Source organism: Colias croceus, chromosome 2, assembly GCF_905220415.1.
Source record: "Colias croceus chromosome 2, ilColCroc2.1".
Taxonomy (NCBI): Eukaryota; Metazoa; Arthropoda; class Insecta; order Lepidoptera; family Pieridae; genus Colias; species Colias croceus.
In genome coordinates this window covers 4,008,629-4,269,611 of record NC_059538.1, presented here as the reverse complement: position 1 = coordinate 4,269,611, position 260,983 = coordinate 4,008,629, and the positions used below count along the sequence as shown (strand labels likewise).

At 34.2% G+C, this 260,983-nt stretch overlaps 16 protein-coding genes across 27 annotated transcripts; 5 read left to right on the top strand and 11 right to left on the bottom strand.

Moving 5' to 3' along the window:
• Positions 1 to 10,927: 10,927 nt before the first annotated feature.
• Positions 10,928 to 11,948, bottom strand: LOC123702143 (classical arabinogalactan protein 9-like). The gene has a single exon (XM_045649809.1). The coding sequence runs from the start codon at positions 11,872 to 11,874 to the stop codon at positions 11,191 to 11,193; it is 684 nt and encodes a 227-aa protein (XP_045505765.1). The 5' UTR covers positions 11,875 to 11,948; the 3' UTR covers positions 10,928 to 11,190.
• Positions 11,949 to 38,275: 26,327 nt separating this feature from the next.
• Positions 38,276 to 40,327, bottom strand: LOC123702024 (ribosomal RNA small subunit methyltransferase NEP1). The gene is made up of 4 exons (XM_045649674.1): positions 40,200 to 40,327; positions 39,761 to 39,906; positions 39,139 to 39,382; positions 38,276 to 38,726 (listed from the first exon to the last, which is right to left on the bottom strand). Exons 2-4 carry the CDS (start codon positions 39,902 to 39,904, stop codon positions 38,404 to 38,406), a joined length of 711 nt encoding a protein of 236 aa, XP_045505630.1. The 5' UTR covers positions 39,905 to 39,906; positions 40,200 to 40,327; the 3' UTR covers positions 38,276 to 38,403.
• A 2,651-nt stretch (positions 40,328 to 42,978) lies between these two features.
• Positions 42,979 to 47,043, top strand: LOC123703196 (autophagy protein 5). 2 transcript variants are annotated; one of them, XM_045651123.1, is made up of 5 exons: positions 42,979 to 43,256; positions 43,347 to 43,552; positions 46,258 to 46,382; positions 46,463 to 46,663; positions 46,860 to 47,043. In XM_045651123.1, the coding sequence occupies exons 1-5, from the start codon at positions 43,101 to 43,103 to the stop codon at positions 46,964 to 46,966; spliced, it is 795 nt and encodes a 264-aa protein (XP_045507079.1). In that variant the 5' UTR covers positions 42,979 to 43,100; the 3' UTR covers positions 46,967 to 47,043. The 2 variants fall into 2 exon arrangements, with proteins under 2 accessions (XP_045507079.1, XP_045507088.1); XM_045651132.1 differs by having other exon boundaries at positions 43,116 to 43,256; positions 43,331 to 43,552.
• Positions 47,044 to 47,071: 28 nt separating this feature from the next.
• On the bottom strand, positions 47,072 to 49,751 carry LOC123703187 (torsin-like protein). The gene is made up of 6 exons (XM_045651112.1): positions 49,306 to 49,751; positions 48,947 to 49,221; positions 48,724 to 48,875; positions 48,486 to 48,631; positions 47,948 to 48,095; positions 47,072 to 47,583 (listed from the first exon to the last, which is right to left on the bottom strand). Exons 1-6 carry the CDS (start codon positions 49,505 to 49,507, stop codon positions 47,454 to 47,456), a joined length of 1,053 nt encoding a protein of 350 aa, XP_045507068.1. The 5' UTR covers positions 49,508 to 49,751; the 3' UTR covers positions 47,072 to 47,453.
• A 1,403-nt stretch (positions 49,752 to 51,154) lies between these two features.
• On the bottom strand, positions 51,155 to 53,174 carry LOC123702839 (protein-serine O-palmitoleoyltransferase porcupine). The gene has a single exon (XM_045650659.1). It carries the CDS (start codon positions 52,855 to 52,857, stop codon positions 51,529 to 51,531), a length of 1,329 nt encoding a protein of 442 aa, XP_045506615.1. The 5' UTR covers positions 52,858 to 53,174; the 3' UTR covers positions 51,155 to 51,528.
• Positions 53,175 to 56,496: 3,322 nt separating this feature from the next.
• Positions 56,497 to 78,865, top strand: LOC123700577 (ATP-dependent helicase brm-like). Its single transcript, XM_045647837.1, has 27 exons — positions 56,497 to 57,218; positions 58,020 to 58,525; positions 58,602 to 58,920; positions 59,032 to 59,315; positions 59,481 to 59,619; positions 61,953 to 62,142; positions 62,431 to 62,569; positions 62,841 to 63,015; positions 69,708 to 69,815; positions 70,391 to 70,511; positions 70,788 to 70,926; positions 71,193 to 71,274; positions 71,354 to 71,511; positions 71,920 to 72,097; positions 72,389 to 72,631; positions 72,884 to 73,050; positions 73,437 to 73,625; positions 74,051 to 74,209; positions 74,490 to 74,661; positions 74,893 to 75,002; positions 75,164 to 75,284; positions 75,652 to 75,837; positions 76,194 to 76,390; positions 76,630 to 76,755; positions 76,935 to 77,061; positions 77,395 to 77,575; positions 78,134 to 78,865. The coding sequence occupies exons 1-27, from the start codon at positions 56,751 to 56,753 to the stop codon at positions 78,271 to 78,273; spliced, it is 5,124 nt and encodes a 1,707-aa protein (XP_045503793.1). The 5' UTR covers positions 56,497 to 56,750; the 3' UTR covers positions 78,274 to 78,865.
• LOC123700587 (zinc finger protein 271-like) lies at positions 78,856 to 81,155 on the bottom strand. Its single transcript, XM_045647850.1, has 3 exons — positions 80,674 to 81,155; positions 79,218 to 79,857; positions 78,856 to 79,120 (listed from the first exon to the last, which is right to left on the bottom strand). Exons 1-3 carry the CDS (start codon positions 81,038 to 81,040, stop codon positions 78,877 to 78,879), a joined length of 1,251 nt encoding a protein of 416 aa, XP_045503806.1. The 5' UTR covers positions 81,041 to 81,155; the 3' UTR covers positions 78,856 to 78,876.
• A 2,731-nt stretch (positions 81,156 to 83,886) lies between these two features.
• LOC123703861 (60S ribosomal protein L5) lies at positions 83,887 to 86,432 on the bottom strand. The gene is made up of 7 exons (XM_045652043.1): positions 86,306 to 86,432; positions 85,697 to 85,810; positions 85,458 to 85,607; positions 85,053 to 85,213; positions 84,705 to 84,863; positions 84,348 to 84,465; positions 83,887 to 84,117 (listed from the first exon to the last, which is right to left on the bottom strand). Exons 1-7 carry the CDS (start codon positions 86,306 to 86,308, stop codon positions 83,923 to 83,925), a joined length of 900 nt encoding a protein of 299 aa, XP_045507999.1. The 5' UTR covers positions 86,309 to 86,432; the 3' UTR covers positions 83,887 to 83,922.
• Positions 86,433 to 87,010: 578 nt separating this feature from the next.
• On the top strand, positions 87,011 to 88,863 carry LOC123702922 (1-acyl-sn-glycerol-3-phosphate acyltransferase alpha). Its single transcript, XM_045650775.1, has 5 exons — positions 87,011 to 87,201; positions 87,274 to 87,407; positions 87,481 to 87,662; positions 87,762 to 87,927; positions 88,011 to 88,863. The coding sequence occupies exons 1-5, from the start codon at positions 87,011 to 87,013 to the stop codon at positions 88,163 to 88,165; spliced, it is 828 nt and encodes a 275-aa protein (XP_045506731.1). The 3' UTR covers positions 88,166 to 88,863.
• Positions 88,864 to 89,005: 142 nt separating this feature from the next.
• Positions 89,006 to 91,903, bottom strand: LOC123702915 (protein-associating with the carboxyl-terminal domain of ezrin). The gene is made up of 7 exons (XM_045650764.1): positions 91,566 to 91,903; positions 91,310 to 91,495; positions 91,091 to 91,230; positions 90,768 to 90,877; positions 90,275 to 90,604; positions 89,947 to 90,134; positions 89,006 to 89,845 (listed from the first exon to the last, which is right to left on the bottom strand). The coding sequence occupies exons 1-7, from the start codon at positions 91,773 to 91,775 to the stop codon at positions 89,042 to 89,044; spliced, it is 1,968 nt and encodes a 655-aa protein (XP_045506720.1). The 5' UTR covers positions 91,776 to 91,903; the 3' UTR covers positions 89,006 to 89,041.
• Positions 91,904 to 93,289: 1,386 nt separating this feature from the next.
• Positions 93,290 to 94,304, top strand: LOC123704267 (NADH dehydrogenase [ubiquinone] 1 beta subcomplex subunit 8, mitochondrial). Its single transcript, XM_045652578.1, has 3 exons — positions 93,290 to 93,465; positions 93,543 to 93,760; positions 93,991 to 94,304. Exons 1-3 carry the CDS (start codon positions 93,378 to 93,380, stop codon positions 94,201 to 94,203), a joined length of 519 nt encoding a protein of 172 aa, XP_045508534.1. The 5' UTR covers positions 93,290 to 93,377; the 3' UTR covers positions 94,204 to 94,304.
• A 387-nt stretch (positions 94,305 to 94,691) lies between these two features.
• LOC123704273 (mediator of RNA polymerase II transcription subunit 22) lies at positions 94,692 to 95,849 on the bottom strand. Its single transcript, XM_045652585.1, has 3 exons — positions 95,632 to 95,849; positions 95,404 to 95,505; positions 94,692 to 94,996 (listed from the first exon to the last, which is right to left on the bottom strand). The coding sequence occupies exons 1-3, from the start codon at positions 95,726 to 95,728 to the stop codon at positions 94,779 to 94,781; spliced, it is 417 nt and encodes a 138-aa protein (XP_045508541.1). The 5' UTR covers positions 95,729 to 95,849; the 3' UTR covers positions 94,692 to 94,778.
• Positions 95,850 to 96,211: 362 nt separating this feature from the next.
• On the bottom strand, positions 96,212 to 99,827 carry LOC123702233 (argininosuccinate synthase). Its single transcript, XM_045649930.1, has 10 exons — positions 99,720 to 99,827; positions 99,495 to 99,600; positions 99,215 to 99,375; positions 99,049 to 99,133; positions 98,802 to 98,947; positions 98,185 to 98,306; positions 97,787 to 97,938; positions 97,414 to 97,505; positions 97,168 to 97,316; positions 96,212 to 96,397 (listed from the first exon to the last, which is right to left on the bottom strand). The coding sequence occupies exons 1-10, from the start codon at positions 99,782 to 99,784 to the stop codon at positions 96,234 to 96,236; spliced, it is 1,242 nt and encodes a 413-aa protein (XP_045505886.1). The 5' UTR covers positions 99,785 to 99,827; the 3' UTR covers positions 96,212 to 96,233.
• A 114-nt stretch (positions 99,828 to 99,941) lies between these two features.
• LOC123702222 (protein ROP) lies at positions 99,942 to 108,207 on the bottom strand. 2 transcript variants are annotated; one of them, XM_045649911.1, is made up of 15 exons: positions 108,076 to 108,207; positions 106,893 to 107,039; positions 106,368 to 106,523; positions 106,086 to 106,189; positions 105,447 to 105,595; positions 105,202 to 105,262; positions 104,882 to 105,036; positions 104,399 to 104,550; positions 103,763 to 103,917; positions 103,475 to 103,555; positions 102,920 to 103,087; positions 102,542 to 102,631; positions 102,252 to 102,349; positions 102,059 to 102,141; positions 99,942 to 101,575 (listed from the first exon to the last, which is right to left on the bottom strand). In XM_045649911.1, exons 1-15 carry the CDS (start codon positions 108,101 to 108,103, stop codon positions 101,442 to 101,444), a joined length of 1,761 nt encoding a protein of 586 aa, XP_045505867.1. In that variant the 5' UTR covers positions 108,104 to 108,207; the 3' UTR covers positions 99,942 to 101,441. The 2 variants fall into 2 exon arrangements, with proteins under 2 accessions (XP_045505867.1, XP_045505875.1); XM_045649919.1 differs by lacking the exon at positions 106,086 to 106,189 and adding an exon at positions 105,850 to 105,953.
• Positions 108,208 to 111,467: 3,260 nt separating this feature from the next.
• Positions 111,468 to 225,868, top strand: LOC123705726 (ras GTPase-activating protein raskol). Of its 10 annotated transcripts, XM_045654700.1 has the most exons (20): positions 131,289 to 131,501; positions 133,704 to 134,598; positions 148,928 to 149,049; positions 159,356 to 159,542; positions 212,649 to 212,874; positions 213,646 to 213,715; positions 214,232 to 214,359; positions 214,625 to 214,768; positions 215,053 to 215,198; positions 215,347 to 215,401; positions 215,613 to 215,797; positions 218,343 to 218,542; positions 219,162 to 219,370; positions 219,651 to 219,763; positions 220,062 to 220,228; positions 220,538 to 220,777; positions 221,293 to 221,390; positions 221,606 to 223,601; positions 223,980 to 224,095; positions 224,584 to 225,868. In XM_045654700.1, the coding sequence occupies exons 2-20, from the start codon at positions 133,779 to 133,781 to the stop codon at positions 224,813 to 224,815; spliced, it is 5,454 nt and encodes a 1,817-aa protein (XP_045510656.1). In that variant the 5' UTR covers positions 131,289 to 131,501; positions 133,704 to 133,778; the 3' UTR covers positions 224,816 to 225,868. The 10 variants fall into 10 exon arrangements, with proteins under 10 accessions (XP_045510661.1, XP_045510656.1, XP_045510657.1 ...); XM_045654705.1 differs by lacking the exons at positions 131,289 to 131,501; positions 133,704 to 134,598 and adding an exon at positions 111,468 to 111,623; XM_045654701.1 differs by lacking the exon at positions 131,289 to 131,501 and having other exon boundaries at positions 133,679 to 134,598.
• Positions 225,869 to 226,238: 370 nt separating this feature from the next.
• Positions 226,239 to 228,386, bottom strand: LOC123705725. The gene has a single exon (XM_045654699.1). The coding sequence runs from the start codon at positions 228,283 to 228,285 to the stop codon at positions 226,240 to 226,242; it is 2,046 nt and encodes a 681-aa protein (XP_045510655.1). The 5' UTR covers positions 228,286 to 228,386; the 3' UTR covers position 226,239.
• Between the last annotated feature and the right edge of the window lie 32,597 nt (positions 228,387 to 260,983).

Sequence of the window (260,983 nt, the reverse complement as noted above, 5' to 3'; positions counted from 1 at the left end):
TCTGAGAAGCGATGGCGCGGACGCAGCGGGCGGGAGGTGTGCGGGGCAAGGGGCAAGGGGGCCGATGCCGGCGTCAAGCCCATAATAATCTTGCCTGCAGAGGACGGTGCGCGGGGAGAGAGGTAATCAGGCGACAGGCGCCGTTCGCCCTGCCAGACAACTTGTCGCTGAATTCTACTTCACGGCTTATGTTATGTTAGCGATGCTTTATAATCAATCTGAATCTGATTTTGCTGTATTTAAACAATTTTTATTATAATTTAAACAATTTGTATGAATATTTATTAATTGAATAGAGCTAGGTCAGTAGTTACCTACATAGGAAATCTACTACCTACCTACTACTACTATCAATAGAAATTTTCTGATGTTTCATCGACATTGGCACATCCGTTGATTTAAATTTCAGTAATTGGACCCATGATTAAATTTTAGTAAAAGTTTGGGACATACAATAAAATTAAAATTTAATGCCTAGTAAAATGCTCTACTATTTTTTGATATATGAATGTAAAGATGGTAGAGTCACTGAATAAATTTGATCTATTCGTCCGAAAAAGTTACAAGCTCGGGCATCGGTGGCATATTCAATAGGTGATAAGCATCTTTTAAGTCAATTAATGTATTCGATTCGACAATGTAACATTTTATTTCTACGTTGTTGAGTAATATTTGCGTGCAGCGAGTATGGACATAAACTGGTGCATATTTCTACAATGACAAGTACCACTGACTCATTCTTTGTTCTCAAAGTGGGTCATCTACTTCATGTGGATTTTGCAAGTTTAATTGATAATATTACTAAACCACGAATTGCCTCAATAATTATTACAGTCGCAACTTGCCATCATTTTTTGAAATAATTTTCTAGCTTCGTGAGGGAAAATTTACGGACAGAAAAATAGTTATAAATTGTGATAACTGCATTGTAACAGATTTACGTTTTTTTATAATTAGTGCCAGTATGATTTCCGCCTCTTATCAACGCTGAGCTTCAAGGAGATAAATGAACCTAGTGAAATAGTTAACATTGTGGTGTTAAGCTATCGCTAAGTATCTCGGACTTATCAGGGCTTAGCGTGACACAGTGAGGATGATCCCGATTGCGCCACGGCTATTTACGACATTGATTACACGTCTCTCGGGTGGTCTAAACGCTCGGGTGGCCTTAATCGTGAAAAGTTTATCAACAGGCCAACCGCCAAAACCACAAGGAAATTTGATATACTTAGTTAGCTCAAGATGGAATATTAAGAGAATATTAAAATAAGAGATTACCGCATGTTTCCACGTATGTATGTGTGACTTGGCAAGTATAATTATTAGACAGGTGCCTATTAACAATATCCACTCCTAGAAACTGGTTGAGTGACTTGACTTACCTTGGCAATGGCTTCGTTTGCGTCACATTCGATTGTCAATTGTCATACCTACCTAAAACAAATTATTTTTGATGTCATTGTAATGAAAATGACATTGGACAGTGGAAGTCATATGAGCAGCAGAACTCAGAAGAGATGTATTTTTATTCGTAGGTAATTTAATATTAATTAATGTTAGGTCAAGTTTTGTAATAATTTAATTCTTATAATTAGTGATTGTAGCTAATTAAGATTTATTATGTACCTAATATGTACTTAGTTACTATAACGATTAAGTTTATTATACAAGTCTTATGAACTAAATTAACAATATTAATTTCAACGTTGCGGTCGTGTAAAAAATAGATCAATGGACTATCGGGTTTAGATTTTTACAATATAACTGCAAAATGTAGGTACAAAACCCGTGGTGGTTAGAATTTTTAAATTATTATGAATACATAGTTTGGGGCTTTTGGTAATATATCAGCGACTGTATGTGATATTTTGTTGCTAAGCACGCAAAATCTTGGCACTTTGCTCTGACACCCGTGTGCAACAAAAGGTGACAACAAATTTTTCATCCGAAAATCGTTAATTATGGTCCCACAACGTCATGGTCGGTCGTCGTTCATGAAAAACCTACAAAAATAAATATCTGTAGGTGACTTCTAAGAATCTATTAATGTGTTACTTATTATATCGTTGGACGGAGTACAATACTTTCATAACTCATCTAGAAATTTTATTTTAAACAAAATTGCTATGTATTTAAAGTACCTACTACCTACTACCTACCTAATCAATAAAATTTATGTAAAATTAATATTGATTAAAATGTATCTAGGTACTACTTGAGTAGGTAATAGGTAGGTATACCTATCATATCTACTAATATGGTGTTAGGATGGATGTAATAGGATGTATAATAATTGTCACTCCTCCAAAAAATCTACTTGACGAATAAGAATGAAATGTTATGGCCACTATTTACCTATGGGTAGTGTAAACGGTAGAGTAAACGGTAGAGCAGAGCGGTAGAGTACTAACTATAGTACTTACTGTAGTCTATACAAATGTAGACACCTTTGGTAGAGTAAAGTAATAAAATGATAGAGTACTGAGAACTGGTAGAGTAGTATGCTAGTTCACTCTACCGTTGACTCTACCCGTGTACAGCAGCCATTACAGTAATTTATGCTATACAACAGACTGACACATAAGCTACAGAAATATGTACTTGATTTTGCCGGCAAGTTCGTCCGAAGCACAGTCTAATTTTAGTATATATACCTAATTAATTATAACATAGAACTATATTATACCTACTTATTATCAAAGCTATAAAAAATTACAAATATTTATTATATTTAGCTCGATATCTTCATCCTTTACCTTATCGCATAAATAATATTCCATATTATTATTCTTTAAAATATTATAATTATATGTAGGTATTCAATAAAGAGGAGCGCTGTGCGACCGCGACAGTGCGCTATCGCTCTAGCGTCGGATGATGTCAGAGGGCGTACTGATTATGCTCGCTATACTGTCTTGTTTACAGATACAGAAATTTCAACGACGCCGACATCTCTCTGATCTTACCGAATCGCTCAGCCAGTATCAATTAAAAGAAATAAGGTGATGTTTATTTATGATAATAACACGATTTATTTTCGAGCTGAGCGAGATATTCTCATTTCTAGGAAAGGCGAGTACTTAAAACTTATTTTTCTGTGGCAGCTTGAGATGTGCGAGCGGTCAGTGACGTGGGCGATGCGGGCTCGCAGCATATTATAATTAGTCGAAGCCAGTGTGAGTAATGCTGTCGGAAATAACACGCAAACGCTGTGTTGGCGCCAAGCGAGCGGCCATCGGGCAACGCATCACGCCATCGTGCAATAGCCCGGTGAGCTGAAGTATGCGCTATCGAGGCGCGCCGCTGCGTCTGTCTTGTGACTTGAGCTATTTATGACCGCGTTGCCGAATGACTTCGAGCTGATTTATTTAGCTCGCCTTCTCATAGTATTAAAGGTTGCCGTTTATTTCTGGGTAAAGATATTGGACCATGGTATAGATAATAAATAATTATGCCTATTCTTTTGTTTGAATAACTGCTAATAATATTTAATAGGTAGTGTACATCTTCTTCACATTAGATTATTAGGTTTAATTTTCATCCATCTTTGTACTACAAAAAGGGGTCAGTCACGCAGAATATGCAAAAAATTGTGTCTTGGGTTTACAGACTACCTACGTATGTAGGTACCTATATATGGCTTCGTCGTGGGAGAAAGCCTCTTTATTGATATTTTATAATTTAATTTAGTACTTAGTTGCAGCACTTCACGATTCCACGTCTGCACTCACCACTCACAATCACAAACATAATATTATAGACTACCTACCTATAGATATTGAGGGAGGTATTAGGTACCTAGTTATAGAATAAAGATAGGTATGCAGTTTCAAATTAGTTATTATCCAAAGTAAGATTATTGATCATTTAGTGCAAATTGAGTAAATAACTAGATACCTATGTTTTTTGCGCGGCCGCGGCCGCGGCGTCGTCGTGCCTCGTGGTCGTAATGACATTTCGCGGCAGGTGATGAAACTTGGATATTTAAAAAAAAAAACAATCCTCCTATTTTTTCAAATATCGGTTAATGATAATTGAAAAAATCGCATCATTTGTAATAATATGATAAACACGGATTTATTTTTAAAGGTACCGAACGTTATTAAAAAAATGACAAAGATCCTTACTACCATTATAACAATACATGAAATTAAACCATTATTATATTCGGATACTCCCAAAAACATAGGCATCAATGAAAGTTCACGTCGGCTTAAAACAAAAGATCCTAGACCTAAAGGAATTTTGGAGGACACAAACAAAAGCACCGCAGTTAATTATTTTCTGTTTGCGTCGAGGAAACAATTTATTAGGGTTGTAACGGAGGCCTTCTTAGCGGAGGCGGAGGCGGATGCGGAGGTGAAGAGGTTCGCCTCCGCGGATGCGGAGGTTAACGGAGACGGAGGCGGAGGTGAAATTTGTTGGGAAAATATAAATAAATTTATGATTAATAGAGTCAGCAACATTTATTTATATCCATACTTACTAATATTATAAACGCGAAAGTAACTCTGTCTGTCTGTCTGTTACTCAATCACGCCTATACTACTGAGTACTGAACCAATTTGCATGGAATTTGGTATGGAGATATTTTGATACCCGAGAAAGGACATAGGCCACCTTTTATTGTGAAATATGTACCACGGGCGAAGCCGGGGCGGACCACTAGTTATATAATAATGTGTACAATTGTACATACATGTTCATGATTCATCTTAGTAATCAAAATTGACAAGAGGCAAATTATATTTTACGAACAAAAGCTTTGCGGCTTTTTCACCTTCTAAGCGGTTTCACAAGGGTTCGTAAATTAAACCAGCAGCACTAAATAACTGTTTGCTTGGCACTGAACTTGGTGGTGCCGATAAGTAAATGCGAACTATGGGAGCAAAAACTTTATATTTAATGTTATATCTCCACAACATTATGGGATCTTCCTTGACGAACGAACGCTTTGACAAGTTGATTTCTGTTATTCATTCACTCACACTCCCACCACCCACTTGGCCGTGTTCCCGCGGCTTAACCCATTTACCACCGAGCGGCCCAATGAGACCGAGACACAATAGATTTAATATTGTGTCTGTGACTCTGGGGGCTGGTGGGCAAACTCTCGACCATTTCACTTGAAAACACGCAGCCGAGCGGCCGCGTCGCCTAGCGTCGCTCCTTGCGCGTTGTTTGTGATCGTAAATGAACTTCCGATATGACTCCGCATAAATTTTGCGGAAGCGGATGCGGAGGCGGAGGTTAAATTCTTTGCGGAAGTTCCGCAGTAACAGAGGCGGAGGCGGAGTTCCGTTACAACCCTACAATTTATTTGAAGGACTAACTTAATACCTTTTGTCTCTTCGTGTCGGTCTCAGGTAACACCGTACGATGTTTGCTCATCTCTGAAGGAGTTATTTTCCTTAAGGGCTATTGTTTCCGGCTGAATGAAGCATAATTTATAAAATAACTATAAGTAAACGGATAACGGTATATCGCTTTCCTTCCTTAAATTGAAGGTGTGATATAGGTAATCTTATAATAGCGTTACCGAAGAATCAAAAATATTAATTAGTAGGTATATCCAACATTCAACAACATTCATTTATGACAAAAGTTCCTGATGATAATAGTATGAATGTACTACCTACTAAACTAAATTTAAATGCATCTACATAAAATATATATATATTATCATTATGAAGTACCTACCTACTACCTGTACTGAACGCTCTACATCGCATAAAATATAAGTATGTACAATGTACATACTTATGGAATTATTTTAGGTGGAAGAGATTCAATATCATATCACCCTGACATTTCCATATGCCTTCACTTCAGAACCTAGATTTTTCGATGTGAAACATCCTAAAATACACGCCCCATTTTATTATTTTACAATCCTAGCGCTTAAGTTCAAAATTAATGGACTGAAACAAAAATTGTCGTCTGTGTTTGTGCCAGAAATACATCTGACATCAGTGTTGTGCTCAAAATTGTAGCTTTATGAGCCATCTCGCTCGTCCGGCAGAAGCTCGTAAATATTGAAAACCATCTGCAAATGCAATGAGTGTGCAATATCCAACATGTGCCATTCCCTCGACAATATACATATAATAATACTAGCGGTCCGCCCCGGCTTCGCCCGTGGTACATATTAACGTTTTCTCTACATAAGAACCATCCTCGTACTTCAAGGAATATAATAAAAAAAGAATTATCGAAATCGGTTCAGCCGTTCTCGAGTTATGGAATTACAACGAAAAGTGGCATTGATTTTTATATATTAGATAAAATACGTACTATTATGTATAACTGTTGTACATTTTTTTTTTGTAAGGTGTTTCTCAATGTTAGCCAGAAGGGCTTCTACATTTTAACGCGGACGCGGGGGTGAACTGAAGGTTCACCCTGGTAGCGACATGCACAAGGGCGTCCCCCCTTGACGGGGATCTCGAACCTCGGCTTGGGCTGTCGCTTGAGTGGAGGAGGCCAGAAGGGCCCTAATCGGACGGGACTGCAGTTGTACATATCAATGAACCAGTGTATGTGAAGCAAAATGATCATCATCATCATTATACATATACAGGCATAATAATTTTTTATTCAAATATTTTAAGTAAATCTTCTTGACCGTTTATCTACACTAATATTATAATATTAGTGTAGATAAACAAACAAAGTTTTCCTCTTTATAAACAAACAAAGTTTTCCTCTTTATAAAGAGGAAAACTTTGTTTGTTTGTTTGGTTGATTGTAATGAATAGGCTCATAAACTACTAGACTGCTTTTGATAAAATTTGGCACAGACAATCTTTAGACCCTGAGATAGAACATAGGCTACCTTTTATTGCGAAATATGTACCTACCACGGGCGAAGCCGGGGCGGACCGCTAGTAAAATATAATAATTATGTAATCACAACTTTGTAACAAAATAGATAACTATTGGTATTGATGTTGGTGCAGAAGAGAAAGTTCGTAGGCTGGGCAGTAGGCTGGTTTTCGTATTACCGATTTATGAAATGAGAATCTATACTCGGCGCTTAGCATCTTAATTACCTAGGTAATAACTCTTTTTTTGTTTAAACTTTGAACGATATAAGTATTTCATATATTGAGAGAAGAACTTTTTAAGTTCTTAAACTTACAAAATAATAGGTATTTATGGCGCATCTCAATCACCTAAAAAAACCAGACAAAATTAAACGGAGTTACATGGAACCTTGGAACATAATATCTTGTATATCTACACTAATATTATAAAGAGGAAAACTTTGTTTGTTTGATTGATTGTAATGAATAGGCTCATAAACTACTGGACCGATTTTAAAAATTCTTTCATCATTCGAAAGCTTTATTATCCACGAGTAATATAGGCTAGGTTTTATCCAGGAAATCCCACGGGAACGGGAACTATGCCGGTTTTTCTTTGAAAACGCGGGCGAACCCGCAGGTGGAAAGCTAGTAAGATATATAAATATAGATTTTAGTGACACAAAAGAATACAGATAATACAAACACCAAATACCTAGTTACACTATGTGAGCAGTGAGACTTGAAGGCGCGTCCACGCCACGCCAGACTGCGCGTCGCCGCTCGACGCTCGACGTACATATAAGCGAGCATAACCATCAGTTATTGCCTTTATCATTTGCCTGCAGCATACTCTGCCACATGACTCTTCTTTCTTGGAAATATTATGCGTTGCCAGTTGTTCTTATTAATTTACAAAGAAGTGATAAATTGCCCTGCGGGATCGACGATTAATTATACTTTTATTTTGTTTTGAACATTTACATACCATCAAGCATACCATAAAGGAACCATTGATAAAAAATATACCTATTTTAATTTTTGATTTATTAAAAATACCACAGTTAAATACTTTACAAGTTTACAGCTGATATGAATTGTAAACACGTGTATAACATATTACAAAAACACTTTAATCTCAAAGAGCAAAATATTTTAACAACTAGAATCTTTGTATAACAGTAATTAAGGCGCAATAACATTGGACCAGCCTCTACAATTGTTTTGAATACAAAACATTATCAATCATAAATTATTGTTATCTATTGCAAATATGTATGAAATAATATTATAGCAAGCGCAACAACGCCATATGCAAACGTATTAGGTCAAATCTATATAGATAAATGATAATAGCGCATAATTTATATATGTTTTTCTTGTCTGCATTTATGAAGACATAAAGCATAAAGTAAGTTGCTTGATTAATCTAATTTTCAAGTTTGTTTACTATCCGGCTTCCTGAAGTGCGTCATGTTAATTTTTATGAATATTAACTGATTTTAGTAATGATCAACGGGCAACCTGTCATTACATTATGTGGGGTATTACCAAAACAACACATTAAATTCAAATTAAATGGTCACGTAGCACACTAGTTATATTATCTGGCTAACAGTAAACACTGGATAACAAAAAGCTAGCCGCCCGTCCTCAGCCACAGGTGCAAAGTAGTGGGAAGCATTCTGAATGTAAAATATTATCTGCTTTGTGTATAGGTATTAGAAACATTTGATAACAACAACACAATTTCACAGTACAAGAATATCGTAGTATATACATATTTACCGAGGCATTGAATTAAAAAACCTACATTTCAAAATAATAACGTAATGCGTAGACGTTATTATTTTGAAATGTAGGTGCCTTAAAATTGGTACCTAACCTAAATTGATATCCATATTGAGAGAGTTGCAAAATGAGGAAGTTATTCCTCACATCAACTAGAAAAGAGATGAATACCTAAGTATATTTAAATGGCTCATCCCAGTCATCCTATTTTGATCAAACATGTCTAAGCATGCATTCAAATGCTTTTTTCTATTCTTTATAAATAAGAATTAGTTATATTTATTTAAAAAGACTAAACTGAAATCGCTTCATCCGTTCTGTAGGTCAGATGCTTAGTAAGATGCCATAGGGCATAGACAGACCGTGAGACTCACGCATGGACACTGGACAGATACCTACGTCAAACTTATACTCGTACGTTACGATGTTAGTAGAAAAAGCACAAACTCCATGCTGCTTGTTGCTGTACTTTTAATTTTTAATATTTAATTCTCAAACTTCTAAGAAACATTGAGTATCTATATGCACATCCTTTTGCCTCATTTCCAACATGCTCACCATAATGATGTCGTCCATTTGTACCACCTAACCTTACCAAACTACCTACCATAAATTTTCATAATATAATAAATACTACCTACATACCTATAACACTTGTTTCTGGTGTGTCACACTACTCGACTCGTAGCAGGCGCAACTTGAGAGTCAGTTCTTATCTCGAATGACGTAAACGCTTCTGATAGTCATGTGCAGGGCTCGGAAACCGGTTTAAATTCTTAACCGGTTTCGGTCATTGACCCCAAACCGAAATTGATTTAGGTTAAAGGTTGCACTTTACCGGTTTTTACCGGTTTATGCAAAATACCGGTTTTTCATTAATATTGGTTTTGGTGGTGAAAATTAACCGGTTAAAACCAAGTTCCACAAGGATCCTCGGCCCCCGCTACCCTCGCTCGACGGGCCTGGACGTTGCGAAGTCATTTAGTTACAAAATTCTTAATCGCACTCAAGTTCGCAATTTTAGTTTATATGATAACTAGATTTCCGCCCGCGGCTTCGCCCGCGTTTGCAAAGGAAAACCCGCATAGTTCCTGTTCCCGTGGGATTTCCGGGATAAAAACTATCCTATGTGTTAATCCAAGTTACCCTCTATATGTGTGCTAAATTGCATTGTAATCGGTTCAGTAGTTTTTACGTAAAAGAGTAACAAACATCCATACATCCATACTTACAAACTATATTTTAGAATAGAATATATTAGATATATTAGATACTAGCTTCCGCCCGCGACTCCGTCCGCGCGGAAAAATTAAGATTTATTTTTTCTACGTATTTTTCCGGGATAAAAAGTATCCTATTTTATGCCCAGGATAATAAGGTATAATTATACCGAGTTTCATCGAAATCGAACCGTTAGTTTTCACGTGATGCCTGAACATACAGACAGACAGACAAAAATTTTTTTAATCACATATTTGGGTTTGGTATCGATCCAGTAACACCCCCTGGTATTTATTTTTTCAATATTTTCAATGTACAGAATTGACCCTTCTACAGATTTATTATATATGTATAGATATTAGATTCACTATATCTTGTGGCAAGCGTTAAAAAATGAGGCAAAAATAATAAAGGAATTAACCGGTTAATTTGGGTGTCAAAACCGTTTGTGCAGAAGTAACCGGTAACCTTAATCATTTGGGTTACATATAAACAGTTCACTTGTTTAACCGGTAAATGAAGGAACGATATATTTACCGGTATATAATCTAAATTAACCGCTCTTTTCAAACCGGTTCCGAGCCCTGGTCATGTGGATTGTGTAGTCGTAGAGGTGACTCTAGTCGCCAACCAGTAAGAATAGATCATATCGCTTATAAAAATTCGTATTGTTATGCAAAGATGAAATGTTCCAACTTTTCAGATTATAATTTGTTTATTTATAAACTACATTAATTATTTTATAAGCTAGATTATTATTATTTAATAAATAAGATTTCGAAGTAATAACAGTATATGTAACTGTTTACTGACAGTTAAAGTATGGAATAACGGTTACAATGATTTAATAATACAGAATGATGAAATTAAATCAGTTATATTTTACTTTCGAACTACCTATCTAGGGTTGCATTGAAAAAAAAAATGATGAATGAATATTGTATACGGTATTGTTCAGATACTTTGTGTAAGCGATGGGATAATATCAGGTAGGTAAGGTGGATGGCGCCGGCGCTACCTGCCTCCCACATAATAAGGTAAGCGAAAATAAAATATATTTTAGTAAACAACATTTTATTATATAATAATAATATTTAAAGAATCATAATCAATCTTCAATAATGTAGGTATACTTTATAAATCCCACATATAAAAATACATTTTTATCTTAAATCTAACCTAAATCTAGAATAATTTTATACACAAAAATAAGCAGTCGTCTCGAGACGACGGCGTAAAGCACTATGGCGACATTTTATATTAATATTAATTAAGGCACGGTGATGGAGGGCTACGCCCCGGGCGGCGCCAGTAGGGCGTCTTCGGCGACTAGATCACAGATGAATTGGGGTAGAACCCCGGCAGAATGGTCTCATCTCAGAGGAGTTTGGTAAGCGGGACCGGGCGCGCACCAATGCGGCGCTGAGCACGCGGCGAGCGCGCATCCAGCCGCACTTTGTACGGGCACAAACGCCGACACGTGAACGCCATTCGTCACTGGCAGGGATGCAATAGCTGGTCTTTTCTCTTCATCGTCTTCTAATAGATACGGTCTAAACAACTTGAATGGCTTTCGCGTGGGTTCCTGTACGAATGGTGCACGCGGAGCGTAGGACGGAATCGGTGCAGGAGGCGGTGAAAGCCGTTTCACGGATAGATCAATGGGCTCCGCCGTGAACGTAATTGGAACAGGAGCTGCAATTGGCGTAGGCACTTGCACAGATGTAGGTAGAACTGCTGGTGGTGGAGAAGGCAATCGGGCGCTCTCTGGTGATCCGACAGAGTATGGCGGTGGCGAAGGCGCAGGTTGTGGGGCTCTTCTCAAAAGAGCTGCTCGTAGAGCCGGTTCAGCTTGTAGCCATTTTTGGATTTGCCGGCGGTGAATACCAAATTTTCTCGCTGTGGCACGTTGGTTTCCTCGACATTGGGCGTCTCGTCTATACGCATCGAGAACTTGTAGCTTGAATTGTGGTGGGAATATACGGCGGGAACCAGCGCGGCCCTCAGGGCGACGTTCGGAGGGTGCGGGGGCCGAGTGCGTGTGGGCAGCGGCCATTTTACTAGATAAACGTGTACGCGTGATGGCTGTCGGCGCCGAACTGACTGTCGCTCGCTCAACGCAGCGCGGATGTTGGCGGCGCGCTTGGTGCCCGCGGCGCGTACAGGCCTCGAGCCGACAGCGCTCGACTGAGCCGCGTATATCCATTAGGCTTTGTACACAATGACTCAATCTATTATTATCATTTTTATTCGTGTTCATATACGAAATGTGAAAATTTAAATTGTATTTTCCCTTAATTAACCTACCATAACAAAAACGAATAACGTAATAAGTATATATTAAAGAAGTACCTTACTAAGGAGATGTTTCATAAAAAAAAATTGGCCAAGCGGAGGCAGAAGAATGTTTAACCCTAGATTACTACCCTTCGTCGATTCGACGACGCGTCACCAAAAAAATCGCTGTAACTTTTACGCGCGCGACCATATGATTTTCTGACTTCAGCTAATCTCAACCAACCCGTTGCGCTTGCGATGGACGGTAGTGCTTTGTGCGTGGAAGGTCCACACGCGCTGTTCCAGCAACCATGGCTCGTCACATCGACGAAGGTTAGTATTAACGTAACTTTTCGTACTATTTAGTTAAGTTAAAATTACGTTATTTTATCTTTTATAATGGTGCCTATTATTTTATTTTTTAGATACGATTCATATTATGTTAGTTTTAGAAGTTGAAAGCGATAAGGAAGATTCATCTGCGAGAGAGCCTGAAGACCACATTGAGGCTGAAGAAGCATGAAACGGAGGGTGATGATGAAGTTTCTACTGTAAATAAAGAGCAATTTCCAGATCAAAATGTTTTTCAGGTATAATTATTGGTGACATTACTGATACTCTGTGGGACTCAATTACATAAATTTTAAACATGCCAGGAAGAAATAATGTGAAAGTTATAAATGAGACTGAGCAAAGTAATGCTGCTGATGTGCCTCCATAGCAAACTAAAATAAACATATATGCTATATGTCCCTCCGTAAAACAAAGGTAGACCTAAAAATAGGTGCACAAAGTGCATAAATCGTTGTGTGGGGACCACAAACTTGATGTGTGTCACAAATGTTTTAGATCCTAAGCTATTATCAAAATTATATTTTTAATTAATTTTCCAGATATTATTTTTGTAATTAATAGTTTATTTCGAGCAATTTAGAGGTATATATTATATGTACGGAATTTTTCAAAAAATTTAAGAATGTTCATAAATCGTGTAAACTGTGATCTCATTTTGATGACTGTTTGAATTAAAACTATGTTAAAATAAATATTTTAATATTTTTATATGTAGATTAATATCTTGTCCTTAAAATAAAAACATAACTACAAATATATTTTTTTAATTAAACCCCTAAATCCCCTCCAATAAACAGCGTAGACGAAACGACGAAGGTTAGTATTAAACGTCGAAAAATAAGGTTAGTGTTCTAGGGTTAATGTTATAAATTATTATTATTTTTTGTGCCTGTTAATAAATTCAGTATAAATATTTAAAGATTGATCTGTGAGACTTGGTGATGCGTACATTTTATAATTTACTCGAAATAATATGATCAAGTATGTGAACACAACTTTATATATTAATCTCGCCTCGTTCTCGGCGTGAAAAAATGCCGCAAGTGGGAGCCGATAGCACGTAGCGCCACCATTGCTATCCTTTTCTTTCAAGCACAACTATATGCGAGTAAAAGAAATAGATAGCATACCGAGCCCTGCCTCGGTCGCTGCCACATCCGTTTACGAAACAAGTTTGCATGCGATGTTGCCAAATGGTCACAGCGCGCGGGCGTTCATGAGCCAGTAGAACGAGAGGTGGGGGGGGCGCGGGCGGACAAGAATGTGCACGGTGCGACAACGTCGCCGTCCGTGGCAGACAGGGTGTCGCCGGCTCGCCGCCCGTAGACAGGCCGTCGCTCAGCGGCGCTTACCCCCTTGCACCCGCGCACACCCGCTTTGCCGCAACTCACATCAACAAGTTATTTCAGCTCGACTCGTCCGTATAGAAAAAGGCGTATGTACAGTGCTAGTTTGGGGATAATAATACCTTTCAATATGCATTGGCAACTTAGCGCCATCGTCGTTTCGAGGAAAGTCAGTTTTATTTTTTGTGGATATATGCACGATAAGACCGCTCACTGTGCCTACCTCGAGTCCGGTGACCGTGAAAACAGCGTCCCTTTGCTCGCAAATAAAGATTTAATTCTTCTTGATCTATAAATATGATAATAATTTAATACTTAAAATGTACCTATTTGTAATATTTTTATTATAATTAATAATAATAATTATTATGGTGTTTACTGTTTTGATTACTTCGAGTTCGAATACCTAATTTAAATTTTAAAAAACTTATTAAATAGGTAAGTATACATATTATATATATTATATACGTATAATTATTAAGTAAACTAGGTAGTAGTTAAATGAGAACAAACTACCCCAAACATTAGGTAGGAGTTTTGACTTCTGGTTTTGGCATTATAAAAATGTAGGTAGGTAGATAGAGGTACTGTAGTAGATAGTACCTAGTAGTTTAGGTAGGTTCAGTATATTCCATAAGTATCTTCCGAGATTTGATCAGATTATCATATATTATGTAAGTATAGGTATTGATTAATTAAAAATTATATTATAATGCTGCCTTAACTTATCTAGGTATATTAATATTATTATATGTAAGTAGGTAGTTAGGTATATGTATTATTTATTTACTCAAGAGTTTAGTATATATAGAGTTTAGTAATATTACGGGCGGTTACATGCGCATGGACGACATTGTATAAGTCTAGTAGTACTTAGTTGCCTGTAAAACGATTTTTATTATTGTTAACTAGTTTTCCATCTGCGGCTACGCTCAGGTGGACTATATGTATTCTGAACCTCATGAATTTTCGAAGAAACGGGTATATGGACGGTATACTTACTTTTTCCCGACTTTAAAGTTCAGAAGTGTTTACCTCGTCAACTGTTTATTTTAGCAAAAGGTCTAATTAGAAACCTTTATCTCATTTTCAATTGACTTCAAAAAAGGAAGGGGTTCTCAATTCGACTGTCCATTTTTTGGGTTTGTTACCTCAGAACTTACAACTGGATGGACCAATTTTGATGATAATATTATTAAGTATTTGAAAGCTGGTGCTTTCGCTTAAAGCAGGCATATATTCAGACAAACAAATTGTATTTTTATTGACAATTCAATTAAACAAAACATTCATTTTTATTCAATACATATTATTTAATGTACAGAAATGGTCTAGTTTTTTTTATAATACTCATAGTTACCTAGATAACATGTGACAACTTAAAATTCTCTTCCTTTTGTTTTAGATTTTTACGATCTCTTCTTCTTCTATCTTCTTTGTCGTGTCTCTCTTGAGTCTTGAGTCTTGACAGAATAATCCATGGTCATCATCTGGTAGCAGGGGTAGATAGATGTAACTCTAACTATACTTAATATAAAATGATTATTTACACAGGTAGCAGATAGCAGTGTGGAAAGTGAAAATTAATAAGAGCATAATTAAAGTTCTGATCATTCTACGATATCAGAAATAGAGATAATCCCTGATTCTGTAAATCCTTTGCACGGAGATTTTGATAATTAGATTTCTACAATTTAAATGAAATCCAGTGTTTGAAAATCATTTTTTTAATATAAAATTGTCTTATCCTTCCATACATCCATCATTAAATAACTTTTCATCGATAATTAACTAGATAATCATTTTTAAAACTTGGTTCGAGCAAAATTTTTGGCGGGCGCCATTTTGCTTAATTTGACATAGACTCAAAATTTAAGAAATGGCATATTGGTATTAAAGATGTTTAGATATTAATATTACATGACGTAAATTTTTATTGTGGAAAATAATAATTTTACACATTTAGAACATATTGTACAGTAGTCCAAAATTAATAATGCGCATGCAGATCTTCGCTAATTATCGTATTTCCAGAAACACCCGAATCACCCCGAATCTTTGAATCGTAAGTGCCCTAAACAATGCACTTGCATCTTGCACCTTGTTCGAAAGAAATAAGAGTCAATTCAGAGTCATACACAATCGAAAACAATTCGGACGATAGGTGATGGTAGCCTGTCAGTCAAAAAATTCAAAAATCCTTCAGTCGTCTTTATACCTATATTGGTGGAGACCGCACGTATTACCTCTGTATAGAATTATATAGAGCTGCTGTTACATACCCTTCTTAGTTTTGTTTCAAAGTTGAATTTTCCGATAAAATGATTATTTACACAGGTAGCAGATAGCAGGGGAAAAGTGAAAGTTTATAAGAGCATAATGAAAGTTCTGATCAGTCTACGATATCAGAAATAGATATAATCCCTAATTCTGTAAATCCTTGTAAACCAGTGTTTGAAAATATTTTTTTTTAAATATAAACATTGTCTTAGGTATTTAAACCTTCCATACATCCATCACTACCTACGCCAGCTTCAGTAAAACACTTTAATAGTTTTAAGTATAGAATTTTCAGAGTAAATAAATACAACAAGTATATATTTGCAATCGTGTGGCTTATCCTCGCTATTAACTTACATTGAATTGATGATGATGTGATGAAGAAAATACATTTAACCACTCTATATACATATCGTCTTCGGAAGCTCGGGGAATATGACAGTTGCCGAACAGTCACGAATTTTTCCATGCGCATTATTATAGTCCTTTCCACATAAGATGATTTCTGTGACACATTGATTTTTGACACGTGTAGAGATGTCTTTACTGAAATCATATCAATTTTTTCCGATAATCGATAATATTTTATATGGAAATGAAACCGATTTGAATAAAGTACCAAAATTAGTTTTTTCGGCATTTCGCCAACAATTTACTAAGAAAACTTAGCAAACAAGAGCAACAAAAAGTCAACAATAACAATTAGTAACAATAACAGAATACCACGTAAAGTATCAATATAAAAATGCAACTTGTAGGTATACAAGGCTGACCTAAAGGCTGACACACTCGTACAGACGATTGACTCGATTGACAAACGATCACAAGATGGGCGCCGATTATAATATGATTTTCCAACTCTATGATTTTTCAACGATCCATTTCATGTACACGAATTGCGTAGGTATTATATTTTCGTGTTATTTTATTTTATTTTTCATTATATTAAACTAAACAATACTGTGTTTGATTTATAAGCTTAAGATGTTTCATTTTTATATTTTTGGTAATAATGCCGCCGTAAAATAAAAATATTATGCACTAAAGTTATTTTGGCGTTTTAAACATAAAATACGTAAGTCGGAATACGATGAAGTGTCACAGGAATCATCATAGCTGAAAAGGACAGAACTGTACTGTGGATATTATTTGAAAAAAGGTTAAAACATGAAAATATGAAAATAAATTACCTACGTAGAATTTTTTTTTTTTTGTTACATTGATTGGTTTATTGAAAAGTTTTTAATTGATAAGTTTAGACTCACAAGCCGCACCGCGCCGCGCGCCGCGCTTGGCGCACAGATTTTGTTCGTGGTGTCTCCTCTATACGTAGTAATATTAGCTCAATGGTTAGGTTAGACTTTAATAAACAACCCAAAAGGGAATCGCTTTTTAAAAAGGAAACAATTATAATACTTATTATAGTAGGATCTAGTAGGACATATAAATATAGTTTTGTATTATAGGATTTTAGACGCATTTTTTCTTCAATATAAGTTGTATACGTAGTATATTATTATTAGTCTGTGATATAAGATATCCGCATTTTCCACAGTAGTGGAACCTCTTCGTCGTAAATTCTTTGCTATGACCTTCTTCATATTTACGAATTATGAAGTTTTTAACTGCGAATAAACTTAAATTTTCGCCAGCGGCCGCCATCTTATCACATAAATACACCTACCTAGCGCCTCTACCAATAATTAATGTAACTATTTTACGATATGATCAAATAATTTTAATCATTTTATGAATAAACCGCACGTTTAGTTAGCCATATCGAGAAACGATTTCATATCATTTATCTGCTCATTGATGTGGCCAATAGACATTCAACCATTTCATGAAATGCGACCATTTCACGAAATGATCGATCATTTCATGAAATGAGCAAATCTACGATATGGCCACGACATATACCTACATAATATTTATTAATTAAAGTTACTCGATGTTTTAGCATAAGTATTAATATTATAGTTTAAATATAACAATAATTATTGTTAAAACTTTTCACATGACAATTAGAAACAAGGTCATAGTACTCAGTAATTTAATCCACCATGACATCATAGTGTTTGTAATATTCCACGACAAGACTAGTTTTTGCAGTCAATCATAAATGAGAATTAATTACACATACACTTACGTATGGTTTTTCTTTTATTTTTTGTCTTCGATTAAAATTTGAAATACTTTTCAATATTTGTAAAGAAATAGTTAACAGAATAATGCAATAAATATGGTTGTATTATATAGGTATAATAATATATATAATAATATAGGTATAATAATAGACTGCATATATACATCAGTATAATATTAGATTTGTGAGGTAGGTATGTTCGCTGTATAACGCTTATTCTCATATATTCTAGGAGGTAGCAACGTTGACAAGTGAGCATTTTAGTATAGTTGGTTCTTTGATATGCTGTTCCTCTTGCTATTTCGGTTACAGTCCGGGCTGTCTGGCTGGCCGCAGTGGTTGCGTTTATTAGTGCGCATCTTATCTGCACAGGAAAATATCCTTAATTTAAAGTCATTTTTTAACGCGTAATTTTTAATCTTTTGCCTTTAGATAGATCCATTAGACATACATTTTTTATTGCAAGACGTTTTTTTCGTTGTTAAATAGGTGCCAGACGCAATTTTTATTTCAAAATAATTAAAATATCATCGAAATAAGTGAAATTCCATCAACATGAGTCCCAGTGAAGGATAAGTAATCACTGTGTTACTTATACTATATATAATATTCATTTTACTATTTATAGTTTTTTGCAACAATCTACCATATCGCCTCCTTTTTCCCAACGAACCTCAAATAGGACGTTAATGTAAACTTGATAAAAACCAAATATCATCAAGAAATTAAAGACTTTTTAACGGATTTTAAACGCGATTTATTCATTGTATTATTTTCCCAAGTCTTTAATTTCAAAATGTATAATACTCGCGTAAAATAAAACACTAGAAAATACAAATATCATCAAATTCATATTTATACCCAAAAGTGTAATAAATATGAAACCATCTATTAAAAATATTAGTTTACTAATTATTCAATATAAGTATTAAAAAAGGATAATATAATATAAATAATAAAGTTATTACTTACCTTTTAAGCGGACTCATGTTGATGTAATTTCACTTATTTCGATGACATTTTAGTTATTTTGAAATAAAAATTGCGTATGGCACCTATTTTACAACGAAAAAAACGTCTTGCAATAAAAAAATTATGTCTGATGGATCTATCTAAAGGCAAAAGATTAAAAATTACGCGTTAAAAAATGACTTTAAATTAAGGATATTTTCCTGTGCAGATAAGATGCGCACTAATAAACGCAACCACTGCGGCCAGCCAGACAGACAGCCCGGACTCTAACCGAAATAGCAAGAGAAACAGTATATCAAAAACCCAACTATACTAAAATGACTTTTTTTTAAACGTTGCTAGCTCCCGTACTAATACTTATAGTCTTGTTACGTGTAATAAACTGCATTACAAAGTGATATTACAATTTACAATTTACAATAATTACACCTAGGTTGCACGAGGTTACAGATAATATAGCACTACAGGTAGGTACTTTAGGTAGATATAGGATTATAGAATGTAGATTAATTTAATTAATGTACCTAAGTACCTAGAATTTTTAATATCTACTTATGTAACTATTCTAATCGTGTACTGTATACAGGACATCATTAAAATATTATTATAACATACCTATTATTATTTCAAGTCAATTATTACCTATTTATCAACTACTTAGGTACTGCGTTGTTCAATAAAGAGCTCTTATGAGTCATAAGTCATAACTCGTAGTCATACTGAATTACTGAGTGTGAACTTATAAGGGAGTTTTGTATGTGTGGGTTTACCGTTTAGGTACAGAAAACAAATAGTTTCCTTTATAAGTGCGAGTACTTATAAATATTTGTAACATTAACATGATGCGTTCCTAACTAGTTGACTCAGAAGAATTGCAGGCATACATTTGATTGCATAACAAATATTTTTAAATAACATTAATTGCAACAAGTAGTTAATCCATAATCCATCAAAATTAAAATCTATTTTATATTACATATGACAAAATAATAACATGAAATGTAAAATACATGATAAAGAAATTACATGTTAAAAAATACGTAACTAGTTAGGTCTAAATAACTAGGTAGGTACCTACCAGCCTACGTAAGAAGAATTAAGGCAATTAACTGACAAGTTGGTATTCTGTCTCGATGTCTTTCATTTTTTTTATGCGAAGTGTTATTTTTACAGTTGGTAAAAACTAAAAATAGACTTCGTTCACATTTCCGTCTCCTACAAAACCTACGTATGAACCTACCTACCTATCTTATCTACCATGAGTAAAGTAGGTACCTACACAATATGTTTGCTATCATTCGTGAATAAGCTTAGCTAATGTGTTTATAATGTATTTGTTCATTTCGTATAACAGACAAACGGCCGCCAATCATAAAATGAACTAATAAGTCCCACAGACACATCGACGCCGTTGCCTGATCGCCCGCGCCATACCGATGACTTCCACAGCACACAGCGGCATCATACCTACAATGTTAAGATACAGTAACCATTATTTCGAACCCATACGGTATATATTGCAATGAATGAAAGTAATCTATAAAACACTTCAGTGGAAACCATAATCTTGTATCAATAATGACGTGGGCGATCACGCTTAGGAGATTTCAATCGTCGCGCATTAGAATAAAGTACAGAATTGTCTGCATTATAAAGTATCAGAGCCGTATGAAGGCTAGTGTGAACTGTGAAGCACACGTGCGTTACGAACGCCACCCAAATGGGGACCAGTTTGAGCTCAATAGTATATCTCCCGAGATCGTAACGTTGATATGGGTCCTTGGCTCTCCTAATGAACATTAGATGCCTTCGCATTCCGATTGTTTAAGGGTCACATTTTACCTGGATGAACACTTCCAACGAACAATATAATATTAACTTATTCATTTATATTTGATATTATGTACCTAGTTCAACGGAACTTACCTATACAAATTTTCACTCAGATGAGATGTTATTTTTAAACACCAATTAACTACCTACTTTATTTGAATATTGATTAACTTAACAACTTGCCCTTTAAAACAAATATTTTTATTATTCCAAACGACTGGAAATTTCAAATTAATTCAAATTATTTATTTCTTCCTTTTACAATAGGTCAAATTACAATAGGTCCTTACAATTTTAAACTCAAACAAACTCAAACATTTATTTATTCAATTAGACTTCTTCGAGAAGCACTTTTGAAACGTCAATAGGTACCTACATATTTTTAACATTTACCACCGATTCGGAAAGCAGTATCTATTTACTTTCTTTTAAATTATTTCAGTATTACAATTTAATTTTACAAAATATGTAACTGTATATTATCATAATATGCCAAAAAACTGTCCTGTGTTTTCAACGCGACAACCCTCCATGGGTTTTTAATTTTTATCTTCCATATAATATCTCTCTGAACTAATACGTTTTATACATAATTTTTAAATTTAGCACTACTAAACTCTTGAATACTATGAGGAATTATGTTGTAAAAAGTATACCTTGGCCCATAAATGAATTTTTAACTTTAGCTAACCGGTAAAGTGGCATTTTAATTTTATTTCTGTTCCTTGTGCCATAACAGTGTCTATCTCCTACTCTTGTGTGTAAGTCTGCGTTTTTGTGTACATTAAAAATATTATAAAATATAGAGAAAATTTTGATCACATACTTTAATTTTTAATATTATAGTACTAGGTAAGTAGGTAATACTATAGTTTTATAGGTACTATCTACCTACATAATATTTTATAACTGCGTAAAAGCGGCGCTAAATAAAAGGAAAAGATACGTCGGACCACTAGAAACCGGTTCTTTGGTCATCTCATATCACCTGGTTTTACCACTCATCCAAAGTGACCTCTTACAGCTCTCCTCATTAATTATTCAAAAGAAATACGGTAACATTCTCAAATTTAGATACTTTCCTTCTATTTATCCACAATTTAATACTGACATCTCGATGTCAGTATTAAATTAGGTCTCGACTTTACGAAGGTTAATTAATTGCTGTGAAAGTATTTTATTGTGCATGTTTAACATGATGTGGTGCTCTTGCTTTTTTAAATAATTCGCAATATAGCATATAAAAGAGTGACTCACAAAGTCACAAGAAAATATTCGATTGAAAGATCATCTGTCTCACATAACAACATTCGGTTAGCAAGTGGCCACCGAAGGCGTCGCAACACCGGCACCGTTACTCGAACAAGATAGGAATCGGATTCACACAACTAATTATTATTAAAGCAGTTTCTAACCTGATATTCTTGCTGATGGTACCTACCACAGTATGATACCTTGTTCAATCGTAACCTAACGCTAGCCGTTAGCGTGACTCAAGTGGATTCCACCTACTCTCAAAATATATCGAAAGAGCGACGGTTGTAGAGCTATTTATTTGTATAAAAATTGCTTTAGATTAAAGCAGTTTTATTAATCTATTTAATTAAATGTGTTTATTACTCGGTTCTTAGGATTCTTACACATTTGAAATATATTTATTACACGCACCAATCCGTTTGATTCAGAAACAAGAAACACGAAACCTAAAACCACTCATAAATATTATAATACCATGTGTAAGACATATTGAACAACTGTTTAATATCATACGCAGTTCGTTGCTCGCACGCACTTCATATACATAACATGAATAAATAATAATAATAATAATATGTAGATATGCAGTAATAATATGCAGAAAACAATAAGCGCATATTATGTGCAAATAATGCAATATCAGGAGCACGGCTCGATATCTCGACAAGTAAAGGACACAGGCAGGCGCCTACGTGCGGCAACGCGCGTTGTCTACAGTGCAGTACTTTGCACGGTTTTATCTAACACTATTTTCAATATTATTATATTGATATCACAATGGTTTTATATAAACTTTACTTATGCTTATACTCTTATACTACTTATACTCTAACGCGAATCCAAGAGGAATAAAATGCTCAATGCAACTAGTACCTATTAGACATGCACTTTGTGTTCTGTTAGTTATTTATGAAGCCATCTTTCACCTGCACATGCTCTTGCGTGGACAGAATAATGAAAAACACGTAGGTAGGTGGGCACAACATCCGTAATAAATAGCTGTATAAAAATACACAGATATTATATTATTATATACGTATATATAGGTATAGGTACCTACTTATGATTTGTTCATTCATATTGATCCCCTAATTCACACCTCAATGAAACTCCGAACCCACCATTGTGAATACCTAAACCATACTAATATTATAAATGCGAAAGTAACTCTGTCTGTCTGTCTGTCTGTTACTCAATCACGCCTAAACTACTGAACCAATTTGCATGTAATTTGGTATGGAGATATTTTGACACCCGAGAAAGGACATAGGCTACCTTTTATTGCGAAATATGTACCACGGGCGAAGCCGGGGCGGACCTCTAGTAATTAATATACTAATAATATACTTACATAAGTTTTAAATATTTAATATACATTAATAACGTAAATATGCAGTTATATGGAGAAACTAATTAAAATGTTATCATGAGTGTTCTCATTTCTCGATAAACAGTTGGTAGGTACCTAATACCTATGTACCTACCTATAGCGAGATAATATCTCGCTATAGGTAGGTACATAGGAGATATTGCCTGGTCATGCCTATATTTATCTCTCATAATATCACTGCATTCAGTTTGAATTAAATTATAAACTGGTTGTTAAGCAACTCGTTAGATTCTTAGACGTCTAAGCTGTATAAATAATCATATATTTAGAGAGTTGCAATGCTATTTGCAAGTTGTGCAATGAGTGCGAGCGAGCGGTGGCGCCAAGCCAGGGCACGCTAGCCATGGTCGTTTATTTGCGATTCTATATACATATATTCGTTACAACATACAGTTACATATATTATGTTCTATACAGATATCGTTTACCCGTTTAAGTAAACAACAAGGTATGGTATTATTGTGGTACCTACCTAATATGAATCGATAGTTATCAGTTTAGTAATAGAAATTAATAATTAGGTATTTATTATGCGATTACTCACACGGAATGGGTGACCTTGAACAAATTGTAAAAGAATCATAAACTGCCTAACTAAATACATAATATAATTAACCATAAACTATAAGTTAATCTATCTATCTACTTTAGAATCCTTCAATGAATATTGACAACAACTTTATCAAATTTAAAATTTATTCAATGGCACGTACCTCTTATATACTAAAGCTACATACATCTCTATATTTTAAGAAGAAAAGATTAAGGATTACTTATGTATATTAATTGCTGCAACGACGAAGAGCTTGCTCTATATTGCTCTATATAGAGCAGGCTAGAGTCTATATAAAACGAATAAGTTACATATTATTTACTATTACGTACGATACGAATGATGACAACTTACGATAAATATGCACTTAAAAACATCCTAGTATTAATCTTATCAAGCGTTTATTGCGATGTAGATATATACACAAAATTATAGCAAATTCCTAATCAATCACAATGATAACATGGTATCGGACTGTGTCATACAACAAGACCCCACGGTGGAACGACTCAGGCAGTCAGCGTGGCACTTGGCAGGCGGATGTAGATAACATTACGCTAGCTTGACATCATTCAAACATGTACATTGTACACATTGCAGTCGAAATGTTCACGCTCTTTTTGATAACGTGGGAAAATTCCTCAAAACTGAATCTTACTGTATAAAATCTACTGATTAGTTAATCTATATGTCGATAAATTCTATGTTTTTTTATTACTTATTAATTATTATTATTCAATACTTAGAAAATTCCTTTTAGTCATAATTTGGTCACAGCAATCGAAATCGAGTGTTGATTACTATTTACTACAGTACGATTCAAAAACTACCTAATTAATTAGCAATGGAATTTCCCCAAGATGCCCGTTATTCAGAAAATGGAAAGCCACATTGTAAAAGTGGATATATAGTGTCTCGATCGAAGTCGGTTTTCACGCACACAGGTCAAACAGAGGCGCAGAGGCGATGGTGAGAGGGAACCAGTTTCGTGGCTAACCGGCCGTGGGCGTCTGCCGCACCTAACGCACAACTTTAAGCTGAAATTTGATACTTAACAATGTTATGTCGAAATGATACTGGATAATAAACAGTATAACCTGGGAAGAGGAGACGAAACTGAAAAGCGACACAAAATCAAAAGGCCCAATTTTTATAATGTGACAAGATAGGTTGATGAAATAAGTAATTACTCACCTACTTATACAAAATAAAAAAATGAGAAAATTGGTACTTGAAATTAAGTGAACACCACACCACATCTTTAAATAATTCATCGAGAAAAATACCTAGAATAATATGTAACTACTTAGTAAACTATTCCTACCTACTAGGTATATACTTAATTAGTACCTATTCGTAAAGCTACTTATATAATTAGTTGAAATAAATGTTTTATTTCTAGTCTTATTCTATTCCATTATGTTTTAGCGAAAAGAGGACAGGTTGTTCTTTCATTTTAAAACTTAGGTAGGTACCTACGTCTATTTAAGTGCCCACAAAAAATTAGGTGCCAATAAAAGGACGGAAACTCATTGTTTGATGTCATTCTGGCATCGAGAATTCTATAAAAAAAGATTAGGGTCCGTTCAAAGAATTGGACGGCGAGGAACACAATGAGCCCTTTGTGCGCTCAGGCGCCGAACGGTCTGGTGGAGCGTCGCGGGCGCACGAGGCCGCCGCCGCCGAGTCTAGCGCGTAGTCGGCGAGTCTCACTCGATTACCACTAAAGTGAAAATCGTCGGCGTTCCTTGTCGTTTCTTTTACTTCATGCTTGTTTATAAAGCAGGCCCTATTTCGTCTCTGCCATGAACCATCTTTTATAGTACACTATACAATATAGAGTTCTTTTTATCAAGCACCTCCATTCCCCGATTTCAATATGGCGGATAATGTGTGGCGTGCGTAATGTACCTACGCCAGTTATACATCCTTCCTCTATGACCTACGCACACATAATATCAGGCAACAGCATAATATTATAGCACACAATGGACGGACGCACGGACGCGTGTACCGGTGAACCCCGCACAGGCGGCGCCCGTTGCCTGCTACTGAGCATAAACGATTACAAAATTAATCCATTTAACAATGACGTCGAGGCCTTCCGTATACTTATCCTTTATGCAGTTTGTGTAGATATACGTTCCTAAATCCTGATAGGTAGGTAATATGAAAATTAATCTTATATATAAAAATGAATCGCAAAATGTGTTGGTAAGCGCATAACTCGAGAACGGCTGAACCGATTTCGATAATTCTTTTTTTATTATATTTCTTGAAGTACGAGGATGGATCTTATGTAGAGAAAACGTAAACATGTACCACGGGCGAAGCCGGGGCGGACCGCTAGTACTCACATAATATTTATAAACTGTAACGTTCGTTCGTATCGTATAGGTCTACCAGAATCTGATGGCATATTAATTATATTTAAGAAATAAAAGATTTTCATGTGGCAACTTATTTGACAACTATCAAATTGGTTGTCAAATTATTTGTCTTTTTTGCAGTTGATAAATAATTTTTAGGATTTTGTCTAAAAAATCTTCGAAAATGTCGAAAAAGCCGCTGTGATCACAAGCAAGAGGTGTTGTTTATAATGTGTATAGAAAAATATTTGATGAAGAAGGGTCAAACACATCACAATTTTCAATTTAGAAGATTTTATTGGTAAATTGGACTTACCCGCTTTGATACTTTTAATTAAAAAATATTATATTTAGGTAACTATAATATTGTTTGTTGATTGGAATATAATTTTATGAAAACTTATTACAGGAGTTTCCAATACGGCTATTCGTCAAGTCCAAGCTGTCCAAGTCAATTTTATAATGTGTGTATCTGTTAATACTTACGAAAATAAACATAGTTTTATTTTACTTTTATTTTATTTTATAAAAAATTATAAGCAGTCTAGTTTTCTATCGATATAACATCGATATTTTCAACTGGCATAATGATAATGAACATACAAATATAGATAAAAGTAATATGTATATTATACATGTAAGTAGTACCTACAAAATATTAAGTGGATATCTCATTATTTGGTACAATATTGTTCACTTATGTAATGTGACTAATGATGTTGAGGACAAAATAAAAAATAAGCAGTATCAAGATCGGTCAGTCCATTTTCCCTAGGGTTGCACACTCAAAATTTTGATTTCCCCAATTGCCATCAGATTCTGGTTTACCTATACTTAAGTTCCGAGTACTTAAATAGTTTTATATTATGTACTACCTACTCAATAATTATTATAATAATTATTAGATAATAGATATAGCTAGAAATGTATACAAATTTTAATTCTTAACTAGCTTCCGCCCGCGACTCCGTCCGCGCGGAAAAATTAAGATTTATTTTTTTCTACGTATTTTTCCGGGATAAAAAGTACCCTATTTTATGCCCAGGACAATAAGATATAATCACGTATAATTATACCAAGTTTCATCGAAATCAAACCGTTAGTTTTCACGTGATGCCTGAACATACAGACAGACAGACAGACAAAAATTTATTTATTCACATATTTGGGTTTGGTATCGATCCAGTAACACCCCCTGGTATTTATTTTTTTTGCACGCCTCATATGCGAAGCGTTGAGGTGGGTACTACTGTCACTTCGCGCAAAACATCTGATTTTTCAAACTTAAAATGTCTTTATGTAAGTATCATACATTGCACTTGTAAGATAATACATACACACACATATTAAGAAAAAACACTATTTTTAACATTCATGATATTTTTGATGTCATTTTTGTTATTTAAACTAGTTAAAAAACAGTTTAAAAAAGTTCTGTCTTGGACGTCCGTGTGTCTGTATGTGCGGAGGATTTTCTTGTTAACACGATAGCGACCGAAATACTTTACTCATCGATAATTTTTTGACGTGACAACGTCTTAAATTAGGTTGCGGCTGGGAGTCACTTATGAAAAAGTGTAACGCTCGGTAACGTTACGATGAGTCACCGAAAGAGGCACGCGGGCATGGTTAGCCCGCCTAAGAGCGAGAGAGACAGACATAAAAAGTCGTTGTCACGTAAAACTTTCGCTCGTATACCGACTTTACAGGCAACCAATTTTTTTTAAACTGTAGTATCCTATCTACTTCTGAGATAACTATATGTGATCATATTTTTTTTATAGTCTGTGCCCGTCCGCTTTTTACATGAAAAAAAGGCAAGATCTAAAAATCGGGGGTACTAGTTTGAGCTAATAAATAATATTAATTAAAAATAGAGTTTATTATAAAAATATTATAAAAATTGGTCAGTAACGATGGATATACTTTATTTAAGTGTACCTATATTTTGACATGAATTGATATTTGAGTGATAAAAAATTTTTGGGAAAAAAATAAATTTTACAACCTCAAAATACCGTTCTGATTACGGTATAGAGACTCGAAGAGCTGGCGCACACGTGCTACGCACGTATATTGTGTTGAACGGTACTTGGCGCCAGGCTCTATCGAGCCTGTTAATTTTCAATTTAAATTTCCATCTAATTTAACAGTAGTGACACCTTGAAAGATCTTGAGACAGTACAAGAGCATTGGCACATGAGAACAAGTGTATCTACATATTTATATTATATTATATACACCTTTATAAATAATCAATTTTATTGTAAAGGATGAGATTATGAGGCGTGCACTTTTGGATTTTCCAAACTTTTTTTCAATATTTTCAATGTACAGAATTGACACTTCTACAGATTTATTATATGTATAGAAGACTTCAATTTTATTTTAAAGTGAAACTTTTATTATATCGCTCGTCTCAAACTTTTTGGTCTGTGTAGAGCATGTCGCGTGACGCACGATACGTACGATAATTATCGTACAAATACGATAATTTTTAGTTAAATGTCTATAGTGTGAAAAAAAGTTTCACTTTTACCGTGGTTTCATAAAACCACACAACATTTTTTCTTACAACTATAATAATTATTATCGTATTACCCATGAATTCAAATAGGAATTTCAAAAGTGGTTTAACTGGATGATGATTAATAAACTTGGGACAAAGTGTTGCGTTAAATAAAATGTAAACCGTCCACTCAATAAATCAAAATGCCAAAACAACTTAGGTGAATATTTACAATGAAACTTACACTTACTCACAACTGTATCACGCCACCTGTTAAACGTGTCATGCAAATATAGGTAGTTAGGTAATAAAAGTTATACACACACCTTCAGGAGGTATTATAGTTATACTGGTAAGTTCGTACGTATTTACCTACTTCATACTTGTAGGTATACGTGGTATGTATATTATTATTAGTCTGTGCTTGTAGGTAGTAAGAGGAAGGTTGATTGCAATGACAAAGCGTTTGTTGCATTCCACGTGGTTTACGACATAAAATGTAGGTAGGTACATTGCAAATGTTCTTCAAAAAATTAAATGATTTTCAAAAATACATACTTACAGTAAAGATTTTTTGTTTTTATCAGAAAATATTAAGATGTTAAAATATTCCTATACCTACTTAAAAATGAAGAATTCATTTATGCTACAATTGACAACATTTCATTTTTTATAAGGCCATGAAAGAAAAAAAAACGGTTCTTTATTTTGCTCTTGCGATTACAGAAAAAAAATTATTTCATTTTTAATCGCATATTTTAAGAGGATAAATGTGATGATGACGTCATACATACGGAGGTCGGAGGAATAAAAATGCGTTAGCCTAATTTAAAAAAAGTTAAAAAAAAAACTATCACTGACATTTACAGGGTATGGCATGTGTCAAATTTCATATTTATTGTCATTTTTGTGAAATAATCATGTAAACAAACTTTTAAATCGTGTTATTGTGTTTTGGTATTATAATTTAATCTCATTAGCGTGATGTTTGTTTGATTGGAGTTGGAACAAATAGTGCCTATAGTGTTCATAATTTTCTTGAAATAAAAGACTTTGTTTACTTACTAAAAGTTGTATTTATTTAACACTTTCCAACGTTTTTGAGATAGTATATTTGTTTTCCTAGAAATTTTCAGCACCCCTTAACAAATCCTGCATAAAGTCATCATCATCAGTACTTGTGAATAAGTTTCTTTTGTTTAAAATTTGGATCAGCATATAACAAACAACAATATTTACAAAGCTTGACGAATCAAACTGACAAATGTGCCAAAATGTCAACTGTCAAGATTTTTTTTTTAATTTAGGCATGTGGCAAAGGAAAAAATGTATTCCTCCGTATGTATGACGTCATTTGGCGCTTACGACATTTTAGAATGAGATGATTTTAAAACTCAAAAAGATGAATGAAAACTTCCATATTTAGAAAAAGCAAAAAATTCGTGTATCATAATTTTTGATCTAGTTTTCATTAAAATAAAAAAAATAAGTAGCTTAAAATTTTGAAATGTTGTCAATTATTGATATCCATTATCCATCATTCCATACTTAGAAAATAAATAAGTATAGGTACCTACTTTGAGAAATTATTTATGTGCAGTTTGATTGATCTTTACAAAAATCGACGCGAAAGAGAACAAATACCAGACTTGCATTCACTAGGTAGGTACCTACGCTAATGTTTTGTGTTCATAGCCCATTCATTGTCTTTGCTTTGTGTAACAAAATCATTCAAAGCTTCTTGTACTCTATAGTAAAGTATTTTATTATTATGAGTGGCTTTAGCTTAGCAAGATCTTAATCTCATTCATACTACCTACCTATCAATTTAACGTGAACTATAATAAGTACTTCTTTTCAACTTCAAGAAAAAAAAAAACCGGCCAAGTTCGAGTCGGACTTGCGCACCGAGGGTTCCGTAAAATTTAAGGTTTTCGGAATTTTTCCTTTATGTGTGCTATAAAACGTTGCTTCATGCCAAATTTCAAGATTCTAGGTCGACTGGAAGTACCCTTTAGGTTTTGATTCCCTTGCGAGTACTTGCGAGTTTCAAAATATGCAGCTTAAATTGCTGTTTCTTTTGATTGCCTTGACATAGAAGTTTGATTTTGTTACAGCTTAAAGGTATTATAGACCTGAGTATTTGGTATGAATTACAATTATTATAATGTTTCTCATTTCCATAATACTCGGGTACCACCAGAAGGACGGTACCCGGATCTTTGGAAGGCTTACGTGGGGACACGGATCCAACACGCAGAGGCCCTTTGAGACTTTTAATGTGTTGTGGGACACCAGCCGCAGCCTGCCCATGATTGCACTATAGAGATACAGCCCTAGGCAGTCCGCGGCCGATGTAGGACTATTGCAGGGTATGGAAATTTAATAATTGGGCTATGGATTGGGATGCTAAATGGACTGGTACTGGGGACTATGGGAAACTATGGCACCTGCCTTTCTACTAAAAGAAAGTAAAAATATGTTGGCAGGTGGTGACTCGCCCTCTCACTGTATGGGCCCCCGAAATAAGTCGCTGCAATAGTGCGACAAGGGGGCAACATATTGTGATATTTTTACGTGATCAGTGTATGCAGGACTACAAGTTCCTTCTCGCTTAGTAGGTATAACAAAAGTGGGACATCCTGTATACCACAAAAAAATCACATATTTATATGCTGACTAACATTGTGACACTTCACTTCGTTAGTCAGCTTAGCCTATGGACTCAGTTTCACACAAATTTTTCACCAACAACTAAAACCAAACTTCGAAAAAGGTCTAAGAAAAAGGTTGACCGACTATTAGATATTAGATATTATTTTTACTACATTTTCCGTAGATTCCGTAGACTTTCTTCTGTTCTTCATGTAAAAAGATTAAATCGTAATCTTTAAGTTACATGAAGAACAGAAGAAAGTACATATACTTACATAGTTATTTTTACAAACGCGTCACATTTTTCGAGAGGCCATACAAATGATACCTACACTATAATATACCTACGTAATGCGATCGACAGTCAAATTAAAATGAAGTCGGTTAATGAAGATACATTTCCTTATTTTACTCTCGGTGTTCGGTATGTCCTTTTTTTGTGTCGGCGCCACTCAAAGCTTTTACTAATTGAACATTTGTAGATATTTCTACGTGTATCTTTCAGTCTGTTGCTAATTGTGCGGATGTCGTCGTTTCCGTTGCCAAATGTCAACGGAGGGATACACTCTTTGCGTCCCGCGTATTACGTATGCTGCATGAAATGCTTATTTAATTAAGGTTAATTAGCTATATGTACATGATAGCTGTACCTAATATCAATATTGTCTGAATATATAATTATACAGTATAAATATATATATGGTTTAAAAAAGTCAATTCCGTAGGATAATAATATAAAAAATATTTGAAAAAAAAATAGTCACTCGCCACTTGGCTAGGGGGGCAGGAAAGCTTATTGTTTTTTGAGATTTTTTGTTATTACTTTGTTAAGTACCTATGTGAATATGATGTATACAGGGTGTCCCAAAAAGTAGTGATGAACAGAAGCTGGGAGGTAGAGGACCTAGAGGGCTATCCGAATCACCCCCATGTATGTTATGCGATTTTTCGTATTTTCTGAGTTATGACGTTTTTTTCAAATTTTCCACCTATCGCCGAGTACGATGATATTTTCACTCATGGTGACGTCAATTATTGCGCTAGATGCTTAATTTTTTTTGTGTGCTAAGCTGAAAGATAAGCCAATTCAGTATGGTAACATTTTCTATCGTTAGATGAATGAATGAATGAATGAAAAATTCTTTATTGCACACAAAAATACAAGATAACAAAAAAGAATGATACAAGTTATAATATGTATAGAGGGCGGTCTTATCACTGTAAGCGATTTCTGCCAGACAACCCGAAAAACTAAAAGGATTACATATTTTGTGGTGGTGGTGCAGTACATTTTGGATACATAGTATGCTTTAAAATTGAATAAAATTAATAATAAATAAATATGTCATAAAATAATACATATATATAAATAAATAGATACATATTAAGTAATAACTAATAACAAATATTCACATATAAATACGTAAATAAATATGTACATACATTCATAAATATTACACAAATACACATACGAACTTAAAGAGGAACATCAACATACATGTGGAACTACATAAATTATAGGCAAGGAATAAATTCAAATAAATAAAGTAGATATATTATAATATTATGTTATGAAGCTGGTTGCGATAAATATTGCTTTAATGCATTCTTGAATACATTTATTGACTGAGCACGTCTTATCGATTCTGGAATAGAGTTCCAGAGGTTGATTGCAGACACAGTGAAGGAAGAATGGAAGAAATTGGATCTATGGGAAGGGATGCTTAAGGTGAGTAGATTAGAGGAACGGAGAGTAAGGCTATTTTCACCCAGGAATTTGAAATTTTGTTTAAGGTAAAAAGGGGTTTTGGGATCAAATAGAATTTTGTACAATAAATGCAGAATATGAGCATTCCGGCGGACGCGGATGGGAGGCCACTTGAGCTTGGCTCGGAATTCGGACACATGGTCATATTTGCGCAGTCCAAATACGTAGCGTATACATACGTTTTGGAGTCGCTCAAGGGAGTCAAGTTGTTGTTCGGAGAGGTCAGGGTAGGAAATGTCAGCATAATCCAGGATAGGAAGGAGTAAAGTCTCAGCAAGCGTTACTCTTGTAGGAATGGGCAGAAAATTACGGATTCGACGAATGGAACCTACAGCGCCATACATTTTTTTCCGTAATGTCTCTATTTGCACATTCCAAGACAAGTTCTTATCAAGATGGAGCCCGAGATTTTTGACAGACTCGCTGAATGAAATGTGCGATCCACCAAGAATAAGCTTTGGTAAGCTGCTCCAGTCTAGCTTGGCAGTCATTTTACGGCTACCAATAATGATAGCTTGAGTCTTAGACGGGTTAACAGTGAGACCGAAATTGTGGGACCAGGTAGAGATAGTGTCTAAATCAGCATTTGTTTGTTGTATAGCTTCTGAAATTCCCGAGATGGCTGTATGTGAGTAAATTTGCAAATCATCTGCATACATATGGTAGGGAGAAGTTAAATTTGAGGAAATTGAGTCAATAAATATTGAGAAAAGGATTGGTGACAACACGCTACCTTGAGGGACACCGACCCTTAAGTCACACCACGACGACAGAACGTCATCAACTTTAATACGTTGCCGGCGTCCCTGAAAAAGGCTACGGAACCATTCAATAGCTGCTGATGAAATGTTAAGAGAAGCAAGCAAACCTAGCATAATATCATGATCGACCGAGTTGAAAGCAGTTAGATCTTCGAATGGAATAAAAAAAAAGAATTAAATGCCAAGAAAGATAAAATTACCCAGTATGTTCACAACTTCAAGGGCCCATAAAAAAATAAAATCACATAAAAAAAGTTTTCCATTTGGCTTTTAAAAACTTGCTCTGTCTATCAGGTTCAGGTAGCTACCCTAAAAATTTCATTTTATTATTCAAACGGCTTCCATCGAAAAATTGAAATCTAAATGTGGTAAGTGAAAAAATTTTATCAACATGATGATCATTATAACCAAATTAAAACCAATAAATAGGTGTTTAATTAGCAGAAATTTTTAAAATGACCCCGCTGTTGCTCAATGTAAGTGCGACATCACCGTAAAAAGTTGTCTTTTAAATGTCTGAATGCCCTTTTATCATTTTTAATGGTTTCTTCTGCTACTATGAATTTCCGGGTTATTTCGTCCAAATTGTGGCATTCTCTCAAGTAGCCGAGGTCTTTTTAGTATCCCCATTGAAATAAATCAATGGGATTTAGGTCGAGGGACCGTGGAGGCCAGGCTTTTAGGTAGGCGTCACCGGCGCATGCGCAGGCTGCAACGACCAATCCATCATTCAGGGTATCTTTGCCCCTTAGCCTGGCCTCCACGGTTCCCGGACATAAACCTCATTTTTTTTTTTCGCGGGGATACTGCAAAGACGAGAGACTGCCACAATTTGGACGAAATAACCCGAAAATTCATAGTAGCAAAAGAAACTATTAAAAATGATAAAAGGGCATTCAGACATTTAAAAGACAACTTTTTACGGTGATGTCGGACTTACATTAAGCAACAGCGGGGTCAATTTAAAAAATTCTGGTAATTAAACACCTTGTTATTGGTTTTAATTTGTTTTTATTAATCATCATGTTAATTCAATTTTTGCACTTACCACATTTAGATTTCAATTTTTCGATTGAAGCCTCCTGAATATTAAATTGAAATTTTCAGGGTAGTTACCTGATAGATAAAGCAAGTTTTTAAAAGCAAAACTGAAAACTTTTTTTTATGTGATTTTATTTTTTTACGGGCCCTTGAAGTGGTGAACATACTGGGTAATTTTATCTTTCTTGGCATTTAATTATTTTTTTTTATTCCATTCAAAGGTCTGACGATAGTAAATGTTATCATACTGAATTGGCCTATCTATCAGCTTAGCACATAAAAAAATCAAGCATCTAGCGCAATAATTGACGTCACCATGAGTGAAAATATCATCGTACTCGGCGATAGGTGAAAAATTGAAAAAACGTCATAACTCCGAAAATACGAAAAATCGCATAACATACATGGGGGTGATTCGGATAGCCCTTTAGGTCCTCTACCTCCCAGCTTCCGTTCATCACTACTTTTTGGGACACCCTGTATATGAGTTATGAGGATTCGCACGTCCCTAACACTGAGTGCTGACATATTTGGACATTAGCTGATACATCGATATAATATAAAAGGCGTAGATGCGTTACCTAGTGCACACTAAAAGTTTTGCGTTTCTAGCCACCCATAAATGTTTGAATTTTGAATGTTATATTTTTTTAACCTATGAAGTCTCATAAGTTGAGGAAAAAAAAATTTGGCTGGAAGCTCGTGTCAATTTTTTTTTATCTCAAGTTGAAGTTCGTTGTCCGTAGCAAAAACGGAACTAACACGAAACAATTTTAGGGCGATGATTTTTGATGATTTTAAAAGTTCGCTTTCTCCGAAAGCTTGCACTGCTCGCCTTCAAAATACTTTTGGGAGGGAAGCACCTTATTTGAGCACTGTAAGGCATTGATATGCTGAATTTCATCGCGGCCGTGTTTCTCTTCATGATGAAATTCGTGAAGGTCGACCCTCAACTGCGATCACGGAGGAAAATATGGCTACCATCATACGACTAATTTAAGAAAATTGCCATATCACTTATTAGGAGATTCGAGGACATTTGGGGATTGGTATGAGACAAATTCAGAAAATTTTACATGAACATTTCAAAGTTAGGAAGCTTGGTTGCCTGTGAATTGCTCCTAAACTCACTCCAGAACAAAAACGACATCGAGTAGATTGGTGTTAAGAAATGCTATTAAAGTACAATTACGGACATTCTAACGCCGTGTATAATATCGTGACAGGATATGAAATATGTGTATATGGTTATATTCCAGAAATAAAACACCAATATTCTTTGTGGGTGTTTAGAAGTGACAGCAAACCAACCAAATTGAGGCAGGCGAGAAGGGTTGGCAAACAAATGATTGCATTATTTTTCTCTAAGACAAATCCTGTCTGCACTATCCCACTTGAGTAACAAAAGACTGTTAATGCCGAGTGGTACACCACTATTTTTTGCCCAATTTCTTAGAAAAAATAAGAGAAAAGCGACCTAGAAGTCGCATCTTGTTGCACCATGACAGTGCTTCGGCGCACACCGCGAACAAAACAAAGTCATTTTTGGCTACTGAAAACATAGAGCACGTGACTCATGCCGCACGCAGTCTTAACCTAGAACCTTGCGATTTCTTTCTTTTCCCAAAAATCTATGAATCAATGAGTGGTTCGACATTTACGAGACCAGAAGAGGCCGTGGTTGCTTTCAAACAGCACGCAGAAAACATACCCTCGGACCAATGGTCCTCATGTTTCCAGAAATGGTTTGAACGGATGAAAAAGTGTTTTAAATGTAACGGAGAATACTTTAAAAAGTAGTAAATATAATATTGGACGAATAAATTGTTTTGTTTATTAGTTACGCAAAACTTTCAGTGTGGCCCACGTACATGCATAATATGTTACATCATACATGTAAGTAGTTAATAGTTAGCAAAATCAAGGCACCGGTTACGCATACATAAAAAAAATGTGTGCGTGTACTAGTACACACGTAAGAAGTGAAACTTCTTTATAACCTTATTTTTCAAAAAATAATTTACTTTATGCAATTTTATGATGGCGCGTTACGAAAAATGTTACACTAAATTTTTTTCCAACCTCGATAAAGAAGTTTCACTTCAAAACAGTATAATAATGTCAACCGTTCTCGTGCAACTTCGTGAGTGCGTAAGGCCCCGTTTCCACCTGCAAGTAAACTTCTGCAAGTAAACTTCTGAAAGACAGACTGTCGGACACTTCTCGCGGAAGTTTTCTTGCAGGTGGAAACGCGGCCTAAAAGGCCGGCCGCACATGGTCAGAATTTTTCTGTCAGAAAATTTCTGATGCCCGCCGGACCCACTCTTTTCATACATTTTGTTAGGGACCCCGCATAGTGCATACTATCAGAATTCTGACGTTTCTGATGGGTGCCGGATGCAAACGATCGCGATCGGACGTCAGAATTTTTCTGATCAGAAATTCGGAAGGTAGCGGCGTCGCGTCGGTGTGGTATCGGCGGAGAAAAATTCTGACGATGTGCGGCCGGCCTAACGCATCTACGAGCCTATATTATATCCACATCGTTGAGCTGATATTACAAATATTGTTTTCAATTCGAAACAGTTTATTCAAATTAACTCTTGAGCTAATAATATGCATTATTACATATACATATATAATCTATAGACAGGCAGAGAACAAAGTGATCCTTTTTGTGTTCCGTTTTCTTTTTTTGAGATTCGGAGCTCTTAAATTTATGCATGAGGTTCAAAGAAAACATGAATATACTAATGTATACAGTGTATACATATTTAAAGATTATTTACTAAAAGTATAAATGAGGTCATACAAATAAAATCTTCAATAGAAACACGGAAAGAATAAATAAAATTGAGTATTTAAGTGTTCATTATGCATATGTAGATTAGATGCTTAAAAATTTAAAATATTAGGATTTAAATACAGCATAAATAAAATAAAGCATTATTATTATAATACATATACTTTATTCAAGTCTCCTGCTATTGAATACTGTACTGTATAAGTACTTTCTTGGTTTTGTGAAGATGTTCACCTCAGAAATACAATCATTCCATATAATCAAAATATTCTTATGCAACTCCCCACACTTCTTCAAAGGCTGAACAAAGTTTAGCACATGTCAATGCAGCTGACAGAGGATAGTTGCTGATGGATATTGTATCTTCTGAATAATCTACTTCAATTTTACCATGTGCCATGGCTCCAATGATTAACACAATAGGTTCATCTTTAGGTACTAATTCTCGGCAATTCTGAACAACTTTGGAACTGAAAGACATGGTGATTTTCTTCACACCCACAGGCAAATGGGATGTGACTGGGTTTTTAATTACTTTCAGAAGTTTCATTGGTCCGTCAGATGCTCTGATGGCAAATTTATGTAGGAGTTGTACTGAAATAATAAAAAAAATGTAATTTAGAATGGTCTAAAATATCAATGAATGATAGCAACTAGTAAAATAAATAAAGTAAGAAATAAAAAACATTTGCCAAAGGGGTTTGGGTATAGTTGGCATCACGATGAACATTTGCGGCCAGTGTTATTATGGACATTAATCTCCAAACGTATTAGGAAGAGAGATATTTGGTTTTGTATTATTAATTTACCTAGAATCTAGATGATTTATTATAAGATTTTTCTGAGTTTTCATCACAAAACGCTGCAAAAGCCCGAAGCCACTAGCCCATACAAAGTACCCAAACACCTTTCTTGCAACCGTTAAGATTAAAATAAAAATAAAAAAAACAATTTATATTACAGAAGTAAGCAAATAATCACAAATACTAAAAATTGTTTTTCTCACCCATTAGTCCTGCAAATCTTTTAAATGTTCTAGGTATTCTTGTTTGTGGGTTTATTTCTATGAGAACATTTTGTTCCGTGTGAATGTACACTTGTAAAAGTCCAGCACGATTTAATGGTGAATCCATTAACATAAGCAGTGATTGATGAGTGATATCCGGTCGACATGAGCCAGGATCACGGTCATTTTTCCTTAAAATATTGGCATGATCATCACAATTCAACAATTCGAAGCTGTTTCCATTCTGAAATTACACCAATTATATCATTAAACAATTTATAACTGACACAATAAACCATAATGATACTACAAATACTTATTCTGTTTAAACAAAATGAATGTAAATTTTTAAAGTAGTTACAACTTTTTATATTATATAGGAGCTTAAGGTTTTAAAACTTTTAAATATGTCTTAACATATTTTCAAATTTGTGGAAGGGGTGTACAGTGTACTATCCATAGTTTATATGAAGAAAGGAAATGTGTACCTATAAAGTCTCTAAAATAACAAAACTGAATTTTAAAATCCATCTATACCAAGGCACATTCTTCCTTATGGATACAGGGATATGGTTAGAAACATTTTGTTAAATGTTTATTTATTAATTATTCTTATTCTTACTTTAACTGTTTCCAATTGAGCCTTTTCAAGAATGACTATAAGTCGTTTTTCCTGTTTTTTTATATGAGACGTTACTAAATGTTTAGGTATGGGATCAAATTCAAAGTCATCCTTTGCTTCTCCGTGTTTTCTTTTTTTCCCCATAGCTGAAAAAAATAAATATATTCTATAACCTCACCTATATTACTTGCTCTGTGTAATCTCACTATATTAAAACAGTTATTGAATGACTATGTAACATTCATAACGTACGAAATTCGGTAATAAATTAAACAATAATTGTTTAAAAACATAATAATTACGACGATACAATAAATTATAATATCCGGAACATTTATTGTTATTAATAATTTAATCTATTGACATGAAGATATAACATCATTTCCTCAGCTGTATAATAAATAAGTTAAAAAAGAGTGAAATAAATATATATAAATACCGTTTAAATATCAACACACCAACTATTAATAAAATTAAAAATACAAATTATTAACACGTGGGTTCGACATTGCACAGGTACATTGTAAACATGGTAAACACAATTGGTTCTGACATTGACACTTGACAGATGAAAATTCTTCTTCTTCTTCTTCTTCTTCTTTTTTGTTTATGGCCTTCCCGATCCCATTAAGGACGGATCAGATGAAAATTAATTGGTGCCTAAGAGCAATAAACCTATAGAGTTCTTATATTGAGACAGAACAAAATACATATTTTCTAATCTACTTACTCTTAGTCAATAACAGCATAAACCAGATTGAGATAGCGATAGAGTATCTGCACTGTCTTCAAACGTAGCGCGCCGGTAGTCAGTTTGTTTTCCAACCAGCTGGTGGGCTCAGTGCGTCAAGTGTTTTTAACGAAATATTTAGAAAATATAAAGTGTACAGTGTTTCTTTTTATTTGTCAGTGTGCTACAATAACTATTGTATGTTTATCAACCGGCTATCACTAGTCGAATGGGAGTTTTGGATAAAAACAATGTGCAAATATCTTTCCATCGGTAAGCGATTTTCAGCAAATTGATAAATATTTATGTTTTAAACCTATTTGAAGGTTTTATCAAGCGCTTTTTTGTAATTTTATGTTGTAACTGTAACATTTACCCACTTTATGGGGTTGTGGAATATAGAATAATGAAATAATTTTAAAAAAATGTCACAATAATATCACGTTTGGCATTTTGTTTACCACCGTAGTGTTGTAACACATCTAGCGTATATTATCGATTTATGACAAAAAATCTATTTCATATTAACGTTGATTTATTTATTTTGTTTCTTATATCAGATTTATATTATGTAGTTGTTGTTGCAAATAATAGATGTAAATTTTTTACCGCAGGAAAATAAAACGGCCACGTGGTTGTTTTATTTGCCTTATGTGTTTTAGTTTTCGTTTGTTGTTTATTAATTTCTCTTTCAGATTATTAATAAATTCATTTTGTTTTAGATTTCCAGAGCTAAATAAAAAATGGGTATAAAACATGAGACATGAGTTGATTGGACGCCGCCACAATTTGCTATATTGTGTTCACTGCATTTCGAGCCTGCGTGTTATCAAGATGGATACTCTAGAAGAATTGTGCAATCTTATGCCTCCTCCACACTACTCGCGAAGTTCCTCGGCGAAGTACTCGGCCGAAGTTGACTGAAGTCCGCGGTGCTACACTACACACTCGTTCAACTTCGCGAGGAGCGCATACGTTCATATTCAGAACGAACTTCAGGTAACTTCGTGCCCTTTGACTCGGGCGCAAAAACCGACAACAAACGGAAGTCGGCCGAGGCGAGGTAAAGTTGGACGAAGTAAGCCGAAGTGACTCTCTACATTATTCTATTCGTCTAACCTCGTTCAACTTCGCGAGTAGTGTGGAGGAGGCATAACGCTTACGTTTTTTTTGTTCCTGTAGTTAGATAATAAATACATTTGATTAAAGAGAGTGAATTTTTATTTTGAAATTTTTTACACATAAGTTACTTTAAATGTGTAACTATGTGAAAATTAAACGGTTGATTAAATGACAGTTCTCTTAGATGAGAAACTACTATTGAAATACATACTTAATATACATGCGTTTTCAAAGAAAAACCCGCATAGTTCCCATTCCTGTTGGATTTACGGGATCAAAAGTAATTTTTCCAAATTTCATTGTAATCGGTTTAGTAGTATTCGCGTGAAAGAGTAACAAACATTCATCCTCACAAACTTTCGCTTTATTAGTAGGATGTTAGGAAAATGTTTTCATTAAGACTGTCCTTTTATTAACTTGTTAAAATGCTGCATGATTCCTTCATGCTGACTGTGCCTTTCTCCTCACTCCTTTAACTTTATCATCATTTCCTTCTTTATTTTAAATTACATTTCAAGTTTTAAAATTTATTTTATAATATACTAGCTTTCCGCCCGCATTTTTAAAGAAAATCCTGCACAGTTCCCGTTCACGTGGGATTTCCGGGATAAAACCTAACCTATGTGTGTATGTACAAAATTTCATTGTAATCGGTTCCGCAGTGAAAGAATAACATCCATTCTCGCATAATTTCGCATTTATTATATACAAATAATGTATTCAACTGAAATTAATTATAAGTTTTGTTTTTTTTATTTATTATTTCATGAATCCGTAAATGCAAAATACATTCACGATTTTATCGATTGAAGCACATCCCATCACTATCACCTTCTATCTATCTAAATACGTACCTATAGTAAAAATGGTGCCATGACTATGTTGAAACGTAGCTTGTTGTCTATAGCTGTCTCATTCTTTCATACGACGTTTTCTTTAGATAGAGAGAAACAAATATATGTAAATTGTATACGCTCGACACAAGTACTCTATAGGTTTATTGCTCTTAGATTGGTGCAGTCATGGTGGTGCAGTCAAAAAACATGGCGCAGTTTGGCTTAAAGGTCTCGTAGCCAGGCCATTAAATATTTAAAAAAAAAAAAAAAAAAACTAGGCGCCATTAGCTACCTACTTACCTACTAATTTTTTTATGGATTTTGTCAAATACGATCAAGAGTTGAAATGTATCCAGTATCCGAGCCAGTATCAGTCAGAAGAAAATCATCCGAGAGTCACACTTATTTCAACGATTTTTGAACACCCATCACCCATGTCTTTGAATTGCTTTGAACTTGCCATTTCTTGCTTTGAACACAGACATGTCGTCTACTGTCGCGAGTCGTCATATATTGTCATATTATGTCAAAGTCAATCTCATTGTTATTGATTATTTAGATAGAATGATTTCATAGGAATAAATTATAATATATTTCCGTATTATTCAGTATCGAATTGTTCGATGCAGTAATCTGAGAAGTGTGATAAAGTATGGCAAATGACAGAGAAGTTTTACGTGAAATCTGGGACGGAAAACTGCCAGTATGCTTTCAGCTCGACCAAGAGGAGATAATGGGAATTCAGCAACCAGACCCGTTTTATGTGATGGTTCCTCGACTTAGTTACTTCCCACTTGTTACTGATAAGGTAATAATCAAGCAAATTTCATGTTTTCGAAAATTTACATCAAATAATCACATTCGATATTTATTTAGTAAAAGTTCATTCATATTTCAGATGAAAAGGCATTTTCTACGCTACATATCTCAAGAAAACGCAGATAATGAAATGTGGCTGGATTATAATGGGCAGCCTTTAAAATGGCATTATCCAATTGGTTTTCTATATGATCTCTTTTGTGGAAATGATCCACAAATGCCTTGGAATTTAACAGTACATTTTAGCAAATTTCCTGAAAACGTTTTACTTCACTGTCCTAATAAGTAAGTGGCATATTAATTTTTATTTAAAACTACAATATAATATGTTTACTATACATGTATATTTAAAAAAACAGCAATTTGGAGCATACTCTGAGGAAATTGTTGTATAGGTATTGAAAATAATACATATATATTATAAAGGCGAAAGTTTGTAAGTATGGATGTATGAATGTTTGTTACTCTTTCACATAAAAACTACTGAACCGATTATAATGAAATTTAGCACACATATAGAGGGTAACTTGGATTAACACATAGGATAGTTCTGTGCCTCCAGTGAATAAGGGAGTAAGACGAGTTATTCCCTTTGGTTTTTATTGCACCATTGGATTCAGCTCGTTAAAATACACAACATATCAAAAGGTCATATCTCTAGCTGCATCCTAACCCAGTTTTTCGAATGACCCAAACGGTATAAGTAGGGTGTGATAAACGGTATAAGTTACCTTATCCATCATTTTAGGCAATCGCAAAGGAACTATTCGTCTCGAGTCAAAATAACCCACGAACACAAAGACATATGTGTAGTTATACTTTTTGAATAAAGACTTAATTCATTTTGTTCCATCCGTGCTAACACTATTTTAGTATAAACGCAGATGTGTCATTTTTCTAACATGAGCATAAAGGAACAACTCTTAGTGTCATTGGTTCAAGTGACGACATGAGACAGTTTCGCATTAAGGCCGTGTTGCTATTGGTCTATTTGAATACTGCACGGAAACAACGGACACTATTCCTTTTTGCTTAATAATATTTTTCAATCTTTTTTTATTTATCAGTTAACTTGGGATACTAATAATATTTCTATGGAAATTAACTATTTTTTGCAATAGATATTAAAAATACAGTTTTAATTAACACATTAAGTGCTAATATTATACTCTTTGTTTATATAAATACAGAACGATAATTGAATCATCTAAAAAAAGCCAACAAAAATGTTAAACTTACATTTTCTTCTTATATTTGGGTAAGTTTTATAAAATATAACTAGTCTTTAATCTTTTTTTTTAATTTAATCTAACTACAATAATAATATAATTATAGTCGTATAGAAAAAAAATTTATAACCGGTCTTGACAATTATTATGAATATTGCGTTTTAGCCATTGTAATTTGGTGATTTGCCTTTTTTATAGGAAAAAAAATCCGCAATATCGATACTTTTTTGGCCCTGCATTATCGTTAACATAATATGGATACTCTGGTACCACATATTTTGAAAAAATTGGGATATTGTCAAAATTCTAGTCTTGTATTTGTCAAGATACTTCAAAGTGCGTGCCACTTGCACTCGTATTGATCCAAGGCACCTTCAAATCTGTGCTTAATTTTTTCATAAAATCTTTGCGGCTCATTGTATTTTCTTTATTTATCTATATTATTTTGATATTATATGATATAGAAATTGTTGAAATTCCATAATATCATGCCGTAAAATATCGCCACTGACCACCTATAACTTTCCCTGTAAGGTAACTGAACATACAGGAATATATGGTTTTCGAGCTTCTCTTATCTCTTTATAGTGCTTGTATCCTCAATGTATAACCACCATGACATACATATTCGGTTTTTCTCCGGACAACATCTTCAGCCACCCAATTCTCTTGCTTGGAGTCCAAATATCCAGCGGAGGACAATAATCGTCATTTACTAAAATTGAATGTTTTACGTCCTAGTATTAAAGTTTTCTGGATCCTATTTTATACTCAATATATAGTATATAATACTATATCATGTAAAACGTGACTTGGAATAAAAATATTCAAATAAATCACAAAATAAAAAATTTGAAACAATCGTAAAAAATACGAAAAGCCCAATTATACGTCAAAATGACGTACAACATCCTCTTTACTACAAAATAGGGGAATTTACCGGGATGAGCCAACTATGTACTGCTAGGTCTCGACGGCTAATGAGTTGGTTCTGGATTTCGAAGCGATTCGATGGTAAATATAGAAAAGACAAAGATATTTCGCCGCGGTGTACGTCAAATTTACGTAGATTGGACTTCTAGGGTTAAATGCATATAAACACCTAAATGTTATTTTGTTTTTATTATATCTAATAACGATAAAAAATCCGTTGATTTTATTCGTTTTTCAAGCTATGTGCATGGTTGTTCCACTAAAAGGCCTCAATTGAGTCATAAAGTACACAAATTTCAAGCATAATAAGTCGCATCATTTCTATAAAACCAAAGCTGGCAATAATATAAGTCGTGTTATGTGATTATGAACATAGTGCATTAGGGCATAAGTCGTTATATTGCAAAGAGCAAAAAAAAAATTATGTGAATACATTGAGTTATTCCATGAAGTACTCGTTCATAAGGCCACAACTACAAAAAAACACGAAAAAAGTATATTTATGGGGTTGTTACAATATCTGTTTATATGTAAAACTAAAGTCTAACATCATATCTTACCCATACAAGCTTAAAAATTTGAAGTTATAAAGATTTAGTGTTGATATATAGTTTTTTGTCTCTCCTGAAAAGTGCTGTTTTTGAGTTATTCCCTTATTCACTGGAGGCACAGAGTTTTCCCATGGGAATGGGAACTATACGGGTTTTCCTTTGCAAACGCGGGCGAAGCCACGGGTGGAAATCTAGCAATACATTTTGTTTTTGTGGATAGTTGAAACTATTCATTTCATTTTTGTATTTGTCATAAAATTAATGAAATTTCCTTTAGGGACATAGTTGAAGCTCACTATATGTCAACCGTAAAAGAAGCAGATGTTCTAAAACACCGGGGACAAGTTATGTCTGCTATGCAGAAAAAAGACCACAACCAATTATGGTTGGGATTACAAAATGGTATTTATTTATATTAGTATCCAAATAAACATAGTAAAATAGTGAATTTATTTAAATAAACCTAATTCTTATTTAAACAGATAAATTTGATCAATTTTGGGCGATTAATAGAAGGCTTATGGAATCTCATGGTGACAATGAAGGCTTTAAACATATACCAATAAGGATTTACTCAGAAGACGGAACATGCAATCAACGTCTAATCAGTCCAAAGAATATTGATGGAAGCAGGAAGATAGTACAACAACTTATTTCTGAATTGTACCCTGATAAACCTGATGGTAATCATAATTTATTATCTTTTACATTAAATGAGAATAGAGTGAAGTCATATCCTACTGGTTTTGTTAGTTTTTCTGATCTATTATTTTTAAGTCTGTCTGTGATTTATTATTATTCATAATTCATAAAGGAAAAAAAATATTTTTAGTAACCATATATTTATTAGACATTAATTACTTTTTTTTCACATTTCAGTAAAATTAAGAACACATGGTATAAACATTCCAATTGACACACCACTCCAATGGTTGTCTGAACATATGAGCTACCCTGACAACTTTCTCCATGTGTGTCTATGTTAATAACATTAAAATGACTGTGATTATTTAAAAAGTAAATTATATGTTTAAAATCATGAGCTATAAAATGTTTTCTTGTATGTGCATTTTTCATTTATTCCAAAACTGTTGCAATATGTTACAACAAAAAATTAAAAACAACAATACTGATACATTGATCTCAGCAGAAACATAACAAAACAATATAATGTGATAAGATGTAGGTACATATATTTCATACAAAATAATATTTTCAATGAGATTTTGATGAATATATACATTATGAGGGTTAACTTCATTACCACATAATTATAGACATGCTTTGCATTGCACTAAATAAATAATGCATAGAGAGAAAATTGTGAGTTATAAAAATTCGTAAAAAAATCATTAAACTAAAAATCAACAGGTACATGACAGTTGGAATAATGGCATGACTAAATTATAAGCTTTTGAAGCTTAATTTTTTTCTTATTAGATCACATTTGTCATATTCTAAAACGCCTTATAATTATAATTCACTCTTAGCTTTATTTTTTTGTATGATATATGGTATTTGTTTTGTAAATCTCTTGCACCCATTATTTGCAAATATAGGCTGATCTTCTGTAGGGCCGTATGTGATGACTGATAGAGCATCACTGCAAAAAAAAAAAACTTAGATTAAATTCTTATAATTATTTTTAAAAGAAATGATGATGCTAAATTTGTTTTTATTAAAAAATTGAACAGAAAAGTTTTTAGACATAATTTCAGTCACAACATTACATAAAAATATAACAGAAAATTCAGCATTTACATCTTTTACATTTTTAATGTCCCAAATATTTTATGAACAGTTAAAAAATCCTTATTCACTTTATCATAATGTTAGAAGTAACCTTCATAAACTGAGTTAATGTATTATTTTATCAAATGCTATTTATTGCTATTTAATTGCCATTGTTAAGATGTGCTATTTCTTTAAAAGGTAAGTCATATTGATTGTCAACTAAAAGTACTTACGCCATCATCTCCTCAGTTGGATGGTAAATGCCATGAGCTTGAAACTCAGCTAAAGCACATTTTTCAACATGATTTTGTTCCAAAGGCAGAAACGGAATATAATGATCAATCAAATGCTGGGCAATTGTAGCAGACTTTTCGAAACCCCCTGAAATGTTTTAAGATTACAATATAATGAAATTAGCTATTATAAATCATTTCAAAATAAATAACATAAATAGTATGAGTAGATGGAAATTCTTGGCATTTGCGGTTTATAAATACGCAATAGCTAAATTTGTGTTTTGTTTTGAGAAACACAAACAGCTGCAGAATCCATTTTAGTGCTTTAAAAATATAAAAAAATTATTGAGATTTATAAAAAGATAAATTAGGTAATAGAAATATATTTTATCACTCTTTGATCAATTTAAAATAGATACATAACTACATAAGCATATGAAAATTATACTCACATCTGAAACAATATGAATGTAAATTGTGCAATGCAATAATCATGAATCATGATATTATAAATAACAATAGCAGTTTCAAATACCTGTACTGTAAGCTGTTCTCCTTATAATTGGTTCAAAATGATGGAAATCAACTTCATTTCTATTGACACCTTGACTGTATAATTCTAATAAATTGCTTGCTATTTCTTTTCCACCAATGTTGGAAATAAAAATAAACACACTATCCCTGTGAAAAAATAATGTCTTCTTGTTATTTTATTTTTGTGGTCCAGGTTTTGTTTTTTTATTGAATGGAACATATAAATTAATGTACAATACCTAAAATCAATACCATCAACTGTTTGGTGATGGTCTAACATAGGCTTTATTGCATCCAATACTGATGGACACATTTCATGTATTTCATCAAAAACAATGAGGGAAGTCGGACAATTCCTCACAATATCTTTTACTTCTTGTATTAGTTTCATCTGTAATAAAATGGTGAATTAAGCAAGTTAACAATTTTTAACATGAATTAATTTTATATTAACATTCCTACCTGAGTATTTTGTATGTCAGTACAATCAAAATCTTTTTTACCCATAAAAACCTTCACAAATTTGCTATGTATTCCTTTCTTGTAGAGAGATTCGGCTATCATGCTTGTAGCATAGTTTTTACCGACGCCAGACCAACCATGTAAACTTATGACCAAAGCTTTTTTATTTCTGTTGCCTTCATTTGATAAACCTTCTTTATGGGCACTTAGGATACTAATTAATTCATTGACTAGGGGTTGACCAAACATTTTTTGTGAAAACAACTGTTTTAACTCTAAAATAAAAAGAGTTGTTTGTTAAAGATGTAATACAAAAATAAATTTCATAGTATTTTTATGTGTAACAAAACAACACTCACTGTTTAAATCATATGTTACATATTGATCATTACAACACTCTGTGTAACGACAGATAGTATTTGTTTTTATAATATCCCAACCCAACCAGCTGCCCATAAGAACTGAACCCCCTAACATCAAAGATAAAGGTTCAGTAGATATATAATTGACATTGTTAAAGATAAACAATAACAGAAGAATATGATACAACTTAAACAACATAATAAAATTTATAACTAGTAAAGAATTGAGAAATATAACCACTGTTTTTTTATGGATTTTATACTTAATTTTGTATTACGGATTTGAGCAAATTTTACATTTAAAAATGACCATAAATAATAAAATTTAATTTGGGTATGTACACTTATTCAGAAAAAAACTCCGGAGTCTCATGAGTTTCAAACATAGTTTCAAATTTAAACTTTATCTGGGAATACGGAGTTTCAACAAGTTGACAATTATTTGACATGTAGATTTGACTTTGACCACAGATTACAAGAACACTAGACTATACTCTCTACCGAGATTATGAAACTGTCATGGCCTAGTCATGGCGGCTGTACACATGGGGCCAAGGCGTTGGGGTGGTGTTGGGCCAACGTGTAGAGAGCTACCTGGCGGTATGTTGGCTTTATTGGCCTAGTTGGCGCTAATATTGGCAGGCCATCCGAATGTTGTCGGTTTTTTGTTTTATGCACACATCAAAATATAACGTCATCTTTGGTTTAAGCGCCTTATTCACGGTCCATCCCCGCTGTACGTCCCACCAAGGTCATACACGATGCACGACGCAAAACGACAGTGAATAGTATTGACGTACGTCAATATTAAACGTCAATACTATTCACTGTTGTTTTCCGTCGTGCATCGTGTATGAGTTTTGCGGGACGTACAGCCAAATGGACCGTGAATAAGGCGATTTATAGACAGAAAATCAAAGAGTACAGAACAGGAACAGGAAGTCATCAAGAACAGGAAGTTGAAAAGTTGTTGTGTGGTTGTTGTAACTGTAAGCTGTTAAACTGAAAATGTGTGAATTTTCAGATTCAGAATTATGGCATTGAAATTTAAACTAGAGACTGGAGTTCAATTATTATCAAGATTAACGAAAAAGGCCAGCTTTGAAAACTTTTATACATCTTTGTTCAAATGTGGATTAAAACATGGAGAGGTTGTTGAAATATTTAGTAATAGTAATCCTAACTTCTTATTATATGAATTAATTAGTGAAATATTATTACCACAAGAAATTGGCGGTATAGAATCGGGTGTGATCATATTTATTACAGATGGAAATTTTAATAACGCTACCTTCATCAAAATACTAAAAGATAAGATATTGAAACATTTAGTCAATCGGAAAGAAAACCAAAGCCTTAATGAAATCGATTATCTACTTGAATTAACACTGAAAAATGTGCAATTCATTTATTTATATGATGCTACTCAATTTTATATTACAGTGTTCAATCTGGGTACAATTCTTGTAAAACATCCAAATACATCATTAATTGTTTTTAACACCCTCCCAGCATTCTACTGGTCTGAGCAAGAATTCAAAGTTACCAAAATGGATATTTATATAAAAAATTTAATCAAAACAATTCAAAAAGCCTGTAGAGATTTCAAAACTGTTGTTTTTTATACAAGACCAGATTACTTTAGCAGCACTAAAGATACCATTGATAAACTTGAACCTTGTTGCTCAAACCCTACTGATGAAAGAATAAATTACCGCATCCAAGTATCTACTAGCAATGAAAAGCGTAACTTTATAATTGTCCAATCATATGACAACTTGGTTACAAAAGAGTTTCAGCTCACTGATGGAAAAATTATTTGGGAATCATAAAAAAAACAACTTCATTTAATGAACTGGAAGTTTTATTAGTACTTAAATACATTAAGTATATGAATAATACAACAAATGATTATCAGATTGTACGTCAATAAATTCAGCACAATTTATAAGAATGCAAAGACATTTCAAGAGAAAATTGTATTGTCTAAGAATTTTCAGAAGTTGATACTGTGGCTGAATACTGATTGTGATTCTATATGGTGAAATATTAATTATTGCTTAAGTATATATTTTTATTAACATAAATTACCACTACATTTTGTGCAAATATTAAATACTAATAGAAATATAAAATAATACATTTTACTATCACAAATACAATTAATCACAATTTTAACAACCCCAATCGAGATTCTTACAAAATACAAGTTTAATACAGCTACATCATTAAATAAATAACATACATACTAGCAGCAACACCATGATTAAAGAAGTCGAGATTTTCCCATTTACTAATTGTATGTGAAAAAGAGTAACCAGTCTCCTGCACTGAGAATGATGCTTCAAACATAACTCCTAAGTAAGCAAGATGCATTATTGTTATGAGAGAAAATAAAAAGTTTATAAACATTGCCATAAAACTGTTTTTCTTATATTTATGATCACATTGTTTAACACATGGATTAGCCAAACAACAAACTTCTAAAGCAGATGCGACCTTATATCTAAAATTATATTCTACATAAGAAAATGTTCCAATGCTCAAAAGAACTGCTGATAGTTGAAAATTACAACCATGAAGCAGAGAAGATATTGCATATGTTGTAAAGATTGCAAAAAATTGTCCATATGGTTGACAAGTTTTGAACACATAATTTTTTAACCACTGGTGCATTGGTATATTCCAAAAAATAACCACTTGCACCAATGATCTTGGCAGTTCAATAAAATAAGGTTTAGTTATATCTATTTCCGAGTGGCAATCATTTGTCAAGCCAAAGCCAGCACTTACCATTGACACCACAGACATACTTGATACAAAATAATGAGACATTCTGAAGGCTTGGGCATCTCTATATGCAATTAACCATTTCATACTGTTGTCTTCAATAAACCAAGGGACAATACAATTAGACAAAATTAAAAATATCATTGCCAAAAATAGATTATATAGAATTATCTTTATCCATCTTCGAGATAAAAATTTAACACATAAATCTTTCTCATAAGATTTATATGAAATCCAAGGCCCCAACATACAATTTGCAGGACAGAGAATATAGCCAGCAAATTCAAATGGATTAACCATTTTCTTAAACAAACTTCGATCTAGTTCTATTGCTATTGAAATAATTTTCATAGATGCAATCATTTGTATCCCTCTTATTTGTTGCCATATTTTTGGATTTATTAAGTATAATTCACATAATAATAAAAAAGATATGACACTTACACAGGTAATAGCACCTCCTATTTTTTTCTTTGTTACATTTGTTAACATTAAGATTAATAAATAGGCACCTGCAGTCAGTCCATAAACCCACGAAATTGCTGATCCAATATTATAATACAGTAACAGACTTCCTATTACTAAACTTATGCTATGTCGAACATTTTGTGGTACGGATATAAACTGAATGGAAAACCGTAAACAAAGATTTGCAAGAAGCAGATCTTTCGCAAATCTTAATCCTTCATAAAGTGTAGGTTCAATGCAAAAGGTTAAGTAACTCCAGGAATTCTCTATATATTCTTCTTCTTCTTCCATTGTTTTACTTTTTTAACTCAATTATTTTATTATAGGTAGGTAGGTACTGTTTTAGTGGTCTGAGTTATATTCCTGTTTCTTCATTTTGTATTGTACTTTATTGCCTGAGAATCTGAGTAACAATAATAATTATTGTTCATATATGGTTTTTATAACTTCGACTATCGTTTGTTGAAACTTTACATCTTTTAAAAATCGTTCTTTGATATAATTTCCTGATCAAATATTTAACCGCTTACCGCCTCATCAATTAATGTTTTTGTGAAAATTTTGACATTAAATAATAATTGTCTTTTCGATACCTGTCAAAACTCAGAGCAATACCTTGAATAAACCAGAGAATAAACCTAGGTTTATTGTCAAAATGTAAAGCCACAGAGCAAGTACCTATGCCGGCTCTAGCCGGTTTTAAATTTCGAAATTTATAAAAAAAAAATCAAATTTTGAATTCGAAACTATTCCGCAAATATAAAGTAGCCTACTCACGATTCAATTTCAGTAACAATCTGTTGACACAATCTGCAGTGAGCTGACAGATTGTGTCGTGAATAGTATAGTTGAGGGCACGTTGGGGGCGTAACCCAACATGTTGTGTATTGGATCGGCGCGGAAGCAACCCGACAAATTGTCTCAGCAGATTGTGTGCGTGTTGAAACGTGAGTATTGTGATTGCTCCAATCTCGGCTCAATCGCGCTGCGCAGTAATCGCAAAATGGCGGTTTTGAGATAAACGCGGGAAAGACATTTTTACATATTTGAGGAAGATGTTTATATTTTATAGCCGTTTATACTTTATAGCCCTTGAAATCTATCAATAAAATTGGAAAAAATACAAGCTTTACAAAGATAATTATCTTATATTTCATAAATTAGTATATCCATTAATAATGCGTATTATTACGTTGAGGTTTAGCATCAGGCCAGGCATCAACGTGACGTGCACACGTTGTGGCAAGCAATCGCGGAATGAAATTGTATCAGCAGATTGAGGGTTGGATGAATCGTGAGTAGAGAACGCTCAATCGCGACTTCAACAAATTGTGTCAGCAGATTGTGGGTTGTGTTGAACCGTGAGTAGGGCCTTTAAGCGTTTAGCTACTATTATGTATTCTGTGACATAAGCTTGCCACCTCAGAGCAATAAACCTATAGAGTACTTGTATCGAGCGTATACAATTTACTTAATATATTTGTTTCTCTCTATCTAAAGAAAACGTCCTATGAAAGAATGAGACAGCTATAGACAACAAGCTACGTTTCAACATAGTCATGGCACCATTTTTACTATAGGTACGTATTTAGATAGATAGAAGGTGATAGTGATGGGATGTGCTTCAATCGATAAAATCGTGAATGTATTTTGCATTTACGGTTTCGTGAAATAATAAAAAAAAAAAAAACAAAACTAATAATTAATTTCAGTTGAATACATTCTTTGTTTAATCCTACGTATATAATAAATGCGAAATTATGTGAGAATGGATGTTACTCTTTCACTGCCGAACCGATTACAATGAAATTTTGTACATACACACATAGGATAGGTTTTATCCCGGAAATCCCACGTGAACGGGAACTGTGCAGGATTTTCTTTAAAAACGTGGGTGGAAAGCTAGTATATTATAAAAGAAATTTTAAAACTTGAAATGTAACTAATTTAAAATAAAGATGGAAATGATGATAAAGTTAAAGGAGTGAGGAGAAAGGCACAGTCAGCATGAAGGAATCATGCAGAATTTTAATTTTAACAAGTTAATAAAAGGACAGTCTTAATGAAAACATTTTCCTAACATCCTACTAATAAAGCGAAAGTTTGTGAGGATGGATGTTTGTTACTCTTTCACGCGAATACTACTAAACCGATTACAATGAAATTTGGAAAAATTACTTTTGATCCCGTAAATCCAACAGGAATGGGAACTATGTATGTATATGTATTTCAATAGTAGTTTCCACAGATAGTTTCTCATCTATTAGAACTGTCATCTAATCAACCGTTTAATTTTCACATAGTTACACATTTAAAGTAACTTAGGTGTAAAAAATTTCAAAATAAAAATTCACTTTCTTTAATCAAATGTATTTATTATCTACAGGAACAAAAAAAAACGTAAGCGTAAGATTGCACAATTCTTCTAGACTCTAGAGTATCCATCTTGATAACACGCAGGCTCGAAATGCAGTGAACACAATATTATAGCAAATTGTGGCAGCGTCCAATCTACTCATGTCTCATGTTTTATACCCATTTTTTATTTAGCTCTGGAAATCTAAAACAAAATGAATTTATTAATAATCTAAAAGAGAAATTAATAAACAACAAACTAAAACTAAAACACATAAGTCAAATAAAACAATCACGTGGTATTTTTTATTTTCCTGCGGTAAAAAATTTACATCTATTATTTGCAACAACAACTACATATAAATCTGATAAAGAAACAAAATAAATAAATCAACGTTAATATGAAATAGATTTTTTGTCATAAATCGCTAATATACGCTAGATGTGTTACAACACTACGGTGGTAAACAAAATGCCAAACGTGATATTATTGTGACATTTTTTAAAAATTATTTCATTATTTTGTATTCCACAACCCCATAAAGTGGGTAAATGTTACAGTTACAACATAAAATTACAAAAAAGTGCTTGATAAAACCTTCAAATAGGTTTAAAACATAAATATTTATCAATTTGCTGAAAATCACTTACCGATGGAAAGATATTTTTACATTGTTTTTATCCAAAACTCCCATTCGACTAGTGATAGCCGGTATCTAAACATACTATAGTTATTTTAGCACACTGACAAATAAAAAGATACACTGTACACTTTATATTTTCTAAATATTTCGTTAAAAACACTTGACGCACTGAGCCCACCAGCTGGTTGGCAAACAAACTGACTGCCGGCGCGCTACGTTTGAAGACAGTGCAGATACTCTATCGCTATCTCAATCTGGCTTATGCTGTTATTGAATAAGAGTAAGTAGATTAGAAAATATGTATTTTGTTCTGTCTCAATATAAGAACTCTATAGGTTTATTGCTCTGAGCTTGCCACAAATAAATGTTGAAATGTAGTAGAATTGGAGGCGCTAGTCATGGTCATATCCGAGGAGCATATACGTATTAATGGGTGGACAATAAAGTTTGCCCTTGGTTAGGTACCTAGTCTGAGTTATTGAAATGAGTTATGTGAAATTATTGTTAACAAGGAGTAATCAAATGACGCCCTAATTTTTCGCCTAAATTTTGATTTTTCTACATTCAAATTCAAATTCGTTTATTCAATCAAACTTAAATACATTAGGTGTTGTACATTTGTATAATGATAGGTACCTATATATCAATCAACGGTTCGAGACAGGCATCTTTGCTAGGTTACCGAGAAGGTAACCTTTATTAAAGATAACAGTTCCTTCCCCATATAATTTATATAATAATATAAAACAACATCTCAAGGTGGTCATCACAACAGATATAAGCTTCTTGATCTAGACGCTTGCTCAGGGCCCCGGGGCCCAGGGGCTGTGTGCCTAGGGGTCTACAACTCTACAATCTATGCCGATATATTATAATCAAAGATTATAATACTCTCAAAATTATATTACTCTATGAATCTATGGCTGTGGTCTATGGCAAATGCGGTTCTTGGAGTGACACTCGGCTTATTATTATTTTAAAAAACAAATTATTTTTATTAAATCCATTTTATTGTATGGACTTCTGAATTCAATTTTAAAAACTTGTATCAATCAATCATTTCAAAAAGAATGCTTATAAAAACGGATGAAAATTTTTGAAAGCACCTAATTAGTGACAAGTTCGCGTTCGTTTTGTTCGGTGACTTTGAGATTGTGATGTGCTTGATTAAATAACGTGTAAAAGATGGCTAGCCCGTCTCCTCAAAGCAGTCCAATGCCACCGCCTCAAGCTCCGAGTCCCATGGGGCCACCTACTCAAAGCCCAGCACCTCCACAATCACCGCACAGTCAATTCAATCAGCAACATGTAAATGGACCGCCGCCGTCTCATTCAGCTGGATCTGGACAAGCTCCAATGCCGAATCATATGCAGTCGCCGGGCCCACCACATACAATCGCTTCGAATGTGAATGGTCCGCCAGGAGTGTCTCAACATCCTAATATGCCGCCGGGTAGCCATCAGATACCTTCACATATGGTGGGAGCACATATGTCGGGCCCTCCAGGTCATCCTATTGGAGCTGGTGGAACACATCCTGGCCCTAATGGACATTCAAATATGCCTGGGCCACCACAACATCCAAATATGCCTGGTCAAGGACCACCTCATGGATATGTTCCTCATCAACTAAGTCACATGCCACCCAACCAAGTGAGTTACTAGTTTAAGAAATAAAAATAGTAATACCTAGTATTTTTTGTAATTTATATAGAATTAAAGAGTCTAGCCATTTTAGTGTTAGGAAACTGCAGTCTACACTACATAAAATACTGCTAATATTAATATTTAATATTTATACATATTAAACCTTGACCTGATAAGTGTTACATTTAAAATTGTACTAAAATATTTTATTCTGGCTTTATTTATGCTAACATATTTATAAACAAAGTAAAAACTATTGGTATTTCTTAATTATATATAATTTTACCCAATCACCCATGTTATGATAACTTAGTAGGAATTAACTTATCTGAAAAATATTTGTTTCATGTGCCATAATAAATTAGATTCCATTAAAATATATAATATGTTATCTATTTGTGTATTCATAGTTGTGGAAGCAGAAGACAATATCTTTTTAAACCATTGAGCCCCGAGCGGCCCGATTGGACCACGACACAATAGATTTTCTATTGTGTCTGTGATTCCGGGGGCTGAGTTATTAAAATACATTTATTTTTTAAATAATCTATCTATCAATAGTGGTGTTCTTAATAGAAGTTTTATTGTGTGCAATATGGAATACTTAATATATTCAAAAGGCTTTGAAATTGAAGAAAGTAATCATATATTTAATGGCATATAGAGGTATTTTTTATACTTTCAACAAAAATTGTATCAAAGATTGTAAAATCTTTTAACCAAGACATTTCATATAACTTATAAATAATATATTGTATGCTATAATTGAATATTTCAGTATTGTGAAAGATTACTTAAATTTTTCAGGCTCCTATGGGCATGGGAGGTGGACCCCCGCCACAAGGAAGTGGACCACAGGGACCTCCAGGACCAGCTGGAATGCCTTTGCAACTTGGGGGTCCTCCATCTCATGGTGCGCATCCACAAGGCATCCCACCAATGCCTGCTCATCATAATATGATACCAGGTGGTTATGGGCACGCAGCTGCATCTCCCGGAGGGTCCTCTACACCACCGAGTGGCGCCTCTAGCGGTGCACCACCATCTGTGACTCCGCAACAACCACCGACCGCGCAAACACCGCCCCATTGTTCTGCTCCACCACCAACTTCTTCGACAAATGGGGCTCCATCATCGTCTCCTATGCAAGGCTCATTACCAGCGTCGGGTCCAGATAACCTGAATGCTTTACAACGTGCAATTGATTCAATGGAAGAGAAAGGAATGCAAGAAGATCCTCGATATTCTCAATTGTTAGCTATACGGGCAAGAAACAACCCTAATTTTTCGAACGCTCAATTGAATCAATTGAAGTAAGTTGAAAAAAAATATTTTTAAGATAATAATAATAAAAAAATGATTTATTTTATCCGTAAATCTTGTTTATAGGGCTCAGATCGCTGCGTACCGTAACTTAGCACGCAATCAACCTATAACGCAGCAGATGGCTATGATGGCATCCGGCAAGCGCACAGGCGATTCTCCCCCGGAATGCCCAACACCTCCGGCGCAACCTCCGTCACCCTACGGAGGAAATGCGGGAGGTTCACAGAGCTCCGGGCCCGGGCAAGGAGCAGGCGCGGGGCCGGGAGGCAAGGCTGCCGCAGGCGAGCCTTCACGAGGTGGGGGCGGAGCACCCCCCACCCCGCTTCCGATGACTGGTCAAATGGCACCGCCGACGCAACCCACGCCACCGCTTGTTAATCCAGTAATCTTAATTAAAAATTAATTTTTAATAATCTTACCAATTTTTATTTTTTTTCGACTATAATACAAAACTGCTATACGTAACTTTTAACGTAACAAAATATCTTCCCAGCCGGTAGTGGGTGGGCCGCCACCAGTGCGCGGCGCGGCGCCGGTCCGGCCGGGCCCGCCGGGTGCACCGGTAGCCCCGGGAGCGCTGCTAGCTCCGGGAGCGCCAGGAGTTCCGGGAGTGCCAGGAACTCCGGGAGCGCCGACAGTGCCAGGAGCTCCGGCAGCGTCGGTCGCCCCGGGTGCTCCAGGAGCGCCCGCGCCCGGCGGCAAGCAGAATCGCGTCACCAGCATACCAAAGCCGGTGGGGATAGACCCGCTGCAAGTGCTTAATGAACGAGAGAATAGGTATGCGCTATTAGATCATCTGTGGTCCCAATATACTTATTTGTACTGTTGTACAGCATCAACTAGAAGACTGAATAACGATGGTGCCTGTTTTCGAATTAATCATTTTTTTATTTTATTTCATAACATCTATGTAAATTTTAATATAAAAACTTTTTGTACTAGAATCGCAGCACGCATTGCTCATCGCATAGAAGTGCTATCAAACTTGCCGGCGAATATTCCGGACGATCTACGTCTCCAAGCTCAAATTGAACTGAGAGCTCTTCGTGTACTTAATTTCCAAAAACAATTACGCGCTGAGGTATGTTTTCATAAGATTTTAACTAACGTCGAAAAAAATGCTTATTATTTATGGAGAAAAATTTTCGTATTTTTTTCATAGTCTGTTGAATTTCGATAAGTATTCTATGTTCTATTATTATAATAAATATATAGTTGTGGTCATATAATTAAGAACGATTTGAAGTACTAGAAATTTTTATTTAAATAATGTCATACACAGAGATGTGCACCTTCTGAGAAGCAACTAGTTATGTCATAAAATAGCCACATTAATAGAGCAACTAAGTTTAAGAATAAATAATAAAATCGCCAACAATTTTTTTCAAAAATAATTTATTTTACCAAAGCAACACATTCAAATAATAGTGAAGCTGGACAAATAATTAAGAACGATTAATTTATCTGCTCGGGCACAGAATACATAATAGTAGCTAAACGCTACAGAACGGACACTCTCCGCCTCCCGCCAAAATTAAACACTTACCTCACCCCGCACGATCAGACATGTTATGGTACCCATTTCCCCGCAAGGACGATACCAACGACGTCTTTAGACGAAACGCAACGAAGATTGACAACATTAATCAAATTGACTTAAAGCAATTTTATTATTTTGGATTTGTGATTATCGTTTTTCGTAGAAAATGGTTAGATATTGTGCTGTTTACGGATGTATTTCATCAGAAAAACGCGAATTTTTTTTTACGCTAGTCACAAATGTGCCAACCATAAAGAGTTTACACACACATTTGCAGTCTCTACAGTGTGACTGTCAAAACTATAATTTTGTATGGAGTGTCCGGGGTGTGGCTCGGGAATTATTTTGTATGACACTTTCATTTAAAAAATTACAATAATACGTTGCGCGAAAAACTTATAAAGCAAGTTTATACATTTTAAACTAAAATTAATTTTTAATAGCATGTCCACGGCTTTTAATTACTGCTTCACACCGGCGAGGCATTGACTCTATTCATTTTTGACATATTGATAGAGTTTGAGTTCCATTCTTGTAAGAAAACGTCGTACAGCTCACTTAAATTTCGACACTGTGTATTTGAAACCTTTTTCTTTACTTCGAACCACAGATTCTCTATTGGGTTTAGGTCAGGGCTGTTAGCTGGCCAGTCCAAAACAGAAAATGACGGCGCTGTTAGAATTTCCTTTACAGTGTGTGCAGTGTGCTTTGGATCATTGTCATGCTGGAATGTCTAAATAACCGGTAGAACTTCTTCAGCATAAGATAACATTGTTTCTTCCAGTATAATTTTGTATTAGAATTGATCCATGTTACCTTCTATCAACTTTACAGGTCCAACACCATGTCCAGAAAAGCACCCCCAAATTTTCACATTTCCACCACCTTGCTTTAATGTAACTTTCGTGTACTTAGTGTCGAATTCTGTATTCGGAGGACGTCGAACATAACGTTTTCCATCGGAACATACTCTGTTTATTTTCGTTTCGTCAGATAAAAGTACATTTTTCCAGTGTCGCACAGTCCAGTTTTCATATTTTCTTGCAAATCTAAGCCGGGCTTGCCTGTGACAAAGTTTCAACATTCTTGCTATCCGACCATGCAATTTTTCTTCTACCAAACTTTTCTTGCTATCCGACCATGCAATTTTTCTTCTACCAAACGTCTTCGAATAGTGCGTGCTGAGATTGCTGAAGGGTTATTTTCCCCGAAATATTCTTTTCTCAGCTCATTGGACCCTTTAAAAGGATTTGTTTCGCCATACGGGCGATGTTTCGGTCATCTCGAGGAGCTGTTTTTCTCTGTCTTGGTATACGTGGGACATCCGAAGTTGTTTTATACGTATCAAAATGCCTTATGGCGTGGAAAACCATAGTTTTTGAACATTGCAGATGGTCAGCTATCTTTTTATAAGACCAATTTTTCCCACGAAGTTTTATTTTAACTTCCCTAGTAGATTTATCACAACTTTTATTTTTTAATAAGAAGTAATTACTTTTAATCTTTTGCAACACATAATGGCGCCAAAATTATACAAACAGTAACCTACAACCACAAATCGAGTAGAGTTTTCTCTATTCCAATTTGAATAGAAGTATAAACTATTTAGCGTTCTTAATTACGTGACCAGCCAGTAAATAGGAATACAATGTTTAGAAGTAGTGTAAAAAGTTTTTCTATTAATTTTTAGGCTAATCACGTGTATTAATAAATACAGTGATTTGTTGCAAAAGTATTTCGATATCGAGAAAAATAAAAATAATTACATGAAATTAGTTATGCATCTTAGTCTGAAAAAATCTTCCCTTTGTATCAGCGTTCTTAATTATATGACCACCACTGTATATACCTGAATTAATATTGATTATTTCAAGATTTTGGGCCAAGTACGTCGCGACACTACGTTAGAGACGGCTGTCAACATAAAAGCGTACAAACGCACGAAACGCCAGGGCTTACGTGAAGCTCGAGCTACGGAGAAATTAGAGAAACAACAGAAACTGGAAGCCGAGAGAAAACGTCGCCAGAAACACCAGGAATTCTTGCAAACTGTACTACAACATGGTTAGTCTGAATTGAGGATACGACTGAGTTTTAGCTAACATTTTTCTTAATTTTAAACAGCGGCATATTTTTTTATCCGTCTTAAATTTTAAAAATTTTTTTTAATTCAATGTCATTTATTAAAAATGTTGCTGGAAGAACAATTTCTTTTATAAATATTATTGTTTGCGAAATTATCGATTGTGACACGCAACACAATCGATGCAAGAGGCAACTTTTACATATTGAAAAGCACTAAACAGATTCACAGATTACGTTTATAATTTTTTTATTTCTTTGTAACTTTAGCGAAAGACTTCAAGGAGTACCATCGCAACAACGTGGCGAAGTTGTCGCGCATCAACAAGGGCATCATGAACTACCACGCGAACGCAGAGCGCGAACAGAAGAAGGAGCAAGAGCGTATTGAGAAGGAGCGTATGCGACGGTATGCGTTTTATTTACATTTATATTAATAGAATTCGTACGTTTATATGTTATTAAAATAATATAATATTATACATTTAAGTTGCGCTGGCATGGTGAAAGACGCGGTTTCAAATCCCGCCCCCGAGTTCGAATTTAGAAGAAATATTCTTTAAAAACTTCTCATTCAACTTTACTTCTTTTAGAAGTTCCAATAAATAATAATAATTATTTGTATTAAAGATCATATACATAGTTTTCCCAATATACTCATATCTTTGTTCTCTACCCAGTCTCATGGCAGAAGACGAAGAGGGCTACAGGAAGCTCATCGATCAGAAGAAGGACAAGCGCTTGGCGTTCCTGCTATCACAGACCGACGAGTACATCGCCAGTCTCACGGAGATGGTCAAGATGCACAAGCAGGAACAGAGGAAGAAGCAGCAAGAGGAAGAGCGTAGGAAACGGGTGGGTGTTTTTACGTAAATAGCTTTCTTTTAGCTCACATCTTCTTAACTGCTCTTTAGCCAGCGGATCCGCTACATTTTGCAACTTATCTTAGCTAAATTTCATGCACATCCAATCAAGTGAAAGCACCTAAGTTACAAAAATTCCGTGAATTAATACCATATAGTAACAAATTATCGTCGTCCCACTAATATTTAATACATATTGTGAATGCCAATCTATATTGCGAAATTGTAATGGTTTTTCAAACTAAGTGCTGATTTACACAGGGTCAGTAACTGACTACAAATTCGAGGCAAATCAGTGCTGACCCGAAAAAAACCTTGTGTAAACAGATTTGAAGTCAGTACAGAGGCTTGAAGTCTATGTAAACAGTTAAAGTCAGTCGCGGCGCCTGTGTAAATGTGTCTACTGACCCTTTTTTTTTTTTTTTTTTTTTTTTTTTTTTTTTTTTATAGTGGGGAAATCTTCCAAAGATACCCACGGCCCCCGGGGAAGGAGCCGTGGGTTATGTCGGATTCTTACCGACTAAAACCCCACTGTGTTCCGTCGAGCCGCTTTAATGAGGGGGCCGCGGGTATTTGTTAGAATTCTTCCGCAACCCCCTCGGCGGCAGCCCATCTCCAGGCCAGGCGCAAGCCAAGAACAGGAAAGGTGATTTGCCTGCTCTTCCCTCCCGTTGGCGGCATGAGCGGGACACGTCTCAAGTCGCCTCACCGCACCGGACGATGGATTACATTCCCCGTTCCACCGCCCGGCGCCCTTCGTCAAGGAGGCACGTTGCGACCGTGTAAAGCGGCCGCAACACGGCGACGACGCCCAATAAGACGTCTGCGCCGGATCGGGTCCGCGTGAGGATCCCTCTCGCGCACCCGCTCTGCCTCCTCTTTCTGCGAGATCACACTCTCCGAGAATGCGATCACCGCACGCCAGGATCTGTCGCCATCCACCATTGCGCGAACAACGGAGGGTAGAGAGAGATCCGGCCCGATTATCGCGACTAAGCGAGCACGGGGCTCGGCCCACGCGGGGCACACGGCAAGGGTGTGATCAGCCGTGTCCTCCGGGCAGGCACACCAGTGGCAGACCATGCTGGGTTCCCTCCTCGCGACTTTACACAGGTACCGCCCGAAGCAGCCGTGCCCGGACAGTATCTGCGCAAGGCGGAAGGTTATGGCCCCGTGCCGCCTGTCGCACCACTCTTGGAGGACTGGACGTATGGCCGCAACCGTCCTCTCACCCGCGCTGGGCTCCTCGAGCCGGCGTTCCCACTCCCGGAACCGCCGCTCGACAGCCTCGGCCCTCCACTCCTCTACTTCCTCGTAGGAAGGATTCACCCCATGTGACCTAGACGCCGAGACGCGGCGATACACGTCCGCTAGCATCTCGGCGTCCAGATCCCATGGCGGCGTTCCGGCCATTACGCAGGCAGCCTCGAAAGACACCGTGCGGTATGCCCTAACTACCCTGAGCGCCATGACCCGCTGCGGCCTCCGCAAGAGGGGTCTGGTACGGGCGCTCAGGGTGTCTGCCCAGATGGGGGCCCCGTAGAGGGCCATGGAGCGGATTACGCCAGTGTATAGCCGGCGACACCCACCCCCAGCACCTCTAAGGTTTGGCAGCAAACTTCCCAGTGCTCCGGCCGCCCCTACAAGACGGGGGGCGAGGCGACGGAAGTGCTCCGTAAACCTCCATCGGCTATCCAACACGATGCCTAGGTATCTCATGGTGGTGGTGACCCTGATCGCTACCCCATCCACCCGGATCTCTGAGCCTGCGCTATGCAGCCTCCGGCGACCGGGAAAGAAGATGGCTTCGGATTTCTCCAGCGCCACCCGTAGTCCCAACCGCCGGATGCGGCACACCACCTGCTCAACTCCCGTGGTAGCTAATAAAGCTGCCTCCTCATATGTAGCCCCACGCGCAGTCACCAGAGTATCGTCGGCGTAACAAGTTACGCCAACACCTGGGAGGTTAGTGGCGCGCAGGACCCAGTCGTACCCGATGTTCCACAGAAGAGGCCCGAGGACCGACCCCTGTGGGACACCGCACGACATTTCCCTCTCACTCCATCCATCGCGGGTTGGATAGGCAACAGTCCTATCTGATAGGTATGACCGCAGCAGTCGCACCATGTAGCCCGGCACGCGATGATAGTGGAGAGCTTGCAGGATACTGCCCCACGGTAGGGTATTAAACGCGTTGGCGATGTCCAAAGACACCGCCAGGAGGACTTCTCCACTAGCGGCCGCATCTTCTGCGGTGGCTCTCACGCGAGATATCGCGTCGAGTGTTGACCGACCACGGCGAAAGCCGAACTGGTTCCCGCTGAGGTCTGGTCCCACTCCCTCCAAATGGTTGACGAGGCGAGCTGCGAAAACGCGCTCAAAAAGCTTGCTCACCTCGTCAAGCAATACAATAGGCCTGTACGCTGAGGGCGAATCGCGCGGGCGCCCCTCCTTTCTTAACAGGACCAAATTCCCTGTCTTCCACCTACGGGGAAATTGGCCCCGCTCAAGGCAAGCCGAAAACAACCGCTCCACACGGGGCCCGAGGGCTTCCAACGCTAGCACCCACGCTCGACCAGGTACCCCGTCAGGTCCAGGAGCAGTGTTTTTCCCTTTAAGCCGCGTAACTGCCGCCTCCAACTCCTCATGGGTAACGGCAGGGATTTCTTCTGCAAGCTCCTCCTGTGACGCAGGTGTCGCCGCCATCGGCGGAGGAGAGTATCTTCCTCGGTCCGGGAACAGAGACACCACAACCTGTTCTAGCAGACGGGGCTCGAGAGACTGAGACAGGGGCGGAGCCCACGGGCGGAGCTTCTGCCTCACCCGTTTATACGGCCGACCCCACGGCACCCGGTTCAGACCCTCGAGCATCTCTTCCCATGCTCTATCCTTGGCGCTGCTGATTGCCTCTTGCAGAGAGGTAACGCACTCCCTGTAGGAGGCATACAGTTGCGCTTCCTCCACTTCATCCCGTCCACTCCGGCGCCGGTGCCTGGTGTACGCCCGCCTCGCAGCCACGCAGGATGCGCGCAGCTGGGCAATTTCGGCGGACCACCAATACATCGGTCTTCTGCGCGGATTCGAGCGAACTCTACTCATGGCCGCATCACACACCTGCGCCATGGCATCAGCCATCCACGCTGCATCGTCCTCTACTGTTGTTGCGATCCGCGGTGCAGGGATCCATGCCTGAACTATGGCAGCCTCAATTAGGAGTTCCTTATCGAGACTACGAATCGACCAACGCGGACGTCCACCATTTAGGGAAGGCTCACCGCGAAACGCGGATGGCGCAGAGACGCTGAAGCGGATGTATCTGTGGTCCGACAGCGTTTCCACATCAGTAACAACCCTCCAGTCAGTAATTCGCCTTGCAAGGGGGGGGCTAGCGAAGGTGATGTCGACGATGGAGCCCCCTCTTTGCCGCACGCAGGTAAGCTCACTCCCGCGATTTACGACCGAGAGATCAGCCGCGACCGCCCACTCCTGCAGCACCGCACCCCGCGCATTTCTCACCGATGATCCCCATGCCATTGATTTGGCATTGAAATCTCCGGCCAGAAGCACGGGCTGCGAAGGAGCTAGGTCAATCAGTTCCCCCAGATCTGCCAAGAACCGCTCGAATTCATCCAGGCCACGGTTGGGAGAGAAGTAGACCCCGATCACTGTGTTACCCTTGATCGAGGCCGAGACACAACCCCGCCGCCGGACTACCCTTTCCATTACTGTGCCGCCCTGCGTTACGAGCGTCACCAGTCCATCCAAGTCAGCCGCCCAGTTGTCCCGGGACGGTACGAAATAGGGCTCAGCCACCACCGCCACATCTATCTGCCACTCCGCCAGACTCTGGAGCAAAAGATCCTGGGCTCCGGCGCAGTGGTTGATATTGCCTTGGAGGAAATGGAGTAGAGCCATTACTGCGTTTCCATTTCGCTAACCATCACATTCGCCTCGACGGGCGCGGGACAAGGACACGGCGCGGTACCTGGACCATCGCGTCCCCGATTTCCTCTTTTCCGCTTGGGAGCCTTGCAAGCTGTGCCCCCGAGCCGATGGCCTGCCGGTAGCTTGGCCTCGGAGCATAGAACGCAGCGAGCGGCGGAGGCAGAACATTCCCCGGCCTTGTGGCCTGTTTCTCCACATCGGAAACAGACGTTGCTCCTATCTACGAGCGAATTGCACTCGGCTCTTACGTGCCCCACCTCTAGGCAGCGGAAGCAACGCTGTGGCTTCACCTTGCCAAGCGTGACACTTGCAGAGATCCACCCTACTTGGATACGGCCTACCTGTGCCACCTTCTTTGCCGCGGCTATCGGGCAGCTCACCCAGGCTGAAGTCGAGCCGCGAGAGCCCACGCGCAGTCCACTACACTTAACGTGTTCTGTAGGGCATTCTCCTGCCCGAGAAATCGCAGCCACGACATCTTCAACAGCCGCCGAGTCGTCCAAGCCGATGATGTGCACTTCAGCGCATTTCACCGGCCTGGAAACCTTGACGGTGCCTTCGTCCCAAATCTCCCGCAGCTTTGCAGCGAGAGCATCTGCCTCCTTCGAGCTTGCGGCACCAGGGACTTCTAAGATCCTTGCCCCAGTCGCGGCACGCTTGAACCGCAGCGCACCTACACCGATTTCCGCCAAATCAATCTTTTGGCGTGATCCAGCCATTATAGAGGCATAGTGACGCCTTGCTCCACTGCGCCTGGCTGCAGAGCAATAACGACAGCCGAGGACGAAGGATTGCGCAACCTCTGCGCCCTCGAGCGCACTCGCGCCGGCCCCTTTTTCTTTTTCGCCTTGCCCTTCTTTCCGACGACCGTCCATTCCTGCTCCAGCCGTGGCTGGAACTGGGGAGCAGAAGAAGTGGTGGGCACAGCCTTGTCAGCTGGCTTGGTCTTTTCCGGCTGCCGTGCAGCCTTCCCCTTGCCCTTCCCCTTGGCTTTTGCAGCTGGACCCGGTTTTGCAGGCTGCGCAGCAGGCTGTTCCGGTTTTCTCGCCTTTGCTGGAGCAGCACCTTTCGCTGGTGCCCCATTAGGGGGCTTTGGCGGCGGAAGAGGAGGAAAGTCCTCGGTTGGGGCTTGCCCAACCGCCATTCCCTCAACCCTGCCATCCCCCGCCAATGGGGGCCTTACACACCTTTTTGGAGGCAACTCCAACGCTTCTAACCGGGCGTCCACCATTCCCCCGACCTGCCGCAAAATCTCCGCGGTCAGATCAGAGTCCACTCGCGTTTGCATGGGCTGTGCGGTGCCTATGATAGCCCTAAGCTCTCCCATCTCTTTTCGGAGGCCCGCGATTTCCGCCTGTAACTGGGTGTTCGCAGCTTGCAGCTGCCGCGTCTCCTCTGATGCAGTACGCTGTGCAAGAAGCACCGCCGCTTCTTGAATGGTGTCCGAGGCTTCCTTGAGGGAACGTTTGAATGCCACCCTTAGGTTTGTCGATTTTGCACGCACCTGCTCGATGGCATCCAGGCTCTCCTCTATACGGCGTTGGAGGGCCGCGGCAGAATCGTCGGCAAGACGTCCGTCCCCAGTTTCTCCAGCGCGGGAGGTACCGGCTCGAGAGGCTCGGGTGACCTGCGTTTCCTCGCTAGCCTCGAGCTCCGATTCCCTCCGTACGCGCGACAAGGCCTTCCTAGCGGCTGTCATGTCCGCTAAGGTCTTTCTTGCAGAGGCTGTACCTGCACAGAACCCCGCTGCTGCAGCCCCTCGCCCTTTGCCCCTTTTCGAGGCTTTCTTGGCCTGCCGCGTTCGGCCTTCTTCCGTGGAGGAGCCTGAGCAGCTCGCTCCAGAGGACCGCTTTCGCTTGGCCCACAGTCTATCCTCCTCATATGACTGGACCGTCATGAGACTATCTACGGACGTTGCCGTGGACAACCCACTGGGTCCAGTCTTCCTCCTTCTGGTTTCAACACGCCCCGTTTGGGTGCGCGCCTCCACCCCACGTTCCGTTTCGCTAAGCTTATCGGTCTCCGTTAGTCGTTTGCCAGTGGTCAGTTTCTCAGTAGCATTAGGGCCTGATGCATCACCCATATGGCGGCCAGTGCCCCCTCCAGAATACGATGGGGCTGACGGTACTGTCCCGTCGGGACAGTCCCGTGAGGGATTCTCCACACTCGAAGCGAGGTGGTACCCTCCTGGAGTAGTTTTAGTTTTATTGACCTCCATTTTTTTTTTTGCTTTTTTTTTGTTAACCAGGGGGCGCTCCCCTGAGACATCTCTATCTGCCGGATTCCCACCGACCATTCATCCTCTCGCCGAGTGTCACTGACTTAGGATTGGGGTAATTTTTATAGGGGTTGTCTTCCCCGCAGTCCCGAAGAACTCCCGGCCCTGTCTGCCATCCTGCGAGCAAAAGCTCCGCTGGCCCCTTTGAGCCACAGACACGCGCCAAAGCGCCATGCATCTCCTATTTACTCTTCTAATAAGAGAGGTACAGAGAGCAACCAGCTCGGTCCATATTCGCTTCACTCAAGGTGCTGGCTTGCACCCCAAGCTACTGAGCCCCTCCGCCGCGACAAGGCTTGGACCACGGGGGGGTGTCTACTGACCCTGTGTAAATCAGCACTAATACTTATTTATCATAAATATTGCTTATATAGTTATATCCTTAATTAATATAAACGAGAAAAAAAAAAAAAAAAAAAAAAAAAAAAAAAAAAATGATTTTATTTATTCGTTTTTAACAGAAATCAAGAAAAAAGAAGGTACTGGAGGGCGGTGAAATCGACGCAATGGACGATAGTTCACAAACGTCCGACTCGCGAGTCAGCGTCATGGATCCCAAGACTGGCGAGGTTTGTGAATTTCTCTTAACTGACAAGCAAATTTTATATATAAATCTATTAAACTCAATCTAAAAGTAAAATATAAATAAAAGTAAATGTTAACTGAAGTACACACGTATTTTAAATTCGATTGAGTTTTTTTTTAATCTGTTAGAATGTACTCCCTAGTGGGAATAACAATGATACATCATAAAATACTACATAATAAATAACTGCTCATAAACAGATATCATTAAAACATTCATTCAAATTAACACCTTATTTCGTGGTAGTAATGTTCAAAGTCTATTGCATACCCTCATTAAAAGGTACTGCGTCACATGTTAGAAAAGGCCTAAAAACGGCAGCGGAGTCAGTTAAAAAAAACAATTAGTAATCAATTAAAAATGATAATATCTTTATTTCATAATATTCTAAATACAACAAAAAATAAAGAATATTAAATAAAATCTATCTATCTATCAGTAGGCAGATTCCAAACAATCGTCTTTTCTTTTCAAAATTTTATAAATTGCATTTAAAGGTATGAAATAAAAATAATCAACTATTCTTCTTCAATATTACATTGAATCGTATTGTTTTAGGTTTTAAAAGGAGAAGAAGCGCCATTGCTGTCGCAGCTGAAGGACTGGATGGAGTCGCACCCCGGCTGGGAGGTGCTCTCTGACTCGGACGACTCGGGCGACGACAGCCAGGACGACGGTGGTAAATATATGGATTTTATATAAAAATTGTTTCTTTTTATTTATAAAATGTTTGGTAAAATCTTAATTTTCTTATGAAATGTTGGGACTTTTTGTGCAAATAAGTAATGGCTCCAACACAGTAGGATCAACAATTTTATGGCGATTTTCTTTGAGATAGTGTTGAGTAGATAGAAAAAAAAATATTTTTAAAGCAATATACACAAGGAATAAAATATAAATTACAAACACATCAAATTATAATCTAATATTATACATATTTATTATTTTCGTTCAGAACATAGAAGAAGGCGAGACAAGCACAAAGACGAAAGGAGCGACAAAGAGAAGAGCGAGGAGGAGAAAGCGCGGGAAATGATCAAGAAGGCCAAAGTCGAAGATGACGAGTACAAGACGGAAGAACAGACGTACTATAGGTAATATTAGGCTCAAAGTAAAATTTTTTATTTTAAGGTTGCCTTTGATATGTTATAATCAATGTCTAGTTGTCTCCGTTTTACGTATTCGTCCGGCTCAAAGAGTCGCTGTTTTTAGGCGTAATTCGATACATTTTTTACGAGCATAAGGTTCTTTATGTAGCTTTTCCCGATAATTGTTCTACTTATGGTTGCAAACTATTATAATTTACCGTTTTCATAAACAGTGAACACTCAATTTATTCCCTTCCCTTTTTTTCTTTCAGCATTGCTCACACAGTTCATGAATCAGTTACAGAGCAAGCAAGCATCTTGGTGAATGGAAAACTAAAAGAGTATCAAATTAAGGTTTGTTACATTTTATTATTTAAAAGAAAGTGGTTATAAGTTCATTATTTTTATTTAACTTATAATTATATTGTTGTAGGGTTTGGAATGGTTGGTGTCTTTGTTCAATAATAACTTGAATGGCATTCTGGCTGACGAGATGGGTCTCGGGAAAACAATCCAAACAATTGCTTTGGTCACTTATCTCATGGAGAAGAAGAAAGTCAATGGACCTTTCCTTATAATCGTACCTTTAAGGTAAGCAGATTTATTTCATAAAAAAAATATAAAATTTTATTTATAAAACATACACTAGGTACATTGAATAAAACAAAATAGCTATTCACTGTCTGTGAATCTGTATCTTTTAAACTACGCAACAGATTTTGATTTTGGATTTTTTTTAAAAGACAGAGTGATTGAAGAGGAAGGATTATATAATTTTATTAGTTCAAACAGAAGGCGAGCGAAGCTACGGCCAGAAAGCTATTCAATCAATAAAAATGAATGTTGTGTTAAATTATTTTTGCATAGTTTTTCCATGTTTATAAAAAGTTAATCTTCTAATGCATAAGATTTTATGAGAATTAAATTTGAATGAAATTATTATGTAATTTTTACTCGATCTTACAACAAACGCTGAACTCAATATTATTTTATTTTTAGTACACTATCAAACTGGGTGTTAGAGTTCGAGAAATGGGCGCCGACTGTACAAGTGGTGTCGTACAAGGGCTCGCCGCAGTCCCGCCGGCTCGTGCAGACGCAGATGCGCTCCACTAAGTTCAACGTGCTGCTCACTACCTACGAATACGTTATCAAGGATAAGGGCGTCCTTGCTAAGGTATAATTATTTATTAATATATATTTGTTTAGGTGTTAATAGATAGTACTTTGTGATATCATGCTTTGCATAAAGATCTTATTATACAATAAATAAATAAATTTTATTTTTTATAAAAGTGAAGAGCATCGCGGTCCCGCCGCTTATACTTTTTACGACATTTTGTCCCCATTAAAAGTCAAATGTTTTTTCAAAATTCGTATACCTATTGTGGCAAAGTGTATTTGTTTTTTTATGAAACTGAATTGTATTAAAAAAAACTAAACCTAAACTTCCACCGCTCACCTGCAGCTACAATGGAAGTACATGATAATCGACGAGGGCCACCGAATGAAGAACCACCACTGCAAGCTGACTCAAGTGCTGAACACGCACTATGTAGCCCCACACCGTTTGTTGCTCACGGGCACACCGCTACAGAACAAGTTGCCTGAACTGTGGGCGCTGCTCAACTTCCTGCTGCCTTCGATATTCAAGAGCTGTTCGACTTTTGAGCAGTGGTTCAACGCGCCATTTGCTACTACCGGAGAGAAGGTTGGTTGTGATAGTAGTAGATAAAATGTTATGTGTAAAAAAAATACACAGAAAAAATTTCAGAACATCATTTCGGATTTTTATAGTTGGTACGTAAACTCCAGATATTTTTATTGATATTTTGTTGCTGATTGCGTATCTAGTTGTTATATAGGAATGTTTGAAGACATTATCACTATATTTATATTAGTGTAATAATCAAAAGTTATTGAAAAGTGCGAATGCAAAAGCTATATAAACAACATCCACCAGGTGGAGCTGAACGAAGAAGAAACAATCCTTATCATCCGTCGTTTGCACAAAGTCCTGCGACCTTTCTTGTTGAGACGATTGAAGAAAGAGGTGGAGAGCCAGCTGCCTGATAAAGTGGAGTACATCATCAAGTGCGATATGAGCGGCCTGCAACGCGTGCTTTATAAGTGAGTTTCTTACATAATTACATTTTTTGTGTAGATTATCTTGACTTTGACCTGTGATCCTACATTATTATATTTTTTGTCCGCTTTCCTTTAGATTCTTTTTCTGCATAACATTTTTGGAAAAATAGCAATAAAAAAAAACGACGTGTGGCACTCGGGGACTGCCGCGGTAAAGCTATTGCATGCCATGCCTTCAAGCCACACCGACCGTCGGAGTGGAGAGCGTGAGGTTTTTTCGTTACGGAATTTCTCGATTCGGTCCCCGCGCTCAAGGCCCGCGATAGAAGCTATGCAATAGCTTAATAATGTTTTATTATGTTTAGAACAAAATTTTTTACCATTCCTATCAACTTAAAACAAAACCTAATCTTTCTTCCTACTTCTAGACACATGCAGTCCAAGGGCGTTTTACTTACTGATGGATCAGAAAAGGGTAACAAAGGCAAGGGCGGGGCCAAGGCACTTATGAATACCATTGTGCAACTGCGCAAACTGTGCAACCACCCGTTCATGTTCCCGCACATTGAGGAGAAGTTCTGTGACCACAAGGGCACCGGTGGAGGGGTTGTGTCTGGGTAAGTGTATACTGCATAGTGTACAATATTTGATAAATGTGTTATTTACTTCAAAGATTAGTTAGAAGTTTATTTATTGTATTAACTTTTTTATAAAGGACTAGCTGCTCCGCGCGGTTTCACCCCCGTGGCTCCACTCCTGTTGCCCGTAGCGTGATGAAATATAGCCTATAACCTTCCTCAATAAATGGGCTATCTAACACCGAAAGAATTTTTCAAATCGGACCAGTAGTTCCCGAGATTAGTGCGTTCAAACAAACAAACTCTTCAGCTTTATAATATTAGTATAGATTTATATTGTATTTAGTGCTCATAAACTATAAGAATCTTTTCGATCTTAAATAGTCTCATTTTTTAGTATTTGGTACGTAATTTCTGGTGTTATTCCGATATTATTTACCAATTTCGTTTTTTTACTTCATTAGGCCGGATCTATACCGAGTGTCTGGCAAGTTCGAGCTCTTGGACCGCATTTTACCAAAACTGAAGCAAACGGGGCACAGGGTGCTCGTGTTCTGTCAGATGACGCAGTGCATGACCATCATAGAGGACTACCTGTCGTGGAGGGCGTTCCAGTATTTGAGGTAATACATACCCACAATATTATTCATTCCGACTAATCGATAACTGAATGGAATAGTATAAGGTTCCCCAACATCTAAATTTATTGCAATTACAATATAATGTTATGGCAGATTTGCTACTTGAATTAAAATAATGCAGACTATTGTATTCTTGTATTGTTTCTGGAAATATGCTTTCTAAATATTCTAGTTCTACTAATAAGGCTTAAGACCGAATAAAAATGCATAGGGAAATTGAATAAGTTAAAGAGACTTCTGTTAAAATATTTTTTTATTATAGATTGGACGGTATGACAAAAGCGGAGGACCGTGGTGAGCTGCTGAAGAAATTCAACGACGCTAATTCAGAATATTTCATCTTCTTGCTGTCAACGCGAGCGGGAGGTCTCGGTCTCAATTTGCAGAGCGCGGACACTGTTATTATATTCGACTCTGATTGGAATCCACATCAGGTAGGCAATTTAATAATTATTTGTTTCGCTAAAACTCTTACTGACTCCTTAACATATCTTTCTGGATAAAATTTAACTGAACTGTGTTTCATCTTTTCATTTGCATTGTTATCTGCTTCTATTATTATACGTAATTAGTTTACTTTAACCAAGCAAATGCTACTATACCCGACAAGCAGATTAATTTTACCTTTATTTCATTAACTGAATGCATTTCAATTCTTATTTTAGGATCTGCAAGCCCAAGATCGTGCTCATCGTATCGGTCAACGTAACGAAGTGAGAGTATTGCGTTTGATGACGGTTAACTCTGTGGAAGAAAGAATCTTAGCAGCAGCTAGGTAAAGAATTGTATCAACTTTATTTTTAAAAAGTTTTTATTCGCCATCTCTAATTTATTCAATACCGAGTTATTAATTTACGTTAAAATTTTAAACTCGTTACCTTCTATAAAATGTACGAAATACAACAATTATTGATAATTAATTATTTTGATTTCCAGATACAAGTTAAACATGGACGAGAAAGTTATCCAAGCTGGTATGTTCGACCAGAAGTCCACTGGCTCTGAGCGACAACAATTCTTGCAAAGTATTCTACATCAAGATGGCGATGATGAAGAGGTTTGTTGCATTGAAAATTATAGCGAGACTATACTCGTATCATTGAATGTTTTATAAAGTAAATAATGATATTTATTCCTGCTTGCTTCCTTTAAATATCTTAACTTTCAAAATGAACAATCATTTCATATAATAAGAATATACTTTACAATACAATAAGATTTATTTAAAACCCAAAAAAAATACAGATAACAAAAATAACCTTGATTATATAATTACGAAATAACTAGCATGTTAAATCCAAATAATTGTTCCTGACGAGTGAAAAACAAATGTTCCATATCCCATATCCAGACATCACATACACACATACATCACATCTTCAATAAACACTTTACCAATTACAATATTCTACTCTTTTATAAAGGAAGAGAACGAAGTACCTGACGACGATCTCATCAACGAGATGATAGCTCGTTCTGAAGAAGAGCTAGAGATCTTCAAGCAAATAGACCTCGAGCGCAAGAAGACGGAGACGCAGTCACGGCTCATTGAGGAGTCCGAACTGCCTGATTGGCTGGTCAAGGTGGACGATGAAGTTGTGAGCAATAAGGTGTGTATAGAATATAGATGCAGATTGTCTATATGAAGTAAACATATATTATTATGGATACAATTTTTTTTTAATTAGAACTAGCTGTTCACGAGATTAGCGCGTACAATTAAACTTAAATTTTATAATTCTTCTTTATTTATTAATCATTTAATAAACAAGTAAGAATTGCAATCACGCAACCGAGCATTTATTCTTTGTATCTGTTGATCTTGAATTTTTACCATCATGAAACATTTTAGTCCTACGGAAATTTTCTTTGACGACGCAGACAAAGCCCCCGCCGCTTATATTAACAGTCAGTTGATATAAGAAATACAATAGACTATTTTTTATGAACACATTAATTCCAACAGGGGCAAGGCTGGAACTACCAGGACGAGGACGAGATGCTCGGCCGTGGCACTAGACAACGCAAAGAAGTGGACTACACAGACTCGCTCACAGAGAAGGAGTGGCTCAAGGCGATTGATGATGAATTTGACGATGAGGAAGATGACGATGACGACGATGAAGTGCTGGATAAGAAGCGAAAGAAGGGACGTAAGAGACGGTACGTGCGTTTTTTCTATACTACTCTACTTTGGCTGTAGGGGGGACTCGCTCACATAGAGGGAGTGGCTCGAGGTGGCCATGTTAGAGTGTTAGAAGATAAGCACATAGCAGATAGATACAGGCTGAGATTGTAGGCACAGATGGTAGACTAAAGAAATTATACCAAGTGTTCTGTCACAATTATAACGTTTTTTCTGTGTAATATTTTAAACATTTATGCAATTAAATTTTTTACAGACGCCAAGAGGATTCGGATGAAGAAGAGGTACCAAGCTCGTCCAAGAAAAAGAGTAAAACGGAAATTAATCAGCTAAAGAAGCGCTTGAAAAACTTAATGAAGAAAGTTATTGATCATACTGATGAGTAAGTTGAAAAATTATTATTTGTGTGAATAGTAATGAAACTTTAAGGGTACATGTTTAAGAACCTAGGATTTTTTTCTAAAGCAATTAATGTCAAATAACATATACTTGTTACGTACTTTTTATACTGTATATTAAAAACACGTTTCAAATGTGATAAATATTTATTTGTATTCACAGTAACGGTCGGGTGCTATCAGAGCCGTTCATGAAGCTCCCATCGCGCAGAGAACTGCCAGATTACTATGAGGTCATCAAGAAACCACTCGACATCAAGAAGATTATGAATAGGATAGAGGATGGCAAGGTAATTTACTAAAATATTAATTATAATCCGACTCGAAGGACCAATTTTAAGAAATAGTAAATAAACAAAATAAAGGTCGGTAAGTACAGAAATAATTTATCGCATGGTGTCCTGCACAATTAATTTTACTGAATAATTGTAAACACATTAAATTATTGTAGCCGTATTGATGCCCAATCAGTTTCCATCAGAATGCTCAATTGTTTAAAGTCGACAGCATCTCATTTGTAGGACGTGCACTGCTGGACATATTCAAAAAGTCTTAATTTGCGATAAAAGAAACGTAACTACAATATTCCATTCAATACCCTTTATTACATTATTTTATTTCAGTACAACGATATAACCGACTTAGAACGCGATTTCTTCACGCTATGCGGGAACGCTCAAACTTACAACGAGGAGGCGTCGCTGATATACGAGGACTCGGTGCGTTTGCGCAACGTGTTCATTGAGTTACGGCGACGGTACGATAGCGGACACAATTCAGATGACTCGGATGATAATGATAAAGGTAGGATTTTTTTTTCTTAAACCCGTACCGGTAGTCTGTACAAATTAGTCGGTAATTACCGACAGCTAATTTATAGACCCGTCTTCAGCAATGAAAATGATGTCGCTTAATACCTCTCCCCAATTTGATGGAAGCATACAATGGATACATATTTGTTTATAATTTTTATTCTTCACAAAACTTTCCGTTATGTGTCAAAATATTTATATAATAATAGCCTTGTAGTAATGCATTTTTATCTAAATTAATAATATCATTATTTCAATTCCGTAGATATATGAACAATAAATAAAATATAGATTTCATGGATTTGGAAAATCATTTCTTTGTGCTGCGGCGGAACGATATTTGGCCGCCGTATTTGGGATTAATTAAATAGCATTTTATGTTATTATTTATTTTCAAATTATCACCAGTCACGCGCGAACAAACTATAAAATATAAATCAAACAAATAATAAGAATATCATAAAATTCGAAAACAATTCCATTATTTTTCTTTAATATGTGTGTTATTTAATCGTACATAATATAATAAGAGGTTTCTTTTTTCATGTAGATGAAGATGACTCAGACGGCGAATCAAACCGCTCCGTGAAGATGAAAATCAAACTGGGGAAGGGAAAAAGCAAAGCGACGCCCAGAAAACGCAAACCGCGTAAATACATCTCTGATGATGAGGATTATGAAGAAGATTAAAATCTCGTATACATTGGTTACTTATGTGTTTAGAATAGCTGCTTAGTAGCTCTTTCATGGACTATACCTAGATTTTAAGAATTAACCCAATGTTTTATATTATCTCGATATTCTTGAATTTCCATATAAGGATAATTTTAATATAAATGACTGTCTCATGTGACAATATTTTTGTTTTGATTATTGAATTGGAATTAATCTGGTCCACTCTGATTAGTAACCAACTGTACATTATTCATTTTGTAATCATTCATTCATATTATTGATCATACTTTTATTTATTCGCTTTATATCATTTTACCTGCCACCATTTTATAATAAGACTTTGTAGACTTAGTAGTTAATGTGAAACATTTTAATGAAATGGTATCAAATAGAATGATTTGTTTGACTACATAATATCTACCCTATATGTTTGCTTCATCCCATAAATAAATGGATGAATAGTAGATTTTCTAGGATATAGAAGACTTATAATACTTTGAGTATTTCTGCATAAGACATTATGAATTTAATTTACTTATTTAAATGATTAATTAATCCATAATGATGTGAAATGTATTAATAAAATGAAACGCATTATCATACAAAATGTTGTTTTATTTACACAGAAGTTTTCAAAGACATCCTTGACTCTTTCCACTTGAAATCTGCCCATTTGTACTTAATATTATGAACTGTGAGCATATGTTTATTGAGGCTGGGACTGTAAGTGAACCTTTGGACACATATGGGGCAAGTGAAGGGCTTTTCTCTTGTGTGTACGCGTTGGTGTCGCTGAACATCACCACTTGAAAAAAATGTGACATGGCACTGATCACATTTGTAAGACTTGTCACCGGCATGCCTAGGAGAAATAATAAATTAATTACTATGAAATCATTAACATATAATAATATTTAAATATTGGTTTGAAATAAAAATCATCAAAATCGAACATTTACCTTTTTAAATGTACAATTAAATTTTTCTTTGTATGTGTCTTATAGCCACAAAGATGACATTCAACTTTCTTGACCGAGTTATGTTTCTTTCTATGATTAAGCAGCTCTGATGAAGTTACAAATGTATCACCACAATCCTCACAATTGAAGTTTCTTATATTATAATGTCTGTGCATATGGCTCTGTAAGCTTTCATGTGATTTAAGTTTCTTTTTGCATATGCTACAAGTAAACTGTGCATTTTCATGCACACGGGAATGCTTTTTCAAAGTGAAAGCGTGTTTGAATTGTTTTCCACATACAGTGCAAGTATAGTATGTAGTATTGTCATGTGTTTTTCGATGTGCAGAGAGGCTTGAGGATTGTGTGAATGTTTTCCCACACTCACAATGATAAGGCCTATCTCCATTATGTCTACGCACATGATTTACCAAGGTTTGACTGTGAGGCGTGCTATAGGAACATCTTGTACAGTGGTACCTCCTATCTGTGCCAAACCCTGTAACTTTGCCTGGATGTTTTCGCTTCTTATGCATTTGTTCATGGTGTTTTAATAATGAACTTTCAGTTTTAAGCACCTTGTTACATATTGTGCATTGGTATTTATTATTCTTATTTGTAACATCCACATCTTTAGTGTCTGAAATGAAAAAAATCAAACATTTTTATATCTGTAATGTTGGTTACTTGAAAACATTTGTAACCTGCCGATTCTCAGCTATATTCATAGTTAGTTGAGATCAATCAAAAGATGCACCAGCACACACATGTCTAGCACACAGGCTATTTTTGCAAAAACAAATTATTTATTTTATATTCTACTAGCGGTCCGCCCCAGCTTCGCCCGTGGTACATGTTTACGTTTTCTCTACATAAGAACCATCCTCGTACTTCAAGGAATATAATAAAAAAAGAATTATCGAAATCGGTTCAGCCATTCTCGAGTTATGCGCTTACCAACACATTTTGCGATTCATTTTTATATATAAGATACTAGCTTACCGCCCGCGGCTTCGCCCGCTTTGTCTAAAACCTAATAAATTATATACTAAAACCTTCCTCTTGAATCACTCTATCTATTAAAAAAAACCGCATCAAAATCCGTTGTGTAGTTTTAAGATTTAAGCGTACAAAGGGACAGAGAAAGTGACTTTGTTTTTTTTGTATGTAGTGATAACACATTTAACAATACTGTGTTCTTAATTCTTATTGGCAGTAAGTAGCAGTGTCATATTCTTAGTAAGACATCCATAGAATGTAAAATATTCAAACTATGTACATTTTTGACTTTTGAAAATAATGTCTTTACATGAAAAAATATGAAATTAATAAAACTGTATGAATTAGAAATGACCATCTCACATGCATGAATAAAACAATTATCTTATTATCTATTATTTCATCATCATCTATTGATTTTGAGATTTAGTTAAAGATCTAAGAAAGGAATAAATACCATGATCGACTTGGTTAGAATCTATGAACAACGTATCGTTTTGTGAATCATCTTCTCTAATTTCTTGACTCTCACACTTGGGAGTAATTGCCTCAAATTGTTTAGACAACACGGCAAATCTCTCCTCGAATGTAATACATTTTTGACGAAAACTGTAAGCCGCGTTTAACTCTTTTATGCAATCAAAACATATTATTGATGGTAAATACTTGTCTTCAGTTAAAATCATTTGAAAACAAATGTATATTGTGTTAAGTATTTCTTTAGATTCTTTCGTATCAACAAATAAATTGATAACTGGTTCTTTTTCTTCAACCAACTTCAAGCAAATTCGACACAGACTTTGTGACACTGTATTGATATTCATTATTGTTCTTTACATAGAATCAAGTTAATAAAAAATACTTTTCTAAGAGATTTGTTGAAACCAAAAACATAAATAAACAAATAGGTACATATTTATTTACAGACAATATCATCAAAAGTCAAAATATGCCAAAGCTGTTGACAAATGACGTAAAGAGTAAAGTATAGACACTATAGAGCAAGTAATATAGACACTAGACAGCTCGACACGCCTCGAGGTTGAGGGTTTACGCCTAAGGCCGCGTATCCACCTGCAAAAAAACTTCCGCGAGAAATGTCCGACAGTCTGTCTAACAGCAACTTGCAAATCTAATTCCGCCTTTCCATCTGCAAGTAGACCTGCAAGTTGCTGTCGGACAGACTGTCTGACTGTTTTCTTGCAGGTGGATAGGCGGCCTTAGTTTACGCCCTCGTGTTTAATATATCCTGAAGTATTTTTATGTCTTACAGAATCATTTTGCAATCGGCAAAAAATTTTTCGGCACCATCTTCAGTGCTTAACTTCTTTACCATTACGTAGTAATTTATAGTAATTACAACATCTATAAATGACCATATCTACCATATTTTACAAACCTTTCGCCGGCGTTTTAAAAGGAAAATATATTACTAGCTCTGTGAGGAAAACTAGCAAAAGTTGCAAACTAGACCTTTGGGATTTCCATGATTAACTCTCTTCTTGTGGGGATATTGTCTTCACAATATCCCCACAAGAAGATTGCACTAGAAGAGTGCCCCGTGGTTTTACCCGCTTTGCTACGGTCCTATTGGTCTTACCGTGATGATATTCTATAGCAAGTCTATAGCCTATATTAAGTTGACCCGACCAATTAGTAATGCAGTAGCAGCAGTACTTTTTGATTTTAGCCCGGACATACATACAGAAAAAAATCCCTAAAACTATAGGTATTTTTGGCTTCGATTCAATTGTAGATTACCTACGCCCAAAGTATTCTTTTTTATAAGAATACTAGGTTTCCACCCACGCTTTCAAAGAAAAACTTGCACTACCGTTCCCGTGGGATTTCTGGAATAAAACCTATCCTATGTGTAAATCCAAGTTACCCTCTATATGTGTGCAAATTTCATTGAAATCGGTTCATTAGTATTTGCTTGAAAGAGTAACAAACATACACATCCTCACAAACTTTCGCATTTATAGGTAAACCAGAATCTGATGGCAATTAGGGAAATCAAAATTTGGAGTGTGCAACCCTAGGGAAAATGGACTGAACGATCTTGATACTGCTTATTTTTTATTTTCTCCTCAATATCATTAGTCACATTACATAAGTGGACAATACTGTACTTAATAATGAGATATCCACTTAATATTATGTAGGTACATACTTACATGTATATTATAGGTACAATTATACATATTACTTTTATACAGGTAATACATATTACTATATTTGTATATTCATTACTAGTATGCCATGTGAAAATATCGATATAATGATAATGTAGATCAAAACTGCTTATAATTTTTTATAAAATAAAATAAAAATAAAATAAAACTATGTTTATTTTCGTAAGTATTAACAGATACACACATTATAAAATTGACTTGGACAGCTTGGACTTGAAGAATAGCCGTATTGGAAACTCCTGTAATAAGTTTTCATAAAATTACATTCTAATCAACAAACAATATTATAGTTACCTACATATAATATTTTTTAATTTTAAGTATCAAAACGGGTAAGTCCAATTTACCAATAAAATCTTCAAAATTGAAAATTGTGATGTGTTTGACCCTTCTTCATCGAATGTTTTTCTATACACATTATAAACAACACATCTTGCTTGTGATCGCAGCGGCTTTTTCGACATTTTCGAAGATTTTTTAGACAAAATCCTAAAAATTATTCATCAACTGCAAAAAAAGACAAATAATTTGACAACCAATTTGATAGTTGTCAAATAAGTTGCCACATGAAAATCTTTTATTTCTTAAATATAAATATGCCATCAGATTCTGGTAGACCTATATAATATTAGTAGGATTCAATCACAGGATTCAATGTTCAATTTTGACCAAAGAGTATGTTTTGACTTGACTTTCCTACGTATTTATTATAAGTATAGATAAAAAATATACATTCTATCCTTGTTCAAATCATCCTGTGACAGCAGTCCGACATACAGTCCGTCTGACAGCAACTTGCAAGTCTACTTGCAGGTGGAAACGCGGAATTAGACTTGCAAGTTGCTGTCGGACATTACTCGCGGAAGTTTTCTTGCAGGTGGACAGGCGGCCTAAGAACTTAAGAACCTAATTTCAGCGAAATGCATCAATGCATTATGGTTAAATGTGGGGAGACAGGTGGAGACAGATACTGTGCATAGATACGTAGAAGACGCGTGTAAGAAATGAGGGCATATTATAAAAAGATATGTTCAATTAAAGTAAACTTAAAATTGAAGCCTGCCTGAATACAGGTGTAGGCACAGGGTATAGGTATAAAAAAATGGTATATCCATACTAATATTATAAATGCGAAAGTAACTCTGTTACTCAATCACGCCTAAACTACTGAACCAAATTTGGTATGGAGATATTTTGATACCCGAGTAAGGACATAGGCTACTTTTTATCCCGGGAAAATAACGCAATCCCGGAAATCCCACGGGAACTATGCGGGTTTTTCTTTGACTGCGCGGGCGAAGCCTCAGCCGGAAACCTAGTTTTTATAACTCAAAAATTGAAAATTGAAGAAATATTTTCATATACCTATGCCAAGGTACTAGATCAGTTTTGTATAATGATAGGACATCTAAATAAGGCATAATATGTTAATTACAAGTCATATGAGTTAGAGGAAATCAAATGAAACTCAAAAGTCGAATAAATGGCTATATTTTGATAAAATAAACCATTTAAGCTTCTGCCTGAGCCTGGAGTTTCTTGACGTAAGACTCCTTCTTTTGCTTGATTCTGTTCTTTCTTTCGGCCAAGGTCAGCTTGCGTTTGTTCCAGCGTTTCTTCTTGGCTGGGTCCTTCTTGCTTTCCTTCTTCTTGTATGATGGATCGGCACGGATTGCTTCATGGGCCTTTTTGTATAATGTTTCAACCTATTTAAACAAACAAAATTAATAATTATCAAATTTCAATGAGAATTTACAGTTTAAAGGAATTTATAAATTCATATGTATTTGTTGCAAAATAAAATATTTTTCCTGAAATAATTTCAAGACATAAATATAATTTTAAAATGCAATGATTTTGTCCAACATCGACACTGCTCTAATAAAAATTATGCAGTAATTTGACTGGACGTAGCTTATACATTTGTATGACTTACCGCATCAGCAGCAACACCAAGTTTGATGTACTTGCTAAACTGTCTCTTGAATGAGTCTTCATCTTCCTGTTCTAAATTACGCATATATTCAGCAACATGGAGACCGAAAATATGTGACCTAGGAAGAAGAAAGGGTTACAAATTTAATTTATTATCAGCATCAACAATTTGATAGTTAGTAATTATATGGGTATGATTGTTATTAAAACCGGTTCAAAAAATTAATAATAATCCTTTTGACAACCAAAAGTTTTAATTATGCTCTTGCTCCAAAATGCTGTTTGAAAAGAAGATATACCTTTTTTTCAAAGGATGAATGGAGCATAATTTAATTTGTAAAATAAACAAAAGAAGTACCTATGAACTTCAGCGTTAAATTTCTTCGCTTCAGCATCATAGCCAGGGAACCTCTTAAGAGAGTGGGGAACATTAAGGCCACCATCAACGGCACCCTTCATGGCTCCGAACACTCTGGCACCAGTGGTGGTTCTGGCTAGACCAACATCCAGATAACACCTAGAAAAAACGAAAAAAAAAAAAAATTTATATAGTACAATGTTAATCTAAGATAGTAAATCATTAAAAAAATCAGCAAATTACGATGCACCATAAACACATACTCCCTGATTGTATGCTGTCTGTCCGCCCGTAATATATCATCATAATAAAACTATAAACAGCTATCAAAATATTACAATTTCTAACCTGAAAGCACCTGGTCCATTGTCGACTGGCTCAACATTGTATTCATCACCAGTGACTTCTGTCGCGCCAGTGTAAAGAGTGTCTAATCCTAGCCTTTGCAGCAGGCGCCTGGCCAGCAAGAGACCTGTGCAGTATGCAGCAGCATAGTTGGTCAAACCCACCTATGGTAAACAATTGTGAATTGATTAAAATCTGTGTAATAAATATATGTTTATTAAAAAAATGTTTTAAATTATCAGTATTGAACATATATCAACAGGGTGTTTTGCATTTGTACATTGCTTCAGACCGCCCGTTCAAAATCATCATTTGATATTTTCAAAAGTAGAAGTACAACTAACTGGCTTCAAGTGCCCAACTTTCTATTGGTAATCTCCCTTTGATAAAATATTTAAATTTAATTACCTTGATACCATAACGTGGTAATTCATGGGAGTAGGCAGCACAAACAATGTGGTCTCCTTCAATACGGGAGTATGCAACCTGGCAGGTGACATCCTTGTTTGATAGACGCACAATCAAACGGTATTTGGGAGTGTTATACTTGTTCTTGTCCTAAAATAATAAATATATCTGCAAGTCAGTTATGCCATATACATAAATTCAAAGAAAATTCATTGTATATCGGTTGCAGTTTATTTTACCTGAATGATAAGACGTTTGCGGGCATAGTAATCAGTTTTACCTTCACGGCGCCTCTTGAACTTAACTTGGTACCTTTTAAAGTATTGCTTATTCTTAACAACTTTCACGAAACCCTGTAACAATCATATTTTATTACAGCAAATGAGATACAAATTAACTAATAGATTATATCTTATGGCTTTATCAGAGACACTTTATAATCACGATTGTCGCTTCCGAACATAAACTATTGTATCATACACATAAAACATGGCATGAAACAAATAAATTTATGTCGTCCACGACATCAGATGACGCGCATGTGTCGATTTTTCATCATAATATAGGTTAATTAAAAAAAAATATGTATACAATTTTGTATTACTTTCACGCATTTTGTGAATGTTATTCATACAGTTCTGAAAGATAAATTTAATAATTGAATTAAGAGCAAATCAACAATATTATTCAGACACCGGGCATTGCAATATCACTAGACGATACATACGGCAACAATAATCACTGTTTATTTATGGCATCTTGAGTTAAAATTTAGAAATACTTTACAAATAAGATTTAAACTGTATACTAGGTATCACTCACTATAATATTTATCAAGAAAGTCTCACCATTTTAATTAAATCTACGTAATCCGCGCACTCCGGTTACTCGCGCGGAGGCGTAACCTGAAAAAGAAATTTTGTTTGACAATGACAAATTACGAATACGAGCAGCAATCAAAGTCATAGTCCATAGACCATCATACACCACAGATTAAGTAATATCCTTGAAATTTTTTTATTGCCAATAATTATTTAACCCTATTATTAATTTTTTATCAATCTGTTTGACTAATTAATCTAACAAACGAAACAAACACAAGACGAAATATATAATAAGATTTATCCTAACTTTGAAACTGTATCTTCATTAATTAAAAACAACTAAAAAATCACATAAAAAATGTACACAGTAACTAAACCAATAAAATGTTCCTTAATCTTAGATCGTTAAGTAACTTAAATGATCTAAGACGTTAATAATGCACACAAACAAACATAATAATAAACATATAACATAATATACTGATCACATAATAAAAAAATCATGAGTAAATTTGGTGGAGCATGGAATAACTTTTTGCACCTTAGCCATTAAGATACAATTTCATGTTCATTATATTTTACTAAATTACTTCAAGATACGTGTGAGCTGATACGTAAATTATTATTAAATAATAGATATTTTTATAGTAAATTATTAGAAATAGTAACATTGCGGTTAAATATATTTTCATTTGGTACTTTTTTATTTCCTCTTGTCTATGGTTCGTTATGGCTTCCTTCTATTCATATCCTGAATTATTTTTGGCGGGTTTTATATTTACCTTGCCCTTTTTATACGAAAAAAGCAATGTTTTTCGATATTACTTAAAGTTTTTTCTATATTACACTTATGTTTTAATAACATGTACCGTTTTATTACCAGTTGTGCTTCTTTACCCACGCGATGTGACGAATCTTGTGTAAGTTATTGATTATTTTTTAATTATATTTTCCTGACCTTTAAGCAATAAAATAATTTATTTCTGTTGCAGAGTTGCTTCTAGATTTTGTCGTTATGCTTCGCATATCGTCGGAATAGAATGGGAACTACGAGGACTAGAGAATTGGGATAATGAAGAGTGCTACATCGTTATATCAAATCATCAAAGCTCATTAGATATACTAGGTAAGATCATGTAATTTATTTAACTGACTTCCACCTAACTACAGTTTATTTATAAACCATTGTCACTTTGAAGGTATGTTCGAAATGTGGCCCCGCATGAAGCGGTGCACTGTTGTCGCCAAACGACCATTAATGTTCGCTGGTGCATTCGGTTTTGGAGCTTGGCTGTCTGGTTTAGTTTTCATAGACCGCTTAAAAACAGATAAAGCTCGACTACTTATGAAGCAAGCAACGGAAAGAGTTATAGCAGAAAAGGTAAAAAAAAAAAATATTTTATTTATATTAGTCCCTATAGTCATATAAAGTGGGTTCCTATATTTAAAACTAACTTAAAACAATTTTTTTATATTTCAGACCAAATTGTGGATTTTTCCTGAAGGAGCAAGATATAACAAAGGTTGCATTCAGCCTTTTAAAAAAGGTGCTTTTTATTTGGCCATTGATTCCCAAATACCAATCATGCCTGTTGTATTCAGTCAGTATTATTTTCTTGATAATGAAACAAAAACTTTTGAGCCAGGTAAGATACAAAGCTTTTCAAAAAAAAAAATGTCGTAAGAAATATTTGTAAGTACCTACTTAGTTATTTGAATTTTATTTTAGGGAAAGTTGTCATTACCACTTTACCACCAATTCCTACCAAAGGCATGACACGCGATGATTTGGAAACTCTGTCAGATATGGTACGACAACAAATGATAGAAGTTTTCAATGAGAGCTCTAAGGATCTAGTCAGGCAGAAGAAGATTGCTGTTTAAGTTTGATAAGTTTCTGTGCCATATGTGTCTTTTTTTTTTTTTTTTTTTGTAAGGTGTTTCTCAATGTTAGCCAGAAGGGCTTCTACATTTTAACGCGGAGTGTTTTAGTGGAGGAGGCCAGAAGGGCCCTAATCGGACGGGATCGCCATATGTGTCGTTATCTTGAGCCTTTTATTTATAGTCTCCATGTTATTTATTTGAAAGACTAGTTAAGTTTTTCCATTGATGCCATTTTCTAGTCATGTAGAGTTAGTTATTCAGAATGTATTCAGTCAAAGTATTATTTATTATATAATTAATCATAATCTCATTTATTTACCATGTAAATGAAACAATTTTTTAAAGATATTAAATATATTTGGCAAAGCCACTTATGTATTGCATTTTGGCTGTGTAACAAAAATAATTGTGTCTTAATTGAGCGGTTGTGAGACTGAGTGCTTGTTACTTCAATAATTCCAATATAATAAAATACAATCAGGAGTATGTATGAAGGCTAATTTTCTGTAACTACTGATATAGCTAATTATATTATGTATTTAATGTTTCAAAATACATAAGGATACATAAGTAAACCATTTAAATGTGTATATTGTTTATATATTATAATCATGAAGCTTTCTAAAAGTGATACATTTACAAGTGTTATGTATGTGTTGTATTTGTTTTAATTATTACTAAATATTTTAAACAAACATGCACTTATTATAATATATTAGAATCTCACATCTATGTCACTAACTTTCAAGTTTTTTTGATCTCATTATATACATTATTACCTCATTTAGAGGTTGAAATAATTTGTCCTATTATATCCCTGTTATTTTAATGCAATAAATATACAATGATAAGTATAAACTATATTTTTTCTTACAATCAATCATTCCATGTGTCCCCCCAACCCTCATTTTCATCCAGCTCATTATTAGGTACAAAATTTAATTTACTGCTGTAATCACCCACTTCACTTTCATCCCTTACTGGGGCTACTTTTTGCTTTTCTATGACTGGTGTCATATCAGCAAAGAAGTCAAATTCATCTGAGCCTTTCTTACTCTGATCAATCTTATTTTTTATATCTAACTCTGATATATCAATGATATTCTTTTTTGCTTCTAATGCTGCTTTTTGTAACAAAATGGAATGTTCTTTAGAACCTTCAGTATGTTGAAATTCTGTTTCTGTAAATTCTTGTGGCAAAGTTTTAGGTTCAAATAATGTTTCATCTATATGAGAACTTCCAGAATCTTCAATTCTTAATTTGTGATTGCTGTTATCCCAGTCATCCCAATCATCTTCAGATTCAACTGCTACTTGGTATGATGGTTTCACCGGAATTATTTCTATGTCCATTGATTCACTTCCAACGGGTGAAGGCCTTTCATTCAATGACAATGCTTGCTCAAATACAGATGTAGCAATATCTTGAGGATAAATACTTTCCGAACATGGATAATCTTGCAAAGTTTTTGCTTGAACATGGGTCTCAATTAAACTTGATTTTCCATTTTTGACTATAGATAATGTATTTGCGTTTGAATTTGGTCTGCCATCAGTAAAAAGTTTTGAGCGTTTTCCACCTACAACTGTATCAGCTCCCAATATTGGAACGAGTTCACTTAAACAAACAAGGGTAGCAGAAACCAAGGCATCATCTGTATCTTTTATTCCAAGTAAGAGCTGGAAAGAATAAAAAAATTAGAATTTCTCTGAAAATTAAATTCATACATTAATGAGCCATTCAACATTCTATAAATTAGTCTTAATTAACATGAAAGTACCTCTGGTAGGATATGTTGTGATAGCTCTTCATGAGAAAATACATGAACATATTTGGAAAAATGTGCTAATAGTAACATCCTAATTTGTCCATCCCTCACTGAAAATAATTGTATTATTCTTGGTTTTAAATGCTCTTTAAAGACACTTAAGCTGAAAAATCCACTATGTTCACCATTTTGAGTTCTATCTGTAATAAAACATATAAATAATTATTGCTCTATTCTCTTAATTCTTTAATATTTCATAAGCTAACATTACTGTTTAACATGTTGTTATATAGAACAATATATAGATAATATACATTATAATAGTTAATAGTTTTCTTACCGTTTCTAGGCTTAAGTATATATGGAATAACATCTTTTCTGGCAGTTTGATCTAAGAGGGTTAGCCTAGATAACAGTAAACCACCAAATTGCTTTGCAACGGTTTCCTCATCGTAACATTTTAGACATTGTAAAATGTTTGAAAAAAAATCCATCTTTTCTTCATTAGATTTAAGTGGTAAATAGTTCAAAAATTTATAAACAGAAATGAATTCATGATTAAAAAACTCATGTTGCATCACTTCTGAAAGGCTAGGTCTTTGTTTGCAGTCTGGGTTTTGAAGCCTTTCTCTACAAAATTTCTTGAATTCTTTCAAGTATGGCACCTCATCTGAAATAAATATACAAATAATATATTGCATCCTGTTCCCAAGTAGCTATCTAAAAAAATGACTTGATTTAATTTTTCCACACACTTTTTATCTTTATATGATCATAAAGATAGCAAACTACCATTAAATATTCTATATTTATCAGAAAGAATTAAATCATACCATCCTTGCAACCTTTGAAAATATCTTCCACAAGCACTGCAAATGCATACTGATCCACTTTTGTTGTTGGCTCATTTGTGTCCTCATTAGGGTCCACTGCTTTATCATATCTAGAAAATGTAAATTAATATAGCAACCTATTCTCAGACTTATCTAATAAAAAAATAAATATATATATAGTTAAGAAAGATTGGCATTCTGTTTCAGATAAGTTTATTTACAAACACTGTCAAATGAATTTAATAATATATCAGCTCATTTTGCTATAAACTTTTGAAAGAGTAAAGGTTTTAACTATCAATATTTCTATGCTAATTATTTACCTATGTATTCTAGATTGCTTTAAATAAGCTAAGGTCTGTTCAGAGAAATTACATAAATACTGCAACCCTCCTAGCTTCCACTGTCCATCTCCTGATACATATATTGCAGATGTACTTATGTTGTTGTGCGATACTTTACCCTGTAATATGTATTAAATCTGATTAATTACAAAAAAGATTTAGTAACAAGAAAATTGTATTAGATATTTAACAACTTACTTGTTCATGTAGAAATACTAATGCCTGTAAAATATTGTTAAGTCCTATACATTTTTGCAATGGTGTCTGCAAAGATATTACATGTCCCAAAGGTTGTATGTATTCAGTAGCCAAATGAAATGTAGACCTCTGCTGCCATGCTGATATATATCTCACTATGAACGGATGTCGATATTTTAAGATATTCTGGAAGATATGCAATTGTTTATTTTTATGTTGAGCAAATATCAAAGTACATTGTTGATAAAATTCTTACATTACAAAATTTCTCTAATGGCGTGGAGACGGTCCATAGTGGGCCTAAAATAGATTCTCCTTTGAATACAGACACTGATCCATCACTTTTTAACCCAAAGTATCTACAGCTATCTCGGATATTTGCCTGATAATGAGACCAAAAGTCCGTACATTCAGTTGGCTTTTCATTAATTTCAAGCCCTTTCAACTGTGAGGCGTCGTTACCCATATCTTATGATAATGATTAAAGTTTTTTAAAGTTAGTAGTTAACCACTCCGAGAAGAACATTATTTTCAATCTTTAAATTATCAAATTCTGTGTACAAAAATTTACGTCGTGCGTCGATAGTACACAGAAAATAATGACGTCAAAATTGACAACTGAGAATGTCAATTGTCAAATTACCAACACAGATATGATATCACAATCTGGTTATCTTGATTCTTACTTTCGCGTACAAATAACCGATGAAGAGGTAAGTGAAGAGGCAATTTTATGTATTATACAATGCAGTAGTTGGCACGAAAAAAAGCCTACAGCGGAGTTAGGACTTTAGAAATCCCTTCCTACAAATGTGGCTAGAACTCCTTACAAAAATATATAGGTATGTCTGTGGCTCTGTAAAGCTGCGTACAGACCGGCCAAACGAACGCCAACGAACGGGTTTCGTTAACCTTCGTTGTTGCAATCTGGACGGCTTAGCAAATGCCAACGATGGCTCGTTGGCGTGTGCCGGCGATCCGAAGCGTGGCGGTAACATCAAAGAAATCGAGCTATTTGATCGAACTCTGTTTGGACAGTCGCCGAAGGCCAACGAACGAACGCTCAGTTGAAGCAAGAGAGCGTAGCGTGTAGACGTCCAATTTGATTTCCCACCATTTAGATCATGGAGAAAAACAAAGAATGGAGTAACGACGATATGTTTTTATTAATAGATTTGTATAAAGAGAAGCCGTGTCTTTGGGATCCAACAAATCCTCGGGCCTGAGGGGGCCTCGCAAATATTTTTATTATTTAAAATTTAGTTCATTTTTATTTATTTTCATTATCAAACACTTGCGCGATTTAAATGAGTGAGTTTCTCGAAAACTAGAAGGCCGATTGGGATGATTCTTTTTTTGTTCGTTTATGTAACGATGAACTTAGGGAAGAGTGGAAGTTTGATCAAAATCGGTTCAGCAGTTTTTTGCGATGAGCACTTTACGAGTAGAATTTAATTATATATATTATATAAAGAACCGGAATCAAGTGCCAACGAACGTTCGTTCAAGCACTAAATGTATTTGGATGTATTAACGAGCGTGCGGAAGCCAACGCTAGCGAACGATAAATATCCATCGTTGGGCGTTCGTTGGGTTGGTCTGTACCCACCATAATACGAAGATGCGAAGGATTTCAAATCGAACCCATGATACTAGATTTTGCCCACGTACTAATCCGCATAATTTTCGTTCCTGTTTTTGTCCCATCTCTGTACCAAATTTCATCTTGAAAGATAGATAGACAGACGGGCAGACAGAGTATTTTAGCATTTTTAATATTGGATAGAATTTTAAATGTTTTCGGTTACCGGCCGCGGCAGCCTGAGCGGTAATTACCTAGCAAATAGAGTGTGAGTGGTAATTGGCACTGTGAGTGGTGACATCACGGTGACATGAGTGAGTGGTGACAAAAAAAAAACTAATGCAATCTGCGTAATTATACACACTCTGTGCAAATGTGGTGCGAGGATTCTTGGGAGCATTCGAATTTCAACAGCTGAGTTTTGACAGTTTTCGTGAGTTCTGTCATCCGAACCCGGAACCACAACCTCCGAAAAAATAAAGCTCAATGGCTTCTTTATTTAAAAAAGCATTATTGCTGAAACCAAATGTAGTTCGTAAATCAGTAGGGATACTCTGCAATGCTACTCGAAACCGTAAGAATTCTCTGACATTACATTTTTCTTTTAGATTTTGTATTTGTTATTTTACTGTTATGACGTAACAATTTTAGATTGGAATTATCAATACAAGCCTGGTCCATTTCCCAAGTCTCAGGCAGAAAGAGACGCAGCCGCAAAGAAGTATGGATTGTTACCTGAAGAATACCAACCTTATCCGGAAGAAATGGGTTATGGAGACTATCCTAAACTTCCCGACATCGGTACCGATTCGAAAGATCCCCATTACCCGTATGATTTGCCAGATTTGAAGAGGAACTTTAATGAGCCCGTATGTATTTTATTCTATTATCTTTAGGCAGTGTTCATAATTAGAATATAATATTCATCAACTTATTCCTAATATTTATATGGATTGTCGCATAATAAGTAGTAATATAACCAAACACATTATTTGTATTGTATTAATTCTTTTGCAAATGAATTACTTTTATAGCAGCTTTATAGGTAAAAAAACGAAAGTCATTTTACCTATTTTAATGTTAAGTATAATTTTTTCAGTTCCATGCTACAGCAGAATTATTTGGTGAAGATCGCTATGACCCTAGTATGAAGCCAAGGATCCCTGTGTGGGAGCAGTGGTGTTGGTTCTTGGGTTGCATGACCGGTTTCTTTGCCCTCTTCTTCTACTTGGAAGACTATAAATTTGGTAGACCAGTCACTGAGAAGCAGTATCCCAAGGATGGACCTCATTACATGTTCAGTACAAACTAAACTGCACATGGTTTAATTAATTATTGTTATTAGTCAAAGAAAATTTGTTGAAATAAACGGTTCCATTTTTAGTGACCCTGAATAAACGAAATACAATATAATTTTGTATCTTTTTCATGAAGAAACATGTGATTTGCATCAATACCACAAATTATTAAAAATTAAAAAAAAAATATTCTATATGTGGTATGAAACTATAAAAAAGAATCACAAAAATTAAAAGGTCAATTGTTTTATTACTGAAAATAATTAGCTTTATTTTCATCGAGAAGTTATCATTAGAATCCTACATTACCCCTAATGAACATAGGGTATATTAATACAAGATGAAATAAGGATCCACATTAAAATTTTTACAATGTAATAGGTTTGTCTGCGGGTAAACCGCATAGAACAGCTGGTATCCTATCCTACTATGTACTCATATTATAAATGCGACGGAAACTATGCGGGGTTTTTCTTTGAAAATGCAGGAGGAAAGATTATAATAAAGATAGATGAAAACTTTTACTTTCCTAAAAATAACTTAATTAATTTATTCTAATAAATACAAAATACTTCAATTATACTATCATTCACTTGTATATACTGGTAAAGTATTCATCTTCTAAGTCATACAAGTCTGCAGCGATGTCATCTCTTAGTGACATGAGTTTCTGATCACATTCTTGTTGTTTTGTTCTAAACAGTTTTGAATTTTGGGTTATTGCTTCATTCACAGATGGAAAATCATTTAATATTAGATATTGTTTGATATCTGACACAAGTTTCATTAGTGACTCTCCTGCACGCACTGAAATATAATATAATACCCAATTAATTTATACTATCTAATATTATAAAGCTGAAAAAATTTTTTGGTTGTTTGGTGAACTGGCTAATGTTAGGTAGTCTTATTTATCGAGAAAGGTGTAACCTTATCATCACACTAAGAGCATATGCAGACTGCAGAGCAATGTGAGTAAAACCATGGGCCACAGGTAACTACCTAGAAGGTTTATTTTTAAAATGTATATTTAACTAAATATACATTTTACAAAATAAACCTTTTTGTTCGCATTACTTCAGATGCAACTTATAAGAAAAGCCTTAGATATGGATTTTGGTCTACCAAAATTCATTCATTCAACTTATGATGAGTACAGATAATGAAATGATGGGCCACCAAATGATTTACATTTTAAATAATAAATACTATACCAATATTCGCAGCTCTCACTTGCATTTCAAATGTGTCTTGTTCAATTTGTGTCATTCTATTTAATTGAGATTCATTGTCACCTTTTGCAAGTTTAATTATTTCTGTAACATAAAATTAGATTTGTAAATTATTAAACTATTGACACTACACATTCAATTGAATTAAACAACTTTACAATAACAAACTGTAAAATTGTACAAAAAACTACTAATACTAATATGTATTACCTTCGAAATTTTCAAGCATACTTTTAACATCTTCTTTCAACCGAGTTGTGTATGATTTAAGTAAAGCTTCCTTGTTCTGGGGTAAATTACGATGCATTTTTATATTCAATGGTTGTATAAATTTGATAAATGAATGTACTACTTGGGACTTTTACTTATTTTTTTTTTTATTTAAACACGGTAAAACCATACAACAACAAACAAAATTTCTAATACCTATCCCAACCTATCCTATAGGTAACTATAACCTACCTAATGCCTACCTACTACTCCTAGTACCTACTTGCTGTGTTTGTGACTTTGACAATTGACATGTACTTCAGACATCTCAATTCTCATCTGACTTTGACACTTGGAATACAGGCGATCAAGAGGCAATTCAAGAGGCGATGTAAAATTTAACCACAGATAAGTTTTTTAATAAAGTTATGTCGCGGTTGTGGTCGCGGACTTGGTCGCTGTGGTCGCGAAATTCGTGTTGTCAAGATCTTTATCAATTTCATTACTTCTTAATATCTATGTTTTAAGTCTTTTTTATGTGAAAATCACAGTGGAAATGAAGGAAGAAAAATAAATAATGTATGTAAATACATAAGATTTATTTAATTTTTAGTATTATTTACAAATCGTGCGTACTCCTTTAAACGTATCGCATTAATATTGATAAATCCAGTGCTATCTTCAGGCGAGAATCCTCCAGCAATATCCATGGATACAAGATCCTTGTTGTATAAGCTTGTAGGACTTTTTCTTGCTAAAATTGTTACTGAAATATAAAAAAAAAAGATAAATAAAAAAACATCGAACTCCCATATAGTAGTTACCTACATAAGTCTTTAAAGGAGACCGTTCCTTTTCCTTTTTATAGGCTTCGAAACGTTTCCATGTTTTTAAAGGTATAGAAACGTTCACGCTCAAGGATGGCAATACGAAAGTTAGGTGATTGCCCGTCTGAGTCAACTCACACCAAAAGAGCGTCGAAGCGCAGCGAAGCGGAGCGCAGTTTCAGTGCCATATGAATTTTAACCTTATTTTCATTACTATAATACTTATTATCGCATGAGAAACTCGAACGAGTCGCGCGGATGCCCGCGGCGCCACTGGAATTCCGCGGAATTCCAGCGGCGCCGCGGGCTTGAGTTTCTCAGGCGATAATAAGTTTTATAGTAATGACAATAAAGTTAAAATTCATATGACACGGAAACTGCGCTCCGCTTCGATGCTCTTTTGGTGTGAGTTGACCCTTATACATTTGAGCGATCAAGTCTGATATAAATTGTCGTTTTAAAATACAATATTGATTGTATAATATAATCTGGCCTATCGTTTTGATTCATGAATCATGATTGCTTTTACCCATATATACCAGACGAATAAACCGTCCCCCTTTAATTCGAATCTCATACATCATAGCCGGCGCGTAAAGAAGAATTTTTCGACTCTACATTATGATACTCATCTCACTTTTAATAATCTTGAAAAGAACTTAAAAAAATATAGTTATGATATGAAATTTATACTATAAATGATGCTTACAATTTCCTTTATAAATTTGTATTGTGACTGTTCCATTCACTGATTCCTGAGACATCTCTAAGCACTTTTTGGTATAAGTGGCCTCTGGAGAAAACCAAAAGCCATTGTAAACAAAATCAGCCATTTTATCTTGAAGGTATTTCTTAAGTCTGCAATGTAAATATAATGTTACTTATATAAATGGTTTAGATTTTAGATAGGTGAAAAAATTTAATTCATACATGATACAAATGTATTGAATGTAACCTTAGAACTTCCTTATCCAAAGCAAAAGCTTCTAAATCTAGGTGCGCCGCATGCAAAATTGTTCCAGCTGGAGTTTCATATAGGCCTCTAGACTGTAAGAAGGAAATATCATGTGAACATTTTAACACTTATCCACTTTTTTATTTATATAAAATCGATAGATGTAGATAAAAGGGGAATATTTCCATTGAAACTGGTTGTTCTTGTGAATATAATGTTTAAAAGATATAAGATCGCTGCAATTAAATTATGCATATCTCAGGGAATATCCATTTTTATAAATATGTTACTTATTTCTTGAATTTATCAAATATTAGTAGTACATAGAAAAATCCTATATATATATATACAATTTCAAAACCGATTTGATTACCTTAAGTCCAAGAAATCTGTTTTCTACAATGTCTATACGACCTACACCATGCTGTCCTCCCAATTTATTCAAAGTTTCAACAATTTTAAGGGGATCATTAATGAATAAAGCCTTCTGTTGTCCGCTTGGAATGTTGATAGATACAGGCAATCCTACAAAATAAGCCATAAATAATTTCATATTGATTACTCTAAATGATTGTAGCTTGAAGAAATACTCGTATGTATATTGCAATAAATTTCTAGCGTGAATTTAAATTTTCTAAATCCACTCGGCAGTACTAGAGATTACTTCCTACAAACAAACTTACAAATTGTTCAAACTTTACCATAAAATGTTTTAAAAACGACAGAGGTTTTCAAGTAACTACTTTTTTTAATTATTAATATCGATATAACCTTTATCAAAAGTGATATCAATGACGCTGGGGTAATCTTCAGCTTGTTGAAGATCTCGAGTCATCTTATAAATCCCCTTTGGAGGTATTGCGGCTGGATCTTCCAGGACTCCCGATTCATAGCTAAAAAAGTAAATAAAATAAAAATTACTATTCACTCGAAACAGATTTCGCAATAAGACGAAGAAAATGTGTGGAATGTATTAATTTCATTTTTGGCTTTAATGCTTATATATTTGAAAAATATAAGGAATACAAAAGAAGATCGATCTGCGAATCAGAAATGATCACAATGAGACAGCATTCGAACTGATTTCGACTGTGATTTCGACCGCGGGCTCGGTGGCGCCCCACGCCCGCGCCGTTTTGCAACGAACGTTTAAATTTTTAAAATATCATACATTTTTTTAATAGAAAGTATTTGATTTATTTGATTTGTGGGGCTTGGCTTGCTATAATAATCTAATACGTAGATAAGTACGCCTATATTATGCAAAAGTAAATGAATTTTAATTTGCACTTACACATTTTTTATGATATTATTTGAATGCGATTTTATTCAAATAATTTTTATAATTTACTGAATAATAATAATGGATAAAATAACATAATTATAACCTGATATGCATGATATTCTCGTCTGTGGACCATGGTTCTTTGGGCGTTGCAGAAACAGGAATATTCTCTTGTTTGGCGAATTCAAGCAAATCTTTACGTCCTTGGAATCTATTGAAGAATTCAGGAAGGCGCCATGGAGCAATTACCTAATAAATAATAACATAAAAATTGCCCGTGAAACTTGTGTATCTTTGCAAAGTATTCATAATCTATTTAAAATTATTTAAGAATTGCGATCCCGACTTACTTTTCCCTCAGGCCAGAGAGAATAAACACTCAACTCGAATCTGACTTGGTCGTTCCCCTTTCCAGTCGCACCATGGGAAATATACCTGTAAATAATCGTAAACATGTTCATGTTTGCTTCAACAAAATTTTAAGGCAATTTTAAGTTATTGTAAGTAAAAACTTACTTAGCTCCTAATCTCTTTGCAGTGTTTACAATGCCGACTGAGATGCAGGGACGGGCTAGAGACGTTCCCAAGTAGTAACGACTTTCATAAACTAATCCCATTTGAATTGCTGGTAGCATGTAATCGCTGACAAATTGTTTGCGTAAATCTTCTACAATCACCTTATAAAAGACAAGAAAAAATAAAATAATTATTAAATTATGTACTTTTAAATGTTTTTTATTCATATTTATTGCTTAAATAGAAAGAATTAAAAAAAAATAAAAAAAAAACATCTTACGTCTTTCGCACCAATTAACATAGCTTTCTTTTTAGCTTGAGCGAAGTCTTCATCTTGGCCAATGTCTGCCATATAACAAACGACGTCGTAGTTTTTCTGAATTAACCTGTGTAATTTTTCATAAAATTATTAAACTATACGTATAGATACTTAAAGAAAATTATTTTAAAGTAAATACTTTTCATAGCCTTTTTTTTAACCGAACCAAAATTAATTTAAATTTACCATTTTAAAATGCAGCTGGTGTCTAATCCACCAGAATATGCCAAAATAATAAGTTCTTTAGCCATGACGCGTTCTCTCTCTGAAGCCCAACTAACTAATGTGTACTATTAACACTATTATTAAACAAAATGATAACCCTTACCCCTAGGTCGCCAACATCTTCACTGAAGTCATTTGATCAAATTGAAGCCTTATCAATGGTACATAAATAAAACGATGATAATGGTTAAGAATAATTTAATAAAACTGTTAACAGATGAATACTGACAATACAATTAATATGCATATTTCTACATAATTGCACAAATCTTTAATAACTAAAACGAAGCTAAGAACCATGGGTCAAGTGGAGTTCACATGATAAATTTGTATTGACCGAATTATAGAGAAATTTGTAATCTGACCCATCGCTTTTCCCCTCGCATATACCGATTGTAGCTATTATCTATAATATAGCTGTTTATCACTATGTGTGTATATCTTTTATATATCTAGTATAGTCGTAAATATGTGAAAATCAGAAAAGGTCGACAATGATCTGTCCAGGTTTTAAAAATACCGTAGCATCAATATATGCCAAAAAGCCAAGTGTTTTATGACTTCGTTGTAGTAAAACCGACTACACTAAATACATAACTACATAAGTATATAGATAAAACCATAAAACACATTCTATGTGCTAAATATAGGTCAAAGGTTTATTACTATTTGTTAATATTAAATAATTTAACACTACCGAGAGAAACTGACTTATTTATATAAGAGATATAACGTTGATTAAAGTCATGTGATTAATTTATTATAATGATATATTCTACTGCGGAATGTAAACAATTGATGTAGATTAGCTCAAATTCATAATAAATAATAAAATATATAGGTAGTTGAACATGTTGTTATTATAAATATGTTTACTTGATTAAATTCATAATAATATCTTGAAAGATAGCAATAATATGACTCAATGAGAAAAATTTCAACATAATTTCCTTTAAATTAATCAAACAATATTTTTTTTAACATCCCATACAGCTAAAACGGTAATTTATTTATCTTAAACATCAAAGCGAGTTCTGATACGAATTATAACAATAAGTACTAGTACATACATTCATTTGTTCTAGACGCTATCTGAATTATTCTAATAACGACATATGCTACTTTAAGGAAGAAAAGTTTATAATTTTGGGACATTTTAGTTCAAATAAATGCATTGGTTATTTGATATATAACTGAAACAAACGTGAATAAAAAAAAATGTTACAAAAATAATTGCAATATGGGTAACCTGATTTTTCATTTAAATTTAATTTTATATAGCAATACTTAAATGATTTTAACTAGAGTAAGGTAGGTACTAAATATGAATACTATAAAGTACACACTGACCAATGCTTTAATCAAATTTAAATTTATACATTTAACAGCAACACTTTTAAAACTTATAACATGTAACATAAATTATAGTATTAATAAAATAAACATTTTATACATTGTCTTTTAATATAATCTATATAATAATAAGGAAAAGTTAGATGTCACACCCCATCTCGATATAATTATAATACTTAATTTCGTGTGAATAAAATCACAAATCATAGGCAATTAAGACACGATTGTACTTTTCAAAGTACCCTCAAAACGCGTTAAACGAAACCCAATCTAACGGTGAATAAATCGGGAGGTTTGAAGGAAAAACCAAAGATATATAGAGGTCAATGTTTAAGCCGTGAGAGAGCTGAGGTCCGAGAGGAAGTTGTCCGGGGTGAGAATGTGGGAGGAGCCGATGATCACCTCCCAGTTCTTGAGTGCCGCCGTGACTTCGTACGCGCAACGTACCTCCGAGAAACACACACCTGGAAGTATCATATATAGGTATATATAAGGTTATCAATTCGGCCGGTATGGTTTTTTTATGTATGTACACCGATTACTCCGAGGTTTCTGAAGCGATTTACGTGATTCTTTTTTTGTTCGATGCGGGATGGTGTCGAATTGGTCCCATAAAATTCTTATTCGGATAGGCTCAGTAGTTTTTATTTTATGAGCATTTTTTCTGTATTTGTAAATGTTGTAAGTGCAAGTTTGAAGTCGGTAGTTTTTAACGCAGTTATCACTTGTTTATCTATAAAGAGATCGTGATGAAAACGACATATCCAAGAACTAAATGTAGGAAACATGTCAAGTCACCTCACGTCAACAAACGGATTTTGATGATTTTTTTTATAAAAAAAATTTATATTTCTCGATAAACAGCATTTTATTTAACGAGTTTGAATAATACAATACATGGAGTGTAATAGAATAAACCCTTATTACTGCTTTGTTAAGTGACTTACCTCCAACCACAAATACGATCAATCGAGGTACATTCTTGATGGTCTGTTGAGCTTTATCCTTGTGCCAGTGGCCGTAACGGACGCTAAAGAGCAAAAAGAACATACAATTCATACGTAAAATATTTATACTTAAATAAATACACACTAAAATACGTTTTTTTAATGCAATATCAGATTTCATAATATTATTTACCTCGTTGGAGCTTGGTAGCCGGAAGTTTGAGCGCGACCGGCCAGGAATGGGAAGTGACGTTGATCCAGCTTATCATCAATAGCGTCCTCCATTATGTCCTATAAAAATATCGCAAAAAAGTTATGTTAAAGTGAAGTGCAAGCCTCTATAGATCTTTGATTGAAATTACTACATAATGTATAACAACAAACTAACAACTGTTGTGGCAATTATTAAAATATGATAACTGTTTCAAAAAAAAATATATATATATATACATGCTACATATTTTTGGCAAAAAAAATTCTTACTTTAATAACAGGTGTCCATCGGGACATCTGATAAGTTTGTTCGGTGATCCTCTCCTTCCGTGGCACTTGATATTGCTTTTTCCTGTTGCCCTAAAAAAAAATAACAAAATATGTTATGGTGTTTTATCAATTAAGCATTTATAAGGTTATTGTCACAATTTTTATTTGACATAACTGTAAGTTTTTTTTTTAACATCTACTACAAATTCCCATATGAAAAATCACATTCGAAAATATAATCATTATTTTCGTATGAAACATGAAAAATGATTTAAACTTTACGACCCACTATAATATCATTAAAAAAAAATAACTAAAATAAATGCCTAGGTAACCATCCCAAATGAAAAATGTAATAAAAATATGGTATATACTAACATCTACAACAACATTCAAGCCGAGGTTGGCCAGATTCAGCAGGGCTTGCTTATCAGATGGTTCTAGCTGCGCGTGCGTAACCAGCTTGTTGAGATTCTCCTCCGAGATGCCATTCTTCGACATTATGTACAGCGCTATTATACGCATCTTGTCGTAGTTCTTGACGGACTGTGAAATTATTATTATTTATTATTATTAAAAATGGTGAACAAAATATGCTGAACATATTATGAATGGACAACTTCCACCGATTTTTTTTTTCAATTAAAAAGGTGATCACTAAATAAGCATGTAGCAGAAAGTTTAGAGCTATGAGAAATTAATACCGTAACTACAACTAGTCACAATCGCATATTAAAAGGTGGCCTAAAATGTCTGAGCAGCTTTATATAAAATACTTATTTAAATTAACACCTTATTTCGTGACACACACCATACACCTTATGTTTAAAACTATTGTGTGTGTATACGCTCATATAAGAAAAACTATATGACAAAAGTATGTAAGTTTGGTAACTATGAAGTGTTAATAAATATGATATATTTTAACTGTACCTGATCCAAAAGAACTGGAACAATGCTCCTCATGTGGTCTTTAATTTTCTCTCCCTCGGCATCAGTACCCATTGCAAGATCCTTAACATAGATTTTGTATTAATAAACTAAGAAATTATTAATTAAGTTTGAAATTATTAGTATTAATAAACTAACTATTCCAATACAAAATAAGATATTATAGAATTTTTGATATAACATTTCTAAAATCTATCTACTAACGTACTAACAACAAATACTTTATTAATTGTATTTTTGCAACTTCACTTGTATTTAAATAATTTTTACCTGTTCAACTTTGCAGAGTTTGTCGACATATCCCTGGTATGCCTTCATGCAATCTTCAGCAAGGCGCAGATGAGTAGCGTACTTCGATAGCTCCTTCTGGTACTGGGGCATCTTCTTGATCATGAGTGATAGATCTCGCATAGATTGTTTGTCACCTGAATGGGATAATTTTTTATACAGAAATTGTAGTGATAATAAATTTAATTATGTATGGATAGTTTATATTGTAGCCTTTTGTTTACGTAGTTCGCACGTAATGCGCACAATTTCGTCAATTTACGTTTGCAAGGAATTTGAGCATAAACAATCAAAACTCGACGCACGACAAAAGCAGCGAGCGTATTACGTGAAAAATAGGCCTTAGTATAATATAATGTGCTTTCAAAACACTGTTAATTAAATAAAATGTTTGAGAGATGGAGGAAAAGATTAACATATTCCTCCAATATAATAAGTAATAACTATTACATCTTTTAAACATTTTGCGTGAGGAAATTGCAAAAAGTTGCAATTTAAATGATGAACTTTTAACAAGAAATATATGAGCACACATTGCTATCACATACCAACTATAAGCTCAATGCTATCTATTTCTAATCTTTAATGTTAAATATCAAGAATAAATTAAAAACATACCTCCTCCCATGCGCTTGGACTCAGTGAATTTCTTCAAATTCTTGGTGACTGACGTGGACACAACAGCAATGTGCTGATGGCGCAGCTCCACCCAGAGCTCGTCGTTTTCATCCAACAACACTTCCTTCATGCTCCCGGCTGATGCTTCATATCTTTAAATAACATTATATATCAGTTAATAATAATTAATTTTTAAATTTAGACTTTATTTATTTTGTATGTATAATCAATTCAGAAATTATGAGATTGTTTACGAATTTTGTGGTATATTATAATAATTTTTAGAATCTTGGATATTAGTGAATTTGAGACTTTCATATTAACGATTTATTGAAAATGTCCCATTAACATTGTATGAATAAATTGACTTTATTAAATTAAATAATGTGAATTGTTATGTAGATTTGGAAATGTTCAACAAATGTTTATCCCCAATCCCCATGCCATAGAATGTCAAAGCTAGTAAAAAGCAAGTCAACAAACCTGTAGACATCATTCTCAATGGGCAGCAGATCATAGGCCATGGCCTGCAGGGTGAGCTCATGCAAGAGTGGGGACACGCAATCGAACCCGCGATCCAAAACCAACAGCTGAGACCGTGCTTTCTCCGGACCTTCACCCATGGTTGGCTCGTCAGCCTGATAAATATATATAAATGGAAGTTATAACATAATATTTTATAGGAAATTGTAATACTTTATTAAATATGGTATCGGAAATGATAAAATGTTACGGATTATGATATCATTCGCACTTTAAGCATGCATTTCATAGATTTATTTGAATACAAAAAAATGGCATACCTTGTAAGCATCAAGCTTTTGTTGAATAAGCTGTGCTAATTCCACATTTCGCTCCCAGTCGCTGAAAAAGATATTATGGCATCAACTAAAATCATATCAAACATAAAAATAAATAGTATAAGTAACAAAATGTATTAAAATTTTTTAAAGTTACTGCATTGAAGTTGTGAAGTGAAACTTATTAATTTAATATTTAAGACAAATTAATTATCAGTTTGAACAATATCAGAAAGTTGGTGAATTACCTGCGATATCGCACCGACGGATATTCCCCAAGCGTTGCGCAAAGCGTAGCGATTTGTTCTGCAATACGCTCCATGTTGGCATTGCGAGTTTGGGTGAGCGCTGGGTTGTACATGCATTGGAAGGTTTCCGGAGAGTCCAGCGAGAACACCTATAATTGAAACAACATGTAAAGAAGGATATCTTGAAATTTTTTAATAAAGTGTACTTAATAGAAATCATCATATTATTTGGATTAGCTTAATTTTTTTTTAGATAATTAAATACATAATTTTTCTACTTAAAAGACCTTTAATATTGAGGCTTATAGACAGAGAACCAAACAGGAAATAAATCGTCTGTTAAATATTTAATAATACATTGGCCTGAAATAAAATGAACCATCTATTTTCACAAACATATCACCTGGCTCTCATAAGGTAAAAAGGCGATGTTGATTTCCTTCAATGTTTTAATTTTTCTTGCAGCAGAAGACTTGCATAGTTCGTTGAACAATTCCTCAGGACACACTAGTTTAGAGCAGCGTGTAAAGTAATAATGGAATCTCAAAATAGTTTTATGGTATACATAGTAATTCGTAATAACATATAAATTCTACTCGGTGAAATACTGAGAGGGCAAGCAAAACTGAAAGAACAAACCTGTTGTTCATACGGTATGTAAGCTATGTTGATTTCCTTTAATGTTTTGATATATTTAGCTACACGACTACGGGATAATTCATCAAATAGTACATCAGGACAAGCTGTAAGTAAAAGTAAAATAAAATTGAAAATGCAACTAAATATCAAGCTAATAAATGTAAATAAATAATAAATAACTATGAATTATGATATGTGAATAAATGGATAATGTGTGTATCACTGTAATGTGTATGTACTATAGCAATTTTTTTGTTATGGATAATAACTTTAAAATATTACCTTCAGTGAAAAACACATGTGCAGCCTTGTACATAATACGATTGCCTATCGAGAAGTCATTGATAAGAGCATGTACTGACTTTTCAGATGGAGTGATTAAATAAATTCCATCCATTGTGTAGAGTGGTTCTCTCTTCTTATGAATATCTTCCACCACTGAAACATACAAGGTTCAGTACCATAGATATATTTAATAATATATTTTTAATTAAACATCATTTTGATACTTTGTTACAAAATACTATGCCAACATTTTGTTTTCATAGATTGGTATACATATTCTACACTATAGCTAAACAAAATTTCAGAACAATACTAAAAATCTCTGCCTTGACAAACACTGCTAGCACTGACCTAGTAACTTATTTTTACCTAAAGAATCTATTGTTTGCTTTTTTCACTAACCAATTTTGATATTTATCAGCCAATAAGGTTTCTCTATTAAAAGCAAATATGCTGAGTCAATTGCTATTTAAAAGACATCTATAATGAAATTGTGACAATAATAAAAAGAAAACAACATACATGTAATCCCCTCGGCGGAAATGTCATGCATTTTGCAGCAAGCAGACACCATCCTCATAGACAGCTGATCCACAATAAGGATCCTCCATTCCACTTTCTGATTTTCTTTACCTTTGGGCCGGTACCGAATGACTTCATTCATAATCTCTGTAAAATTGATTGTTTTTATTAGCTCTACAATAAAACCAGGGTTATTAAATGCATTAGACCTATTGTATATTGTAGATTACTAGTGAGTAGTGACCTGCTCCGGCTTTATCTAATATAATAATGCATCACAGTCAAATTTAGATTAATTCCATAGGTTTAAAGATCTAGCATACATAATTAGTTAATTACATAGATTTACATAGACTTATATTTTTTTTTACATAATTATCAAGATAAAACCTTTCATAAAGTCTTCTATACTATCTACATACGTCTTATATCTATGACAAGCATCTTAAAATAACTTTTAAAATCTTCTAATATTTCTTTCTTAACTAGAAAATTCTGTTTCATCAAAATCCTACAGTGATCATTTATTTTTCTGGTTTTAATAATACTGCGCAGTTTATAGCCAATTATGTATCCAAGTTTGCAAATAAAACAAAAAAAAAATATTTAAACCTAGTTATAGTTACTTTTATTACGAAAATAAGCTAAAGCTTAAAATTATTGAGTAAACATGATGGCATTTTGCATTTAAGTTATAAAAATAGTTATAAAGTGGGCAGTAAGTAGTATGACCGCAATGTATGACGTTTTCTCACCCCGTTCCCACCCCACTGTGAAGTGACAAGAAAATCAATAACAGACACCTAGGTCAACTTTAGCGACGTTTTATTTTTTTATTTCACTATTTATTTACAGATTTAGTTTATAATAATTATTATGGAATGATGAATGTATCTGTTAATATTACTCGTTAATGATGATAAAACTACGAAAAGTTAATCATTTTGGAATGTGATTTCTGATTGTCATATTCTACTATAGGGAAACAGGAATTTATTTTTCTCACCCGTTAACCATTAGTTGATTTTACAATTATTCCATATACACTATTATTTATTATTGACTAAAAATATTAGTCATCGATAAAAGATAGGTGGGCTAGAGTTACGGTTTCGTAAAGATCAGTCATAAACCTAAGCTTCTTGGTCATATTAAAATATATCATAATACTTATAGTACTTACTTTGTCCAACTAGAGCTTTTAGAGCCATCTTGAACTGTAAAATTTGTTTCAATAACAGCGATTAACGAGCACAAAACTTAAGAATTTTCATTCAACAAAGATTTTCTCTATTTGACATTTGACAATGCACTGAAGTGTGAACGATCAACGATTACCCTGAACCCGTCTGAAGTTAGATAAATGTTGCTATAATAATAAATTTCGAAGTTCAATGTTGTACTATTATGGGTACCATTCACAGGCGCACCCATCCGCTGGATTTGTAGCTGGCGACAAGTCCGCGGACAAATCTGCGTGTGTATGTGTAGTTGTGCGCGGCTCGCGGCTCGGCGCGGCGCTCGCCGTCTGGAGACGGAGAGTGATAGAAGGTGATAGACGTGTAGTGTGTGGGCGATGACGGATTTGTCCACGGATTGGTACGGCTCGGGGCTCGGCTCGCGGTGCGTGTAGTGAATGCCGGGCTTAACAATATCTTTGTGTGCTACGCAAGAAGCGTAGATCTAATACACTGGAGATTTCGGTATGAACATTGACGTGTAACAAGAAAATCTAATTTAGCATCATTTTAGTAAGCAGTCATGGTAAATTTGTTATTTCCCCAATACTTTATCATTTTTCAACAAGTTTTCAATAAACAAATTTAACAAGTAAGGTAACCATGATGACGAGTTTTTATGGATAGCGAGGAGAATATATTGTTATAACAATATTATGATGAAAATTTAGAACACCATTTTAAAGATTGTTACTAGTAATGAAACAACACACGACATCGGTATTGCACTCACATGCAGTTATAAGATTGTTCGTTTTTACATTGAAATTTATACTTTTTTAACTTACCTTATATTTTTTTGTTTTACGTATTTCAGCTTTCCAAAAAGTAAAATCAAGGTTACTGAGGATTACGACCCAGAAAAAAATACCTTTTGAAAAATAAACTTTGTAAAGTTAGCTGAAATTTGTGCAAGGCCGCTAAACAGTTTTTCTTTGATGATTTTGGCTGGAAATTGACCAGTGGAAGCAACGCGTTTCAAAAGAAGATCTGAGTAGCTTACAATTTGGTAAACAGCATCTGATGGAAATCACAACTTTCCTCTATTTACAAAGGATGTTAATGCTATATATCGGTTCATATCCAAGCTTTGTAGCCAAAAGTTGTTTAAAACTATCATTCTATACCAATTAAAATTTTATGTACCTATAAAGTATGACCATAATATTATAATATAAATACTGTTAAAAATATACCTTTGTCGTTATTATTTATAGACCATGATTTTTAGTTTTTTCTATTTTGAAAAATCCTGAATTTACAAACCAGCGTGGTCACTCAACAGAAAGAGACAAAAAACATGACTGACGTCATTCTAGATCATATTTTCTTGTTACAAGTTATTGGTCATAGTGCAATCTCCAGTGTATTAGATATAAGCTTCTTGGTGCTACGCAAGAAGCTTAAATATATAGTACACTGGAGATTGCACTATGAACGTTGACAAGTCACGGGAAGGTATGACCTTGAATGACGCCTGGTTGTTCCTTCATCCCTTTCACATCAACTTGCCAAGTTAGGTGTGAAAGTAGATATAAGCTTCTTGGTGCTACGTTTAATATATCTATGCACGAAAAAAATAATATACTGTTATTATCACAGTTATTATTCACATGGTATGTGTATTTAACTAAGATTTAACTTTAACAAAAACAAATAAATGTAATCTCTTTGAACATTAGATGGCGCGTAACGGAAAAATTTCACGCGTAACGAAAAAATGTTACACTAATTTTTTTCCAATCCCGAGTAGTTTCACTTCAATAACGTAAAATTCTTAAAAAAGACTATCATTTTTTGTTTTTGTAACGATAAATATTTTAAAATAATATTTACTGTATTATTTCAAAATTGTATGATGCCATTCATTGAAATAAGACACACCTAAATGTTAACTAAATAGGTACATGAACAATACACACGTTCTAATCTTACACAGATAATCTTAGATCCGAAATGGTAATTCAAATTTCATATTTTTACCAATTTCCTTTTCCTCAAATTTCCTTATTAATTAGCCTTGTAATTAGCCGATGTTTTTTAGTAATAATTTAAATAAGACCAAGTTCTGTATTTGGTTATTAGGTTTTTTATATGCCTGGTACTCAATCACTACGTAGTAAAACAATGTCCCTATGTCCATTTGTATGCTTAAATCTTTAAAACTACGCAACGGATTTAGATGTGTTTTTTTTAATAGATAGAGTGATTCAAGAGGAAGGTTTTAGTATAATTTTTTAGGTTTTAGACAAAGCGGGCGAAGTCGCGGGCGGTAAGCTAGTATTTAATAAAATATTGTTTAAATACATGAAACTAAAAGTAGGTTTTCTTATTATAGGTACTTTAAGAAAACAGTCTACCTTCATGACCTATTATTTTAATAATGGATTTTACTCTAGTCTAGAGTCTAGAGTCTAGACCATGTCCGTGTCCTAATTCCTACAGCAATCGCAAAGAAAAATAATATTTTCTATGAAGATGGAAAGTTTTATTATAGCATTTCACTAATGTTTTGTTTTCCACATACTATATTTAAATAATTTCAGATAATTTTGTATGAAATTTCAAATGTGCGCGCGCATGTAGTGATAACTCTGCCAGTAATAAAAGGGAGGGTCAATACGGGATGATAGAGACGTTGCATAGAGCTATTTCTCTCAGACATTGTTGAGTTAAAATCGTGAATAGATCCGATGCTCGGCAATTCTCGCTACGCGCGGATACATTCCGACATTCGTGATTTGTTCTTCGCAGTGTGTCGTTCAGCGTCAATTGACGAATCACAATTCAGTTTTTTGTCAGTTGTTTACGTGGTGACTGTGTATAATGTTGGAAAAGTGTATCAATCACGTGTGCGTTTATAAACAAAAATAAAAATAATTGTATTGTATTGTTTTAAGAGTTTCTTACTGCAAATAGTTAATAAACTATTAAAATTTATTTTTTAATCATTGGGGGTAGAATATATTGTAGGTAACTAAGTAATTATATTTACAAATGCGTTAGGCCTGTCATAACTTATTTAAAAAATTTATAAGGATAAAATATTATTACAATAAATTAAATAATAATGTTATTTGTTAATCACTCAAACGAAAGTAATTAAACTATGTACAACGAGTAAAAGTGAAACTTAATTGAATATACTAATACGTCATAATCTCAACGCTCGGTTCTTTTTATCAGTTTCTTTAGTTTTTTTGTTTATAATAATAATTTTGTGAAAGTTTGTAGTGTTATTAGGAGTTGAGGGTTTGTTTATGTTCAACAGATTTAAGTGCATTGGGTAGATGCTAGATATTATTCAGCACTAAAGGAAATTGCAGTGTACCTATGCGAACTTTATAACGGCGATGCATGATTTGCTATTGATGGTGTCTTTTTTGGTACTGTTAATATTTATATAGTGACTGTGAATGTGAAAAGATGAGCGAAAAAACAAATTTGGTGATCCAATACCCATGCCGTGTAGAAGGTTGGGTGGATAGATGTGGTAAGTTTATTTTTACGAATGTTTGCGAATAAAACAAATATTTTTAAGTACCTATATATTCAAACAAATGATTGTTTGAATATAAACAAATGCATTATGCAAGTGTTTATTATTGTAAAGTTATTCAAGGCGATCTACGTTAAAGCAGTTTTGGCGGTGGTTTTGGTAGGTAGCTAGGTATGACACCAACGAAGGTAGAGATGAGTAATAAAGGTCAACAATCAAGTGATGTCGAATATTTGGTAACAAAGCTTTTACACTTGTGTATAAAATATTGATCATAAATTGTATAACATTTTTGACTTAACTTATACTTACAGAGTTAAGCTTTTATTAGGTTCAAAATCCAAAATCTTGCCTTTGGCAGGTAGGTAGGTAGGTAGCTGCCTAGAGTGGTAAAGCTCTCTCCTTCATCATATCAATGTTTATAAACAAATAAAATATTTGTGTAGCATTATTTTTTTATGAATGGGTAGCCGGTAGTTAGATACCTAGGTAACATTAAACAATAAATTATCATGCTAGGTACTTAGCTAATGCACACTTAACTAATGGATAAGATTGATAGGTACACTAACTACCTACCTATTTGCACATTTTTAATATAGAGATGATGCAGTGATTTAAAAATGATAGAGTTACCAATGTACACTACGAATTAGGTACTTAAAGTTATACCTAGGTACTTTCAAAAACTCGTACGCTGTTTAACTTGAATGAACAATGATTCATCTCATATATTCGCTATACGCAATACGATAAACTAGTAGGTAGGTAACTAGGTACATAGGTAGATACAATGATTCGATTGTATGTTCGTGAATCGTGGCGCGTGCAATCACAATTATTATTATTAAACTAGCGGTCCGCCCCGGCTTCGCCCGTGGTACATATTAACGTTTTCTCTACATAAGAACCATCCTCGTACTTCAAGGAATATAATAAAAAAAGAATTATCGAAATCGGTTCAGCCGTTCTCGAGTTATGCGCTTACCAACACATTTTGCGATTCATTTTTAGGGTTCCGTAGCCAAAATGGCAAAAACGGAACCCTTATAGTTTCGTCATGTCCGTCTGTCCGTCTGTCCGTCTGTCCGTCTGTCACAGCCGATTTACTCGGAAACTATAAGTACTACAGTGATGAAATTTGATGGGAATATGTGTTGTATGAACCGCTACAAAAATATGACACTAAATAGTAAAAAAAAGAATTGGGGGTGGGGCCCCCCATACATGTAACTGAGGGATGAAATTTTTTTTTTCGATGTACATACCCGTGTGGGGTATCAATGGAAAGGTCTTTTAAAATGATATAAAGTTTTCTAAAAAACATTTTTCTTAAAGTGAACGGTTTTTGAGATATCAGCTCTCAAAGTCGTAAAAAGTATGTCCCCCCCCCTCTATTTTTATAACTACGGGGTATAAAATTCTAAAAAAAATAGAGGTGATGCATGCTAATTAACTCTTTCAACGATTTTTGGTTTGATCAAAGTATCTCTTATAGTTTTTGAGATAGGTTGATTTAACTGTAATTTATTATATTTGCTGCTACGGAACCCTTTGTGCGCGAGCCCGACTCGCACTTGGCCGGTTTTTTTATATATAAGACTAGCTTTCCGCCCGCGGCTTCGCCCGCGTTTTCAAAGAAAAACCCGCATAGTTCCCGTTCCCGTGGGATTTCAGGGATAAAACCTAGCCTATGTTACTCGTGGATAATGTAGCTTTCGAATGGTGAAAGAATTTTTCAAATCTGCCAAGTAGTTTCGGAGCCTATTCAATTCATACAAACAAACAAACAAAAAATCAAACCTTTCCTCTTTATAATATTTGTATAGACTAGCGGTCTGCCCCGGCTTCGCCCGTGGTACTTGTTTACGTTTTCTATACATAAGAACCATCCTCGTACTTCAAGGAATATAATAAAAAAAGAATTATCGAAATCGGTTCAGCCGTTCTCGAGTTATGCGCTTACCAACGCATTTTGCGATTCATTTTTATTAAGATTGTGTGATTGGTCAACTTGTCTTCATCTTATAAATTATGATAAGTACAGAAATAAGCTGTTATTATGCATTGAGTTAATACCTATGTAATGTTATAATGTGTGGGAATGCCGTTATTAATATAATTATAAAGAAATTTAATAATATATAATATATGTAACATCTTAGTGTAACATATGTATAGTATAGACTGTATAGTAAGGTATATAAGTAGTAGGTACGCACCTAACTCATATCGCTTTTTTATTTTTACTTTTTTAGTTTCTATTGCGTACATAGAAAGTCAAATTACGTAATTCATTCGTTCACAAAAATGCACTTCTTCCAACGACGTTACTTTATCCGATCTTATAAAATATTATGTTTATGCGACGACGACGATTAAATAGAAGATAACTACCTACTTAAATATAAATTAATCTCTTTAATTGTATGAAAGCTACAAAAGCAACAAATGGACAAAATAAGATAGTGTGGGAGCTATAGTTAACAACTATTATAGCTATAGTTAACAACTATAATCAATAATACCAACCTACCTACAATAATTTATCTTTGATAGTTACCTATCCCATAGGAGATATTATAAGCTAGGTAATAAGCTCTCGTTCAGAATGTTGTTTTATTCATATCTATAATCATACAATCATCTTTTTTAGTATTTTTTCCTATGAAATCTTATTGGAAATACTTATACCTACCTAGAGGCTAGAACACAAACATTTTTTTTTCATAAATTTTCAATTATTGATGTTTAGTACTTACATTACGTTACTGAATAATAAAGTAGTAGGTATACAATATTACGTTACTGAATGATTTCCAAAGGAATAATAGATGAATGATCAACTTTTTAATCATCAATTTCCATCTATCATCTTCAATATAGAGGGATAAGCTTAACATTTTTTTTTATTTCGTAAAGGCGTAGAATCTTTGGATGTAGTGAAAATTATACCAGGCTGTCTGTGGTTTTCTACCGAGTTACGATTCACCAGGCACGGCTTGATCGATTCGCTTTCTAGTTTAGGGTCCCGAGAGAAATGGTGACACGTGACAGTGACACCTTAGTGGGAAATATTAAATAATTACCGATTTTTATAGTCCACTTGGTTAATTATAACAAATACATTGTTCCTTATCTTATTTAAAACTAGGTAGGATTTTCAACAGCGATTAAGTTAAATTATTATGTAGCTATGTAGGTGGGTAGTTGTAAAGTGAACAATATACATTTTTATATTTATTATTTATAAAACTAATCATTTGTTTAAATTTACTCAAAATTACACAGCAAACTTCCTTCTAAAATAAAAAAAGACATTACAAGTAGCTTTTGATGGCACTACAAAATAAAAGTTTTTAATACATGTCTTATTTTGCAATCAGGTTTGTATTTTGTAATAGGTACGTACAGTAAAGCCTGGATTTGAATAGCTACAGAAAAGTGAAACGTATCTGTAAAGAATGCGTGAATATAAATGACAAAACATAAATGCAATACGAAGAATTGAATTAACATAGCAATTATAAAGTCGAACAAGTGGGTAAATTATTACGGGCCAATAGGTATTTAGTGATAGTATGTCCAATGAAGCCGATCATTAGTGCGTGGTTGTAGTCACTTTGTAGTTTATAGTAGGTTCAATATTTATTTTAGCATTAAATAGCACGCGTCAATAGGATTAACTACCTAGTTTATTGAGCTATTTAAATTATTATTTTTGCATATGCTAACAATGTGTATAGCTATGGTCGCTATGGATTGAAGAAATCCTGAGAAAAGTATATTCATTGTACGTGTCAATGACATCGTGGCGGAGGTGAACTGTAAAATATAATTTGGGCTTGAATAATGATTTTTATTGTTCCAGAATCTTGATACACACATTGTCTTAAGATTTTCGTAAGTATTTATTGTTGTGATTAATTAACTAATCCACATAAAAAAAAAAAATAACAACTAAGACACGCCTTAGATACCTACGTCAAATCTGGTTTACATCCTGCATTGTTAAAGTGTAGAGCCTGATTTAAATTTTTCGCTATTTGTAAAACGCGGTAGCCTTGATGCGAGTGTCGTCTTGTTTCCTTTAAAATGCTTTAAAACAAGAAGAAATCGTTGAAAGCCTATAAACATGTAAGACACGTTTGCAATACATTGTGTGTACGCGCATTACAACTTATAGACAAGCTTGGGATATTTGGATGAGTAATCTAAGTATATCTACTTTCATTCCAAGCGAAATATTCTAAAAACAGTGGTTCTTAATTGCATTACCTATAGCTACAATAACTAGATAGCCTAGATTGGCTTATCGTGTTGGATTAAGCGATGTTGTAATGTATGTCGTATTAAATCGCACTGTAACTTGTGGACATGCGATACTATTGTAGAACAGTTATTATGAGAGTAATAGAAAAATTTACATATTATTACCTGTATGTTCCGTGGAAGCATGAGAGCAGTTTAAAATGAGTAGTGTAGTAAGTTCTTTAAATGATGACATACCTACATATCTAATTGTATGTTATTTAATTACATGTAGATATTATTTAAGATTTATGTCAATAATCGTAATAGAAGATTGCCTATCACGTGTTGGGTTGGTGTGAAAAAGCCGTTAGATTCGTCATGAACACGTGCCACGCCTGTAAATGACTTTCGGATAGAAAGTATACTATTGACTTATTTAGTACTTTAACGTTGTGGTCATTGTTTCTTGTGTCAACACACGAAATCCAAATTTAAAAGGATTTTACCTAAATTGAAGACAACTATTTAAATACCTACATAAACTGTTAATTTTAGATATTAATTTTAATTATCAATATGTCCAAAAACGTAGAGATAATTGAGCTGCGCAATAAAATCACCTATAGTTATAGCATAATATTCTTCCGCCTATTCCTTTACCGAACCTCCATTGCATGACCTAGAAACTGTTGAAATCTATGAAATCTTAATTTCTGAAATCTGAAATCAATAAGCAAAAGGTCAGGTTTTATGACAGATGGGCTAAATTCGGCTACTTGATTGCTTCTCTTAAAATTGTTAAAGTGAAATAATTTGTTATTTCACTTTAACTTTATTATTTTTCGTGGTAGTTACCTAGTTTTTAAATGAAATTATTACTCTAATATAGTACCTATTTAATAATTAATTTAATTTTTATAATTAAAATATTATATTTTTATAATTAAATTTTATAATTATAATTAAATTAATTTAATTTAATTTCTTGCAATATTTTTAATTAAATTATATGGTTGGATGATTGATAAATTTAGCTAAATGTGAACTGAAAGGATAAATATTATAATTTATAATAATATGTACTGTATTACTAACAGACTAACAGTAGGGTAAAATATGTTTATGGAGCCACGGTCCGACATGATATTATACGCGTTCATGCGTAATCCAAAATCTCTGAACCGTTGCGTGCTATCGTCTGATCGGCTTATCCCAATAAATTAACCATTAATTAAGTTTAAATCGGCTGCTGCAGGGGCGGCACATAGTATTCTGGAGTTAAGCGACACTTAGTCCGAGGGTGAGTGGTAATATAACAGAGTAGAGGGGTACTCGTGAAGAGATAATTATTTGCCTCCGGGGAAAGATTGGACCGTCGCGTCAGGTCATTTGGCTCATTCGGCAAGGGAGATTCGATGCTAATAAATCAGGATAATGGCTTACGCGTTCGATCTCGTCACCCGGATTTCCATTAGTAAATTAATTGCTGTTGAGTCAACTAATTGAGATTTTCATGGCTTTCAAAATAGATCGCGTTTGGCATTAAATACCATTTTGACTTAATTGGGCACAGAACGTCAGTGTTGTGGAAAGGTCAGCTAAGAATTTTTGAATTAAAATTGCAACGGAAAATGTATATAAATGCTTATTTATTTAAAATATAAAACTGTTAGATGTTTATAATAATAATATAAAAATCCGTGCTTTCCAACAGTTAAATTGCTACGTAAATGTCAAATGGGCAGTCAGTAGAAGTTGGTACTTAGTTATAATTCTTTAGGACTGTGGAAAAGTTTAAGAGGTTAATTGCCAAAGCTCGAATCTGAATAGATGATGGGTGGATTTTTATACGGCTTAATAAAAAATTTAGTCAGTTACTGAGATGAATATTTTTAATTTTTCTATAACAGATAAGATGGAGAGTCAATCTCCTCTTTATTTCTTAATTCAATTTGCCTGAATTGGAATGTAGAAATTATTGTGGAAAAAAATGGAATGCGGGTCTACTAATTCGGTTGTGTTACCTTTATTATGTTTTATGTACACACCTGTGCTTGCTTGTTGCATCATACAAAGTCCATTATTGTGCAATAATAATCAGTAAAGGGAAACCAACCTGTGTCAATATTAGATATCGACTTTCTAATTCTTTTTACCGATCTGTTCAAGACAATTTTATTTTTTACGCATTGACAGCAATGTTCTGGTTGATTTTAGACTAACGGTACCTACTTCCACTACGGCATTTTGTATAAAGTTCTAGGTAGCGTATGTAATATTTTTAGCAAGTAGCCACATAGGTTTCTTATTTTATTATTAGTAACAACACATGTCTTGAAAATTAAATTAAATGTATAAGTAAAGTGTATCAGTCAGGAAATAACAACATTTCAAGATTATATAATGTTACGTCGTTGAGAGTATAAAGTTGGAAATCCTTCATAATGCTATGAATGCACTTACATGTATGCTCAATAGAAAAGCGCAACTAATGTGTAACAATTTGTTTGGCACGGTTCTTTATCAGCAGTGCAGGAAAACTTGTGCAATTCATAATAATATTATGTAGATACATCCAATTATAGTTACCTAATTCTGCACATTTGCATAGTGCATAATATCTACAAGTTTAAAAAAATTGTAACATATCAAGCTATTAAATAAATGCATATTAATCATTTACGAATATTCATTCATTGAAAAATATTTTTCGCAATTATTAAATCGATGAGAATTACGTAGGTACCTATGCGATCTTAATCGAATTGCATAGCAAATTAACCTTCGTTAGATTTTGGTTTTAGGTGATTGGTGATGGTTTGATTTCTTATTTGATGTTCATTGAAGGTTTTTTATTTAAAAAATTCTCGCATATTCAAGATACTTAAGATTATTTTAATAATAGATAAGATATTAATTACGATTATGAACACAATTGCGTATTAAAGTTTTGTGCAGTGTTATTGATATGCAATTGTTTTGATAATATAGTTCGTAATAATCCTTATCAAACCACTACCTCCGGTTCTGCTACTATGATCTGATCAAAACAATAAAATGTCCTCTTGCGCCGAAATAGATTGTATGAAATAATCAGCTTCCACGTTGCGACCTGGGCATAATGTAATCATTATGCCCAGGTCACAACTCACAACGTTATGTATACGTTAGTACGTATGAGATATAAATTAAATACATTAAATTTAACGCGTGGTAGCGACAATGGAACTCCGTTTCATCGCGTTTGATTGTAGATATTGTTTCATTGATACGAACGCACTGCTCGAACCAGTTCATCGACCACTGATTTAGACATTCGGTACAGGCAACAGAGTAACGCCACAGGTAACGCTATCCATATTTAGTGGTCTATCATTCAATTAGATGTTTAGAGAGGTCATGGAGGCATTCCTCCCACGGTCAGCTGTTTATCAGTTAAACTGGAACGGCCCCTGATCTGCCGCATTGCGTACGCTCATTGTTCTGAATCTGAACACTGCGTAACACAACTGGGAATTGTAAAATGTAGATAGGTAGAAGGTACTTCGTTTTTTAGTGCTATTGGTAAAAGGCTGAATGTAGATTAGGTCGATGCAACTGTGTATAGATAATGCAAATCGAATAGAAGTGATCTACTTTACGAAATTTTTGACGAAATGCAAAGGAATGTGTTTTTATTGCGGCAATGAAGTCAGCGACGAAAGGTAAAACTTGGAGTAGTTGTTGGAATATGATAAACTTATTGAGAAATTAAATAAAGCAGGCACCATAAATTTAAATCCCAAAATATATAAAAGCTAAAAAAGAGCTGCAGGATTATAAAATTATGCATTCAAATACTCATAATGACCAATATACCGGCAATATACTGGCACAAATATTTTCGTGTTTTATTAGTGACTCGAAGTGCATTCAGAAAAAGAAATGTTGCTCGTGACGAAAAATGCGAATGACGAGTGAACGATTGCGGGTATCTACCGCTGCAATCTAAAAATAAGTTTTTGTGTGACTATTCAGTGAGAAGCTGTTTTGTTTTTATTTCCGCTGGGCTATCTCGCTTCTGTCGCCAAGACAACGAAATAGCAATCATGAATGTTTTTCATACAAACGGTGAATTCGATTCAGAAAACCTTCAGAAAACATAGAGCAGTTGAAATAAATGGCTTTAAAAAATTCGCTTAAAATTGTTATTAAATTATTGATCGTGTAAGGTTTTGCGTAAGGGGAAAAAGAAGCTGACTTCGCCCAGATAAATAATAATTATTATTCTATGCCATTTCTCGACCCTCAAAGTGTTAGCGTCCATTCCATACAATACTCATATTCGAGGACCTACCTTATAATAACAGCATAACATATTAAATACATATATGCAAACGGTTATTTTTGAATTTCGAAATAAAGTCACTACCTTACTCACTACATACTCATTTTCTGAAATACCAGGAATAAAGATAGATAGAGCAAGCAGAAAGGCGTTGGATCCTTTGACCTTTCCTAACATATAATTTTGTAATGAATAAAATATAGTACGTAATGATATTCACAAAGAGAGTTGATTCGGGGTAAATTGCATTAGTTCATGTTGGAAGAGATCTGTAATCAAGATCATTTAAAGCCAGAGCTCATTTGAAGGTTAGATAATATAATTGGAATGATTCTAACGTACTCAGCTTGGTAAATTTGTATTTTTCTGTATAAAATATAATTTGTAAGAATATATTTTTGGCGTATTAATATATTTTTAAATGTTTAATTATTTTTAAATAGATTTGTATGCTATTGTTTTTAAAGGTAGTAAATTGTAAGCTAACAAACCTCAAATTTTAAAATCTATTCAATCAAGGTATTTTAATATCAGTAATAGTTAATCAAGTTCATCTTATATTATATTTATAATATATTTTATTTAGATGAGCTTGTTCAATGAAGCACGTCCATAAGACTCTGGGTTGCGGAACATCTCATGTTACTCTGGGAAAAACTTATTTCTTGACATGGGAAATTGGTAATATACTTTGAAAGAGCTCGTTATGACAATAACAATGATTAATTAATTTTAATAGTTGGACGATAACACGCGAACTTTTGCTTTGTTTTTGATAGATTTATTGCATAGATTTCAGATACTTGGTAATCACGTGGAATAAATCAAAAAATGTGCGGCGTAACACATGATTCAAAAATGAAATGGCTAATTACGTCCGTTGTATTTTATCTAAATGTAAATCAAACGACATGCATAGAATTTCCCGCTTAAATATGAACGTCTCGGTCTCGAAGGTCTACCGTTCCCACGTGCCACGTCATCGGTAATCGTGACAAAGGTCATAATTTTGTTGATGTCTCTTGTAAGCTTTATAAATATGTACTATATTTATAAAGCTTACAAGAGAATGATTGAATGAAATCTTATCATCTAAGATCTTATCATCATTCAATTTTGATAAATTAATTTGTTTATTTGCTTCTTGTCCATTGACTTCTGTTTTATGTCACGACTTCCACCGTTACTTATTGTTCTCAGTAATGTAAAGCTTCATGAGAACTATAATTTAAAGCGGTTCTTTGTTATAAAATAAATTGCCGTGCGATTTTTCGTCAATGATCCTGGTGCAGAAAAAATATCTCATTAAGTAAATTATAAGTAAGTAGATTTTAAGTCAAAAGAAATTGATGTATTTTTTTAGGTCATTAATATATCGTAATACTCGCAATGTAGGCACGTTATTTAAAGCCTCCCTTGTGTTGAGCCCTAGACAACGGATACCTTTTTACTTCTCACCCTTCGTCCCTCCGTTGCATTGTGCATGGCTGGAGGGCACCGACCGGCATGGGAGGCGAACCCTCGTTGTCATGACAACGCCTATTTCTGCGAAATATTGACAGACGCCGGTCCAGACGGGGATCTAACCCCTGCACCCTGTTGATACGCAGCGCGCGTGTCACGATATATTTTTACTATTAATTCGCCACAATAACTATGTCCACATTACAACTGATAATAAACCACTGCTGTTTAAAAGCCGTTAGGGGGAAATTTTGCCACTCAATAAAAGAATGAATGAAAGGCGAACTTTTGTAAATGGATTCGTTGATTGAACTGATCATGGTATATTAACAGCTATTTGAATAATGGTATCAATGTCAAAGAAGAAAATTGCATTCTTAATTCAATTAGCAATCGAGGCCACCTAGTTGCTCAATGTCTACATAGGTAGTCATTTATAGGTGACTCAAACGATAATCTTGCATTTTATATAAGTTGCCATATTATGCTACTTTAAAATCAATATAGGTAGGTATATATAGAAATAAACCTATATAACAATGAAATTACATTCTTATTGTGTTTCAAAGAGGTCTATTTGTTCCTTGTGTTTGTATACGTGGCGTCTTTCGCTTCACCATAGCAACCCCAACCAACTAGGCTCCTCGATAATCTCTTAATCGAATTCCCGCCTTAGGATTATTTTTCTACGCATTTAATTTGTATTAGGTACCTAAAAGAATTGACTTCATTTCTATTAAATTTTATATCTGCAGAAAAAAGCCTAGTTTCTGTTTTTTCATGTATAGTTAATCATTCGATGTAGATATAATTCTGAAAGCTTTGTTTGAATCGATCATTCTGTTTTAGAGATTAGCTGGAACAGACAGAGATAAGTATACCTACTATATTAAGTTAGTATTTATTAAAATATAATACATATTTAATTATATTTACAATGTAAAGTAAACATAAAACTTTTCATTATACAATATATTTTTTTCGGCAAAATGTTTTAACCTTAGTTTTAACGATGTTTTGTTGTGTGTGTGTAAATAGGCCTATGTTCCTATTCTTATATTTTGAGTTTATCTTTATATTTGTGTGTTTGTGCACGAGATGATGTGTAGATAGATTGTTATTTCTGGGTTACTGTGCAAATTCTTCTAGTGTATCATTCATCATGATACATACAGTGGAACATAGTGAAAGTCGTTCAAGTGAGACAGCCGAATTTTGACCGCCGGAGGGTCCCTATTTGTGTTCATATTATTTTGAAGTTGTAACTATGACAACGTAAAAAGGCACCACGAGTGAATTCGTCAATACAAGAAATACATTTTATGCTAATAATAATGTTTTAAACTAAAATATATGTACAAAAAGTATGTCCGGTAAATAAATTAATCGCCTTGTTACTCTTATTTTTGTGCTAGCTTAACAACATTATCGGTGTGTAAGCAAAATTAGGTCTTTAAAATTGAAAATAATTACCTTAATTTCGTGGAATAAATTAGACACTTAGTGATGTAACACTTGCATAAATAATTACAATTTGATCGTGTAGTCAAACGTTTACGGCGCCAATCTTGTTTTAATTTGGTAACTTTATATTGAAGATTGTTAAAGCGTCGCCTCAGCTATTCGAGTAATTAAGGTCAACGATATATACGGAACTACAAGGCGATGCTTTTGTATCGTGGCTTACTTGAATTAATCTGAATAAATGCTGTTTACATTCGTCCCATTTACATGTATTGATTGCAGATGGATTAGTGTTTACTCGGTCACAGCTATGTTTACATTGCGATATCTATATGTCCATTTATACAAGTTAACAACAGAACATGATTTCGCCTTTCACGTATGGAAAAAAATATACATATATATATATATAAGTAAATTAATTTTTTAAAGACAGAACTTGTTGAATAGGAATGATACATGATATAAAAAACCTGATTTCAAAAAGTCCTACATAATCAGAGAAATTGATTGCGTATTTATATTAGGTATATAATTTCTTGTTGTTTGCGGAAAAAAATAAAAACATGTAAGTAATGATAAAAAACCGGTCATATCTCTTGAATGAACTAGATTTTGCTCTCTTTCTGAAAGTTTCTTAGCGAAACAGACGAAATCTTTAGTTGCAAAATACGTTGATTAAAATCTCACGAAAGCTCTACTTAAGCTTGGAGCTTTCTGAGTCATAAATATTAACATATTATAGCATTCACAAAGTTCAATTATTTATTTAATATTCAATAGTAATATATTGTTATTTACTTTATGTAGGCGTGTAATTATTATATTATCTCTTTGAAGTTGAAATTCCTTCACATTGCTTTCCTGTTTTGAATATTTTTTGTATTTTTAGTTAGTTTCGCCTTTTGATTAGACCAATTGAAGAGAAGCTGTCGGAAAGACGTCTCCAATGGTATGGCCACGTGATGAGAAGACCTGAAGAGCACATGACCAAGCGAGTCTTGGCCATAAATTCTGGACCGAAAAAGCGAGGTAGACCTCTACAAACTTGGATGTCTGTTATCAACAAAGACCTGAAGAAAGCTCAAGTAAATGATTCGACGACCCGGAATCGATGTCTCTGGCGAAGAATGACGAGGAGAGCCGACCCCAAGTGAACTGGGATAAGGCTAGGCACAGTAGTAGTAGTTAGTTTCGCCTTTAATTAAACTTTATGTATAGATATATAATTCTCTTGGTGTTCTTCATGTTTTATTCTATAAATACAGAAGTGTCTAAGTATCTAAGACGTTAGGTACAGTTAAAAAAAAATCGATAACTAGCGCTGTGTAGCGTGTAGCTAGATGTAGAAAGGGTTTTGCCATGAAAATATACATCTAACGTATATGTACATACAGGTACACATTCCCAACAGGGAAAATGTGCCGCCCCAGTCATTTTCAACTCGGGAGATACGAACGTCCATATAGATAGCTATTGAGATGTGTTGGTAGCAGGCGTGTTCACGAATCGAGGTTAAAATATTTGAGAATAGTAACATGGGTACAGTAAAAGATTATTTTTTAATTTGCTTAAATTATTTTTTTAAGGGTTTGAAGAATTCTCAAACCATAATTTATAAGATTTGGACAATATAGAATTGTAAAAATAAAATAAACACAGCTTGTTTTCTTGAAATTATTGAATGTTTCACAATTTGGGGAAATACTGGTCTTATATTATGTAATTATAACAAAAAATGAAAAAAAAATATACTGCCTTGTAAAGAATCAAATTTATTATGAATAGATTTGCATCTTAATGTTGAAAGGTTGGTACTGCGGCTTACGCCAGTGTTAAATTTATACAGTAAGAACGTATTTTTTATTCCCAAACTAGGTAGTAATATGTTGCATAATTTCTTTAACCAATACGACATGTCATCACGTGGGTGTACATAGCACATAAATACGAATAATTAATCATTTAAATTTCAACGAAATGTACACGACAGCTACCTATTTCCTGATGTTATACATTAAAAAAAATGCGATATAAACTTGTTCAGAGAAAAAGTGATTAATATTTAATCAATGGGGAGCAATATAAATCTCATTAATCAATTAATTTTATAGTATCTATATTTGCTACTAACTCTTTTCAAAATCGTACACACCTATACAAATAGAATAATACATATACCGTAATAAACAACGCTATCGGATTAGTAATGTGCGAAATAAATAAAGTTGTCTGTCCTGATTCACGAGGAAGTTTATCGTACGATTTTAAGATTGGATGAATAATCAGTTAAATAAACACGTTTTCTAATTGTGGTATCTTACTCATAGAAATCAATTGTTGGACAAGGTCGAGTGGATTTTCTCACGGCTTCAAATTAGGTGATGATTTCGGTTCAATGGGCAAGTGTTTAAAAGTGGAAAGCTTCGCCCAAACGAGCGCAGTCACGATGTGCAAATACGATAACGGGACAGCTGAGGCCGACTGAAGTTCACCGGATGGGTGAGGAAGGACGCTCCGTGTCCTGCCACTCCGCCGGACAAGCCTTACCAAAACAGTGATCTCATCACCATAACTGTTCGATGAATATTTGACTTTGAATTATAAGCATGCATGTCCTTAGTGAGGACTGCAAATTATGGACATCAAACCCGGCGGGCGTGCTTGTTGCTAATGCTAATGAGAGAAGGATGAATGTGGAATCCATCTGCTTAAGCTGAATAAAATTGTATAACTATATGTATGAATTATTGTTTCATGTAATCTAATTTTAATAACTCCACTTGTTTTAACATTACATAGCTAACTGTCATTGTTTTGAATACAACATTGATTTGTTAATAATCATTTGTAATTTAATTATAATTTAAGAAAACCTAATTTCAGAATGGAACATTGAATATTTGTATATTGAAGTGCATATAATTTAATGTAAAATTATTTTATAGTTTTTTCTGTCTGTTCTAGAGTGAATTATAACATAAATTACTCAAGTATACTGTCTATGCTGCCATCTAGTGTTGAATAGTGCAATCAATGTACACACTGGATAGAGCGCCATCTATGATTCAGAGGCTGGAACAATATTGAATTGGTTTCACTTTAGTGTAAGCTGTATACATAGATGTCGCTAGCATAAGAAATAAGTTAACAGTTTGATAGAGCAACGCACTGTGTTGATAAAAGCTTACATAGCGTTGATACGTAGAGGGTATTACTTGTATACGTAGTATATTATTATTAGTCTGTGGTATTACGGAAGTTATTTAAAAAATGCGATGTGTATTATAGCTTACGTGTTATGTACTAGTATTATGTTTAATTTTTATTATTTTAAAGGGCTTTCTAATAAATATTATTTATTCTTACAATCATGATAAAATTTAATTTTATTGAAATACATAATTAAACTAGACTCAGACTTAGATTACAAAATAAAGTACAGATGGAGCATGACAACCGCCCGTCGCCCTTGTCAAAGAAAATACGAAATCAAAAACAAATACGTCGCTGCACCAGTGCTATAGCGCATAAAGTGTCATGCAATACGTCAAAAAGGGTTTGCAATTTTAGTAAAAAAATGCCGTCTTGTGATAATAAAACGCTGTAAAATTTGTTCCCGAAAACAAAAAAAAAGATAAAACATCGTTTCACAGGTTTTCTGTAGATTATTTGGCTGATTTATTTCTTTAATACGAATAATAATTTTACAGATATGAAGGAATACAAAACTTCAACGTATGTTGCCAGTATTTTGAAAATGAATTTGCCATTTTTATTGGTAAAACGGTAAAATGGTTAAAAGATCTTCAGGGTAATGCTGTTGGATTTTTCGATCGTGAATGTGATTATTTGTACAGTGCACTAAAGGTTCATGATTATTATTAGATTATTTTAATAAGCATAATATATTATTTTGTTACTTTTATAAAGCTTAAAAACGTCATAGTCGTTTTCGCTAGCGATTTAATTTATGTGAACTCCATGATGGATATGATGAAAATAAAATGTCCTGTATTCTCGACTAAAAACTACCGCTATTCGTATTCATATATTATGAAAAATAAAAAATAATATAATTATTATAGTTAATATTGAAACTTTTTTATGTAATTTATTTAATAAAAAATTGAATACAATTATTTTGTCCATATATAACTTTAGTAGGCAGGTACTTTATGTAATAAAAGAATTTAAATAAAAATTAAAACTTGACTTCTCATTTATGTATATAGCCTACGTCACTACCGCCACTAACATAATAATTCAGATCATTGCAATGAAACCTCACAACTCAAAATCGGTCCAACGGTTTATACTGCAGGGCGTGTCAAAGAAATATTATACATACATCCATGAACTCGAAAAACATAACCCTCTTTTTTCCGTAGTCGGGGAAAAATTTGGGAAATTTTCAATATCTGGCAACATTACACGCACACAGAAGCACCGTGTACGTACAGTGCAGCGGCGAAATGACAGCACACATAGCTTTATTGAAAATGACGATAAATTATTCGGTTTAGTTCGGCAACGCTCCATCTGTCTTTTATTTTGTAATCTAAGGACTCAGATATGAAAGGCTTCAAACAACAACCTTTTTACAAGGTCCGGGTTTAGGATACAATTCGTTAGATCACACTTTGGTGTGGCTTCTATTATAATATTTTTTTTATTTGTGTCGTACCAACTCATTATTTATTTTACCCTCAGTAGCTTGGAGTAATGAAAAATTGTTCTATATTTTATTTGGCAAAGAGTAAAAGACGTATCTGTGTCTAAAATGGTGCTCTAGTTTTGCTGTCATAATTTAATATAATATCTATAGAAAGACTTTCGTATTTGCAATATATACCTAGTGTGGATTTTATTTATATTGATAAATTCAGAAGTGCGAACGTTTTCACATTTGAATTATTGAATAAATTTGGTTAAAATATTTTTGAAAATTACATACATATTATAAAAATGTTAGTAGATAAGTAAATACAAAGTATGCAAGCAAAGACACTGGTGGGAAGCTATTTTCAAATAATATGTACTGTGTAAATAATAATTTAAACTTCATAAAGAATAAAACAATATGATATCTTATAATTATAATTTTTGCAACAATATAATAAGTAGTTGCTGATGATGACGGATGTTGGTGTCAGCGTGGGCGTTATTGTTCGTTAATTGCTATAGAGTTGAAGAACCTATATTTTGCAAAGTGAAACGTTACATTTTATTTTGTAAGCCTAGCGTTATTTATTTACTGATAATTTGACTTGTTTCAACATATTAACGTTAATTGTAAGTTATTGAAAGTTAAATGTATTAACTGAGGTAATTAACGGCCGATATTTTTATTAAATTACAGTAAAAGGCATATCAACGCTATTTCTATTACTACTTTGAATCCTATAGTGTTTGATATTTAAGAAGTATCAAGTTTCCTACAAATGCACGTATTTTATAAAAAAAAAAATGAATTGAACGCACACTTATTTAGGTACTTATAAGTTGTACTGTTCAGAAATTCACTAAATTGGATTCGAAGTTTTACACGAACGATTAAAAACATTATTTAGGTATAATACATCAAATAAACTTTCGGTTTTTGTAATTTAAGCAGGATTAAGGAGAGTTAAGTTGCAGATAAAGATAATAATGCTAAAAAAAATTAACTGCGTTAAAAACAACCGACTTCAAAAACGGAAAAGTAAAAAATAAAAAAGATTTGATATTATAAATTACTACATATTATTTAGATGTGCTATTTATTAAATAGGTTTGATGTCGGTGCACGGGCTTAATACTAAGTGCTTAGTGTTTGGCACCGACTTCAAACCTATTTAATAAATAGCACATCTAAATAATATGTAGTAATTAATAATATCAAATCTTTTTTATTTTTTACTTTTCCGTTTTTGAAGTCGGTTGTTTTTAACGCAGTTAATTTTATTTAATACTTTTTAGTGTAATTTTCAACACGAATCAAACGAGCCCAAACTCGATAAAGTTGAGTCAATATATTACTGAGTTCCTATGGCCACCTTCCGATTCCATCATCAAATCAGCTCTATGTCATGATAATGTTTCATCGCTATCCAATTTACATACGTATACAAAATTTCAGCTCAATCGGTTACCGGGAAGTGAATCAAAGTTACTTGCTACATTCCAATTAAGTCATCGAGTACAGACAAAAATGCTCATAAAATAAAAACTACTGGGCCTAGCCGAATAAAATTTTTATGGGACCAATTCGACACCATCCCGCATCGAACAAAAAAAGAATCACGTAAATCGGTTCAGAAACCTCGGAGTAATCGGTGTACATACATAAAAAAAAAAAAAAATATATATATACCGGCCGAATTGATAACCTCCTCCTTTTTTTTGAAGTCGGTTAAATACGATAAGAAAATAAATAAAATTTTTAAAAAAATTTAAATTATTTTTATTAGACCTAATAATATTCACACCTATTAATCTGGTTTCAAAATAATATGTACCCCTTACGGTGTAAAGTAAGAATTTTATCTATAATCAAGTTCGTTTTGGGCGTGCTAAATTTTATCACGAATCCTATGAAATTCACATTGATTTACTCACTCATAAATTACAAATGCAAAATTAAAGTGTTTAAATCAATGGTATTTGGTATTTGCGACGGAGAAACGGCGTACCTATATTTCAGTCATATCAATATATTTGTATAGGTATAAACCGGGGTTAACATAATATATTTACTTGCCCAAATCTAATATTGACTAAGAACCCAGCTAACCGTACTCTGTAGAGACACAGCTTATTACGTAGTGTCAACAAATAGTAGCTTCCCGTGTGAAGATTTTATGCTCAAGATAAACAATATTATGCAGCATCAATAAAGTAAGAAGGTAACTATTAACCCAATGCGAATTTGAGTCGACATTAAAAAATGCATAAGGCGGATTTACAGTTTACGCTCTGTAAATCGAGTTAATAAAAAAAAGATAAAACATGACTCAAGTTATTATTGTTATAAATGTTGACTTGGATATAAATTCACGGTCTAATCGTTAACCATTATTGAATTAACGAATTGGAAATGTTGCGATATAGGTATCTCAGTAGTGAACTCTACTATAAACAAAAAATAAATAAATTACATTATAATTTATAACTGTGCAATATTTGCGGCGATGCAGATGGTGTTAAAATTTTAAAAGTAATAGTCAAATAGTAATCTTAGTTCGCCTTGTTGAATTCAAACAAGGTCTGCGAAATGCAAATACGACTGATCTGAACCGGTCTCTGTTAAAGACGATAAGGTAATGCGCGCTCGCATGGCTCATAGACTCATAGCTGATAACGCTGCAATCTCTACGAGGGGTTCGTTTTATTGAATCGACTCCCTTTCTAACTAGCATCACAAAAAACCGATGTCCCCTAGACTAGAGATACTACAGTAGTTTTTGGACGCAACTGCTTTTGAATTAAAGTTAACAATGAGAAATAATTTTATAAAAGGGTGTTGACATCGATGCGTTATGGGACATCTGGATATTGTAATAACTCTTGGGTGTGCATTATTCAAACCCATGTTTTTATGGAATTGGTAACTATTAAAACGTTATATTGAGCATATGTTTAGGTTTTTAGTTTTGAATCGTACGTGTGGTCAAGCATCAGAATAGGAATGTTAGGCTGCTCTACTTCAATATTGTTTCAGTTATTTAATACATAGTTACCAGGCTCTGTGATAAGAATATTTTTGTTAGTTGTTTTGAGTATAGTAATGGATGGTTCATCATTGTTCAAAAGATACATAAAGCTTCCCAACAGTTTTACGGAGGACTTAAGATTGATGTGTACGAACTGTATTTACGATACTTCAGTTCAATCCTTACATTACTAGAGGCTAATATTTCGTACTAAGTACCCATTATGTGTCCTTAAATAGTGTTGTTGGCATTTTAAGTTGTACATCAGGGTAGTATATAAAAGTTTTCATGAATATGGACAAGGATCAGCTTGATATGGTAGCGTAAGTTGGTACGAGCAAGTTGGAAGTGCGACCAGATGAGCGCCTCGTGCTCATAATGTTTGTATGGAACGAGTCGCCCTCCGCGCGGTGGGCCGGCGGCTCCGAGTCCCAACTTCCAGTCTGGCCGGGCGCGACCAGCAACGCGCACTGCTATTTTGCGCGCACGCAGCCGGTATACGTTCGGTAATCGAATGACATCCGATCACCTGAAGATTTTTTGTGACAGATAGTGTTGTGCTCGTATTTATCCAAGTTTTTGATAAGGTTTTTACTACGATCGGCATCCGGCTATCTAATCAACTTATAACGAACGATATAAATTATTGATTGCTTTTGTAGTGGAAGGGTTTGTGCTAATTTACGCTTGAATATTTACATATTACATACCGATTTATATGAAGAGTTCAAAAGTGGAAAAAATAAAAATATATAATTTAACAATGATAGGTATTATATGTGTTAAAAAGTGTTTTGTACATACAACCAGAAGTCACTATTAATATTATTATTCATGAAGTTTTTATTCAGCTCAGCCTAGCAAAGCTTTAAGGTATTAAGTAGAAATAAATTTGGATGGCAACAAACCTGGTTTATAATCCTCAATAATGCAATGCGGCTCTCACCGGTACTTATATTATTACCATTCTTACTTACTAGGTGGTCATTCCGTCTGAAGAGATTCCAATATTTATCTTCAAGATAGTTAACATATTTATAAGTTTAACTATTTCCAAAACAATTCCAATTTTAAATCATATTTTGTGAGAGTTTTATTCGGTTTTAACTATGATAGTGGAATTCTTTCACTATACATACTAGCTAAGTGGAAATTTTTACTTAGATATCTTTTATTATTTATGTTTATATGATTAAGAGATACGCCATCGCACAATGTAGATTTATAGTAGTAGCAGTAGTTCATATCCCATGAAATATTGTCTATGAAAATTAGGGCGGTGTTTATGAAGATTATAGGGAACTAACAAAGAGCACGTGTAAAAATAGATATTGGTGAATGACCCTTTTGGGCATCATGCACCTCTGCTTTAATCGCAACCATACTTAAATATTAATTCATAATAATTTTGATAACGTTTGAAGAGATTTTATTATAGTAACCAGGATCAGTTTATGAAATCAATGTTTCGCCTGTAATATTTGCCATCCTTGTTGTTAAATTTACAAAAAAGCCTCTAGGATAAAAGAATGTAGATAATGTGACTAAAAAATTTCAGGTAACAATGCATTTAGGTAAATTCTAAGTAGAGATAAACTTTTAGTTCTAAATAAAGTACACAATTGTTACGAATTTGCTCTATATAATTAAATGGTTATAATAATAGAACATTATCAAACAATAACAAATACATATTGTTTCGTATTATGTAGCTTTTACTTAACATAATATTATATATTTTATTAATAATATAATAATAAATTATTTATTACAGTAGGTAAAATGATAAAATTGCTTTCAGTGTAAATTATTTTATTTAGAATATAAATAAACAAATGGATGAATTGGAAAATATTTATGACACACAAACATAAACGCGCGCATACACACACACACACACTCACAACACACACACACATACACACACACAACACTCACACAACACATATGTAGGTATATTATTTTAATTTTTTTTTGTTTTTAAATTTTAAATAACAATAAACTTATGTCGTTCTCACTACCTAAGCACAAACTCTTGAATTATGTATGTGAAACTTATTTTTGTAAGTGTTTTTTGGTTCCGAGGGCGGGGACCTGGTGATCTGTGATACCGGTTAAAACCCATTTCAGACACCAGCTCCTCCAACTCCAGCTTATTGTTTATAATTTTTTGTATGCATGTAGATTAATTTTGTGACTGGGAATTGTGAGGAGAAATAAATAAAATATTTAATTTAATTTAATTTTAATTTAATATAATATAATCTACGTTGTAAACAATGATATTTTCTAAGGATCTGCTGCGAAGTCACGAACTTATCAATTCGTAGTTTTACAAAGCTTAAGCTGTGATAGAGTACGATTAAAAACTCTTCCCAATGGACGTTAGTACCGTCACGAGCCCGCATCTGTTATTATCAAGCCGCTATAACAATTTCAGAGTACTTACAAAATAATTGCGTTTTCTAAGCACGACTCTCAGGCATTGACCTTTTGTTCACTTACACAATTCCAATACCTTAACGGACAAATTATTAACAGCTTATCCACGGGTTTTTTAAATACTGCCTAAATTATTGTTGCACCAAGTGGTCTAACCATTCAGTGGTCAGCGTGCTATGTTTAATAGTGAATTCACTCAAACGTTAGTCATGTACATGTCTTTGCTAGAGTACATTTGATAACAATTAAATAAATTCAACTATTGACCCATTGGGCTAATAATTTTATTTACACTTACAACATGCAAAGGCAATCATGCGTTCAATGATGTCATTCTAAGTGCATAACTGGTTTTCGTTCAATATTTGCACAGTTGTGGATGCCAACCGTAGTGAAATTCATTTTACTCAGTTTCGTTAATGAAAGTAGGTCATATTCTTCAGTGAAATATGAGGACATGAGATGAGTATTAGTGATTTCGTAAAGTGATGGTGTTTGTAAGCGATGCCAGACTGGCGATACAACGTGCTGTCGACGAGCGAGGCGTTTATAGATGCCGAGGGGGCTCCACCTCGCGACCCCTTCGCCGCCAGCTATCCTCGTCGTGCAGACCGCTCTCGACCTCCGCATACCTGTCCGTATACAACTATCTTCCACGGAGCCCGCTCTCATGTTCCGTATCGCCTGCCGCCTTTACATAGCGATCCCGGAGATCCCTACGCAGATGTATATTCCGTAGACCGATCTTCCAATTTGACGGACACCTCGAGTTTTGCTCGCTATGAAGACTGTCGCTCTCCCGTAGAAAGCATCCAATCGCACACAAAAGAGCGTAACCACCCCAGTGAAAGATTGGATAGCAGTGTTGGAGTTCAAATACAAAAAGTGCCATATGCTTCCAATGTATTTTTCATATCTACGCAAACAGAAGCAGTACAGCGAGATGTTAACGGTGCCAACCTATTTGTTGTCGAGGGGTCGGAATCAGATGCATTGTCGTCGTGTACTTGTGACAGTTTTGAGCGATGCGAATTTGATTGTAGGGATTTTGAACCTTTCTCTGACACCTGTTGCTGTGATCCTCTCAGTGATGGGGTGTGTAGTCGCAGTCCGAAAGAAGTCGAATCGCCAGAGAATTTTTGTGATACAATAGTTGAAGAAGATCGTGTATCAGTACGGAGTGATATGGATGGCTTGGATTTGGCATTATTTGAGCCAGCGCAATCTGATCCTGTGGGATGTGAAGGCAATTCAGCAGATCAAAATACGACCTCTGTTTCTGCAGCTTTATGCGGAATTTTGTACGCGCTTCCTGATAGTAGTGGTAAGTTGATATATTTTTCATAGATGGCATCACTACGTGTTTGCAGATGTCTCAGTCATTAGTTTCGCGGTGTACTGTGAGGCGATTTCATTGCGCTAAGCTACCATGTGGTCTGCGTCCGAGGTACTCGTATCGGATACGAACAACGGTGTGTAGGAAATTACTATCACATCAATCACTCAAAGTCATTGTCATAGTCGCAATATGAGCAAGTGTATTGTGAAAATCACGGACTAACTATAACTAGAGAGGAATGTCGTAAGCATCGCATGGTAATAGGATGACGGTCATGATCCGCAATACATAAGGGCTTGACATTTCTATTTATTTTATGTTCATGTTCAACAGCTATTCACCGTTATATTTGATAAAGATAGACGTCTGCCACTTTAACTGTTCATGTTTTTGTATACATAATTATTATGGATCAAAATAAAACATAATAATATGATGTAGACTTTAAGGTTATTAGATTGTGATTTGGTATGTCATCATTATGAGACGTAACCGTATTTCTAATATGAAACTGTTCATCACGGAAGTCTAAGAGCTTTTATGGGAGTCGTAGTGCAACAAACTGCGTACCGTTACCGACTCAGAAGTTTCTAATAATTACCGGTGGATATAGAGGACGATTGTTAACTTACATGCAAATTCGATAGATCTCGTACAAAATAAAGCAGATACAATACGTGTATTCATTAGTGGTGTCCTACTTAGAGTTTTATACGAACTGCTTTTTACATGATCTGATTTATTAAACGAATGACGATCAAATGAATACCGTGTGAAAATTAATATTTAAAAGTAACGGTTATGATGTGATATAACCTATTATTAAATATGTATGTAGAATTAAAATTCCTTGATGCTTGATAAATTTGGTATGTCTGACGAGATATTTTGTTAACAGGTTCTTGAGATCTGGTTTGCTGGCAAATATTATTACATTTAAAAGTAAATCAGGGACGTGTTGAGTGAAATGATTGAAGATTTCTGATTGATATTGAACTGTATTTATTTTCTTATTTTGGGGTAGACTCGCAGCGAGATTATGTTTAAATGGTAATTTGTAAATCATCACTTTTAACTAGCTAAAACACAATTATGCTCTTAAATGATCGAATCATTATATTTGATGATAATTTCGGTTTTTAATGTGTTGCATTGCATTACAAGATTATTTTTTTACAATTTCAATAAATCAAATACATACCTCTTCATTATCTACATATTACAAAGATATCAATGTTTATGGTCATATTAAGCTGTGTCGCTATTGAAATGGTCGAGAAACAGGCAATAAAGCCGGCGTAAAATTGCCGCATGTATAATTTGAATCACATTATTCGTGGTAAAGTTATACAGAATATTGGCAATGTGTTTGTACTGCTATTGTTAACAGCAGAGGCCATGGCCGAGACGTGGCGGACCGTATAAACATCAGCTCGCTCGATGAGAAACCGCAGGGTCAATGTAGTGTGCTTTATGGTGTTTGGTTTCGTTTAACGTAGGTGACAAGTGTATTTTATTTTTATCTAATGCTAAGCTTGTGACTTGTGAGTGTGTTTGAGAAATTGATATTGATCTAAATGGTTTATATGAGCTTAGGTAAATTGCGTACATAATAAGGAAAGCAAAAATATTTTTTTTCGTTATAAGTAGATACATATGTACAAATGAACATATATCTTAAGAAATAACCATGGTCAAATTATAAAAAAAGTAAAGTAGTATAGGCTGTTATACATTTTATTATAGTCCATAAAATAATTTATTAGTTTATTTTGAAACGATTCATTCATGTGTGGCTAATTGTAAATTCGGACCACGTTATATACCTACGTGTATTAAGCACTGGCATACATTTTAAACTTGAATTTTTTATCATGTGGTCTTCCATCCTCAAATTCCACCGATTTATATGCTTATTACGAAGCTTAAAAGAATAAATCAAGATACCATTAAGATCGAAGCAAATGAACAGTTAAACGACAATTAAGGCATGACAACTATTTTCCACTAAGGAACAAGACATTTCACTGTGAACATTATAATAAATAATACTTTTCCAACTTCTTGGTTTTATACACTAACGACTAGTTTGTTAGTTAGGTTCCAACCGGTAACGTGGAAGTTCAGCTATTAGCGGCGTTCATTAGGAAGCTTTCTTGTTTTCATTTAATTAACTTCTGTGGCGGTGCAACACTCCGAGATGTGAAGATTTCAATGCTATTGTAGACCGTTCTATATACAAAATAACGAGTTTAGTATTTTCGGATTGTGCTTTATATAGAATTTTCATGCGATAAATAGATAAATTACCGACCACATAGAAGTTCAATATATAGTCTGTCTTATTTACCAATTTGTGTTGTTCGTTGGTAACTGCTACATATAATAGCTACTGCAGTTTCGCTGACTCAGGGACTCATTAAAGATTTTGGGTCTCGCTAGAGACTAGGCCACTTTTTTCTATTGTTACTTTTTTACATCACAAATTTCAATTTGACTGAAACGGTATAGCAATAAACAAAGATTCAATAAAAGTAGTCATATTACGTCTCATAGTGAGACAGTTATTGCGGTGTTTGCTATTTCGCGTAATGGTGAGCAATTTGTGCGAAACAATACAGATGTGAAATTGAGCTTACGGTATCTAATTATGGTCGCTTTGATGTGGTTTAAATTTCGATTATAACGTGCCTTAAACATTATCTCATTCGTATTTTGTATTGTTTCATATTTCAAATATAATAAACGAAAGACAAACCAGAGAGTCTAATTGATGAAATTTGTTATAATATTGTTACTTAAGTATTAATCACGGATGTATACAATTAATAAGAAAACACCCAAAATGGTATTAACTATTAAGTACCTAACACCTGATCGATTCACGTATCATGCATATTTATGATTCCAACCACGCGAATTTTGGACATGTTGATCACAGAAATAAATTGATGTTTACTTTTTGCCACTTGACTCACTTATTGCTCATCAATGTTTACAATTTAAGAGTAAATACAAAATATATACTTATTGTAATCGATTTTTCAACTATGTTCTAGGATTTATTTTAGAATCGTCGTGCACTGCAACTAATCTAAATCGTCACGCAATGTAATAGTAAATTGCGTTTTAATTCCGTTATAAAGTATTTGTTTCAATATCGATCGGCTTTTGCGAAATTTAGTACGCGATAGTTTCATCTACTGATGGATCTTTACGATGTTAGATGTAGGTGAGCATCGATTATATCGATTTTTTTTTAATTCTATGGGTAGTTAGTTAATGTTACAAACACAGAAGATATAGTTACAAATGTATTCCTATCAAATAAACTGATTTATCATCATATAAAATAATATATATTATCATCTTTGTTTGAGTAAATCTAGACTCTTATCTATGGTATAATGTGTACTTAAATGTATAAATAAATTGAAGTGAAAGAGAAGCTACGACAAAGCTCGATTACATAGTCAATTCTTCTTATCTTATGGCCGACGGAACACATCGATTAAATAGGAAATAACATAAGCACTAGCGAACCTATTAAAACGGCTTAAGATAAGATAGAGCCTGAGATAAGTCCTTGATAAGCTCGACGTAACGTTTATTTAGAAATAATTGCTCACATGGATTTGTTTACTTATTTTTAAAGTAAATAATATTAACATAATGTATAATGGACAGTATGCTTGGTTTATATTTATAAAAGTTTGGTTCATATTTTTTTAATATGAATTATCTCATAAATTATATTTTCGTGAGTAAGGAAATTTCCGTAAATTCTTCCCTGATAATAAAAAATCTTATTTTTTATTATCAGGGATTTTTTTAAATCAAATAACAATTGATTTAATCAAATCATGAAATCAATAACCATTGCGCTACAATATAGAGCAGTGACCAAAAGCTCTCTTAAATTTGTGATTTGAGAAAGACAGCCGTACTTAATAAAAATAACCAAATAGTTCGATGGAATAGTCTTGGTACATTACACTATTCTTATAAGGTAGAAGTAGAGCTGGAATTCAATTTGATTGCATAAGTATTCCTTACCAACACTCTCAGTAGTGGCGGTCATTGGCTCGCTTTGAATGGAAAGACGTGATCTGTGTCGTTGAAATTAAAACTCGGTAGCGGTTCCAGCGATTCGTAGTAAATGATTTAATATATACTATTTAATAGATATTATTTAACGACTATGTATCACTTTCGGTGCATAAATTGCGCGTTTGTGTTCCCAACAATGCGTGTTGTAATTCAAAGATAACATATGATTTAACGTCTATGCCTATAGAAATGATTGTAGGTTTAAATGATTGCATCTACTCGCTAACTTGCACTAAGTATATGTTTGTAGACCTAGATAAATCAATGAATTCTGTTTCGAGCGTTTCGTAATTATTTCGAGTTTACCACATATCTACTTATGTCAAGGCTAAGTAATATGAGATTCCGTGTTTTTCATTAAATACGAGTAGCGGCTGTGGGAATTGTAGATACCTTTTTAGAATTCGGTTCGAGTTTCTGTTTTGTTTGTGTATGTATCAGATGTAGGCATATCAATTTACAGTTCATATAAAACTTGATGTAGCCTGGAGAAGGGTTTATTAAAAATGTGATTACCGTAATTGGCGAGAGGGAAAATGACTAATTTATTTTATTTTGACTAATTTCTTAAAAAAAAAACAAATTGTTGTGGCACACTATACTATCTTTGTCTTTCCTTTACCTATTATATCAAGATAACAAATTAATTCTATTTAATTATTCTGAAGTTTTTAAGATTTTTTTTTTCATAAAAGCAGTGGTTGTATATGTTGTGTTGCTAAAAATAATAAGCAATATACATAATACACATTTGTATGCATAACGCAAAAGCTTTTTAATTTGTTTGTCATTTGTAAAGGTCAAATATGTATTTAAATAGCTTGTTCTTTTTATATTTATAATGCACATGTTTTATTGTGAGTGTCATTTTGCAGAGTTCAACCTTTCTATATAACATTTTGCACAATTAAATAAGTTATGAAATTACAATAATTTGAGTAAAATTGAGTTCACAAAGTACTTAACTATATGGTATACTGCATATAATAACAAATAATTAATATAAGAGACGCTTTTGTGCAAGAAAATAGGCTTTATCGTCTTAATCAAACAAGTGATCTTAATCTATTTGTGTAACTGAAAAAAAATTATGAATAACAGGAATTTAATTCTTAAGCATTTGAAAAATGGGCATGTGTTCTCAAACAATTGGAACACCATGTGCGCTGATAAGAATGTGTACAATAAAATGGTATGGGCACAAGGCAGCTTGCAGCTTGCGCACGCGCTTGCCCAGCACCTGTACTTGCGGTCACTCGCCCAACTGGTTCATTTTCATACTCACTCTTGGCCACAGTGACGTCAGACATAACATTTAGAAAAAAAATCGTGATGACCACTTTCGGCTTTTGTTATATTAATTATTCAAACCATTTCATACTTCATGATTTCATCACAACTTGTGATTTAATATCGTTTGCGTTAATTAACGTAACATTATCTAGAGCAGCCATGCATGAAAGGATATTGGTTAATTGATCATTCCACAGGTAGTAGGTACATTTATAATACTATGAACAGTCGACTAGAATTAACAAGGCGTTGCATTCACTATATATTTACTACATTTTGAGATAGTGGTTCGCAAATATGAAATACGTTGACACGAGAAACTCAACTACCAAGATAGTATACGATTAAAAGGTATTTAAAGTTACGTTTGACATTTAAATTGTATGTACCTGCAAGTTATTATAATAAGGCTGTATTTTTAGCAAACAAAAACACCAATTCATGGAACATTTCTTGATTATTGCTATTTCAAAGTGGTTATAATAATTACATGCCAAATGTAATTTATTTGGTTTATTTGGGTTAAACTTAGACTTCGTATGTTTGGCATGTTCGGCTTCTGTATTCGAATTAATTTAGGTGTTGAAGTTTGGTACTTACATTATTTATGAATGTCGAGTTCGTGACTCGAGTGTGCAGCCGATTCATAAATTATAATCCCCTTTGAGTCACGGCTCTATGCGAGAAATGGGTTGAAAAATTGAATAGTGTATTCATATGATTTCCTTTGATATGATCTTGAATGAGGTCGGTCGCTCGGAAGACGTGACATATTCAGAATATAAGAAGCTTTTATGAATGTTCACGTTTCTTTGTGTCGAGTTGTAAGACAAATGTAATTAGTTTCAATTGAATAGTCACGTGGGATTGAAGATCTTATAAACTTTGTATGTGTTTAGGCTTAAATATTGTATCATTTTATTTTTTTACGATATATTTAAAACATTCTCATTTCCTTTTACAATATACTTGGCTTGTCAAGCCATTGCTGAAGTATTCTCAAGCTGTTTTACATCCTTTGGGTATTGAATAATAATGAAATAAAGCATTGTATCGACATGTCAATACAAACGAGAGGAAGTGCATCACTTCATGGAAGTATGCTAAGAGCTTGCGCGTGCACACTAACTTCCTGTGCCACGTGTCAAGAGCGTCAATGGTGAAAGTTCTTTTTCTGTGATATGTACACGTACAGTGACATTATGAACGTAGTATTATGAGGTAATTATGGGAACTCACAACCTCTAATAACGAACTCTTCCGTTTAGAACGTGTCAACGTATAGTATCCATTACGTTAATTATTATGATCTAGTGTGGAATAGTAACGTATTTAATATGTTTTCATTTGTCGCTCTTAACTGGAACGCTCACGACTGAAAAGATTGTTTATATTTTTAAATGTAGAGTAAGTGGTAGAGGAAGTTCGTAGATAAATAAATTGTCATATATCATAATATTGCACATTCAATCATAATAAATTAATATTACAGTAATGTAATACTTAACTTTTAATACTAGGTACCTTTGCAACCGGACCACAGCCTCTACATAATCATTCAAATAATGAGTCTATTTGCTAATTACTCATACATTAATTTGCACAGATAGATCGATAAACTTAGGTACCATGCAAGATTGCATATGTATCATCAAAACGAGAAGTAAGAGAGGTCACATTGCTTCCGTCGTAAAATAATAGATGTGTGTTATTCACTATCTTTGTTACATCAACTGTACGGTTGTGGGAATATTTGTGTTTGTTATTATCATTGTTGGAATACGTTTTCTGGGTAATATGATCGCGATCGTGTATCGCTTTAAGCTGACACGTTTGTTTTCATTCAGCTGTATGATTCATGGAGTGTGCGGATTGCTGCCCTCATCATAATAAGACCTACTTCAATGGCACTCCTTTCAAGCCTCTCACGCCCTCTTAAATGAAGCTTTAACATTGCGGATAAAGTTTTGCGGTACGAAGAACAACACTTCTTGTCCGAGGAATCATTAATATATTATTTCTGCAGCTATACAACCTTTATAGTTAAAAAAGATTACAAAAACTATATGTATGACCTCGTTCTTTTGAAGTCCATGAGCAATTTAGCTGTTTAAAATTATTAATCACAAGTGATTCGTTTCAATCAAATTCTATTAACTGCTTATAATGACACCGTTACAAGTGATGGACGTTAAGCGCTCTAATTGATTAAATACCTTATTATATTACTACAGCTGTTATCAAAGTGTCATTCATCACAATAGTAGTCGAGATTAATCTTAATTCGTTTGTTTAAGTCTGGTCCCGGTCTATTTGTGTCAGATTGCTTTCTCTATGTGGGTTGTGAGGCCCTGCGTGCTACCACCCACGCTATATGTAAATTCTAAAGTACATACATATATAAAATCAATCATATTACACACAAGTATATGTTACGTAAGTCAATACTGACATGAATATGAATTAACTTGTTTTATTAGGTTAAGTGGTGATAGGTTTAAATAAGACTTTCCGTGTTTATCACTTTGATATCATATTTTTATGACTTCGCTAACGAGGAGTATACTGAGATGACTTGTATAAAATTCAATCCACCACAACTTCTAAAATTAATTGGACACATATTGTTAGTTGAATATATTTGTAAAGAAACTCAGTTGTAGAAATAGCAGTCTTGATAGAATTGCTATTGGTTTATTCATTTTTTATTTAGTAACTTGTTATTCCGATATGTAGGTATATGTATTACTTAATGCAATATAATGTCAACTGGTTCTATTACTCAACTATTTTTTTAAAGGTTACAATATATGTATATGACCTAAGTACATTGTCATACTTACTTCCTATTCACAAAACACTTTTTAAATGAAATTATTGAACATTATAATAGGGACATAATATATTACTGTTAAAACACATCAAGTAACATGTATATTATAATTCGAGCATAAATCTAACAAGTAACTAAAAAAATCAGCTTCCATTCGTAGAAAGTGCATACTCTAGGTAGAAATCGAACTTAAAATGAGAGACTGGCAATATGCGACGCTATCCTTATGAATATTGTGGATTCACCGCCTACGCTACTATCAGCGGACGGGAAGCAGTAACACAAGTCATAAGTATTGTTATATATGCATATGCTATGTTTCTATAGTTAAGTTAGTATAATCTACTTTTTTTAAAGCCGGAGTATGTTCCTCTATGAAACAGATATGTATAGAAGTAATCGTAAATATATTCTTCAACACATAGCCGCATTTATTTGACTAGTAATTTATCTTTAGGCTCTCATTATTATATACTTCATCTACATCTGACTAAAGAATTGTAAACAATTAAGCAGATTATTTTATACATTCCCACGTTATTTCTTGTTCAATGTCAATGGACGTTTGCGAATGTGAACTGTGAACTAAGTTATAATTAGGGTTTTGCATACGGCTTGTGTACAATTGTCTACAGCGTGAATGAGTCAAAGCCCTTTGTAGTCGACGACTGACCTTTAGGTTTACTAAGCGTAGGGAAACGGGGAGAATGGATTTTTTGTTAGAAAATGTAAAGGTCAAGCTATACAACATATTATTACAGGTGAACTATGACGAACTAAGTAGTATATGTTGACTATGAGTAAGCGCCCTATATCTTGTTATTGAAGGTTACAAGTTTTAGAATGCATTATATAATGTTTGTAATTTTAATGATATGTTTTTTAATCGTTAACGTAAGTACTGAATGACGAGGAGCTTTATATTTATGTAGTTGGTTATAGGTTATTGCGATAGATAGAGTTTAATCATGTAATATCTACCTCTATAATACAGACCATTTAGAGAAATGCCTTGAAATAATATTTTAATTAAAAAAAAAATAAGTTCTTTAGAAAGGCGACAAAATTATACATGGTATAAGTACTATAAGCATGATTAATAAATGGTGTATATTTAAAAAGGGTTTTTAATGATTTCGTGTGTCACAATAACACAGTGGCTACTTAGGGCCAATTTCCCTGCCATATTTGGAATAAACTTCAACAGGTATGTTTTATACAAACTTGATTTGGTATTTATTTAACACGGCGTTAATAATTGAAAGGACCTGTTGTTTTATTATAAACTTGTTTCAATTTTATGCGCCAAAGTACTTTATAAGGACGCTGAGTCGAATATAATCACTGTTTAATGATTATAAATTAAGTCTCGTTCAGGTTTTATTACATAAAGTTCAAGTGCTGCAATTTAGTATTGTAATAAATAATAATGTGATTATTAATACAAATATATACGAATTCTAGAATACGATCAAAACAATGCTGTCGAAAACACAAATAACAATACCTTTTTTGTAAAATATTGAAATTTAAAGCACAAACTTGTGCCGCTGAACATCCTCCCACTCTATTTAACATTGTAAGTTCAATGCGCTTATGCATAAATCAGCATTATAATAGCTCCTTTTGAGTTCAATGGCGCGAAGTCATGACGACATGTAATCATGCCTTAGACGTTGTTTGTTTGCTGAGCTTTTACTATTTTGTGTAAATAGTACCTACCTTCATAATAAACAGATAAATAAAACTAAATTATACGAACGAAGACAATGAAAAAGGCACTAGTTACTGGTTACTACCTAAGCTTTAAAATTATCAAAATAAAAAAAGTTTTTTTTTTAAGGATTGTACATTTAAAAGATGTAAAAGATACATCCAAGATGTCGTTCGTTTAACAAGTTAATTTGTCACTAATCTTAAGTGTATGTTGTATCTACTTTACATACCGATACCTATAGGTATCATAGGTATCCTTCTATTTTAAATGGAAATTTATAATTAAGATATCGTACAAATAATGTAAAGGAAGTTGGTGCTAAAACCAAGTTCAGTAGAAAATTCAAATAGCCTTCTAAGTATGCAATATGACTATGAGTGTATATGCACTTTGATGGCACCTTTTATGCTTTAAGCCTAGTCGTATCCCGTCTGGCGTATCCGTTCTAGCATCTTGGTAATATATTCATGAATATTAATTTATACTAAATGTTAATTTGATAGACAAGATTTACCTAGTCACAAACCTGAATATAACCTTACTTACAGATAATTCGTATTAAAACGAATAAAAATAAACAGTTTCGAGTTGATACATAAAATAGGATTTATTTCAGGCGCATTTACGTAGGTGGTGTTTTATTGAAAACAATAACTTGAAGTATTAATAGACCGGGAGATACTGACACAAAATTTCGAGTCATTTGTAACAGGATGGCGGTTCTACAGGGGTCTTAGTACGCAATGACAAAAAGAAAAACGATGGTGTGAACGCTGGTACCGGCGGCTTAGTCGCGTGGGCGTTAGTCGAACTCATCGGAAAATAGCGAAAGTCAAACGATTTGTAACAGTATGGCACTTATTTTTCCTGTAAGTTTGAGGATCAACGAATATAAAATCGTTTGGCGAAATAAAAATTTTTTGCAGATTTTCGGCGGTATGGCGACGACCATTTGGAATCGTCCGAAAAGTATGGCATGGCGATTTTCGTAAATGGCTGCACGACGATGGTTACCTGTGCAAAAGTTAGCCTGATACAAATGGTTGAATAATTGTTTTATTTAAATCAACACATTCGCGTCGGTATGGCGGGCTGTAAGTCACACCGGAAAAGTATGGCATGACACTACCGCCTACTTCTTTTTTATGGGCTATCGGTAAATTCTAAAATTTTTGTGTTACAAATCGTTTGACTTTCGCTATTTTTCCGACGAGTTCGACTAACGCCCACGCGACTAAGCCGCCGGTACCAGCGTTCACACCATCGTTTTTCTTTTTGTCATTGCGTACTAAGACCCCTGTAGAACCGCCATCCTGTTAAAAATGACTCGAAATTTTGTGTCAGTATCTCCCGGTCTATAATATCGCGGTGCGCAAAGCAAAGTGAACATTTCGATTCTTCAGCGCTCCCATTAGCAAATGTAATTGTGAGCCTAATAAACATTTGAATAGAATATTTTGCATAACAATAACGAGGCGCACGGCCACAATAAACAAAATCTGCAAGCAACTAAGATATGCGGTGCATTTAAAAATAGTATCACAATAGTGGCTGGTGGCCCTTATTTTGCTTTTGGTACCTAGCCATATCTCTGTGCAAAATGAGCGTGCGTGACCGAGTCCCGAGATACTGACGTCGATTGCTAGCGGCACTATGAACATAAAAGCGAGGCATTTTCATTTTATGTACCTTTAGTGTACTATAATCATATACGTTGCGGAGCGGAGTACTTGCATTGTTTTTTTGTGAAGCTGTGTTGTAACTGACGAACTAGATGCTTTGTGATTGAGCTATCGAAAGCTTTCTAAATTTTTATAACATGCTTATTTAAATTAGTTGGGATAGAGACAAGTTCTTAACATGACAGCCCTCATGGTTTATCTTGTACGTACATAAAAAGATTTTGTTAGATACCTACATTTCTATATGTTATAAATCTGATTCTACATCTTAATTTTTCCTTACACTTATTCCTTCCTATTCATTTAAAATCATTATTTTTTCACTATAAATTGTTAAGTGCAAGTGCAATTAAGGATTAAGAATAGACGAGCAACATTAAATTAGTAGACACTTCCCTAGCAATAAAACGAATTAAAATAACCCCCTTAGATCCATAGTAAATGTGTCATCCGCATCTGCATTCATCAAGCTTTGCTTCTAATTCATATGTAAAATCTAAATATGTATTTTAATTCACGCATCCGCTTTGTACAGTTCACACAATATATCTTAACAAGAATTAACATTGAATTAAATATGTTAAATGGATATGATAGTTGGAAAAAAAGTCGTATTGTTGTTGAATCTCTTTATTACTTAAATATGTGAAACATTATTATATTGAAGTTGAATAACAAAATCCAGTTCTCATCTCTAAATAGTTAAATAAATTATAAACGTGTTTTATACGATTGTTATTTTCAAATCCCCTCTTTTAATTGAACAAATTCAAACTAACGGAGAGATTTTATTGAACATAAATGAGAAATTTATAGAAATAAATATAAGTATACTAAAAGTACCAAAGCTTTTGGCTCTTGTTAACTGTACTCAACCGCGTTAAATAGACCTAATGGAACACATTAATCCATGTAGTCGTGCGCAACGCGTACTTTATTAGTTGAATAAGTACATCAATTGGGATGATTGTATGTACTTTATCTTTGGGCACAAAGGGACTTTAAGTGACACTAATTTGTATGATAGAAAATAATTGAATATTTCGTGTCACTTTGTTCTGAATAGGTTTTAGTTTCTAGCTATTCACGATTAGGAATAATTAAGTCCAATTTTTTAAAAGTGAGAAAAATGATAATGAATAAGATACCCTATTTATAGCACAAATCAAGTAGAATTAAAAAACAACATTTATAATCTGATTTTAGCTTGTTAATAAAATATATTAATGTTTGTTTCCTCATCACATAGTGTGAAGCCAATACCGTAAAAGGTCTGCATTAGGTAAAATTGCAATTATGGAGTTGTGTAAGGATTGCGTATTACAATAATTATAAATTATCGAACCGATTTTACTTTACCCTAAATAATTAATTTTTCCTTTTTAAGCTGGGCCTATGAATAATTACGTAGACGTGACCGTGTTATTACTTATTTACTACATTATATCGTGAAATTGTTATGTAAACATTTACTAATGTTTTTATCGCTTTAATTTATCATCAGAAGCAATTGTTACAATCAAGTGATACATAAATTAGAAACACTACTAGGTACCTGACAATCGAAATATAGTACGAGTAGTGTTAAGGAGAGTTTGTGAGCATGTATATTAAACTTTATTTCAATTTTCAGTCGAATCTAGTATAGTTGGATAAAATTATTTTAATAATTAATTCTCATTTCTTTTTGCATTTGCACAAATTGTTTGTTACGATACCACATAAGTGTTGTAGATGGTCTATGCACTAATTTCAGTCGGAATATTTAAATTCAATTGAATTTATGTAACAACTTAACTACTAAGTGATTAGTATACAAATATTAATATAGTTACGCCTTCCTCATTACATCGAAATTGAGTTGTCACCTTATAGTGTATGGGTAGAAAGTTGAATGAAAGTTTAGCCTGTTAAAGACTCGTAAGGAAACTATTAAAACTCATATTCATACCGTTACGACTGCATTCAAACCCATACCGTTATGTTTAAGAGTAGGAATCTTATGCTACTCTTTTACGCCGATCTTCCCTGGGCATGTGGTGTCTTCCCCGGTGCAAGACCTATTCGTGCTGTAGCATGCGCGAACCCCACACAGGAACCCCAATTCATGTAAAAGTATAATCACTATACATATTATAAAACAAAGTCGCTTATGTCCGCTATTTCCCTATGTCCCTTTGTACGCTTAAATCTTTAAAAATACGCAACGGATTTTGAAGCGGTTTTTTTAATATATAGAGTGATTCAAGAGGAAGGTTTTAATATATAATTTATTAGGTTTTATACAAAGCGTGCGAAGCCGCGGGCGGTAAGCTAGTAAAAAATATATTATAATATTTAAAAATCTACACAATATAGGTAATAAGTAGACTAATATGAATTAGAAGAAAAACCAAAAGCAGTTTAAATTGCATAATATTTTCCTTTCATTACTTATATGAACTCAATGAAGTGTGTTCATAACACGATTTATACATTCAATAACATATAACTTAATCAACATACTCTATAACTTAATTTCATGAAATGAAATATTCTACTCCAAAACATTGTTCGGTAAAGTTGCTATGACATTTCCTCCTACCATCTTACATCTCTACAAATCTTTTCTTAATTAAGATATTCAGTAGATTACACATATAAGATAGTTCTTACAATTCTTTATTGCATTGTTCTCAGATACAGCATCGAGTGCCACGAGCGGTGCGACGTTGGGAGTGCCGCCCTCTTGGGAGCCCTTCTACTGCGTATTGCAGCAAGATCGACGCACGCTCACCGCCTATACTAGCGAGGAACTTGCTGTGAGTATTCATTTGATTTTTATTAATTTTATTCATTTATGAAACTAAATTAATTGATACCGACGATTTTTTAAAAAATAAACGCCGCCTGCGTCGCCTGACCTCGGCCACTCGTGATCCCACCAGCGCAATCGAATTTATTCTTTCGGTTTCATGTGTCTAAGGAACACCACACGACATCTATTGAGAAAAAAAATATCTCATTTATAAAGCAATTAACGCTAGGAAAATAAATATCTAATTGAGAACTGTTAAAAGAATACTTTTGGAATGAGTAGGAAGCGTGTTTATTTTTAACCGACTTCAAACTTCAGTTAAATCCACTTTGATGTTTTATTCAGATGTTTATTTATTCAATAACCAATTTATCGTTACGTAATAATGATTATGAACTGTGATTTGAATTAGTAGGTCAGTAGCATTAACGCATGTGTTTTGAGAAACGTAAATTGGTAGATGTATCCCGTGTTTACGTTTCATACACGAGAGGATCATGTTAAATAGAAAAGATGAATTCGATAAATTATTCTTCAAAAGTGAAACCAAGCGTGGGCGGCTCGCTTGTTCTTAATCAAACGATTATCGCGATTAATAGCACGAAGGTATCCCTCCTTGTTAGCGAAAGTTATTACTTATTTACAAAAAAAAGCCTTGAACATGACGGTTGAATGCTGATTCACTATTTCTTATTAAGCAATGTTTATTTATTTTACAATTTATTAAAATACCGGCGTCAGGTCGGTCAAGTAACTCATAAAGTGATAAGCGATCGCAATATCGAGTCATGTTACGAAAGTTGTTTCTTCTAGATGTCGTGGTCATATCGTAGATTTGATCATTTCATGATATGAGTGGCCATTTCACGAAATGGTCGCATATCGTGAAATGGCCAATTTAGTTTGGCCACATCATGATGTGGTTTGGGCAGATCAATGATAAGAAATCGTTTCACGATATGGCCAATTAACGCACGGTTTTTTCATGAAATGACCAAAATTATTTGATCATATCGTAAAATAGTTACATTAATCGTTGGTAGAGGCGCTGCAAGCTCTGTGTTTATGTGATAAGATGGCGGCCGCTGGCGAAAATTAAATTATTCGCAGTTAAAAACTTCATAATTCGTTTAATAACAATATTATGAAGAAAGTCATAGCAAAGAATTTACGACGAAGAGGTACGAGTACTATGGAAAATGTGGATATCTTATATGTATTTAAGAAAAAATGCGACTTAAATAAAATAATTTAAGAAACTACTACTATATTATTATAATTGTTTGTTTTTTAAAAAGCGATCCGCTTCTGGCACTCGCCGGCCGCTGCCGCGGCACGCTCGCTTTGCTCGCTCGGCTCGTGCGTTGTTTATCAAAGTGTACCTAACCTAACCTAACCTAACCTAATTGTTTTCTATTGCAAAAACGATTCGCTTCTGGCATTCGCCGGCCGCTGCCGCGGCACTAACTTAAATGACATTAAACAAGTTTTTAGAATATAGTTATTCTGAAATTTTTTAATATTTTATGGACTCTTTATATTTTATACGATCTGGCCAAATGTGGATGACCAAATCGTGAAACGTTGACGATTTAACGATCTGATCAAACTATGTTGGCCATTTCACGATATGCAACCATTTCGTGAAATGGTCACTCATATCATGAAATGATCAAATCTACGATATGACCACGACATATAGATGGTTATAGTTCAATTTTGGGAATGTATTTCGGATTGCTTCGTCATTTTACATAAACAAACGTGCTTCACGTTCAGATTTCTATCATAATTATGTTTAATGATGACATTTTATACATGTTATAATTTAAATTCTAAGCGTTAGTTTAAAGATTTGAGATATTCGTCCAATGTCCTCACTGAAACCTTTCTTAATATCATTAAACTTTTTGTGTTAACAATTACTTACTTAGAATGGAGCATATTTTTTTCATTATGTGTAGTGCTTTGCATTTGTAGAGCACTACAATTATGATAATTATGACATTACCAGCTTATGAAGAAAAAATAAAACAAATAGCTAGGTATTGCGTCAGGTCATATACCATACGTTTTGCCATTTACTTCCGAGTAATTAATTGATATTATCAAGGACAGTGAGATAAAATCTTTAATTTTGTAATGCATTTAGTTAACGAGGTTGAAGGTTTTATGGTTTTCTTTCGACATTCACTTGATCTGTCGCCATATAATATTATGTCTGTATACAGATGTTTTTCTTTACAAGATTTCAAGTCTGGATCAGAGGAAATATTACACAAAATTCAATTAAAATCAATGTCCAATCCATTCTGTCTCACAAAAAATAGACGGGAACAAGGTTTAACTCCAGTTGAAGCTGTATTTCATTTCATAATTGAAGTCAGGCTACGTACAACTTTTCTCGGGAACGAACGATGACTATTCTAGATTTTATCTGGAGCGCTGTGTACTTATGAGATTAATTGGATCACCAGTTTGTTCTTCAAAAATTTGTTAATGTCTTATCAATCTCAGTCTATTAAATTTAGTACCTGACCTTAAATCAGAAATTCTCGGGTCATTTTTAATATTTCAAAGAAGCAAAATAGATTATAATTATTTAATTGCGTGACCATTATCTTAATGGCAGATAATAAAACTTATATTATGAAAGCAAAGATCATTATCTATGTGAACAAAACGGCTCACGATTTGGTCGTTGATGTTAGCTGTGTGGGCGTTTTACACATAAATCAAAATTACAAAGTTTAACAACGAAAGCTAACATTACAACAACCTCGTTTACGAAGCAAAAATTCCAGCGACTCAAGTTTTTTGGTGTAGTTTACAGTTTACAACTCGTTGGAATTTCTGCTTCAGAATTCCAAAACTAGTAAAATTTTTTCAGTAGATGCTCTTTTTCTCAATAGATGCTCTAGGTACCTAGTTTGTTAATTGATTCACTTGACTAGGTTGTGGATGATTATATAGAAGGAAAATATTCCCGGTGGATTATTATTAGGAAAGTGGACGGTGGAAGAAGACATGATCGAATAGCAGGATGTCGTAGGTATGAGAAAGGAAATGCGGTGTTACTGTTTTCCGCTTTCAATGAAGATGTATGTGTGATGTGTGAGTGCTCTATTTGATTGTGCAATTATGTCCGAGATATAATTTTATGCAATTTGTATCGGTCGTTTGGAATTTGTATAATCACGATGTTGTATAAGTACATGATATTTTAAATTAGATTGCACAGGCAACTTTACAACTTTTATAGGATTATCAGCGGGAAATAAAAAAAAAAGTTATTTCGATGGACCTTTTTTGTTCCCTTGTTTCTTATTAATATTGGCTAATACTGGTAACAATTTCTAAATGACAATTCTTTATTTTTTCACGCGGCCCGACAGTCTTTCCCGGGATTTTACATCGATAAGGTAAGAATTTCGTAAAATGTGTGTTTCATGGTCCTTTGGAATACTAATGGTTGCTGATTATTTAAATGTATTTATTCGTGTGCAATTACCATAAGTCTGTCCTCTGGTAACCGTTTGTCGGTCATGTTCATTTGTCATGCAGTTGTTATCCCACTAAGAAAATACATTGTTATGCATTGTTTTACCTATTTCGTTATGTATTATGTGTCGATCTTCTCATTAATCACATTTCTGAGGAATTTAATAAATAACATTCATTCATTTCCAGAGCGGTAGTGTGTTTAATTTGTAAAATATTTTGCCGTTTGCCGTTTTTGATGAATGCATTAGCTTAATAAATAAATGGAACAATAAATTAGCGGGATATTTCGACATAAATAATTAATGAATAGGATTAGTAAGATATAATGAATTGCTGGTATAATCGTTTGTTGCTAAATATGGTTTCCTGGCCTTACTGGTCAGTGTAGTATTTTTATCACGTGTACTATAAACAGTCGTACGAACGTGACATGCGCCCTACTTTCCTTTTACGTCGTAAATCAAATTCACTTTTTAACTTATAAACCGTAATGCATTGTTGGTATTGGATAAGCGAGCCATGTTGTTTATTGCTCAAGATAGGCACATTGTACAATTGTTTACATAGTTGCTTGTTAATTTTTTTTAAAGATTGTTATTCCGGTAACATTTAAAGTTTATAAATATTCAAAACAAGTGTTTTATAAACAATTTTGCAAAATCATTTTTTCTTTGAACATTATTTTGAGTTTATATATTATAGTCAGATTCGTGAGCCAAACATTAATTTTACTTTGATTTACTTGTACTCATAAACGTATTGCTAATCTGACATAAATGAATCGGAACACATCCCGTCTCCATAAATATAAACAGATCTTTTTCTAGATTTAGTTTATTTTCTGGGAAAATATTGTATTCATATGGAAGTTTAGCGGACTGATCGTAAATACATTCATATGTTGTACTTGTATTGTAGCGGAATGATTTTTATGTCTTCACATGACTCTTCTTGACCTTTTTTATGCATATACTCTTAAAATGGATATTGTATTTACATACATTTTATTTTAAAATGCATTATTTTGTTAAATATATGGAAAAATAACGTTTTTGGTTTACCTATAGGTACACCTTTTTGTTTAAGAAGTAATATAATGGTGCAACATGAATATGATAGAAATGGTTATATATTATCTTAATAACTACATGATCCATTGTTGTTCGAGATAATTTAAATAAAAGAGAATTTCTACTCCTAAAATAATTTTCATTAATAAAATATAGAGGAAATATTCCTTTATGCAATGATCAAATAGATCTGGACGAACATGTAAAACACAACCTAATTTATACAAAAACATGAAAAGCTCGTCCAGTTTGACATTTTTGCAGCGACATAAATCTGTCGTAAGAACATAAGTGTCCATAAATATTGTAAGAATTTTTATATTGTAGCTGTTAACACATTTGGTTTTAATTACACCCGAAAAAGTCAGAAAAAGCTGGCTATTTTGGTCAATGACATCATCTCTATATGCGTATACAGATTCGTAAAAGTGATGATATGCGACTGTTATTGGTTGACGAGTTAATAACGACTGAAAAGAGAACATTGTGTGTGCGTTTGAAAATGATTTGTCCTTACAAGTGCAGCAAAAATTTGCTCGAGGCAAATTCAACTTGAGTCATACGCGCGTGCTATTGAACTTTTGTGTATGGTCGGAATAATATGGATTTTAAAGGCTATTACTGTGTCAATATAAATTTTAGATTGTAAATGACATCTGTCGTATTCCCTGAACATCAAAATATTGAATGAAGTTTTTACATAAATCTAACATTTATTTATTTACGGTTTATGTTAAAAGCACTATTATGCTTTTACATTGTCCATATTAATTCATTGTTTTCAAAATAAAGTTTACATGAAGATAAAAAATACCTTATTACACTTTTTCAAGTTCATAATCTAACGGATAATTTTAGTATCAAAACAATGTTCAAAGACTGAAGAGAACTAACATGATGTAAAGGAAATGTAATAAAACAGTACGGGTTTGGGGCTAGTGGGCGCCGGTGCCTGCGGATGGTCGTCATGTCGCCTGAATATAAACTAACCACCAGATCGCGCCTTGATTCTCACTTTGCTATGTCTAGGTCAGATGTCGCAAACCTTTGCTGTTCACGAAGATGTACCTAGGTATTCTGTGAACAGGATAGATATATGGAAATAATTTGGTAGACTATAACCTGTGCTATAACTGAATCATATTTACTGAGTATAGTGGAATAGAAGTAGAATAAGTAGTAAAACAAATAAAAACATTTTTACGTAATTGATTTAATACAATAAATATAAGAAAATAAAGTTTCAGCATTAAATAAAATTATTAATTTCAATTTAAACAGCTCTTTTACATTTATCATGTAGAGTCAACATAGGAATGTTAATGCTAACAAGATTCCTAGCTAATAAATTTATCTAATTTAATGATATACTCGAATACTATTTATATGTATTTCAAAAAATCATTTATATGAATATTTTTACATTTAATTTAATACTGTGGTTTATCATCCCACTTCAAATAGTTCTATTTATATAAAATAGTTGACCATTCCTGGACTAGAGGTTTAACACAATGTGCTATTTTAGTGCTAAACTTTTATTGCAGTACAATATAGCCTGATACGGTATAAGTCTATTTATAACTTGCTTTCAATTTCCAATTTCAACGCATAGACATATACGTATATATTGTACCGTATTATTTATTTTTTAGTACGTGAGATTAAACGTGAAATACCACAATTTGTTAAGTATCTAAATGTCTTATTTTATACAACTATTAAAAGTGATATCTTCAGAAATAACATTGACTGGTAAATGCACTATTTTAATCTAAAGTCGTATATATTATTTTCATTTATCTAAAGTATTTATGTGTTCTATTAGTTTTACCATTTTACTTAGGCTCATGAATATTTGTTTGGTAATAACTAATGACACGTCAGACGGTAAGCACTGGATTCAAGTCGGTTGATTTATCTTGGGAGAATAGCAGCGCTATCCTCTATTCATAAGTAAAGTGAAAACGTGATTCCATTTATTTTATCCTGTTTCAATTGTACAAGCGATACTTGATTTTACCATAAACGGATGGAGCGTTCGTTGCTGTGCTATTACAAAGTTTGACGCGTTTAAAACTTATTTAAAACAATACGTTAACAGGAAATTGTATCAGAGTCACGAAAGACATTGCGAATACAGTATAACCGTTCGTGATTGGGGCCGAAACGATCTGAAATTGTTTCCTTCAAATGCAATCGGACAATTGTTCTGTAACTTGCTCATAGGTGGAAGTTGAAATCATTTACGCATAGGATTTGTACTTTGTATAATATTTTAGATTAATTTTCTTTTTAAATTAACATTTCATATAGGGAAATATGGATTGGATGGACTAGGATTACAATTTAATGTCTTATTACATGTAACTTTAACTTAACTTTCATAAAACAGAGACAAGAAAACAGACGTGTTACGAAAATATTAAACATCAAAGTCGTAAGAAAAACCTACGGTGTTTATTTATATCGTTAGTTCATAAGCAGGTGCAACGATTATATAATACTCGTTTAATAAGGTTAATAGGTATATTATATATGGACCCTATTGCTGGTTGAGAGCCATCTTCGGTTTCAGACACACAATACTATGCGGTGGTGTTTTGTAATTACTGTTTGCTTCGTAGAATTTTAATAAACTTCAACAGCTGTCCTCATTCTCGCTTGTAACTTTTCCGAGAATGATGGAAACTTATGCTTCCCCTATGTTTACAAAGTACGTGGAAACTGATGAATTTTTGTATTAAATTTATTTGCCAGAATTATAAGCTCTATCAAATTTTTAAACTGGATTAAATTCCTGTATTACATTTATGTATGCAGAAATTGTGTAAGTGGTAAATAGTGAAGAAAAAAACGATAAGTTAGACTGAATATTATATTTAATAGTTGTGAATAAAGCTTAAAATTTGCTTCTACCTATTATGTTAAATGTAAAGTTTAGCGTGTTGAACGCTATGTATATTATCTACGATGAAATGTTTATAATATAAAAGTTACATTACTTTTTGTATAACCAGTTTTGTTGCTCCACTTTTCTCAGCGCTAATTGTATCGCGGTTATTTATAGCGCATAATTAGGATAACAGACTTTACCATATTGTAGCAATTAAGCGTCCTGACCTCAATGTGGGCCTGTAATATTGTGCTGACATCACTCGGATATATGATACGAGTAATATCCATTGTTGTGGCACCGTCTGCTAACTTCTTATTGCGTTAAGGACCGATTAGAGAAATGCATACTGCATTCTGCATAGTATGCCATGTCCTTGTTTGTGGGATAATCGTAAAAATCTTGCAGAATATGTTTTCTTTAAGTATTATACTTTTATATTAAGTGTTCGGATGCATCGATCTGCAATTGCAATTCACTGATAACTTTTCAATTTCATTTTGAATCTAGATTTTTCGTTAAAGAGAATATGATTTTCTACGCCGCGATTCAATCTTTTTAATGTAGCCCAAAACGAAAATGAAATATCAAGTAGATTTTAAAGAGAGTGGTAAAGGTAGATCTAATGGTTTTATATATTCAAATAAATAGTACCTTTATTTACTAAATATAAGAGTAAATATTTCAAGTAATAAAACCGCGTCCTCTTAATTTAAAACAGAATAAATGTCATTTTAGTTTATATTACTTCCTCATATAATGCATACATACACTATATGAATTATGAACTAACAGGGTAAGCTATGAATAAACTTATAAGTATAATTGCGTTTTATGGTCGTGTTCTGTTTTAACGCAGAACAAAAAGATAATGGTCGTTTAAAATAAAAAGGGAACGATCCATAACATAACATGTAATAACATAAAAGGGAATCGGAGTGCATTCTGTTCATGGCTTTCTCTATATTTATCGCTTTCTATTAGTGGACAGTGTCTGCATGTTTGTTTGTCTGTTCCCACTAGTTTGACGATACAATTAGGTCATTGTAAATTGTCCGATGCGGTCATACATGTAACATGTAAAAGTGTTTTTATTGCGGGCTCGCATGACTGAATTGTGTTTTAAAAATTATATGAATCATGACCGTGTTATGATGATTTAGTGATTTACAGCCAAATTGTGGACACAATTGCTGTAGTTTATTGTTCGCGGTTAATAGCCTGTGTGCCATGGCGGTAATGGTGTTCCTATTTTTATCTTCCAAAGAGATAGCTAGTGTTCAAATCCAGATAAAATGCAATATTCAATGATCACAATTGCATATACATTTTGTATTATTTATATCATTTTGTATCAATGTCATATTTTAAGAGGAGTTACAAACTGATATACGCTATGGATAGGTATATGTTTGTTCGGAAAATTAACCAAATTTCTGTTAAATACAAGTAACATTTACGGTGCTAACATATTTATTTATAGTCGAACCACTTATGGGCGATAAACACAAGCATTAATTCAAATTACTCAATTGCGATCATATCGCAAGGAAACATCATTTATATAAGTCTAAGACCAGCTTAAATACTTAATCTCTGATATGATAGAGCTAATAACTCAAGCATTGCGTCGATTGAAATAATTCAGGCCATAATGGAAAGGTTTTCAAAGGACGTGGGAACTGAAATAAGTCTTTATTTTGTATTTTATATCCTAAAAAAAATCTCTCCCCCTTTATCCTGTAGAAGTTTATTAAAATCAAAAAGCAGAAGGAATATGCAATTTTAAACGCCTATTAAATATTGAGTAACATGCAATGATTGTTAATGAATCTGCCAAAACATTGTAATCCATACAAATTTATATACACGACTGTGCCTTCAACTTCATACTGTTTACATGAACGATAGTAAGAATATTCAAAGCTGTCTCAATAGAAAATATTTAAAAATCCTCAATAATTACAGTTGAGTCATTTAAGCACTACCACGATATAACATAACATTTATATTGGATAACATATGTAATGTTTCATAATAAATCGTGATGCGAGTAATTGTATAGCTTTTGTCACACTTCAGGTATGTTGTTTCTATTGTTTTTGTAATGGTCTTTATCGTAAAGGTCGCATGTTCTGGATTCCATAAGAGCAATTATCATTTCCAGGTGAAGGCTGTCCGAGATGAGTTAGAAATTGGTAATTTCCGTACTAATGGTAATAAGTACCTAATGTGGTTTTAGTTTCGTAATATGTATCATTAGAGAACGCATTTTGAGTTTCATTCACGATATTTTTGTATGAAAAATAGAAGGCTTTTAAATAAACTGAACTAGAATTATACGTGTATTTTTAATTGTCACGAGTAGGTACTACTTATAGGTATACATTTTTTCATGATGCAAAGCGTAATAACAAAATATATAAAAAAAGACGTGTGTCACTCGGGGACTGCCACGGTAAAGCTATTGCATCATGCATGCTATGCCTTCAAGCCACACCTCCGCCCGTCGGAGTGGGGAGCGTGAGGTTTTTTCGTTACGGAATTTCTCGATTCGGTTCCCGCGCTCAAGGCCCGCGATAGAAGCTATGCAATAGCTTAAAATAAAGTCTAATATTTTAACCAAAATATCTTAAACAATGAAAAGTTAATTAAATAATACCACAAGAATTAATATTAACGAGAACATTTTTCAGCACGCCTAAATTAAGTGTGCGTGCGGTATGCAGAATTCTAAAATCATAAATGTAATTCTTTTTCTAGCCCTACCATATATTATGTTCATAAAAATCTTTAGTAATAATTATAATAATTATTTTATATTTACTTATTGTTTTCAGGCTTCCAATAACAACGGTGAATATACGACACGGAGTTTACCGCGAGTACGGATAGATGGCGGGACTCAAGCCGGTAACCCTGGGGTTAGACTTCGTTGTTGGGCCGCACCACCGTCCATCACAGAAGAAGAAGCAGAAGACGAAGTGGAAGATGATGCTGTATCATTGAGAGCGCTTCCTGTTCAAGGCAAGTAAATAATATTATAAGGCAAAAAAAGCAAGACAAAAGTTTTAGTACAGCGCCATCTATCGTCGAGTAGTGTTAACTGAATATGTAACCATTTCATTTTAATGTATCTTATCGTCCATAGACGGCGCTGGCATTTTTAATATCATCTATTTGCCGGTAGATGTCACTGATAAATATGTTATGCGTATGTTACTAGTCTCTACTAGATGGCGCTTAACACAATCTCCATTTCCATGATAAGACTTCATTAAGTTATCAAACAAAATAACATGTGATGATATAACATAATTACTTTAATGATGCTTGCTGTTGTTATCTAATAGTGAAAAGATGCTAGTAATATAAAAGTATACGTTGCATATTTAACACATCGTTTGCGTTGAATTTTAATAATAAATTAAATAGCTCTCTTTTTACGTGCTTTTTACAGAATATGAACAAGTTTAATGTTCTGTTTTATTGTTTTGCTTTGATGTTATACTTTTTTGTTGACTGCACTTGTTTGTTTGTAGTCAATGGCCTCCAAAGAATAAGCGAAAAAATATGATAAACTTTATCGTGTATTATACACATTGCTGAACAATATTTTTATTATATTTTTTTCATACATGCTTTACTTTAAATTATAAAAGCCTAACTGTTTACCCCGACTTCGCCCCGGTTTACCAAACAAGGTTTTTTTACTTTTGTTAATTACATATTATCCTTAATCAAGCGGACACAAATCCATAAAACTATGCAGGTATATCACTACAAGCTGTACTAACTTACTGTTTCGCTTCAGTACACAATGTCCATTCATGTACTATGTTTTCCGTCCGGCTAAAACGGACAATTAGTACAAGTTCGTTTTTAATTGACATCGCTCCCTTCTCCAGTTCACTACAAACAATGTAACACAGACGTAAAGAGTTAAACCATTTCTTTTTCACTCGGCTGAGTTTAATGGATAATTTCTGCTGTAAAAACGTAGAACAATCAAGTGAAACGTGGACCGTGTGCCAAAAAGATGACGAAAATGTTAACAATGTGTGCTGTCTGGCTTTTGTTTTGACCAGAGTGTGCTGATTGGATGCATGCTTATTTTTTTAACAATTTTCATTAACGTTTTCTTTGTAGTTGCAAGGCTGTAACAAACGAATTTTCTAAAAAATAAAGAAATGTTTTAGCTCAATCAAAGCGGTTCTAATGGTTGAATTCAAGTAATGAGTGTAAAAGCCAAGATTTTAAATGACGATTTTTTACGCGATCCGTGTCTCTTATCCCCTTGGTCAGTGCAGTCACAGAGGATCGATTAGCGTCTCGGAAATAGAAGACGTTACTGGCGAAGCGAGGAATAGGCATTTCTAATTTTGTACGGTGCAAGTTTTTGTCGTCCTCAATGCGTTTATATTTTTGTGGTTCATTGAGAGCTTTGGTATGTTGAAATTTGTCTGGGTGCACTTTGTAGATCTTTTAACGTCATCGGAGAATTAAGATATTCAGATACCTGCATTTTATGATTTTAAATTAATACATATTCAGTGTCGTTTGGTTAGTTTGTTCAGAATTGTTGAGAAAGCGCGATATTCAAACTCAAACTCAAACATTTATTTATTCAATTAGACTTCTTCCAGAAGCACTTTTGAATCGTCATTACATTCTTTAAATTTACCACCGATTCGGAAAGCAGTATCTATGGAGAAGAACCGGCAAGAAACTCCATAGTTGACAAGTAGTTGATATTTTTCATCAAGTCATATTTTTCATTACTTAATTATTTTGTGGGGTAGGTTTTCATTACCAATAATTTTCCGGGAATACCATTGTCACATTGACGCAAACAGTCAGACTAAGGTGTTGGCTTACGCGTTCCAGCGAACAAAGCTCTCTGACCTGAATACTAATTTATTATGTGGTTAGGAAATATTGTCATACGAATATTTGGCTACTATTGTTACTGATATGGCGACTGGAGGTCAGTCGTCCAAATGTCCGTTATATTAGAAATTCTATACGACTGATGTTTTTCCGATCAAAGGACGTATCCGAGTTGATTTAATTTTTTATTTCAAAATTAAAGGTTACCTATTTTTTATACTTTATAAGAATGATATAGCCGCACTGTAGATACGAGATAAAATAAACGATACTCTCATATTATGTTTATGGAATAAAGTTCGTAAGGATATGTATCGTTAGTTAATAATAAGATCGATGAATCACAGAACAGTTGGATACAAAATAAGGAAGAAAATTCAAACAATTAATTAGGAATGGGAAACAATAACATCAGTGTTCTGGTTTAATTGTTTTCTTTGTAGAGTTGATAGAAACTAAACCAGCCGCAATAACGCATAACCCAGTATTGTAGTTTTTATGACTAAAACAATGAGTAAGCTCTTACTCAAAACTTCTAACTTCTTAAACTACATGTAAGTTATCTTTTTGAACAGGTTTTAGATGAAGTAAAGTTCACATGTACGACTAGGTACTAGATGGGATTTAATTTTTTTAGCAACAAACAGAACATAATATAGAAAACACGTAGAAACATAAAGATAAATCTATACATCAGAAAGTCATCGATTTCAACACAAGAACACAACCTTAAAATTCACCCAAACTGCAAGTTAAAATTCATAGCGCGCCGTCCAAGGCAATTTTTTCGCCTCGTTATGCAATAAGAAAATTCTCGATTAATCAATATTAAAAATGTCAAGAGTTTCTTTACTCAGTTACGTACTTGACATGGTCGTAGGTTGCCTTTAAAGGAGTGTACTTGCCACGACCAGCGCTATTGAACTTTCTTGCCCCTATAAGTTAACGCTTGGTTACCCAGTTTGTGTTTAAAAGTTTTACGAATTTTGAACTACATTTCGAGTTGAATGCGGGTACACATTTAATGAGACTCTCGTTGGATTTTACAATTTTTATCCTGGAGATAAATTTAATTATGTTTCATTAATAACAGCGAATCCAATCAAGTAATGAATTGGGACAGAATGGATGATCCTTGTTGAACATAATAAATCACGCTCTAGTTGATTCGTCCTAAATTGATATTGTATTATTTAGTATAGATATTTTTTTATTTCATATCTCGGTATTCTGTATTCCACGATTTCACGTCGTTATAACTTTGAATAGAATTGTTACCCAGAGAAAGCACAAGCTGCTTTGAGTATTTCTTTTTTATCTTATAAATTTTTACGTGTTGAAGTCCTATTGTATTTATGAACAAATTTAAAAAATAAAAAACAATATTATCTGGTATCAATCGTTAGCTATGGTGTTCAATGGCTTGAGGAAGCTCGTTGAAGATCTAAAGAAATATAGAGCAAAGTACATATAAAAATTCACACTTTTTATATTAAAAAATATGATGAAAACGCCAAAAAACATTCAGATTATATCGTGTCAGCAATCCGCAACAGATCACGGAGGGCTAAATAGACTGAGTCAGCGTTTTCAATATTCATGCAGTGCATACGATACGTACGGTCTGTACGCGCCGCTGCCGGCTCTACTGTCTATTGTCTTTACTAATGTTCCGATAGGGTTGCTACGTACTCATACATTTTTAATGCAACGAAGCGAATCTATAGCTTAGCGATCGTGTAGTATATTTTAGTTTTGAATTTCACTATCTTCTAATTCTAAATATTATATCGGTATTGCTTAACGCAGTCAATATTCAATTACTGCGTGTATCTTATTAACTCTAATGCCATTAAGCTATCGGTATTAATATTTGTCTTCGAACATAGTACATTATTAATGTATGACGTTAAGTAAAAGTGAGCGTACACAGCGGAAATTATCATTTATATAAAATATTATCTTTGCTTTTTTCAACGTTAGCATTAAATATCTATTAAATAGATACAAGAGGACACCACGCGTAGTTTTATCAATGAAGATATCAGCGCCAGTTAAGACGCACTACCGAACATAATAGACGTCGTGTTCACATTAACAACACGATCTGAATGTTAATTATTAATAAGCGGAAAATAACATGCAATTAAACATTTGACGCCCCTGCATTTCTCCGCCAGTCGCGATGCGAGCGGCGCAGAGTCAGTGCGTTACGTCGCTTCCGACTCGCCACACATCGATTTTAAATCGGAGTATTCGGAATCGGGATCTAATCGATGTTTAGTTAAATTGTTTGCGCACACGTTGCTTTTCCTAAAAGTGTTACGAGGTGCGTGACAATTGCGAGGTGAAAAGTAGGTGTGTTGTGATCGTGATATCAGCTGTTTGTTGTGCAAGCTTTTCTGGTTACATGTAAACAAAAAGCTTTAACGGGATTATTTTATTTCACATCAAAATTACTCCTTCAAAGCAAATTACTGTAAAAAGCAATGTTCCTTAGATGAGTAGAGGTATACTCGAATGCACGCGGTAATTACTTATTAATTATTATATATAATACAATTATTATTGCGAATTATTTCAATTGAATAATATGAATTGTTGTAATAAGTTGAGAAATACTTTTTATAAATTATTTATTTTGATATGACACGCACCGTCTAAGTTACGTCTATATTAGAAAACAATTAACGATTAAGAGCTTATTAAATATTACTCATGAATCTTATCTTCATTAAATTTATTATTAAGTACTTTAGTCTACTTCTACAACTATCAATATTAATTAATTATTTAATATTTAACGAATTTCGTTTCGGGAAACCCGCAATCATCATCTCAATTTTACATTTATACCCGAATTTTTCAACTTTTTTACTAAACATTATCGTTTGTCGCCAGTACATTTAGAAATATTCAAAGATAACCGCATATTGTATGCTTTAGATAGCAAAAGTTGGTCACAGCTGAGTTGCAACCAGGCTATGATGCTGCAACCCGGAGCTATTTAATTTCCATTTAGACACGGATTTGAAGAAAAAACTCATTAATACTGCTGGTAAAAAGATTAATCAAGCGATAAAATCGAAGTCAAGATTGTTTACAAGCGATTTTAAGGTTAATGCTGAAGTTTTTGTTTTATTTTGCGCGAAATCGATTTAATTTCATGGGTACGTTAGTAAACGAGGTTTATGTATAAGTAGATTCATTCTTGAATTATATGAATTGGAAAATGGAGAAAATTCAATTAACAATTATTTTTTACTTACCAACTTCAACATTAGGTAGAGCCTTTTCGTTTAAGTTAATCAGAAATCAAACTTTATTTTTCCGATTAATAAATTAATAACTAAGTAAGAATAGTAAAACCTTAAACGTACATTTTGTTACGTCAGACAAGACAATATACATGTAATAAGATCGTTCCCTCATTACCTGGACATTCACTTGGGGACTTCACGCTCCAAACCCACCTTACAAGAGAATACTTTTAGACCACTAACACCATAGTAAAAAGTGTTACTATGCTAACACATTGTGTACAATTAGTGAACAATTCGCGCTCAAAATAGCACCTTTCATCATAACATCCGTTTGATATCATAATGTAAGTAGGCGTTGATGGCGCGCGAATGCACTATGCGTTCATTTTAAAATAATTTACAAGAAAATGACTAATTTATATTTGTTTGTATTACTTAAAATTAATTGAATAATAATTAGTTCGAAGGGTAATTGAATGAATAATGAATTTAAGAATTCTATCTGAACAGAATTATTATTGTTACATATTAAACTTCCTGATACTGTTATGAGCTTACTATAATGTTTAAATACAAAAACAAAATTATTAAAAAACAACAACATCAACATATACTCTTGATATGAAATTAGGGCACTCCAGCTTACGGGATATGTAAATCCGTTATCTACGTTCGTTTTCGCGTATAAAACTGTATCAGCAATTTCGCACATTAGTTATGCAATAGGATCTTTGACCATTGCATAAAATGCCGTGTTCTAAGCCGTTTCGAAGGCTCGCTATTGTTTTGGAGATACTGTTATACACATTTCCTGTGATTGGTGATGCAATGGATCAATTTGTTCCGAACATAATGTGAACCGATGGACGGTATGGGCGCTCCGCGGTGCGATCACGCGAAACGATTGTTAACTTTCTGTTCTCTCCAAAGATGGATCTTAGAATGCAGCTGTTTACGCATCGCCCATATTCCGTCAAGCTTCTATAACTATTTACATACTTACCTACAAAATTTTCTTTTGCTCTGTTCATGTACTAAGTCTTTCTATGTAGGTAAGCACTTAGTCTTTGAGTAGTGAAATTTCCTTATAGATTGGATTTTTCAGTGAATCATAAACGATTGTTTGAATTCTATATTTAATGTCTTCAGTATTGACCAAGGAAAATCAATTTTAGATTTTGTTAGGAATTCCCTCACTTCTGTTAATAACTTGTTAACGTTATACCACAGATATTACAATTATATATTATAACATATTATGGTTTTACGTATAAATGGTATATTTAGAAACTTATATTTATCATTATGACGAATTACTATTACCTAATCAGAAACAGATATGTGTTTCAGAAAGCACATTAATTCAACTTTATAAATTTTGTAGGTTCAATCTTTGTTTACATATTTAAAATTATACGAGTTACGACTATATTATGCACGATTAGGTAACTGAATGAACATGAAAAGAAATGGAATTCCATTTACATAATCGAGTTTATAGTAAAGACGACACACGGGGTCAAATATATCAAGATAAGATCACCTGAGAGAAACTGGCGAAAGTTGATTTGCGGCCGCAATATGTATGAGAATTTGATGAGAATTATGGTAATTGAGATCGTTTTCCAATAGATTGCGTAATTGAGTTTGTCGATGTATGACATTAATTCAGTATGACATGTGCACCTCGTTCGAGTGACATAATAGAAGCCAATTAAATTGATCGAACATGATTGACACTGAAAAAATTGTTAGCAAATGTTAGTATGTATATATATTAGTATCTTAATTAGTATGTAATAAATATTATACATTGTTTTTGTAATGAAGCATAAACGATTATTGAACGTTTTCTAGTGATTATGAAAATTTCTTGTGGCATTGGCAACTAGTTTAATATTTATGATGATAACTATTGAAGATAGAGCATAACAAGATTTAGTCCTTTAATGCAATGTAGCCAATTAAATAGTTATAGCATTCATTTCATTCAATAAAAAGCAATAAAAATAAAGGATTGTATTATTATACAACGCAAAGCCCGCTTATAAAATGCATTTACTGTTTGCAAAAATAGCGTTCTAACACAAAATCGGTCTCGTATTTCTAGTGACCTTCGCGCAATGCGAAATTTCATCTAAGAAAAATATTAAATTCCTTGTAACTCTACCGTGGAATTAAATTTAAACGGAATCAAATATTCTTCTTTGACTGATTTGTTTTTATTGGCACCAAAGCGACGTCTCGCCGTCGTTTTCTTTTCCTGTTTTCATCTCATGCCCTTGTACTATGTGAGTTCCACTTTCTTGGTTGGTATGTTTCATGGAAAAGAAAAACTGACTTAAATGATACAGGATGTGCTATTTATTTTATTCCATGTACTGCGGTACGATTATAGTGTGAAATGCCGCAGTTTAGCTCGTTGCAATTAATGCCTGTAAAATTTGTCTGCATTGCATATATTGTGCAGTGGAAATGCACCAGAGAGAGACACAAATCTGATAAAATATACGAGGCGTGTTAACTTAATGGTCGTTGGGGTGCGCAGGGGGCGAGGGCTGTTTAGCTTTTCGCTTCAAATTGGGAATTTGCGTACTCTATAGATAGGTACGGTTTGTGATGAAATTTAAAGAGCTAAATTGAATTTGGTATTTTATAAGTATAACTTATAATTGGTTGCTTGTGGGTTTCATTCTAAGGTTTAATTTTTATCATCATCTTGCGGAATATTTAAGCCTTTTTTAAATTAAATTGATAATTGATATTAATTTCAAGCCATATATTTCAAAGAGATAGTTTTATACATAAATAGCCATTAATTTTAAACAGATTTAGTTATAACTATTTACCTATGTAAACCAAAGAGTAGCAACTTAATTCTATCTCTACGTTCATAAATTATAGAGATATGAAAATGTTCCATGAATTATACCACAATTATCTTTAGCTAGTCTTGAATTTCCGATAAATTCTACATAAAAATTAAAAATTAATAAAAAATACTAAGATGATTTATTAAAATTTTCTCGTCTCTGCCTATGTAATGCAGTGCACTAATTAAATAGGGTGAGGTGACGGATGCGATGGGTAGCGGCTGTAAATTGTAAGCTCAGCTCATTTTACCCTCCGTTTGGAGGCAAAGGGGAGCCCTGAATTCATTAGGTATCATCCGTAACGCCTGAGGGGCGACCTAGGAAATTCCCCTTTAGTACGTTAGGGTGCCTGAATCCATTAAAGAACGATGGATTCGGATAAACACAAAAGGTTCATTATATACTTGAATGGGCATTTAAAGTCATTCATGTTTATATAAGTGCAGTGATTTAAATGTAGACGACAGTCGCGTACTTATGTCGCGTTTTAATGGTACATTTCGGGGTTTGTTTTTGACAAATGTATCCCACCAAAAACATTTTCATGTAAAATGTTGCCAAGACGAGCCCATATGACTCGCACTGTCAAAAAGTTATCAGATCTCATGTAGAGCCAAGCTTCTAACACTACACGCCCTAACTCTACAAGGCCTAACTTCACAAACTCTACACCTTAGTCAAAATATGTGGCTTGGCCATTTCGCTACATTCACATCGGCGTAAGGTGAAAATTAATTCACTGTTCATTACTTTTGTGTTATACAATAGTTCTTGTAGTAACGAACGGCCAAGCCACATATTTTGACTAAGGTGTAGAGTTTGTGAAGTTAGGCCTTGTAGAGTTAGGGCGTGTAGTGTTAGAAGCTTGGCTCTACATGAGATCTGATAACTTTTTGACAGTGCGAGTCATATGGGCTCGTCTTGTCAACATTTTACATGAAAATGTTTTTGGTGGGATTTCATTTCTTTTTGTAAGTTGTTTGTAACAAAATTTTATATGTCGATTAAATTTTCTTTTTTTTAAACAAGGAGTACCTATACATATATATATCTAGGGGAACCAAGTTTTAGATTATTAGATTAGAGCTCTAGCGTCATCAAAATTTAATTTAAAATTACAGCTCTCATACAAACTCCCATCCCCTAGTTTAAGGGGTTGGGGGATGAAAGTTACAAGTTTTATAATTTTTTTGTTGTTTGTGTGCTAAAACTAGCTTACATACAAAATTTCAGCTTTCTAGGACATTAGGAAATACCTTAAGAATTTTGATGATCATCAGTGAGTCAGTGACGAAATTAGCGTTTTTTAGATATAAATAAAATCTGAAGTATAAAAGCTAATGTAATTAAAACTTAATATGTTCAATAAGTCCGCTATTGACAATATATCTCGAAAATTTTGTTGATCTAGCATAATCCAAACCCAAGTTATGAGGGTTCAAAAAAACGTCGAAGCGCTTCGAGAAAAGGTAGGTAGTGCCCGTGCGCTTCGCTTGTTCGCTTGGATCGTCTTGGCGATGATGAGATAGAAAATGCCTGTAAATAATTAAAAGAATGACATGAAATAGGAAATTAAAATCAAGAATTATTTATAAATACTATCCGATTCTGGAAAATATCTCGTAATTGATAAAGTAATTCTTATTCAAATCGAATCAAATGTTAGAAAGAAACAAATGACCTGTCTCATCAATTGATTCTTTTGTAATTACATTTTCAGTGTCTTTAATGAAGCGTCTGATTAAGCGTTGTATTCTAATTAAATTATCTCATTGAGATTTACATTGCAACGTTAATTAATTTAATAATGCTAAGCGACCGCAGTCAGATAAAGCACAAGGTCACCTTGGACAATAACAGCGGTGTTGGTGTTATGTATCGTCTTGCAAGCTTCCTTATACAGTAATAAAATACGGACTGCTTTAAAAACTGTGTGTATTGATTTATTCGTTTGGGATGAGTTAAACTAAAAAGGTGATAACGGTAGATGTGAATATTTAATTATTGATATGATTTTTTTTAACTGTGGAATACGAGCTTAATAATTGGAATTAGCGCTTGAAATCAACCTTAAAAATATTATCCTGATAATCACCACACCCATAAAATAGATCTTATCAGAAATTAAGGTAATTTTGGCGTAGATTATATTAGTTAATGTTACCTAATTCTATGCAAAATCAGTCGGTAATAAAACTTAAAAAAGAGAAAAGAGTACAAAAGCTTTTATTAAATCTCACCTGCTCAATAGTGGTTTGTGGGAAATGAAATCTTTTTAAATTAACATTTTTTTAAGTGAAAGGAGCATAAATCTTACTTTTGCATCTCAAACAGAACTTGAAATTTTAAAATTGAATTTGAATTTGAAATTCTTTCGTTTAAAAATTAATAGATGTTATGCGGATGACAGCACTTGTGACACGAACTATGCCGGCCAAGCAAAAACCTCTCTGGAACTAACAAACCAGCATCGAAACGAGCTTGTGTCGAACATTGAGCATACTCTCGAGGAAATTTCTGCGTGGGGCCAATCCAATCTTGTCGACTTCAACCCAGCGAAGACACAGGTCTGCGCATTTACAACCAAGAAAAGTCCCTTTGTCGTACCACTTACCTTCCAGAACAGTCCCCTGACTATCAAACCAAGCATCAGCATTCTCGGCGTCGAGATTACGTCTGACGTGCAGTTCCGTGGATTTTTGGAGGACAAAGCCAAGATTGCTTCGAAGAAGTTAGGGGTGCTCGCCAGGGCGAGACGGTACTTCACACCCGCTCACCTGTTGCAACTTTATAAGGCTCAAGTCCGGCCCCATATGGAGTACTGCTCGCACCTCTGGGCCGGAGCACCCCAATACCAGCTCCTACCATTAGACCGCGTTCAGCGTCGAGCAATCCGCATCATTGACGACACCGAGATTGCCAAATCGCTTGATCCTTTGTCGCTGCGGAGAGACGTCTCGTCTCTCTGTGTTTTCTATAAAATCTATAATGGGGAATGTTCCGAGGAACTCTTCGACCTGATTCCAGCTGCCGGTTTCCACAACCGCACATCCCGTCTCAAACTTAAGTATCATCCTCATCATCTGGATGCATGGCGATCTAGTACAGTGCGATTCACCCGGCATTTTTTGCCAAGAACAACATCGTTGTGGAACGAACTACCATCTGAGGTGTTTCCAAGCGTCTTCGACAAGGAAATCTTCAAAAAAAGGGCATATAAACATCTTAAAGGCCGGCAACACATTCGCGGTGCTCCTGACAACGCGAATGCCAATGGGCGGCGGGCTTCACTTTCCATCAGGTGACCCGCCTGCTCGCTTGCCCGCTTAAATATAAAAAAAAAAAAAAAAAAAAAAAAATTGTATTAATTTATCCATAAATAATTTATTTCTTTCTATGCATTTACGTATTCCCTTTAACTGCGGTATAATAACTGCACTAGTAAAGCATTTAATTGATTTTAATTGTTGTTTACATGTAATTATTATTCATTGAAACTTCATAAAGTAAACAAATTTGAATATGTTTGATTTGCGTTTATAAGTACATACCATGGTACGATAAGGATCGTTATAATGGTTTTTTGTTTTCGCTTATTGTCATACATATCATGTGTTATACAAGGTCTTCACATCCCATATGACCTATATGTACTTATTTAATGCCCATTATATGTTACGACGTGCTCAGAAAACTTATACTGTAGAGTTGTTAGATAATTCTTAATACATAACTAAAATAATACCCGTATATTATAGTTAGAGTATGATAATAAGATTATAACTTTTAAATAGATGTAGATTGCGATGTTGGTTGACAAAACTTAAATATAACTTCTTCTAGGAACCTTATACTTTGCACATTTCAATTTGAAATGTACATTTTGCATGTCGATGCAGAGCGTTTGTAAATTGATATCAACAAGGACAATCATCTAAAAATTTTGGACGAATGTAAAAAATTATTTTGTTGTCTTTGTTGTCAATACAAAAAGCCAATGCTTTATCAATACAAAATGAACGATTCAATGATGTACGTTTTATCACGCAAAATGTTTTATGTATGGGTGTGGTGTTTAACAATTCGGATTGTATTTATAAAATTTAACGAATTTTAACCAAGGACGACGTCTTCGTTCGACGTAAATAACAAAATATAATGTTGGGTTATTATAAACATGCCGTACTGAGACTCAGATAAAATGTATATATGAAAATGATGTAAGTAAATGCGTCAATCTAGCGCATCCGTTCGTCCGGTGTTAGGTTTCTATTCACAATGAACTGTGTAAGCCTTATTAATAGTTTATGGAATACGCCATTAAAGTTTTGGTAATGATGTAAACAATGACCTGGCACCGCGCCACCTACCGGTAGCAAGTGATTTTTATTGATGAGCAATGCTTTGTGATTACTTTTGTGACTTCCTAGAGGATACGTAAACATGTTTTATAAACTGGTATTATGTAGAGCCGAGAATAAGTAACGTATTTATAATTTCTGACAGTTTATGATGAACATATTATTTATGTATGTATTAGAGTTCCCTAGATGCAATGTTATAATTGCAGCAGTTGATAATTGATAATATCGATAATTTATATCAGTTGATATTATTGTTTTGTAATGCTGCCCTTTGTCCTTCGTCGTACATCTCAGGAAATTATCAAATAATATCCCTGAAAAGTATCATTTTTCATCAGTTCTATACTAATAGTAGTATTTATATTTCTGCCTAACTAACGATAACAATGCATCCACAATCTTACAACGCATATCAATTTGACATGTCATACAAAAAAGCCTCTAGTAGAGGCCCTCTACTAGTGCATTCGACTTGTACTTCTTTGTATTGTAAGAATAGAGCCAATACGATAATCGTGCAATCGTAACAGAGAACCTTCATACAAGCTATAAGATGAATTACCACGTGGGTGTGGTACTTAGACCCACGTGCAAATGAGGATGAGTAATGTTTAACGTGATTTCAAAAGATCAACGCGCATTTACGATGCCTTGTTTTAAATTAGGTGTGGAAGGTGATTGTGTTTTATTAATAATAGTGAGGTATACAATGTAGAGGCCACTATGTGTTTGTGTGTTTTGCAGTGATCAGTTTAGACAAGTTAATATTGCGTAGACTATGGAGCAATCCGTAATATGTTAGGAAATAAAGAGGTTCGTTTCAATCCTCATTCATTTTTCAACCATTCATTGTAGACATTGATAGTAAAAGTAAAAATAGACATTCAATAGATTTCTCTCGACCCGCATGCATTTTGCAACATCGCACCGGCGTAATCGACCGACCCGAAATAGTCAATTGAAATTCCGTAACAAATAGTTTCGGTACTTTAGTGTGGACGGGCAGTAATGTTAATAATAGTTATGACAAGCTTCCGGAGGTCACCTACCGGGTAGACGGCGGTTGAATCATTATTATTTATGCGATTGTCTTCGAGACCGTTAAGGCAGCGTGTGCTGGGTATGGCACGAAATTCTTCAAACAATAGATACCAATTATCGATATCGATAAAGATGACCGTGAAGCCTTTGTTTGTATAAGTAAAGATAACTTCACGACTCTCCATATAGATAACACAATTTGTTGCAATTCTTAATGTTATGCAATTGTTTTGATGCACCAATGCATTTTCAACGAAATTCTACACTTACCTAATTTGTTTTGATTCTTATGAAGCTTTAAGGTAAAAAAGCACTTGTAATTATTTTAAATTGCCGTGGTAACAAAACGTAGTGTCTGGTGAAAGTACAAACCTTAATGTGAAATTAATTAAGAAAAAATTGTTTGAGCAACTTGAAAAAAAATTAACTCGCTTAGAGTTCACATTATTGTAACGCAAAACAATAGCAATCACACGGACGTTATCATACATTTTGAGATTAAACAAATAAAAATAATTGCAACTATGATTTTCTCGCGATTGTGTGAGAAGTGCTTAATTTAAGGGAACCATTTGTCTTTAAGAAATAGAAAAAAAAAAACTCGCAAATAAAAAAATTGATAACGATTTTCAAAAATTTAAGTGCGTACCTATCGTAAACAAAAATTCTTGTCTATGGGTTGAAATAGTTAACACTGCATTATTATAGTTCTTAAATACTCTTATGGAGTTGAATAAAATTCAATCAACAATCCATTTCTGGATATTCTTAACGGTATCTAGAAGGCTGCAGGAAACAAATTTAAATTTGCAAAATTTTTATTTATTAAAGAACCATCAAAAAATTGCTAATAGTTTGTTCGTCTTTTCCAATAAATAATCTTATTTAATGATCATCATTCTATCTGGACACTACATCGGGTTGATAGCTGATAGGACTATCTCATAGAGAGACTATTCATTTCCTTTTAACTGGGTCTTTCAATCGTTCTTCAAGTTATTTGTACTGACAGTGGCTCGTTGCACGATCTATAATAGAATATTGACGATTGCATTGCCTTTGTGGCCAGTTTGCTTGATATAATGGGTGGTGAAATGTCATTACTGAATACTTAGTACTAGTTAAAGAGCAGATAACAAAATTAGATAAATCATATACAACATAATGTGTTCAATTCCCTTCCCTGTTTCTTGCATTGAACTATTTGATGGTTCGATGGAGCATATTTGTGCGCTACTGTCTCCTGAATTAAAGTACCGTATAGTTAGATAGGGAGGCGAAGAGGGGAATTTTCTGTAATACTTGAGCGTGGCAGTTTAAGATATGAGAGATACCTTAGACCTAATAGAACAACCTTGTTAACTATTTAGCTCTATATGTAGTGACGCGCGCCTAGGATAGACGATCAGATTAGTAAAAAAAAATCGATAGTCTGAAAAACTCGAGCGCGTCAGATTAAGATATTGGGGGTTGATTTTAGTGTTTTAAGACTAAATTTAACTAATCTGACCATAAGTCCTTGACGCCGCCGAGTTATAGGGTCGCGAACTTGTAAAAAAAAAACGTTAATCCGGCATTCTCGAGCGCGATTGTTTTTATTTTTATTTTGAAGAATATAATCTAAAACTTACTAAAAGTACAAAATCTGCCGGTTTCCGCATGACCGGAAGTCTGGAGGAGCCATTTCATCTTCCGAAAAACGCGTTGCAGCATATAAGTCGCGAACTTTACTTTTTCCAAAAAAAAAGTTTAAATAAACAAAAAAGGTAATTTTATTTTACAAAAAAAGGTCTCTTTTCATTTTTGTCCAAAGTTAAAACTTTTTTTACTTGAAGCATCGTAAAAAGTCAAACTCCCGGTTTTTTGTGTATATCTCGAAAACTGAGGGAGTTAAGAAAAATTGATATGAAATAACGATGATTAAAAAAAAGAAACCCACAAACCTTTTTCGGTCAGATTAAGAGAACCCACCAACATTTTTGTCAGATTAAGAAAATATGCTTTCAGGATACCGAGATAAACCTCCCCTATGAAAATCTGACGCGCTCGAGTATTTCAAAAGGACTCTTTTTTTCTGCATTTTCAAAAATTCATCATAACTTATCGTCATGTCGTAATCGTCAGTTTTTTTAAGGGGAGCTTCCTTGGGGCCTACTTAACACCCCTTCCGAAAATCTGACGTGCTCGAGTAAATTTTTTTTTTTTTGCATTTTTGACGAATTTATATGCCTGGCCCCATTACGCAAACCGGCAGATTAGTATACCGTTGTTATCAGAGGGACTTGGGGCATACGTAGTATGAATATCTGACGCGCTCGAGAATGCCCAAGTAACTGTTTTTTTTTACATTTTTGAAAATCCGTACACGCCAAACCCACCGCTAAAATGGTTTTTACCATAGAAGCTTTTCTTTTCGAAATTATTTTCTCTTTCGATTTTGATAAGTCTCGACGACGCCGTTGAATTACGTCATTTAGCTACCTCGCCTCCCTATCTAAGTTTAATAAGATACGTTTTGACATTTAAAAAAATGCGAATTCGATCAAGGATCTAGGTTATTGAATCAATTAACTGAATTTAAGGTAACGGTATAATCTACATGAAACGATCTTTGCAAGAGAACCAGTATATTTTTCATGTAATTAAAAGTGGTTGTCCTGTTGAAGTAGCTATTATTAAGGGCTTACATCAGGTTTATAAACAGGCGATAAAGTCAGGCGTTATCACATATTTAGAGTTCGTAATAACAGTCACAAATGCACCTGTGATTTATTTTTAAAAGTGTCACGGACCGTTGTGACTTGTGGCCAATTTCACGGCTATATATGGGTTGCTTGAACTCCTTTATTTTATGTACTCACCACTAAGACATTTATAGTCGTAACGGGTTGTTGTTATTACGGATATAAACACACATTTTGGATAGTTCATAGGTACGTAGAGCACGCAATAAAAGTTTTAATTTGTGTTTTTTTATACGTTTATGAAACTTTCCCAGGAAATTTTGAAATTATAACCAGAAATAAGTAATGAACCGCAAATTTATGACACTAAAATTCGTTAATTATTACTTTTTTGGAAAACGTAGGAAATTATACATTTGCCCGTATATTTAAAAATATAGGTTTAAATTATTATTTTTGACGTGTAAATAATTCTCAAAAGTAAAACGTGGTTTGAAATTTTATCAATACATAGAACATATTATTTCTAACACTATTGTTGAGTGACTCCTGATGTGAGTAGTGTGTAGATGCAAGTACTGATATAGCAAGGGGCAGTGCCCCTATGTCCGATCAACGTCGCCTTGACTTACTTGACAACTGTCCATAATATACGACTTGCGCTTTAAGATTTTACGACTCTTTTTAAAGCGCGTCCGTCTCTTTTTAAACTCTATTTCGCATAAAAAATAAACAACTTCGAAAACGTTAAAGGTAATGATAATCATTAATCACGATCACAATACAATTATTAATATATTTGTGTATAAAGTGAAATAAAAGAAATGTAATGAGTCTACAAAGGAATAAAAAAACAAAGTTCAATATGTGGAAAGCCATTATTCAGAAGAGAAGAAAGTACACAGATGTTGATATATCTTGTGAGGACACTTACGCCGCCCTAGCGTCAATGCAGGGAGGCACTGCCGCGACACTACCGCCATCTCTTGATGCCCTTCGCGCATGTAAGTATTGCTTCTACTCGGCGATAGATGGCACTGTCAACTGAAACCACATTATTATTTTTGTTTAAATATGAGTAATTTAAAGGCACCGTTTTTTTATAATATTGAATTAAAAATTAATTTAATTTATTCAATGCGTCCTTTATATTTATATTATGTTAATATTGAGTTTTTTGTCTGTGATTTATCTGAAAAAATAATATTCAAAGAACAATTTGATAAAAACTCGAACAGTTATATTACTCGAACTTTCAATAATTTACCTTCGCTCACAGAATAGATAACAGTAAAATCATTTTTATGTGAAATTCGGTAAAGGTTGCGGGCAGCGTGTTCAATTTTTATTGTGAGAAAAACATGATTCATTCTATTGTGTTTATGAACCGAGCGTATCAAACGTCAAGTCGCCGCGGCCGCCCTCTAAATAAGGTTAATCTGCCTGACATTTTTGCTGAATTTACCTTCGTGACCCACGCACAAAGAACAGTAAGTACCTTCCTGAGATCGAGCCAATTGTCATTCAGAGATCGTGACTTTATTGTATTTTACTTGAGATTGAATTTGAATGATAAATGAGTTTATGAACTTCCTAAACGTAAAGAGTTCGTCAAGGCTTTGATAAAGTTCTAGTGGCATAAAATAATGGTTTTTAAATAAATCTTATCTGATCAATTCTCAGTAATATAATATATGTAGCAACATAAAGAACCTTATTCAGACGGATATATAAAATGGAAATACAGCTTACTCAAAATTTTCCGAAGCACAAGCAACGCGAATGCCTCGATTACAAAAGTGTGAGGAAGTGAAAAGTAATATAAGTCTAGTTCTGGACCACAATGTAACAACACAAAAAGCATCTCATTAGAGCCTGTTGAGTTATTCGAATACAATTGTCATTGTCTGAAACAAAAAGCGTGAAAGGACATCGCTCGTCCATATTGTACTACTATACTGTGACTATACTCTTTCAGGGATGACAATTTTTGGTGATCTAAATAGGAACAACTATTTTATGTTTACAATCATTTCTCGTACACATTGAAGTTGTTTTAACCAATGTTTTAATCTACAACGCAATTGTTATCTATCCATACTAATATTATAAATGCGAAAGTAACTCTGTCTGTCTGTCTGTTACTCAATCACGCCTTAACTACTGAACCAATTTGCATGAAATTTGGTATAGAGATATTTTGATACCCGAGAAAGGACATAGGATAGGTTTTATCCCGGAAATCCCACGGTAATGGGAACTATGCGGGTTTCCTATTAAAAGGCGGGCGAAGCCGCGGGCGGAAAGCTAGTTAAATATAAATTAAACAAAAACTACTCGTTTCATAGTTTGTACCTATAGGCATTTTCCTACGAATATCGGCTTTTCACCCTGTGCCTTTTTTCACATTAATAAATTGTATTGTATTGTAATTAAAAGTTATTCATACATACTTTTAATTAATAAGCCAACGCTTAAATAAAATGTTTCATATTTATATAAAATACAAATACGGATAACAGTATTTTTTATTCTTTTGTATTAAGTTAATTTTTCAACCCTAACAATACGTCCCTATTTGTAGAACAGAGAAACAATACGTAGGCCGTAAATGAAACTGAGCCATATATATTGTGAGCTGCGGTTGTCCGCAGCAAATGAAAATCAAGTACATATGAAAAAAAAAAAAACACTGTATAATTTCAGAATAAAAATACTTATAGACCTTGTATTGTTTATTGAGAGAATACATGGTAAATGCCTTCACAAAGTGATCTGTTCGCGTCTATTATTGTATTATCATAATTAATTCTCTCTTAATGGTAGTTAATTATTAAACAGTAAAGATAAGTTTATATAATATTTGATTTATGAGTAGATAGCTTTGTTGTGCAGCTCATACAATGTGTCTCCCACGTCACAGTTTCCATGCGTTTACGTAAATCTGCTGATTACTGATTTACACAACGCATAACAATAAAATATTTTTGCTCGCTCGTAATTTGGAAGAAACTTCAAAGTTCTATTGTAATTATTTCTGAGAAAGTAGAGAAATTAAGTTGTTTTATACTAGCTAGTTCTCGAATCCTGACCCTTTATAAAATTGAAGTAATTATATTTTGAAAACCCGAATTTTGCATTACACTGTCTTGCTAAACTCTATGACATTAAATATGGACTATATTATAATCCTTCTATTCAATAATTTCAAATATTAAAAATGTATTCGTAAAATCAATAGGTAGATCCACATAAGAAACACACAACACATGTACCTCGTTTTGTGTACATTACACGCGGAACTAATGTCGTTGCTGCAACCCGCCATCACTCTGACCCACTTACAATACCATGTGGGCTATGTCTCCCTGGTATTTTCAACAATAGCACTCATTAATATGTATGGAAATTTGTTTTTCCACTTCAATTTATTGCATTTTTTAACAATAAGATTGTATAACTTTTGTAAGAGAGAAAAGTCGCATAAAAGGCAAATAATGTGACTCGTGTTGGAAGTATACATTTAACATTGGTCGATATTATTGAAGGCTAAATGATTGCTTAGCTTTATTATTTTACAAGATTACAAATTCGTTGAAAGCAAATTACAATGTAACTACAAAGTTGCAGCTGCAAGCATCAGGGTATTTCAGCATGAAGGCAGACGATAGAGTATCCAAAAGTTCCTTTGCTGAAACCAAACAAACTTCTTTTCATAAATATGTTCTGTACAAGACGTATTGTGCGTTACGGGTTCGAGCGAATTCCTCAATGTCAATTGAACCCAATTTAAACATCCGTCTTCTGAGAACCTTTGTTATATTTGACCTTGGCGTTTATCTTTGTGGTTTTATAGTCTATGAAATTAGTGCATAATATAGCTACCAATTAGTACGAGCAGTATATGAGGAAGCACAAGAGATGTGATTTGTAAGATTTGTAAATTGCAAAATGCTTTTGTTAAGCTGACCTTCAACAGTCTTCTCAGACAGACATTTTAAGGAATAATTTTGTGAGAAGAATCAAAAATAATAAATTACTATGTATTCCAAATAATATAATATACTTGAGACGTCTGGTCAGTGTTTAGGATTGCATATTTTCTTATAAGACTTTCAGAAGCGTATTATAAAAGCACATCGTGCATTGTGCATGGCACTTGAAGTCCTAACACTTTATAACTCAAACAATCACAAGTCCTGTTGCTAACGCATTCTATTAACATGCAGGACAGAGCTGAGAAAATTGATATGCAATGGTAGTTCCTTTGATTCACATTTCCTAGATTTCATAGGGATAAAATTCTATGCATATGGCTTGCCTATATATGCAGCAGTGTGGGACCGCGTCACAGATAACTCACAGAACTGGTACTCAGATCACTGGAGAGAGCTTCCAGTTCTCGCAAAAAACTAGTTATATACGTTCGGATGGCGATCATTATAAATTCCCAGCAGTTTTTACTTGCTTAGCTCTCAGAAGCAATTTTAAAAGCTGGAAGTGTTTTCTGGTTTTTCTCTGTAAGAATTTGCAGAAGTGGCATTGTGTTCCATATTTCCCACCCACACTTTCGGCACTAGACCTTCTAATTATGTGTTCGGAAATAATGATTCATTCGAGTTCATTCAAGAATGAGTCAACGTCTAAGCAAAACGTGAAGGCGGGATCACCCCACTCAAAATGGCGGACGTTCTATTCTCTTTTATCTTAATTTTTAATTATATGTATCTTTGATGGTAATGACTGATTCATAAACATCTAAGAATCTTATTGATAGCTATATTTGTAACGTGTAGGATGTTTGAATTTCTATCAAGTGTGAGCGAAGGTCTTGCGAAAGAATAAGCATTTGAGAAATAAGTCTGTGTACAATTTGGTATTCATTCCATTTATATTTTGGAAATAGTCTAAGTAATTATTGTTATTACCTTTCTCTCTGGTTCTATTTATAGCTAAAATAAATATGTGTTCCTTTAAAAAAATGCCCATGTTATTCGAAATACATATCTATAACGATTATTGTTTTTTGTTACAGGTAAGTGTATCTGCCAATTACGATTAACAGTATATAATTACCAGTAAGTACGTTAACGAAGAAATTGCTTATATTTGTCATGCTCTGAAAGTATCAAACGGACTCATTTTGTATTTAGGTATGTTAGATTAAGTGCTAATTAAGTAACTTTCAATTACCGTTGTTTTACTCTTAAATACTTTACAGTCCATTTTCTGCTATTTGGTCAACTAGGTCTTGTTTTACGCGCCGTCACGCTTGATTTTCTTAAATTGATATTCCCACCTAATGATTATGATATATTTATCTCTATAGGTATACTTTGAACCATCTTCTACGAATATAAAATGGAAAAACTTATTTAAATCATCATTGAAATATTATATTTTATCCTCAAAGCTATTTAAGGACCATTTTCAAGTTTGAACAAATATTGCTCATTCAATGTTTACCAAATACAAAAATAACAATAGGCCGAATTAATGGTATCGTATCGTTGACCGGTAGCCGGCGGATGTCAGCATTAATGTGGATGCTGGATACAAATACCGTTACATCGCATCCGTTTGCATCAGGGCTGCCTTAATTGCGCTTTTTACTGCATACTGGGTACATGTAGTATTGAATCGAGAACGATGACAATTAAATAAAAATTATATTGTACACTCTATAGATAGAACTGAAGCTTTTTGTAACACTGATTGAAAAAAAAATATCAGGAATTATATTTATCAATTAAATGGTTTTGAAAATTGATAATGTACATGATATTTAGATTATACTTAAAAATTGTGGTTTCGTATTCTGCGTAGGATGTTTATTCCTCTTCCTACCTCTCGAAATAGACAACCCTTTTTAGTTAAGATGCGTGAACATCATGTTTGTTTATGAAGGCATTTCGAATTCATCGCCTTGCAGCTTCCGAGAATTTCCGTGTCTTACCTGATATATTTATGTGGTACAATATTGTGATAGCGTATTTCAAACGGAAGTTACTAATAACGTTTACTATATTTTAATTTTATTTTAGTGTTATTTTTTCGTGTTTTGTTTTATAATCAAAGTATACGTTTGTTTTTCTGGTTTGCTTTTTCTTGGTTTATCTGGTCTGTGAATATGTCACTAAAGACCACAAAATATTTTACGAAATTGCAACAATATTATATAACATTAAAAAAAAAAAAAACACAGATATAAAATCTAACACCTTCAATGTAAGAAGTGTATTTAGAGAAACCGATAGAGCCGTTCTTTCCAAACATTTATACAAGGCCGCTGCATTTCCGTGTTCTCAGGATTTGGTCCGACTTGAAAACTTCGAGCCAATAATTCACTCGCATTAAACAGCAATGCAGATGTACACGAGGAACTAGTTTCGTAATGCAGTTTTGTTAACTTGTGCAACGATGGTGAGAAAATGGTATTCAGATGAATTGCGCTTGATGAAATATAACAACGATTGAAATAAATCTCTTTTCAACGTGCATTATGTGAGGCGATGAACGTCTAGTGCTATTTATGTTTCAAAGACATTACACAAGTATGTTTTATTGGATTAAGCAAAGTATGCTAGAGATCTGCAGAATCCAATTTTAAATTAATGATTTAGTTTTCCGGTTCGTTTAATTTTGAAATATATGGAACGATGGCTCACAATCGTATCGTTCAAGGAAAATATGGCCTATAAGTAAGAAATGATGAAAAATACATATCTGTACTTCGTGTACGTATACTATAAGGTATCCAACTGATTGACGCCTGGGAAAGATTACTTTCCTTTATGAGACCAGTTGTTTTCACGTAGTCATTTGGCGAAGTGTTTATTTGTGGTATAGGTACCGTAAGATTCTCACTTGGAATATTGATATTTCGCACCCTTGCAATCCGTAATTTTCAAGTATTTGCTGCTACAAATCTTAACTCATAATCATTGTTCCTCTATCAACAAATTTTAAACATGTAAAAATATATTGTGTTGGAAAAAGCTTTGAATCAGTTATAATGTGTTGCGGAAACACGTTAGGTAGGGTACCGGCGATACGGTTAAATGCCTACCCACTAGTACTACATAAACCAACCAAGTTACCAGTTTAAATTGCGAAAAATTACCGCATTTAGGTACTCTGTGTTAATTTGCATGTAGTTCTTACTAATCCAAATGTCTTCGCTATCAAGTATCGTGGCCCTATCAATATAAGAATATAACACGTGCAAGTAGAGCTCGTGACTCACACTTCGACACATCGACAAAATGGTTATCGTCTTTGCTAAGCTCACGTTATGTTCATGTCTTAATTATAGCTCAGTTTATTCAATTCTTCCGGAGCTTCCCGCGGTAAATCACTGAGATATAAACAGGCTTTTACATCTCCTCTAACTGAGAACCTCAACAGTTTTAAAAGTAATGGTACCTTAATTGTAACCCTTTGATGTACCCTACAAGAATCCAGTAGACTGAGTAATGTACGTTGTATCATCTCGCTGCGCTGTACGAATAATTATGAGTTTGTCATATTATATACTTCATTAAAAACTGTAGTTACTATTTACCGTTACCAAAGACTGCTATTTATCATACATTATTATTTGCTTAGGTATAAATGACAGTATACTGCAGTTAAATATTGCGTGTGTATAGTGTGAACTTTTAAATATTTAAATAATTAACTTATCTATGGTTGTTACGTCTTGTATCATCTGTGGGAAGTTTTACACCTGCTTTTTGGAGAAATATACAGTGATTATTTAATATTCATGTCTAAATATTCATTGCAATGAGAGAGAAATCACAGGCAGATATGTTATTAAGGGAAATATATTTGAAATTGCATATTGGTATGCAAATAAACAGTGCACGCTTTATTTCACGAGCCATAATCATAATATATTTCATAAACAATGCGTTAAATAATCGCTTTTCGCGGTATCATGTTTATGTTTTAGTTACGCCAGATTAGATATTTAGTTAAGGCAATGCAATTTGTTCTACCCGGTCATTACAAAGTTATGTTGTTTTTACGTACGTTTAACATGCGTTTCAACATTTCAGGTTCTCTAAATGTGTAAAGTTCACATGAATACATAGGCCGATTAATGTTGCGCTTTTGGGATTTTTTTTTTGTATCGTTATGCAGACATTATTCTCTGACATCTTTGAATTTAATTATAATATTAGTTGAGAATGAATAGGGCCTCCGATTTGATGGTAACAGTATTGCTGCTTCAAATTAACTTTTTATCCAATATAATCTTAGCCTAAATAAAACAAGACGCAAAGTGAAAATGGAGAAATAAAGAAAAGTAGTAGGGTCTCCATACTTCTCCTAAATACGGAATATAATAGGAATATACTTTTTTTACTTCTAATTTCACTTAGTTATATTTCCCTGCTATTGTATTCACAGGCCAAATGCTAATATATAACACTCTAAACTAATTACATATATGTATCTTATTTTGCTGTGTCTTATCACCTAACGAATAAAATTAACAGCAATTTAAATAAAATAAAGGACACTTAACGGTCCAATGTAAAAACAGATAAATAAAACAGTTCAGTGTGCATAAGTAGTACGCAACTTCAGTTTCGTTACTACGAAGCCTGGGCGATATGATAAAGCTTATCGCAAACGTGCCCATTTTTTCTATGAACGGTTCTTCGGTCCGTCGGTGGGTGCACAGCTGTGACGATGCGTTGGGTGTCGAGTCGTGCTTGCCAGTTGCTTTGTAAACAGCCAGTGCTGGCTCGAACTCGCGCGACGCATGACGTGTGCGTTGCGTCCATCACGTGCCATCAGACGCCTGACAGATTCTCAGTATGCACCGGTCGTCATGCGAGTATACAATGCGCAGGAACTCCGCGGTTAACTCCGAGTGATGCATTAACATTCTCTACTTTTGTGCGACCATTGTGCCCTTTCGGATTGTGTTCGTTGACTGATTGAGTGTATTGAGTTTGTGCGCTGGTAAATAGTTTGTTGTTGTACTTCTTTGCATTTTATTATTTTATAAAAATATCGCTGACAGTGGCCCCGTAGTGCGTTGTACCATGCTAATTAATTGCCCAGTCAATGTATTGATTAGCGTGGCCTTAACATCACATCTCACGTCGCTGGTTCGTTGCAAGACCTAAATATAGCCCACAGAGTAAGCACGGCCCTTCGCGATGACAACCATAAACACACACGTCTTTATTTACTTAACACGAGCGGTATTAACTGTTACTAGAATAATAAACCAGCTATTAAAAACTAACAGGCACGCAAAATCAATTTGTATTATAATATTCATTATGTACCTACTCATGAAATTTAAATTTAAAATCCCATTGCATAATAAACACCCAAAAACTTCATGCATAAAAGTGAGAAACGCAAATTTAGCTAAAAATTTCTCTTTTGAAAGTTGGCTCAGCTGCGCTTTATAACATGTTCGGCATTAATTACTCGTAAACATAATTAAAGGTTCAACCATACGTTAAAGTGTACTTGAAAACGACGCCACGTTGTTTCTGCATACTAATGTGTTTTTTACGTTCCGGTAAAAACATGTTGGAATGTGTAATTTTGGCTAGATATATGACGAATAAATGATTAGGGTGTACAGGTAGATGTACACCTGCTGTATTACGAATTCTTGGTGAAATTGCCTATCGAATTCCGATGTTGGTAGCGAATCGCATCTGCCGCGACGCAGCCGGTAGCTCAAAATCACGCATCGCAGATGCCGCAACATCTTGCTGCCCGCATCTTGGTACCTGCTCAACAATGCTTTGTTACTGTTCCCTTGCACTAGTCGCGATTACAATGGAGACCTGCTTACCCTGTTTTGTTCTAAGAAACATAAAAACCCCCATATCAAGAGCTTCATTACTGCACTCGAGCCGAGAATGTCGGTTGTATTATGGTTGTATTCAAGTTTCTGTCGATGTTTTTGAAACTTAAGTGACCTCGTAATTTAAATCATGAAATTAGTGCTGGTACTTATGAAACAATGGCGATTGTATTGGGGTTCAAAAGTATTACGTATTTAGAAATACTTCATAAATATTTCATACATAACGTTAAAATTATTTATGAATTTTGAGGTACCTAAATCCGATTAACACAAAACTTTTTCATGGTTTCGCCTTGAACGCAACATTAACTTTAATGGTATCCGTATTTAATTTTTACCAAGCAAAATAAAGTTAAAGTGCACAAACTTGAAAATGGTCTTTATTTTGTTAGCATTTTAATGAAGTAATTGCATCAATATAATTTAAACGCTTGCTTCATCCTTCCCTAAATACTGTCAAAAAGTCAACACATAAATCGCATCACGTCCCCTGTAACAGATAAGTGTGTGGTTATCGTCATCGGACTAAATTCCCTGAGAATCCGATAACATGCCGTGAGAACACCCGTGTTGAATCTTTTATTTATTATTTTATTTATTTTGACAAGGAAATGAAGACAAATATCAGCAAAAAGGGCTGGTTTATTTGTGCTTTGGTTTCTTGATATATTCAGGATATTAACTATTCTTCTTATCTAAAGCTACGTGTGGTAGATCAGTAAAAAATAAATATATTTTTTATTTATAATTATAGCCTTTGAATTATGCCTACTTATCAATTGTTAAAGCAATCACCTTTGGAAATTATACTTTTACCAATTAAAATTAAATAATTCCTGTACAGTATTTCGTAATGGTACAATTAATTGCTGCATAACAAATTCATAAATAATTGAATGTAAAACAACACCTATATGAAATCAAAATTCTAGAAGTGTTTTCCTGTGAGCGACATCTGATCCAGTTTGGAAGGTGGTCTTCACAGTTGACTTGCTATGTGTCCTCGAATGTTTTATTTTGGTCATGTTCATGCAACAAATTGACATTATCCACCATCGTGTGCGGTTGTTTCTTTTCTCATTATTCGAGATTATTATAGAATCAAACTAATCTCTATACTCTTAAAATATGAGGAAAATACTACAATTTTCTATCGACGCTTTATCGGACTAAAATGTCTCTTCATTTTCATGTTTGTTAATCATCACTTTATTCTTATTCACTTCATGTTATTTTTGTGCTCAAAACAAAATGTAAAGATTATTGTGTCCAACTATTTCGTCAGCACTTTAGTTACATAGTTCTTTTCAGTTTGATACCCAGTAGACCTATATCCGTTGGACCTGGCGTCTAGTGAGTTGCTTTCATGTCCATTAGCCTTTTCGCCGAACAGCGAAAGTTGTTGAGTCGCACGTATACTTTCAAATGTAATTTAAATGTGTTTTAAATTCTGGAACGTACTCTATTGGCTTTAACACATTTTGATGACAGTGCAAGTACAAAATAATTAATAATTGATATTTTTTAAGTATCTATAAATTAATATTCTCCTTTATTAATTAAATCGAAATCGTGTTATCCACAGTGTAAATAAGTTAAACGCAGTGAAAACCAATAACAGGTTTATTCGACGCTTACATAATTTCAACAAAAACTTTCACTTTTTAAGCTTTTGCTGTAAAACCATCAACAAGAAGTGTTATGTCACTGTATGATTACTAAATACGTGAAGATGTTAAATACGTGAACAAAAATGGAATAATAACTGGTTAACCGTAAAAATAAACAGAAAATTGCATGTCTACTACCTAATATACTTAGCATAGATTGGGTTTCAAAAGCGTCCTTAAAATTTGTTCACTTATAAAGAGAAATGGTCTCTACAGAAAAGCTTGCTTGGTTCACATTTTTTTGTACATTTTTTCGTAGATGGAGTAGATTAGATTATTATGTAGTCCTATTCATATCTCGATCATATACGAATGTATCGCTTCGAAGTTAAGACGAATCTGTATTTATAAGAAAACACACAGGAAAGCTAAACCAGTACATATTTATTTGCTCAACGACATAGCCTCTATAAGAGAAACCAAACAAGTAAAGCAAGTACGCAGTTCTAGGAATAGTTATAACCTGACTTTTATTTATTGATGTTATGAATTTAAAATAATTTAACAGAGATTGCAAGAGTGAAGAGACAACGTAAAACTTGTCGTCAATGTCGGTTTAATACCTACTGGTATGTAGGTAATTCAATATTTACACTACAACTAATGTTGCAGGCAGTTTTCATGTCTTTTATGCCTCTAAAGATATAAAAGAAACTGTTAATTCCCATAAATAAAAGAAACTGTAAATTCTACAAAGATTCCAATTATTTAGACCATCCAAAATTAGCTAATTGATGTCAAAATAAATCATTGATAAATAGGTCATACGTTGAGAATAATGGCACAAGCGGTGTCCATTACACAGTTCAGGCACAGATAATATAATATGTTCAGGTTGGAGTAATGGTGGCATACGTGCAGGGAGCGCAGGGAGCCAATTCTGGCGTCCTTCCAAACGCTTTATAGCCGACACTGTTTACCGAACTGGAGCGTCACAGAAATATGGCCGACTTGATTTTTATAGCCTTTACACGTTTATCTAGCTTTTTGTTAAAATGGTTATGTAGGTACATGGACCATATGGCATTGTTACAAAATTTTCTATCTCAGGTCTATCGTATGTAGCAACTTGTTATATTTACAATGCAAATATTATGTACGTGGTCTTTTATACTGTGGAACTTAAGGACGTTAATCCACATAAAAATATTTTTATCCATATCTTTGACACATATTTTTGATTATGAAATTTTAATGTTCGCTCATTTTCTGTGCCATATGTCAGACCCAAAATCCATTTCGGTCAGCCGGATGTTGGAGCTACTGACTGTGAAATGAACAAACGGACATGCACGATAAAAGTTGCAATACGATGACAGTTGTTATAACATTTCTCAACGTTTTTATCAAATTTATATGCCTTTTATCTGCTTCATAATGACCATTTTCTCAAAGTGGTTTGGATTCATTCGTATTAATTTATTCTAAAAATCACACTGGATACAGACATTTAAACTTCACAAATTTCTTTTTAAATTAATTAACCGCCAGTTATTTAAAATAAAATTGCCGTTTAAATACGCTTATTTATTTTATCATCAAATTTGCATTTAAAATAAGATATAAAATATTATGTAATCGTCGTAGAAGACGATTATTAACTTGATTATTAATATTTATAAAACGAATCTCATTTTCAAGCCCTAAACTGATCCATTTTATGGGATTGTCCATAAATCCGACCTTAAAACACGTATTCTAAAAGAAAAGTAAGAAGGAGGTGGTCTATTTATTCGTATCCGGTTGTAAACAGTGCCTGTACATATGTGTATTCTTTTCCTTAGCGAGACATGATCTCATTATATTGCCGGCAGAAAGTGTGTCAGTATGTGTACTGTGTAGGTCGGTAATGCACTACACCGTTGTGTACCGTGCTTAATCTCTTCCATTGAGTATTTGTTGGACGACACAGTGAACCCCTATTATGTACAACGGCCTTTAATTAATTATCTTCACTTGAGTGTAGTTTGTTTAGACTAGGCTTAAATGGGCTGTAGGAGATAGCCGATTTTGATCTATAAAAGAATCTGTCAATGTGACATGTTTTGGCTTGTGATGTATAATAATTGCATTAGAAAATAAACAACGCGAAACAAATGATGTAAAATTAGCTCCGTAATTACAAGTTTCAGTAGGTAATTTGATGACCGTATATTACCTACAGTTTAACAACATTAATAGCGTTGCATTCCTAGTTCCTAGAAATAACGTCACTGTGATTAATTATGTTCAAGTTCGTATATTCCACCAGTTTCACTTACAATGAACAGTTACATGCAGTTATTTGCTTCACTTCCCCGAGGCGCACGCACGGTTCACACCGTATTCTATTGGCCCACTTCTTCACAACGAAAGTTCGTTATATATTCCACTTTTTCTCTCATACCGCTAACTTTTATGGTCTTCTGTTGTATTGGACTGATCGATTGAGTAATTAAAACTGATAGCCTTTTTTATTGTTCTGCTAAATAGTAATTTTCAATCGCTGTATTTTCTTGCAGAGCACGAATTTCTTAAAACGCTTTAAAAAAAATATTTTAACGAATATTAACGAGACAAAAAGTATTAGTTAACTAACCAAAACATGCATAAAATGCATCCACAAAAATAACTTTAGCACTAACATTTTCCAGTAAAATTCTCAGTATAGTCGCGCTCATTCAAAGTACATTTGTCCTAATGATAATTTTATCACATCAATTTGTGACAATTGTACCATCTCTTGCTACTCAAGCCTACACATGCTGCCTACATGTCATTTGGTTGATTACACTTTACCTTCTTTAGACGAAATGATTAAAATTAATACAGTATACATAAATTAAATACCCTTGTCCCTCATTTAATGTCTTAGTTTAAGAAAATACGCTTTCCATAATATGTTTCAACGTACACGAAAAACATGACTTAAAAGGCCTTGTAATATATAAGTTACTTACGATTATTATATTTAAATACATAACAATACACTTAAGTTGTTTGTACAATATAGGTTGCAACCTACACAATATCCATGTACTTTATGATACATATGTATTTACATTTTTTTGCAAAGATCTCATTATATCTAAGGATTTCTTTCATGATTATTATTTATATCTCTACTAGCTTTCCACCCGCGGCATCGCCCGCACAGTAAAAAAAAAACCCGCATAGTTCCCGTTCCCGTGGGATTTCCGGGATAAAACCTATCCTATGTCCTTTCTCGTGTATCAAAATATCTCTATACCAAATTTCATGCAAATTGGTTCAATAGTTTAAGGAGTGATTTACTTTCGCATTTATAACATTAGTATAACTATCTCTATATAATTATATAATGTTTATTCCTTTGGTAATTTAAATGAATTTCATTTTGCATGTTTCTAAAAGCAACATTCTAGTGTAATCGAAGGGCGTATTTTGCGCAAGACACACTCGCTAGCCAAGTTCACTCCCGCCCACTGCCCGCCCTGACTTCTCCCACTCATAACAACTCTTAAATACCGATTATTAATTAATATATTGATACTGTTTCGATTTAAAACAGTATTTTGCATAATTATATAGTATTACAATTTAATTCCAGCATCAGTCAGTCATTAATTCAGTATTAACATTTTAAAATAATCCAATAATAAATGCGTTCAAGAAATTCAATATCAGTCAGTATTCTGTAATAATTCGATCTAAAGTATATTACAAGAACCACTTATTTTTATTTCGAGTCTTTCTATAAGACTGCATCTGAAACAAGACTTACGGGTTTGAACCATCGTACGCAGTACTTAAGAAAGATTTATAACGAACCACTCATTGGAAGGATATAAAGCTATATAGTTTCTTAGTTCTATTTGTTCTATATAAACTCTATACTCGGAGTTGTTTGTTTTGTATGATATGGATTTAAAAGTTAAGGAAGGTCATGGTTTGCTAATGCTTCTACGTTCCACATGAATTGTTTATGGAGGAATGCAGCTGTTGAAAGGTCAGAGGTAAAAGTCGATGTTTACAAAAATAGACGATTCAATTTTTGTTCTGTTCATTAGTGCACAGAACATTAGTACAGATTTTTTGTTTTTCTCATTAAAATACGAGCATAAAATTTATCTGTAAAATACAACCTATACTACTAATATAGCGGTAAATATTGGCAACATGAGTAACTAAATGCTCAATAGCCCGTAAAGAAGGTGAAGCTACGTTTATTGTTATTTGGTATAATAATACGCTTATCTTAATCTTTTCGTGTTTAACACCAATATCGTTACCATTCAAGTTTTTGTAGAAACAATTCAGTAATCTAACAAAAGAAGTCTTCTTTTTGTCATTGTGATTCATGAGTCCCATAAAGCTAATATAACTCTTTACAATTATATCTTGATTAAAGTCGTAATCTTTAATACATTTCTAAGAGAAATGCTATTTGAAAACTTCTCTAATATTGAAGCAGCGGCTGAATGAATTCCTTTGACGATGTTTACATAGCTGTGAATTTATATAGTCGTATCACGTATGTTGTCTGACATTCTTAGCAGGGAATCTTTATTATAGGAGATTTATTGGGACATATCTCAATAAAACATATCTATTAAACTCATTAGAGTTTTATGACTTCAGAAATGTGTATAACCTTGTGTATAACGCGTGTTGACATTTCTATCGCTATTTGCTCGTTCCCGTCTAGTTGGCTTAAAATAATTACACAAGTGTTACAGTCTACAGACAACCCTCATGCGGTCGTTGCCCATGGTTCCCTTCACATTCACCTGCCATTATATTTATTAGAGAGTAAGAGTGGCCGATAACATTTACTGGTTTTCAGATATCACACTTATTGCATTCGATCAACCGCTTTCACTCTCGATGGTAATATTCACAAATTACCTAAGTTTGTGGTTTTTTGGTGTTAACTCAGTAGGTATGTGGCTACATATTATAACAATCTCACACAATAGTATTATCTCTGAGCATTTTCTTATTAATATTTAAAAAGTTTCCAAATAATATCTGTAAAATAGGATCAAGATTAATCATAATCGTTCCATCGTCGGATTTAAAATGGAATTGTAAATAAACGGTTGGCCATAATGAGCGTGCGCGTGCGCCTCTTCGCCTCCGTAGTTAGTGCTTCAGTGCGTCAGCGTCGTTGAATGAAGACAGTCACGCGGTGTTTTCATTCTGTAAATATTTTGTGACACGTAATCGGAAAGCGTGTTTTGTTTACGAATTTTAATACGTATCAAATGTCACAGTGTTCTGTAATGTGGTAACTAGTGCCGTGCTTCCAAATGTCCTTTCAATAATGCCATGGATGTGGCCCGTTTATTTTAGTGTAAGCTATTTCAGTGCGCAGTGTGAATAAACAGCATGTTTGAATAATTAAACGCTGTGTTTACCTCCTTGGAAACACATGTTGCAGATATTGGTTTAGACTCAGCTATTCGTATTTCATAATGTTAACAATATAATTTCTAATGGGCAATGAATTTAAGGAAGTGTTATGAGACGGTTATACTATTGCTGCTTATTTTGTTGGTGATTTAATCCTTAGATGTGATCAAAATAATTCAGTGAAAATTATAAATAAATCTGATAATAATCTACGAAATGAGCCGTAGAAGTTAGAACTCAAATTGATGGAGATGGCAATATGATGATGCTATTGCTATTTGATCTAAAATACCATATCTAACTATTGAGGTTAAGGAAAAACTTAACGTAACATAATACAAATGACATAGTAACTTCTATATTTATTTTAATCTATGACATATCGTTTAATGTGCTCGAAGAGAATATACCTATTAGTCTGATGATTTAATGATCTTTTACATTTATCTGGGAGTATAGGTCGAGTGATTTGAAAAGCCATTAATAACAATAATTCGATTTGACTGAGAAGTGTTCCTCTTATAGCAATGGTTGCAAATCGGCCTCTTCCTCCAGCGATGCTCGTTAAAGTCTTGCTATTATAACATGATTTATACCTGTCACGTCATTAGTTAACGTGTCAGCGATTGTCGCAGACGGATGCGTTTATTTGCCCCGACAGCCTATTCGCTGTCATCGCTCTATAACAAAAGTTGAGCCTTTTATGTCCCATAATAAGCCAGCTCTTTTAAGGAGTCGACTATTATGCGACTTGAATGTGATTTACATCTAATCTGCGATAATGTCCTTATATTCATGTACAATGCTGGCTGATCAATTTTCTCGAATCAAGATTTCCTGACAAGGCCGCTAGATTAAGGGCAACCTTGGGGCAATAGAAATGTTTTTATTCCTTCAGACCTCGCGTGCTAATAATTCTTTACTGGCACGCTACTGTTGGTCTGAACTCCCACTGGACTGGCTTATCTCGTGAAAATATCGGTCTCGTGCCGGTGAGGGTTGGCTTTGCGCCAGACTTGACGTCTTAACTCCAATAGCAGCTACCTTTTCATGATACTGCGACAAACACGGTCATTTACCAAATTTTTCATTTACTATTCCTTGTACATGTTCTATATCACATTCATATCTTAAGTAGCTTAACTTAAAGTAATATAATATGACCTCAAAATGAACAAACACACAGCTCTTACATGCTTATATCCTAGTGAACACAAATTGTAATTTGATCTTTCGGTAGTTTCTATCTCTTTCTTAATTTTCTTATACATGAAATCAGTATGAATATATGCATACTCTTTCCGCGCGCATGTCACACTTTGTAAAATATAAAAGGTTGTTCTGAGGTTTTCTCCTAAAGAGGTTCTTGCGTCTTACGTCGAGTTGCTCCCACACTCAACTTTCCACAAAACAATAGCTTGTTGAAGATTTCACCTTTTTGTCATAAAATTCGCGTATTACAAATGGTGTAATTGCATCGAATGCAATATAATCTTCCTCTTCCTATTTTTTGTGATTGTTAAAATACAAGGAAACATTTCTATTATTACTTGAACAAGATGTTTTCTAACTCACCAAACCACATCTTAAACATTTGGATTAATAACTTTATTTTATGAAATAAACACAGGAAAAGGATATATTTATAACAGCATTCTTTAATTAAATTTCTAAAAACTAAATATTACAAGATAAAATACCAGTTGTATTGGATAGTTTTATGTTCTTTATAATCTCTAAAAATGTGTTCTCCTAATTGATCTCAGGCGATGCGTTTGGTAACAAGATTTATTATCCGCTCTTTATTTATCGTAAATGTTGTATATATTTTAGTTAGATATACGCGTTCATTTAAAACGCTTCCTTTTGTTAAAATGTCATTCATTAGTCCACTGTCGCATAGGTAGGCTCATTCTTTGAGAGTGCAATGAACCGACATTGTACTCCAAGCGCCTCCGCAAAGTTAGCTCGTGGCTCTGTCGAAATTCAAAACGATCTTATATTGTTAAGATTTAGAAATATGCCTACGTAAATTGTAACAACTGCCTTAGAAACTTGATAAAGATAACTTAAAAAATGCCAAGACGTGTAGTACCAACCCACTCTGTATATTTAAAGACCGCTGTTTATTTACTTTGAGCACAAACTCAATGATTCGTTGCATATCTACGATTACAGGTCCTTGGTGATAAGATAAGAAAAGAAATGTGGTTTTAGTGTCTTTGCATCGGTGTGCACGTATTTTGAGTTATAACAAAATAAAATAACGAAATCATTACAGATTACGTAGACGAATTATGAAATTGTATTAGTGCAAAAATATTGAGTCATCGGAGGATTCGCGTGAATGAAAGTGAAATAAATACAGTGTTGGGTGTCCACGTGTTGTGCGCGATATTACAAACCTGTGTCGTGTATTGGGACATGAGTGACAATGAGTACGGAGCGCCGCCTGTCACGGAGTTTTCACTCCTGTCTGAAGGGTTCTTCGACGGAGGAGGCCGCGGATGAGGAAGAGAGCTGTTACCACTCCCTCGGTGGCCGTCACTCGCTGAATAGACAGCCTCAGGTGTACGTGGAGGATCTCTCGAATGTTACACTAGCCGATTTCGAGTCTTCACAGGATGATATAGATGGTGTGTATTCATTTACAGATTTATTTCAGTTGCTATAATAGAAAATTTTATTTAATTTTACTGTTTTTGGTTGCATTGATTCTTACACGAATTTTACGGAAATTTAAATAACATGACAGAAGGTACATGATGGATTTTATTAAAAGTATAGTGCGTATACATTCAGTCGTACTTTCACTTAATAGATAATAGATTGTCTTAACTATTTAATTAATGGCCTGCTGAGAAATTACTTATTTATCGTTTCAAGTCTTGACATATTTTATAATGAGTTGACGTTTTCATGAGCGTTGTTTATTCCGTATAACAAAGTATCTTTACAAATGCAATTCATGTTATTTGGATTATTTATTTATGATTTCGCGATTTGATAGTTTAATTAGGTTAGGAGTCATTGAATTTATATATTTTAACCTCGATTGTAACGTCTTATTAATTATAAGTAGTAGGTACTTGTAAATGTGCCATAAACTTTGCAATATAATTATGAGATTACATTCAATTTTAAATTGTATAAATACTTAAAAGGGCAATAATATTAACAATATTTTCTGGTTGGCGTGCACCAACATATTATTTAGACTCAGTATGATCATATTAGGTATGTACATAGGACACCGTAATCACATTCCAAGTTAACTGTTTACAACCGCATTGATAATAATATGAGAGTTGGTATTGGTTGACATAATACATGAAGAACAGAAATAATAGTCGTATAGGTATATGTATAGTGTATACCAACATTATCTACTGTTATATAATCTTCGTATAGAGACTTAGATACAATTCAGATTGATAAACCGTTTGAAATTTGAATACCAAGACATAGAATTTCCGTAATAATCTTAAAATAAATAATTATGTAGTATTCTTTTGTTACACAAAACATGATTTTAAATCACAGTCCGGAAAACCTTCCGTATTTAGTAAAATAGCCTGCTACCTTGCGTGTTTGAACAATAGCAAAACGTCTTAGTCCACGTAAATAGAGATAAAATCCTTTGGTCTTGGCATTGCGATGTAATATCTTCAAGTGACTCACCGGATACATTGCTTTCAACTCGTGTTTAGTAGAATATTTAAAGCTCCGGATAGGAAGTGTCGCCAATTTGATCCAACATTTATTTTAATACTGAGAAGCAATGAATGAGTTTATTATTCCGCTGTATAAACTCAAGGACTAATCTGCCATGTGGAGAGCGGCTCGTTTGTTTAGGCGTTATGAAATAATCATAGATGAAGAGATTAGGGTCATCGTTTGAACAGCGCTTATATTTCCTGTTTCTTGATTGTAAAATAGTGTCTTTAATAAAGAGATGATTGCATAAAACGCGTTTGTGTATAATCATTTGAACGAAAGTAAGAAGCAGTACTTTTACGATTTGAAACGATGTTATAACAGTTTGTATGTGCTTTTTAATGTTATTTTCGTAGCGGCGCAATTGTAAACCTTTCAACAACTACGGGTTATTTTCGAATATTCTTAAGGTTAGATTCCCAGCACGCAGTGTTTGATTGTACAACCTCCGCAATAATTACTTCTCAAGGCCTTGGTGCTCTACTACATTATATTGAATATTTAATAATGAGGCCCATGAATTCATAGAGATAAACATGAATCAACAACTTTTGTACCTAAATATAACATGAAGTATAAACTTATAGAAGTGTGAGGTTTCTTTGAAGTTAACACTGTTGTGGCATTCATTTACGTCGCACCAAATTATTTATATCGCAAGGGTTAAACAGCACGTGGCCAACATTTCTGGCGATTCCATTCACGTTTGGTCCAAATGGTTGATTGTTTACATGTACACCGTGGCTCGTTTGATGTGGCACAAGTTAGTTATTCCGCCCGTGTCTGCGCACCTGCGCGCAGTCACCGCACATCCGCTTCCCGTGTCTCTATAGTCTACAACCCTTTTCGGTGCCAGCAAAGCTTCCGCCTTCAATATGTAGGCTTTTAATTGACCTCTATTATCTTCGAATTACGAATGTGCTTTATTGAAAGACAGTCACGCTTGCGTTTAGTGAGCGTTAATGATTTTGTGTAATAACAGCAATTAAGTTGTATGTACTTGTATAATAAACGAATATATTTTAATTAAATAATTGTATATAACTTAGTAAATCCGGTCCCTGACTTTAGGTAACGGCGTAAAAAACGTGATACATAATATCCAAGGTACACCTATATTGCCTCACGTATAGTTACGTCGATATTAATCTATGGTATGCGGTCTCAAAGCTGGTTTGTCTACCATCTATTACTACGGAAGCTGAGTGCCCCTATATGCCTTTGTGCTTGCATTATATTCTTCCCCTTTGTGCTGAATGAAATTTCAAGAGGACCGGAAAGTAACTCACGTGGTAATGTTTAAAGCAAACACGCCGAGCCTAGTGAATTCTCATACATTTTACGCGTTATACTGTGAAGTGGATAATTAAATTTCTGTGTGAACTTTTCGGAATGTTGCTTGATTTATAACTTAATTATTTTCGGACAGTTTGACTCTATCAATATTTTTTATTTTATTTTAAATAAGTTTGGTTGTTGTCTTTAACATTATTTTACCTATTTAAGATAATTTAATTGTGGCAATAGATGTGAAGTTTTTGAACTAAAAGATTCATATGTAGTTAAAAAATGTAATCTACCTTCTACACTGTATGTTCAATAAATTAATAAAAACCTAACCTTTGAAGAGAGCTCTTAAATTTTAACGTAATCATAAAATAAAAACACAAACTCTTAATTGTTGAACAATTATAACATTGGCGTTTAGAATCATGAGATCAGACACGGACGTGACTTCACCGGCGTATTGCAAATAACTGCAGTGATGATAGCCATCACAACATTATCGAATAGAATAATGCATTATCAGCTGCAATGGGCAAGGTTGCGCGATAGAAGATAACATTTATCGAATTACTTGTAATTGATTAGGTCTATATTATACATTCAGTTGAACTAATATCGCTAAACTGAATCCTGAAGTGTTAAGAGCGAGTGCATTGCAGAGTAGACCATGTATTTATATTTTATCCCTATTTTAAATGTGTATTGGATTTATTCATATGAACTTATTTGTTTAATACTATCCTATCCTTCCTTCTAATATTATAAACGTGAATGTTTGTGAGGATGTGTATGTGTTTGTTACTCTTTCACGCAAATACTACTGAACCGATTACAATGAAATTAAGCACACATATAGACCCTCTATATGTGTGCTTAACACATAGGATAGGTTTTATTCCGGAAATCCCACGGGAACGGGAACTATGCGGGGTTTTCTTTGAAACCGCGGGCGAAGCCGCGGGCGGAAAGCTAGTATTATAATAAATAAATAATAGCAATATTTTTATAAAGTTACTTTTTAAATTTTACAAACATTTTGGAATCCTTTTTTAATTTAATTCGTACTAATTAGGTACGTTGGCTAAGTACGCTTCGCAGTTATATGAGTAAACATGCCTACACCAATAATTTATACGCAGCATCTACGCGCGTATAAAATAAAGATACTCAGATATACGTATAGTATCTCCAGCTTAAATTGTCCCGGACATTGCACCCGGCTACTATTTATACCGATAATTCTGTCATGTTGTTGCCACTCGCTAATAATTCTACTCTACGCGAACACTCTTAAATAGTAGTCATAAGTCATTCACAATTTACAACACTTTTAAATTGTTAGTGTTCTCAATTGTCACGTAGTTTTTTTGCAAACGAAAATATAAAAAGAATAATAATACAATGTAAAATAGAAATTTAATGTGTCCCAGTTATCGAAAATAGGGTTTCCTTTTCATGATAAACCCATTTACTTATTTTTTTATCGCTACTGAAAAGTATGCCGTGCACAGGAAGCGATAGTTAAAATGCTAATTACTATTTATGCTATTTACCATTTCGTAGTACATTGTTTATTAACTTTGTAGTAAAAGTAGGTAATAAAAGATATAGGTAAGTAAAACTACGAGTTAACGAATTTTATTTCATAATTAAAAATAGATTATTAGTAATATGTACAAATTCATTTATATGATTGAAAACATTTGCTATCATCTGTTGGCTTGGGATGTCGGTTTATAATAATTTTACACGCCGGTTAAACCTAACCAAGATACTATAAATATAAATTTATATAAACATAAAGCTAACAGAAATTATAAATAGCGCCCTCTATCGGATCATTGATAAACATTTCATGCTACTACTCGCCTCTAGATGGCACTAGTAAAATGAATGAAAATGTTTAAAAGTTTACTCGTAATTTATGCTTTTTTATATCGTAGTAGGATGTTTGGTGAATTGTTAATTATTGTTATATGTTTTTTATGTAAGTTAGACTAGGTAGGTAATATTGAAATCAAAATAGGTAAAAAAGCGGACATTTATAACTGTTTTTATTTTTTATTGTTAAGCTCTACATCAATTAAATTAACATAGACATCATGTGAAGCGGTAATTCAATCAAGTATCAACTAAAAGATCATGTAATCACGAAAGCTAACATTGTAAGTGTAAAAACTTTACCTATAAGAACAATATCGGAGAACCAGTTCAATAGGTCCATGACCGCCGCGGCCGCCAGCCTCAACTCTCAAGTAGGTATCGTGATTTATTTTATGTACCCATGCCCTTTGGCGAGTACAATGTTTGTACGAAAGCTTTCAAATCGAAATCATAATTTATGAATAACAAATAATGAATGTTATTGGATCATAATTTAAGGCACTATTTCTTCGATTTGATTGATAAATGCTTAAATCTTTGTCGTATAAAATAAATTTGAAAAAGGTAACAAAGTATCAAAGTAAAAGTGTGTTGCACAAAAAGTAACAAAAGGCTTGAGCTTTGCTCGTTTAATATTAGACTCTATCGCTCTATAGATAAATCTTTTCTATAGAGCGATAGAGTCGTCCAGTAAATATGATTTTAAATTATTTTTATAAAAAAAATAGAGTTACATATTATTTTTATGTTTCATTAATTGTTATATGTTACATGTAAATTATCTCATTTTTTAACGTTATTTATTAATTACTGCCCTGGTTTTCTTTAAATCTTCCAACTAACAAGTCTTTCGTTCTACTCACAGTTCTACTCAATGTGTGTTATTACATTTTCCGTATATTATTTTATAGTCAACAGACAAACATAAAACAGAAAGTACCACCCGAAGCTAGACGAGTAGTGCCGAAGATTGCCGACGCATTCAAACATGGCGGAGGAGCAAGTTTGCCGCTTGACGCTTGTCAACAAAGTTACTTGGGCTTGCATAGCGGCCGCGCGCTTTTGCGTTTTCAATAAATATATTACGAAAACATTGTTTTGTTCGCGATTTTATATTGAAATTGTATGGAGTTTTGTGACAGTGTGTTTTAATAGTGTAGTGATATAAGGATGTAAGCGTAATTCAGTGTTGTGATTTAGTGTTATGATAAAATAATGTTGAAATATGTGCAGTTCATGGATATTAAATATTATAGCAATTTCACTATACAATCTAGCAATAAATTACACTATCGCAGTTATCAGAAAATGTTTCAATCATTTCTATGTACTGGCGATAGAGATGTAGAGAGCGAAAAAATAGAGTATTATTTTATTTATGTTATTGCCATTTTTTTAGGTCCATGGATATCATGAGCTTCTTGATAAATCATATCTAATAAAAACCAATATTGTATGTAGCCTGTTGTTATAATGGGTATTGAATTTATTTCGTTGTTGATCTCTACATAGCGAGGAAGAAAAGTTTAGTATTTACCAACTTGTTGAATTATATAAAATAATAATGCTTCTCTACTTCTCAAATGTAAACTAACAAACTTAATACATACTTAACATATTTCATATTACTGGCTTAAATAAGATATTCGTATTATTAATTTAATTTACCAAATAATAAATTGATCACATACAATATCTGTTGTAAATAGTGTTATCAAGTAAGATAACTTACATATATACTTTTATCACCCAAATAAATAAGATAACTAATTATTATAAATCATAATAAGTTACGACCAAAATAAATCATTTCAAAGCACATTATACCATGCGAGTTGAAATTGTACAACATATTCAATTATTCCTATTTAATTTAATTTTAATGATAACTTATGTGGGTTGACATATGAAAAAATGCATGTAGGCGCGTGATGTAAGTGTATTTATCTGCGCCCACGCTATCCGTGACTTTCTAAATATTGTCTGTTCGAAAGAGTAAGTTCACATGAGTCATTGAGTCGAGTCCCATGAGGTCTGGGTCACATTCCAGGCTGCCCGCTGCCTCCGCCAAACCGGACCTAGTGCGACGCTCAAACCCTTCCTTTTTTAAGTGACAATTTTTAGTTTAAACTATCGTCGGCGGCTTAAGCGTGTTAAGGTGTAGCTAGCTTCTATTGACTAACATGTTTACGTATGTCTTATCATGGCTTTAGCCCATTAAGCCCTTTAGTGGAGATAAACATTTCAAACTTATAATACAATTTAATGATATGACTATCATTTTATTATCATTTTTTTATTCTATCTAAGCCATTAGTCACACACTTCAAGCATAGTGTTCAAATATTCAATTTCACCCTACAAAATAACTGTTTATTATTCAACATACAATTTTGTCGTATTTTGTCTGACCGTTGGTTTCCGGCAATAGGGGTCCCAAGTCTTTTTGTTCACCATATGTCGCCTCATGCCTGGCAGGTGTCGTTTTCGTGAAGGGCAGGTGTTTTTGGCTCTAAGACATGCTGTTCTTTGATTTCAAATTATCTATGTTGTAACACTCGAGTTTCTCTAATATTTAATAGCAAAGTCATACTGACAACAAGATCGAGACGTTACATCTTAAATTGAAATGTAGAGTTATATATAGGTAACAAATCGGTACAGTATTCATTAGATGGTATAATGTTGTTTAGGGTAACCAATTTTGTACACATTACAAAATCAACATTAACAAATTTGTAACAATTGCCTGAGTTATTTGTTATTCTGCGCAGTCTGGACAAAAGCTTTGATAATATCCCTACTAAAGGATACGCGTAAGAATTCTTACATTGTGCTTTTCAATATATCTTGAGGTTTTCCTGTTGACTTCCATTTGATAAATTAATTCCCAGAATTATATCGGTTTAAGCAGACATATAATGTGTGTAATTTTGCATTTGTGGGTCATTTCCCCCACAATATAAAGAGGATATTTGCAGTAAGCTCGTTGTAATATACTAATAAGGAATAATAATAGAGACATAATTGGAGATTATCCGTTACCATTTCCCCGAGTGTATGACGGTTCTGATGCGTTTACATGAGAATATTGTGCAAGTCATTTACTTAAAGATACAAGCTTGAGATTGTCTCGATTTTTGTTAGATGGGCGTTGGGAAATGTGTGCACTCGTGCATTTAACATGTAAACTATTGCCTATTGTTTCCATTTTACGCCTCATTTGGTGGGATTGCTTTGTAAATAGTCATTTGAAAAGGGACACACGTGCAGTTTGGCTGAACGCCTATTCAAAAATACGACATATTTTACGAAATTTATTTCTAACTAGCATTCCGCCCGCGGCTTCGCCCGCGTTTAAAAAAACCCGCATAGTTCCCGTTCCTGTGGGATTTCCGGGATATAGGTACATATATGTTTATCCAAGTTACCCTCTATATATGTATACTAAATTTCAATGTAATCTTCAGTAGTATTTGCGTGAAAGAGTGAGTAGGTACATCCATCCTCACAAACTTTCGCATTTATTATAAGTACTAGCATTCCGCCCGCGGCTTCGCCCGCGTTTAAAAAAACCCGCATAGTTCCCGTTCCTGTGGGATTTCCGGGATATACATATATGTTTATCCAAGTTACCCTCTATATATGTATACTAAATTTCAATGTAATCTTCAGTAGTATTTGCGTGAAAGAGTGAGTAGGTACATCCATCCTCACAAACTTTCGCATTTATTATAAGTATTACATTTCCCAACGTGTAGAATCAACAAAGCTAAAAACAGTGTAATATTTATGGCTATTAAAATATTATATAATATTAAATAATACATCATTTATTTTGATAAGGGTTAATACCAAGGTACAAATAAAGAGCTTTTTGTAGCGGTGGTATTTTAATTTCTTTTTTTCAATAAAAAAACGCTTATTGTGACATGACTGTAATAGTTAGAGATATGCTGCCGCTGATTTTTTGTAGACAATGGTGTGTTCTAAAAAAATGTAGTATATCATTTTGTTCTATCATCAACAGTTTTCGCAGCGCACGCGATGTAAGGTAGTTTTTTGATATTTTTTTCACACCTTGGATTACGTTATCGTAATTTTAGTAAGGATGCCTATTTTTTTTGAAAATGAAATATAGCCTATGTCACTCAGAAATGATGTAGCTTTCCAACAGTGAAAGAATTTTTCAAATCTGCCAAGTAGTTTCGGAGCCTATTCAATTCATACAAACAAACAAACAAAAAATCAAACCTTTCCTCTTTATAATATTTGTATAGACTAGCTTTCCGCCCGCGGCTACGCCCGCGTTTAAAAAAAAACCCGTTCCCGTAGGATTTCCGGGATAAAACTTATCCTTATGCCCTTTCTCGGGTATCAAAATATCTCTATACCAAATTTCATGCAAATTGGTTCAGTAGTGAAGGCGTGATTGAGTAACAGATAGACAGACAGAGTTACTTTCGCATTTATAATATTAGTATGGATTTGTAAACTCGAAGATGAAACTATTGTGGGGTCATTATACATGTGTCAACATAAGTTCAACATTATGACATAATGTTGAACTTATGTTGGACACGTTTGAAAGGAAGCAGGGGTTATCTGAATGTCAGCTTAATGCCCTTTACTTCCTTCTCATATCGACGAATAATTATTTTGAATTGTTATGACTGTTTGCAATAACAAATTAATTATTAAAGTAACAATATTATTTGTTTACTTGTTTCCAATGTTCAATAATTACTATGATGTAATTAACGTGATAGCCACGAGTGGTAATAAACTCTCAATTTCTATTTACATAAGCAGTAGAAAAAAGTAAGCATTCACGAAATGAATGTGAAACATTTTACGAATTTTAAATCTTGATGTTGTATTTTGGCATAAAGATGGAATGAGTCATTTGATCTCACGAAGATAACATAAGTTGGCCCACTTTTGCATTTTACATTGTGTTTGCACCACATGTGATCAAAACATGTTTTGTGTGTGAAATTTATTGATAGCGATAAAAAATCAAATAAAAATAATGTTAGCATTATTTATTTGTTATTTATAACTGCTATTTACATATTATGTAATTATAAATCACGCTCGGGTTGTTCGTGTAATTTGCCTCTAATAGCTTAATAATAAGGCATTGTCTTACTCAAATTATGTCATTTACAAATAGGCTCGATGTTAGATAAGGAACACGTTAATATTTAACGCAGGTACTATTAAGTATTTAGGATTGCAGTTGCTTGCATTTTTTCCGTGTACATTTTCGTCATAAATTGCTAAACAATTAATGTTGAATTTTTGATACTAATTTGATCGAACTTACTAAAACGTTATTGTAAAAAAGAATAAAGCAAACCACCTTAAGATAATTTCTATTAAACATTCGTACTTAGTAAATACAATAAATTATACAAATTAAAACATGATTCAAGTACATGAATTACTATCGTATACTTTGTGATCGTGACCTTTTGTTGGTGAACGGCGATTATCTAGGTCTGGTGCAAGACTCTAGTCACGATTATGTTAATACATATAGTATCAGTCGCACTTAATGAATTATCTAATAGAAAAGAAAAATATTCCAGAATTATTTAATCGGTCTGCTTTATTCCTGCATTATTAACTCATTAATTGATTACACATATCTCATAAAATATAATGAGTTAGATACTTAACTCATGAACTGTTCAGAGATAGTACGCTGTACGACGTAACTTCATGTTAATTGTTAAGACAATATGACTGAGCTCTACTATTGCCCACGCGGCCTTAAACACTGGCATTAAATACCAGCCTTCAAGTAGCTCTTTGTCTTCCAACACAGCCTCCGACACGCAGCGGTTGCACAACTATCCGGTTACCGTCAAACATATTCCGCCAACCTCATTGTTGTATCTCGCTTGCATTGTTCAAAATTTGTTCCTGTATACCTCGACCTCGACTTTCTCAGAAATTTCTCCTTCGTGCCTCTAATCTGTTTGATTTTCATCAGAGGTTCCTTCCACGTTGATTTAAAGCTCATCCCGATTCCCGCCTCAAACGGTTTCAACATATAGATGCCAGTATTTGATATGCTGATGCATGCAATACGTGTCTTAAAGAAACTGGTGCGACGTGTCTATGCAAGATGCGTTTTAGTTCTCATAATCTTGCCCTCATTTTGAAACGAGCTGCGGTAACTAAGGGTTTTACCGTGACCTTTTCTAACCTATATCTCGGGTGCTGGCGACACCTAAATATCAAGAGTCGTTTTGTGAACATATTGTAATACAATATGGATCGCGAAGGGAAGCCCCTCAAAGTTAATTGCATTTTGTTCAATGTTAAGTTTATTTCTTTTATTATAATTATAAATGTAATACGAAACCTGGACTCGGATGTACTTAACGAGTTCTTTGTAGGTTTACTTTTCAGGTCAATCATGGTGTAGCTTCTTAACGGGACTGCAATCAGTTTTTGCTTCGTTAGTAATCGTTCTACTTTGGTTAAAAAATGGTCTGATGGAAAAAAAATATCGAACAAAAAACAAACTATTACTTATAACGATGAAAAATGAAAAGATTACTTAAATTTTGTAAAATATAATAAACATAACTATCATATTAAAAGGTACGCTTAGGGCTTATCTTTATATTTTTTTAATTCCTTCATCATTACTGACAACTAGAACCCTTCTTGAACATCTTGATTGATGTTCTGTAACGACTCATTATGGCGTCTTTACATTGTACCAGTAATTTGCCTTAACAGCATAGTTTAAATTGTATAATGATGACTAAGATTAATTGCAGTGTTATTATTCACATTTTTTTTGTTTAATTTTGAAGAACATTTTATGCACTTCAATTTAATATCAACGGTGTTTTGAAGTTAAATACATAGTACTTTATGTAGAACCTCGTCCAATAATATTAAAATATGATTGTGATTTAACGATTTTCGATACAATGTTTGTATGCATGGGCAATATACGCGCCAACATAAAAGTAAACCAAATGACCCACGTGGGCCGGGTCGTCAAACCTGAATGTACCAGGTACTTACTAGGAATCTCGTTTGTCCGGCCGAGAGGAAGTCATGATCACATCCGCCATACTGCTTTTGCTCTTCACTGATTCTTACGAGTAGTGCTCGGTATTAACGATCTTGCTTAACCTCATTCTGAGTAACTAAACGAATAGTTCATTGCTAATCTATTACAGTATGAGTAAGCGCAGATATACATCAAACGTGCTCTATTTGTTTGTTCTTCTAATACTGTTTTGCAATTTGCAGTGGTTGTGCAGCTTTCATTATTTATTGTGGTTGAAATTGGCGACAAGCTTAGGATACAGTACTGTTGTCTGTTACGTTCACTGCTTTGGTACCTACATAGGAGAGTTGGCTTAAGAGAGAATACCAATTTTACATATTGCGAATTGGAACAAAAAATTTCAAATATATACTCTTAATGATGAGTACTATAATGTCTAAGAAGCATATTTACATATTCTTATTGTACAATTGGGTTATAAATTTATGCGTAATGACCCCTTATAAACATTTATAGGCACGTCAAGGGTAGAACCAGACAGGTAGTTGTGGCATTTATCATTCCCCGGCGGCCCGGGCATCAAATAAATAACATGGATAATTCTTCGTTGAATAATTTGCGAGAATTGCGTGTGAAAAATATCTTGCTGCTGACATGTTGTGGTTTTTTTTGTCTTCATATTGTACACACTTGGAACGCTGGAGACAGACCATGGAATGCGGATTAAGAAATTACATTTTATTATTTATGACAGTCATATGAAATTATTATTTGTTATTACTTTCATGACTTAATAATTTCTGATCTAGTTTGTTTCAATATTTTCAGTGTGAATGGACAAGAACTAGGAATAAAACTTTCACGGGCTTATATTTCTCATCAACAACTTTAAAGACCAGCCATAATTCTTAGAATTTCTCTTTTATAACATTGCAAGAGATTTATATACACATTTAACAACTAGTATTGAGTTATGAGTTAATTTGTACGCATATAAGAAATAAATAGAGTTGAAGGACCTACTGACAGGCGTTGCAGTAGATTCATACAACCTGCGCTGCGATTGCCTTGAAACGTGATTGCATGCTAGTCACATAGATATCCACTCTCTACTGTCGTTTTAAGATCTTAGTAGACTATTGTATTACATTTAAAATAGACTTGTTGAAGCAAAATATAATAGAGTTATCGAAAAAATATAATGTAGAGCTTGTTCGTTCCTAACCGTTACAAAATAAATCGGCAATTTCATATAAATTCACATATTATTATGATCTTCCTCGATATAAAGAACATTACTTACGCAACTATAGTTGTTAATTTTTGTGATTATGATTCCGTTTTTAGAGCTCGCTATAAAAACTGCGAAGCGGCTCTGAATTTGGTAAACACGTATACGTTTTGTACCAGAGACCGGTTAATAGCATTCGTTCCGCAATCTTTATTTGCTTGCTTGCACTCCATAACAACCCGAGATCTCATTCTATACATCACGACATCCGGTGCTTACTTTACTCGTCTTGTTCGTCTTGAAAATTTCAATGGATCGCGGTTTTATTTGTTTTTGCACGTTGTATAGAGGCTAATTCGTGCGGAATTCCATTAAAATATAGAAACTACGTGTATGAAATAAGAATATTCTTATGCTGAAAAATAACGAAGGTTGAATAAGTAAACATATTTGTTCACATATATTTGACCAAATTAAGGTATATTACATATAAAGAACATAGGTTATTGATGATGATGACTTTAAATAAAATAAACATTTGTCATAATTACATAAATGATTAAGGAAAGCATTCAAATATTAATGGGCTAAAAATGTTCATTTCATTACCATTTGTGTTGTGTTCATTACCTTGTTTCTAAATTATTGTGTGCATGAGAACACGCAAGTTCGTTAATTTAATTAACAGATTCCAGGTTCTCAGGCTAATTGCGTATGTTTGTAATATATTCGTAACCGCTCCTAAATAAATTTGCACGACACCCGCCGCTTTTCTGTATAAACAACGAACACATGTGTTGACTGCTGTTACTATTATTGCTTTTCGCGAAATTTAGTTCGTGTCTCGTACTGCGTTCGAGAGGACGCGTCCTAACTCCAATATATAAGTTAACAAGTTGTATCATATGTATAAACATCGAGATTAGATTAGTTTTCCAGTTCTCTATATTTGTCGCATGGCCAATGATTTTCCATCAGTAAAGTAGGTTACTTCATTGTTGCCGTAGTGGATAATCTTATCGCACTTTGATAATGTGAAATTATTCATAGTTCTTGTTTTAACACGATCGATATATCTTGCGAATAAAAAATTTTATGTAAGCTTCTAACTTGTGTAATTTTGAATTATTTATTACTTCTGATACTCAACAGTTTTTATAGTAATTTTCATGACTGCAAAGTATTCCAACATTTTACATAATATTGTTGTTTTAATAGATAACTCATAGTGCAGTGAAATAAAGGATTGCAGTGGTCAAAACAATAATAATTAATTGTGTTTTATAATTTTAACGGGTAGCAATGGAACGAATGGATATAATGGGACAAGCTCCTGTGACTCAGCACAGATTGCCGTAACGTGGCGCATTTCCGTGATCGTGCAATGACCAGCATGTCGGGAACGATCTCACCGAAGTCCTCACCTGCGTGCGACGAGGAGGGGCGACGTAAATCTATTTTTTATGTGCCATTGTTCGAGAGCTTTGACAATTACTTACCGCTCACGCCAGAAGAAAAAGAGGCTTTAATAACGGGGCAAAATATTGATGGAACTCCGATAAAACCTAAGCGAAAATATGCCTCTGATCGCGCAAAATTACAAATCTACTCTAGAGGCGATTCGTCCTTGACCGAAAGTGAAAGTGATATCAGTTTGTTTAGTCCAGAAAGGCGATATCACCGACCTTTGTCAACGACGGCGAGTTCTAATGAAGCGCTGCCGAGAGTAGGTCAACGTGATCTTATGAGCCCTAGACTAGTTGCAGAAAATGATCTCATAAAGCACTCGAAACCGCGACTACGATCTACGACTTCGTGTGAACCACGGTATGACAGGGTCTACCAACCTCTAGCAGTATCGATCTCATCGAATAAATTAAATAATTCCATAGCAAATATTTCAACTAAATTGCCATCACGTACAGATATAAGAAATTCTAATTTATCCTTAATACCCGACTCACCAAAAATACAGACTCCTAACAAAGAGAAGTCGAAAACATTGCCACAGAACTTGAACACCCCGTCACCTATTAAAGGTAGTTGTAGTTCGTCATCTATATTTAAAACGCCAAAAATAACAGTCACCCCCGAGAGTCCTAATAAGAGCGCTGGGAAAATTACTAGTTTCATTCGAAGATCTCGAAGTACAAAGCTTTCGAGAAGCAACTCATTGCTTCGAAGTATTACAGCAAGGAATATTGAAGAAGGATTAGAAGAAGTCGCGGTTATTATTACGGATATAACTGATGATTATGATACCTTTGTTGGTAAAAATGGTGGTGAAAGAGAGGTTTTAGAAGCTCTTATAAAGAAGAATGAGGAGCAAATTGCAAATAGTCCTCTCAGCATTCGAAGAGGATATCATCTGGATGTCGATGATGATGTAGCCGTGCATTCCGGTAAGAACAGAAGCTATTTATTTGAATTTACGTATTGTGTGTATGGTTTATACAATATATAATATTTAAATATTAAAAACATACTTATTACATATTTAAGTAACAAAATTAATAATTCCATACAAATTAAAGTCACGTGTTAGATAAAGACTGTCAAGTGTGAAGCTGGTATAACAAATTACTTGTAATTAAATTTTTCCGGCTGAATCAATACGATGTATTTAACTAATAATTTTAGTATATTAGCGTGCGTGAAAGTTAGGGATATCTTATGTATTCAGTATGAAAGGAGATACCGTTATCGATTCGTATTCAGTTTGCATGTAAATACCGGTTCGGTTTACTTTTTAAACGATCCCTATACTGGATATATGATTATTGATTTGCAGTGCATAATTAAAGTTCCATGCAATGAATTAATTTCTGTACTTAAAATACCATCTCTTATTACAACACACCAAACATACTAGTTTTTCATAAAACAACAAATGAGTGCCCTGTTATCGTATGTATGTTGTTAAGTACTTCCTCGTGGGCGCTTATCACTTCGTTATCCAAGGCGTGATTGTGCAATCTAATAATGCCGTCCTCAAATGTTTTGTTAAAAAATCATAATGTTCCTTATTCAAAATTACTTTGAAAGGATTTGTTATGAAATAAACAAAACAATTTTATAACAGGGAAGAGACATTTACGGTAAATTTCATTACAGGTTGTCTACATCTCCACGTTTATAATATGGCATTTTGACAAATTTCATTATAAATTACCAAGCTTTAAGTGAACGTTAGCGTTAACTGTTCGTATATTCTTGGAGCCCCTTGCAGGGTTTTGCGTGGCGCAGCGAACTTGCAATAATTACGATGCATGACTCACTTGTACCATGTAACTTGGAAGCATATTGGTTTTAGGTCAATAACCTTTACAGGGGTGAATAATCATAAATGAGACTGACTGAGAAAAATATAAGAAATTTTAAATTCGCCTTAATCTCCGAAACCCTATCTTTCCGCTTTCTTCGGATATCTTATTGTACTGACTCATCTCAGTCTAAAAAACAAAAAATATAATGACATGCCAAGAAAAGTCCCAGCGGTGATTCCTTTTGAATAGATTTTTAACGCTTGTTTTTACTTGCTATCTTAACTCATTGTATTCAAGACAAGTTTTAAGAGATTATGAATATCAAGAAAATATGTAAGAAACCAGAAAGTTTATTAATGCTTACCACGAGTATAATCGATCGATATCATTGACATGTTGACGATCCCATAACCGATGCAATAACGGTAATAGGTTATACACAACATCTGTTATATTCGCATCGTTCAGCGACACATCGATGTCGTTGGCATATTTCTTCAATGAAGCGTGTCTTCAATTTTTTCTATATTTTTGCAAATTTATAAACATTTTAAATCAAGTTGAAAGAACACCACAACCTGTACAATTTGTGCAAATCGTTAGAAACAACTGCTAATATGCATGCCAATTTGTAGTTAAAGTTTAAAATACCGATACAAAATGCATGAAAGAATGCATGTAATAAAAGTAAAAACAATAGCGCCAAGTCGATATTTTGTTTTGTAAACGCAAGCAGCGGTCACGGGCGTCGTGCGCGCAACATCCTGCGGAAGCCACGCGTGGCCGTATCGCTGTGTCGACGATATTATAATACTGTTTTGATTACATTGCTTTCGTAATACAATACTATAAGAGCATAGTACATTCGAATGATAAGAATTAAATTTGTTCATTATTTTTGGTCTTAAATTAAAAACCGTTGTTAAAAAATAAAAACGAACTTTAATAGTTCACGAATCGGGAGTAGCTACCTGCAGCAACTACCTCTATACATAAGCACTGTTTTTGTGAAAAAAAAAGTAAGAGTGTACCTAGATCGAGAACAAGTCCGTTTAGAGATGATAAAATATATCTTTCGGCAATCAATTTAAATACCATAATTTAAATATATGTACGATATTCAATATGCTGCAGTACAAATTTTTTATTTTTTAGTATAATGTGGAGTTGTCGTGAATAAAATTGTAAAGATTATTTATAACGTATATAGGAAAGTGAATTTGCACCTTTACATTAAATCAATTCAGACTGTTGTATATATGATTGCCGTATTCACGGCCATTTGACGCGAGCCTCTTTGTAAAACGGACTCAATTGAGCGCTCTAAGAAATATGCGGTTGTTCCTGCATACACTATCTTGTTTAGGTGAGAATCGTTGTTGTGGTCACAATAAAATGTGTTTTCTATGGAATCGACGTGGTTAGTATAAACAGTAATAGTTTAAAACGTTGCTTGTGAAAATAAATTGAAATACAATTAATTTATCGTGACTCTAAGATACACAATGGATGCTTTATACGTCTCCGTCTAACGACATTCAATTACATTGACCAATTGTCTCAAATCTCAATACAATTATTAACGTTTAATATGTATGAGTATGATACTTATTCAGGTGCAATTACTATTCCTCACAGTATAACAATGTGTAATATACAACGTATAAAATACTAATAACAAAATCTCCTTGTCCACAGACACATCATATGAAAAAGCATGTCGGCGAGGTTCCGCACCAAGCACGCCCATACCAGGCGCTCAGGCGCAGCACAGTCCATCGCGTCTTGCGTCCTTCTTCTTCTCCAAGAGATCCTTCAGAAGCAATCCCTTGAAACGAACAAAATCCGCCACCAAGTTGGAACGGGAGAGGATACTCGCGGCGGTCCCTACTCATCCAGCTACACATGCTTTACGGACTTCAAGGTATTTTATTTTCCTTAAGCAAATCAATCATCTTCTATAAATGCTCAAGTACATTTTCATGGATATAATTATATCTCATCTAATCCTCTTCAATTTATTGATTTAAACATACTAATAACAGCAGAATTCTAATGGAAATATGACGAATGACCTAAGTAAATATTTGCTGTTGGTTACCACTTACCATTATAATATTACCAAAAATAATATCTAGTCGGTTTGAAAAATAGGGACGACTATTTCTGCGCTACAAGAAGATCTTTTATTTTATTTTGTCAACTATTTTATTTAATCTCGCTCTTGTTACTCCTCTCAGACGTCTGAGTCTACAAAGCATTCCACTGATTGCCCCGAAGCTGAGTAAAGCCTGTCTTTTGCAGAATCCGCAATCGATTTATTATGTCTGTCTTTGAGAAGATAATTTATTCCTTTAAAAGTGAATAGTATTAAATAGATTGTATAAACATAGTGTTCTAGTTATACTATGGTATAAACGAAGCAAAATTTAAATTTATATTTTATTTATTTTTTCATAAACCGCTAATTATATCATTAAAGAAGTACTAGGACAACAAGAGTAATTAGAATATGTCGTGACCGCATCATATTATGAACCTAAGTGTCGTAACATTATTAAGGAGTGTAGCCCCGCCTCGTCTGTCGTATCCATTCACTAAAAGCTTTTACGACTATGTACATAGAAACCTAACTATCGAAGGAATTAATTATGTTAACAAGATTGTAATTAATTTCACTTTTGCTTACTTTCAGATCCCATGAAAGTTTGTTATCGGCGCATTCGCCCGCTGTATCCACAATGGATTTGGGACCTCCAAATCAAGTAAGTTAGAGTCACATTGTTTCATAGTTTCCTAGTAAACATTTATGTTAGAGGTTTGACTCAATATAATTAAAGTAGTAATTAGGCACGATGTTTTGAATTCTCTACTTGTTCAATTAAACCTTTAGTAATAAACATGAATGGTAATAAGATAATATGCGTAAATGAGTTACTTAATGTAAGCTTTATCTTAATTCAACAATAAATTGCAAATTGAAAGCTTTTCGAATAAGCAATTTAACCTCTGACTCACCATTTAGGATTTGACTCATGTTTTAACATTTGCCAATTGACTAATACGATTAACTTTGTTGAACGTGTATTTTACCTTTTAAATATTAACTTATAGATTTTTTTTTCATATAGAAGTAAATATGTATTGCAGAGAAAATAATTTACGTGACTTCTAAATATTTAATTAAATATTCACTTTATACATATATGCAATCTATGCAATATATGTTTTAAATTATATTTAAAATATAAAGTTGCCTAATAATAATAATATTTTTACAGGTAGAAATTCGTGCTCTACATTCGTCGGTGCTAGGCAGGCCGCACTGTTTTGCATTGAGTGCAGAAAACCGTGCACCTAGATATTTTGCTTGCGCGTCACGTAAGGAAAGAGATAGATGGATATATAGGTAATTATATTTTAAAATACGTTGTTATTAATTATATTAGTTTCCTTATATTTGACTCTACTTATGTTTGTATGTAACTGACTCCTTAAGACTCGCTTTTAGCCCTCTATTATACGGACAGATTTAATTCAATATTATACACTTATCAAGGATCGGTGACAATACAATAATTACATAAAATTATCTAATTAAGGCCTGTTAATACATTTATTCAGATTCACGACTGACAAAATAAAATATATTAATAACATAATTAATTTTTCAGTTTACGCCAGGCAGCACGACCCGATGAAATACGGACGAGGCGATGTGAGCGAACGGTGAAGCTTTGGTTACTTGAAGCAAAAGCCATTCCTCCCAAAAAGAGATACTATTGCGAGATTCTCCTAGATGACACCTTATATGCGAGGTATTAACTACATATTTATAATTCCCTAGAATGATAAAAGTATCCAAACTTTTAAGAAATTACGTATCACGATACTCATTATGTTTGACCATTTAGTAACTCCATTAATAAACTCCTTTGATAAAAATATTCTTGTTGCATGCAAAATAATGAGTTTTGGATTAAATTTGCCAAACAGTAAGATCAGATTTGAAAAAAATTTCGTTTCATTCGAAAACTGCCTTTGACAGGGCATTCAATAAACGTAGTAAAAAAAATACATGATATTTGTTAAAAATTTCCAGATCATCATCGAAACTAAAAACGGAGCTGTGCTTCTGGGGCGAGGTGTACGAGTTCAGCGCGCTGCCGGCGGTGCGCGCGATACACGTCAACGTGTACCGCGAGCCCGAGCGGCGTGCGCGCAAGCGGGACAAGCACGCGCTTGTTGGTGCGTTACTTTATCGTGTATCTCTATAAATAATGTTATTTTGAAGTGCTTATCTTATAGGATGTTCATGTGTTCAAATTTCCAATTTTCAGAATTTCTCCAACTTGTTTAAATCGAATTTTAAAATGTTTTTTCACTATAATTGCAGGCACAGTCCGCATCCCAGTGGACGACGTATCGTCCCGCTACCTGAACGAGCGCTGGTACGGGTTGAGCGAGGGCGACAAGCCGCAGTCGCCGGGCCGCGCGCCCGCGCCCGCGCCCGCGCTGCGCATCAAGTGCCGCTACCAGTGCGTCGACGTGCTGCCGCTCGACTGCTACGCGCGCTTCCTCGACTACCTCAAGCGGAACTACCGCCGGCTCTGCGAGTACCTGGAGCCCGTCATCGGTGAGTGCAGTGTGCTAACAGCGCTGGTACGGGGTGAGCGAGGGCGACAAGCCGCAGTCGCCGGGCCGCGCGCCCGCGCCCGCGCCCGCGCTGCGCATCAAGTGCCGCTACCAGTGCGTCGACGTGCTGCCGCTCGACTGCTACGCGCGCTTCCTCGACTACCTCAAGCGGAACTACCGCCGGCTCTGCGAGTACCTGGAGCCCGTCATCGGTGAGTGCCCGTAGCCTTTACCCAACAGCGCTGGTGCCCGGTGAGCGAGGGCCACAAGATCAGTCGCCGGACAGCTATTCTGTATTCATTTTTTTCAATTTTAAAGCCAATTCTGCAGGATGAGGTGCGGGTGCTGGTCAGACTGACCGATGTTGGATTACAAAAATGATTGTATTGTTTACTGTAGTTTGTATTTATATTTTTTATATTTAAGTGTTGATTGTTATTGAAATTTACGGGACGACGTGGTCGCTAAGCGACAAAGTCCCTTGGAAAATAAATAATTAAAATAGCCAATTCTGCAGGATCTAAATCTAAAATTATAGAAATGTTGTCTTGTCTCCAAGCCAAGGATAGATAGCAGTATAACATGGTTGGTTGGTTAGGGCTAATAAGTACTTTGCATTTGTGTGATTTATTTGATAAATAAATAAGAACCACTATGCAAGCGATTAGGTTTCAAGTATTGCTTCGTTTCTTAATAAAAATATTTTGTGAAATACTTTAGAATGTGGCTATTGTGAAACAATGTTTAAATGATTGCAGATTATTATCGAAAGAAAATTCACATAACCCTGTAAGGAAGTTGAATTTGAACAATGATGTTTTACTTTACCTTGTAGTATACATTATACCGCGACCGTCATTACATTGTTGAAATTCATATTGTCATCTAATTGAAGATTACAATTCGCCGTCCCCGGAGAATAAAATGATAACAGCAAAAACACAACTTTTCAGGAGAAATAAAAAACCGATAATTGTCTATAACTCGCAAAGCTATAGACGTAGAGAGATAAAAAAAGGCTCAGTGGTAGCTAATTTTTTAACCTTTTACTATGTTTTAAAATATTTTGAATAACTTTAAGAGAACTGAAGATAATTTAAATTTAAAAAGTTTGTAGCATTTGACTGAAATGTAAATTTACTAATACACACTTATCATTTTATTCTCGTTTATATTGGACATATGTATTAATGGATAATATCCAATGAACTTTTATTCTGGGATTTTTTTAAAAACAATATTAGCGTAATCAACTATTATTACATAAAAAATGAAGACAATAAAAAGTAATAAAGATCAGTCTTCCTGATCATCATCGTGATCACAATGTACACGGTCATACGAATGGCGCCAAAACATATTTTTACGAGAATAAAATGATAATAGGCGTTCGTCATTATTTCGCCGTTTCTTTTTTCCGAGAATATTATTGTAAAAGTTATTACCACATAAAGAGTGAAGAAACTTTTTCACTATCATAGTACTATCTTTTTTTTCTAGTACGAATATGTTCTGGGAAAAAGCAGTGAATATTATTGTAATGTCTTATAACTTTGTGGATTACAGGAGAAAAAATACAAAAAAAAATTGTATAGATGTATTAGGTTACGTAGGCTTCAAATATCGAAAAACAATAAAACTATGGTAATGGCGATTATCATTTTATTCTCCGGGGACGGCGAATTGTAAGTCCGATTGTTCAGCTAAGGTTGTATTCAGGGCCATTGTCATAATTTGCTTCGTCAGAAGTCCGGTAATATTTCGCCAGAGTATTATAGCTACAAGTCAAATTATACTCTCTCTTAAATAAAGAATTTATTATGTCTCTCTCCATAATACACGGGCACTACCAGAAGGAAGATACCCGGTCCTTTGGAAGGCTTACGTGGGGACACAGGTCCAACACGCAGAGGCCCTTTAGAGAATTTTAATGTGTTGTGGGACACCAGCCGCAGCCTGCCCATGACAGCACTATAGAGATACAGCCCTGGGCAGTCCGCGGCCAATGTAGGACTATTGCAGAAAAATGGAAATGAATAAAACTGGGTTATGGAAGGGGGTGTTAGATGGACTGGTATATTGGGTCTATGGGGACTATGGACGTCTGCCTTTTCAATATTAGAAATTGAAAATTATGGCAGACGGTGACTCGCCAGTTCGGTCGATGGGCTCCCAAAAAGGTTACCGATAGTGGCAACAAGGGGGCAACATCAGCTGAGCGGCTAGGGGTGTAGAGAGGTGCGGCACCGGTTTCACCATCGCGAGCCCTCGGGCCCGGAGCGGGTTTCCCCGCTATTACGCCATTAGACACTTCCACCCCCGAGCATATAGCTCTAGCGGCTCCACTCTGGACGGCCAACAAAGGCAAGCCAGAGGTGGGGGATCCTGAACCTCGTCATTGTTCACTCCGAACTGCCACCGGGACAGCCCAGAGGTGAGGACAGGGACCTCCCCCGGGAGCGCTCGGTTCCCGCGGGGTCGCTACTCCCCGACACCTCGCCACAGGGTGCCCTGCGGGGTGACTGACTGCACGGCTGGGATATCTATTGTAGATATGCCAACCGCGGGCGATGGGGTCGTCACATCCCTATTATTATTATTATTATACTTGTTTGTGTACTTACTATGACTCTTTGCAACTGGCATATGAAGAAGTTTATAAGTTTCGAAAATTTTATTGCGTTTGGTGTCAAAATAGGCGAATAAGTTACCAACATGTTACCAACGTACAGAATTAACGTTCTCTATCGTCTACAGGTGTAAAAGCAAAGGAGGATATCGGCTGTGCCCTCGTCCTCTGCATGGCCGGTGCTGGCTTGGCCCCACGATACTTAGCGGATGTAGTGGCCCTTGATGTACGAAGGACTGGCGACCATTCGCTTACTTTTAGAGGAAACTCGCTCGCTACTAAGAGCATGGAGGCGTATTTGAAACTCGTTGGTGATCAGTATTTACAGGTTGGTAGCGATATTTTTAGTGTAGGATAGTTTTAGATATTATAAAATTTTAATTCGTTGTCTTGAAGTTTTGTAAAATGCCAGAATATATTTTTTATAATATTTTAAGTTATTAATGGCGATTATTGAAATATAATCAGAGACTGCTATAAGTCATACAAATTAGTAAATGTGGTTATTTTTAAGAGCCATGTTCATACAATATCAACGAAAGATTCAATTATTTATCAGCCTTTGTCAAATAATAACACTTTTAAAAGTTATATGAAGAAATATTCTTGTATTGATTAACGTTGGTATAAAAGGTCCTATTGGTTTAAGTCCAATTAACGTGCTGGATACAGGATAAAGTAAAAAAGAAAATCTGGTACACAGGACAAACTAGACCAGGTGTATCTATAATATAAAAATGAATCGCAAAATGTGTTGGTAAGCGCATAACTCGAGAACAACTGAACCGATTTCGTTAATTCTTTTTTTTATTACATTTCTTGAAGTACGAGGATGGTTCTTATGGAGAGAAAACGTAAAAAAGTACCACGGGCGAAGCCGGGGCGGACCGCTAGTTTACTATAATATTACCGAACTTACAAGATAAACTAAACCTATTCTCTTCCAGGACACGCTGGGCGAAGCGGTATGCGCAGCGGCGGGTCCAAGCGCAGCGGAGTGCGAAGTGGACCCGCTGCGCGCGGGCTCGAGCGCGGCGCTGCGCCGGCAGCAGGCCGCGCTGCGGGACGCGGTCACGCTCGCCTGGCGCGCTATAGCGGCCTCCGCACCGCGCTTCCCGCCGCCGCTGAGGGACTGCTTCGCTACTTTTAGGGAAAGGTAATTTATCATACTTATAGATAGTGGTCGTGGTTTTGCTCGCTTAGCATACCACTCAGGTGCACGCTGCGCTTGAAATCGATCACTTCGCTACCAACTCCTAAAACTCTCCAAACAAGTACATATATTTACTATCATAACAATAGCTTAGATTTCTGAATTTTATAAAAGAAACAGTTACATGTTTTTTTTAATAGACTCAAAGAAATTCGTACTAAATATATAATTATATTGCAACAATGTTACTAAAAGAAATGAAATGTTCAATTTAATATTTCAGACTCGCCTCGATGGGCAGAGAAGATATATCAGACAATCTCATCAGCGCTTCAATATTCTTGCGCTTTTTATGCCCGGCTATACTGTCCCCGAGCCTCTTTGGAATTACTCACGGTAAGATATTATGGTCTTCGCTGTTGCATATTCATCTTAATTTATTTTAGTTAATTCATTTTAAAAATGAACAAAAGAATTTGCAACTACTCCAGAGTTTCTTACCGGCTCTCCTCTGTAGAAACTACTTTCCGAGTTATTTATGTTAATTTAACTGCACAAGAGCGCTTCTAAAAGAAGTGAAATGAACATTCTAGTTCAATGAATAAGTGTTTGAGTTTAGCGATATTTTGTACAACTAAAGGATCAAACCAAATGCCATTACCATCACAAAATATGAACCTTTTAATGAATACAGAATACCCGAACGAGCGTGCGGCACGCAACTTGACGCTGGTCGCGAAGACGCTGCAGACGCTGGCCAACTTCACGCGCTTCCAGGGGAAGGAGGCCTTCATGGAGTTCCTCAACGACTTCCTTGAACAGGAGGCACCCAATATGAAGGCCTTTTTGAGAGCTATTTCTGTAAGTGTAATCAAAAAGTTTTTCTTCCTACGTAGGTTTTGAAAGAAGGTCAATTAAAGGCAGAGAAGATTGAATAAATTTTTGAACCAATGAAAATTATTTCAATGTAACCTGCTCCAACTCTTTAATTTATTTAAGAGACGTAAAAATTAATGTAGTGAGCAAATTATTTATTTTTTCATTTAAAAAATACTATTTCGCTATTTTTGGAAGGATAACCTTTCTTTTTTATTCAGTATTTCATTACACAAAAACAAAATACATTTTCAACCTACAAAATCATAAAACACACACAATTTTAACTTCCAGACACGGCCGCAAGAGCAACAAGCCCAGCAACAGCCACAGCAACAACAGCAACAGCAACAGCAACAAGACAGCAAGCGCAACTCGTCCACGTCACAAGGGTCCACAACATCAGAGTCGCAGATAGGCAGTGTGGAAGCAGACCCCGAGTGGGCGCCACATGTTGACTTGGGCAAGCAGCTGGCCACATTGCATGGCTTGTTGGTGGATAGCCTGCCGAAACTACCCGCTGGGAGGATACCGGTGAGCATATATTACCCTACATCCCGCATTACCAAATTATCCCAGATAGTAAGAGAACGGGATAATTGAAATGTATGTCTCAAACTCAAACTCAAACATTCATTTATACAATTAGACTACTATTTAGTAGCACTTTCGAATCGTCATTACATAATTATTTTTAACATTTACCACCATTGTTTACTAAATGTTTGATTGTTTACTAAAATTTTCTTGTGCCAAGGAATTTATATTACCCTCATAATAATACCAAATGGTTCTCACATAGTGCTGCGCAACCGGTACAGTTTAATTGACTTTAAACTTACATTTGATTGATTTCATTGTTTACTAAAATTTCTTGTGACATGCATGCATGTACTTCCGGTCATGGAATGTTGAATAAATAATTAAAAAAAAACTTTGAAAATTCTCTTGCAACATATTTACAGCAGAAGAAGTTACATACTCACATTTAAACATTCAAATATGAAAAAGAAATAAATTTTTAACGTAACATAAATATTTTTTTCCAGGAACTGGACCCACTATCCGACATATTGGAAGAACTTTCTAAGAAGTTAGTTAGCAACGATATCGGACCGACAACCCAAATGACTGATAATATATTTAGGTGAGTTACTTGATAACAACGTTAATATAAATTATAAATATAACCAGAAATCTCAGTTTATTAATAAAAAAAAATATTGTAAAGTTAATGTTTATATAATATTTACACTGCTAAAAACAATATTTTAAATTTATAAAGCTACACCATCCGCTTTGCATCATATCCAATGTAGTTTCGACACAAGCTACGCATTTTAAATAATCGATTTCTTTCAGGTTCAACGATCCCACTTGCAACACACCAACGAAACAAAACAATGAAAACGTTGTTTCCAACGGTCCAATAAACAGTAACTTCGCTCACAGTTCACCCATCATGAACAAAAACGGGGTCCAATTCAACATAAGTCCGTCGAAATCTAACGCAGATGAATCGAAGTACAAAGGATCATACGTAACTGTGTCCAAATCGCCCAGTTTTAATTTACGCTCCGCAACGCTACCCAGAAATGGATATGGCTCGAGCCCGGGAAACCAAAATGTTAACCCGGACAGATACAGCTCACAATACAACAACCAAGAGCACTGCGTTAACTTGAAAGTCGTACAAATTGGTTTCGGCTCGGATCAATATCCAAAAGGCATCAGCAATGGCTTGAACGAAAGCCTCGAGAGACGTTTCCAAGACAGATACAAGCCAAACAATAATTTCAATCAACAGCACTATCACAATAATTCTAATTACAGCAGCACCGAAAGATCTCCGAGTAGCGATAGTATTAATCACAATTATTGCACAAACGAAATGCAGAATATCATAAAAGAAACTGCCACGTTAGATGAGTTGTCAGATTTGTTGAAATACGCAGATGATTCCGATATAGTTGACGAAAAGATTATGAACAAAAAGAATATAGCTCAATCGAAATCGAACAACAATATCGTGAACGGGAACAAAAATTACACAAACAACGGCTCAAATGTTTCTATTAGTGGTTTGTCGAATGTCGCCAGTTCCGGTTACCAAAGCATCGCTACGTACAGCCAAAGTTCTAGTCCCATCGAGAATACTACACATCATCATCAGCCCTATGAAAACGGCGGACAACCTTTGAGTCGCTATTCGCAGCTAAATTACCAAAAACAAAGAGATAAACAGTATTACGACAGTAAAAACGAAAAGTTCTATCCAAAGAGCCCAGTGCAACAAAAAATCGAATACGACATTCAGAAATATGGCATACAAAACTTTACCACTGCCGATAATGTACAAAATAACACAAATTCAAACTCAAAAATTGCTCCATTGGTGTTCACGAATCCCGTTTATAATATGGAGGATAATCGACAATCGCAAGAAAATAAAAAGAATGAAAATAGAAACTCCAAACGGTGTCCATGTGGCTCATCCAGTTCATCCATAGATGAGGAGGGCTTGAGCACTGACAACGCGGAGACTAATTCTGAAGAGGGTTCTACCAACTTCAATGACGATGGTAGAAACTTCGACCAACAGAATCATAACAGTACCCACCGAAAACTCACCAGAGATAATTGTAATTATGAAGATGTCTATCAGAGGAGTAATCACAGTAACTCTCCTAGAATAAGGGACGACGAATCGTCTAGTAATTCGCCAAGTCTACGCAAAAGTAGCAAGACGCGAATGCCCAGAACAAACCCTATGCTCTCTTACTCGACTAACCAAAATCAACTCAACCTCAAACACTTCGGACAGAGAGGCGAGTCGCTGTATGAAAGTAAACCGCACCACATATCCACGGATTCAGGGTATCCGATGAGTAGATCGGATTCGAACGTCGAAGAAGTGAATAAAGAGATGTATCGACTGCAGATATCGAGGAGTCAGAAAGCGTTGTACAATATGGAGAATGCGAAGAATTCTCCCGAGAAATTTGTAAACGACAACTCTATTCCGGAGACGAATTATCCGCTGGATAGAGCTTATTCGGGTGCAAAGATGTCTAGCAGTAGATTGAACGAGGATATGGAGAGGCATCAGGATTATTATGGTGTGAGGGAAAGACGGGAATCACCGTCTCGTGTGTTCAGTAGGGAGTCTCACTCGAGTGAGGCGAGTGAACGCGTCCCAGTGAGGACTGAGAGGGACATCCCAGCGAGAGACAAACTGCAGCGACGACTCAGTTTGGAGTCTGCGCGGGAACTCACTGACAGTTCAGATGAGATGGACGACACGCTCTACAGCACTACGGGACGGAGACGGACCAAGCATCATAGAACTATTGAACAGGTGAGGAATCATTTATACTTTAATTTGTTGGTTACAAAATAGCTTACACTATTATGAACATCCTAAACTTGATATCAAGTATCGCTGAATATAGATAAGATCACTATTCACTTTGTAAATAAAAGTAATGTATACCATTAAATTTTCATTCACGTTTTCCATTATCAATATCGGTCATCCATAACGGTGTGTATATGTTTTTTATTCTTATTTTCATAGACTAGTTTTCTTTTTCTACGACTTACCTACGTAATCTATTCATTCAATATTGCACACAAAATTTTCATGTAGTATCCTGTATCGCGCCAAAATTGAAAAATTTAATTTATTTAGAAAATTAAACTATTATCTCAAATCGCAATTGGTGATATGTTTCAGTATGAGCGTGAAATAGAACGACTAAAATGTTCAGTGGAATTGTTGCGCGGACGGCTCGGTCCCACCGACGCTGGCACAGACCACACCGATGCTAAGATGAAGGCTATTATATCAAGGTAATTAATTACCAAATACATGATTTATCTCTGCTTAATATTTGCAGTTTTTCCTAAACTAGACTATTATAATAACTGCAATATGCAGATTTGCTTTGCAAGTTAATATTCATTTTGTTTCATCTTTATGTATATTTTCATTAATATAAATATCATAAGAATATAATATAATATAAACTAAAAGATAAGTTACATTTTATAATTTCTATTCCATTCTATCATATTTTTCAATTTGTTAGGCAGTTCAACATTTTCGTCTAACACATAACAATAACCTTATTAATCGTCATTATAGGCTAAAAGCCCATTATGTAATGCCCAAATAAGAATTCATCATAAAACGAACATGATATTATTGTCTTTTCACTTCTTTATAAAATAACAAAATAATGACATATAAATAACCAAAAGTGTTTTTCAATATAATGTATGACACATTATATTAAGAAGTGGGTTCAATAATTTAATAAGTAATTAAATCTTTCCAGGTTAATCTGCGTGGAGGAGGAGTTACGGCGCGAGCAACGCAAGATGGCGGCCGCGCTGTCACACAAGCAGCGCGTCATAGAAGCGCAAGAGCACAGAATAGCCGCGCTCGATGAAGCAAACACGCGGCTTCTCTCCGCGTTAGTGCATTTACAGCAGCGGGCCCCACACCCCGCGCCCGCACACAACAATAGCACTCACTCGCCACACTCTCATCAGGAACTACAAATCTAGAACTTTCTCTAACGATTCGCAATAGCAACGTTATTTTTTTCAATCTGACGGGCTGTGTTCACAATGGGCAGCGTTGTCGAAGCAATCACAATAGTGTAGAAGATCGATCGTCATTGTAGATGTTTATTCATAATAATTGCCGTAATGGCGGCAAACATCGACGATTATTTGTTGGGCCAACGCTGCGCTTTATGAAGAGAGCCCATAACGATTCTTTACAGTTTGACAATAGCAACGTTCTTTTTTCAATCTGAAATATATGTAGGGCATTATTAAAATTCGATTTCTCATATTACTCTGTAACGGTTTTGCATTAATCTTTGTATAGTAGTAATTGGTAGTCTCATATATTCTCATTTAATTTGCACAAACTATGACGAACAAGACGTATAAGTTAAAATGCATTTCTAATTATGACATTTCTGTTGTAACCCTTTATTGAAATTATTGTTATTGTATTATTTTAACTTAATGTGGATCACAATTGTTTAATTTGCCATTTATTTTGTTAACGTTGTTACGTTAGTTTTAATGACATATGCTTTAAATCAATTTATCGAGCTCTACACCAGTATTCTGTATAATATTCTGATTTCAAAGTGAAGTTTTTTGTTTTCTATAACAATGATACCAAAGACGATGAATATCCCTTAACTAGAGTTATGGTGGCGTATTCTGCGATTGTATCTCTAATTGTATTTTAATGTGTTATAGATTTTATAATATTATAAGACTTGTATGATAATAAGTAGAAGTATGATTATTTGTAGTGGCTCGGCATTGGAATAGAAGAGAAATATTTTTAATACCTTTGAGTATTACGTGCGTAGAGTTTAGTGATGTGAATGGAAAATTGTATGATTTCTTTTTCTGCATTTCGGAAATGCTCTAACAAATATCCTCTATTGTAACAATTTTTGAGTATGCAATCGATAGACATTCAACAACTTAGTTGTTTTACAGTGAAAATTTAATTTTTAAGCCATAAATTTTGTTAAATATACCCGCATAGGTATGTTATAATATACTTATCACATTAAATTATGAATTACATGTATTTCTTTTATTTTATATCCCTTTATTCCTTTACACAAAACACTATGTGATCTATAAAAGATTATGCAGTTAATTGATATGAAAAAGTATGTCGTTAACTGATACTGATTATAGTAGAATTTACCCATTTCATTAATAATATAAAAATGAATCCCAAAATGTGTTGGTAAGCGCATAACTTGAGAACGGCTGAACTAATTTCGTTAATTTTTTTTTTATTATATTCCTTGAAGTACGAGGATGGTTCTTATGTAGAGAAAACGTAAATATTTACCACGGGCGAAGCCGGGGCGGACTGCTAGTTAATAATAACACGAAAACAATTCAAATTTTTTTTAATTCAAACATAAACATGACTTGTTGTATTTTTAATCATCCGTTTCTATACCAGCGGGTAAGCAAATATATCTCTTTTTCGCCAATTTAAATTTACGTTCGAGCGATTCCTTCGAACTATACGGATGCATCAGTTGTAAATCTTCAATCTTGCCAAACAGATACGAGAAGTATATCTCTCTAAACTTTTTATCTGGAAATTGAGCTTGGAACATAGTTGGCCATAACATGTTGTTTACTTCAGCTAATGATCTGAATAACTGCAATTTATATTTCTGTGTAAACTTTCGGAATTTATCATTTAATTGTTGTTTATGGACCCAGTTCGTATGACCGGCGTACGTCGGGTCTTTTGGTGGGGCGACGTGACCATAGCCTTTTGCTGCTAGAGTTAGGAAGGTTTGCCAGTAGATGGTACTTTGGCGAATCATTTCCTTTTTTGCGTAGGCAGAAAATGGGCCGTATATTCTGTTCCGCATCCATTCTTTAAGTTCTGGGACAAGGTGTACATCCGGCAGTTTCGCTGCGATATTAATTCTCCTCATTAACCGTAAAGCGCATTTTAAATAATCTTCTGGCTTCGGATTTTGTCCCAAACATGTCGTTGATGATCTTTTTGTTTTCTTCTTCTTTTTGTCCTTTTTTCCTAGTGCATTTGGATCGCCAACATGCAAAGCGCTATCTGTTTCCCAAATCCTTTTAAATTCCTTCTCAACAAAAAGATGCTTTTCATCCAAATCATAAATAGTTTCATAGTTAAATTTGAACGGTGAATGTGCCGTTGCTTTTTGAAAGAATGGCAATTCTTCCGGTGGAAATGTTCCTTCATTTCCGTAATCATAATGATGACCACAAACACACTTGGTTTCCTTAACATATTTGAATACAGATTCTTGCCATTTCTTTAAACAATCACATGGTTGCGGATTCGGAGGTGGAGGTAGCCCTCGTATACCGGAGTGTACGATAATGCATTCACCGCCCATATATTTATATCCGCCATGTATTAATTCACCCATCGGCGGCAAGATAGTAACGTTACCCAATACGAAAACTGATTTTCCATGTACCTTGTATACCCCGGTTATCAAGTACTGTGCATTACTAATGCCCGTATTTGGGGCATGTAACTTCTTCCTGCGACTTGATTGTTTCGGTCGTGCTACACTTATTCCGTACGTTTTTTTAACTTCAGTAACACTGAATTTAGATCCTCGAGTTTTATGGCGCTGTGTATGTGTTACCGTTTTCAGAGTGACTGCGGTAACTGACGAATGAGGCTCGATGTTCATTATCCCAGCTAATCTATCACAACATGCTTTCGGTATTCTTTTCTTTGGAGGTGGTGGCGGAGGTGGAGGCGGTGGTGGTTTTGGTATGGGAGGTTCTTCCTCGTATGGTTCATTTAAATCATCTAAATTTGGAAGAGGTGCCGGCTTAAAAGGTTTTCTTTTCGGTGGGGTGTATAAAACAGCAATCATATCTTGCAAGTACGGTGATTTCAGCGGAGGCTTTGCCTTGGGTTTTGGCTTCTTATGTGGCGTTTTCTTTTCAGGATCTGCTTTGAATCTCTCTTTGAGTAATTCTAATAAGTTTTCAAGGCCTAAATAAAATATTCCAGATAGCATTAGTCTAGCATTAAGTGTGTAGGACATTTGTTTTCCTTCGATTTGGTGTCCGTAAGTACAGTAAAACAATTGAGCAAGCATTACCTTAGGGTCGCTGCGACCGAGATACAAGCAATTCATAAGATCAGTTTCATTCGGCCGTGGATACAATCCTAAATTTCGCATAACAGAAGCGGTACGAGTAGGTCTTCCCTCCAAGAGATCTTGATATATAGAAAACTCGAGGGTGTCCAGAGCGTCTCGTTGTGGGACACTAAGAGTTTGATACCATCTAGGGCCGATCAAATCTCTTAGGTCCCTAAGTATTTTCTTATCCCTTCTTCTTCGCAGTTCTTTCAACTCTTGCATGAAAACTTGGCGTTCTCGAGTCTGTTTTGTGTAGACGACTTGCAGCCGTCGTTGGACTCTCTCCTCATAACTTGTTTCGGGTCCATGTTCCTTATGCCCCATTATAAATTAACAATATTGAAATATTTATATAATAAAATTGGTAGCATTCAAATAATTACAGCAATTTTGAAAAAAAAAATCCGTCCACGCCAAGGAACTCATCAATAATTGTATGGATATTAATATGGATAAAAATAAAATGCTATTTTTTATTTTATAAATTAATATGTCAAAAGGGGTGTCTAAACAAATAGTTTTCATTAATCTCTATGGATATAATATTATTATATTCTGAATTCTCATGGATTGAAAAGTTTTTTTATAATAGATGATTTCAGGTTATTTTTATACAAATAACAGTTTTTTTTTATAAATTAAGATTAGTTTTTACAGATACAAATAAAAACTATCTTTATTTACCTTCCAAATTCCATATTTTATAGTCGTTTAGTGCATATATTACAGTGTACGATATAAAAATTGTGTACAACGCCATCTATTGTCGAATAGTTGTACTACGTAGACAAAAATGTAGAGCTATCATATTTTAATAATATCATTAAAATGTGATTATAATTGTGCTTCTTTATTTTATACACAATTATTATATTCGCATTAAGTTTGCATATTATAGATTAGTACAGACTACAGACTTAATAATACAATAAAACCCAATATACGTCAAAATTAAAAAAAAATAATATTGATCAAGTTTAGTTGGCAACGGAGTTCAAAAACCCGCAACATTATGAGATAATTAAATATAAATTGCTTTATAAATATTACAATACACCAACAATACACATAATATAGCGCACAAGTAACAAAATAAATTGCCAAACAAAAATAGGAAAAACACCTCAACAACTCGATATACAAAATTAAAACATATAATTTGCTTACTATTCGGGTGGACATGAAAAAAACATGCGTAAAAACGTCACCGCATCCATAAATCACGATAAAATTAACATGTAACGGTGTGATAACAGAGCGTCGAAACTATTTGTTAGTCATGCACACGCCGGCCCGAGGGCTGTGACGTGCGGGATCAGCTGGTGGTAACTCGGCCGGTCCCCGACCCCGCCGGGGGTGAACGCCCCATCATCCATCACCTGAATAATTCCTCACCTCATTCATACGCTGGCGAATCCATCTCAATATTTAAGTCCTATACATTGATCCGGAAACCATCAATCAAGTACGGCTAGCCCGCGATGCCACGAAATGGTAATGCTGAATAACCAGATGAATGATCCAGAGATGTTCGCGTAAATATACCGGATTGGTACTCTTATGCAAAATTATATGATAATCCATCGCAGCGTGATACCAAAACAATTGAATTGCATTTATACCAGGAAGTCCTTTTTATCCTTTAGACTATTCCTTGTTAAAAGTTATTTTCAGGCTTTCAAATACGACTGTTATCGAAATTTTCATTATAAAAAAATAACTTAACATAGGAACATATATTATTTATAGATAGTAATAATTGGACCATATCATTTTGATAAGACTTTTTCATTACAACGTAGCCTACACAAACTTGCATAATATAACAGGAAAATAAAAGCAAATATAACAGCGTATTTGCAAAATTATAAGAAATTGTAATGATATAATATTTACTTTAGGTACAAGCTTACTTTATCTTATATATAAAAATGAATCGCAAAATGTGTTGGTAAGCGCATAACTCGAGAACGGCTGAACCGATTTCTTTAATTCTTTTTTTATTATATTCCTTGAAGTACGAGGATGGTTTTTATGTAGAGAAAACGTGAATATGTACCACGGGCGAAGCCGGGGCGGACCGCTAGTCTTATATATAAAAATGAATCTCAAAATGTGTTGGTAAGCGCATAACTCGAGAACGGCTGAACCGATTTCGATAATTCTTTTTTTATTATATTTCCTGAAGTACGAGGATGGATCTTATGTAGAGAAAACGTAAACATGTACCACGGGCGAAGCCGGGGCGGACCGCTATTTTAGTTATAAAAATAATTACCAACCACCTATAACTACCTGTACAACTTGTATTTTGGTAAGTAATTATTTTTGGCACTGAAAAGCATCAAGTAAATTTAGAAAATTACAGCGAAAATTGATGTTAAGTGTACATAATTTAAAACCTCACTTTCATGATTACGGATACTTTGCAGATGACACGTTCGACCGCAATTGTGATATTACAGAAATAAAAAGTCTTAATAATAGCACTTTAAAGCTAAAATTACTCAACATTATATTTTAGTTCTCCTCAGATATGTTTACGGGTGCGTTGAACCCACTTTCTTGCATTTCTATCGAGATAGTATCTAGCGTATAGCCTAGGCAGGGCTAGAGACTACTGCGCTTGCGACGTTCACTTTCCACGTGTCAGGAAGTAGGTATCTAAAGGCACTTTCACTCCATTCAAGATCATAGCCCGTTCCGCCTTTTGATGCTCTTTACAATAAAGTTTAACTATAGGAGATATTATGTTTACGTTTGTAGTGCTTTAGTGACATGCACATATAATTTCTCGCTTTGGTTTTGATTACGAATAACCCTTTAGTGCTTACATTTTACATGAGCTTTAAATGATTGAATTGTCAAGATATTATATACATAAGGCTTCTCTATACACATACATGTACCGGTTGTCTGGAAGAAATCGCTATTTAGCGAAAAAGCCGCCGTTTGTTACAATGTATCCTAGTTTAAGTCTCAATTTGTAATTTGTAAGAGCAATAAAGTATTAATAAATAAAATAAATAAATAAATACATGATTTAATTATACAGCATGTTTTCCCAAAAAAAACGAATGAAAAAAAAATTAAAAGCAATAAAATTAATAACATCCCAATCAGTGATCAATCGATTCGGTTCATTGCTTTCTTTCAGTATTTTCAGGCGCCATTTCTCCAAAAGGTTCACTGACCGGGCTCTTATCTCGTGCGCATGTGAGCGTTCACGTGGCCTGCGTGTGTGTGCTGCGCCTGCTTCTATTCTGTACGTATTTCCATGCACTCGTAAGCACACATTATTATGCAATACTCACAAGGCGGATAAGCGTATTATCGGAGTACATCAAAAATGTGTATTTATAGTCTTAACCTTCTTGTTTGAATTTCAGTTGCCTGAGCTGATTAATAACGTGTAAACATCTTAGTCTTAACTTTAGAATGGTTATGTAAACACAATCGCGTGTACGTAATGGTGGGAAAGTTACTTAGGTATTTGTCAATTATATATAATAGAAATAAGATCGCAAACTCTGAAATAGTTTATAAAAGTTTCAGTTATGCATGAATATTTAGAAGTATTGTAAAAATAAACGTTGATTATAGGTTGCCTAAATGTATCCATATAAAATATAAAATATCCTGTCCATTAGGTAGTAGTATTAAATGATATAAATAAACAAATAGTTAAGAGACCCGTAGCTTTAAAACTGACAGATCTTAAATCATGATTCAATGTCAGAACAGGTGGCCCTTTTCGGGTAAGTACATGGAAACAGCATCACGGAAATTTAAAAACAAAATGACATTTTCCTTTGACAAATAGTCCTTCAGGGAGAAGCAACGCTCAAAAATTGGGTGAACAACCTCTTAATGCTTTGAGGAGACATTTTATTTTTAACGAAACGTATCTATGTTTGCTCCTGAATAGATTTGATAAATAAAACACGGTTATACTCTTTCATGAAATATCTTCCTTAAGATTTAGTCTTATAATAAAATGACTTGAAAGTGAACATTTTGTAATGCTCTTCATATATTTATTTTGAATGCTTTTTATTATTATGAATCACTATGTAAAACGTTTTATCTAGAAAAATGTGTTTACATATTCACAGTTTTTATAATGCCTAATTTTATCAGATTTTCAACACTCGAAATGTGATTTATTTATATTATTCATCACTATACAAAAATATTACAATATTTTAAAGGCCAATGATCTGAAAAGTCTTTCTGTAAAGCTCCTAGATAAGCTGTATTCCTTTGGTAGAGCTGAATTTTATAACGAAGCATAATAACTTTGCCAAATGAATACTGCATACGAAATGTATAAAACAAAATAACTGTCCAGTCAAATAACAGAACTCTCACAAACAAAGTGCGATGCTTCGTTTTAAAGGCATATAAAGCTTTTTAAAGTTGGTATTCGTCAAATACAAAACATGTCAGTTTCTTTCTTCATTACTGAATTCACTGATTCAATGTAGCTTTTAATAAATAGAACAATATAACAAAAAGTATACTCATTACTCATCTATCTAGATTACGAAATCTTCTCTTATAAATATTATAATTTTTAGGTATTATATAATTTCTGGATGGAATAAAAATTATAATTTTTATTCCACCCAGCTACAACGCTGTATTTCTAATTATAAAAATACTCTGTAATTTGCATGATTTTATAAAAAACGAGAACAGCAGAACGTCGAATCTGCATAAACCCGCAGCATAATTAGAGATATTTTGCTATCTTTTAAAGAAATATTATAAGTCAAAATAGTGCTGTTATAATAAGTTAAACAGCCAAAAAACGGCACAGTGTGCTTAAACAGACACATACCGGTATTGCTGCGTGTTCGTGACAATGGCTGCTCGTCATTATCACTTATCAGTCTAATTATTGCAGGGCAAGGACCGCCTGCTCGAGTCAAGGGTACGTTCACTCGGTCCCAAGTTCAAAGGTCGCGGAGGTCACGGCTGAAAATGCTGAAAGATACAAATTCGGCAATGTGGCCGTGAACCTTAGATCGATCGAGACTATTTATGTCTTAGCTAAATGTTTCCTGTCTCGTCATAGAATCTCCGACTGGGCAGACAGAGACATTAAATATTATGGTATGGGTTAGACAAACATGTACATTGTAATGTGTCCATATCGGAGTATACAGCGACGATATTACAAAATTTCCGTTTGCGCAACTGATCAACTTCATATGCTGGTTCTGGTATTTCGCCTGAAAGTGCAGAAATTTTTCCATCTTTAGAAAAACTTAAATAAGAATTTATGTTCCGATTTGCTCAACAGATAAACGACTCTGAAGACTGAATAATTAAAAAAGTACAACATGTTTTGTTTTAATTTCATTTCCATCTCTACAATAATTTAGAAACTTATTGTACCTTTTAATTACAGTAAAACAGAAAATATTGAACACAATTATTTCCGTGGGTTTTATGAGCCATTTCAATTTACCTATTTATAACTGGTTAATGATCTTAATTTAATGGTGTGTTAAAACTATTGATGTGTTATATATTTTACAATTGTCTTGAGCTTTCCTTCATGATCACTTAATATATTTAATCATAATTCAAGCATTGGATTACGGATTTGGAGTAATGTTACAAAAGCCACAATTATAGAGTCACAATTAGAATAACAATGTTATAATAATATGCCCATTGCCTTAGATATTTAATGCTTTAGTTAATATTTTATTCTAAGCTAGTTAAAATGCTTTAGTTAATATTTTATTCTAAGGATGTAGGATATGCCTATATCCTAAGTTTATTTTTTGAAGATCTCGTGTGGTTAATTGAAGAGAGCCTTTTTCTAATGATGCAATCAAAACAGTGATTATCGTAAATAATGTATGTCACACTCACAGTTTTATTGCTACTGTTAAATAAACCAAACTACATCTTATACTTGTTAATGTTGCTGAACAAAATAAAATGTGGTGATAGAATTATATTTATGTCTTTTCTCTCATTTGGAAGTGTCAAATTAAGAATGGGAGCTAATCATTGGTTTTTTCCAACGCGAGAATGTCACCAGTCCCGACAGACAGGTAGGTTAATATTATGAATTAATAATAAACTCAAACTCAAAACTCAAACATTCATTTATTCAATTAGACTACTATTTAGTAGCACTTTCGAATCGTCATTACATAAGTATTTTTAACATTTACCACCGATTCGGAAAGCAGTATCTATGGAGAAGAATCGGCAAGAAACTCCATAGTTGCTCTTTTAAAATCATGTCAATATTACATAATATGTAACTTATATCTAACTTATACATAATATATCATAATATGCCAAAGAACTGTCCTGTGGTCTTTACGCGACAACCCTCCATGGGTCTTTATCGTCCATATATTCCTGAATACTGTAGTACGCTCTCTGAACTAGTACATTTTTTATATAAGTTTTAAATTTAGAACTACTAAACTCTTTAATATTGAGAGGAATTCTATTGTATAAGCGTATACCTTGACCCATAAATGAATTTTTAACTTTAGCTAATCGGAAAAATGGCATTTCAATTCTATTCCTGTTCCTTGTGCCATAATCGTGTCTATCTCCTACTCTTGTGTGTAAGTCGGCGAATATACTGTAGAAATAAAAAGGAAATCATACGATGGATTATAACCATCTTTTTTTCATGTTTATTATACGACTTTCTAATATTGGACAAGTTTAAAATATTTTGTAAAATACTATTCTTTTAAATTTTTGCTTTGTTATATCACTTATTCTTTTGTCACTCTAAGATTCAAGTCACTCTAAGACTCTAAGATTTTTCTTTTAATTTAGCATTTAATATTGAATTAAAAATGAGCGAGCAAATTAATATTTAGCATACAATACACGCATCTCATCGACTACGCATAAACGTATTGAATTCACACGTGACTATCAAGGAGCTGGGAATCGATGGTGACAACTCGAGTTTCGACGATTCTTTTCCGTTTCCTACATTGCAGCGTGCGTATGTGAGCGTGGAGCTGTGCGCGTCTGTGTGCGTGCAGGATCGCGTTACAGCTGAAACTGGGGGCGCCTGCCGAAAAGCGCGGTCGTCGACCCGGTCAGGAGCGCGGCCGTATACCGCGACGGAACACGTTTTGATATTTTGTCTAACTATGCGCGTAGTACCGAGTACGACTTGTTAGATAGCAAACTGAATGCACAAAGTTCGCTTGTGTTATTTAGTTATTTTTTAAACATTTAAAAAAATATATTAATGTAAACTGGATGATATTATTTATTTTCACTTTGTAGAGCAAAAAAAAAAACAGAAAGAATAAAAATAGAAGAAGAGCGAGGCAACCTGGTTGGCAAGGAATGTGAGATGTGAATGTGATAATATCATAATACTTATAGGTATGCACATGTATCGCATAGTTTGACCATATTTTTTGTAAAAATAGTGTATTGTTTTATTATTTAAGAAAAAGTAATAGAAGACTTCTTTAAATTGTATAAGAGACTAGCTGCTTGCCGCGTCTTTACCGGGGTTGACCTGAAGTTGATAAAAAATAGCGGGGTGAGGATTTTAGTTACATATTAGTATTAGAGAAATCGTAACAAACAAACAAATCTCTCCACCTTAAAATATGTTTCTATGACTATTTAATTAAATAATAAAGTAATTACTACATATTTAGTATGTGAGGTGTAAGTAGTTAATAATAATACATATAGGTACCTTAAAATCATAAATATAATAAATGATTACTATGGTGAAACCGCGAGGTGTGGTTTTACCAAAGCCATACATAAAATAACCATTCATACTATTGCTCAAACAGACATTACGCTTATCACTATCCCATAATATCGTACGGCGTACCACGTTGTCTCAGCAAGTATCAACAGCGTTCGAGTCACGCACACCGCTGGGTGATATATTTGGTGACATTGAACCGAGTCCATTGCCAACGACCTCGCTCCTCGGGGAAGCTCCGCGGTTTGCGTAATCGCTCCTGCGTACGTACGCACGCATACATACACATCGATACAGACTAAAAAGGTTTACAAGATTAATAATTAGAACATACCTGGGCTTTAATTTTTTTTTAATTTTCTTATTGCCGTGACGCGGATAGAGTTATGTCACTGGCCGTTTTGGTGAATTCGTTAAGGATAAATACCGCAATTTTATGAAATTGTTATGAAGCATTGAATATTTTATAATATATCTACAAATACTGATATAATATAAGGAACCTTTAATAATTCTATGAAGAAAATCGTTGTTAAGATTTGTTTAGTTTTAAAGCCAGTTATATTTACTCATCTCTATTTCTAGAGTGCTTATAATTATTATTACATAATATGGGTGATTATTATATGAGCTTATGTTATCTTTGACATTGTACCCAAACAATGTATTAAAGGATATCCAACAAAATAATAATATACACCGGAAATTTTATTAAATTGTAATTTCAAAACTATGAATAACCGGTACTCTAAGCAGCAATAGTTTTTTTTTTTATATGCATAAATAAATAGTTTTAGGTTCATTTTCTTCAGTGTAGTTTAACGTGTTGGTAAAGTCCCTTGCTACTGTGATAGGTACTTCAAACGTAAGTTAGCTTCATGGAGTCTTTGTACCGGCTTAAGAGCAAAGCTCTCATTGACGTGTTCGAGTTGAGAGGCCTCGGTCAACGTTTCATAAGACAAAGGGTATGCATTTAATTAGTTTTCTTTGCAAAAGAAACTCGAATGAATCGACTCGCGTTCACCTAGACCGCAACCACTTTCACTGTCCACGACGTTGGCCATAGACACCATTCCAACCGTTACTCGCAATAAAAACAAGAATTTAATAGCGCCCAAATCGCTTCATTCTTTCGCATCGATCGAAGGTTGCCTCGGTAGATTACACAGTTTACATTTTAACATTCTCATACGAACGATGTGCCATTGTAAACTACACGTGGTTCGTAAATATTGACATTCAATGCATTGTCTTACGAGCACGCAAAGGTCAAAGACATTGCAGTTTCACGAAGGTGTGGAAGGTGTCAGAGCGCTCGGGCTGGATGTGCGGATGGTGGCCGGCTGGATGAGTCATGTGGGTGACAGCGCGGCCGTGGAGGAGAGCGAGGGTCCGCTCCCGGCGGAAGGGTCCCGCAGGAGCGCTCCGGCGGGGTGGCGTGGCAGTGTGCCGGTCAGTCACCGCTCCACCGGCGCGCTGAGCGCTCGTTGCTGTCTTGCCGCTCGCGCCGCCTGGCACGCCGCATCTATTGTCCCGATCGCTGACACCTCCCATGTTTATGTACGTTGTGCGAGGCGCTAGCCTTACATGCCACGACTGAACTCATAACGTGATCCTGGATTTATGTGGTGCTCTCTAGATTTTCAGTGGATTGTGAACGTTTGTGTGAAGTGAAGAGTGACTTGCGTTCAAGGATTGTTTTTTAAGGATTTTCTTGGTGATGCTGCTGATAGCTGCATCTTGTTAAAAAATTCAGGTGCTATATTAATAAAAAAAAATTTCTTTAACATATAATAATTTAAGCTTCAACATATAAAACTTATTAGATACTCTACAAAGGACTCTACTATTTAATTTGCTCTACTGTTTTTCAAAGACGATAATTGGAAATAAACATGCTTCTAAATATAATAATAAAGGTCTAAATAATTTAAATTTATATAAAAAGATAATTTTTAGAAGCGTTCCTTAAAAGCTGTGGTTTATTTTTTATGTAGAGTCATATAAAAAAAAAATAAGAAATAGCCTACTTATATAAACGAGATTTTTTGGCAGATTACACAGCACTCTTTCACCCTTTCTTATATAATTCAAGACCTCTTCATTAATTGTACTCATATTATGTCGAATAGATGTTTACTCTGGATATTTTTAAATACGTTATATATTTCCTCAAACAATCACAAATAAAGCGTGCATAACTGAGCTATATTTGGACACCATTATTTAACAATTTAATTTATTTTGTCAAAATATAAGTAATGATTAACTAATAAATAAAGCATAGATTTATTTTAATTTGATGACATGTTTTATATTGCAAGTTCATTACGGAAATTTATAAAACATAATATATTTTAAGAAGGTTTTTCCGGGAAGTTTTCTACAATTACATATCTTCCGCAGGCTCCTGTTCACCTTATCTTCTCTCCCCTCTTGCAGAGATGAAGGAAAAAGGCTGAAAGGATACCTGTGCTGACTACAAATAAAAATGTAAGTTTTCTGTTGTTTAAATCTCCCCTTTTTCCTTTTTCAAATTTTATAACTCGCCTTAATTTTTATGTTAGTTTGTGTCCTTATACCTATTATTCATAATTTTATTTATTAAAAAAGGCCTTTCATTTTCTCTTTTAATGATAATTATAACACCGAATGCCGAAAAGCACATCATTTTTGTCACATTTTTGTCGAAATTTACCATTATTGTCACAATACTATATGACAACCTTAATCTTTGTTGTAATTTTAAATTGTCTTTAGATTAGTGAATTTCATAGATTCAGTTAAACTATAAATCTATAATCTATCCCCTATCCATATAATCTGCTTGAAATCTTCTTCCAAACTAAACAGTTTTGCGCTAAGTGACCTATCATCGCAAATTTTATTGGCTATAAACCCGATATTGCGTTAATCGATTAATTATAATTCTTCACAACAATGTAAGCTCATTGCGATATCTTGAGTAACTCATTTTGACAAAATATCACGGCACTTCAATAGTAATAGATTAATAAAAGTTTCTTGCACATTATTATGTCGTAAACATATCTCTTCGATGCAAACGGACTTAAAAGTAAACCTGAAGCGATATTTTTTAATTAATCCAATAATGTCAACTAAGCGACAATTAACATGATATATTATATTAAAAATAATTATTATTTCTCGCCGTCTAAATATGGTTTAAATATTTGTCTCTTACATCATTCCTTGTTCCTTAATATCTAAGAAAATTACGTACATATTATGAAGTAGGTACCATTTATTGTGTTAACCGTAACCTTTCTTATTATCTCCATTAATAATGTTTAAAATTCGGTCGAGTGTAATGACATCCGCCCTCGCGAATAGTGACGGAAACGCTACAATGCTCATTAGGCCATTACCCTGTAAACAATGTTTATATTTAAATACTATGACATATGATCTACGGAATACATTGTCTTAGCTCTCCTTTATTTAGAATAGAATACTAACAGATGTATTTCGATTTCTTGTTATTTCCAAATTGTAACAATAATAGAACATAATAACCAATCTAGGATCCACCCACGCTTGCGCTGTGTTAGTCGTCAATATTCTCGTAGAAACTAGCTTCATTTTAAAAACAATATGCATACATTTGAAAGACTGCTCATTTATTTTTATATCAATTCGAAATACAGTTATCACTAGGATACATTTCACAACAGGATGGAAATATTATGTGTAAAAGTGAAATGCACCCATTGATGTAATCGCATGCTCTCGTTTTAGATATTATTCAAGCTATAAATGAGCACTAAACAAAATGATTCCGCGTAAAGCATTAAAAGCTGAAGTCGTGTGTCGTGTGTCGTATTTTATCCCGTATTTAAACGGGTTAAGGCTTCTTATTGTTTTTATGGATTTTGTGGTGTATTGTGGCGGTCATAATGCACGGCAGTAGTAGTTTACGAGGTCTTTCACCCACATTATATAGGTCAGTTAGATTAGCAACGCTCCCTCAGAGATCGCAACTTGCAACGTGCTCCTTTTTATCCTCAGACAAACGATGTTTTAAAATTGACTTTTTATCATTTTAGTGAAAATTGTGAATCGCAGAATAAAAGAATCGTGTCCTAATATGTGGTGATAAAACATTAACAACGCTTTCACCACTCGCGAAATGTTATCATTGATTAGAGTTTGAATTCATCACGCCTGTATGTATTCATGAACTAACTTTACAAAATGATTGCCAAAAATCAAAGTGCAATTAAGGTTATTCTTTTGAATAAACTATGAATTTATTCACTGCCGACGTATTTCATTATTCAGTGGCAGTAAAATTTATGGAGATTTTCTAGTTGGAAAGCTTTCTGACCCAAATTATAAATACTAAAGGCGTAAGTAGTAACACGCTTTATCGCATAATAATTTATACGCTTTGCGGAAATTTATTATCGCACTACTTCTTTGACTTTTATAATTACTAATTATTGTATTTCCTTTAAAACAATAAGTGCCATAGAAAATGATTAACTGTTGCTATTCGGTAAACTTTCTGAAAAGCTTAAAAAAGTTTCACCTAATATATCAGTTCACCTAAGTATTCATTATAATAATATTGATTAATATATTAGAGAAATATTTTTCACAATTAACAAATTCCTAATAAAGTATATAAAAACAAATTCTAGAGTAGTTCAACGTTCAAGTTTTCATAGATAAACTTTTTTGCAAACATAATTTTTTGCAATTCATAAATGGGTTTAGGGTTAACGTCCCGACGTAATTAAGCTATCTACCAGCACCTATTAACACAGTAGCAAAGGGATGATTGATAGCCTAAGCGAGCAAAAGGTTCTAGACTATACGCTATACAGCCTACAGAATAACCGGCCCAGTTTCGGGAGGTCACCGCCCGATCATGAACTCTGCAACATTCGATCGTTTTGCGCCATATTTTAAAACAGTCTCGGGTTCCCGAAAAAAGGCGCAAGTATGTAATCAGGTACGATAACTGTTCATAACGGATCTTTGAGCTGTTTTTGGTTGAAATTGATTATTCTTTGTCGCATAATGAGGTGTCTTATTAGTGTCGTGTAGGTTGATTGATCTTGTTATAGGTATTAGTAATGGATAACTTATTACTAAATGATTAAGGTAGGTTAGTAATTTCATTACAAATATCAGGTACTAACTTATTAGACTCCGTATCGTTAGTCCTTAATTTAATGCCATATATTTTTCTGTATAAAATCAAATCATTAATATGATAATCTAAAAAACTGTATATTTTCTATTTTTGCAGTCAAATAAATATTATTATTTTAGTACTGAAAATACTGTGGCAAATACTTAAAATATTCTCTATGAAAATTAATATGAAATTAACTCAATTATTTCGCCACAAAGGCAAACTTCTCTTTGATTTATACAAAGCTATAGAGTCAATGTCCGTCAAAGGTATATAGGTCAACTGTAGGCGCCATTTCGTCTCTAATTCCGTCGATATACATTTAAAAACACCTAAAACAAGTTCTGATTATTATCGGGAATTCCCGTCGTGTTATAAATTCAAAAATAGACAAGTTTGTCCTTATCGTAACCGGTTTTGACGTATTATTCAAATCTTTCATGAATCGAAAAACCGGACTTTAATTGAAACGTGAAAATCTCCGGAAGGGTTGAATTGACATTTAATTTGGCCAAAATAGATGTCAAGCATTTGACGTAATTTGTGTGATTGTTATTTTTGGCTTTATTCGTATTGTTGACCTATCTAATTTATTTTCTGCAATTTCATACTAGATTCTTGTTTATTAACATTTGTGCGCATGATACATATGACAGAGGGAACACGAAAAAAATGCATTTAAATTGCCCTATACAGATATGCAAATATCTATATGAAACTTGTGTTATTTAATCTGAAATTATGAACTGTAATTCATTAAGATACACCACATTCACGCAGCTGGCATTCGAGGAGCGGGCACTTAACCTTATTCGTTAGTTAACTGCATTATAACGCGGCCAACTTACGAATGCCAATCATTGTCAGTTATCGTGAGGTTATAGAGTAATTTAGACGTTTGTCGGTTTATATTTATAGTGATGTAGTGCGGTCGGCTGCTGCGCATAGGCAAAAGGGAAAGTATTCACTTCCTGCTTGCATGCGGAAGCGTTTAGTTTGTACTTACACGTAACTGCATTTCGCATTGATAGATCACTATGTACTGTAACAACGTACAGTGAACATGATATGAGGTATATTTCATTACCCCTATATGGTTATGAGTTCATTTTCAAATAGAAAATGCTACGCTTAACCAATCACAGGTAACTTTACAGTTGCTGTCATAACTTCATAAGAATGTGCTGTGCAAAATTTTATTTCAGACATTTTGAGATTTGAAATCAATAGAATTGTAAAATATAATAAATATTTTTGAAACAAAAAATTGAATTGTCTACGATAGTCGATAAGGCGGTATCATCATATATATTTACAATATTATTTATTTAAGCAATATGTTAATGTATGTATATGTTAATAGTAATTACTCATTACATAAATGAAATATTGAGTCATAAATACAATATAAATAAAATAATATATAATGATTAAGGTAACCAAAATTATTCAATTTATACTCTTTTGGTACTAGTACAAAAAGGGAAAATATCTTTGTTCTATTATATTCTATTATTTATTCGTTGCTATTATGTTTGTTTAAGTAATAGACACCGATGTGAACAACACATGGGAATCGCGCACCGCAACGACGCTTCCGCGTAGCACTTTCTCCGTCGGCAAACTACGAATAATATTGCAGAATATTCTAGGCAAATAATGATTTTTGATTTAAAATTATGCCTATTTTTAAAATACACCCCACTATCAAATAATTGTATTCCAAATAAACACTAAATATTATATATAATAATATAATATTAAATAGTGAGGGAATAAAGTTAAGCGTACGATAGAAAACTTAGTTTGTTGGATAAATCACTTCAATTTAAATCAGGATATGATTAAAATATGAATATCTTGTAAGTTTGTTAATTTTTATTAAAATTCGAAGTAATAATTGGTGATAGGAAAGCCTTCAAATTTTGGTTTGCAAGAATGTAGAGCCGTAGCCGTAGCCACATAGCTAAAAAAATTCAGTACAACCAAAACATTGTTGTTTATTTTAATTTTGAAGTTCCTCCTCGATGTTATAATTCTCTATTTTAACTATTTTTAGCTTAAGTCGTATTTAGTTAATAAGTTTTGTTGTCTACGTCGATGTTTATAATAGTGAATTCGTTATTTTTGTAACTGTACATTACAATTAATAACATTACCCGTTCCGTTAACAATGAGCCTTTAAAAAAGACAATGATTTAAACTGGTATTATCTGTAAGTCGCTCGTAACAACTGACTTACTCCTAACTCCATTTAGAAGTAGTTTAAAATGTATTGCGTGTTTCTACTCCCACCGGATTGTTGGAACATAGCCCGTAATGCAAAACTACACTTCTAATTAAGTTAACTACAATATTACGTAGATATGGGAGGATTTTATGGAATTATAATCGAATAAAACCTGCTAAAGATACAAACAAATAAATTCGTAAAGGTAACAGTTAAAACTGTGATGGGTTATGTTAGGTAAGTGTGTTTTTACAGTTTTAATTTCAAATTTATTTATCTGTTTTTCGGTATTTGTTAAAACTATTGATAGATTACAAAAATACACGTCTAATGGATAAGTTCTAAGTTCCTAAGTTCCCTAAAATATAGTGAACTGAAAATATATTGAACTAAAAAAAATACGAAACATGAATCATTGATGATTGTAAATGTAGATGAAATGACGGGCTTCCTTTTTCCATTATATTCTGTTCAATAAACGATTCAACCAAAATCATGAATTACAATTTTGCTGATACATTGTAACCGCTTTATTAATGCAAAATCTACGCAACGCAACAAAATAACGTAAATATATCTCAGTGATAACTTATAAGAGGCGTCTCGCAGTGCGCAGATAAACTGAACAACAAACTCTACATATTATTTAATTAATTGATTAAGTAATTGTGATGTTAATTAGCCATTGCAACATGTATTGTACGATTCCTGCGAAACTGCAATCAATTTGCATTAACCACGACTTATTGCTTTCGCGACCAACGATGCAAATAACGAGGCGGGTTGTATTCAATAAAAAATACAACGGGGCGGAAAAATTTAAATCCAGAAGCACTCGAAAGTGATAAATATATTATGATTAAAACATTGACATGCATACTTTTGAATAAATTAGTGAACGGTATTAAAACATCAATTGATTTGAATAGAGGTAATAGCATGGAACGCGGTGCGCGATCTCCGCTAGAAAGAGACGGGTGTAGTCTGTCAGCTCCGTGCCGCGGTAAGGACGGTCGTTGGCCCCGCGGCGGCCGCGACTGAACTCCAAATATAATGTACGTTTATTTATTATGCCCTCGTACTACGATTCAATGTTCCGTAGATCGACGATCGGAGATTCTCCTTCCGTGATTAGTGCACACACAGCTTCCGTAATTGAGGTATGTTAAATGCAATTCTTATAATTGAAGGCAAGCTAGCTCTACGGAAAGTGTTAAGGCAAGGTCAAGGGTTTTCCTGAATAAAATTAAAACGATTAGATATTAAATCATTTAAAAACTAGAGCTATTTTTAATGTCATGTATCTATTTTTAAATTATTGCTTTTATAATAAATTAATGAAGTCGTTAAAGCTGCTTGCCTGAAATTGCAAATTATCGAAGTATTTTTACTTTAAATATTATTTTGTTGCTTGATAATGTAGATAATATTAGTGCAGTAATTATTTTAAATAGAGGTATTAATTTATATTACAGTGATGTATACGAATTCAAATGTTTCTGAACATAATGCTAATGTATAGAGCATTAATAAATAATAAATCAACGCTAATCATACACTGAATACATCGAGATAGTTGAATGAAGATTAGACCATCGATGACCATAAGGGTGAAGTCAATGACACAATTGATTGAAATAAAATTGGTTTCAATATCCTCCATATTAAACAATGTTACGTATACATTAGTCACTAGTTCGTCACGGGGTATTCAACTTGATACACATATTTATAGCACGATTCATTGACTTTTATATCTGCAAAAGTGTGGTTCACACACACACATCCTTATAAATTATAACCCACACAACACAGGCTAAAATTCTTGCAAAATTTTCTAGAGAATGCTGATCAGTGAGTTTAAAACTTATCTTCTCATCGCTTAACGATATATCGTTATATTTTTGGTTGTGCACTATATTGACGTGTAGAATTTTTATTTAACTATATTCATTACGTTAAAAATCACGTAAATATTAATATTTAATATTATCCAACTGTGTAAATGGGAATTTTACTTAAAATACATTTTCTTCAATTAGGTACAGTTTCCCATAGAAAAATTTATTTGAAAAACGAGAGTTAAAAATATGAAAACGGGTAAAAATATAAATAAACATATCTCGAATATGAGCGGTGATTGTTCGTTTATCGGCGCATGTGTAACCGATATGAAGCCAAGTCATTGTCACGTAGACGATTGTGCTTGTTTACGTACCTTATCATTGATGCCGGCCACACTACACTGCAAGATATATTATAGCTTTGAAATAATCCGAATTTAAATATTATAAATGTTGTGTTAAAGTATTGGCCACATTAAGAAAGGAAGAACAATTTGCATGGTACAGTTTTCAGAACTCTACTATAAAGGATGGTTGATGTAGAGAAAGTTAAATGACATTGTTTCCATTCTTATTTTCTTACAAAACAAACCGCAATGATTGATACATACAGCCAATGGCAATGTGTTATGTCTTAACGGAATTGAAAAAAATCAAAGATACCAAATAAAATATACATAATATAATATTCCGGTCAAGCATTCGTATATAATTTCGGCATGCGGCACGAATCGCATGGTCCTTAACGTTCAATAAATTCACATTGAACCTCGCTTAACATCCGAAACAGTTATTCGTATATCTCGTACATGTATATCTACCGGTATAGTAATTGCCTTGTAGTGGGTTCAAGTTCGGACGAGCGACACTGAACTTGGCCGGCCATGACTCATGCATACAGCCATCATTGTAATGTTACGAAACCAATAACACTGCATCTGCGAATGCAACTCAGCATTTAGGACCATTGTGAGGGATTTTAGGATATCTCGAAGGTTCTAGAACGTTTTATTGCATGTGTGTGTGCTACCTTTTCAGTATGTACATTGTAGTTTTCAGTTTTCGTTTTCAAAATCGCTTTGTCATTATTTATTAATCACAGCACAATATAATAAAACTGTAGAAGATTATCTTTCATCCATTTTTCATCCAAGATCTAGAGACAGACTTTAGTGATATTTCTTTTGTCATATAGCTTTAGAAGCTACTAGCTTTCTGCCGGCCGCGGCGGCTCCGCCCGCGGTTTCAAAGAAAAACTCGCATAGTTCCCGTTCCCGTAGAATTTCCGGGATAAAAGCTATCCTATATTACTCGTGGATAATGGTGTGATGTGGTAATACTTTCGAATGGTGAAAGAATTTTAAAAATCGGTCCAGTAGTTTATGAGCCTATACATTTCATTACTATTCATTTATTTTTAAGAACTTATTTTCTATTGGAATCTGCGCACGCGCGAACGATGTCGCGGTCGCGGGCACGTATTGAAAGTACCTTTGTTGATTATTTTGTTTATTTAGACTTTAGTAGTAATTTTTACTCAAACGATAAAACAGAATCACGTGTTTGAATAATACAATTCTAAATCCAAGCCGATATTTTGACAATAATTGGCAAAACACGAACTTTATATTTGTTATCTTTGCAATTACTTTTGCTAGATTTAAGTTGTAATTATATGAGAACTGAGTAATTATAATTAGATTATGATCATTTTATTGTTAATTATATCTTCTGACCGTATTTCTACGCGAATACGTCACGAAGTGATGAAATACATCCTAAACGTGTGAACTTGATGATCTACAATCTTTAAGAGTTTTAAGCTGATTAATGTACTTATGTACATTTTTTTTAGTTCATAAAATATTAATAAATACTGGCGTCATCTTATAACTGCTCAGAAAATTTACAGTTCGATCATATTGATGTGTTAAGCATCAAACTTACAGTATCATAGAGCAGTTCTTTTACGTGATTTTATGTTCATTTGGTTTAAGTACAACACGAAATGCATACGAGATCTAATATAAGCCAAGAAATTAACATAACAGCGTCACCATAGACCGTGACATTGAATACAGAGTGACACTGGGCGTGTTTCGACTTTCGTGATGAGATTTAATTCAGACAAGGTCTGCGCAAAGGCCACTTCAACGCTATTGGCATACTTTATTCGTACCAGAGAACCGTTGCAAGCCGATCCTTATCTAGTTTGTGTGTTCCAAAATAGTTTTATAACATAACACAGAAACCAAGGTTACACGAACTCGAAAAATTTCCATAATTCTCTTTTTAATGTTTCGAATCGAACCATTAAACGATCATTGCTTTTAAAAACGTTTTCCGTGCAGAGCTCTCGAGATCGTTCAGCTAAAAGCTCTTTTATATCAAAAGAGCATCCACGTAGAGGAATGGCTAAATATAAAAACCTCTTTGGCTCTCATTATCCGAAGTCTCCGAGTCTCCTTGGAGCTGCATTAATCTGAGAGAGTCGAAGAATCCCGAAGATTTCCGAAGGGATGACAGGCGAGCTTTCCGTGGAACGCGGAAAACGTCGGCGCATGTTGAAAATACAGATGGGCATTGACCCCGACCGCTTGGGCCGCCTAAACCTACAGCTGTTGCTGAAACTAGCGCGGCGCATCTTATGCGTTTATTTGTATGCCTGTGCGTGTAAGTGTCTGACGGTTATCTATCGGATCACAGACATGCCTACTCCGTCTTGAAATAAACGATGTTCGCAAAAGGACAGATTGAGTGTTTTATTTTGAATAGTGTAATAGGAAAACAAACAATTAAGTGTTAAACACTCGATAAAGCTTTTAACACGATATATTCGTTTATACAAAATATTAGGTTCCCGTTTCATTCGTAAATATTATTAAAATTTATCTAAAATCATAGTATCCAGCATACAACATATTACTAGTATTTTAATGTTATATAGTGATCGTTCATACTGGCTGAAATCTGAATTTGTAAGAGTTCACTCTCCCAGAAGTAGTCAGAATCTGTAAAGTCAATTAATGAAACGCAACGCAAAATGCAATAGATAAACAGTATAATTACAGTGAAATAACCGATGTACGCTGTAACCGATGTTCAAATTATAATAATTATATTCGAGAATAAGATTTATTCGTTAAAATTTAAAACCAATTAAAGGCGACACCGACTTAAATGAAGCGACAAGCGAACACACTTGACAAATATATTTCAAGCATACTTAAGAAAATAAAAGTTAATTTTTCACTGTCGTCACTGTATGCACGTGTTTTCTTTCCGGTCCATTGAAAATTTTAATAACGTTAAATACTGACTACTTATAACAAGTGACAACGTAAATACGTTTTTGAAAACATAATTTATTATTTGTTGGATAAATGAATGCAGCTTCAATAAATAAGGTTGTATAATGCAATGTGTAATAAAATTACCTAAATATAAATATATTTGGGAAGGAAACGTTATTGATAAAAATATTTGATGTTTCAAGTGATTATAGACAGAGATATAAGTATAACATGTGTTATAATATTATCTAACAATTTCATTTAAACTAAATTATAGCTTATTTGCACTTAAAGACAAAAAGGAACAGACGTTTTTACAATACAGAAACGTGATAAAATATAAGTTACATCAAAGTTATAGAATTATTGGTAATCGATCAATAAATAACATATTTATATGAGCACTTACTAAAATCAAATGAAAACACATTTAGTTATACGAATAAATAATTATATATACATACTATTAAATACAAGAACAAATAATTGATATTTATAAGCACCCCATATAAAACATAAATATCGATTATAGGTAGCCCATAGATACCGCAACATAGGCTGAAAATATACTGGGAATAATAATAAACTTTATGGTTGTGCAAGTAATCAGTAACGGGTTCCTGTTAGCAGGACCAAAAGTACTTCAGCGTGAATAAAAATGCACGTTCAAATTTAAGTAGTCTTAGTCATATTTAATTATGAGGAAGACGCGTGTTTTCTGACTCCTGAATGACGCGTTCAGTACGCTTTTTAATTTTTATTTTAAAAGTACAAATACATTCGTACTTTTTCACAATAATTATTTGAGTTTAATTATAAATAATAAACAATAAGCTCAATTAAAAATAGAGTGTTAATTGTATAAGAAACGTGCAAATTCTAATTATGTTTTATTTACTAAGAAAATAGTGTTTCTTTAAAAATACAACACAAACTTTAAATGGCAAATTTCAGTGTGTCTTAAAATCAAACAAACGATTAATTTTACGAGCGTTATAAATACTGTCAAGTCAAGTACTAAAAATACCATACATTAAAAAAGCAAAGGTGAGCCCGGAAATCGGAAACGTCAAGAGGGTCGTTGAACCTCGTGCTGAGTCAATGTCAGCGCTGTGCGGCTCGGGTCCAAGATTCGGCAGAATAAGGGTGAGCTTCGGCACGGGGTAGCAGGGTGCAACTGTCGCAGGGTAACGACCGGGCCGGGGTCGTCGGCCGGCGCCACGCGGCCGCGAGAACGGGCCATCCGATTGATTGGAGCAGAACAACACTACTTCACAGTACCCTTATGATTCAATTACCCCCCGACCCAATAGAGAAAATTACACTTTGTTCCGCAATGGATAAGGCGTGATTCGGTTTGCCAATTCGGAGCTCGATAGAACCTTATTTGGCGTCGGGTGCGAGGTAGCTAACGCACACTTGTACGTTAAGGGAAGTAGTTTTGCTCAAAATATTGATTTTTCCGCGGGCTCCGCGGCCTCGTGGTCGCGTGCGTGTGTGTTATGCGTGGATGTTTGCGTGAATGTCTATTTCGGATGTAGCACGTGGTCGTAGTTGTTGCTTGTTGACATGCGTTCTTTTTGTTTTTATGGCGGCGCAATGTTTATTGGTTTACGTAATGTTTTTTCCAGAACTGTTATATTTTTGTTTTTAAAACACCTTCATATAAAAATGTACGTTTATTTAAATTTAATGATACATATAAAGACATTAATTTCATCATTTATACTGCGGCTGTAGCAGCAAGCAAGCACTGCTTTAAATATGTAAATATGTAGCGCTCTGATAGTAAATATAATTTAAGTTTTCCTGATTCCAAAAGCATTTATACATATCCCATACCTCTACCAAACATAGAACGGTTATCGACTCACTCACACATACATTTCCGGAGTTCGCACACGTTTACATAGCCTTACCCTTGATTTTGCTCAAGGTCTCTACCCTCCGACGACACGCATTCATTCCCATTGGTTTTCCCATAAAGCTATCCCCTTCTAAAGTGCGGACAATGTCGAAATTCACCGAACGGATGGCGGGGTCGATGACCGGGACGACATACGTATTGGTAAATAAACATTGGTGTAGGTATTACATAATGAATATCTATCGAATGTTATGATTTGGTGGTTCCGCCGCCGAGCTAACCGCAAATAGATTGTAATACGCATATCAATTGTTATTTATTATTAGTTTCGCCTTTTAAGAAAGTTTTCACACGATATGCATATAATATCTTTTTGAAATGTATTAATAGGCATATATCTTTTTACGCACATAAGGAACGCATATTGTATTAATTCTGATTGAACGTAGGCGGACCTTATCATAATTCAATTAAATCCCAGTTAATAGTTGCTAATCGTCCATGTTATTATTAGTTTTAAAAAACATGGATAAATAAAATTTTGACTTAACTGAACTATAACAAGCTACATATCTAGGTATTCATGGCATGCAACAAGTTAATAAACACTTATTTCTTAGAAATGCAAAAACTACACCACGATATTTGCACCTGTTGATTAATAGTCGTACTATTTATTTTACTAGAGTAAAAAATACATTTTTGGAAACATTGTCAATCGTTGTCATTGGTAAAAATACAGTAAAAATTTATTCAATGCAATAAATTAATATTACGATTGTAAGAAAGTACGCAGATAATTACATCTGTTAAAATTTGCATCAAAAGCTCCCATCATATTCGTGAATTCGAATTAAATCACAAAAATTAATATACAAAAAATAATGATTGAAAACCAATAAAAAATGCAATTTATAATTAAAAGCAAATCAACAAATCAGATTGCGAACAAAAACATAGTGTCACAGCAGGCGCCGCCGTGGTTGATTGCGTTAGTACTTAGTGCATCGGGGATGGGGCGCGACCTACCCCCCCGGACCTACGCCAACGATGCACCCTTATCTAGACATTTAGACGTCTAGATGTAGATATGTCTGGCACACAAACGCGAAGGTAAACACTGCCTGTGTTGGACGTTTTGATTGTATTTTCGCGATTGGTGTGTTATGGTTGATTTTTATCAATAAATTATATTTTTACCTATTTGTTTTATTAATAGAAGAGAGAGATAATTTTGGTACACATATTTTTATAGACCTTTTCACTGAAATAATGAGTCTTGTTCTGAAAATAAAAATTATACGTTATTTTCTATCTAATATTTTTGCAGTGTAGAGCAATTAATGCAGTATAGTTTCTATTAAATAAATAAGATTTTTAATAGCATTTATGTAAACATTCTCCTCCCGAAATTTTATAAAAGATCAAAACGCAGTTAACATATTAATACTATACTAGACCAAATGAGTGTTGTTTCCTGCTATGAAGGTGAAAATCTTGTTGATCCGTCCAAGCAAGCGTCCTTTGTTTACATGTTAATCAACTACATTCGCACTACACACGTATAGTGCGAATGTTCGTGCAATATTTGAGACCTACCCCAACGAATCCGAGCGTTGCACTCGGGTCTAGATTTCGTAGTGTGCCTAGTGCATTCACACAGATGCAGCTGAAGTTCAATTACTTTATTGGGGGTTGGGCGGTGCATGTGTGAGTGTACTGTTTATTTTTTATATTTTGCTATTATTGTTGATCGCTTGAATTGTGTACTTTATTTATAGGTGCAGTGCTCATTATAGTAATTTGACTAAGAAAAATGTTTATTAATGGAGGAAAATAATTATGAAGTAATGGTAAATAAAAAATATTGGTAAATATTTTATGTTGAAATATTAATACAAAGAAGCCTAAATGTTTATTATATCAACATATTATAATTGTTTAAACAATTATTAAAATAGTGACTATGTTTTGTTTTTTTCATATACTTTTAGGGTAACAAGAAGATTATAATATAAGGATTTAAGATGTTTGCATCTGATAATATATTATCTGCATTAATTATTCAATGAAGGCAAAATGAATGCATTCACATTTTTGTTAATTTACAGAATTTAAGGTAACATTTATGTTTAATGTTAATTACGTTGGTTTTCATAATTAAATTCAACATCTTTTGAGATTCATTTGTTGAGACCATTCCGTAAACGTATTACGACGCGCAAATTCTGAACAAGGTAGGTATTTGTTGTCAAGAAATTGAGTGTGATTTTAAAATTATTATTAACTTAACAAACTGATTAAATAATAATGAGCAATAAAACAAGAAACACCACCACACCGCAAGCAAACTTAATTTAAGTCTAGTAGACGCTCTCTAAATCGATGTTGCATGAATGATATACGAGTATAACACAGACTGGATTTCCCAGGAGACAATGTTTTCGAGCTTTTGAGATATAAATCCAAATAAAATTGTTTTACATGTCCGTTTCGATTGTATTTTATATAGAAAAGTAATAAACCAACACACCCACATAATTTTACGTTAAATTAACTATATTATGGAATATTTTTTTTTAGTTAAATTATTATTTTCTGCACATTAAACATTCGTAACCATACAATAAAATGATTATTAATATTACTATATAAACGAGTATGTAAAAATAATTCAGGTAAAATTAAAATGGCGCGCGAGTTACATTGAAATTGAAAATTCAGCCATCTAGCGTCGAGTGGCCGAAATGTACTTCGGCCACTTATCAATAGATGGCTACAGCTGTTAAGCGACGCAACTGCAATGCGTTTCTGATTCTCTAATTAAATCTGTTTGATAATACACGGAGGTATTTTTATATGATATAATTTTTAATTGTAAGAATATATTTATTTCATTTATACACAAAATTCTAATTTATTAAATTGTTTCATTTATTTATAATAAATTAAATAGTTTTTATGTAGTAAACAGATACGGATTGTGTTTGATTATAACTTTATTAAAAACACACAAAATTAAACAATATTTTTTAATGAAACTCATGAAAGTATTATTGGCTAACTGTTTCTACGTGAACTCTATCAACTGTAAGTTTTGGATATATCTATCATTTATAAGTGGCATTTAATATCTGAAACTATGCATAAGACGTTAAAATTAGAAAATTATTGAAAATGGCACATGCACTCAAACTTATTCTTGTTATCTAACCAAATGTCGCCGTTTCTAAGAACCTGCCATTCTAGGATCGCATTTTAACCACGTGAACGATGACTAATTTATATTTGGGCAGTGTGCCAGTCTCACATGAACATTTAGGACGACGTCAGGGACTTTGCTTCAAACAAAACAAATTTCAAAAGGTGATCGTAGACGGAGAGACGTTGAATGATCTACAACATTACTTTCATTTTCACCGGACTCTACGAGATGTATTTGTTCATACAGAATAAATAATAGTTATCAAATTTAGATTAATTAAAATTTAAAATATATATTCGTTAAATAAATATAATGATTAAAAGTCAGAAATGCAATTATTTACTTGTATGACAATAAAAAAGTTATCTCTAGCTTTTCAACTAAAAACAACATAGATCTAAAAGAGAGCACTCATTACTATATATTTTATAAAATACGTACAATTTTTTTTCTATTTTGGCTAAAATATATTTTCTTAACATGACTCTTCATAAGTGACACTTTCCTCATTTGCTATCGCGTTCCTGGACATGTTGCAACTGAGGTCGATCTATCAAGATAACCCAATTTCTATGGGAAACGTGTGCTCGGAACACATAGTGATTATTTTAATGTTTTCGTGAAAATGTCTCATTAATTAATTAAAAGTAATTTCTATTTTTTTTTTTTGATAAGATGCGATTGGAGTACACATTTATATAGGAAGTAATTAGTTACTAACCTCGCATCTTCTAATATCCTACGTGAAATTAATTGCAATTCTATAAAATTATACCCTAACTAGTAATTGACATCCGCTATTGAAACCAATAAAAAAGTTTCTCAGTACAAGGAAAAGCACATATGATCTTGTGAAATATAAAGATGTGATGAAGATTTTCAAAGGCATAAGTTACGCCACAGATGCTAGACAAAAAGCGTTGGGAAACTGTTCTGAATCGAACGTTCACAACATAGTTTTATAAGCGATACAATATTATTAGCACGTTGTTTTGGCGCTGTGCTACGTTTCGGTTGGTAGTTATTGAGGGTACTTGGGTTCAAGAGGGTTCTAGGACGTGTTGTCGCAATCGCAAGTTCGGCCGGTTATCGTTATCGAGTGCGCTTTACACTCACCCAATTTTGTTGATAGTCTCTAACCTCCTTATTTGTAGTCTAGACGATATACTTTCTAGCACGTACCTATAGTGCGATAAGATTTTCACGATTTTGTTGTAGGCATCAATATAGGTGGTTTTTAGGCCGTGTGAAATACACAATAAATATCGCTATCTGCAGTGAATTGCGTGATTGCAATTTTTGGATTAATCTTTGATTGGAGCGCAATTTTATAAAGATATATTCTCCTTTGCTTATACTTTTTATTTCATTAAATTGTTTTACTATAAATTCATACACAGAAAATAAGGTATAATTAATAACGTATATACAAATTATAAATAAACAAATGCACACGCAAATCTCTCTAAAGTCTAAAATATTAGAATATACAAAATTAATAAAATGATTAAGTGTACAACTCTAAGATCCAACATTTAAATGTTAATGTAAAGCAGAATTAGCCTTTCCATAAATGTTGTGTATATTTTGAAAGAGGGCTTGATAACAACACATTATATCACATAAGTATACGTATAGTATGTCGCTTTTTATTAACACAAATAGACAACCCTAGACCACGTAATAGAAATAGAAAATTTGCAAGTGTGTGCGTAGATTGCACTTGTAGTGTTTGTTATGTGTGCGATAAATACTTTGTCTCTCCCTCTCTTTCCTTCTCGACATTTCACTGATAGGTATGGCCTTGTCTAGTCGCATCTAATGCTGGCGTTAGTCTGTTTACACGGCGTGGATCTATTGTTAAGTTACTGGCCTGATTAGTTCACATGTTCATAAATTTTATTGTAATAAAATTTCAAAAAGAAAATACGTTCCCTCATATTATAGATCTGCAATATACAGTATTCAAACTAAAGTTATAAGAACTTGAAATATTTTTTCGTTGCTAATTTTGATAAGCAATCAATATAAAGTATATTATCGAGGCCATTCGGTTTATACCATTTACTTATATTTTTATTTTATATACAATATAAATTTTATAAAATTCAGTGTTTCAATTCAATTTAGTCGACAATTCTCACTTACTTTCTACCTAGCACGTTTTTAACTTTAACATTGAATTTTATAAAATTTATATCACTACATAGTATAAAACAAAGTCACTTTCTCTGTCCCCGCAACTGATTTTGATGTGTTTTTTTAATAGATAGGGTGATTCAAGAGGAATATTTTAGTATATAATTTATTAGGTTATAAGACAAAGCGGGCGAAGCCCCGGGTGGAAAGCTAGTTCTATATAAAATACATATTCTTTAGAAAAAAGCAATAAATGATTGTTAATCGTAAAATTTTAATGTCTTAATTATATTGAAATTAAATGTACAGTTTTATTTTGTAGGTCAATCACAATATGTTTGGGATGTAGGTTATAAAATGTGTGAACAGATGGTGAATAATAAAAAGAATTTACGGCATTGTATTAGTATTAGGTTTATGTCTAATAATATAGTTTCTAATACATACAGTAAAGACCCATTTTAATATATTTTCTTTTTTTTTACAGGTGAGTGCATTAAGTACCATTGGAACTGAAAATCAGTGAGTTAAGGTTAGTTATAATGATTATAGATTCAACTTATCTCTGTGAACTTTGATATTTATTAAAATTTCAGTGGGTAAAATTTCAGTAATTTCCAAAAATTTATAGGTAAAAAAACATCGTTCATCATAATACCTATACAAATTCTGTTAAAAAGTATATGTATCGACTACCATTTGACCAGGTAACGTGAAAAAATATACAAAACATAGTGCATTACATAGATCTATCTATTCAGTATCAACCTAGTTACATTTTTGAGCATACGTTTCAACGACTACTGGAACGGCAGTAGGCCAGTCGACTGCGCTGTGCAAACGCTTCTAATGTCCCTGTAGCGAGTGTTGACTGAGCCGGAGTGTTGACCGGTATGTAGGTTACCGCGAGTCCCCGCGCCCCACGCAGCAGATCTGTGCAGTTTTAACAAAATGCACTTCATTCGAATGCACTTCAGTGGTTCACGAAAATAGGTTAATAGGAGCTCCCTTTGAACTATTATCGTTATGATAAAGGAAAATTTAAACATTAATTTATACCACGTTTATAGGCGATGGTAATTTTTGTTTAAATCTATGTTGCGACAGCGCGCGGATGCATGGGTTTTATATGAATCCGCTGTACAATAAAGTGTTAAAACCTATGTTAGCGGACACATTAAACATTAAACCTAACATGGTACCATTCAAAAACTACACAATAGTTATATTATGGTAATTAGAACAAAAGTTAGACAGCATATTTTGACGCAATGGAATTGCAAGGCCATATTTATAGATTTCAGTTCACAGAAAACATGGAGCCGTTAATCTGAACGTTGCGCGGTATCGCCGGGCCATCTGCCATCAATTGTATCACGGGACGCGCTTCCATTATATTTATATCAATCGCCACCCGTGGTCAGTGGGGCAAGTTCGCTCGCTTCTTTAAACTCGCAATAAAAATCGGACAAGTTCGAGCCCGAGACCGTGGCCTGTGCGAATTTGTTGGCGCCTCCTAATTCAGCCAAATTATTCCAATTGAAATTCTTAGCTGTGCAACATATATTATCTTAATAGTTTGTAAAACAATAGACGCGTTTACAATACGCTATCAAATTGCTTTTCGATGAAAGTTCCGTATCGGTTTTGAAGCTCTAAATTCATTTAAATATAATTTTTTGGTTCTTACATGAATCATATTTAGTACTTGACGTGGGATGTAAATGTTTACTAATAGAAGTTTTATTTCTAGGTCAGACCTTGTAAATTAGTTTATAGCCGGTATGTCTTCTAAATATTGTTTTGCTGTCGCCTTATCTTATTATCACAGAAGATAGCATTTTAAACAATAGCGATAAAGACTGTTATAATTTAAAGAGATCGACAACCGACCGTGACTTCATTTACGTTACACATTGACATAAAAATTTGAAGGATTTTTGCGATAGCGTGACACAGAAATTAGAAGAATAATTCGCTTCGTCCGAAAAGTACCTGCACAATATCGCAACGACGCGACGTATAAAATATTTATTCAGTATTTGAGCATTGTAAATAGCCCAATGCTCAGTTTGTAACCGATGTGTAGATATTTAGTGAAAGTGCATTTGGAATGATAGTCAAGGTTTTTCTACACCTGCATTCATTGCATTAGCACATTCAATACATAAACATGGCATTTCATTTCCCTTTTTATCGTGTGTACAATAACAATGACAATTTTATTCAAAACAATTTCTACAGGGTTTTTGGTTTCCGTGAGCGAGATAGAGTCAAGCGGCGAACAAAACGACAATGATCTCCCCTCATTACCGCCACAGTGAAAACAAAGACTCACTTTCTATAGTGCAAGCGAAATGCTCTGGCTTCTATAGATTGGTATATTGATGGCATTATGTATACATTAGCGTAATGGGAATGCGGATATTGCGCAATGAAATTATATGAGAGCGAGACGAGCGCTTGAGGCGTACTCAATCCCCTAACTTGCTATTGACATTAATCGAAATATAACCTTCACTACTCTAACTACCTTTAAACTTGTCGCATTAATAAACGTGACAGTTATTTATTGATTTATAGTTTTGAATTGTATTTTAAGTTTTTTTAAAAAGCTCCACTCAAACGATTGCCTAATTTAATCTGATTTGCTTATGTTAAATAAAAAACGAAAGTTACTTTCTTATAGAAAAAAGTTATGTAAGTAATTATGAGAGAAAATTTATTGTTATTTAAAAAATGAGTTGGCTATTAGTTTTTCAAAGAACTAGCTAATTAAATCTGCAATACTATCATCGAGTTCCTGTTTCGACGAAAACTTGAAACTCAACCTACGAGCTTGTGTCGAGTCGCTTTTGTAGTTCTTGAACTTTTGTTCTCAGAAGTAATTTTTCTTTGGCATCGTCACGCGTCCGGAGTCAGGAGACCAGATGGCCTAAGTGTGACCGAATTCGCTTGTTTCAGTAAATATATTCTAAACGCGGTACATTCCGTGATTCCGATACAATTCGATCGTATTAATGGCTCTATATGGTTTCTTAATAGGCTCAAGTCATTCATTTATTAAATAAGTTTTATTATCTAACTTTGCATGGTCAAGTACTTATATTGCTTGAGTTCAATAAATTCGATACTTTCTCATTGTTTTCACTATCGTGGCGCCAACCACTTATAAATAATTAGGCATTAAATATAGTTTAAATGGTTAATTTCTATAAAGTATGCATTAAATCAAGTGAAGTAATAGCTAAGCATATTCTTCAAACTATTATCGAATAGTTATAAAAGGGATTGAATTCGCAAATACATAACATCTACTGTCGTTGACCGAAGTCACGTGTGACTTGCCACGTGATTAACCTCTACTTTAATTTACATAATTACTTTATTGACAAAACCTTGCGCATCATTCATAAATGCATGTCAATTTTAAGTGTTTTTACAAACGTAAAGGAATTATCTTGCAATATAAAATTCTTTTTATGATGATGAGTAAGAAGTAAATTATATGCTAATCGTACAAAAGTCCTAATTAATTAACATTAATAAGATATCGTTTTTGGAAAGTTCATTTAAAAAATCTGTGATCCCACGCTTTTTGAGCTTCGAATATTAACTACTCGTAGCCCGTAGCCCGTACTATTGTTTTCTTCATATTGACCACAAAAAGTTAGGCAGCAGGAATTATTTTGTTGATATGCTATTTTATTCTAGTCAAAGGAGAGCAAATATGAGCCTTTTTTTATATACAACATTTATTTACAAGCTGCGATAAAACCTGAGCTTTCCACTTAAATTTATACAAAATACACAGCGAAATTTTTAACACTTAGTGAGGAAGGTATATGATTTAGGAAATAAGGCATTAAATCCTTCCGCCTATGCTTTAGACCGCGATCAGCGGTCGGCGGCCGGCCTAGTTTCGCGCTCGGAATAGGCGCCGCCCCCGCCTCCCGCCCTGCACCAGCGAAGTACCCACTCGCTAAGGACACACATACAAACAGTATACGTGTATCGCTTGCACTACTTTTGCAATTGTAACGTCTTTCTAATACAATTTAAAGAAGAATGTTGAGCTATTTCCAGCTAGTGTGCTTTAAATTGTGTGGTAATTGGCGCTGGAATAACTGATATACCTTGCATTTTGTCGCAACACAACCGTACTTGGTGTGGTGAACAGATTTTGAATTTAGATATCGTGTATGAACCTATTCTTGCATCACATAGTTTATGTTTATTTCAGAACTTAGTATATCATATGGCTGCTCCTATATTCACGTATACGTGTAGAGAGTAACAATAATGATATTTTGAATATTTTGTACTAGGTTTTTTACTGTTGTAGATAACATTTGGAATATAAATTACTTACGCCTTGAACGTGGACGCATCAAAATTTGGCGGGGATAATAAAATTACGTAGCGATCGATCGACGCCCCGAAAATAAGCCCAAAACAATCAAGCTCAAAGTTTTCTTTGAGTGGTTTTCTAGCCAAGTTTAAACTCTAAAATAAAATTATCAGTTACAATAAATATATATTAATTTTTCTTGCAATAATGTATAAAAGATATAATCTATCGGTAGAAAATAAATTCACAAAATCACGCTCTTCTGAATAACCTGTGTAACTAATATTTCCAAAAGCACATTTCTCGTCCACTTCGAAATATCTGCATCAAAATACATATTACTCAGTCCTTGGTTTAACTGGTATATGTTACTGTAACGTCGCAGTCATATTGTAGCTACGCGTGTGTGCGTGTAGATTCCGTGCACACACCGATGCTACATATGTACACGTCGCCTAGGCACTCTAAACTAAGCACTAGATATGTTTAAATTTCCCTTTCCATGTGTGCATTTGAACGTATAAACTGTTAAAACTGTTTGAACCGATGCGCAGACGCATTTGTCACATATCATTTTATGACTGAGAAGTTTAAACGAAAACTCTACAATAAAGCAGCAACACATAACAAAGATAATATCATCAATTTTACAATAGTTATGCTTTAACAAGTTCATGAACGAAATTTTAATTGTAAATCTAAAACTTAATTGAGTATAAAAGTCAGCATGTACTAAAAATAGTGTGTTATTTTATACATATTTAATTATTACTCTTTTTTTGTTTGATTATTTTATATTATGCAAAGTTCTTCTATAATTACTCTACTAGATTTAGCGCTAAAGATATTTATTAATTTAAGATCATTTCATCACAACAAAATAGCGGTATACGTGACTAAATCCAAGCCAGAAAGCAACATGACCCGATCAATACCTGGGGTGACCCGTGAAGATATCTATAGGGTAGATGGTGGTAATCTCTTACTCGTGTAGCGTGAACTTCGACCTGGGTTTTGGAGGTCATTAACATTTGGACAGGCCGCGGAACTGGGTCGGTGCGACTGCAACGTTGCCATGGTAACGCCGCCGCCCTAGACGCCATTATGGCATCTTATTTATAGATCAACAGAGAGGCTTTCATGTTTATGTAAGCGGGGGAAAATGTAGCTTTATTCAATTACACGAACCATTTA

Bases quoted from the DNA above. Each gene is read 5' to 3' on its own strand.
- LOC123702915 (XM_045650764.1), bottom strand. From the start codon at position 91,775: ATGGGTAACGACGCCTCACAGTTGAAAGGGCTTGAAATTAATGAAAAG. The intron at 91,231-91,309 runs GTAAGTTGTTAA...TACATATTACAG, and splicing joins TAGTATTTCTACATGAACAA to GGTAAAGTATCGCACAACAA. The intron at 90,878-91,090 runs GTAAATAATTAG...TACATTTTCTAG, and splicing joins AAGCAATCTAGAATACATAG to ATATGATAAAGCAGTGGACC.
- LOC123702839 (XM_045650659.1), bottom strand. From the start codon at position 52,857: ATGGAAGAAGAAGAAGAATATATAGAGAATTCCTGGAGTTACTTAACC.
- LOC123702233 (XM_045649930.1), bottom strand. From the start codon at position 99,784: ATGGCTAAAGAACTTATTATTTTGGCATATTCTGGTGGATTAGACACC. The intron at 99,601-99,719 runs GTAAATTTAAAT...AAAATTACACAG, and splicing joins ACCAGCTGCATTTTAAAATG to GTTAATTCAGAAAAACTACG. The intron at 97,939-98,184 runs GTTATATCGATA...CTTATTTTGTAG, and splicing joins TGATATCACTTTTGATAAAG to GATTGCCTGTATCTATCAAC.
- LOC123703196 (XM_045651123.1), top strand. From the start codon at position 43,101: ATGGCAAATGACAGAGAAGTTTTACGTGAAATCTGGGACGGAAAACTG. The intron at 43,257-43,346 runs GTAATAATCAAG...TTCATATTTCAG, and splicing joins TCCCACTTGTTACTGATAAG to ATGAAAAGGCATTTTCTACG. The intron at 46,664-46,859 runs GTAATCATAATT...TTCACATTTCAG, and splicing joins GTACCCTGATAAACCTGATG to TAAAATTAAGAACACATGGT.
- LOC123704267 (XM_045652578.1), top strand. From the start codon at position 93,378: ATGGCTTCTTTATTTAAAAAAGCATTATTGCTGAAACCAAATGTAGTT. The intron at 93,466-93,542 runs GTAAGAATTCTC...TAACAATTTTAG, and splicing joins CTGCAATGCTACTCGAAACC to ATTGGAATTATCAATACAAG. The intron at 93,761-93,990 runs GTATGTATTTTA...TAATTTTTTCAG, and splicing joins AGAGGAACTTTAATGAGCCC to TTCCATGCTACAGCAGAATT.
- LOC123705725 (XM_045654699.1), bottom strand. From the start codon at position 228,285: ATGGGGCATAAGGAACATGGACCCGAAACAAGTTATGAGGAGAGAGTC.
- LOC123702922 (XM_045650775.1), top strand. From the start codon at position 87,011: ATGGCTTCCTTCTATTCATATCCTGAATTATTTTTGGCGGGTTTTATA. The intron at 87,202-87,273 runs GTAAGTTATTGA...TTTCTGTTGCAG, and splicing joins CGCGATGTGACGAATCTTGT to AGTTGCTTCTAGATTTTGTC. The intron at 87,928-88,010 runs GTAAGATACAAA...ATTTTATTTTAG, and splicing joins AACAAAAACTTTTGAGCCAG to GGAAAGTTGTCATTACCACT.
- LOC123702143 (XM_045649809.1), bottom strand. From the start codon at position 11,874: ATGGCCGCTGCCCACACGCACTCGGCCCCCGCACCCTCCGAACGTCGC.
- LOC123700587 (XM_045647850.1), bottom strand. From the start codon at position 81,040: ATGAATATCAATACAGTGTCACAAAGTCTGTGTCGAATTTGCTTGAAG. The intron at 79,858-80,673 runs GTATTTATTCCT...TTTTCATTTCAG, and splicing joins TTCTAACCAAGTCGATCATG to ACACTAAAGATGTGGATGTT. The intron at 79,121-79,217 runs GTAAATGTTCGA...TATTTCTCCTAG, and splicing joins TTAATTGTACATTTAAAAAG to GCATGCCGGTGACAAGTCTT.
- LOC123702222 (XM_045649911.1), bottom strand. From the start codon at position 108,103: ATGGCTCTAAAAGCTCTAGTTGGACAAA. The intron at 105,263-105,446 runs GTAATTCACCAA...TATCTTTTTCAG, and splicing joins CCGTCGGTGCGATATCGCAG to CGACTGGGAGCGAAATGTGG. The intron at 104,551-104,881 runs GTTTGTTGACTT...TGTTATTTAAAG, and splicing joins ATTGAGAATGATGTCTACAG to ATATGAAGCATCAGCCGGGA.
- LOC123703861 (XM_045652043.1), bottom strand. The intron at 85,608-85,696 runs GTAAAATAAACT...TTATTATTTTAG, and splicing joins GCAAACGTCTTATCATTCAG to GACAAGAACAAGTATAACAC. The intron at 84,466-84,704 runs GTACTTCTTTTG...TCTTCTTCCTAG, and splicing joins TTTAACGCTGAAGTTCATAG to GTCACATATTTTCGGTCTCC.
- LOC123700577 (XM_045647837.1), top strand. From the start codon at position 56,751: ATGGCTAGCCCGTCTCCTCAAAGCAGTCCAATGCCACCGCCTCAAGCT. The intron at 74,662-74,892 runs GTAGGCAATTTA...TTCTTATTTTAG, and splicing joins CTGATTGGAATCCACATCAG to GATCTGCAAGCCCAAGATCG. The intron at 75,285-75,651 runs GTTTGTTGCATT...TCTTTTATAAAG, and splicing joins AAGATGGCGATGATGAAGAG to GAAGAGAACGAAGTACCTGA.
- LOC123703187 (XM_045651112.1), bottom strand. From the start codon at position 49,507: ATGTTGTTTAAGTTGTATCATATTCTTCTGTTATTGTTTATCTTTAAC. The intron at 49,222-49,305 runs GTGAGTGTTGTT...TTTTTATTTTAG, and splicing joins TGTAACATATGATTTAAACA to AGTTAAAACAGTTGTTTTCA. The intron at 48,876-48,946 runs GTAGGAATGTTA...ATTTTATTACAG, and splicing joins CTGACATACAAAATACTCAG to ATGAAACTAATACAAGAAGT.
- LOC123704273 (XM_045652585.1), bottom strand. From the start codon at position 95,728: ATGCATCGTAATTTACCCCAGAACAAGGAAGCTTTACTTAAATCATAC. The intron at 95,506-95,631 runs GTAATACATATT...TTTATGTTACAG, and splicing joins TATGCTTGAAAATTTCGAAG to AAATAATTAAACTTGCAAAA. The intron at 94,997-95,403 runs GTATAGTATTTA...ATTATATTTCAG, and splicing joins AGTGAGAGCTGCGAATATTG to TGCGTGCAGGAGAGTCACTA.
- LOC123705726 (XM_045654700.1), top strand. From the start codon at position 133,779: ATGCCAGACTGGCGATACAACGTGCTGTCGACGAGCGAGGCGTTTATA. The intron at 215,798-218,342 runs GTGAGTGCCCGT...TATCGTCTACAG, and splicing joins GTACCTGGAGCCCGTCATCG to GTGTAAAAGCAAAGGAGGAT. The intron at 223,602-223,979 runs GTGAGGAATCAT...GATATGTTTCAG, and splicing joins ATCATAGAACTATTGAACAG to TATGAGCGTGAAATAGAACG.
- LOC123702024 (XM_045649674.1), bottom strand. From the start codon at position 39,904: ATGGGGAAAAAAAGAAAACACGGAGAAGCAAAGGATGACTTTGAATTT. The intron at 39,383-39,760 runs GTAAGAATAAGA...GTGTAATTTCAG, and splicing joins CTCAATTGGAAACAGTTAAA to AATGGAAACAGCTTCGAATT. The intron at 38,727-39,138 runs GTGAGAAAAACA...TTATTATTTCAG, and splicing joins AAGATTTGCAGGACTAATGG to TACAACTCCTACATAAATTT.